The following is a 287,443-nucleotide window of genomic DNA, read 5'->3' on the forward strand; positions in this document are numbered from 1 at the left end:
CAATTTTCCTTCACGGAAAAGCAGAGTATGTCGACACCACTAAAACGCATTACGGATTACGGTCGACGGACAAGTCTTCATCCATTGGCTCTCCCCTGGGTCAACACTGAACGGGGTGGCTTACCTCAGGCTGCTCAAGGAATGCTTCTGCCTCAGGTCAGGGACAAGGTTCAAAGAGACGGCCTGTGGTTCCAGCAGGATGGTGCCCAGTGCACACCATGGCAGCTGTTGCGCCAGTGGCTGATCGAGAATTTCGAAGAGCGCGTTATCAGCCGCCTCACCGAGCGACCATGGCCACCACGGAGTCCTGACCTCTCCCCGCTGAACTACTGGCTTTGGGGAGTCGCATTGGCAGATCTGAGACAAAACCCTCTTGCAGCCGTCCACTGTGAACCACAGTGGAGAGGTTTACTGAAAGCCTGGACCCAGACGTTGTGAGGCGCGGGGTCGACACCTTCGTCAGAGGGCCGAAACGTGTGCCTTAATTAAGGGCGATACAGTGGAAAATTCCTGAGGAGCATTAAAATGAAAGTTGTGTGTGCAAAAACGCTAATGTGTTTCTGTTTCATGTGATGGTACATATTACATGAGGAACATATATGTCCTGAGAAATAGCTCTTTCAAAAGTAACATTCATTATGAAAGACCCTGTAGGAAGCTGTGATTTTGAAATGAATGCAGAGGCAGTTGTCTTTCCAATCAATACAGTACGTTTTTCTTATACACACAAGCGTATCGTGGTTGCTGTTGGTGTGGCTGAGCGTCGATGGCATGGGCGGATCCAGGAAACTCAGAGGAAGGGCGAAGGTGGTTACATAAATGGCGTCTCTTACCTTTGTGTGGGTAAAGAAATCAGTGCGCTAGGTATCTCATGGGGATCTCACGAGGAATAGCATGACCCCGCGAGCCCATCCCTTGATCCGCCACTGCGGAACGAAGCATCAATGGGGTATATAGAGAGCATCAAAGGAGCATCAATGTGGTGTATAGAGAGCATCAAATCAGCATCAATGGGGTATATAAAGAGCATCAATGGGGTATGTAGAGAGCATCAAAGGAGCATCAATGGGGTATATAGAGAGCATCAAAGGAGCATCAATGGGGTTTATAGCAAGCATCAAAGGAGCATCAACGGGGTATATAGATAGCATCAAAGGAGCATAGATTGGGTTTACACGGAGCATCCGAACTATGCTAGGGGGCATCAAAGGGGCATAGAGGAGAATCAGGGGGAATACACTAGGCATTTCGTAAGAATAATGGAGGCATAACCACATAATCATTTTGATTCCACTTAGCCATCCAACAGGCATATTAGGGTAATAATGTTGGGATATTGGGGGTATCTAAGGCCAAAAAGGTGCTACTTGAAGTATATTACGGGAATAATTGGGGTTTCGTTTTAGACCATTCTCCTAATATCACCCCCCCCCCCCCCGGAATCATTTTAGTTTTCAGTGTTTGAATAAGCAAGTGGGTACGTTACTAAGCGTCATTTTGGGCGTGTACACACTTTTCGAAACTGCTAAAACTTGTTTTTACCGGACGGTCGTCTAAATAGGAATTCCAAATTTAGCATAACACAAAAAAAACGTTTTCTGCGTGATGACACTGACAGTGCCGTAAATGTTCCATTCAAGCAGACCTCGGATCAGACGTCATGCTTGTCGCGGGATATGCTTCTCCAGAAGGGACAAAGCTGATTGTGAGAGATTCGTTGGAGCCCACATTTGTGCTACGAGTGCAGTACGCCACCAGCTATTACTGACAAAATTACCAGCTGCACAGATCGAGCACCAGTTCCACTGCAGAGAGCACCAGCTGTACTGAAATTGTTTACTGAGGAAAGCATGGGCAGCATTGGAAGAACGTGCTGCTCTGGAATGAACACCGCCTTTACTAAAACGAGCACCAGCTTCAGTAGAAAGAGCACTAGCCGCACCGGGCCAGCACTAGTTTCACTGTATAGAACACCAGCTGCACCAAAAGGAGCACCAGTTGAACTTGAATGAGACTAGCTGCAATATGTTGAACACCAGCTGCACGAATTCGCCCATTCAGCCGGATTTCAGTGTGACACATAACTCACCATTAGCTTTGAATTCTGCGACGCAACTCCAAACTGCAGTTAATTACATCTACATACGGTGTCCATCCAGTCAAGGTTATAAGACAGGCAACAGTTCTTAGCAAAGTTAGGAAAAGCATTCTTCTGACGGCAGCACGATTTGGGAGTGACCTTGTCGTCATAATCCCAACTGAACTTGGTCTTTGAATAAGCAAGTGGGTACGTTACTAAGTGTCATTTTGGGTGTGTACACACTTTTCGAAACTGCTAAAACTTGTTTTTACCGGACGGTCGTCTAAATAGGAATTCCAAATTTAGCATAACACAAAAAAAAACGTTTTCTGCGTGATGACGACAAAATTACCAGCTGCACAGATCGAGCACCAGTTCTACTGCAGAGAGCACCAGCTGTTCTGAAATTGTTTACTGAGGAAAGCATGGGCAGCATTGGAAGAACGTGCTGCTCTGGAATGAACACCGCCTTTACTAAAACGAGCACCAGCTTCAGTAGAAAGAGCACTAGCCGCACCGGGCCAGCACTAGTTTCACTGTATAGAACACCAGCTGCACCAAAAGGAGCACCAGTTGAACTTGAATGAGACTAGCTGCAATATGTTGAACACCAGCTGCACGAATTCGCCCATTCAGCCGGATTTCAGTGTGACACATAACTCACCATCAGCTTTGAATTCTGCGACGCAACTCCAAACTGCAACACATTATAGTTAATTACATCTACATACGGTGTCCATCCAGTCAAGGTTATAAGACAGGCAACAGTTCTTAGCAAAGTTAGGAAAAGCATTCTTCTGACGGCGGCACGATTTGGGAGTGACCTTGTCGTCATAATCCCAACTGAACTTGGGGCACTGGCCGTATGCCGTTCAATATGCCGACTCCCAGCCTGCAATAACCAGCAATGGGCGTCGTGAAAAGTTGTGACGTCGGCCTGGCGCCCGGTCAGACTGCAGAAATGTCCGCTGAATCGGGTCGGCCCGCGTGCCGCTTTCAGATGCCGTCTCACGCTGTCAGAGCGCAGATCGACTGTGAACGCTGCCCGGACGGCCGAATATTGCCCGGCAAGCACCAACGATTGCCGGGGGGGGGACGAAGCCGTGGGGGGGACGGCCAAATGGCATCTGTGCTGGGGAATCAACGCACGTTTGGGCCAGCTCAGCGGGGCTCAATTCTCAATGGAGCTCGATAAATGGCACTGGGCTTTCACTGCTTTGAAATTTAGAAATGAAAAATAAACAAGAAGTAAAAACCGTGATGTCAATAAACTTCATGATAAGGCAGCGATGACAAATTTCTATCAAGGAAGTGGTATTAACTTGTTACAGGAGCATTCGAAAAATTAGGCGGTCATCATGCACTGTTATATACCAGCGATCGTGCAAGTCTTGCTTACCCCAGCTCCCACGGTTTCTCTGTCTTGGGAGAGACCCTGGAACCTGTGATCATGACAGTGTCACTGACATCGATACTGCACGAATCGGACGGCGATTACTGAACCCACAGGCTGGCTTGAAATCACTTCACCGTACAGAAATTCAAACAAATGAGGCGACCTAAGCTGGTATCATGGCTGGTCCGCAATGTGACCGAGGATCGATGGACGTAAATGATGCATTCGAGATCTGACAAATGTCGGCAGCACATCCGAGTGTCGGCATACATCGGCAATATCGCCAGAGACAGAAATGTGTTAGTGATACATTGGTGGGCTATTGCAGCATGCGTCACTAATCCATCTGAACACTGAAATGTGACAGTGATGTATTGGGGCACTGACGGACATGAGTCTGAAGATATAAGACAAACTAACAACTGCTAATTACCATCATCAAACATCGATCTAAATAAACATCGAGACATTGGTCGTAGTTTAGTGTGTAGACTGTTGAGTCCATGAGTCTTACCGAGGCTCGATAAGTCTTTGAGAAGGTGCCAAGTGCTGCATCCCTCTACGTTTCTGTTTCGTTTTCGTTTCATATATATTTCATTTCCGTTTCGTTTCCGTTCCGTTTCCGTTCCGTTTCCGTTCCGTTTCCGTTCCGTTCCCGTTCCGTTTCCGTTCCGTTTCCGTTCCGTTTCCGTTCCGTTTCCGTTCCGTTTCCGTTCCGTTTCCGTTCCGTTTCCGTTCCGTTTCCGGATCATTTCCGTTTCGTTTCCGGGTCATTTCCGTTTCTTTTCCATCGTTTCCGTTTCGTTTTTGGTTTCGATTCCGTTTTGTTTCTGTTTTCCCTTTCGCTTCGTTATCGTTTCGTTTCCGTTTCTTTTCTGCCTTGTTTCCGGGTCTGTTCCATTTCGTCCGCTTTCGCCCCGTTTCCGTTCCCGATTATATCATATTGTCCAATTTCAGATTTAATTTGACTCTCCGATTGCGTATACGTCGCCCACTTCCTCTTCACTCATTTCCACGCCCGGTTTTCATTTCATATCCCTACTGTCTCCGTTTTCATTCCTTTTCGTCCATGTCCCATTTTTGTTTCGTTTCCAATGCGCCCTCGTTCCGCCCTGGCCACCCGTTTCCTTCGGCCGTTTCCCGTCTGCGTTTCCGTCGTGTTTTCCATCTGCGCCACCAGCGTGTTTTCCCATAGACGGGCGACAAAGCCACCAGCTCCAATGAGGCGGATACAACGCTCGGACGCACATACATATACCCTGCCCCTTCTACCCCCCCCCCCCCTCCCCCATCCTGGCATCGGCCACCACCCTGTGGGCGGTCACGTGTCCACTGCCCGGGGCATTAAGTCGGTCACGTGACGTCTGCAGTCGATATCTCGCCGCCGATCGCCAATGCCAGCATATGTTGGAGTTGGACTGCTGGCTGACCGGGTGACCGGATCGTATCTCTGGGACGTGGCAGGCCTTCTCATCACATATGCACGTGCGCTAAGCTGGAAGCGGTTAGGGCGGGTCTCCGTTGACGCGAGGCACATTGGCGATAGGGCGATGAGGCAATGCAGATAGGATGTGACTGGTAGAAAGACGTGGAAGGGTAGGTACGATGTGCAATGTAGGTGCGTATGGGTGCATTCCGACGTAGGCATAGCGTCTTTGAATGTCTACACTGAGAAAAAAATTATTCCCTAGGGGTGTTTTACGGGTGCCAGACACCATTGGAGGTGTCATCGAACACCCAGATTGGTGTTGAAAAATGTTGTTTAGGGAATCATTAAGGTGTACAGCACCACGATGACACCCTTTCAAGTGTTCGTTCGCATGCGAGCGTTTAGATATACCTTAATGGGATTCAGCATGACACCTTAATAGGTGTCCGACACCCACACCCATCTGGGTATCAAACACTCTAAGGTACCAAACACCCCAAAAGGTGTCAAAAATGTTCTTTTAAAAGCATCTGACATCCTTATGATGCCTTCACAGGTGTTGCCATTTATTGAAGCGGAATGTTACGAGTGTCCGACACTGCTAGAGGTGTCACATTGACACTTGCAAAAGGATCTGACACCAAAAACAGCGTGAAAAAAATGAGGAAAAATATTCCCATGGGGTGTCTCACGGGTGTCGGACATCATTGCAGTGTCATATATAACGCCCAGATTGGTGTCAAAAATGTTGTTTTGGGAATCATGGAGGTGTAACAACACCACGATGACAACCTTCAAGTGCAACGCGCTTTTAAACACACCATAATGGGATTCAGAAAGACACATTAATGGGTGTCCTACACCAACATCCATTCGGGTGTCAAACACCCTAAACCATCAACACTTCAAAAGGTGTAAAAAAAATGTTCCTTAAAAGGGATCTGATACCCTTGTGATACCTTCACGTGTGTTGTCATTTGTTGAGGAACATTCCAGCATGAGTCATGAAATGTTTGAAAGCTGTCGTGTATTCGAACCTAAATCATCACATAAATTGTTCTGACGTCACTTGTGTTAGGAACCAGGGCCCAATCTTACCAATGCCGTGAATAGGATTTGGCAGCACTAGCCGGAGTTTACGGCACTGATATCAAAGATGTCCTTTTTATTTACCTCAAGGTAATCTTGTCCAATGATTTTGATAGCGTGAATGATTATGAATGTCGCCAGAACGAATGAATAAGTGAGTGTGAAATAGTTCTGAATGTTACCAAATGCCGTGAATGCGCATTCACGGCATTTGGTAAGATTGGGCCCAGGGATGCGGTGTCTAACGGATTTTCAGTGACTCGGACTCCCGCTCTGTCTTCCAAAATGGACTCCTATTCCGGCCAGAACTGCCAACTCCATCAGACTCCGACTCTGACTCCGTAGCACTGCTAGAAACCACAGCAGGTCCAGTGGTTTGAATCATTACCCAATCAGCAAGCTGCATTGTGTGACGTCATTTGTGTGCTGGTCACGGCGTCAACCATGCGAAGATCAAAAAGCGCCACCTTGCAGGAAAGCCGTTAGATTTCAGTTGGCGGCGGCGTGGCCACGTGGTGCGTGTGCGGTGTGAGTGATGGCAGGGCTTTTTTGAATTTATGTGGATATAGTGGCGCCGAACGTTGTTCGCAGTGTACTTCTTCAAGTGATTGTGCGTTAATGATAATGTTTAGCTTTTATTTGTAGCTTGCTCCGTGTTTATTCAAATGACGAGGCGGGCGGTACTCGGTGAAATTTGAAGTCTGGAGTGAGGATGACAACACAGCATTGCACCATGGAAACGAAAGCAAGTGAACTGCGGAATACCATCTGGTTGGAGATAATCGACGGTTAATTATCATTGCTGAAATGCGAGCAACTTCTCACTGTGAATGGACCCGATGTGTTTCGGTGAGTTTTCATTGGATTTCTCCGTAAATATAGAGCCCATATTTTTTGTACTTTATAGTTTGTTGCTGTATACAAGATAGGAATACCATGTATGTATGCGATATGCCTGTTTGAACCAATAAATGTAAGAATGTGTCGACACCTTTTTTGGCATCCAATGGACACTCTCGTAACACCTTTAAGGGTGTGTACCAAACTGCACCTCGCTGGGGTGTCAGACGGGTGTCACTTTTGACACCAATACAGGTGTCATTGGGAATTAAACACCGGGTGTCTGACACCCTTTTGGGTGTGCACCCAAAAGGGTGTCAGACACCCGGTGTTTCATTCCCAATGACACCTGTATTGGTGTCAAAAGTGACACCCGTCTGACACCCCAGCGAGGTGCAGTTTGGTACACACCCTTAAAGGTGTTCCAGGGGAATATTTTTTTTTCTCAGTGTAGGGGAGAGCGGGGTCAAATGTAACACGGGGCAATTGTAACAGTGTTAATAATTCATAAACTTACCAATAGAATGCGCTAATGTTAAGACCGGAAATGCGTAATTCTATACTGCCTTTCCCAACGGAGTTTGAAGCGAAAGTGCCGGGTATGTCGATGGCTGTGCACAGTAATGTGTTTTTGAGTGCATTTTATAAATTTTTATACCGTTATATTTGATTAGCTCATTCCCGCCATTGAAAAGATATCGACTTCAGACTTTGTGTAAGCGTTGGCAGACTTGTTGTCCATAAATTGAAAGCATTAAATGCTGTACATGCAACATCTTTATGCGCCAGTTTCGTCTAAAATATGTCAAGGCGCGACGGGGACAATTGTAACATTTTTGCAGGGGTCAAATGTAACAGGTTATAGGTCAGTGGCCATTATGTCAAAGTCGTCAAATTTTCAAGGGAGATGAAACATTGCTAGAATTAAGAGAGCTGTAAGTTTTGTCGCAATCGGCAGCTTTTTACGCGATTTATTTGCGAAAAACCGAGGGAGAGGAGGTCCATCTAACCCCTGTATAAGTGCGAGGTTTTAAGCCTTTTTTCCTGAGAAGAACCGTCTCTACCAAGTCTGGGAAGATGAACAAGTGTTCAATACTTTTGTTAAATCAAAGTTTTGGGAAAAATTGTGTTGCTGTAGCCTGTAAATTAGCATGTTACAATTGTCCCCGGGTGGTGTTACTTTTGACCCCGTATCTGGGGTGAATTGTAACAGATGAACTGACTTTTTCGGACAACAATTTTGACCCAAAAAATAAGTTATTTCGGAAATGTTTTAACAGCATTTTAAAGACAAAACATCATAGTTTCTGAAAATAAAAGAAAGAGTTTTATAACTGCAAACGTGTTTGCACCAGATGATAAAATGCAAAAAAAAATGTTACAATTAACCCCGTTCTCCCCTACTTTTAGAGAACATCGACGATGAAGTGTTGGACCGGTAGTTGGTCGAGTGAACACCAACCTAAACCTGTCATGGAATGTGGATAATGGGAACGCTCAACACGGGGAAGGGTAAAAATGCGAGAACGGTGTTCGACATGCGAACCGGACGGTGTTTCGCCTTATCAGAAATCACGAACAGACACGCAACGCCTAGAAAAGTCCCTGCTTTGAGACGCGTGAATGAAGCGCCATTAAGGCAGCTTTAACGCCTGGACGGAAATTTTTCCATCTGAGTTCCTTCCGGCAGTTATGTCGATTTGGCATGTTCCATTCGCCGGTAAGTAAAAATAAATAAGTGATGATCCGCCTGCATGCAGTTGATGATATGGATGACGACAGGATTGCAACAACGTTTACTGATATCAGTGGTGAATCGAAGGCTCTGAGGACGAAAACCAAGTCAGTCCGCGGAGCTTTACCATGGCAGAATGTCAAATTCCTGAAAAACAAGATATCATGGAATATCATTGCAGCTAGGTTTTTGTTTAGTTATTTATTGCATACACGACGCAATTTTAGTGTTCGTTTTATGAATTTTGTCCAGACCTTTTGATAGGAGGGATTCACAAGGACAAAGCCACCGCTAAGCGAAGTTTTCCTAAAAGATGACGGGCCTTTAAATTAAATTGATTAATGCATCGTATCAAGTGTGACGAGAATTATTCTTGACACCGATCAAATAGCGGATCAATTTGCTATCCTGAGCCAACTTCTCCCATCTTTGGATTGTGCGTGATGCGTTTGTCGGATTATCAGGAATTCAGATAGATTGTGCCATTCCGTAACGCTGATGGAAGACGGTACTTACCAACGATCCCATTTTTATCCGCACTTTGGGTAATTGGTGGAAATACCATAAGCAAGCTACTGCATGCAGATTGCAGAGTGGTATGGTGAGATTAACCAGAAGCCAATCTTCTCGCTCATTTTGCATAGGCGACAGTTGCATGAGGTTCGCGAATCGCGAGACTAACGTTGCCCGACTTCCGACATACTAAAAACCTTGCGTCTCACAATGATCCTGGATGCTTGACCTTGGGCCCGAGTTCGACTGGTCGGTCGCTAACTCGGTTAAATCTAACTCAATCAGTGGAATGAGACAAAAACACACTCATAGATTTGACTAGTGATAACTGATCTGGGAAGTTCGTATAAAGGCACAATGAGATTAGTGGGCTTTTCAAAGACAAAAAAGCAATATGCACACTAAGAACACTAAGAATAAGTGTTTAGCCTCTGCGCTATGTATAGGTTGTAGTGTTCACCGCCGTCTCCGGATTCCGATGTATTCTCACAAACTCGCGGTGCAGAACACTACGGCACTGCCGTGCTGTGCGGCCGGGCGGAGCCTCTCGACTGCTGGCTCTGACTGGAGCCGAGCAGGGTGCGGCCGCCTCACACTCGTATTACCGGGGGCCCGATGCCGAGCCTCGGACACCCGATGCACTAGGTACTCGATACACTACACATTCCCCCCTCTCGCAAAAAAAAGGAACAGCATCACTGCGACACGTAGTAGTCCGGTCGTCTACAGGCACGGTCGCTTCGCCTGGGACGCTGCACGCTCACATCGGCGGCGTCCGGCGACGGCTCGCAAGCTGTCTCGGTCGACGGGCGAGAAGCAGCGGCGAGCGATGTCAGCGGGCCAGCGGCGTCGGCCTCGGAAGTCGTGGCGGTCGACGTGGTGTCGCCGGGCCCAGCGGGGGGAGATGCTGAGGGAGACGCCGGCGCGTATGGGAGACGGGCCAGATGGGCGGCGTTCCAGGTCCGGCCGTCAGCCAGACGGTACGTTGCGGGACCGACGCGCCCAGTGACTCGCACCGGAGACGTGAACCGACAGGACGTCTTCGAGCGGTGTCCCTGCCGTCTCACGCAGACGTAGTCGCCCTCAGTGATGCGCGGCGTCGTCACGCCACGGCGGCGGTCGTAGGACCTCTTGTTGGACTGCTGTCGGCGTCGAACTCGAGACGCCACACTGTCGGCTCCTGGTGTTGACGGCTGAATGACAGGCAGGTTCAGCCTCATCTGTCGTCCATGCAGGAGCTCTGACGGTGACTTCCCAGTTGTCGTGTGTGGGGTGGCTCGATACACCGCCAGGCTCTTGCGTACCTCGTCAATGAACGCTGCTGGTGGACAGTCTGTGATCCACGACTTGAACGTTTTGTTGAAGCGCTCTACGGCGGAGTTGCCTCTAGGCCAGTAGACGGACGATTTGGTGTGCTTCACCCCTCGGGCGGCCAGATACGCAGTGAACTCCCTGCTCGTGAACTGGGGCCCATTGTCCGTCACGATCTCGTCGGGATAGCCCTCTTTGGCCCACACAGTTGACAAGAACTTGATGACGTCTTCAGTCTCAGTCGATGACGTCAGGCAGACTTCCGCCCATTTGCTTCTGTAGTCAATCAGAGTGATGGCGTAACGGGCAGTCGCTGGTGCTCCGTTGATTGGACCAACGATATCCATGCCCAGTTTCGACCAGGCGCGGTCCGGCAGGTCGACTGGCTGCATGGGCGCAGGGCGTGCGCGCTGGGAGAGGACTGCGTCGCTGTGCTGGCAGCGCTCGCAACTTCGGCACAGCTCCTCCACCTCACGGTTGATGCCGGGCCACCACGCCAGATTCCGCAGCGCCTGTTTCATGCGGACGATTCCGTCGTGCGCGCTGTGCGCCAGCTCCAGGTATCTGCGGCGGAGCTGAACGGGCACAACAACTTGTTGGGCTCCTCTCAGGATGACGTCGTCGTTGCGCACCCACAACTCGTGTCTCATCTTGAAGTACGGCTGGACTTCAGCCGGGCAGGCCTTGGCGCTGCTCGGCCAGCCGCGCTTGATCTGATGACGCAGCTGCTGCAGCTCAGGATCAGCAGCTGACGCGGTGCGGACGTCTTGCTCGGTCAGCACGCTCTCTTCATCTGTCAGAAGAGCGATCACCTCTTCTTCAGCGGAGCTGTCTTCATGCAGGTCCGCTTCTTCGGGGTGGCCACGGACCATTGTCAGTGAGCATATCTCGCCAGGGTCGGGCTGAGACGGTGGCGGTTCCGGGACTTCTGCGCTCCCAGTGACCGCCAGCGGATCGATTGCCCCACTCGCGGGGTGCAGGTTTACGTCCAACTGCTTCAGCAGGTCCAGTCCCATGACGGCTTCTTCACCGTCGGAATCTATGATGAAGAACTCTGTGTTGGCTCGCCGTCCACGGTAGGTCACCAGCGCTGGCAGCGTGCCAAGCACTTGAAGCTGGTGTCGACCAAAACCGAACAGACGAGCAGACGTTCTATTGAGACGACTGCCTTTGAAGAGACGTCTGGCGATGCCGAGTCCTAAAGCGGACACCGTGGCACCCGTGTCAACTTGCAGATTCACGGTCTGCGTGATACCTGGTACCTCCATCTGTACTTCGCACATCATCTTATCGGTATTTGGTACGGCGCAGCAGAGAACAGTCAGCTCGTGACACCTTCTGTCGTCGTTCCGTTCACCAGACCAGCAGACCACGGCAAAGTGACCCGTCCGCCCACACTGCCTGCACGTGGCCCCGGTAGCGGGACACCGACCGCGCTCATTGTGCTGGCGCCGACCGCAGCTGGGGCACGTGTCCGGTTGCAGCTGGGCAGGTCCGGGGCGACGGTCGGCTTGCAACTGGGCAGGGGCGGGGCGGCGGTCGTCTTGCCGCCGGGCGGGTCGCCAGGGCCGGTGCCCGCGGCGCTGACGAGCGTCAGATATCTGATGCAGTGACTGCGCTCCGTCGGCGGCGGGCCGCGCCGGCCCGGCCATGGCGGTCGCCTCGCGTCGGGATCGCTCGAATGCCTCGGCGATCTCCAGAACGCGGTCCAGGGTCAGGCCCTTATCCTGCAGAAAACGCTCGCGGAGAATCGGATGCACTGTTGCTTCCACGACTTGGTCACGTATCATTGCGTCTGTCATTTGTCCAAACGAGCAGTTTACTGCCAGGCGGCGCAGCGCCGCCACGTAGTCGGCCGTCGGCTCGTGCGACTCTTGCCGTCGCTGCCGGAAGAAGAACCGCTCCGCGATCACGTTGACCTGAGGTTCATAAAACTCGGCGAGCTGCCGCTCAGCCGCATGGAACTCGTCTTCGTCTTCTCTCCTCGGCTGGACCGGTAGGGTACGGTACACCCGTTGCGCCTCGGCGCCGACACAGTGCAGAAGGAGAGCCGTCTTCCTCTCCGTGCTGTAGGCCTCACCTCCCAGGGCAGTCAGGTAGTTGTGGAAACTGAAAATCCAGTCACTCCAGGGCAGTGCTGGTTTTCCTGGTCTCGCCAGGAACGGAGTTGGCGGCGACACTCCCTCGACGTTCATCGTCGGTAGTATTCAGGATCTCATCCTTGTCGCCAGATGTAGTGTTCACCGCCGTCTCCGGATTCCGATGTATTCTCACAAACTCGCGGTGCAGAACACTACGGCACTGCCGTGCTGTGCGGCCGGGCGGAGCCTCTCGACTGCTGGCTCTGACTGGAGCCGAGCAGGGTGCGGCCGCCTCACACTCGTATTACCGGGGGCCCGATGCCGAGCCTCGGACACCCGATGCACTAGGTACTCGATACACTACATAGGTAAGGAGCTTTTACATTAAAACATACTCGTACAATTTTTAGTGTTCTGGAAATATGTATTTTTCCTTCCTAGTTGTAGGGGAAAATATTTTATATAACGATGAAAACCTATTTCAGTCTCTGAAGATACGTCTCTTCTCTTTTTACTATTCTACGCAAAGGTTATTGTCGGATTAATTCAACAGGAAAGTCTCCCCTTCAAAACTCTTCAAGCTTCAAAGAAACAATATTGACTCCCAATTGAAAACTCTGTGAAGCCAAGCAACCGCAGCTCGTACGAACTTTGCCAGTGCAAACTGGCGTCATAATCTTAACTTCGATTCTTGTTGTAAGTCCTGGTACTGGTCCGTCCAGTCGCATCGACGAGGCAATGAGACAAACGAGTCTGTTTCATTAGCACCATAGCTTAAAAAGGTTCATAGCTCCATGGCTTCATAGCTCCATGGCTCCATAGCTTCATGGCTCCATGGCTCTACGGCATCGTGCAGCTTCAGAGCCACTTGACTTCATAGCTCTTTGTATAGCTTCATAGCTCCATGACTCTATAGCTCCATGACTCTATAGCTCCATGACTATAGCTCAATTACTCATATAGTTCAAAAAAAAAATATAAGGCCCTACGACTCTATGTAGGTCCATGATTTCATAGCTTCATGACTTCATAGCTCCATTGTTCCATATCTCTATAAAGCTCCGTGACTCCACGCCTCTATATTTCCATTTCTCCATGACTTCTTGGCCCCAGGGTTCCACGACTCGGACAGAGTGCGTGCCTCGGCCGCCGACCGGACATCCCGCCGGCCACATTTGCATAACGACGCCCGACCGTGAGTCGCTGGGCGCCCTCCGGGGTCATCGGGGAGCCCGCCCTGGCCACCGACACCGGCGGCGACGCCTATGAATACTGGATCAATTGCCGAGCTGCCGCTGAGCTCCTGCAGCCGCTCGTGACTGCTGGAGGAGATACGAGCTTTCGTTTCCAGAAAAATACAGGTTCAGCTACCGGCAGTCACCTGGATTTTCTTAATGACCTCTTGGAATACCGAAGTTTATGCATTGTGCAAAGCACACGTGGCTTTTGCGCTGAAGAAATAAGTTCGCACATAAGTTCTTATAAATGCATGCCTATAAGATAGGCATGTGTGTCAATTACTCCATAATTATTACTCCATAATTAACCATTTGTTCTTTAAACATTTTTTGTGCTTTCAAGAGAGCTGAATTCTGTCAATCTTGAAAATCTTCAGACTTTGTGCTAGGCACAATAGCAAACATCGTCGTGTGTGGTTAATTAGACCCACTGCGTAGCAGGACCAGCGCTGAAGACTTCTGTTGGCAGATGCATTATCAGACGAATAGTGGAGCTTAGCAGTCGTGCACGGAGACTGAATTTGATTAGCATAAACGTTTCAGCAACGTATTCATGACAAAACGTATTCGTGACAAATCAGTAGATTAAAGTGTATCCTGGTTTTGCATCTGCATTAGCAGCAGGGGCAAATTTACGGCTAGATCGCCTTAGCTCCATAGCCCTACGGGGCCTTATGTTGCTAAGCTTCATTAGATGCCAAATTTGGTCGATTTGTTACACTTCGAGGCAGGGCTGCGGAGTCGATGGATTTTCGGCGACTCCGACTCCGACTCCGACTCCGGCTTTCAAAAACCAGTTCCGACTCCGACTCCGACTCCGGGCAGAATTGTCGACTCCGACCGACTCCAACTCCCGACTCCGACTCCGCAGACCTAGCAGGGCTGCGGAGTCGACAGATTTTCGGTGACTCCGACTCCGACTCCGGCTCGGGTTTCTAAAATCGACTCCGACTCCGACTCCGACTCCGGTCACAACTGTCGACTCCGACCGACTCCGACTCCGACTCCGACTCCGACTCCGCAGCCCTGCTTCGAGGGATATGAGACACAATGTTAGAAGTTTCTATTGTGTTCATATGAGAAGGTCCGGAAAGGTCAAGACCAGGGATGCGGAGCCGTGGAAATTTCAGACGGCTCCGGCTCCGGCTCCGGCTCCGGAGAAAAAAATCGGCTCCGGCTCCGGCTCCGGCTCCGGGTGAAATGTTATGGCGGCTCCGGCTCCGGCTCCGGCTCCGAGTAAAATGGTCCGGCTCCGGCGGCTCCGGCTCCGGCGGCTCCGGCTCCGACTCAGTATGTACATCTCCTATGCAATCAATTAAATACGGGTGGAAGAAAAATTGGATTGGTACACGTAGCTTCTGTATTTGCATAACAACTAACATCTAAGGCTATTTTTCTCAACAGCACATGCAATCAGCGAACAGGGTATATAAGCACGTGGCGAAATGTTATGACTATACGGCCGCGTTACTCTTTGCCATGACCGGCTCACCGCGTCCCCGCGCAAACGCACCTCGGAGAGAACTGGCAGAACAAGACTAGAAAGCATTGGAAAGGACATTGGAAACGCAGTCGCCGCGAATCGGAGTTCACTGAACCATCGTAAGCTGACACCCGTCTCGGCTGCATTGGGGGGTGGGGGTGTGTGTGGGGGGGGGGGGTGGTCGGTGGGGTGGGGTGGGAAGAGACGGTGTTGGGAGTCGCAGTCCACTGCACTGGCTTCAAAACAATGGCCGTCACCTGATGACCGGTCCTCATGTTCTGGGGATGCAGTAGACGTGGGGGGGGGGGGGGGGAGGAGCAGACAGGAAGTTGATTGCGTACTGTGGGATGCTGGGGATATTCGGCTTTTTTCATTCACTTGATGGCCCATGACGTATTTACCATATGTTTTACTGCCTTATACTGTCAAACCGAACTACATAGGTCAATTATTTTTTTTTCCTCTTCAAATAATAAAAAGGAGCCGGAGTCGCCCCCTTTTTTGGCGGCTCCGGCTCCGGCTCCGGCTCCGGGCTATATTGTTTCACGGCTCCGGCTCCGGCTCCGGCTCCGGGCAAAATATGCCGGCTCCGGCGGCTCCGGCTCCGACTCCGGCTCCGGCTCCGCATCCCTGGTCAAGACAGTTCATACTTCATAATTATTACGGTCTCTACAAGGAATCCGGCACCAACCTTATTCAATTGATCACGTCACTTTTCTTTTGCAGCCCCGTCATACAAGTCACTTCAACGCAGCCCTAATTCCTTGCGTTTGATAGTTCGCTTGACGCCCAGTCTTTCTTTGAACGTGTTATTGACATCCTATTGCAGCAGCGCGCTATACATATTTGCCGAATCGTTCAATAACTGTCGCCTCCAGCTGACCTGTTACATACCCACCTACCAGCCCGCAGAGGTGTGGCTACGAGTCCACCCTTGTGATTTCTTACCTCCCACACGGACGGATTTGAGACACCGATCTGGTGCGGGCTCCATTTGCGAACTGCGGGCGGTCCGCGGATCGGGCCCCAGATCAAACCGCCTTAGAGGATATTACCGGAGATGTCGTATATCAGAGAGGGCTGACCTGTCGGAGGTGGGTGATGTGACTTATTTGTCTCGCCGTCGACTGATTGGCTGTAGCATGACACAAACGTGGATCACATATGGCTCGTTTGACGGGAGACATCGGTATTATGTGAAGAAGCAGACATGACTTGAAGCATTCGAGCGCAGATTACGATGGAGTATTGCTTTTAGGACTTTGTCGTCGCCTTTGCTCAAATGCATCGGTATAATGATTGCGGTCCATTCGTAGACCTAATTTTATTTTCATGCACATCATTCGTCCTGCTTTTTCCAAAGAGTCAAACGTCGTTCTCGATTCCGACGGTGTTGGCCATCATGTTTCATTGGCGCGATTGGAGGTAATGCATATCACGTGGAGTTGTGCTCATCTCATCTAGGATCCCAGAACCTACGACTGTCTCAAACTACCTTCTTCTCCAAAATGAACACCGCCGATTTTATCCATACTTCAGTTTCGCCCCGATTCTTCTTCAACCATCCATCGTTTTCGACTTTTTACCTCCGCGTCCACCGTCCTACATACCCTCCCACCACCCCACCGTCATGTCAGCCGCCTGGCATACCTCCCCACGGGAGGAATCAGTTACCGGCGCGGGCGGTACGTCTCAATCGCCGCGGTGCGCCGCTTCTCGCCGCAGTGCGCCGTTTCAGTGCCGCTAAATCAGTCAAGCGGTCCCGACCTGGGTCATCACTCGGCTCCGGCCGAGCGTAAGAGCGACCTACGTGCTGATGGAATAGTGAGGGACCTAGGCTCGGACCCTGGGGAGGTGACACCCTTGGGGAAGGGGAGGGGGAGCGCTGGCGTCTGTTGGCGGCTCCGTCCGCATTGTGGTGGCATGTTTTGACAGTTGGGCGGCGTCCGGACAGTGTCATAATTAGGGCCAAACGTGACAGGCCAATGCTGGTTGCAGGTCGCACAAACGCAGGCGGGGAACAGAGCGGGGCTCTTGTGGTGGAACGCAGTGCACGGAAGCTGCGGCCTGCGGTAAACAAAACTAGATTAAAACTGAAAATGAAAAGTGGCAAATATCTTAAATGGTATGCCCGTTTCTTTGATAAATCTAACCGTTTCTGATATTTTCATAACAGCTTTAAATGAGAACATTAACCAACTCATCACATCCGCTTACTAGGGACTGTTTTCGTGACCGCATTTCAGTTTAATCGCCGTGCATGCCACAAGAAGCACCGGCGGTAAGCATGTCCCGTCAGCAGTTCGCAAGAGGTCCCGTTTTAAGGTGAGACTCAACAACAGCCGGTTATTATCCCGTCCATTAGCTGCTCTGTAAGCGCTGAGCTGACGGCAAAAACCGAGCCGCTTCCAGCCACCTTTCATTCGCGAGTTTTCTTGCAACGAGCCGGCTCCAAAATGACCATCCGAGATTGGGTTGTGTTTATGTGGGACGCGCATGACCTGTCACAAATGCAAAACGAATCGAGAGGCGTTGGTAGTTCGTAGAAATCAGCGAATGTTTCCGCAGCCGGCGCGTTACTGCAGATCGCCTCCGAGCGCATCTCTGTGTACTTTTCACTTCGTTTGTCCCCCTCCTCCACGGCGAGTGTGGCGTTTGCGGTTTAACGGTGTCGTTAAGTGGCGGGCGCAGTGCCGTGCCAGTTTATGCGTCTGGTGGGGACCGGAGTGGGTAAGAACTGAGAATATTAGTGTTCCGTTCCCTTCCTTAGAACGGCATCTGGTCTCCCGTCTCCCTCTCTGCCCTCCCCTCTCGGAGGCACTGTTCCAATCCTCTCCCGGCGCTGATCGGGCCATACGTCTGGATCCAATGCAAATGTTCCGTTCAGTATGCATTGGTGATGAGGTTCGCCGGCTGTCGGCTCGGCCCCGGCCTGCCCGCCGGCCCGGAGATGCCCGAGCCACAGCGCAACTTATGGAGTGTTTAATCTGGCATCGGCGCGGCCCCGCGGCGCACCGCGCAGCTGTCCGTCGTCGACGCTGCGGCGAAATTGGCGCACTAGTGACAGACGCGCCGCAGTTTCTATTGATGAACCTTCTACAGTTTTTCTGGCTTTCGAGGTTACATTGGCACTTCCAAGTTGCATTTTGATTATGCAATCAAATGCTGCATAAAAATAAAGCGATAACCACCACCAACTTTTCGCATTTATTCCCACAGCTGAACTTAGAACGATTACGCAACAGCATACAATATTTGATTTAATATGGAAATAGTTGCATATGCAAACCATTCATGTGGCCACTGATGATTTTGACTGTTAGGTTTCCGTCAAGTTATGTAGCTGAGTGTGTGCAAACACAAACCTCAAACATACGCGGTGCACTTGGTGTCTCCAATGACCACTTGGCTGCCCGTTCCGAGGTTTACATTCCTTTCAGATCATGACAGCAGATGAATCCTCCACGCTACTCTCCACTCTCACTGTTCAAACGTTCACAAGGCTCACTCCTCCACACCTATCCGCCAACGCCTCTCTATAAGTTTGTCGATTTCCGGACGCAGTTCGGCGCACTCATACATTATTGCTACACTACTTCTCCGTACAATCTATTGCGACGTGTCTTGTTATCTTCGGGGGTTTTGGCGGTGCAGCTCTTTGTTGTTTGCTCCCTTCTAAATCACCACGCAGGCATCAGTGTTTTATGACCTTCTTGGTGGATCCGCCCGCAGTAGAAAGACGCACGTTATGGCTCTGTGTAGGCAGTTGTGTCCCTCGAGGGCACTGCACTGATGGCTCACTCGGACCCCAGCAATTAGAATGACATTAACGGCGGACCATTGGCTGCAGCATGTTGCAATGGTCGCACACCAGCTGACTCGACCGGTCAGTAAATCTATAATGCGCCATCGGCGGGACACTAGCGCGACGCAGATATGCCTGCGGTCGGAGGTGACTAGCTGCGACGACTGTCTGCACTGGGGGACCGTAAAATTCCTACCGTCGCGGTAATGCAGTTAACTCGCTGCTGCTAATTTATTGTTGCCGGTGTAGGAGGTTGCGTTCTGCGGTGCAGGTTTCTGCCGGCGTGGGTGGTGTGCGTCAGCTGTAAACTTGCTGCGCCAGCGCCAGCACAGCACTCCGCCATACGATGGTTATCTGTTTGGAATGCTACACGGCTACCACAGAGCGGTTGTGACCTACACAAACCCAGAATGGTGCCCCTCATAGGCCTCCCTTCATATGACACCTGTTCATCGCTCAGGTGGAAGGGAACACATCCGCTCCGCATCTCAGGATTTGACCATCCGAGACGTCACTCGAGACCCAGTCACTTGACAGTGTTTCCGGAATGTCACGTAACATCCCCGTGACTGTCGCCACGCCCAACATCTCCGGTACCGTCACTAGAGACGAGATATTCAGTTTACGGCACCTCCTAGGCCTGTCCGATCCGGGGCCGCGCGTTGGACGGTCTCCCCAGGGGAGGCCCATCCCCACCTGTGAATGGGGCGGAGGGAGGGTGGAGCCCGGCTTTCATGCGCCGTTTTTATGCCACCTTGACTGGCCATTTGTTTGGTCGTCTCTCAGCTCAGCATGGAAGCAGGAAGGGCAGCTGATTTGCATTTCTGCGAAAGGTTCAGTAGGTACTCGGTTCGTTCCAACGATGGGGCGTAAGCGATGGGGCATGCTGCATTACTATGCGCAGTTGCGCCGATATCCAGACAGGTGATGTCACGCGGTTGGATTACAGTGCGTCAGACTGCAATTATTGCCGGTGATCACAACTCGTTGCGGTAGCTCAGCGCGAGATGTAAAGAGCTAGAACTGTGTTCGGTTCCCGACCATGTCTTTAACCTTCGCCCCAGTGGGGGGGGGGGGGGCATATGTTACCACCCTGTCGCGTTTTTTGCGTGTGAATAAAAAACCGCGGCACGTAGCGCCGCGCCGCTTGGGGTAGCTTTTGGTACATCAATTTTGGACAATGTGTGAAATTTTTGACCCCAGGTTATGTCAGGTCAGGTCACCAGGTCAAGTTAACTGACCAAGCCTAAAAAAAAGTTTGCAATCATGTCCAGTCTGCAGTGTTTGTCAGAAAGGTTTCAAACTTGGTGGATTGCATGCTGTTATGGGCGCCTACAATTTGTATATCTCGGATTTTTTATATCCGTGACCTAAGGTCAGGTCAGTGGCGTGACCTTTCCATTACAAGTCAATGGAGAAAAAATGAAAATGCCTCTAGATCCGTGTGTACGCATAGGAACAGTCCAAATATTTCAGAATCACAATGACTTAGTCCACTCGTGATGACCAAGGTGTCATTTTTGCTGATAGCCTCTAGAAAGGTCATCCGAGGTCATTTGAGGCTACAAACAGTTTTTGCCAATAACTCGCGATTGTAAAGAGATAGAACGCTGGGGTTGGTCTCATTGTGTTTGTCTTGTTGAGACGCATCGACTGATATGCAACATGACCTTTTCCGGTCAGGTCATGACCTTGACCTTTTCCGGTCAGGTCATGACCTTGACCTGAGGTCAAATTTTCAAGTTGACCTTTCAAGGTCAACTTATAGTTCATTCGACGCGTCTCGGCGAGAGGAACACGATTCTGGCAATATAAATGTCGTGGCTTTTTGTAGTCGAAAGTTATTGTCGAAAAACACTTTTCGTAAAAACAGCTATTTTTGGAGTTTTTGCCCTCTGGAGGCTAAACCGTTGACCTGAGGGCAATATTGATAAAGACCTTTTCAAAAGAAGAGTTCAAAAGCTATCGATTTCTGTTCCATGCGTTTTTCTAGCTACCATAGTTCCTGAGATAGCGGTATGTTTTCTGAAAAATATAATAACGATTGGCAAATTTTGACCTTTGATGACCTCTGGTGACCCCAATATTGCTCTAAGGTGAAAAATGACTGAAATACTTTCAAACGTACGCATTGAGAGCTATCGACTGCTTTTTACCGCGTCTTTCTAGCTCTCTTAGTTTTTGAGTTAGAGGTGGGTGGTAACATATGCCCCCCCTCACTAGGGCGAAGTTGGCTGAGACCGCCACTGGGGCGCGGGTTATATGACGCTCTCCGTCAGCGTAATGACACTGCTGACACGTGAGAAAACTTGACACAAAAGTGACACAGGTATGTGTGCACATACATACATCCGTTGGTAAGCTGGGAATAGTAAAGTCATGGATGAAGGAGAACCTGGATTGGAAACTAACAGCTGATTGCGTTCCCTTCGGTAAGTGCCCGAGGGCACGCGCGGCGGCAGCGGGAGCCGCGTCTGCCGCGCATTCACTGGCGCCGCGTAAGCGTTCACCGGCGCCGCGTAAGAGAAAAACACTAGAAATGGCCCTCTTTTTCAAGGTCGCCTGTATTCGGCCCTCGTGTACGACTTTTGTGCGGAACGGACAATAATAGTTTTGGTCTCATTCGATAGCCTGATCAATTTTGTCTGCCGTAAATAGCTTCTAAACCTAATAATAAATCCGCATTGCGGTCTAATACCCGTTTGAAAACATGCCGCCCCGCGTCCCCCATAGCCCGTAATGCTTAAAGGGACCCTCCCACCTTAACATTAGTTTTGAGTTGAGATAGCCAAATTGGTGGCCATGACCTGCAAATACCGGTTTGGACACTCACAACATCGAAAAATGCTTTAATTCGAAGATATGGAATTTCAAACTTGCAGTTTTCGGATTCTAAGGGGCTAATGCATTGGAATGCCCCCTTAGAATTTGTGACGTCAGCGGAGATCTAACGATTTTTAAATCTTAGACTAAAACCATCGTTAACACGTGGTGGTATACGCTGCTTTGCGCGCAACGTCTGCCGCACTTTAGGGCTGCCAAATTATTGCTTCCAAATAAAGTCGCTAGTAACAGGGGAGATCCCAAAAAGTAAACAAAAGTAAAAGCCTAATATCTTGAAAACCAGTGAATATTTTTCGGTGAAATTTGGTAGATATTCGTTTTCGCTCTTTCTGAACCAAGGGACATCACTTTCATGTCAATTCATTAACTTTTTTGAAGGTGGGAGGGTCCCTTTAACGGCGGGAGTTTCCAGTCCCGATACTTACCGAACGCTAGGTGGCAGGTCGATCGCCCGGAACGCTGCCCGTAATGTTGAAGGAATAGGAGTTTCCTATCCAGGTTCTTTCATCCATGGTAAAGTGCTGAAGGAATTGCGCTAACTAAGAAACCTATATTTTCACCATTATATCGGTCATGAAAAACAAACAGGGCTCATCATATATCTTCAGAAAACTTATGTTGTATATTTCATTAATTTTGATAAAAATACCTTTGTAGAGAAAAAACGTTGACATAACTATTAATAGTTAATTTACAAAGTCCTGTCCGCATCTAAAAAAAATACAACTCACTCGATCCTCCGTCCGACCTGCCATCCATGTTTCAACTTACACTATTTATCTCCTCTTGTTCCCGGCTAACATTTCCTCGGCCGACGGGTGCCTAACCAATATGTAAGTTGACCCGCGGTCAACGACACTGGTCGTTTCATAAAGGACGACCGATGGTAATATGAGTGGGCCTTGACAGGAAACTTATTGGAGCAGTTAAATTTGCTACTTGGATTCGCCATCTTAGAATTCGTTGAAGATGGTCAGCAATATAGTACGCACAACTGGACACAGGATTGGACGAAATGACATTTGATATTTAAGCATTGAATTTTGATATGCGTTCACCACAGTTTGTTGTAGTTCTTGGCTGCAACAATTTTATTTTTGCTTTTATAAGTTTATATTGTGAAAAGTTTATCTTATGGGTGAAATGAGTTCGTAATGATTGTGCATTTTAGCCTCATTGCAAAATAGCTAGAGCGAGGTACGGGAGAAAACTGGTTTTATCAATGCATATGTAGGCTCGTGCTTATGCCAAATACCATCGAAAGTGAAAAATTCCGCCGAACATTCGTAACAGTATGTTTGACCCTTCGTATTTCTTGTTCCTAAAAGGATAAGTTTTTTTTAACCGACCTAGGTAGCTCAGTCCTTATCTCAACGAACTTTTGTCACAACAAACATTTTTCATGAAAAACTTAAGGTTGCTATATTTGCCTTTCCGCAGAACGCAAGAATTCATTACTTTCACACAGCACAAAACATGTAGGACGATTGAACTTCACATCGTCCCAGCCGCGCAACTGAGATTCAATGCGCGCAATACTGGCTAAGTGGCTAGGTTCACCACCCATCAACCGATTGTCTCTGGCTCTACCGCCCCTCCCACCGCCCACCGCCCGCGCCCACCGCCCGCGCCCACCACCCATCGCTACCGCCGCCGCCCGTTGTCCGCCGCCGCCGCTCGCCGCCCGCTCGCCGCCCGGCGCTCGGAGCTCGGAGCTCGGCGCTGGTTCAGTGTCCCGCCGGACGTCGGTGGTGTAGGAGGGTCGTGCCCGTGGCTGGAGCGCGAGAGGCACTGCCCCGCGCTGAGCTCAGTCACGCTCGGCGAGCTGAGCTAGGAGTTGTGTGTGTCGAGACGGAGGCTGAGGGACTTGTTGAAGGACTTTTGTGTGGTTTGGACGGTATTTGCGAGGGGCCTTTCTGCCGGAGTTGACTGAGCTGAGAGGCGTCGGAGTCGTTGCGTCGTCGGCGTGATCTCGGTGAGTGTGCGTGGCTGGTGAGTGGAGAGCCTTACTAGACTACTGCGGTGGTTTTCTGAGTAGAGGACAGGCGGTCAGAAACCCGAACTGACCCAGCTCAGTTACATCCGAGCCGGTCCCGAGCTGAACTTAGCTGAGCTAAGCTGAGCTAAGTTGAGCTGAGCTGAGCGAAACCAGAGAGAGCCACCAGTCTCACCGATCTCGAGTCGCGCACGGACCAACTTGAACTGCACGGCTGAGCGGTCAGGTAAGTGCGCTAATATACACATTAATTCGGTTAATCGGATTTAGTACACAGTCTCTATATCCTGCTCAGAGGCCAGATCTGGGATCCTGGTGGTTTGTAAAGCTGCCAAATTATACCCCCTCCCCCGGCCCCCGACGGACTGTGTCGAGCCTCTCATGTCTGCGGTGTGTTTTTGGAGCGTCTCATGTGGCCGAGATGTTTTCGCATCCGTCACACCGATGTCAGGACATATTTCGCACAGATTCTTGTTAGTGCTCGCTGGAGATGAAGCGATTACGTCAATCAGCGACCGGTTCGGTATCTGTCGATATTGAGGTGATGCCAGGACGACGTCGATATGTCACACTTTGATGCATGCTCCGGTCCTTCTGCCAAGAGAACGCGGACATCCAGTTTGGTATTTCCTGCACCTTGTTATATTTTAATTGATAATGTGGTATTCATAATTGCTAATAATTATGGCTGCGCCTATTTTTATGTCGTGCACGTGTTCTCCTAAATGCACCTGATTGCATGCTACCTGGAGCTCCAAATTTAGCCGCTGGCCCACTTTGTGCGCCACTTTATCGTCAATTACTCTTATCGCGTCGGCCGTATTTCATATTTAAACATCTGGCGGGCGATGTGTGAACGGTGGCTGGCTGTGTTTCTTGCGTCCGGGCCAGCTCATTAAGCGCATTCCCGCCGCTCCTGGCTGACTCAGCGTGGCCAGTTTGCTCTGTGACTCCCAGCCTCTGGTGGTGCCCCCCCCCCCCCCCGAGACACCAGCAGGAGAGCGCGACGGGAGGAAACTGGGCCCCGATCCGACACCGATTGCTGTTCAGGTGGGGAAATTACCGGCCCCTGCCGCCGCGGAGGCGCTCGGTTCCGAACTGCCGACCAACAGTGCCAGAACGTCTCGGTCACCCGGTCGCGGTGGTCAGTTTTCTCGTCGTTTTATCTGCTGGATGGGCGCGCGGGGACCGTCAGAGGCGGTGGACTGTGCTGGTGGTCAGTGGTTGTGGCCGTCTCGCCGTATAATCCCTCTGCAGCTCACCCGGTGTGGGAGGTATGGTTCTCACCACCGTGCCACCAGCTCTCGCGTTCACCGCTAATCTCGTCACCGTCATCGTTCGCTCGGTGACCCCCGGTGATCGGTGACAGACAGTCACCGCCGCGGCGGTGCACTCAGCTGCGGGCCGCGCTGACGTGTGCACGATTTGTGCACGATTCGTGCACTCCATGGTCGCTGTTCAAACTCGCACCAGGCGGCAGGTGGCGTCTGAGCGCAAATATCTGTCGTCGTGGTGGGGCTCAGTGCGTCGCGGACGATAATCTAACTGCAGGTGACTGTCAGTGCTGGGCACCGGATGGGGGCAGCGCCTTCACAGTCAACTGCAGTCTGCGCCGACTGAAAAAAAAAATGTTTTAGCACTGATCATATCATCGAGCTGACTAAATGAAGTCTATAGCTGGTTCCCAGCTCGAAATGTTTTATTTCATTTTTATCAATGTCGCGCTCAACCCGATTTTTTAATCATTCATTTTTGTTAAACTAACCTGATTGCATTTGAAAATCGTGTCGTGCTGCCACATCAAATAACGTTTTGCTATCAACATAAATATCGATCAGAGAAATATTCCTTTGTTTGGGCTACAATAATATATTTTCATGAAGTGGACCAAGTGGACCATGAACTCCGTGGACCAGCGGTCTGTTCGGCGCGCCTCGTCCAATGATAACGATCAGCTGCGGTCAGCGGGGGCCACGAGTCCCAAATTAATGCACGCCACGCTGTATCTGGAACATGTCAGAGCCGCCAGTCGTGTCGCTTCGTCGACCGCGTCGAACGATGAACGGTACCGACGCTGTCGCCCGTCGTGTTGGGACAACCACGAGGCGGTTTGATAACGAATTCACCTGCGACGGAGCGTGTGTTTGACCATGCGCGACCGGTGTTCGGACTGCATTGAGCCAGGAAGATGAGATCGTGGCGCTTAAACGTCCGTCAGGTGCAGTTGCTATGATGAATAATGGAACGGTCGGTCTTGAGCGGGGCTCTTGATGGCAAAACACGAGAATGTCACGAAACTTGACGACATTCACGAAACAGATGAATCACAGCCTTTGCAGGAAATCGGTACGCGTGACGACATTTGTTCGTGTCTGAGCTGAGGACCATTTCATTGTCATCTTGTGGTGTCCCAAAGTATAACAAACTTTGTTGTCAAAGCACGTCGGAGAAATTAATCTGTCCTGTCATGAGCATTGCTTTGTGAGCTCAGGTATGTCTTAGTACAAGCATTAGAATGTCACATTCATGTGAGTCATGCTATTTACGTGGTGGATGTCTTGTTCTATGGATAATCCGACCACATGACAGACTTTTAAACATTAGAATACAAATTTAAGTCCGACCAAGTATTTTATTTGATTATACCACCACCGGGCTTCTAAGCTTCTTCGACCATTCTTCCCATACTACGGAAAATGCTAAGCCTCATATATTTTCATTTTGTTAAATTCGCCGTGCTTTTGGATTTAACCTTGTGCAGTAAATCAGTTTCACCCTTTTATCCGTTCTTGGCTTTAAGGCCATTAAAACCCTGACGACGTGACGTGACGCTGGACACGCGTGGGGAATTCATCAGGGTGTTTACACGTTTCGGACTTTATAAAACGGGTGAGCCCGGTCCATTTTCGGATCAGCTGTCCTTTGGCGTGCACGAGCTGGGTACTGTGTATTGTGTGAGCGGCATAACGGGCCACTTGGGAGGGACGTAGCGCGTGCTAACGAGAGCCGGTGCCGCCGCTCTAAAAACAGGCTCAGTGTCGAGTGAGCGCGACACTCACTGGGCGGAAGGTAGACCGGGAAATTAGGTAAATCAGTGTCGGCGAGGACGGCAAACAGCATATATCTGTGTTGGAGACAAACGTGCCAAAAAAAAAAAAACGAGTAAACGTTAGAAACTGCGCTGTGTGTGGGAATCTATATAGGCATAATATAGGCTGTGATGGACTAAAAAAGCTGTAATAGCTGGTACCCATGCAGGCCAAGCCATAATGCGAACTAATATCTCAAATTATAGTTTTATTAAAGCTTTTTATTCAGGCTCTTGCATTAGCCTAATTCAATTTTACTTTTCATCATGTTGAATTGTTCGCTCACAGGCACTGACGCATTTATTTATTTATTTAAAAATGAGTTTCATCATATAGCAGTCATTACCACAGTAAAGTCATTACCAGTCAATGCGAGGATCCCTTTCGTGGGCGCGGAATGACCATCAGACCGGGCTCAAAAATCACCCGGCCACCCTAAATATTAAATAAGCTACTGGTGAGGGATCGCCTCCGAAAACATGCTATTTCTCGCAGTTTCAGTGACAAATGAACTTGCCACTACTCACGTTGCCTCTAGGCCAGCACAGACCACACAGTAAAGAGCTGGACAGTTTGTCACGTTTACAGACCACTCTTCACCGGACCAACGGACCATGGACCACACCATCTCCGGTTCTCATCACAATCCATGTTGGCCGTCGGACGAACCAACTATGCACCATGCAGTAGGCGCGCCCGACGGCGGCCGGTTGCGGGTCGGGCGGCCTGGCCTGCACGCTCCCACCCGGGGGGCTGTTTGGACGGCGGCCAGGACCGCTCGGGTCGCCCGGACAGTAGCCATGTCACCTGACCGGCCTGACGGACGACTCGGCACGGCTCGCCCGCGCCTCCTCCCTCCAGCACCGGGTGACGGCGCCGTGTCGTGCAGCGACAGAGCTCGGTGAAACTGTCATCGCCCGCCGCCGCCTCGACAACGGCAGCGGCGGCGGAACGGCGGCCCGGCGCCAGGAAGCAGGCGACACCGCCGCTGCAACAGGAGTCGCAGATCGTTGTCTGGGACGACAATGGCTCGAAACATGGTCAGTGAGCTCAACTTCAGCACCGGACACGCTAGATCTGTGGGAACTGGTCGTGACAGGTGACTCACAATCGCTCGCCGCCGAGCGGTCGAGATTTGTGCGGTGATAGTCAAGCCAGATACTGTATCCGAGATGCAGTATCGCTGCGCTTTCAGTCGGAGCAGGAGAGAGCCTGACGTGACCTCGGCTGACCTCGCATGACCCGCTGTGCCGAACTCTCAGCAGGCAGAGCATGGGAGTGTGCGGTACCGCCCAGCCAGCTGCCAACACGCCTACGCGTGGCTAATTTTAATTGACAGAGCCGATGGTGACTGACGCTTCCGCCAATCATCGTAATTCGCCCATCGACATAACCGGCGCGATGGATACAAATGGTGCGCGACGCGCCGGAAGTCGGCACTGGGCGGGGGGGGGGTTGGAGAGAGCCCACCCGAGTCGCTCCTCTCTCTCCAGAGGAGGTGGCCTTCCGAATGTCGTTAATAAACGTCTCAGAACCCGGGTCAATCGCTGAACGACTACTCTGTCATTCATCAATGGTGCAGCTAACTTTTGAAATGAGATTTGGAGAGGCCAGTCGGTCTCACGTCTGGTTCCGTGACCTGCTCGCTTGCGGGAGCATAATGAGATCACTGGAAACGCGACGGTAGCGCACTGGTGCATGTATGTCCGGGACAGTTCTGTTCGGTGACGTCAGAGAACTTCGTGAGCCTGTATGTAGTGTAATTAGACGAAGGTCGTTTGATCAGCTGGTGCCGCTACGAATGGCCCTGAATAGACATTGAGGCTTAGCGAACTTCGAAATGGCAGTGTGCAGATAGGAACAATTTTTCGGCAGCCATCAACTTGTGGAATAGATTTTGATTACTGACAGTGATCTAATTAAATACTAACAGTTTCCTCGTCGAAACGTACTTAATGCTATTGGTTAGACAATTAGCAATAGTCCATTCGTCAGGAAATACAGAAAATGCTATTTAGAGCTGATTTGGGTGTTCATTATGCAATTTTGCACTCTGCACTGTGCAGTGTTCGGCGTGCATCGTGCAGGCGCAGCTCCCCATCATCCAAGCTGTGCTCTTTCATGAAGCCGCCTCTCATAGTCCACGGACTTCTTGGCCCACGCTTCCATGGGCTGCAAGTGCATAGTACCGCAGGTATACAGCTGCACTGGACTTCAATAAAGTAACCAGCTGGTTTGGCTGTAAATTTACCGCTATCGGAAAATCAGTTAAACCCAAATCATGTTTAGCTAAGCTGATGTCGATTGAACTTCTGAACCATAAATTCAGGAACAGCCGCATCTTGACAATAAATCGTTGCAGGCATGGCGACAGTCAACCAACTGGCATCTGTCTTCTTAATCTTGTATCATACAAAATTATGCAAGCTGGCATGCTGCATGCATACATTACATGCATACATACATTGTATTGAACTCAACCGTCAAATGTCATGCTAAGGTCAAATATTACGACCGGATGCGTGCAGCATTTCTAATTGATAAATATCCCGCAGATCGATAAATATCAGCCTTATTTGTGTGCCACTAGTCGCGGTCACCGCATTGCTAATTCAGCGGTCAACACCACCCGTTGGCGAAACCTTATGTCCGGCCGTATTTCGCTGCCACCATCGCGGGAGGGCACTTCATACTCCAATGTTATACATGCGGCATCTATTGCACAGCGTACACCCTGCATATATGGATCACATGAAAATGTCGGAACGAGTGCAGCCTTTGAATAGTCGACATTATGCGGCCGAGCGCCGTCGGTCGGAGTCATGAGGCGGCTGCCACTTATCCGAGCTTATCTTGAGATCAAAGCCATCAACCGGAACACATGGTGCCACGCCGGCACCCGCCCAGAATAGCCCCTCCCACAGAGCTTGCAGCGCGTGCCGCCTCCCTCTGCAATCCTGCATGCTGCTGTGCAGCGTATGCAAGTTGTCATGACAACGCCCCATGACACGCCGCGTCGAGCCACGAAACATCAGAGCTCTCCGAATAATGCATAAATAAGATCTGTTACGAGGCTGTAAGATCAAGACATAGATGTCTCAGTTGTCATGAGCTGTAGCCAGGGGATTTCGGTGCAGACATCGTCTAAATACAATAAAAACAAGCTAGGGAATTCTGGGATTTAGAAGCAAATTAGGCTAACGCATTGCGTCAGTTAAATCCAGAAAGACAGCGCAGGAAAACCCAACTGTCTGCTCTAAGCACATGCGAATGGATGTGTCATCCTGACCGTCCATTCATCCGCCAGCCGCCGTTCATCGTGTTCCATTCAAACATGAGGGCAGCGCCTCTCTGGCCGTGACCTCAGCCTACGAGCGAACGTAAGCAACAGTTTGCAACGTAGCGAACACGTGCTGGCCGCCCGCTGACTGCAGCGGGCTTTGATCGGCGCGGCTGCCACGTCTGTTCCTCCTGGTGGTCTGTCGGCTGAGAAGTGAGAGACACAGGCCTTGTTCGAGGTGTTGCAAGCGGCTACATCCGACGGAGTTTTTACCGAAACGGTCGGAGCTGCCCGGCAAATCGACAGATGGTTCTGACGCGTAATTGGGAGAGCTGAGACGGGTGTGATGGATGGAGCTGCTGTGGATGACATCCATCAGAAATGGAATGTAGAAACGCACAGCTTTGTCGATGATGCAACAACGGCTTACAATTCATGGACGGACGATCTATTCCAGAGGTGAAATTTTTAATATCTCAGGCTAATTTAAACGGTTTGACGTAAAATGGTTTTGCTTATCGATAGATGCACTTCAAATTGACGAATATCCTTCCAAAGCACGACGCGTGCGTCGATTGCCGAATAGTTCAAAGCGATGGCAAAGCTGGACAGTGCAGCGTTGCCGGCCAATGTGAAGCCTACTATGTTCAAATATCGCTTTAAAGAACCTTTCATCTCTCACTTCTGCCTCTGTGATCTTATACTACACACGCTTGCTCAAAGTGTACGATACTTTCCAATCCCGGATGTGCTCCCGCATTGGAACGCTAGCCTTGCTCGCCAACCATTTCCTATCTGGCCCGTATATTTTCCTCTGCCGACCTGTGCGGCCAAGCGAACCGCCTTGCCGTCCGGCCGAAACTGGGTCCGATACTATCTCAGCGCCGCCGTTGACCGGCGCCGACCGCCGCAAATAGCCACCTCGTGTGTGTCTGTCTGTGTGTGCCCGGCAGTGTATGTGATCAGGGGGTCATTACGCGGCGATAAGCTGCCGGCGAGTGACACCTGATAGGACACTATCGGCTCTGGAGTGGCACGGCAATATGTCGCCACTGAGTCCTGCACCACAATAGGGGCACAATTACCCCGTTTACATGAGTCAGCGAAAATGACGTTTAGAACGGATATTTCCGTTTAGCGAAAAGTGCGCAAGTTTCGACTCATGTAAACTGGTTTGGGCGCGCAAAAATGACGATTACGCGGAACGGAAATATCCGATGAATTAATGGGAAATATCCGTTTAGGACGTCAGGCCTAAACGGATTTTTTGCGCATCTAGCAGAAAATGACATGAATATGCATGTTTTATAGATGAAATTTTTTAGTTTACACATCAAAATACATATTTATCTTGAATGGTAGGTCTAATGACAATGAAATCCACTTTTTGCCCCTGATTTCGCGCCATTGTGGCAGATTCATAAAGTACCTACATAAGTGTTGAGAAGAACGTCCTATGCTTCAAAAGGGAAGCATTCTAGTTTAGGGGTAATTTCCTTATTTCTTAGATTCAACAATCAGGGTTCAATTCCAGGGCAACCAACATAGCCTTCCCAGCCAGTCACTCCCTATAGCCACGCCCACTTGGAACAGCATGCTAGTGCCATTTAGTGCTTGGTACACTGGATATGATGCTTGATTTCTTTTGCTTTAGTACATGCTCCCAAAAATTTTCTCTACCTAGGTACTTCAAACTTCCTAGCAGTGATTCAGATAACTTATGCTTCAGCGAACAGCCACCAGACGGCAGGGCACGCAGGCTGGTTGGGACAGTATCTTGGCTGCATGCCAAAATATACACAAGACACACAGCCAAATTTACTCAGTGACACTGCCATCTGCCCCCCCCCCCCCCCCACCAATATTTAAATGTTCACCTTATTGTTCCAAAGAAGTAGATTCTTCATTGGTGGGAAGGTCTCTGAAAGTTTGGTTAATCTCGCATGGTGGAAGCAGGCAACTGGCAAGCTTTGTGGAATTTGTAGAATCATACCTAACCTTACCTACCTACCTAACTTTCAACCTACCATCCTACAAATGCACCTACATGCCTACAACCTATTATACCAAACTACTTCCTACCAATCTACAAGGTCAACCAACCTACCAAACCACATAGGTACCACTCGGACTTCATCTTCACATCTTACCTGGTGTGATTTAGAGTGGATTATTCTATGCATTTTGAAAATCGCACTGATAGTGTCTTAAAGTTTGGTGGTGAGTAGATGTAATTTCTTTTATGACTAAAACACATGGAAATGATGGATACTGTGTTGCATCCGACAGTCAAGCAATGCACCCACATGTCACATCTACTAAACAATTCACCTAGTACTGATCTGACCCCTGTCTTTGAAGAACTGAGCAGCTAAAAGCAAAAAATGAAAATAAAATGCTGGAATATTCAAGTGCTTCAAATGTGTCAACCAAAAATGTATACATAATCCCGCACCACCCACTTTCAAACCAATGTTTTCTGAAGTGTGGCACCATCCTGCACATCCTTTCATGCATTTTCATTTTGTCAACTTACTGGAGGTCCATCATGATGAGCTATGACTATTATGAGCTGTCCTAGCCTTTTTCTGAAACCAAAAAGACTTTCAATATAGATCAAGATGTGCTCTTCAATGTTGTCCAAGGCCTCAATTGTTTTCTTGCTTTCTGACAGTTAATCACACTTCTTTTACAGCACACAAGTAAAATAATGGCTTGTGCCATGATTATTTCCAATTCTACACACAAAACTTTAAAGAATCAAGTAAATTAAGCCTAAAACAAGCACAAATAATGCTTGATAGGAGCTGCGCCAGACATGTAAAAATGCGCAAAATATCCGTATTTTTCGGGCTGCCGGCGTAAAGGGAATTATCCGTTCCGGAACGGATTTTTCCGATAAGGCTCATGTAAACGGGGCCACCGAAACGCATTTTTCCGTTCCCTGGCTAATCGGATATTTCCGTTTAGGCTGAATGACTCATGTAAACGGGGTAAATGGCGGCCGACCGGGCGGGCAGTGCGTCTTCCCGGGCGACCCTCCACGTGGATGTGTGTGTGGCGCTATCTGTTTACTTTTGGTTCGTGTCCCTTGTGTGATTGGAGCTAGACCAAACCCAAGCACCTTGCTACAGCTCATGCCGTTCTAAAGTCCTTCAATTTTGGATCCAAAAGCACACATACCGTCTAAATCGAATCCAACAAGTGACTTCGCTCACCGTGTAATCACATCTCGTAGAACTCTGTCTCTTGCTCACCGCTGCAGCCGACCGGTCGACTTTGTGTGACGCTCGCCGCTGATGACATCCATATAGGGCGTAATGCCGATGTACTGTGCAGACCTGCAGTTGTAATGCCGTCCCCTCGGCTCCCACTGACCGGTTTGTCTCTGTTTCAGGCTGCCGCTGAGTGTACACCGGTCCATCTGTCAGATCCTGCAGTGGTCAGGAGGCTCACAGAGCCAGCTGAAGGTGCGGACCTACCTCCGAGTCATCTGTGCTACAGTCAGAGCAGACATGGGCTAGCCGGTGATCTGCATAGGACACTCAGCTCACTGTGAAATCAGTGAAGGCCTAAGTATCAGGACGAAGGAAAAGAAGCTGGCCAGCTTCGTGGACTGACCTGTGGTTTTCTGCTTCGAGACTGCTGGGAGGCTTCCGTCAAGAGGTCCACGGCAGGCCGGACGGGCCGCCATCTCACCTCACCATGCTTCCGAAGCTGATGACCTCTCCAGCGCTGCTGGTGACCTTTCTCATCTCCATCGCGTCAGCCGATCTGGACACCACAAGTAAGTTCCTTGCTCTTGCATTATCCCGATCTCTGGTCGCACTAAAGCTCCGTGGGCTGTCCTCTAGCTTGCGGCGAAGCCGGCAAATGTTTTGAACGTCGCGCCAAGAGCATGACCCACCATTCCCATACCGCCCCGCTGATCGTTGGCCCCCGCCGCCGTGCGGTACGCTTTGTGTGCCCTGCTGCCATGTGCTTCATGTTTTTAAGAAAGTGTTTAAGTGGGCCATCATTGTTTGATTTTAAATGGTTGATTGTATATATCTTGTAAATATTACGTTTCAGTGTTGAAATGCTTACTCAAAGCTTCACCTAGCCTGCAGATTAATTACACTGATTCAAACGGGAAATGAATTAACCCGCGCGGGGCTGGGGGGGGGTAAATTTTACCCCCCCTCGCGAATTTTTGCGATATCTCAAAAACGGCGGCGCGCAGCGCCGCCAAAGTTTCAGTACCTTTTCTTACATCAATTTGACACGTTCCCTGAAAATTTGAGCGAAATCGGTCGGAAAATTTTTGAGAAATTGACGTTTTAGTGACGTCATGTTCGCCATTTTCGCCTCAAAAACGGCAAAAGTTCAAACGCCGCTAACATCTTCATTTTTAAAGGAATCAAGACGTAACAAAAAAGGTTATACGTAATTTTACTTTGTCTATCAAATGGCCATCTCGGTTTTTTAAAAATTTTGGATTTTGGCCTAATTTTTTTCAAAAAACTGACTTTTTTGGGAAAATCATCATAAAATCCAAAATTTTGAGTCTATCGAAAAAACCGGAATATATGTCAGAGAAGTGGTCTATGTGCACCTACATACCAAATTTTAGAAGAATCGGTTCAAAAATGTGGGAGTTATTCAAACTTTTATGACGTCACGACACACAAAAAATTTGAAAAATAACTTTTTTGGAAGTTCTAGACCTCGTACGGAAACAAAAATAGCACCATTCGATTCGCCGTGAAAAACTGCATCAGATAGACACCTTTTTAGGCCTTAACAACCAACTTCAAAATTTGACCTCATTTGACCTGACCTTGACCTGACCTCGACCTGAAATTCATCCAGAGGTGGTCCATATCACTTATTGAGTGTGCCTATTGAATTCTATGAGTAAAATGACCCATAAAACATGTGTCTCACATGCCCTTTTCTATATTTTGTTTTTTGGTGACCTGACCTGACCTGACCTGACCTTGACCTTGACCTCTGAATGATATTGTATGCAACGAATATTGTCTTGGTAGCCTAAGAACACGTTTTGGGCGATCAGTCTCAGTCCATGACTCCATTCTTCGGTAACTACGGTGCAAGGCCGATACTGTAGAAACTTGCAATTTGTACCCTTGACCTGACCTTGACCTTGACCTCAAACTTTAAATTAAGTACATGTTTTTAGTAGTTCGTGATGAGAGCTTTCGATTGGCGTTTGAATTTTCCAAATCGGATCATTAGTTCGGGAGATGGGGGGGGGGGGTAAAATTTACCCCCCCCCCCCCAGCCCCGCGCGTTCGGCTGGAGACCCCAGCCCCGCGCGGGTTAAAAAAGATTGATCCTTAAGCATTTAATATTTGTCTCACAGTGCTTAAATGTAACAATGAATGGCAGACAGTTATTACTGTTCACTGTTCGGTGCTCAGGGCCTGAGACTAAAAAGTTGACTGCCGGAGTGACTTTGGCTGCAGAAAACATTTAATTCACACAACATGACGAATAAGACGTCACTCACTTCTGAACTGATCAGAACCGATCAGCACAGACTCCGAACGACCGAAGGCATCGCTTCTGCTTAAATCCCAAACAGCTAGTTTCACTCAAGAGTCGTCAACTTTTTTGACGGCAGCAAAGTTTCCCTATTACCTCTCCTCAGACGTAGAGAATAACAGGCCAATCGCTCAAACTCCAGAAATGTTTTTCCGGTCGCCTTTATGTGTGATCGAGCCTACACGCTTTCGCAAACGGCGGCGTGCGACTTTGCAGCTTGTCACTTTGACGTGAAAGGGGACAGTTCTGAATTTACCGGGTCACTTAGTATAGGATGTCACGGAAGTTCAGAGTTTATGTTCATGGAAAAGGACTGCTGTGAAATCATCAGCGACAGAGATTGCGCTCATGATGGGCCATAACCGTTGATACAACCGGCAATCAAGTGCTATATGGCGGGAAAAGGTGATTAGTTGGCTGTAATGAAGCGATGGAAATGGCGGAGCTAGCGAACTTGAAATTACGATGTCTTTAAAAGCAATTCCAGAAAAAGGCGAAAAGAAATAAAAATGTGAGGACCTGAGAAACGGCCTTTTTTTGGATAACATGAAAAGCATTGGGCTTAAAATTCAAATCAAATGAGATTTATGTAGTTTTGTCTTCTTCCGCATTCATCGCCGCGTCGAACTGTGCACGTAAATATGTCCGAGGATCATCCAGCCCCCTCCTAGCGCACGTCCGGGTCATGCAAGTGGAACCCGAAGAGTCGCCAAACTGGGTCGGGGAGCGAGGGTGAGGGCGGTCTCCAGCCCAATCGACCGGCTTCGTGACCCTGCAAACATCTCGCTGCACCCGTGGCGCGTCGCTCGGTGGTCGCCGTGTGTTGGCAGAGTCGCCGCCCGTGCCCGCCGCCTACACGCGACACATACACCCCGCGGACTTGGGGGTCGCCCTCGGAGACCGTCGTTGAATCTGTGGCGCTTCGGTGAATGCTATTTCCAGGACCTGTGGGCAGATTGGACGGTGTCCTGTTTATGCCAAAATGTGCTCCACTCGGCGCTATATCAGGAGGGACTGATTCTCAACAGAGTGATAGGTTTGTGACGAATCGACGCCGCATTTTGGTACCGCTAAGGCTGCACCAAACACAAACATAGATTGTGGCGGCTCTGTGAGAGGAACCATAGCTCGGAGACCTATCACATCTCGGTGCTACGGTTTGATTTGATAACGCCTGGTTCGTGACAGCGCGAGGCACCGGCCTCTTTGATCGTGGTGTGTGACATCGTAAACATGGAGGCCTGAAGCCGAGCATTCGTAATAGCGGGTGGCCGCGGCCCGCAGCGCATTATCAATTACCAATATCCCCCGGGGACCGAGGCTAACTTGGGTAGCTGCCTCGTGGCACGCGCCGCCGCCATATCACTCACAATTATTAGTGGCTGCATGACTTCCAATAAGCACCGCCAGCCTGCCTACTAATAAATGGTGATTGATTGCAGGGCCATCATTTTAAATACAATCGGCCCTCATAACTTGGATCGAACGTCTCATCATCGTTAATGCGCTTCCACCGTCGCCGTTAGCGATCGTAGCATCAAGCCGTTCACCAGCTCGTGACCTATGGTCTAAAACGGAGCCCGTTGTTCCATCATTCTCTTGTTGCCCACCGCCAATAAAAAGCCGAAACTATATATTTTCGAAGATGTCACCTGAGGTTGAACCTGCCTGCCCGTATTAGTGAAGTAATCTGGACCGACAGTGAAGACGACTCCGCTGCAGTGTTGATTTCTGTTGCGGCAGCAACGGCCAGGGTGTAGGCGGGAGAGTGGGCTGGCCAGGTATTTCTAGCTCAGAAATGTGTCAGTGTCACTGTGACCGGTCCAAATATGACACGTGGCGACGTGCGCGATGACACGTGCGTGTGGTCTGACGGACACGCGGCGTCTAATGGACGGCATGTGTCACGTACGGCCCGCACGAGCTCGTCATATAAGTCGGCCACCTTTAACCGATCGACGTGCTCCTGCACCTCAAACCCTGCATGCGGGCAGGCCATGGACATGTGTACAGAATGTTCCGTCCGAGTCGATAGTCCATTCTTGGTGTGAAGCGGTGGCGAGCCTGTGGTCGTTCCGCCGCACCATGGTGGTGTTACCTTTTACCAGGATCAATCGCTGGGCCGATATATAGGCTCGTACGAGGTAATATCACGCCATAAATTTCACAGAAAGACAAAGAGTCGCGCTGCCGATAGATCGCACCGCGTTAGATCGGGCCGCGTTACCTGGGATTGACCTGAGACGGTACAAGCCAACGGGATCCCAGATTCAACACCATTGAGATTCAAAACACATGGACAGCCCTGTCCCACCCTGTATCGTGGCCTATTGAGTGTACTGTGTCTCGTCAACGGCTGAGTGATTGACAGGTTCTTGTATAAATTTGCAATTCAGCGCGTCCCCGGCCGGCTAGATCCGTGCAGGGGCGCGGGGCAGCACCTATGCGGCACCTCTGCAGACAGCCATTAGGCGGTTATTGATATTCCATCAAGGAAGAACATGTTGGCTCGTAAAAGCCCTAAACGTACATTTCAGCAAGGGATGTGACTAGAAAACTCCACTAAATGACATTCAATCTTGAAAGTATCCACATCCATTGTTAGAGTGGTCACTTAGCGGCTCTCTTATGTCCATATTAGCACTGAGCCACTCACTGCATCTACTTGTGCGGCGACTCCGGCTGCTGAGGTCTTTGCGGCTCTTCACTGTAAGAGGACATCACCATATCTGATATAAAGCCGCCAAACGACGACACCGGAGCTTCTGAGCGACCGTCGTCTGGCTTTGTGTCGCCAGAAGTCGCCGTTAGCTTCCCGTAACGCCTTGGAGTCAATCCAGACACGGCCGTCGGTCTCAAGCGCCGCCGACAGACACCGTCGTCGGTCTGAAACATGGACGGTTTCCGGGGGGGTCAGGATGTCGTCCGCTCTGTCGGCACCGTCTGTGACCTGAGAGTCCGCCCCGGGCGGCGTCTCATCGCCCTTTCAGAGCGGCAGTTTGCCCGCGGGTGTCTATTCTGGCTCTGGCGCCGACGCGGCGCGGCGAAACGCCGCCCTGCCCAGCTGGAGATCAGCAAACTGCCGGCCTGAACTTGGAGCAGACTGCATGATAAGGAGAGGGTCGGCGACGCGACATTTAACCGCGCTGAACCGGCGCCGGCCGCGGCTCTCGTAAGGTGACCGAGCCAAGGCAGGCCCGACTTCACGGAAGGCGTAAGGGCAGAGTTAATATTCGCCTCAGTTTTATTCGTGAAGTTGTGCGGTAGTGTAGCTAAAACATTATTAATTACTGCATGACTGCTACGTGTAACACGAATTAATAAGACGTCTTTTGAAGTCATCACTTTTATCATTAAAGTTTTCATAAGCTGATCTAGCCGGAAAGTTGGACAGTGAGGGCAACTGGTGAAGTTGTTCGCTTGTTTCTATTTATGCACTGCCCGTGCTCGTATAATAAAACATTAATTTTTATGGAAGACGTGACATTTGCTCCCTCGGTGCGTCTGCCATTGCTTACGCTTCCTCATTTCTGTGGCGTCATATTGCCTTTTTGTGTATTCACAACATTCTTCCCAGGACGCTTATCTACAATCCATTGGTAACAATTTTAGGTGCCTAGTAAGCATGCGTAAAATTAGCGAACATGTTTGGTGCCACTGCACATTTGAATATTTGATTCTTCTACAAGTAAGTCGCTGAAATTTCGTTGAGTTATGTTCGTGACCAGGTGCTTTGTTCTGAGTGCCCACAGTCACGAAGGGGCAAATTTTTACTCTCACGCTCGAGGTCGTGAGCGAAACTGGCCGGCGGAACAGTCATAAATAGTCGTGTAGTTGAAAACCCCACGCTTCAGCGAACGACGCAAACTAGTCCAGACTCCAGACCGGCCTCCCATCAGCTCTAAAAATCAACAAGTCCTCATCAGCGGGCGAATTAAAATCATCTCCCCGCTATAAAATCAGGTCGTATGCCTTTGATGCGAATCGGTAGCGATAGATGGACTCATTATGCCGTAAAAGGCCCCTGGGCCCCGTTATCGTCCGAGGCCCCTCCCGTCTCCGGGGTCGTCAGTATCGATAATCGTCGGACGTTCGTCTCTGACCGATGCCGCTGTCGGTGATGTGCCGAGCTGGCGATAGCCGCCGCTCCGGACAGGTGATTATCCGTGGCCGCCGGCAGGGACCTTCAGCTTCTGACGGGCCGACAGCTTGTGTCACTGCGCCGGGCGCTCGTCACCGGACTCGTGCTCCGGGGTCAGAGACGGTCACGGGCCGGGAGAGCGCTCAGGTCACTGCCGCGCGGAGATTAGGGATGGACAAAGACGGTCAAAGCAGAGCACCGTAGAGCCGTCTGCGCTGGCATGTTGTCATTTTCGTGACAGCGAAGCCTAAAGCGGCATGTGCGGTGCTTTTGAAGAGAAGTGTTCCGTTCACTTTGCCCTGACTTCCCTGACGCCGGCATAGATAAATGTGGTCAATCTGTGTATGCATCTCTTGGGAGCGATCGACCCGAATGGATTTCGGGATTTAATTACCCCCCGCAACACGCAAACAAATGATGTTAGGAGCAGCAGGCCTCACTTCTCCGCCCGGTCAATAGCCTCAGCTAAGGGAAGACAAAGGCATGACTATATAGCGGGATTTTTCCTCCAGAGCCGTCAAAGGATGCTACTCACTCGGGAGGGTGTTCTCTGCTGATAAGGAGATGCAAATTTGGACGATAAATGAGGTGAAGACGTCCGAGTGGCCGTCATTTTTCAGGCGCGTTTTGGACAGCCACTGCCACGCCTGAGCGGCTCCGATCGAACTAGACTCGTCCGAGATCATCATGTTCCAAACGGATCCAATCGCTGTCATCTCAGCCGCTAGAGCTGCCACTTTCCCGCCCTCGGAGCAGCGGGGTGTGGACCATAAAGATGGCCGCTCTTCCATTGGCCTCGCTGGGTGCGGCTGATGGCCTCCGAGGATTATATATAGCACAACAATTCAAAATGTAAAAATTACTCGTGTGGATAAAATGAGATGGCAATGTCCGCATGAAAAGCGTGCTGCCATTAAAGGCATGAAATGAACTCTGAATGTCGACGTTCACAGCTAAGCTTTGGCCCCGAAAAGGTAATAAACGGTGAAGGCGCTATATAAACCAGGAACCTCCACTTAATATTGCTCTTCTGCACCATCTTTTTGGTGTAAAATGAGCATATATTCAGTCTTACTGCTGTACTGGAGCTCTCTGTAGGCGTCAGGTGCCTATGTGAAGAAGTGGTACTGACGTATATTTTGTTGTTACCTCCCATGTCTGCTGCCGGCTACACTCCCTTTAACGGTCTGCTGTCGCGGATGGTACGGCACATTCCAGCGCGCGGGTGGGCGTAGCCAAACCAATTAGGATCGCATCCTGGGGCGGGGGCGGTCCTGGCTCCGCGGCCCAGCCGGCGGTCCGCCAGTCGAGCGCCGCGCCCTTCCCGTCCACATGACATGGGGCGGGGCGGAGAAACCTTCCTATTCCGAGAAATCGCTCGGAGGACTCTCCGTCCTCTTGGGGAGGAGTATGTGGAACTCTGTCCTCCCGGACAAGAGGAACGTTCGACTCCAGACGGGTAAGGGGTTCTCTGGTCACGACTCCAGACTGGTGAGAGGCCCTCTGGTCCGCGCAGTGACCCGTCTGATAGCCCCGGCGCCGCCCTCACCGATCGATACGGGTCGCTGCTAGAGATTGCAATCCCGGGATCGGGATCCCGGGATCCCGGCGGGATTTTAATCCCGATCCCGATCCCGAAATTCCGCCAATCCCGGGATCCCGAAAAGAATCAGTTTTCACCTTAAAAAGAATGCAGCCGCTGCACGAGTCTTGTTTACACTGTTTATTGTGCTGCGTGACATAAAGCAGATAAACTATTTAGCTGGCACCCCGTATTGGCCGTCCACAATCGACCGTGTTGGTAGCTCTCGGGTATCACCCACACCGGTTAAGCCGCTAAAATACGTACGAAAAAAGGTCCCGAAAGCCAAAAAAAAAATGCAGCATCAGCGCTGCAACATCTTTATCAGGATCACGCAGATCGTTCAGCAATTCTGAGTTGCCCGTCCGTGGCCGGAACAAAGGAGGTCATCAAGACAGTCTTTGAGCTCGTGTCGCAGAAAGATGTCACAGATGTCACGCAAGTGACAGCAGAGCTCACTGATTCAGACGTTGAATACGGTAGAGTGGAGCTCTCCCAGTCAGTGACTCTGCTCTCAAAGCGACTTACCAGCAAATTCTGAGAGACATTAGTGATGAAAGCGGAACCGGGAGGAGGTGAAGTGACCAAGCGACGTCTTGAAAACATTGTGAAATAGGGAGCTGCCAAATTTGGCGCACACTGGTTGCGAGTTTTTAAGTAGACCAACATGGCAATGGCTTAAAACTGTCGCGCTAACTACGAGTAGCGTAGACGAAGAGTGAGTGAGGCGTAGATGTGCTGGAACCTGTCTAGTAAACGATCTGGTCGACGCACAGTTTTATGAAGGCCAATTGGGAATAAATGCTAATGCTAATCAAATCGAAACGTTTTATTCGCAAATTCAATCGTTTTTAATGCAAATGACATGGTCTAAGGATGGCTTTTGGTTGCCTCTTTGTTTGTGGTAAGCTTAAAGGGAGATTATGACCTTTTTCCACAAAATCTGAGTTAGGACCATTTTCTGACAAAACACAACAAGTTATAATGTAAATTAAAACCATTTTGCTCAATTCGGTACCTTGCCGCAAATATCTCAACTTGAAGTCACGTTAGCGGGGAGCGCTGAAAATGACCGTTGAATAAGTACTTACATCACTTTTTGGTACTTGCATGTAATTTTGTAAAATGAGCGTATTCATTACATTTGATCTTCATCACATCTAGTTAGTTAATGGTCGTCTATAGTGCCTTCAAAAGATATTCATGGTTTGGGGGTGGTTTATGTCTAAATTTACGCAACTATTTTTCCTGTTCATCATCTGTCGCCATATGCTGCTATTTTAGTAGCAACGACTCAATTTTGAATCGGTCCCGCCGACTGCACAATAAAAGAAGATAGATACAACACTTTTGCGGCATCACTGAAAAACTTATGCAGTACTGTTATCAAAATTCTCATAACACCGTTCGACAAACCTGAAGTCTTTTTGAAATAAATAGGTATGCTTGTATTTTTCGCTTCAGGCTCTGAGGCCAGAATAATGAATTTCGTAGTCGCAATCGCAAGATTTGGCTGCGTTTCTACGTGCATATAGTTGCATCATATTCACATTCAGATTCGCGTGCACATTCGCGGACCCCTTCGATTTGGCTGAAAATTGCACAGCAGATAAACCATGAGCTCCTAAGTGCAAAAATCATCTTTTTATTTACCGACATTAAGTATTTTCCAAGTTATTCACGTTTGTTTTACTAGTACAATATTCTGGTTAGTAAACTTCCCGGAAAAATCGGACCTCATCAAATTTCAAGAAAATTTCAGAAATGATTAAGACTCAGTAGTTCTTTACAAAAAACGAATTTGCATCTAACGCAGTCACATAGTTTTCTCAGGAGAAGTCTCTAAAGTTCAAGGTCGTTCAAGGTCATGCAATTTTTCTCACTTTTTGGAGTCGTTTTACACGTGACAGCTTCGTAATTATGAAGGACATTAGCTATACATACTGCAATAACAATATACTTAAGCACCAGAGGCATTGTTAGACCAAAGGGCGAAAAACAGTCGATAAACCTATTGAGCAAAGCCAAGAGGCAAATACAAGTGATATTCAGATTTCCCGTCCTAAAGTGAACTTGCCGGACCCTTCCGATTTCGTTCAAAGTCACAGGAATGATGCTCCTTGACCTCCTGAACACGAAAATAGTGCTCCTTTTGACCGACATTAAAGACTTTTCCAGATATACGCATGCGTGCACATTCAAATTGCATATGTTGCATATGGCACGTTGGGCGGACCCCTTCGATTTCGTTCAAAATCACAGGAATGATGCTCCTTGACCTCCTGAACACGAAAACAGTGCTACTTTTGACCGACATCAAAGACTTTTCCAGATACACGCATCCGTGCACATTCAAATTGCATATGTTGCATATGGCACGTTGGGCGGACCCCTTCGATTTCCTTCAAAATCACAGGAATGATGCTCCTTGACCTCCTGAACACGAAAATAGTGCTCCTTTTGACCGACATCAAAGACTTTTCCAGATATACGCATGCGTGCACATTCAAATTGCATACCTATGTTGCATATGGCACGTTGGGCGGACCCCTTCGATTTCGCTCAAAATCACAGGAATGATGCTCCTTGACCTCCTGAACACGAAAACAGTACTACTTTTGACCGACATCAAAGACTTTTCCAGATATACGCATGCGTGCACATTCAAATTGCATATGTTCCATATGGCACGTTGGGCGGACCCCTTCGATTTCGTTCAAAATCACAGGAATGATGCTCCTTGACCTCCTGAACACGAAAACAGTGCTACTTTTGACCGACATCAAAGACTTTTCCAGATATACGCATGCGTGCACATTCAAATTGCATATGTTGCATATGGCACGTTGGGCGGACCCCTTCGATTTCGTTCAAAATCACAGGAATGATGCTCCTTGACCTCCTGAACACGAAAACAGTGCTACTTTTGACCGACATCAAAGACTTTTCCAGATATACGCATCCGTGCACATTCAAATTGCATATGTTGCATATGGCACGTTGGGCGGACCCCTTCGATTTCCTTCAAAATCACAGGAATGATGCTCCTTGACCTCCTGAACACGAAACTAGTGCTCCTTTTGACCGACATCAAAGACTTTTCCAGATATACGCATGCGTGCACATTCAAATTGCATATGTTGCATATGGCACGTTGGGCGGACCCCTTCGATTTCGTTCAAAATCACAGGAATGATGCTCCTTGACCTCCTGAACACGAATACAGTGCTACTTTTGACCGACATCAAAGACTATTCCAGATATACGCATGCGTGCACATTCAAATTGCATATGTTGCATATGGCACGTTGGGCGGACCCCTTCGATTTCGTTCAAAATCACAGGAATGATGCTCCTTGACCTCCTGAACACGAAAATAGTGCTCCCTTTGACCGACATCAAATACTTTTCCAGATATACGCATGCGTGCACATAGTCGTTTTGAGTCTAGAAGCTTCTGGTGGGCAGCTCTAGAAGCTTGATGAAAATGCGGTTCTAACATGTTGTAGCCACGTCAATTTTGCATCGACTGACACTAGAAACTAGAAGATCAATTCAGTCGTTTTGAGTCTAGAAGCTTCTAAAGAGGCCAATGTTTGGCTATACACCCCGTAAGTGGTCTTTAGGCATACGAGTCAATGCAGAGGTCAACTTAACGGTCTCTCCTGCCTAAACTAAGAAAGATACAGAAACCCGGTTACCACCATTCGATAGTCCTTGAATGTATCTACAACACATAGGAAATTCAAGGTCTTGACGTTTTTGGTCTGGCCGCTAGATGACACCAAAGTTGACATATATTTGCGCCACCTGGTGGGCAGTTGTAGAAGCTGGACGAAATGCGGTTCTAGTATGTTGTAGCCACATTTATTCTGCATCGACTGACACTAGAAACTTGAAGATCGGTGTAGTCGTATTGAATGTAGAAGCTTCTAAAGAGACCTATGTTTGTCTATGCACCCCTTAAGTGTTCTTTAGGCATGCGAGTCAATTCAGAGGTCAACTTAACGGTCTCTCTTGCCTAAACTAAGAAAGATACAGAAATCCGATTACGGCCATTCGATAGTCCTTGAATGTATCTATAACATATAGGAAATTCAAGGTCTTTTCGTTTTTGGTCTGGCCGCCAGATGGCGCCAAATTTGACATATATTTGCGCCACCTGCTGGGCAGTTGTAGAAATTCGACGAAAATGCGGTTCTAACATGTTGTAGCCACGTCAATTCTGCATCGACCGACACTAGAAACTTGAAGATCAATTCAGTCGTTTTGAGTCTAGAAGCTTCTAAAGAGACCATTGTTTGGCTATACACCACGTAAGTGGTCTTTAGGCATACGAGTCAATGCAGAGGTCAATTTAACGGTCTCTCCTGCCTAAACTAAGAAAGATACCAGCATTCGATATTCCTTGAATGTATCTACAACACATAGGAAACTCAAGGTCTTGACGTTTTTGGTCTGGCCACCAGATGGCGCCAAATTTGACATATATTTGCGCCACCTGGTGGGCAGTTGTAGAAGTTCGACGAAAATGCGGTTCTAACATGTTGTAGCCACATCAATTCGGCATCGAATGACACTAGAAACTTGAAGATCAATTCAGTCGTTTTGAGTCTAAAAGCTTCTAAAGAGACCAATGTTTGGCTATACACCCCTTAAGTGGTCTTTAGGCATACGAGTCAATACAGAGGTCAACTTAACGGTCTCTCCTGCCTAAACTAAGAAAGATACAGAAACCCGATTACCGCCATTCAATAGTCCTTGAATGTATCTACGTCATATAGGAAATTCAAGGTCTTTTCGTTTTTGGTCTGGCCGCCAGATGGCGCCAAAATTGACATATATTTGCGCCACCTGGTGGGCAGTTCTAGAAGGTCGACGAAAATGTATTTCTAACATGTTGTAGCCACATCAATTCTGCATCGACTGACACTAGAAACTTGAAGATCGGTTCAGTCGTTTTGAGTTTGGAAGCTTCTTAGGAGACCAATGTTTGTGTATACACCCCTTTAGTGGTCTTTAGGCATACGAGTCAATACAGAGGTCAACCTAACGGTCTCTCCTGCCTAAACTAAGAAAGATACAGAAACTCAATTACCACCATTCGATAGTCCTTGAATGTATCTACAACACATAGGAACTACAAGTTCTTGACGTTTTTGGTCTGGCCGCCAGATGGCGCCAAATTTGACATATATTTGCGCCACCTGGTGGGCAGTTGTAGAAATTCGAAGAAAATGCGGTTCTAACATGTTGTAACCACATCAATTCTCCATCGACTGACACTAGAAACTTGAATATCAGTTCAGTCGTTGTGAGTCTAGAAGCTTCTTAAGAGACCAATGTTTGTCTATACATCCCTTAAGTGGTTTTTAGGCATACGAGTCAATACAGAGGTCAACTTAACGGTCTCTCCTGCCTAAACTAAGAAAGATACAGAAACCCGGTTACCGCCATTCGATAGTCCTTGAATTTATCTACAACATATAGGAAATTCAAGGTCTTGACGTTTTTGGTCTGGCCACCAAATGGCGCTTAAAATGACATATATTTGCGCCTACTGGTGGGCAGTTGTAGAAGCTCGACGAAAATGCGGATCTAACATGTTTGTAGCCACATCAATTCTGCATCGACTGACACTAGAAACTTGAAGATCGGTTCAGTCGTTTTGAGTCTAGAAGCTTCTAAAGAGACCAATGTTTGGCTATGCACCCCTTATGTGGTCTTTAGGCATACGAGACTAGTCAGGAGACCTTACCTTTGGGAATCGTTCGCTACCTTTGGCTTGCAGAGCGTTTTCCGTCGTTTGGCCTGATGTTGACCTGGAAGGTCATGACTCTGGAGGTCACGAATCTTGGTGAAGGTATTCTGTGAATCGGGGATTCGTTTGAGACCTTAACTTTGGTAATCGGCCGGTAACTTTGGCGTGTAGGGCGCTTTCTGTCATTTTACCTTGGTGTTGACCTGGAAGGTCATGACCTTTGAGGTCATGAACGTTGGAGAAGGTAGTTCGTGAACTGTGGAATCGTTTGAGACCTTAACTTTAGTAATCGGTCGCTAATTTTGTCGTGCAGAGCGGTTTCCGTCGTTTGACCTTGATGTTGACCTGGAAGGTCACGACCTTGGAGGTCATGAACCTCGGTGGAGGTAGTCCGTGAATCGGGGAATCGTTTGAGACCGTTTGAGACCTTAACTTTGGTAATCGGTCGTTAAGTTTGGCGTGTAGGGCGCTTTCTGTGATTTGACCTTGGTGCTGACCTGGAAGGTCATGACTTTGAGGGTCATAAACCTCGGTGAATGTAGTCCGTGAATCGGGGAATCGTTTGACACCTTAACTTTGGAAATCGGTCGCTAACTTCGGCGTGCAGAGCGGTTCCCGTCGTTTGACCTTGCTATTGACCTGGAAGGTCATGACCTTGTAGGTCACGAACCTTGGCGAAGGTAGTCCGTGAATCGGGGAATCGTTGGAGACCTTAGCTATGTTATTCGCTTGGTAACGTCAAAAACGTCAAGACCTTGAATTTCCTATATGTTATAGATACATTCAAGGACTATCGAATGGTGGTAACCGGATTTCTGTATCTTTCTTAGTTTAGGCAGGAGAGACCGTTAAGTTGACCTCTGAATTGACTCGCATGCCTAAAGACCACTTAAGGGGTGCATAGACAAACATAGGTCTCTTTAGAAGCTTCTACATTCAATACGACTACACCGATCTTCAAGTTTCTAGTGTCAGTCGATGCAGAATGGATGTGGCTACAACATATGAGAACCGCATTTTCGTCGAGCTTCTACAACTGCCCACCAGGTGGCTCAAATATATGTCAACTTTGGCGTCATTTGGCGGCCAGACCAAAAACGTCAAGACCTTGAATTTCCTACGTTTTGTAGATACATTCAAGGACTATCGAATGGTGGTAACCGGGTTTCTGCATCTTTCTTAGTTTAGGCAGGAGAGACCGTTAAGTTGACCTCTGCATTGACTCGTATGCCTAAAGACCACTTACGGGGTGTATAGCCAAACATTGGCCTCTTTAGAAGCTTCTAGACTCAAAACGACTGACTTGATCTTCAAGTTTCTAGTGTCAGTCGATGCAGAATTAACGTGGCTACAACATGTTAGAACCGCATTTTCGTCGAGCTTCTAGAACTGCCCACCAGGTGGCGCAAATATATGTCAAGCTTGGTGCCATCTGGCGGCCAGACCAAAAACGTCAAGACCTTGAATTTCCTCTAAGTTGTAGATACATTCAAGGACTATCGAATGGTGATAACAGGGTTTCTGTATCTTTCTTAGTTTAGGCAGGAAAGACCGTTAAGTTGACCTCTGTATTGACTCGTATGCCTAAAGACCACTAAAGGGGTGTATAGACAAACATTGGTCTCTTAAGAAGCTTCTAGACTCAAAACGACTGAACCGATCTTCAAGTTTCTAGTGTCAGTCGATGCAGAATTGATGTGGCTACAACATGATAGAACCGCATTTTCGTCGAACTTCTACAACTGCCCACCAGGTGGCGCAAATATATGTCGATTTTGGCGCCATCTTGCGGCCAGACCAAAAACGTCAAGACCTTGAATTTCCTATATGTTGTAGATACATTCAAGGACTATTGAATGGCGGTAATCGGGTTTCTGTATCTTTCTTAGTTTAGGCAGGAGAGACCGTTAAGTTGACCTCTGTATTGACTCGTATGCCTAAAGACCACTTAAGGGATGTATAGCCACACATTGGTCTCTTTAGAAGCTTTTAGACTCAAAACGACTGAATTGATCTTCAAGTTTCTAGTGTCATTCGATGCAGAATTGATGTGGCTACAACATGTTAGAACCGCAATTTCGTCGAACTTCTACAACTGCCCACCAGGTGGCGCAAATATATGTCACATTTGCCCCTATCTGGCGGCCAGACCAAAAACGTCAAGACCTTGAATTTCCTATGTGTTGTAGATACATTCAAGGACTATCGAATGGTGGTAACCGGGTTTCTGTATCTTTCGTAGTTTAGGCAAGAGACCGTTAAGTTGACCTCTGCATTGACTCGTATGCCTAAAGACCACTTACGGGGTGTACTATATCCAAACATTGGTCTCTTTAGAAGCTTCTAGACTCAAAACGACTGAATTGATCTTCAAGTTTCTAGTGTCAGTCGATGCAGAATTGACGTGGCTACAACATGTAAGAACCGCATTTTCGTCGAACGTCTACAACTGCCCACCAGATGGCGCAAATATATGTCAAATTTGGCGCCATCTGGCGGCCAGATCAAAAACGTCAAGACCTTGAATTTCCTCTAAGTTGTAGATACATTCAAGGACTATCGAATGGTGGTAACAGGGTTTCTGTATCTTTCTTAGTTTAGGCAGGAGAGACCGTTAAGTTGACCTCTGCATTGACTCGTATGCCTAAAGAGTAGACCACTTACGGGGTATAGCCAAACATTGGCCTCTTTAGAAGCTTCTAGACTCAAAACGACTATGTGCACGCATGTGTATATCTGGAAAAGTCTTTGATGTCGGTCAAAAGGAGCACTAGTTTCGTGTTCAGGAGGTCAAGGAGCATCATTCCTGTGATTTTGAAGGAAATCGAAGGGGTCCGCCCAACGTGCCATATGCAACATATGCAATTTGAATGTGCACGGATGCGTATATCTGGAAAAGTCTTTGATGTCGGTCAAAAGTAGCACTGTTTTCGTGTTCAGGAGGTCAAGGAGCATCATTCCTGTGATTTTGAACGAAATCGAAGGGGTCCGCCCAACGTGCCATATGCAACATATGCAATTTGAATGTGCACGCATGCGTATATCTGGAAAAGTCTTTGATGTCGGTCAAAAGTAGCACTGTTTTCGTGTTCAGGAGGTCAAGGAGCATCATTCCTGTGATTTTGAACGAAATCGAAGGGGTCCGCCCAACGTGCCATATGCAACATATGCAATTTGAATGTGCACGCATGCGTATATCTGGAAAAGTCTTTGATGTCGGTCAAAAGTAGCACTGTTTTCGTGTTCAGGAGGTCATGGAGCATCATTCCTGTGATTTTGAGCGAAATCGAAGGGGTCCGCCCAACGTGCCATATGCAACATATGCAATTTGAATGTGCACGCATGCGTATATCTGGAAAAGTCTTTGATGTCGGTCAAAAGGAGCACTAGTTTCGTGTTCAGGAGGTCAAGGAGCATCATTCCTGTGATTTTGAAGGAAATCGAAGGGGTCCGCCCAACGTGCCATATGCAACATATGCAATTTGAATGTGCGCGGATGCGTATATCTGGAAAAGTCTTTGATGTCGGTCAAAAGTAGCACTGTTTTCGTGTTCAGGAGGTCAAGGAGCATCATTCCTGTGATTTTGAACGAAATCGAAGGGGTCCGCCCAACGTGCCATATGCAACATATGCAATTTGAATGTGCACGCATGCGTATATCTGGAAAAGTCTTTGATGTCGGTCAAAAGTAGCACTGTTTTCGTGTTCAGGAGGTCAAGGAGCATCATTCCTGTGATTTTGAACGAAATCGAAGGGGTCCGCCCAACGTGCCATATGCAACATATGCAATTTGAATGTGCACGCATGCGTATATCTGGAAAAGTCTTTGATGTCGGTCAAAAGTAGCACTGTTTTCGTGTTCAGGAGGTCAAGGAGCATCATTCCTGTGATTTTGAACGAAATCGAAGGGGTCCGCCCAACGTGCCATATGCAACATATGCAATTTGAATGTGCACGCATGCGTATATCTGGAAAAGTCTTTGATGTCGGTCAAAAGTAGCACTGTTTTCGTGTTCAGGAGGTCAAGGAGCATCATTCCTGTGATTTTGAGCGAAATCGAAGGGGTCCGCCCAACGTGCCATATGCAACATATGCAATTTGAATGTGCACGCATGCGTATATCTGGAAAAGTCTTTGATGTCGGTCAAAAGGAGCACTAGTTTCGTGTTCAGGAGGTCAAGGAGCATCATTCCTGTGATTTTGAAGGAAATCGAAGGGGTCCGCCCAACGTGCCATATGCAACATATGCAATTTGAATGTGCGCGGATGCGTATATCTGGAAAAGTCTTTGATGTCGGTCAAAAGTAGCACTGTTTTCGTGTTCAGGAGGTCAAGGAGCATCATTCCTGTGATTTTGAACGAAATCGAAGGGGTCCGCCCAACGTGCCATATGCAACATATGCAATTTGAATGTGCACGCATGCGTATATCTGGAAAAGTCTTTGATGTCGGTCAAAAGTAGCACTGTTTTCGTGTTCAGGAGGTCAAGGAGCATCATTCCTGTGATTTTGAACGAAATCGAAGGGGTCCGCCCAACGTGCCATATGCAACATATGCAATTTGAATGTGCACGCATGCGTATATCTGGAAAAGTCTTTGATGTCGGTCAAAAGTAGCACTGTTTTCGTGTTCAGGAGGTCAAGGAGCATCATTCCTGTGATTTTGAACGAAATCGAAGGGGTCCGCCCAACGTGCCATATGCAACATATGCAATTTGAATGTGCACGCATGCGTATATCTGGAAAAGTCTTTGATGTCGGTCAAAAGGAGCACTAGTTTCGTGTTCAGGAGGTCAAGGAGCATCATTCCTGTGATTTTGAAGGAAATCGAAGGGGTCCGCCCAACGTGCCATATGCAACATATGCAATTTGAATGTGCGCGGATGCGTATATCTGGAAAAGTCTTTGATGTCGGTCAAAAGTAGCACTGTTTTCGTGTTCAGGAGGTCAAGGAGCATCATTCCTGTGATTTTGAACGAAATCGAAGGGGTCCGCCCAACGTGCCATATGCAACATATGCAATTTGAATGTGCACGCATGCGTATATCTGGAAAAGTCTTTGATGTCGGTCAAAAGTAGCACTGTTTTCGTGTTCAGGAGGTCAAGGAGCATCATTCCTGTGATTTTGAACGAAATCGAAGGGGTCCGCCCAACGTGCCATATGCAACATATGCAATTTGAATGTGCACGCATGCGTATATCTGGAAAAGTCTTTGATGTCGGTCAAAAGTAGCACTGTTTTCGTGTTCAGGAGGTCAAGGAGCATCATTCCTGTGATTTTGAACGAAATCGAAGGGGTCCGCCCAACGTGCCATATGCAACATATGCAATTTGAATGTGCACGCATGCGTATATCTGGAAAAGTCTTTGATGTCGGTCAAAAGTAGCACTGTTTTCGTGTTCAGGAGGTCAAGGAGCATCATTCCTGTGATTTTGAGCGAAATCGAAGGGGTCCGCCCAACGTGCCATATGCAACATATGCAATTTGAATGTGCACGCATGCGTATATCTGGAAAAGTCTTTGATGTCGGTCAAAAGGAGCACTAGTTTCGTGTTCAGGAGGTCAAGGAGCATCATTCCTGTGATTTTGAAGGAAATCGAAGGGGTCCGCCCAACGTGCCATATGCAACATATGCAATTTGAATGTGCACGGATGCGTATATCTGGAAAAGTCTTTGATGTCGGTCAAAAGTAGCACTGTTTTCGTGTTCAGGAGGTCAAGGAGCATCATTCCTGTGATTTTGAACGAAATCGAAGGGGTCCGCCCAACGTGCCATATGCAACATATGCAATTTGAATGTGCACGCATGCGTATATCTGGAAAAGTCTTTGATGTCGGTCAAAAGTAGCACTGTTTTCGTGTTCAGGAGGTCAAGGAGCATCATTCCTGTGATTTTGAACGAAATCGAAGGGGTCCGCCCAACGTGCCATATGCAACATATGCAATTTGAATGTGCACGCATGCGTATATCTGGAAAAGTCTTTGATGTCGGTCAAAAGTAGCACTGTTTTCGTGTTCAGGAGGTCAAGGAGCATCATTCCTGTGATTTTGAACGAAATCGAAGGGGTCCGCCCAACGTGCCATATGCAACATATGCAATTTGAATGTGCACGCATGCGTATATCTGGAAAAGTCTTTGATGTCGGTCAAAAGTAGCACTAGTTTCGTGTTCAGGAGGTCAAGGAGCATCATTCCTGTGATTTTGAACGAAATCGAAGGGGTCCGCCCAACGTGCCATATGCAACATATGCAATTTGAATGTGCACGCATGCGTATATCTGGAAAAGTCTTTGATGTCGGTCAAAAGTAGCACTGTTTTCGTGTTCAGGAGGTCAAGGAGCATCATTCCTGTGATTTTGAACGAAATCGAAGGGGTCCGCCCAACGTGCCATATGCAACATATGCAATTTGAATGTGCACGCATGCGTATATCTGGAAAAGTCTTTGATGTCGGTCAAAAGGAGCACTAGTTTCGTGTTCAGGAGGTCAAGGAGCATCATTCCTGTGATTTTGAAGGAAATCGAAGGGGTCCGCCCAACGTGCGATATGCAACATATGCAATTTGAATGTGCACGGATGCGTATATCTGGAAAAGTCTTTGATGTCGGTCAAAAGTAGCACTGTTTTCGTGTTCAGGAGGTCAAGGAGCATCATTCCTGTGATTTTGAACGAAATCGAAGGGGTCCGCCCAACGTGCCATATGCAACATATGCAATTTGAATGTGCACGCATGCGTATATCTGGAAAAGTCTTTGATGTCGGTCAAAAGTAGCACTGTTTTCGTGTTCAGGAGGTCAAGGAGCATCATTCCTGTGATTTTGAACGAAATCGAAGGGGTCCGCCCAACGTGCCATATGTAACATATGCAATTTGAATGTGCACGCATGCGTATATCTGGAAAAGTCTTTGATGTCGGTCAAAAGTAGCACTGTTTTCGTGTTCAGGAGGTCAAGGAGCATCATTCCTGTGATTTTGAGCGAAATCGAAGGGGTCCGCCCAACGTGCCATATGCAACATATGCAATTTGAATGTGCACGCATGCGTATATCTGGAAAAGTCTTTGATGTCGGTCAAAAGGAGCACTATTTTCGTGTTCAGGAGGTCAAGGAGCATCATTCCTGTGACTTTGAACGAAATCGGAGGGGTCCGGCAAGTTCACTTTAGGACGGGAAATCTGAATATCACTTGTATTTGCCTCTTGGCTTTGCTCAATAGGTTTATCGACTGTTTTTCGCCCTTTGGTCTAACAATGCCTCTGGTGCTTAAGTATATTGTTATTGCAGTATGTATAGCTAATGTCCTTCATAATTACGAAGCTGTCACGTGTAAAACGACTCCAAAAAGTGAGAAAAATTGCATGACCTTGAACGACCTTGAACTTTAGAGACTTCTCCTGAGAAAACTATGCGACTGCGTTAGATGCAAATTAATTTTTTGTAAAGAACTACTGAGTCTTAATCATTTCTGAAATTTTCTTGAAATTTGATGAGGTCCGATTTTTCCGGGAAGTTTACTAACCAGAATATTGTACTAGTAAAACAAACGTGAATAACTTGGAAAATACTTAATGTCGGTAAATAAAAAGATGATTTTTGCACTTAGGAGCTCATGGTCTATCTGCTGTGCAATTTTCAGCCAAATCGAAGGGGTCCGCGAATGTGCACGCGAATCTGAATGTGAATATGATGCAACTATATGCACGTTGCGTTTCTGGCGCTTGCCGTTCATTTGTGGCGCAAAATAATACTTGGAAACAAAGAAGAGTAGGCACTATGTACCCCCGAATTAGAATCTAATTAATTCTAAACCGAATTAACTCTAATTCAAATTAGAATCCTTACAACCAAGCAACGACAAGGCGATAACAAACAAAAACCCAAGCGTCGCTGTTTGAAACAAAAGCGCCATATACTGCGACTTTTTTATAGAGAAGGACAACGCATTTCGGTGGGTGTTACAAGTACTGCAAGTACTGCTTCTTTTTTGCAAAAATAAAAACCTTTTTCACATACGAAAATGTGCTAGGAAATTTTCATATTTTATAGATACTACAGTAGAAATAGTATAGATGTCGAGTAATTTTTATTTAAGAAAAAAGAAAGCTCATTATCTCCCTTTAAACACGCAAAATATGTCAGTAGGAAATCACTCTTACGACATTTAGTGACAATGCCGGGATCCCGGGTTCCCGGGATCCCGAAATAAAAACTTTCGGGATCCCGGGATTGGCAAAACGTTCCGGGATTGCAATCTCTAGTCGCTGCCATGTCCAGCCGGGCCGTCGGGCATCGGGTCTGTCTAGGCGCCCACTCGCATCCAGTCGAGTCCAGCAGTCCAGCCGTGAGCCGCCGTCCCCTCCAGGCGAGCCGTCCAGTCGTGACCTCATGGCGCCGTGACAGAGCCGCGTCCGACGGTAGTCTGTCCGTGTCCAGCTCCCTGTCCGTGGGAACCCAGCCAGACCTGTGATGCTCCGATGTCAACGATCGTGAGACACAGGACGGCTTCCGGTTTTTCTTTCTGCTCACTGCCGCTTTTTCGCCGAGACTGTGTTGTGATTGGAAGGCGGTGGTCGTGAGTTCGCTCCGGAGCATTCTCTGTGTGGGAGAATGGCCGTCAGGCGGGGTGGGGAGGGACCAGACCGGACCGGGCCGGTCCCTCGGTGGCTGCTGTGTGCGCCCGGGCGCCGGGCGGCATCCGGGGCGCCGGCAGTGGCGCACAAACAGGGCGCCCTCCGCGTGCCGGGCGCTCCACAGCGGCGGGCCAGACGATAATTGTGGTGATCGGCTCGCCGCAGTCAGTGTCACCCTGTCAGGCGACGGTGTCAGCCTGTCAGACGACGGTGTCACGCTGACACACGACTGTGTCACTCATCCTGTGGACCAGAACGAGCGAACACCAGCACCGATACAGCACTCGACCAGTCCAAACCTAGAAACGGCCGAGTTCCTCCCAGCGCCTTTCTTTCCCCTCGGCGTCGACAAATTGTCGCGGTCGAAAAACGCCTCCCTGAGGTAATCCGCGCACGGTGCGTGTTTCCACGCACGCCGTCCGTTATCAAAGGCCCTCGCCAGGCCGCGGGCCGTCCGCGAAGGGTGTCGTTATGACCGGAGCTCGGATAATGGCGGGGATTGCGGCGGCCGTGCGTCTGGCGGAATCTGATTATTCCGACCGGACGGGGAGTAAGCCAGAGGCATCCGAGCGATGGCGGCGGCGGCGGCGGCGGCTGCGCGACACTAGCGAACGTTGAGGGGTGACTAAGGGCGCTGAAGCACACCACCGACCGATAGCTCTGAGTCACAGCGTGGGGAGGCGACAAAACTCCCCTCGCCGCCGGCCGGTCTCCCTCATCTCCCTCCAATAGCCGTCGAGCCGCCGGCGCCGCTAGCTACGAGGCGTTGTCGACACTTTGACGCCGCGATAGGACGCCGGCTGACGGCCGTCATCAGGCGGCTGTACGACGTTGATGAGCGCCGCCACGCTGCCGAACGGCCGTGCTATCTGTCCGACGGGCGTTCCCGGGACGTACGCCGTGCTCTGAGCACGTCCATGAGTCGGTACGGCCGTGGTAGTGCGATGTTTCACGATGACCGTGCTAGGGAAACATGTCCGGAGCGGGCCGACCACGGCTGTATGGGAGCCGCGGCATGTGGAACTCGGATCCTTATGTTCATATGCTGCAAAGGAACTCGAATGCATTATGAGAACAACTAACTATGCTCAACATATATACGGAAAAACTTGTTGCAGGACCTGACCTAAAATGTTGCCTGAATACCTTCTACATCTTTGTTGCGAAACATGCACAGTTATAATGGTTCTCAAAGTAAACGTGATTTTGCAGTTCACTTGAAAATAAGAAAATGAACCGATTTACAGGAGCTTTCGAGAGATGAGTTGTGCATTCAAAGCGTTGTGCTTCATTTCAGCCCTTGGGTCCCTTGTATGTCTATGTTCGCACTTATCTGCAAAATAACTATGCTACTTCGCATCGTTCTGGGTCCAGCCTCACTCGTATCAGAAAGACGTTCCTGAATCACTTCCTAGAACACTTTTGGCTTTACACCCCGGACATCCTTTTCCCCCGACTTCCTTCTCGTTCGCGAGTATGTCCGTGCCCACTTGTGATGCGTCACCGAGGGCCACACGCGCTGCCCTCCGACACTTGGGATGAATAACGACTGTGGGAAGACACAAACCGACGGGGAGCGACGTCGGTCCGACGATCCCATGCGGATACCGTGATGTATGATGCTCAAATTGCACACCGACCGGGGCGTTTCACAATGGTGGATCATTACGCGGCAGTCACTCGCTCGAGGAAAACATGCGTGACCGGACGGGACGCGGTGATAAATTCTTCACGGTGATACCGCTGCAGAGAGCTGAATGCGCGCCCAGCTGGGTAGCAGCTGAGAACGGCGTTCCTCAGGTGTGGGTGGCAACGACGATGGCGACGCGGTCACGCGGAGAGGAAACCCGAGAGGTCGGTCACACTATGCGTGGTCGTTACTCGTTTTTATAGGCGTTCCGTGAGGTCGGAAGAACGTGCAGTTGTAACGAGTTTACCACTTACTGTCAACTGAGTGAATAAAAGATGACTTTCTATCAACTGAGGGTAAATAACATAAAATTTATTTCTCTGGCCTACCTGCTAAGTAAACACCCCAGGTGCGATGCAATAATAACTACATACAATCACAACAGAAAACAGCAGACGCTGAGGAAGGCTCTCCACAGACCAGCATCCGTCTTCGTCGATCCATTTATTGTGGATTGCGGACTGTGGACTGTGGAGTGTGCTGTGTGGATTGTGGACACAGGCGGTTGTGTTCCGACCTCGGCGCGACCGCCACTGTCCACATCCAATCTAGCTCGTCGGGCCTCTCCGGCGGCAGACGTGATGGGACACTCGCTTTTGTCCACGGCGACTGATTGCTCTGAAGCGGGCTTCCCCTCGCAGCTTCGCAGTCCTACGGGCGCCCTTGACGTGTGTTCGCAACACTCAGCCGGCAGGATTCGTACCTTGGCTCCTCACCAAATGAATGGCTGGTGCGAGGCACCCCGACAGCTGATGTCAGATTCCGAGCCGGCTGTCGGTAGAGCTACTCTCGATCTATCAGTAAGACGGAATCAATGAATGCTACCTGGCAGTCACATGTGGATTCAGAGGTTAACACCGTTCAATTCCGTGACGGATTAGGTGCACTCAAGGCTAGCGCATCAGCATTCAGCAGGGTTCCATTCAATTTTGTATACATGTAGATTCATATGAAGTTCCTCGTTGGTGGAACTTGAGCGGAAGGACTTCATTTACTGCAGCTAGACAACTTCATTATTAAACCAAGCGCCCAAGGCAAGCAGGAGTTTGTTAGACTTTTTCATCGGGCACTTCACGATTGCTGGATGAGCGATGTTTTCTCCATATATTTCGTCTTCTTTTCAAAGATTTACCTTTATTCGTCGGTCGCTGCAGTTATGTCTTACCTCTGTTTACCTGTTCCTGCACTGTCCTCTTGGGACTCTCTTCTCCTCTCCCTCCTTTCCTCCCTCCCTCCCTCCCTCCCCCGCTCCCTCTCCTCCCCTCCCTCCCTCCCGGAGCGGAATCCCGGTCGGCGGAGTCGCCGCGGTGGCCCTCCGACACGGGAATGTCACACAGCTCCCCCGGAGTCGCGCAGTGTGCACTGCCGTTCCGCGACCGGCGTCGGGCGGAACGCAAACACCCTGTCGCCGGTGCTGTCACACACACTGTCGTCTGCACTGTCATGTGTCAACTGTCACCTGTCACCAGGCGCGGATACAAGGGGGGGCCATGGGGGCCATTGCCCCCCCCCCTTGACCGATTTTTTTCAAAAATAAAATAAAAAGTTAAAAAGTTAAAAAGCTGAAAAGGGGGCCTCCTGAAAATAAAGTGGCCGAAATCCGATGAGTTTTTTTTTAACCTACCCACTTAGTTATTTCTTAGAAGACTAGCCGAGAAGACTTCTTTGTTAGAAGATTGGTAAAGCTTTTCATAACTTGGAGGCCTCTTATACTCACAGAGATGACCACTTTTACAGGGCCTCCTAACCTGCACAGAGGGCCTCCAAGCCTGCACAGATGTTGAGATGTTGCCTGAACAGCTAGATAAGCTCAATAGACGCAGTTTTTTTTTGGGGGGGGGGGGGGCCCAACAAGTGGGAAGATGGGGCCTCCAACAGGTGGGATTATGGGGGGGGCCTCCTGGTTTCTAATGGCCCCTCCCTTGGAGATTTTCTGGATCCGCCCCTGCCTCTCACCTGTCACCTGTCGGTCCATCGGCGGACGTCCGCTGAGACCGGAGACCGGCTCCGGTGTCTCCAAAACGGAACACGGAGGGGCTGGGCGAGGGGCAGGTTGTGTACGTCGGCCCAGTTAGCGGTGAATGCAGGAGGCGCTTCGTTCCTCCGGAAAGCTAATGGTTTAACGCCGGAAAGGCGAACTCATCAGTTGCGTTAGAAATGGCGATTTATCACTGAAATGCTGCTGCGTGCGAAGTTGGGATTTACGGTAGCTGTTTAGAAGGCTTTGTGATTTCAGCTCGGATGAGTTTGAAGATGATTTATACGGGCAATAAAGCCAAAACAGTCTGACTGAAACCTAGGAAATGAACGGGCTATCTCTAGAGAATGAAGGCGGGGCAGGGCATCCCTATTTATGGAGCAATAGTGATACTACGAGCATATTTGGCATAGCGTCAACGACAACGGGAAATAGAGCGGTCTTTGAATCTAATCTCGTATCATAGTAGATGCATTTAATATTTTGCCAAGACAGAGCACCGTCGCGATGTGGCCGACGTTTTCCAATAGCATTACCGTGCTTTCCAGGGCATACGTCTAACAGAGGCTTCTCGAGGGACTTGTACCGCTTCCTTGCTCGTCTTTACCTATCGATGTGCGGACTTTTTGCTGACCACGGTATGGCGAGACCGACAACGCCCTGGCTTGCATTTATTCTGCGTCCTTTCCTCTCATTCTCCCACCATTCCCCCTCTCTCTCTCTCTCTCTCTCTCTCTCTCTCTCTCTCTCTCTCTCTCTCTCTCTCTCTCTCTCTCTCTCTCTCTCTCTCTCTCTCTCTCTCTCTCTCTCTCTCTCTCTCTCTCTCTCTCTCTCTCTCTCTCTCTCTCCCTTGTCTCTCCCTTCCCCTCTTTCTCCCACCCTCTCCCTCTCGCTCCCTCCCTTCCTCCCTCCCTCCCTCCCTCCCTCCCTCCCTCTCTCTCTCTCTCTCTCTCTCTCTCTCTCTCTCTCTCTCTCTCTCTCTCTCTCTCTCTCTCTCTCGTTCTCCCCTTCCATTCTGTCCGCGGCCGTCGTTATCTCCGTCGGACAGTGACGGTAGCGACGCGACATCGACATCGACAGCTTTCTCGTCGGTGACGACGACCGTCGACGGGGAGGCGTGGCCGAACCAGGACGCCCCGGGGATATCGGAGATGGCGGTCTTTATGTGCGGCACCGATCGCACGCACCGTAGCGATGCGTTTGCTGTGAGCTCGCTGGTGTGTTGCACTGTTTGGAAGTCTGCCGAATGTTGTGTCCTCTATGAGAGTTGGTCCCGTCGTGAGAGTCGCACTGCGAAACAGTTGGACGCGGTCGATTGGCATGAGGCCCAATATCGTTCTGCGAAAGAAACGCCTTGGCTTGGGAACCACTACCGGCCTCGTTAATGTCGAACCCGGTCAAATATTTTAGCTTTTCGGTAAGGCTGAGCGCCAAAACCGCTTAGAATGTTTGTGTACGTCATTGGTTATCGCACATATTTTGTGCTGCTCTGCGGCTGCTACTGCACACAACTTTTACACAGCAGCTTCTGAGAAAAGCAATACCAGGGGCGCGGGAACTACTTTCCGACTGGGGGGGGGGGGGGGCACACCATAATAGAGATCAACCTAAGGTACCCCCAAATCTAGTTTTCTCACCGGTTTTAGGCCACTTATTTTTCACCCCTCGGCTTTTTCAACAAAAAAGAAAACATTTGCAAAAAAAGTGTGGTATTCCGTCTCAAAGCTGTGGGGGCACCGCCCCCACGGCCCCAGAGTTGGGGGGCAAGCTGCCCCCACTTCCCCCCGGCTCCTGCGCCTATGAGCAATACAAACGGCTTTACTCACTTCCTTTGTTTTATTCACTTTGTAAAGTTGCATCTTAGCCCTTTGCAGAGATCTTTAAATCGCGCGACCATCAAAACTTGATGTGACAGTTCTCGACGCCACAAAGGCCCTGCTCAGTTAAGCTCATCCCATCCAGTCAGCGTGCAAACGCTCTGCAGACAACTCAACGCCAGTGGTTTATGGGAGAGAACACTTAGAGCGCTGCGGGGTGCTCCAGGCTTCATCGCTTGGCACGGGGCTGCAGCAGCCACACAATGGGCGACTCGTTCATTTTGCAAATCTCCGCAGCTGTTTGTCGGGTTCACTCTATTTTGTGCACCTGCGACCATCTGGGCGTCTCCATTAAGGTCGTAAATCAGACCAGTTGCGCTGAGGTCATGATCCGTGCTGATTAACGCACAAGGGGGCAATTCTCGGTCACATTTAGCACGCTTCTGAATGCCAAGAGCGCCTCTGATGGCATTTACACGGGTCAAAGTGACGGCCGGCGAACGGTGGATTCGTGCCTCATCTATTTGAAAAATGTGACGCCGATAGCTCTGGCGTAGATTTGTTTTGATAGATGGCTTCGTCACGGAATGCTCGCCGTCGATAATGGAACTCCGTGACAAATGTTGGCCGAACCAAGCCGATTTCTGCACGGCTCAAGATTTCATCTCAGCCGTTCAGCGACGGAAACGCCTTTAGTCAAATGCTGTTTTGGATGATAGCCGCCGGCAGTGCCAAAATAGACGGTCCTTGGCCCCGTTTGGTAGTCAGAGGGTCTTCATTTTCCGTCCGTTTCACCTTTCTCTCACACTCAACCATTTACTCACTCACTCACTCCCTCAGTCATTTTATACGCACTCCTCACTCACCCACTCATTAATCCGGCATCTTGATCTAACGGCCGGTAAGTTTCCTTGTGGCCGTAAATCAGAAATGGACATTCGTTGACTGGTATGATAGATTAAGACGCATAGCCTGTGGAGGCCGTCACTTGGCACCGAAGAGGTGAAGTTGGCTGGGGTACTGCCAAGAATCGGGATGTAGCAGCACCATAAACCCAAAACAAAACCTATATTGTTATAACGAAGCATGGAGAGATTATAGGTAAGTAATTCATCCCTATTCCTTACCCACATGCCATGTATACAGGGTGTCCCAAAAGTAACGTCATCATTTGTTTTGGTCACATATCCGAAAATATGCGATGGATAAAAATAAAAAGATATCAAAGAAAAGAGCATTTTATAAAATTTTATTGGAATATAAATTTGAGTCAATGGTTTGGCTCGTAGCCCCACATTTACTGCTTTTCTGCAAGGCTACCATTTCGGGTCGCGTGCATATAGACTGCGCTTGACTTCCTCCGCCATTCTGGAGCAATTATCTGGTGAGATACCGCTTTTGTTTGCTTAGACGACTCATCCTTTAGCTCTTCCTTGCTCGCTGGGATGTCCTAAATGACAACCTCTCCGATGCGTGCCCAGAGAATAAAAATATGGAGGTGCTGACTGTTAAGTCAGGTGACCTCGGAGGCCATACGATGGCGGTGCCCTCTGAAAATCATTAGATGTCACATCCACTCTCGAAGACAATGAATGCATGGTCTTCAGGCCTGTGCATTGTGCAAGCATGGTCTCCATCTTGCTGAAACCACTGCTGGTTCATGTTGTCAGCATAGCTGGCGAGCGGAAGAACCACTGGAGGACCCTCGGCCAACTCTCTTGGTTTATCGTCACCAAATTCCCGCTGTCGTCCTCAGGACCTCGAAGGACAGGGGGCCAACATGCCCTGTGCGCCCATTATACTTTTTTCTGGCGTTTTGCCGGTTGCGCCGAAACTGTTAATTAGTTTAGAGATAGGGCAAGATGATAGCCTTCTATAGGGCTGAAAATTGAGCGGTATTTACGCCTTGTTACAATGACAGCCCCTTTCTTAGTGTTGAAGTTCAACCACATCGGTTTTCTGCTCACTGCTCGGTAAAGTTAACATAAAAAATGATTTAAGTGTGCAAGAAAATAATTTTATGAATGTAGCTTACACGTGCTAAAACTCGAGGTCATTCGGAATTCGGATGCTTACTTCTCGAGATATTTCCATTTTAAATGATAACCTTACTTTTGGGACACCCTGTATTTTATGTGTAAGGCTGAAAACTTGTCAGAGTATCTAACAGCCATCAACGAAAGGGCGCATTTTATAATTAAAAATAATGAGCTATCACTCGTGCGGTACTTTGCCATAATGCATTTCATTTACAAAATGGGATATGTAACGGTTAAAGCGTAATTGAATTACAGGCCTAAGGAGATGTTTCAACCTCGTGAGAGGTGCTTACGTAGTTTCTTCGTTAAGCATCCAGACATCTTTTCCATGCATATGATATGACCCAGTACGCATCTTGGGTGGTAGTGCTCATTCCAAAGCCTGCCTGCATTAGGGAACAGACTTGGAAGTTCATGATCGACATGTGGCTAGGGCTTTGGAATCAGGCTCATGCCACGGCCATGGCGAAAAGGAGAGAGCATAACGGTCCGATATCTGGAAGAAAAGTAGTTATTAGGCACCAGGTTCTCTTCATTTGTGTTCTCTTTGTAAGAATACAATTATAAGTTTTTGACTCGCACAAATTGGCTCCTGCATACCGAACTCTTGGTCAATAAAAATGTTATGTACAATCTTCGGAATTTGAACTATGAAGCTATGCCAGTTGCTTGACTGATTGATCATCATATGACAAAGCATAAAGGCGAATGATATAACGAAGCAAATTGTCTCTATATTAGGTCTTTACGGAGCTAATGAGGAAAAAGGTAAGACGAATAAAACGTCTTAAACGGTTCTTCTCGTCTGACAGATTAGCAAAGCAGTTGAAACTTCTCTCTTCGGTTTGGTTTGCTTGTTACAAATTCAGTCCTGTTAAATGTGAAACTCTTCTGAACACTTTTGCACAAATTTGGTAGCACATAAACCGAGATCACAGTGGATTCGTCGTTCGGGAAACTGGTACGCATGAATCTATTATACTTTGTGAACCCTTGCGCAAGCCCTTGCATGTTGCATACGTTAGCATGATTAAAGCGTTGCAAATGTTTTCAGCCACTGCTGACTTTAAACGAATGAAGCTCTGCAATGACCTGTACGCATGGCATGGGTGAAGTGTCAAATCTGCCATGGCCGCCAGGCTGACTGCTGAAATCCAGCATGTTACCGCCGCATGCAGAGCTCCTTGGGTCGAAGCCAGCCATTGACACAAGGATGCAAACAAGTCAGTGTTTGTGGACAAACTCATCGTTTCCTGCCGCGCTGATCACCCAACACCAGCCTTCCGGTGGCCGGTTCCGGCGGCGTGGGAACCGCTTCCGGTCCCGCTTCCGGCCGTCGATCGGAAACGGTTCGTCGAGCCTGCCAAACGAGCAGCGGTGCATCTGCACACCGCAGTGCACCTCTGGCCTGTACACTGACTCCTGCGCCCGCTCCTGGCTCTGTGGGACGTCGAACCCATCCTCTGAGCCCGTCACCACATCCGCGCCGCGCCGGCGACGGTCTGTCGGCTCCGACTCGTCCCACTCGTCGGCTCCGATGGCTCCTGTCGGCGCGGCGGGGTGCCTCGTTACGACGCCGTCGCGCCATCGACGGCCGCCCTGTGTAAACGTCGCCGTCGACAAAAGCTCCGTGCCTCATTAGGGGACCGGTGCACCCGCTCCGCCCCCTCTCCTCCCCCCCGCCCCCTCGCCCCGTCGAGCCCGACATAGACCTGGGCGTCGCACGCGCGACGGCTTCACCGGAGTCGAAAGAGCTCAGTCGTCAGCGAGGGCGTGGAACAGAACAGCTGCCCCGTGTATTACGGCAGAAAACGGTGCTTTTAAACGATGTACTATAGTTAGTCGGTAGGCGCAGGAGAGCTGGAATTCGCGTTGCGCGGACGCCGTCTCACACAACGCGTGCGGCTCCGTGTTCAACGGATAGCCTGACCACATGCTAACGATGCTCGTCTGAGGTGCATTATGGCGTCATTGTGTATTAACGACCTGCCGTAGTACGTGCCCTTTTGTTACGGGAACTCTTTGTGTGTAATCTCGTGCAAAAACCATGTGTATTGTTCCCAGCTGGGGGCGCTCGAAGAGTTATGCTTACTGCTTAGGATCACGCAAGTCATTTGTTAACATTAGGGTCAGCATAAAGGGCGGGCCTGTATAATTTTGTGACTCTTCTGTTGTAAATTTCGACGCTAGTCACGCATTTTAAGAGACGGACGATAATTTTTGCCCAGAATTAATTAAAAAGTGGCTCGGCCGTTTGGCTTCAGCGCAAGGCGTGCGAACAGGCTCTCCCGGATGCGTCCCACCATCTTACCATCACGGAACTGGATCGAAAAGATCAGTAGGCGGCGCGCATTTAGCAAAATACCAACCAATTCGCCTAATTGGTTATCGTGCGGGTCGATTAGCCTTGGAGCAATTTTGTTATTACACCGTCATGCTTATCGATGACGATCGATAAGCGTGAGCTTATCCAGGATTCCGGTGATCGACTAGCGTCAGAGACTAAACATGCAGCACCGTAGCTGTCTGAAACGAATGATAGCCGTCTTTGATGCATAACGCTGTTTAGCATGTAAGTTGCAGGCGAATCAGATGTGTGATGCATGATAGCCGACTCGTTTTTACCGACCGTATCCTTGCTTCATCGATGAGTCCTCCCCAAACATTTACACAGTTGGCCATATTCAGGGACATTTTAGGTCTCAGTTTTCACGTAGTGACATCTGGTACAAACAGAGCGCTGTAAGCAGGGCGATGTCATTTCCTGAGTTCGATTTCCACTGGAGCTGTTACCTTGTCTTGCCGTGTTTGCCGTCTTTGCGGCACCTCCAAACAGCGCCTATCTTTTGTACAACATTTCGCCGCCGCCCCAGCCACGTCCGCCGTTCTGACGGGCTCGGCGGCTCCGAGAAGACCCGGTGCAAATTCCCAGACATCTATCAATCACCGTTTTCCTTGTCCATCCATCAGCTCGAGCCGGCCGCGCCGGTGGCCCGGGGCTCCGTGCGCGCGGCTCCGCTCCCGCCCTGCTCCCGCCCTGCTCCGTCGACGACCGCCTCCGGCGACCGCCTGCCCCGGGCGCAGCCTCCTCCCTGATCTGATGGCATCGTGTACATGATGGATCGGGCTCATCGCGCGCCGTTCGCTTCCAGGCCAGCTGACGCGAGTGACGGCCGTCGAGGGTGAGACAGCTGAGCTGCCCTGTGACGTCACACCTCCCGTCGCCGGCGACGAACTGCGATTGGTTCTCTGGTACTATGGAACCGGAGGAACGCCTATATACACGTAAGTATCTGCATGACAAATTCCATATAAGACTTTGGTGATTGTAGTAAGCCCATGTTGCGCTTGTTTCGAAGGAACTTTCCCATGAGGTTTATCTTAGGAGGGCCTGCCTCCCTTTTCGTCCCCTTGAGGAAAACGGTTCAGACAATGGCAGTTCGGTTTAGCTTGCAACGATTCAACTGATCCTGCCCAGCGGGCTCAGAGTCGCTGCAATCCGTTGCAAATCGCACCCATGGGAATGTGGCGGTGACCGCGAATGACGTCGTAAATGCAATAAAAAAGGTCCGTTGTTCCATAGACTATGCTGAGATTTTGAAACAAATGTGAGCATTTGCTCAATATGCTCCAGCAATAACTTGTCCCAGTGTAGATTCTGGGATGCGTCGTTACATAATACATATCATATATTTCTTTGAGTCGCTTCAATGCTAGGCTGAGTTATGTTATGTGTGACTGGGTCGATAAAATCCCAGTCTCTGGCTAGGTCAAAGCTGAATAAAATTAGCGTCCATCATAGTGCGCCGTCCCAACTTGAGCATGGCTCCATTTATCTTTAGTTCATCATAAAACACCTCATCAGAAGGGGCCGCCCAACTCGTTATCGTTAATGAGCGTCGCGTCAGACAGAAAATCCACTTCAATGGCAATAAAAGCTGTTGTTTCCTACAGTTTCGCTATGACTTCTCCACGAACCCTGTTGGATGTATACAAAAGCTTTGTTTTAGGGCAGTGTACTAAACTTGGCGAGAAAATGAGCAATTAGGCGAGCCAAATATCCCTGTTAGATATTTAATCGTCAGTTTATTTGCCTTGCTTATATTGTTCCTACCCAATAGGCATGAACAGAAAAATCATGAGGTAGTTTTGGGCACAAGCCGGGCGCGTCGCGCTGTATGATGCATGGGACGAGCTCATCAGACGCGATGATGGTGTGAAGACCACACCTCGTACTCCTTGCTCTATTTCCGCATTATGAAGGTGTGGTTATCAACAAACTCGAACCGATGCATGGCAGCGAAGATTCTTGCTATAAGTGTGGGGATTTGCGACTTTATGTAGTCACCGCACGTTGGACCGGATGAGATTGCACTATATTTTCAATGCTGAACACATGGCCAAGGTCATGGGGTACTAGGCCTTGGTGCGCGGAAGGAAATAAAATGTCAGAGGAAAGGAAAGGGTCTCCACATCCTGATATAGGTAATAGGTAGTGCGTCGCCACAGAAACAGCAATTATCTTGTGACAGGAAAGTGGAATAGTCTAGGAATCGTGTATGTTTGTTGGTTAGCCAGCCTAAGGCATTAGGCAGCGAAGGATAATAGCCGTTTTCACGACGGGCTATCCGGCGAATGCACCTGATTGAACCTGATTTGACCAAATCTGCACATAATTTCTTTTACAGCAAATATCTTTATTTTATGAATTTATTTCAGTGTTTTAATCGATGATACTCTCTGATAATATGGCAAAGCAGGCACATAAGCAAATGGTGCAACGCTATAGCTGATAGCTACTTAAGAGACACACTGAACCTGATTTGACCAAACCTGCACCTGTCTGCACCAGATGTGCACCAAATGTGTACCAGATGGCCGTCGTGAAAACGGCTTATAATGACTTTTGCTATAAATTTTTGAGTGAAGCGAGCTCTAAAGGACAAGTGAATGCATAGTTGCATATGCAAAGGCATATGTACTTCTCTCTGTTATAAGTATCCGTGATGGCCTCTTCAATCACAAAGAGCTTACTCAAAATCAGCTCCGAGAAAAAGAACAGAAACAAGCAGTGCATTATTTTTACGTGGTTGCGAGTATTGTTGTTGAAAGCGTAATGTCTATATTTATCCTGAAAATGTGCGTACAACAGTTCGTAAATATCTAAAAGCGCTACGTATCAGTAGCAAGGTATGTTGGGCAGACGGGCTTCAAAGCCCGTTGGCCGTCTATATAATATTCACACCAGGCTTAATGTGGCTAGGAGAACCTCTGACATGGACATTGGACAGGGACAGACAGCACTCTGAACCACCCAGAGTGCACCGCGAAGCCGCCGTTCTCCCGACACCGATGCTCGGACTCAGTATTGTGCAGCAGAGGGACGCAGCGCTATGGACGTGAAGTGCAATATGTGCTGGCAGCCGCGGGGGCTCACGGTCGGATATGGGCCTTAATGTCACCGGAATGGTAGCCCATGCCTTCCCAGACATATTGACTGTCTGCCCGTGGAGGGATGTGATCGGAATAGCCAGTGACGCAACTTCTCCATCGCGTAGGATGATCCAAGCCGGGGACGAGGCGCCTCACGTCCGGTTGCTGCAATGCACTGTTATGTAATGGAACAAATGCACTAACACATTAGCGATAAGATCATCTAGGAATCGTTGTTACCCCGGCTGATTCAATTTCTTATGGCGTAACCTTTCCAGCTCCGACAGCAAACTTTGTTGGCTGATTGCGGTTTCCGGGAAATCAGTATTTGAATCTTTAAATGGAAGCTTCTTGCCAAGGCCTTATCTTTTTGTTATCGAAAGACCGGTTTGATCATGTGGTCAAACCATTTAAATGGCTTGCAGATAAATTTATTCTGCGTTTTACCTACAAACCCAATAACAGGCACATTAACTCATTATATTTGCAATACTTGGAACGTAATTTTCCATAGGGAAATTCGAAAGCTTAGAAGGAAAAAAATATGAGGAGACGGGGAGGGGTTGTTATTTTTTATCTTTCGAAAGCGATGCACACGTATGCAGGCATTTAAAAGGAAATTATTCATGGAAACGGCCTTACTCACAATCAAGCTCGACTAAATTGAAAAAGTAGCAAGATATCAGCAAATGCATTGACATCGTTTAGTGGATCAATACTCAAATGCAGTCATATTTTGAGGATCTTCTTGGGCACCAGAGGCATATCTAAAATGCATGGCCATTAATCTCCCTCGCTTTAAGTATCGGGGAGAAAGTTCTATCGATTCCAACTGCTCTAAGTTACGATGCGTGATGGTTCGAAGGATGTTGATCCATCGTAACCCCTAGGCCCGGGCCATATAAGGCGTGGTTTAGTGTCCCTAGTGCTGGATTGAGTATAGCTGGGCCACGCCATGGAGGCAGCACCAGGGCTATATAAGCGACAGTGCTCACATTAGCCTAATGTGCTATGATTTGTGTCGCCATCAATCCTGCCGGAGTAACTTAGTGTGGTGACTCATTTGCCATTGCGTGGTATTATAACCGCAAAGGGAGCGCGTTTGACCAGTCAAAGTATCCAAGTAGCAATATCGAGTACCAGCCTGTGATATTGACTATTGAATTTGCTTGACTCAACAATAAGTGTTTCAAAGCAGAGTATCTTCACAAATGACACTTCCTAGTTAGATGACAAGCCGGTATGACATGTTTTGGTGCAGTTGGACGCTGTAGGAAGGCAGGCAGAAGCGAGGATTTGAATATTTATTTATATGTAAGCTTTTCAATGCGGTAGGTATAACAGCAAGCATATACCTACCTGTTCCATTGGCGAAAGGGGGACAAGACATATTCGCGGGGGCCGCCGCAGTGTAGAAATCGAAAAAAACACGAAAGGAGATGTTTGGACTTCTTAGGCAGCGCATAAATATGCCCATTTAGATTTGTTTCTAATTTGAGGCATTTCTTAGCACCCTACCACCCCATCCCTCGAGCGGCCATCTTATAAGATGCACAGCGCTTGTATGGTCCGCTGTATGTATGTATGTATATATGTATGTTCTCAGCGTCAGAATACTGAAGACGCATATATGTAGGTAAATGTCAACTTAAGACTACGTGTAACAAATGTAGTCGCAATGCTCTAAGCAGCTCAGCCAGATAATATATGTGAAAAAATGCCAGTACATTGAACAAAGAACAATTTTAGTCAACGCAGGCGCAACCCTTCAAACAGCTCAACACCGTGTCCCTAAATGCAAGAACCTGGAACAATGTAAGCTTGTTAACCGGATGGTATGGCCAGCGTCATGCCGGCTAACTCACTGCCGACCTATACTTGCACCACCATAAAAAAACAGGTGTGGCCAGCTTGTGGTAGTGACTTTTATTCTCCAGACGCTAATGTAAAGACCTTGACATACCTTCCCATGGTGTTTTGTTTCAACTGTTCGTGTCAATAATAGCAGCTTAACGAGGCTCTAACTGAATAAAAAATATGCTTAGGATTGTATTCTTATATATCTATTCATATGTGAAGGTGTTTTTCCTTTAAATGTGCGGTTACATCATATCAGTTGCATTGCAATGGCGTCCACTTTCTACAGCGTAATGTGTTCGTTCCGCGATTGTGATATCATATATCAGAATGTAGATGAAACTAACTTACCTTTCACTATTTGAAGCCACTTTTCCCTAGCCTAGCTAGTTCACTCAAGCCGAAAATACTGCACCGACTTACCTATCTGCGATTTTGTCACCGAATTGAGACTGCTGGAGGTCGTGGATCTCAAGTCAACTGCCACGAGTTCCATGCTTCATCATGATCCCCGTCTTACCATCTCGCTTTGATTTCAGATACGACTCACGCAACCGGAACCAGATTCTTGGCGAGCACTGGGTCGACTCCAGTCTGGACCGAAACCGAATCCAGTTTCAGCCGGACGCTCGACCTGCCCACCTGCGTGTGACGGGTGTCCAGCGGGCCGACCAGCGCCTCTACCGGTGTCGGGTCGACTTCCTCCACTCCCCCACCAGAAACTCGCGGGTCAACCTCACCGTCATCGGTGAGTAGAGGAGTTCAAGTAGGAGAGAACTGGATCAGCGATAATACCTAAGAGATGCCAGCCCATGCGATGGTGTCGTAAAACAGTGAAGAGGCACAATGCACTCTGGCTATTCGCATCGGCGTTTACATCATGACGTTTTTCTTACGAAGTGTCGGCGCTCTTTTTTGAAATTATTATTAGTTTCTCCAAAAATCATTTACTTCAAAATTGGTGCTCCACTCATCTGAACATTTGAAAGGCATCTACGAGAAAAAGATTCATTTACAACCATTTTCATCCGTAAGCTCTTTGTTGCCTGTGAAATGTAGGCTCGGGCTTCGGCTGAATTGCATTGTTTGGTTTCAAGTGAATCCCATTTGGCATACCGCATAATAAGCCGATTTTGACTAATATTATTTGAGGCACTCTGTTTTCTGCAACAGCTAGTGCTCGTTATATCATACCAAGCGCTTTCAGTGCTTCCAGGGCTTCGTGGACGACAGTACACCGTAAATTTCATCGTCAGACGAAAAAGCTTCCGTTTGGCTGAGCTCACGGTCAATTGTTTGGCGTAACCATCGGGTAAAGCATTCTCAATGGCGCCCTTCTAACTCTCACTCGGACTCTCAACTCTCACCAGAGTTTTAACTCCCCTATAGGAGTGCCTGGGGCGATGTGCCGGGCCCAGGGGCGCAGCTCGGCCCGGGAGCTGCGGCCCAGCCCGCCAATCGGAGCCGTCACAGCCAGGCCCGAATGAATCTCGGAGCCACGGACGGTTCCCGGCATCACATTCATAACTGCGGCTGGTGTTGGCAGCGGCTGGTGTTGGCAGCCGGGCCCGTGCACTGAGAAGCAGCTGCCGACCGGCCCTCGGCCGATCATTTATCTGCCGACGCGCGATTAATGTCGGACAGACCTGATGACGGCCGCTCATGCCTCCGAGTCATCCCGGTGACTCACTGATCGGTGTTTCACGCCGCCCCTCGCCAGGCGCTGCTGGAGTCATCAGTCATTCTGCCATGCGACTCGCTGCAACGCGAACGGTCCGTCCAGTGATCGACAGATGAAATTTGCACCGCGATACGCTCCGCTGATGATGGTTGCTGTAGGTGCGGAAGTGTAATATCGGGGATAGATTCAGGCGTAAACTTTTGATGGATAACGGATATGTGATGTGTCGCACCCACACATCAGTTCCCTGTAGTCTCTGGTGTTCTGCAATGCACCGTGGATTTATCGAAGCTTTCTGCAGACATTTCTGCACATTGGTAAACATCATTGAGTGGCACACCCCATCATCTGTGTATTTTTCCTCTGCAAATCATTATCAGTCACACCCTTCTGTGCAGTGCGCTGGCATCATTCACCATTTGCGCCGGGCCATGAGGTGCTGAGACAATGCCGCCATATGTAGACAGACCGCACTCATTCCTGCGCTGCCGCGCTATCGGAGCTCGCCTATCCTGAGGGCCTGGTGCGCCAGTGTTTGCATACTCCTCTGAGAGCCAGATTACACCCAGCAACCGAGCGGAGCGCTCGAGAGGCGACGCCTTGCTGGCGTGAGAATCCCCTGCGCCGGCTACTGGCCGGGCGTAATGAACCCTGTTCAATTATTCCCGCGCATAGAGATTAGACGTTTTGCTAAGGGTCATTAGGTACCCATTTGGATCGAGAATTGCGGTGGCTGAGGATGTTTGATATTGATGAATCGAAATTTTATTTGTACGCGTGAAGTTCTCATTAGAAATGCATCATAAGTCAATTCATTTAGCAGCAGCGGATTGTTTTTCGCCACAAACGTCAATCTATCGCACTTTAATTTATCCATTAAAAGAGTTCCAAAGAGCATTATAATCCCCAATCAGTGGTCCTAAAACTCCAGCTAAATAAGTTAACATCGATGGCCCTACCCTACCAATATTTGACGGTAAAACTTGGCTCATCGCTGCATTCTAAACAAAGCATTCAGACCCGTTTCTTGGGCACTTTGCAATAAAGTCAGTTTTATTCTTCTGCAACCCCGATGCCCATATAAACTGCGCTTCATTAGCAAATCGAATCGGCCGGGTGTGACAGAAGGAACATTATTCTCTGATGAGTTGGCATTAAACTGCACTCGCCGCCATTAAAGTTGTCCAATTTTGGCCAATATTTCTCACTATGTTCCACATTTTGCCTGCTTATTCCTTGTCATGGGGGAACAAAGAGGTCATTTGCGTAATGTTCGGCCGAGGGCCGGTGGTGTCCGTGGGTGATGCACCGCCTCCAGTCTCGACATAGACACCGGGCGATGGCCCCCGCAGTCCCGTCGGACACCGCAGCTCCCTGTGCAGGACAAATAAGGGGATTTCAGTCGCCAAAGGGGATTTTGGTCGCGTACGTCGTCCAGTATTGATTGGCTGTGTCTCCCCTCTTGGTCTCCCCGTCGCAATTTTCACGGCGAGAAATCAAAGCGGTCGCGTATGACGAGCCTCGAGGGAGGGGGTGAGACCCCGATACCGGATCGAAGCAGACGAATGAGTTGTCCGCACCCGTCCAAATGAGTTATAAGAGTGTAAAGATCGACTTATTAGAGATTCGTAGTGATGAAATTGTACGATAGGAACTTGAGAGTAGTGTCATACATTAGACGATAGTGTCCATGCCAGTCATTGATGTAGCAGTATAGGTACCAACATTATAACGTGTCGTAAAGGCAGCATGACTATCGATGAGCTCCTTACACAGAATAACTCCTTATAGCGGCTACTGGGGGCGGCTGGTGAGCACTTACAATGGTTAGAGAAGGACCATAAACCTTTTGCAAACAGCGGACCGATACGGCGATGGGCGTCGCGCGATGCCCACGTTATGGGCGCCCCGATAGCGCGGGCGTCTATCGACATAGAGCGCCCACGGGTACGGTGGCCGGCTCCGGCAAACTCCGTGGCGGCCGAAGGGACCGACGGAGGTCGAACTGGATCCGTTCGAGGCGCTGAAGAGCTAGAGCGGAGACCAACTCTTTCGTCCGTCGACTGCCACTCCGGCAGCCCATTCTTCAGCGATGCAGAAATTTACATTCTAGCGATATTTACGGTGACATTTCGCACAGCCAGCCTGGCTGATGCCTTTCATTATGAATAGATTGCCTTGACGGGGAGTCGCTTGGCGGCGGTGATGCGCCTCCAAATATGGAAATTTCCCCGCTGAATTTACCGCCCCCGGGCCCGATTCCGATATTGGATTCCATAACGCGACGATGCCGCCGGAGGGCATATGACAAATGATGGGCGTTGTTTCTTGTCGCGCCGTGAATCACGGCGGATGACGCGACGCTTTGGTACGCTCTCACCGGCCCAGAACATGTCCTGGCCTGGCGGTTGTCTGGCTTTGAAGAGCATTGTTTTCGTGTTTTGCTGCGGGCGGATAGTTGATAGATGTTCAGATAGCTGATCTGAATTTCAAATCATTGGGCCATGCATTTGCGTGGTGTCTTGTTGCATCGAGATGAAAGATGCGTGACGTTTTTATTCGCAGCCGGCGCGCAGGCTTTGTAGTGGCTTCATATGTCTTTCCGTCTGACAAGGCGGGCGATGATGCGCGTTGTTCTGCGTATTTCTCGAAGAGCAGCGCGAAGCCCCGGCATCGATCATCCCTAAACAGCACGGCGGCGGTTTTGGTGTAAGAGGATGCCGCCAAATGCTCGTCGTGTTTGCACGCTGTCGCTCCAAGCTCACGTATGTAAGAATTACATACACCGCCCGGCATCCGACAGAAAGATTATCCTCAACGCAGTTCCTGTGGCGCCTTTTCGAATCCCTCTCTCTCTCCCCTTCCCTCTCTCTCTCTCTCCTCTCTCTCTCTCTCTCTCTCTCTCTCTCCTCTCTCTCTCTCTCTCTCTCTCTCTCTCCTTCTCTCTCTCTCTCCCTTGATCTGCCTCTCCTGTTTGTCCATATCTTTCTACGGCAGGCGCAGCCTGTGTGCCTGTCTGTCTGCATGCGTCTGTCTACAATTCTGCATATATCCAGTCTGCGCGCCTCCCTGCCTTTCTTTGTCTCAGACTGCTCTGTCTTTCATTACAGTTCCTCCTGGTACACCGGTGGTCACAGATGATAAGGGGCAAGTGGTGGAGCGAGGTCAGAGTCGTCGCCATCGAGAGGGCCAGATGCTTCACCTCACCTGCCGCTCTTCGGGAGGTAAGTGAGCTATCCTGTGGAGGTGAGCTACTCTTAGGGGGTGGGTTTTTCATAGGACGTGAGCTATCTCTGAGAGGTGAGATAATCATTGGGTGTGAGCTATCCATGAAAAGAGCTATTCATGGGATGTGAGCTATCCCTGGAAGTGAGCTATTCGTGGGAGGTGAGCTATATGTACAGTGGGATGTGAGCTATCCCTTTGGGGTGAGCCTATCCTATCCTGATGGTCGGGTGAGTTACTTTCGGAAGGCTGTTGATTATGCGTAGGATTCATTCTTAAAAGTGGCTTCGGTGGCTAGTGCCTTTGCAGAAACGTTAAATGCGTCGCAATTCACTAAATCAATAAGAACATTTGCCCGAGTACGCTTCCAGAAAAGACACCCTTGAAGAAATCATCATCAGTCATGACAAGTCGCAGGAATGTTACTCAAGAGTCACAAAGAGGGTTTACAGGATCACTGAAAGGTCACAGAGGTCACTGTCAGGTCATAGAGGTCACGGAAATGTCGCGGTAATATCCTTCCATCGGCGATCGCCATATTATTTGCTGGTACACGTTTGATGGCGCCCTGCGCTAATGGAAGTTTAAACCTTTGGCTCGGATGCTCTCCACGAGCCAACAGAGCCGAGTGGCGCTCAAACACGACGCCATATTGACTTATTAAACTGCACGTGTCCGCAGCCGAGCTGCTCGGCCCGGAGGCGGATCTGCCCCACGGACCGGACCGTCTGTGCTAGCAAGAAACCTTATCGAAAGCTGGACTGCCGGTCAATGCTGAACAAACTTCGGCCACCAAAGTTTGTCCTCAGCTCGCTGGACCACATAGGAAAACTGAAGATGTTTCTTCGTTTCATGCAAGCTATCTGGTTTCACCAACTTTGCGGAATGTGACCGACCTGACCTGGCCTGACCTTCTAAGACTTTACCCCTAAATCTTAGGCCAAATCTTGACCTGACCTACCTCGGCACGTGCTCTGATTTAATTTACCAAGCTCAACCCAGCCTAGCCTCCCGACTCTCTACTAGCCTACACGACCTGATATGACCTGACCTGACCTTAGCAGCAACAAGCTCCCAATTATCAGACCTGACCTGCCTCAAGCAATGGCCGGAAATGGCCTACCCTGGCTGGCCTCATGCTCTCCTCCCCATTTCCAAATCTGACCTCCTCTGACCTCTGGCAGGCTCGCCGCTGCCGAACGTGACCTGGTGGCGTGGCAGCACCCTGGTGGACAGTAGCTGGGAGGAAGAGGGCAACGGCACGGTGGTGAACCAGCTGACCGCCGGGCCTCTCTCCCGAGACGACCTGGACGCCTCCTACACCTGCTGGGCGGCCAACCACAAACGGAGCCTGCCCAAGGCCACCAAAGTCGCCATCGACATGCTGCGTGAGTAGTGGCACGATAAATCAGAAACAGACTTTTGACGAATAAGAGTTTTGGTAGCGATTCTTCCGGGGAATGACGGCTATATTGAAGGACGAAGTTCGTTCGAGGAGTGGTTATTTTTAGGCATTAGGTGTTTTATTTGTATTGTTAATGGAACCTAGGAGTCATCATTCAAGAAGAAGAAAAAACATGAAGAAGTCAATGAAAACATAAAAGAGAAATCAATTAGGAGAGAAATGGTGATTCAGCCTGGTGAGCTAAAATCTGAACAGCGTTCAAAATACCCGTTCTAGCGCTTCCTTCTAGGCGACCACTAATGGCCAGCATTACCGACGGGGCTTGTGGAGCCAGTAAATTCCCGAGTCGCTAAGTCTCCGGCTGAGTTTGAACGCCGCCGGCCGTGCCGGAGCACGCCGTCCCCGGATGTGGGGCCGCTGAGCGCGCGCCATTTATACACCCGGCCGCTGAAGTTTAGAGGCCGTGCGACGGCTGACTGAGATTGTTGACTGTGTTCATAAGGCTTCGTGGAAGAAGAGATGCGCTTTCACAACAAAACACTCTGTCTTTGTGACACTTTATATTTTGTTAAAATATTAAATGTTTTAGGGAATATCGGATATGCTTGCCTCATGACAAGTTTTTTGTTATTCCAATGTCATGTTTGTGATTTCTTATCGTCTGCATGATGGTTTAGGAATAAGTTCAAATGATCCAAACACATCCATACTTCATCAGTCCTTCATTTTCCCGCAATGTGCGGTACGTCTATTGGCATGTATCTCACTTTTGCATATTCTCGTGACGTCCGTTTTCCCACTGTGTCCACAGTGCGGCCTCTGACGGTCAACCTCCTGGGCACCAACAACCCGCTCTCGGCGGGGGTGACCTACCAGCTGACCTGTCAGAGCGTCGGCTCCCGACCGGCGGCCACCATCACCTGGTGGATGGGAGGCCAGAAGCTCCGACTCACCAACCAGGTCAGTGGCACAGATACCCAGCGAGGAGCTGTCGGAGCGGCGAGCTGGCGGAGCTTCGAGCTTGTGGAACTTGCAAGCTTGCGGAGCTGGGGCAGTTGGATGTTATGGGGTTGGCGGTCTGGTGTTTAAGAATGCCGTTGTTGTAGCCATGAAGCCGTTAAAGGGACTATCCCACCTTCTAAAATGTTGTTAAAACCAGTTAAATTGTGCCCGACTTTATAGATTGGATGACCAGGAACACGGTTCTGGCATTTATTTTTCATTAAACATCTTAGGCTTCCCATATTCCAAACACAAACTTTCAAATATGTGACGTCACAGCCCAAAATTACCTCCTTCCCCAGGCCACATTACTGTCATAAAGCCGATTCTTTTTACTCTGTAGGCACCACAACAAAGTTCAGACCAAGTTTTAAGCGATTTTTTCAACGAACAAACCCATTTAAATCAGAATGACTAAACGAGGTGACGTCACACTAACGGTCGCTCCATGTTGAAGATAGGGCCTTGTACAAGGCCCATTTTCAAATGAAGGGAACGAATTTCTTCAACACGAAGAGGCCGCGGGGGTTACAACCTAGATAGATAGTGGTTACTGAACCTCGCCGCAAACTTGGCTATCTCAACTCAAACCCCATGTTAAAGGTGGGATAGTCCCTTTAAATAATGTTTTGTTTTCGTGGACACTGGTTTGTTTGGTTAGCCATTGTTAGGAGCTAAGCGTTTTTGTTGTATAGCTCGATGTGAGGATTTAGGGAAATAGGGAGCAGTCGGGCAATGTGCTTTCAGATGTCCTTGAGAAATGTTTAAAGCACCACCTACAAACCACAAGAAATACTATCATGGAAATTCTCTTCTGGTATTACAAGTACAGTAATACCCCACAATCGACCTTGTTGAGAGCATCACGTAATTAGCTGAAAGTGGTACCACCAAAAATGTCTCACAGATTACGAATTTCGCCATCAGTTCTTCAGAAGGCATCGTCATATACGGCGAGTGACCCTGCTAAAAATGTGAGCGAGATTTTAGCAGCTCTCCGGCAAGCTTTGACGGCAAACCGTCGGAAATGTGCTCCATCCGGTTTTATGTAACGTCATACTGAAAGCGGCTGTGTCGTTTCAGACCAGCAGCCACGACGGCAACGTGACGACCTCTAAAGTGACCTTGACCCCGCGTATCGAGGACAGCGGACAGCTGATCCGCTGCCAGGCTAGCAACCCGCTGCTGAGAAACTCCATCGAGGACCTGTGGAGATTGAAGATACGCTGTAAGTGCCGGCAGTGTTCAGTGCTCTGTGTGCACGGTCGTTAGCGGTGCAGTGTGTCCCCGGGATGGCCGTTTTGGGTGATCTGTTAGCCTGTGGAGGTTTATACTCCCCCGAACGACTACGGGCGCCGTTGCGTCTGTCGTAGCCTGACGCTTGATGGGGGTGTTTCACGTCGTTAATGATTATGGGAATTTTGCAATGACGTCATCTAAGAGACCACCGATCTTGATACGCGATAGCTCAATGGGCGTGAGACCATGCCGCTTTCCAGTGCAAGGCGCTAGCCGCTATGCTTGCAATGTTGGATGCGTAGAATGGTATTACATGTGCCACAACATGCTGCAGAATTTTAGAAACGTGCCTTTAGGAACACAATTTTGTTCGGCGTTGGATGAGTGTTAGCGAAAACAGCGCAAAAGCTATTGAATGTAAAGAAAATATCCGGGCTCTCACCACGCTGAAAAACAATATGGCGTGGGCGCTCATTTCCTTTCATGGCCGCTTTTAATGTAACAAATACCTAGCCCGTTCTGCCGGCTTGCGGATGAGACCGTTTCCGCCGTCCCACCCCACCCCATTCTATCCTATTCTGTCCCATCGCAGCCCGGTTTCGTCCCACCCCCGGATAAGAAATCATATCATCGGCCGTTGAAGCCCGGTGGCGCTCGCGGAGCGGATGAGCCCGGTGCGGCGCGTCGTTCTTTGTCGCGACAGCGTCGGTTCTGTCGACCGTCGCCAAATTGCAGCCATTCACCGGCGTCGCACACGGCCTGCGTCGGTTGCCGGCATGTGAAACGCTTTGTCCCCGGTGCGCCGGAGACGCCGCGGTGGCCCAGTGCGTGAGACGGCCTGCGCCGCTATTGTCGCCGCGCCGCCGCGCCGGAGACAGTCGCGCCGCGCGCCGTTTTGTAGATGACAATCTCGCGCCGCTGCTCGTCGCAGCCGTAAATACGTCAGACGCAGGGCGCGAATAGAGCCGAGTGGGCCGGGGAGGGCGACGGACGGACCGGGGAGGGAGGAGGGTGTTAGGCAGGGCGTGTGCCCGCGGAGATTTACAACCAGAGGAACATACACGGGGACGTTTTCATTGTGTTGACTCGCTGAAAACACGCCTCAGAGTGCCTGCCGCCGCGATAGAGACTCGATAGGACGCGTGTATTCTCAGGAGTTGACGGGCGTTTAAACCGTCATTACAGGGAGTCTGATAGAGCGGGCATGGCCCACAAGTAGGCGAGTACAAACACTGCCTGTTCTCCCCCGCCCCCGGGGCTCAGGGAGGGATACTGTATTGAGGAGGTTGCGGATGATAATAGATGTAGGAAAATGTGTGCCCATGGGGTCGGCATTCATGGAACTGCGTCTGGTGGGATCCGGATTGGGGGACTGGGCAGTGGCGGATCCAGGGGGGGGGGGCTGCGGGGGCTGGCAGCCCCCACCCAAGGAAAACTGGCGCCACTGCGCCGAAGGCGCAGTGGCGCCAATTTTCAATTCGCAACTCATCGGAGTGCCGCATACTAGGACTAGGATGCAAAAATCAGTCGAATAACGTCGTTTCAGTACGCTCCGCACCGATATTTCCAATCTGTGGTGTCACTGTACATACTGATCCTGGGCGCCTCTTGTCAGGGCCACTGGGCGCCAATATTTCAGCGCCAATACGATGCGACTATGGCGCCCATCCGGGGCGTGGCGCCCAATTATGACCTGCAGCCCCTCCCCAGTGAAAATCCTGGATCCGCCACTGGGACTGGGAGCATGGGATGAGGCATGAGGGCGTTCGGGCAATGACCTAATGCTTGTGGGATACCTACACAGTGACCCATATTCCCCATACACGCACAAGGCCATGCAATGGCATTCGACATAAAATGTTTATCACCGTATATTATACGTAAAATGGGTTGGGAGGAACATAATGTGCGGTGCGAGCAGTGCGAAATTCAAGAATCATGGGTTGAATTGTAAAAAAAAAAATCAATGTCCCGGGTCTTGGTGGTCACTTGACAGTGACCTGATCTGACCTGACCCGTTCTGTCGTTCCCCAGACGCGCCGCAGGTACAGCTCACAGTTCGGCCCTCACGACCTCACGACGTGGGTGTCCGCGAGGGTGACCAAGTCTCCATGGAGTGCAGCGTGAAGGCCAACCCGCCACCCCTCCGAGTCGTCTGGAAACGCGACGTAAGTGAACTGCTGTCACCTCAATACTACATATGTGACTCTTGCCGACATGTTACTGATGGAGCATTGCTTGAGGTTCTATTAAACGTTATCCAGTGTCTTGCTGGGGATTACATCATTTTATTTTTGCGATGCCACTTGCCGCACGCTCCACGTTTTGGTATAAGAACCGTTTTCTTTGAACCCCGTTTTGCCATTGTTCCGCAATGTTTGATGGTGTAACGCTCGAGCGAGCCCACGCCTTCTTCTGATCGAAGCCGCCAACAATACACCACACAATGGCGCTCTTTGTGACGCGAGCAAACACCCTGAGATCGTCTGTGATTGTAATGATCAACTCAACACGGGGATCGAACATTTACGACGCTGGGACAGGCTCGATTCCCATTAGCGGCCGGCGAGCGATGCGGCGGTGTTGTCTGTACGGGACTCAGGCGCTGACAGTGACACCGGTCCGGTCACGATTGTCAGCTCAGCGTGATGTCTGGATCAGCGCTCTGAGCGAGCAGAGGTGCTGACATGACCCAAACAGCGGAGACGCTTGTTACGGCTTGGTGACCAGACCATCTGACCGGGGGCAGGGTGAACTGTGTAACAACTGACAGACTCACACAACTTGTGATGTCTAGCCATGCGGTTTTTGAGCTATGCATCACTCGTCAGCAAATTGATAGCGCAGACAGCCTGAAGCCACCGAAATTTTCAACACGGGCTTGCCATTGGTTTACATCGAAGAGTTTTGAGATGACCTTCTGTAAACTCAACTGACGTCACGTATCCTACCTCGTGTGAACCGTTCTTATATTTGCATTTTATTGAATATCGCCAGCGGGTACAAAACCCAATAAAAGACGGGGTTCCAAAGTAAAAACAAAAAACCTAACCGCCCCTTCGTCCCACAGGGTCTGGCGCTCGTCAGCGACCCCCGTCGGAACATCAACCTGGACAACAGTTCTCTGACGCTGTATGACGTGACGCGGGCCGAGTCAGGCAACTACTCGTGTGAAGCTTTCAACGACGAGGGCACCGGCACCAGCGTCCAGATGCCGCTCCGAGTACAATGTAAGTATTGGCAGTTCTGGTGTGCTTAGGTTGACAAAATAGTGCAAGCTAACTAATCGGTGAGCTCCAAGCTTCAGAGGTAGTCGGTGCAAAGTTGAACATGAGCAGGGCGAAGCGCTTACAACGTCGGTTGTCGTGGAAACCTCAAATAGCATTAACAGCGAGACGTTTACTCAAAAAAAGAAAAAAATCGAATAATTTTTATAGGTTCGTTACAAACCACACGATCAAGGCAACGCATGCACTGGGTTGATATATAAACAACTTACCCTACAGACGCAAAAAAAAACGCCTATGCTAGGCGCCGGGATGCTAAGAGACGCCTCTTTTCCTCTTAAATTGTCGCCCTGTTGACCTGTTTATCTGAGCTCCGGACCCACGGGAATACCCCAGCTGCTGTCTGTCATCCTCCTACCCCACTACCAAACTCTGTCGGCTACTTAGCGGCCGCAACTTGTGGCCAACTTTGTGCCGGTGGCGGCGGTCCACTGAGCTGGCGAGCACCGCTCGCCACTGCGCCGACACACCCCAACAGGTCGGCGGACATTATGTGCCGTCGGCGGCCATTTGAGGCAATCAGTCGACCCGGAGTGGCTCCAAGTCCTGATTCGGAGGGCCCCGCACGAGTTACGACGCGTGCGTCAAGGACATTTGTTCGGTCCATGGTCCATGGACAGGGCAGACGTGTCGAGGTCAGGATACGTCGAGAGGTCAATGAAGGTTTTGGGGTCTGGTTTAGTATCGAACTTTGGTATATTGGAGAGGGAAGTTGATTGGAAAGGAAACAGACAAGTACAACAGGTCTATAAAAGGCTTGTTGCGCAGCGTGTGCAATGCCAGCCATGTGTATGTAATATGTATGTATGTATGTATGTATGTATTGACGATCAAGAGCAATCCACAATCGGCGTGGCGATTACACTCCGAGTCCGAGCTGGTTGAAGATAACACAAGAAATACCTACACAAGAAAACGCACACACTTACGGATACGAAAATGCACAACGCGAACGCCGAGCACGCACATACTTGGTGTAACCCGCACGAAGCCGCGTTCATAACTATACACACAGACTCGTTTGCCTTTCATAGTCCAAGAGTCATGAGGCTAGCTACTATGGCTACTCTGGCTAGGCTTAAGCCCCTTTTTTACAGCACGGGCAAATCTGGCTGGAGGCAACTGCGTTAGCTCGAGGGGGAGAGTATTTAGGAGCGCCGCGGCACGGTAGGCGAATCTACGTTTTCCGGTCTCTACTGTTAACGCCAGATCCCTTGAGACCCTAATTTTTCGCGATTATTTTTAAATGCGTGGAGGAATTTCAACCAAGCTCAGGACATGGCCGTTTCAAGACAGGCCGAAACTTTTACAATTTAGATATTTTATCGCCATTTCAATATTTCAGGCACTTGTCATTGACTCGTAATCTACTATACTATTTGTGAAATGAAACTCTGTCTGTCTGTCTGTTTGCATCGTGCAGAGGGGTGCTTTGACGCCGTGCACAGGTCAAACGGTGCACGGTCGATGGGGCTGAAATTTTCACAGCGTGTTGATGACGTCACGGGCACGTGCAGTGGCGTGTTTCGGGTCTCGGGGGGTGGATGGTTTGCACGTGGCACGCGCTGGAAAAAGGTGCATTTCTTCACAAATTTGCTCAGTCTTCAAGGCATCGGCAGCCGGGTTTGATGGACTTTGCAACTAAAATGCATGACGATCTGCGGCGGGTGCCTCTCATTTGCAGATTGGCCAAGTCCAAGTTATTTATTTTGATAAACAGAGGCGAATGAAGGTGTTGATTTTCGGTAAATAAAGACAGTTTTCAATGCGCTTAACCGAATGCACCGCGTTTGCCGCAGTGCGCCACATTTGTCCACATGCGCTATTTTTGCCGCAAATCGCACAATTTTGTCAAATATGGTCCGATAAAGGTGCAATTCGGTGGAAGGATGCATGACAAAATGACAGGTACAAATGCGCCACGTTTGTCGCAACGCGCCACATTCGTCACAAGGCGCTATTTCCACCAAATATGATTAAGAATAATGGAATTACACGAGTAGGAGCACGGTTAGGAACTCTTTTTTTTAGCTGATCAGTTTATCTGATGGTCTGTGACCTCACATGACCCAGTGGTAGTGGTAGTGGTAGTGGTAGTGGTAGTGGTAGTGGTAGTGGTAGTGGTAGTAGTATTGGTAGGAGTATTGGTAGGAGTAGCGCTAGGGGTAGTGGTAGTATTAGGGGTAGTGGTAGGGTAGTGTTAGGGGTAGTAGTATGGGTAGTGGTAGGGGTAGTGGTAGGGGTAGTGGTAGGGGTAGTAGTAGGGTAGTGGTAGGGGTAGTGGTAGGGGTAGTAGTAGTGGTAGGGGTAGTAGTACGGGTAGGGGTAGGGGTAGGGGTAGGGGTAGTGGTAGGAGTAGTGGTAGTGGTAGGGGTAGGGGTAGTGGTAGGGGTAGTGGTAGGAGTAGTGGTATGGGTAGAAGTAGAATAAGTGTGATACAGACCGATCCAATGTGACGTGTTGACCTATACGACCTGGCCTGACCGAAGGGGACCTGGCCTGACCCAGTGTGACCAGGGATGGCCAAGTTGACCTGACTTGACCCCATATGACCCAAATTTCATCCAACTAAGTTATTATGTTCAAAATTTTCCTCTGCACGTTTCCGTCCATATCTCTGCTTACAGACAACTGATCAATTCAAATCAAACACCATTCGAAAGCAAATTGGCTGCTGCCGCATTTTATGGCTACGCCGCGAAGCAAGTGGCGCAGCCGCTTGTCTACTATACTATTTGTGAAATGAAACTCTGTCTGTGTGTCTGTTTGCACCGTGCAGAGGGGTGCTTTGACGTCGTGCACAGGCCAAACGGTGCGGTCGATGGGGCTGAAATTTTCGTAGGGTGTTGATGACGTCACGCGCACGTGCAGTGTCGAGGTCCGAATGTCGGGGGATGGATGGTTCGCACGTGGCACGCCCTGGAAAAGTGCGTATTTCCTCACAAATTTGCTCGGTCTTCAAGGCATCGGCAGCTGAGTTCAATGCACTTTGCAACTAAAATGCATGACGATCGGCGGCGGGTGCCTCTCATTTGCAGATTGGCAAGTTATTTATTTTGATAAACAGAGGCGAATGAAGGTGTTGATTTTCGTTAAATAAAGACAGTTTTCAATGCACTTAACCGAATGCACCACGTTTGCCATAATGCGTCACATTTGTCTCAAGGCGTCATTTTTGCCGCTAACCGCAAAACTTTGTCAAATATGGTCCGATAAAGGTGCAATTCGGTGGAAGGATGCATGACAAAACGACAATTAAAAATGCACCACTTTTGTCGTAATGCGCCACATTTGTCACAAAGCGACATTTCCACCAAATATGATCAAGAATAGTGGAGCGACAAGATTAGGAGCAAGGCTAGGAACACTTCTTTAGTTTATCAGTTTATCTGATAGTCTGTGACCTCAGATGACCCAGTGGTAGTGGTAGGTGTAGTGGTAGTAGTATTGGTAGGAGTAGCGGTAGGGGTAGTGGTAGTATTAGGGGTAAGGGTAGTGGTAGGGGTAGTGTTAGGGGTAGTGTTAGGGGTAGTGGTAGGGGTAGTGGTAGGGGTAGTAGTAGGGGTAGTGGTAGGGGTAGTGGTAGGGGTAGTAGTAGTGGTAGGGGTAGTAGTAGGGGTAGTGGTAGGGGGAGTGGTAGGGGTAGGGGTAGTGGTAGTGGTGGGGGTAGTGTTTGGGGTAGTGGTAGGGGTAGTGATAGGAGTAGTGGTAGGGGTAGTGGTAGTGGTAGGGGTAGTGTTAGGGGTAGTGGTAAGGGTAGTGGTAGGAGTAGTGGTAGGGGTAGTGGTAGGGGTAGTGGTAGGGGTAGTGGTAGTGGTAGGGGTAGGGGTAGTGGTAGGAGTAGTTGTATGGGTAGAAGTAGTAGCAGTGTAGTACAGGTCGATCCAATGTGACGTGGTAACCTATACGACATGGCCTGACCGAAGGTGACCTGGCCTGACCCACTGTGACCAGGGATGACCAGCTTGACCTGACTTGACCCCGTATGACCCAAATTTCATCCAACTAAGCCCTCAGAATAGTTATCCTGTTCAAATTTTCCTCTGCACGTTTCCGTCCATATCTCTGCTTCCAGACGACAGGTCAATTTAAATCAAACACCATTCGAAAGCAAATTGGCTGCTGCCGCATTTTCTGGCTACGCCGCGAAGCAAGTGGCGCAGCCGCTTGTCTACTATACTATTTGTGAAATGAAACTCTGTCTGTCTGTCTGTTTGCACCGTGCAGAGGGGTGCTTTGACGCCGTGCACAGGTCAAACGGTGCGTTGGATGGGGCTGAAATTTTCGCAGGGTGTTGATGACGTCACGCGCACGTGCAGTGTCGAGGCTCGAGTCCCGGGGGTGGATGGTTCGCACGTGGCACGCGCTGGAAAAAGGTGCATTTTCTCCAAATTTGCTCGGTCTTCAAGACATCGGCAGCCGGGTTTGATGAACTTTACAACTAAAATGCATGACGATCGGCGGCGGGTGCCTCTCATTTGCAGATTGGCAGCTTATTTATTTTGATAAACAGAGGCGAATGAAGGTGTTGATCTTCGGTAAATAAAGACAGTTTTCAATGCGCTTACACAAATGCACCGCGTTTGCCGTAGTGCGCCACATTTGTCACGAGGTGCCATTTTTGCCGCAAATCGCACAACTTTGTCAAATATGGTCCGATAAAGGTGCAATTCGGTGGAAGGATGCATGACAAAACGACAAGTACAAATGCACCGCTTTTGTCGCAATGCGTCACATTTGTCACAAGGCGCCATTTCCACCAAAAACGATTAAGAATAATGGAATAACACGAGTAGGAGCATGGTTAGAAACCCCTTTTTTAGTTTATCAGTTTATCTGATAGTCTGTGACCTCACATGACCCAGTGGTAGTGGTAGGTGTAATGGTAGTGGTAGTAGTAGTGGTAGGAGTAGCGGTAGGGGTAGTGGTAGTGGTAGGGGTAGTTATAGAGGTAGGGGTAGTAGTAGGGGTAGTGGTAGGGGTAGTAGTAGGGGTAGTCGTAGGGGTAGTGGTAGTGGTAGGGGTAGTGGTAGGGGTAGGGGTAGTGGTAGGGGTAGTGGTAGTCGTAGGGGTAGTAGTAGGGGTAGTAGTAGGAGTAGTAGTAGGGGTAGTGGTAGGGGTAGTGGTAGGGGTAGTAGTAGGGGTAGGAGTAGCGGTAGGGGTAATGGTAGGGGTAGGGGTAGTAGTAGGGGTAGTGGTAGAGGTAGGGGTAGGGGTAATGGTAGGGGTAGAAGTAGGAGTAGGGGTAGTGGTAGGGGTAGGGGTAGGGGTAGTAGTAGGGGTAGTGGTAGGAGTAGTGGTATTGGTGGAAGTAGTAGAAGTGTGGTACAGGCCGATCCGATGTGACGTGGTGACCTATACGACCTGGCCTGACCGAAGGTGACCTGGCCTGACCCAGTGTGACCAAAGATGATCACCTTGACCTGACTTGACCCCGTATGACCCAAGTTTCATCCAACTAAGCCCTCAGAATAGTTCTTATGTTCAAAATTTTCCTCTGCACGTTTCCGTCCATATCTCTGCTTTCAGACGACAGATCAATTTAAATCAAACACCATTCGAAAGCAAATTGGCTGCTCCCACATTTTATGGCTACGCCGCGAAGCAAGTGGCGCAGCCGCTTGTCTACTATACTATTTGTGAAATGAAACTCTGTCTGTCTGTGTGTTTGCACCGTGCAGAGGGGTGCTTTGACGCCGTGCACAGGCCAAACGGTGCGGTCGAGGGGGGTGAAATTTTCGCAACGTGTTGATGACGTCACGCGCACGTGCAGTGTCAAGGTTCGAGTCTCGGGGGGTGGATGGTTCGCACGTGGCACGCCCTGGAAAAGTGCGTATTTTCTCAGAATTTTCTTCGGTTCTCAAGCCGGCTTCAAGGCATCGGCAGACGGGTTTGATGAACTTTGCAACTAAAATGCATGACGATCGGCAGCGGGTGCCTCTCATTTGCGGATTGGCAGCTTATTTATTTTGATAAACAGAAGCGAATGAAGGTGTTGATTTTCGGTAAATAAAGACAGTTTTCAATGCGCTTACACAAATGCACCGCGTTTGACGCAATGCGCCACATTTGTCTAAAGCCCCATTTTTGCCGCAAATTGCACAGTTTTGTCAAATATAGTCCGATAAAGGTGCAATTCGGTGGAAGGAAGCATGGCAAAACGACAAGTACAAATGCGCACTGAGAAAAAAATTGACTCCATATGGGTCAAAACTCTTGAAAATGCTCCCCTGAAAACTCCTGAAAACCATCGATAACACCCTTTCCAGCAGAGTTATTGAGTGTGTTCTAGGGTAACTTTGAGCCTTCCTCATTTTGCGAAAGAGTTTTCAAGAGTTCTCAATGGATGGCGAAATGACTCCATGTGTGACACCCCATAACTCTGTGACGCAACTCTCCATTACTCCCGAAAAACCTTTCCCGAACGTTCCGACAGGAGTAAAAGGGGAGTTACGAAGGGGTTTTAGCATGCGTCGCGAGGCTGCCGCGGCCGCCATCTTTTGCGCGTAGTATACAGCACGTTGTGCCGGGCGGCGGGCGAGGTGTTAGTGAAGAGCGTGTTGACTTAGACGGACCTGACCTATACAGTGACGGATAATTGGACCTTACTTTGGATTGAAAGGTAAGCTTAGCTGTATTTCTCATCATGCTTTTATAGTGCAAAGTGTTATAATGCTGTGATGAGAACATATGGTAACCCCATGTTCTTGATGGGCTGGAATGGTCTGTAAGGGTAATCGATTTGTTTCGTTCCTGAGTGAGATAAAGATCGGAAACAGCATGCTCTGAGTTTCTACATATTGGCAAATATCATACATTTTTTCCCTCGAATAAATTTGAAAGTTAGGGTTATACAAGCTTTACACGTCATGGATCCTATTGTTATTGCCCAATTGTTTTAATACCCATGTCAATGACAAATATCAAATTTGAAGGGCTTTCAAAGCAGAGTCAGAAAATTAAACTATCTTGGCATAAAAGCCTTGATTTTCCTAGCCCCTATATATAAAAAATCAGTTACCTACCACTGCCACTGTCCAATGGGGAAAACCACCGACAAACCAGCATGTTTAAATAAATTTTGTCTAAATTGTTGTATTTTTTTTAGAAAGTATCCATAAATGAAGTTCGTTCTTTAATGTTAACATGGGTACGTATGCAGCGTGTAACGCGTCCTTAGCTTATTTTTAGCGACCTGCTCAACTTTTTGAGCGCTCAAGTACCTACGTTTTATAGCATTTCCCTAATGTGTCTGCAACTAAGATGGAGGCTGTTAACTTGCCCTTTAGACTTTCACTGAAACTTAACTTTATCAAAATTGTAGTGCATAAAAAGTATGCTAACTTTGCAATCTCTTGCTTTCATTATTTTGACATAATGTGCGGAAATGCAGTATCAGTGCCAACATGTCAGGTCGCGTGTGTCTCGTCTCGTCCATCTTGTCTCATCTGCCTACCTCTCAGTCTCCTCCCTCATTTCTTCCTTCCATCTTTCCTCGCTTCCTTCCTAACTTCCTCCTTCCCCTCCCCTCTCTCTCTCCCTTTCTTTCTCCCTCTCTCCCTCCTCCCTCCCTCCCTCCCTCCCTTCCTTCCTTCCTTCCTTCCTTCCTTCCTTCCTTCCTTCCCTCCCTCCTTCATTATTTCCCTCCTTCTCTTTTTTTCTTTCTCCTCTATTTCCTCCCACGCAATGGTAAGTGTAGGTACCTATAATTTCATGGTGATTAACATTTTTCAGGGGATGAGCTGGAGAGCCTGCATCGCATCCCGCAAGACACGTCGGAAGCCAACGGAGGCCCGCAAAATATCCATCCCACCATCGTGAAAGGAGAGCCGGACGAAGAAGACGCAGTATTCGTCGAGGCCCAGGAGGTGGTAGCGGCACCACCAGACCAAGCATTCCTGCTGTGGTAGGCCGCCTTTTGGATTTTTAACGTCAAAACTCGCGACCGTGTAGCATAGGTATGGAGTGAGATCCCCGGAGAGCGTGCCGCGGCGGGATGTCGAAAGCGTTTGTCAATTTTTGAAGCCTCCCACCGCCCCGGACTATGAATACACATTTCTTGAAATATATTTTTTATCTGTGCTTCGGTACACGAGCTTTGGGTGGTTACGCTATTCGTCCAATATTTATTTTCGAGGGGGGGGGGTGACTGGAGTGAAGTGATGGGAAGTTTGGGCGAGTTTGATGGGGAGTAACTGTAGAGGTATACCATGAAGCTGTAAACGGAGTTTTGGGGAATAATGGAATGGAGTAATTGGGAGTAATTATGAGGCAGTAAGAGAGTCATTGAGAGTAATGGAAGGGAGTTTCAGGGAGTATGTTGTTTGTGTTGATAGGGTAAAGGAGAGAAATGAAGAGTTTTCTAGAACGGTAGGGAGAGTTGCAGAGAGTTTCTCGAGGGAAGTTTTGGGGTGTAATGGAGAGTTTTGGAGGGGGTGTAATGAGGAGTACCACCTGGGAGTTTTAGGGTGTCGTTTTGGTGAACTCCCCTTGGGGGTGTCATGCGGAGTCAGGATTTTTCTCAGTGCGCCACTTCTGTCGCAATGCGCCACATTTGTCACAAGTCGCCATTTCCACCAAATACGATAAATGATATTGGAATGACACGAGTAGGAGCAGGGTTAGGAACCCCTTTTTTAGTTTATCAGTTTATCTGATAGTCTGTGACCTCACATGACCCAGTGGTAGTGGTAGGTGTAGTGGTAGTGGTAGTGGTAGTAGTAGTGGTAAGAGTAGCGGTAGGGGTAGTGGTACTGGTAGGGGTAGTAATAGGGGTAGTGGTAGGGGTAGTAGTAGGGGTAGTGGTAGGTGTAGTGTTAGGAGTAGTAGTAGGGTTAGTGGTAGGGGTAGTGGTAGGGGTAGTAGTACCTAGGGGACAGGGGTAGTCGTAGGGGTAGGGGTAGTGGTAGGGGTAGGGGTAGGGGTAGGAGTAGAGGTAGTGGTAGGAGTAGTGGTATATGTAGTGGTAGGGGTAGTGGTAGGGTTAGGGGAAGTGGTAGTGGTAGTGGTAGGGGTAGGGGTAGTGGTAGTTGTTGTGATACGGGCCCGTACCCCCCTCCGTTTGTGATACGGGCCCGTCCACGTGTTCGTCCCGTTTTCGGTCGCGGTCGCCGGTCGCTTGTCCGCCGCCGCCGCCCCGGGTCAGGCCGCGGGCGGTCGGCAGCGTGGTTGATGTCGGGTGTTTTCGTCTGTTCCGCCGGCCAGTCGGTTTTGGGCGGCGGAACTGGGTGTGTCTCTTGAAGTGGTCAAGTCCCGTTACAATATAGAGTCAAGCAAGAGAACTGGAGTGTCACGGCGGAGGTCGGCAGAGCAGCGAGTGCTGAGGATACAACAAATTGGCGACGAGGGACGTGGTATACCCCATTTTCTGTTTTTATTGTTGTATGCCTTTGCATGGTCTGACTCAAGTGATTGTCGATAAATCAAGTTTGCTATAGCAAGTGCAATGTATTGATGTTTACTGTTGCCTGCCATTCAAGTAAAGTCCGTTGAAGCCAGGAGTAATTTTATCGACATGTCTTCTCTGCCTGTGCCGCCACCATATCAGCCCGGAGAAAATTTTGATCGTTGGTTGCGCGGTGTGGAGTATTATATGATTGCATCTGGCATTACTTCTAATCAAAGAAAAAGTGCCACTGTTCTCACCCTTCTCGGACTTGAAATTCAAGACGTTGTTCGCACATTGCCGCAGCCTCCGGAACTGGATGACGCCGCCACAGAGTACCAAGTCCTCACCGCCAAGCTTCAGGCGTACTACCAGCCACGAGTCAACGCGACGTATGAGAGGTCTGTTCTTCATGACATCTACAGAAAAGACGGTGAGTCATTCGAGGCATTTGTCACCCGTCTCCGTCTTCAGGCAGACAGATGCCAGTTTGACTATGTTCTGTTGGAGCAAACTGTTCTTCAGTGTGCTGTAGCTCACGCCAGGTCCACTGAGCTGCAGAGGAAATTTTTTGATAAACCTGACTTGACTCTGGCACAAGCCCTCGAAATAGCTCGTCACTTTGAAACCACTCGCTCTCAGCTAGAGGATTTGAACCGATCGACTGCAGCTGTACAGTATGTGACCGCGCCGTGCCATCGCTGTCTCTCCACGACTCATGATGCTTCAGCATGTCCGTATCGCACACGAGAATGTTTCGCTTGTCACCGTGTGGGCCATTCGCGTGCTGCATGCCCCCAGCGAGCCCGTCAAGCCGAGCCAAGCCGGAGGAGAGGACAGTCTCGAGCGCCGTCAGCTTCAGCATCGTCTCCAGCATCGCGACCTCTCCAGGGGACAGCACAGTCAGGAAACCAGTCCTGCTCTCGCTGTCTCAGCCGCCGTCATGGTCAGGACGTCTGCCCGTTCCGTGACCAGATCTGTTACAGATGCCAGAGGCCGGGTCACACGCGTGTCGCCTGCCAGAACCGCCCAGCTCAGAGCAGCCAGCGCCCGGCTCAGCCTCAGCCCGCCGCCAGCCTACCGTCGCGCCAGCGCCGCGCCCATTACGTCTCTGGTAGCAGCCCTCCCGCCACAGAGGTGTCTGCTGATCTTCTGTTCACGGTGAGGTCATCTGGATCTGTTCAACCACTGCATGTTGAAGTGTCCCTGAACGGTAGCCCCGTTACAATGGAGGTGGACACTGGTGCCAGCTGTTCCATGATGAGCCGTGCAGTGTTTGAGAAAGCGTTTCTCCAGTCGGTCCCAGATCTAGCGCCCTACCGTCGCCGTCTGTACACCTACACAGGTGAAGAGGTCCCTGTAGCTGGTGTAGCTCAAGTTGTTGTCGCCTATCGTGACCAGTCAGCCCGTCTGCCCCTCATCATTGTTGACAATGACGGTCCTACCTTGATGGGTCGGGACTGGTTGGCCACGATCAGGCTGGACTGGCCAGCACTGTTTGGCGGCGCCGCACGTGTTGACTATGTTGCAGTCCCTGGCCTGGATCTGGAGAACGAGCTACGGAAGCTCGTGCCGACGTTCCCGGAGCTGTTCAGCCCTGGTCTCGGCAAGTACACGCCCAGACAAGTATCGCTGCAGGTGGACGACAGCAAGCCGCGCTTCTACAAGCACCGCCCACCACCTTTGGCTCTGAAAGGTCAGATTGAGGAGGAGTTAGAAAGGCAAGTCAAGTTGGGCATCCTCGAACCTGTCACCACATCCCAGTGGGCCGCGCCCATTGTTCCGGTTAAGAAGAGGGATGGGTCCATCAGGCTGTGTGGCAGCTACGACCTGACTGTAAATGTCGCTTCTGCCCTGGAAACGTATCCGTTGCCTCGGGTGGAGGAGTTGTTTGCTGTGCTGTCTGGTGGTGCAAAGTTTACCAAAATTGATCTCAAGGAGGCATACTTGCAGCTCGAATTGGATGAGCAGAGCCGCAAGTTCACCACGGTCAGTACGCACAAAGGTCTGTTCCAGGCTACGCGGCTGGTCTTCGGAATCAAGTCCGCGGTAGCCGTGTTCCAGAGGGAGATGGAGAACCTGCTGGCCGGCATTCCGCATACCGCCATCTACCTGGACGACATCTGCGTAACCGGACGCACTCCCGCAGAGCATCTTGCGAACGTCCGTGAGGTTTTGAGACGTCTCGCCGCCGCTGGTCTCAAGATCAACGCTGAGAAAACGGTCTGGGTAGCAGACGAAGTGCAGTATCTGGGCCACCGGATCACAGCCGCCGGCATCAGACCGTCCGCTGAGAAGGTACGTGCCGTCTCGGAAGCCCGAGAACCAGCGTCCCTGCAGGAGCTGCGCGCATTCCTGGGTCTGGTGCAGTATTATAGCCGCTTCCTTCCCCGCCTGTCTACTGTCGCCGCACCGATGTACGAGCTAGAGAAGAAAGATGTGAAATGGGCTTGGGGAGAGAGGCAAAAGGTTTCGTTTCAGGAGACGAAGGACCTGCTCGCTGTCGCTCCAGTGCTGGTGCACTACCAGCAAGCCAAGCCGCTCGTCCTCACGGCAGATGCCAGCCCGTACGGAGTAGCCGCCGTGCTCAGCCATCCGGATCCGCAGACTGGTGCGGACCAGCCCATCGCCTTCGCGAGCCGCAGTCTGACGCCAGCCGAGCGCAACTACAGCCAGCTCGACCGTGAGGCGCTCGCGATCATCTTCGGGGTGAGCAAGTATCATCAGTATGTATATGGTCGGAAGTTTGTGATTAAGACTGACCATAAGCCGCTGTTGGGCCTGCTAGCACCTGGTAAATGTCTGCCAATGGTTGTCTCGCCCAGGGTGTTACGATGGAAGCTCACGCTGACTGGGTATGACTTCGACCTGCAGTTTGTACCGGGTCGAGAGATCGCCAACGCGGATGGGCTCAGTCGCCTGCCGCTTCCAGACACGGATGGAGAGTTTCCCGTTCCGGCCGACGTCGTGAACCTGATGGAGGAGATGTCCCACCTGGTGACTGCTCAGCAGCTCGCCATCGCCACCCGCCGCGATCCGGTGCTGTCAGCCGTCTACCGGTACGTTCAGAATGGCTGGCCAGAGTCACCGCCGGATGCAGAGCTGTCCCACTACTTCCGCAGAAGAAGTGAGTTAAGTCTAGAGGCGGGGTGCGTGATGTGGGGTTGCCGTGTGCTCATCCCACCCTCTCTGAGAGCCAGACTGATGTTGATGCTTCATGACGGTCACCCGGGCACCTCGGCTATGAAACGTGTGTCGCGAGCCTGTGTGTGGTGGCCTGGGCTAGACAGCGAGATTGAACAGCTAGTCAAGTCATGTCAGCAGTGTCAAGCTCACAGGAGTGTCCCAAATGTGCCCGCCTCACCGTGGTTGTTTCCCAACAGGCCCTGGCAGCGTCTGCATATAGACTACGCGGGTCCGATGGAGGGCGGTCACTGGTTGCTGATCATAGTCGACAGCTACTCCAAGTGGGTCGACGTGCACATCACCACGTCGACGTCGGCGGCAGTGACGATCGACAGACTCCGCCAGACGTTCGCCTGCCACGGCCTGCCACTGGTGCTCGTGTCGGACAACGCCACTGCCTTCGCGTCGTCAGAGTTTAGTGCCTTCTTGAAAGGCCCCGGCGCCCCATGGGTGCCAGGCGTCGTCACCGCTGCTGGCGGACAGATCTGCACCGTTCAACTGGCCGATGGACGGATCTTCACGCGCCACCGGGACCACGTCCGGCCTCGCGTGTGCGCGCTGCCGTCCCTCGTGCCGGGTCAGGCCGACCCGGCACAGCCTGTTCCGGAGACTACCACGCCGGCTCACTCTGCTCGCGCACCGAGCGCGCTGGAGGCGCTCTGTGCTGGCGCGCCGGCGGCACAGGACGCGTCCTCTCCGGCGACAGCTACATCGGAGGTGCACCCCGCTCTGCTGCCCGAGTCGGTGGCAGCTGCGCCGGCTCCTCCGGGGGTGCCCTCTGGGTCAGCACCTGTCGTCCCGCCTGGGGGTGCTGTCGGGACCCGTCGTTCCACGCGCGTGCGTCGGGCGCCCTCGCGTTACAGCGCGTCGTGATTGCTGACTTGTGTTCTAAAGGTGGAGGATTGTTGTGATACGGGCCCGTACCCCCCTCCGTTTGTGATACGGGCCCGTCCACGTGTTCGTCCCGTTTTCGGTCGCGGTCGCCGGTCGCTTGTCCGCCGCCGCCGCCCCGGGTCAGGCCGCGGGCGGTCGGCAGCGTGGTTGATGTCGGGTGTTTTCGTCTGTTCCGCCGGCCAGTCGGTTTTGGGCGGCGGAACTGGGTGTGTCTCTTGAAGTGGTCAAGTCCCGTTACAATATAGAGTCAAGCAAGAGAACTGGAGTGTCACGGCGGAGGTCGGCAGAGCAGCGAGTGCTGAGGATACAACAGTAGTGGTGGAGGCAAAAGTAGAAGTGTGGTCCAGGCTGAACCCATGTAACAGGAGGTGACCTATGTGACTTGACCTGACCCAATGTGACCGGGGTTGACCCTATGGACCCGTCTTGAGCCCGTGTCACCCAAATTTCACCCAACAAAGCCCTCAGAACAGTTCTTTTTTCAAAATTTTCCTCTACACGTTTTCCTCTATATCTATGCTTCCAGACGACTAATCGGTATGAATCAAACAACATTCGAAAGCAAATTGGCTGCTGCGCATTTTATGGCTACGCCGCGAAGCAAGTGGCGCAGCCGCTTGTCTATATTACTATTTGAGGAAGGCGTAGTTTCTGTCTATTACGAAGGTCGCGACATGGTGCTACGTAGCGCGGGTTACAGGTCACACCGTTGCACCTACCGCGCTGAAATTTGCGCAAGTTATAGAACAAGGATGGACAACGTGCCTTTGAGCGGTCTCGGCTCGATCGGATCGATAGCGAGCGCGTGGCGCGTGCCCAAAAAGTGCAAATTCGCGTCATAGACTTTACATGTATAAATCGGCTGGCAAAAACGGGCGAAAATGGCTAAATTTGCCCGACACGGGTCCGTTCCCCGTGCAATATCTCGGTAGCCGTGCGCCCGATCGGCACGGGGAAAACAGCATCGTGTAGAGAATCGAACGGGCAATCGAATAGTGTGCGGTGCAGGGGTGGCACGCGCCACGTGCAAGTGTGAGGGCAATTTCATTTCAAAAAGTGCCATTTTAGACTATTTTGGATTTTATTTTATTTTCCCGTGACCATCAGACTGAGAGAGTTGAAACAACGTCAATTGCCAAGAGAAATGTACCGCCTCTCATGGAAAAATTGTGGACAGCTAATTGATCAAAAACAATGTGGAAAAATCGCTGAATTAAAATGGTATTTGTCCACAATGTGCCACTAAAAAGATACACGGGATTTGCTGCTTAACCTGATACGCTTGACAATTGAAAATGCTATCATTAGAAAGAGCATTCAATTCTCTCCAAGATCCAATCATCACGTTTGCATGACAAGCAACAGTATTCTTAAAAACATAAAAGTTTTAAACCTCTGCAAAACGATTTTTAGCGAAAATTATCTACGCCTTTCATTTGTCTTAAAACTACGCACCTCAATTATAAAGCACATTTGACAGATTCTGAAGTGGAAAGCATGCTTATCAGACACGGGCACCTCGATGCGGTGGATATTTATTCCACAAACCAAAACGTTTAGCCGTCAAAAAGCAATCGACCGAAATGGATAGATAACCCAACCGACACAAGAACAACCGAACACCCGCCGATCGAAAATATCCCTTTTCGCGTTGCGGAGCACGCGGGTCACCCTAGTGTTAACTGTTTTTCCATCCTGGATGGAGGCTTTCTACGTCATATGACATTAGGCTCCGCCCACGACTGCGGCATTGACCCGTGCCCATCAGCGACCTCTGTACAAACGACACCCCTGCCATCTGTGAAGGACTATGAATTTCGCTGACGCTTCACGTGCGTCAATTGCAGCAGACGGTCAAGTAAATGTTAGGCTCTTGTTGACTATTGTATATAGGACCAAGAGGACCATCACTCCTCAACCTACTACTCAGTCGTGCTTCGAACAAACGTTAACGATTCCTAACAAATACGATTTTCGATGTAGGGTAGGTATCTGTTTGAAATACGAGCGAGCCGTATGATGTGAAGCTCAGGCAATTAACTTATTATTGCGTTGTTCGATGGTTGCATAGCGATGTACAAATCGGCAGCTACTTGGTGACATCCGACATCCCATTATCGCATTATCTGCAACGCCATAGGCTTTAAATACAGGTGAATATTTCCTAACCTTATGTCAGTTATATGCCATCTGCCCGTCATATGCAGCTTATAAAAAAAGAAATATATCAGCGAACATATCAGCATTGTAGAAGCAATGCGCATTGAGCATTTATGACTCCTTAGTCATCATGTCGCTCTCTGGGCACTGTCAGCCAAGACGCTACGCACAACTCCGCCGGCTTTCGGCACCGCTCGACCGTCGCCCGTCCCCGCTCCCCGCCACAGCGAGAGTGACCGCGCGCCGGCCCGAAACCGCCGCAGGCCAAGACCACAGAGGCGGGGCTTAGCTGTGACGTCATAACGTATCACAGACTGACTGGTGATAGCCTCTACACACCGGATGAAAATCTTGCTCGAAATTTAACATTACGAGTCAATGACAAGTGCCTGAAATATTGAAATGGCGATAAAATATCTAAATTGTAAAAGTTTCGGCCTGTCTTGAAACGGCCATGTCCTGAGCTTGGTTGAAATTCCTTCACGCATTTAAAAGTAATCGCGAAAAATTAGGGTCTCAAGGGGTCTGGCGTTAACAGTAGTCGGGGTCGCGGTAAGTGGAAAAGGTGGTCTTGGCGAGTAGACCTTGCTCGTGTTTGGGAATTTTTGGAAAATAGGGTCGCAATCTCCTCGGGTTCACCTCTCTGGATGGCCTTGTGCGCCGTGATAAGGGTATGGTATTCAGCCATTGTTTTAGGTGCCATCCAGCCGAGTTGGTCCCGGAGATGGGAGACATGATCAAATTTACGGCGACCGAAAATGACTCTAGCGGCAAAGTTAAGAATTCTCTGAATGCGATCGAAGTTCTTTTGGCTACCATTACCGAATACGGAGAGACAGTACTGGATCCGTGACATGACGAGAGCCACCACTAGTGTCTTGGTGACACCGTCGGGGAGATAGTGGCGGACATGGGAGAGGCCAATTAGGAGACCCGTGCACCGGCGACTGAGCTCAGACACATGCGCGTCCCAGGACAGGGTGCCGTCGAAGATAACGCCCAGGTTGCCCACCTGCTTGCATGGCACTAGTTTGGTGTCGCGAAAAGAAACAGTGAAAGCAGGTATGCTTCTCAAATTTTGCCGACTGCCGAAAGCCATGAGCTGAGTTTTAGCAGTGTTTACTTTTAGAGCATTTGCACTGAACCAATGGTCGAGAGACGCCAGTGACGCTTCCAAGCGCGAGATGAGTCCTCTAAGGTCGTTTAAAGGGCCACTCACCAACAATTGAGTATCATCAGCGTACTGGAAGACTGTTGCATCCTCAGAATAAAGTGATAGATAGTGTCGACAGTCGAGTCGTCGCTCAATACCTCCGATTTCCGATCTCTTATCCCGTAGCTGGGTCATCAAAAATGCCGCCTAACCTACAACAATCAAGTCTAGCCGCTCCAGCTGTACTGTCATCTACTAAGGCTGCACGTCACTGAGCGCACTAGTATTCGGAATGCGTTAGGGTTCTCTAGCGATGACATGCTAGTATCCGCGCCCCACGCTGAATAGGAAAGGCTCCGGCGCAGCCGACAAACGAATACAATTGAAACCGACTGGCCGATGGGACGGCGACAGAAAATCTAATTGATATGTCAAGACGTATGCCAGCTATGTCGAGTTATGACAGGATGTGACTGTCATCGAGGAAACTTGGCGCGTCAGCTTAGGGCTAATATCCGATCACATTGATGCTGATCTCTATGCGATTATGCATTAGTGTGGTTTGTTCTTGGAATAAAACTCGCCGTTATTGAGGCTCAGCATACGCTTACAACGGATCGCGGTCAAGGCATGTTTCTGCGGATGCGAGATGTGTCTTCTACTCAAACGGACATGAATTTTGTTTTGATTATTTGTTTAAATAGGCGATTATTAGCACTAATGTTGTGATGACGTCAGCTGATGATGTTGCTATGGAGAATAGATTGCATTGACATCGAAGAAACACTGCCGGCCAAGCGACTGTCATACAAATGGTAACGGTACCTACATCCGCATGTTGCTTCAACAGATGCCAGGCAATAGCTAGAAAGCGACATTGGAAGAAAACATGCAGATGTCGTAAAACTAGAGATTGCAATATTTATTTGAAAGAGAGGGCCTGCACATGGTGCACGTATTTGATTACATAAGAATAAGCGCAGTGATGCTATCTGGAATAGGTATTGCATACTTGGCTACATATGAGAGTGCTTACAAATAAGCAAGCGCCTTCAAATATATGTCGTCAAACCTATCGAACAAAAATTCCACACCATTCTACGAACATGTATGTTCTATGCAAAACTTATATCTCTATGCAAAACCAGTACCTATACATCGCAACATCGCAGCAGCTCTGCAAGTGGGCTTGTGTTTACGTTTTTTTTTCCTCCCACGATGAGAAGATGTTCTGGCTTCATGATCCGAGAAGCCAGAACATCGGAGTATAGCAGATCCGACGTGGGCGATCCGATAATGCTTAATTCCACCTTCGCACTAACAACTCGCTTGAACGGAGAAAAACATCAATCAACAAGCTGAAAATGACAAATGTGCCGGCAAAAATTGTTGCAACTTGAATAGCCTATTGTCTGCAACATTTGTGCTTTTCGAACATGACATCAGCTACGGGACGATGATGTCATTTATCTCTGCAAGTCCGTTTATCAAAAATGTCATCAGCTGGCCGACTAGCTACTGATCTGTGCAGTTCTCATAAATTTGTTCCTAGATGTAGCCAATGTTGTCATTTATCGATTGCAGAATGCAATCAACAATCGTCTCCGCCACATATCGCTCAATACATGTATGTCCGATCAAAGCCTAAACCCTAATGCGCTGTATTGCACAATGCACATGAGCTAACCCCACGTGACTTCTCTCCCTCAGACGCCCCTGCCTGTCAGCCGGACCACGTGACTCACTACCCGGTCTCCCGCGGCGAGACGGTCAATATCACGTGTCGTGTGACGTCAGAACCGGCCCCGTTTCGGTTCGTTTGGGCGTTCAACACCTCAACAGGTGGGTTCGGTCCGTCGGGGCACTGTCTTTATTGGACCCCTCCGCTCGTCCCGTTCCGCTCCGCCGAATGTTTTGAGGAAGGTCTCTCAAGGAGAGTACAGATAGAGCCGGCAGAATGGGGCGACAGATCAGAAGAAGAATGAGTCAGCCCGCCGAAGGACGCGGGATCCAGGCGGGATCGACCCGTCCGGCCGGGATAATTCGCGGCCCTGTAATTTGCTAGATGGGCCATTGGACATGAGCCAGTTCGTGTATTGCAATTAGAGGCGGTCTCTAGACGAGGGGAATGAATTGGTCGGGGAGGAGAGAGAGAGGGGGGCTGGGGTTTATTATGGAGCTGACGCGGTGCGGACAGACCTCGCCCACTTTCACTGCTGTTTTATGTTGTAGTTAGTTAGCTTAGCTGTCTGCAGTAACTAACTAGAGCGCTATTTTCTTATTATCAAGATGAATGACAAAAACCTTGCCCTTTTACGACGGCCAGAGCAGCTCTTCTGATGCCAATCTGCCTATACTTCAGCAGACCCTGTGTGACAACGGACTATACCACCCACCATCCCCTTACCACCCCCTTCAAGGTCAACCTAACTCCCACCCGCTCTCGAAGACCTGGCCCCTCCCGCACACACTGACCCATCCCCGTCTCACCTACGTAAGACGGGACGTCAGCCTGTTTCCCGTTAGACTCCGACCTGCCCATGGCATTCACCCTCTGACGACCTGTCTCCGCTTTTAGGTAGCATGATTGACATCCCAGAGTCGAGCTGGTCGAGCGACGGTCACTGGAGTGTATGTCGCTACACTCCGCGCACGCGGCTGGACTACGGCCAGCTGCTGTGCTGGGCGGAGAACGACCTGGCCATGCAGAGTCGGCCGTGCGTCTTTAACATCACGCCAGCAGGTCAGTGAGGTCACGGAGGTCAGAGAGGTCACGGAGGTCAGAGATGTCGCAACCAGAGGTTAGGTTGTCATGCATGCCCAGATGGGTCACACTCACAGAGCTCAAAGAGGTCACGTACGCAGGTCACGTCGCAGGTCGTGACCACACTACATGTCAGAGAGGTCACGAAGGTCAGAGAGGTCACACCACAGGTCAGAGGTCAGAGGGTCGCGCATCTCAGGTCACGGAGGTCAGAGGTTACACCCAAATGTTAGGGGTCCCGCAGGTCAGAGGTCACACCAGCAAGTCAGAGAGGTCACGGAGGCCAGAGTGGTCACGGAGGTCACCTCCGACCTGCGAGGTCACACTCGCAGGCCAGAGGTCATAACCGCAGATCAGATACCAGATCAGATACCATATCCGCAGCGTGGTTACAAAGGTCATGTATGGGTAGTTCAGTCACGTTCTAGGTCAAAGAGGTTACATATACCTCACCAAGGCCACCTTAGTTCAGAGTCATAGCCCACAAGACAGCAATACCGGCGGGTCATGGAGGTCGAGTCCGTAGATCTGACTGTTAAATCCCGCAGTTATTAATGCAATCAATGTTCCGGAAGCAGAGTTCCCAATTACAATGTTTCTTGTGCCATGAGATCAAAACACCGTACCAGCAATGAGAATTCCATTTCGATGGCATTGCATGCAATCACCCCTTCTCCCCAGTAATGGCGGTCGCCGGGTACGTTTTCCTGCGCAGTTTTCTGCCGAGAAATGCGGTTGGCTGCTTTCTCTGGGGAGCTGGCCGGGCTCTAATTGAAGTCCGGTCGGTACCCGCAGATGGCACGCCCTGTGACCGCTGCTGTCACGCTCGGGCGAGTGGCCAAACAAATGGACCCCACCCGCCGACCGGGGCCCTACCCACTACCCAGACTCCAATCGAAGGAGCGAATGCGTGACCTAGTCCTGAGTGCTCGCCATTATTCGCAAACAAAGTGTGCATTATGCAGATGTGAAATTCGTGTGCCGTTGAGAATTCAGAGTTTACGCTGGCGCAACGCTAACTCTAAATGGTTTAATTCAAGGTGAATGTGCTACAAAACAGTGTAATGTGTTAATGGAGTGCCATTTGTTATTGTTCTGAGTTGTTCGACAATCGATCTGACCTATCTCGCACATTAACATCTACAATATGGGAATAATTGCATCGACATTTACATCACCTTCTTGTTAAATTATTTTATCAGTTACATACATATGTACATGGTGAAATATTTAAGGTGAGCTGTTCCCTGCGATATGTTACCTTTTTTCCTATTTGAGCATTGCTACGTAAGGATCATTTTTATTTTGAGTCGCTTTTTAGTCTTAACAAAGTCCTCTTCCCTGCTCCCCTGCCCCTCGTCTCACCGAACAATGAACAGTGAGCCGCGCCTTCAAAGCTCCCTGGAACCTGATCCACTCATTTCCCACTAACCCATCTCCCTCCCCTAACCTCACAACTCCCCATGTCTCGCCCACAGAGCGTCCGGAGGGTCTGAGCAACTGTTCGGTCGTGAACAGCACATCTCAGAGCCTGCAGGTCCACTGTGCGCCCGGCAAAGATGGCGGTCTGCGGCAGACCTTCTCACTGGAGGTACAGGATGCCGTCACGGAGGAACGAGTCACCGGCGTCAGCGACTCCGACCGGCCCAGGTACGGATGTGGTTATGTTGTTGTTGCTGCTGCTGTTGCTGCTCCTGTTGTTGTTATTGGATAGGGCGTCGCTCCATGGCAGACTCAAGACTGTGATGATGGTCTGAGTCCACTATCACATCACTTGTTTTCAGTCATTGGTTAACATAACTAGGTACTTGGTTCATTGACGCCTGAGAAGGCATTTAACCACCTTGCCCACGCAGTGATTAACCCGCGAGTTGCTGGGGGGGGGGGCGTTAAACGCCCCCACTTTTTTCGCCGGGACATAGCACAAAAACGGCGCGCCGCAGGCGCGCCAAATTTTGGGTACCTGTAGGGAATTGATTGAAGTTTATTGTGACAAAGTTTCAAAAAAATCGGTCGGAAAATTTTTGAGATATCGAGGTTTTAGTGACGTCATGATTTCTGAGTTTTCGACCAAAAACGGCATATGTTCAAAAAATCATATAAAATCACAGAATAGACATATAGACATGCCGTAAACGCTATTAGACTGCCAATACCATGGAGAATCAAATGGCTATCTTCGATTATTGATTATCGTTCCGCATTTTCCAAAATCTTGAACTGAATCTTGGCAATTTCTCGTGACTACTTCACGACCATGATACATGAATTTCTTAAATTGAACTTTTTTAGCCAAACACGTACACATATGATAAAATGAATGTCACCATCGTGTTCTACGCCCCAAATTACCCATAAAACATGTGTCACAGGCTGCGAATATCAGTGTTTATTTTCGGGGATATGTGCCTGCCCGGTTGACCTGACCTTGACCCTGACCTATGCTTGACTGACCCCTGCATGGAGCTGACACTCTTGTAGGCCTTATATGATGGATTGTGCACCGTTTTGACAGAGTTTATGACGAGAGGCGCCCATTGCGAAGTCCTGAAGTCCATGCTACTGAAAACCCGATTTCAGGTGTTTGACCTGACCTTGACCTGACCTGTGACCTCAAAATTCAACTTTAAAGTACTCATCTGAAGCGTCTCGTCGCGTTCTTTCGTTTGCCGCCTCGTGCGTTTCGCTGCGCCTATTGGTTCTCGAGTTATCGGCTGGGGGCGTTTAACGCCCCCCCCCCCCAGCAGACGGTGGGTGGCGAAATACCCCAGCAACTGCCGGGTTAAGTGACCATAATGGCGTGTCGGTGTGTTTCAACCACAAAGGCGAGATTAATGGCACGCATGCCGCTGCCGCTGCCGCTGAATAGACTGGCGGTATCGCCTGGTGTTCTCCTAGCTTCATACACCCTTCCCTTGTCTGGTGAATGCGTGGGTAGAGCAGAATTACCGTGTAACACCAGCAAACAGTAGCTTGTTAGGCGACTATTGTGGTATGCATAACAGACATACGCCTTTTGTCTCTATAACGATGCGCGCCTAGGCTGCAATCAGGGGTGATTAATGGGCGTCTTTATTTCATCGTTTTCAGCGACACAGCTTGTACGAGTGAAACGCTTGTTATTTACCCCGGAATACAAGATATGTGAGATATGGGGAGACAAACAAATGTTTAGCATGCCTTAGTCCACACTTCATTGCCCGGCTCGTTATTGTTGTCTATTAGCTCTTCGCAGTAGCCTGATTGTCAGACTGCTTGAGTGACCGATAATTACCTCAATAATTAGGTCTTGTTACGGTTACACTCACAATGCCTACATCTAACAGCCATACAATTCAAGAATGGTAAAATGTGCGATCATTTGACAGCTAATGATCTCAGTCTTTCCTAATACACAGTAGGATTTCCACGGAAATTTATATCCGATCCCCCCCCCCCCCTCTTTACAATGCGTTGTGGTGCTGCAGTGATTTCTGACGGACGGGAAAGCCTTACGTTTCACTTCTAAATGACGTTATGCCTCGTTTTCCCAGCGCCCGGCAGACTGTGCGCAGCGTATCAATCAACTCCCCACTGACCTCTCGCCTCTCGATGAAGGCGTTTTATATTTCCGCGTGTCTCTGACGGGGGCTGTTTGTTTCAGCTTCTCTCTGACGGGACTGAAGCCGGGCTCTCGGTACCGCCTTACTGTGTTCGCGTCTAACGCCAAGGGCCGCTCGGATCGGTACATCTCCTACGCACAGACGCCGGAGGAAGTGGCGCAGGGGATCACTGCTCCTGACACAGGTATGGGTCGGACCTGGGGTGTCCCGGGATGGGCCCCAGGGCACAGAGAGCGGGGGGGGGCAGAGAGCGAAGGGAGGGTTGATCGCCAAGAGGCCCGACGGGCAGACCGGCCTGTCAGGCCTCTCAGGGCTGGGTCAGATGTGTCGGCCGGGCCGGCCCGGCCTGTTAGGACTCTCAGGGCTGGGTCAGAGCCGGTCCGGCCCGTCAAGACTCTCAGGGCTGGGTCAGAGGTGTCGGGCGGGCCGGCCCGGCCTGTTAAAACTCTCAGGGCCGGGTCAGAGGTGTTACTGTTGGCGCCACTGTGGCAGCCGAGCCAGGATGTTTTGCCCATCGTATCGTCTGCGAACGCCAACCAGATGGGAGTCATGAGCCATCATTTACGGCGCTGCGATGGCTCAGCATCGGCCAACACCTGCAGTACCCATTACTGCCAGTAATAGCTATCACGAACTAGTAACGATGAATAATACGTACGATGGTATCGGTATTCACCGGACAGATGAGCAGCCGCCAACAGTGCAATACGTGCGGTGGTTTGTTATGGACATCGTTAAACAGTTTGTTGCTGGTGCGATGACGATAGCGTGACTTCTGTATGTTCACTAAATCAATCGGGAGCTGTCAATAGTAGCACAATCGGTTTCAATGGTAGATTATGTGGTGATTCACGTCAAAATAGCCGATACTAAGACGTCGATCACCAGACAAAGAGTATAACCAGTAAAATAATACGGCACCTGGGCTCGGACCACCGCTTAAGTCCGAGCGGTGGTCCTACATGATGTATGATGGCGATGTATGTGGCGGTGGTCCTCCTGTATGATGAAGCTATGATGCGAAGGATCTGAGCTCCAAGAGATCCAAGAGATTCACATCCACATCAAAGAAATCAAACCAATTTGAGCTCAGCTCAGACATATCCTTTGAGAGGTCTGGATTCGCATGCGATAGATCCTAATGCAGCTAACCTTCCGCCCACCTCCTCCAATACTTCTGTGTGTCGTGTACCTTCCCGGTTCAGTTAGCCCATCACGTCTACTTTCTCTAACCCTGTATTCTCCGCTCCGTTATAGCCGACCCGGAGGAGCAGTCCGGGTTCCGGATGACGCCCATCCTGGGTATCCTGATCGGCATCGTTGGCGTGCTCGTGCTCAGTGCCATCGTCATCGTGGTCGTCATCCGCACGTGCACCGGCTCGCGGCGAAAGGTGAGAATGGGAGTGACGGATGACGATGACGGCGAGTGCACTACATTCAGTAGAGACAGGCGGTCAGGGTAGGGTAGGACAGGCTGTAAAAGTGAGCTTTCGTGAACATTGAGACATACCGTCTTGCTTATCCTTTCATTGGCTGAGGCATGAGCTGAGATTTTACGACGGAGCGATATGATCGTTGCAGTCACGAGATCTAGAATATGTATAGCAGGCAAACAAACGTAAATATGTGAAGGTACGGAAGTATGGCATGCTAGCGCACTGTGTCTGTCCATTTTGCGCATTGTCTCTCGCTGGCACACCGCCGCGCCGGCCCGGTCCGGTACGGCCGTTCCCCATGGAACCGGGTAAATTAGGCCAGCCCCCAACTGCGGCCGGAATGGACCCGCCTCCTGCACTACCCCTCACCCCCACCGCTGCCCGCCCTCATCAGCTAACGTGATTCTGCTGTCGGCGCGCGCCCCTCCCCATCCCCGGGGCCTCGTTTGGGAGGTGCGCCTTCTGCCCGCTGACGAAGCTCCCTTCCGTGGCCCCGTGCGAAATTGGTCACCGAGCTGGGGTCTCCGGAGAGCCATCAGAGCGGGACCGCAGCCGCCGTGGGCGCTGGAGTAATAGTGACCGGATTGGGAGAATGGGGGAGATGAGCTCGTTTGTCCCAGGTCATGGTATGGTGGATTGGTGGAAGCTGTGTCATTAAATTCGTGGGGGATAGAAAACGGTCGTGGTGACCAAAAAGAGCAGCTGTCTGCTATTTTCAGCCTAAGTTAACGTTATATCAACTTGCTCGCCAGAGCTGAAATCCATGAACGTTTGCAAAAGCATGAGCGAGGATTACAAAGTCCTGTGAGAGTTGCGCATGCTGTAGGACGTAGGTATTATTTTACTGATGGTTTGTGCTCTGACAATCAGGCTACCAAATCAGAGTGTGAAGTCCGACAATCAGGTTATGAGTTTGTAAATAAAATAGGTATATAGAAAATCCAGAAGCCTGATTTTGTTGAAAGCTTCTGCCTTTTCTGATGTGTAATGCAATTTGCGATCAAAATATCCGACACCCATCCTGAGTGGCTTATCATCGGCTTATCATGCTTCAGCCTACTGAGTCCAGCGTCTTGGAAGAAGCCCTATCGCTCCACCACGTGGCTCACAAATACCCTATCTTTCCAGAAGAGTTGCCCGTCGGTAACTCAGCTCAACACCGGTCTGAGCGGCTCACAGAGCTTGGATCTCAAGGAGAAACAGCAAAATCCCGACATCGTCCCTACCGGTGAGTTCACGGGGCACGGGAGAATCGGAGGGGGAGGGGAGAACAAGATCCTCAGCTCCGTCGATCGGTCGAGTCTCGTGCCGCCATCCGGAGGTCGTGACGTGATCTCGGCATTTCGGGCCGCTCGTCCGCGAGCGCTCTACGACTTGGTGACATGATTTACGGGATTGGGTCCATTGTGCGGCGCGCGGAGCCACCCGACCGGCCGAAAAGCCTCCGGCGCCGTGAAGTCCCGTGCATGCAGAGCGACCCAGAGTGGCCGGCTCCTGAAATTGGCTCGCCGAGAAACCTGAGTTGGGTGAGAGAGGTCGCGGCCGGAAATCGCACGCTGGAATTACAGTGGCCCAGACGAGCAGGGCTAATGGCCCGCGGCAAATGAAATGCTTTAAAGAAAATGAAAAAATGCAATCTCCTAGACATCGAGAATGAGGCACGTTTGAACAGTTATTTTGTGCTCTTCTCACCTACATTCGAAGTCCACTAGATTAAAAACAAATTCACTGCGAACATAAGTTACTCTTAATGGCAACAATAAGCGTTCTACACACACTTAACGGCATCCCTTTAGGCCCATTTAACCTGACAACGACCGTTTGCTATTTTCAGAGTTCATGGATCCCGAGGAGAAGCACATGATCGAGCGCCTTAGTAACCCGACGCCTCGCACGCTGCGCTCGCAGTCGCGTGGATACTCCAGCGGTTATCACTCTCCGTGCAGCACCCTCGGCAGCCTAAAGAGCCAGCCGCAGTACACTCGCCGACCTCCGGATGATATGGTGAGTAAAACTGTGAGATAAGAGACAAGAACGGTGGTGAGATTAGAGTGGTAAGCTAAGAGGAGAGCTGTGAGAGTGAAGTCTTCACACAGCAGGCTCCGCCACGCGTGTCCGTGAAATTGGTGTTTATGCTGACCAGACTCGCACGTTTCGAGCTGACCGTGGTGATAATTTCACTGGCAATGATCTTGAGGTGTCTGCGGCGCATGAAATATCACCTAAACTACGAGATGTATGGACACTTCCCGGCATAAACATTGTACGCTCTACCGCGTTGAGTGCGCAGCCCGCGGACGCTATAAGCCATGGACGGCTGCTCCGAACGGTCGTTACGCCACGCCTGTCCCATGCTATGAGAAACGGTCCGTTTTAACACTATTCGCTGCCACTGACTCGCTGATACCAACATTACAGCAACTACGGGGAGACGCGCAGTACACATCCGTGCCATGCCTGACGCAGAAACTGGCCAACTGCGGCCAGCCCGGCGCACTGCCGGCCATGCCGGCGCACGATGAAATCTCGCCGTTTCTGCCCCACCTGGAGCACCGGGAGAGCTCGGTATAAGTGATGCCTGCCACCAGCATGCTAGGAGGTAGAGTAGAGCGCCCTCACGCCCCGCTCAAAACTGCGTGCTGACGGAGTGTAACGGGTTTCATTTGCATGACGTGTGGTCTGAGTGTGATAAATGGGAGATGTGGATGGATGCGCTGTTTCTCATGCCCACTACAGATCTCATGAGCGGTCAGCGGGCGATGAGTGAGCTGTTTTCTGAGTGGAATGCGTGTGGTGTGCGTATGTGTGTGTGTGTGTCTCGTGAATGCGTATGTGCGCCTTCTGGGCAATGAGACTTGCTGCTTGATCTTACTTCTTACTCATGCTAGATCGCGGCAAGTTAACATTTAATGCAAAATGTTTATCATTGAGAAGTATTGCACCTCTTTCTCTCTCAATGTAATCGTTAAGCACCGGATATCTTGCCAGTATCCAGCTTTTAAATTTATATACGGTTTCCACTCTATACTTACTGATTCAAGCGACTTTAAAAGCGAGCATGGCGTTATGACTAAGTAATCATAAGTAGGAGAGCATGTAGGTAATCAGCTTTGCATTTATAAGACTATCAGCTTACGATTACAATGTTGCGTTTAAGTTTCTTGAACATATTACCCTTATATGAAAGCTAGGCCTAAAAAGTCACACCATATTTAGTTGGATCCATTTGTTTAGTTGTGTACATACAGTGCCATTCGTTTTAACCTCGCGATACGATACCCGACCCGTGGGCTGTGGCTGACCTGACCGGTGCCTGTTCCGTTCCAGGACTCTTCGGACATGGAGACCTTTATGAGCCGAACGTCCTGTTCCGCCAGCCAGGAGACGGTCATCAATATGGCGGAGGCGCGCCTCTCGACTCAGTTCTGAAAAAGAGAACCGAGAGCACCACCACCCACCCCTGGCTCTCCTGGAGTTCAAACAATAGACCCACTTCCGGAGGAACTCCAGCCGTTCGAGCACTCTTGACACAGCGCCCTTCCGCGGACCGATCTGAACAGTCTGCGTGTCACGTGGCGAGCATACGCGTATTTATTGCCTCTTCAGTGCGTCCAGAAGTGGCTCAACTCGCTGTATTGTAAGAGCTTGTGGCAAGCTGTGCGCGGCCCCGAGAGGCATTATTCGAGCAATTGACTTGGTGAAGAACCTAGTGCGCGGTTCAGAAACTGTGGTTCAGCTCCCTGGTTTATCCGTGATGGCATTGCGGAGTTCATTTCCGAACAGTTGGCTGAACAAACACAAAGATCTCCGCTCTTACCGCAAAAGTATCAAGCCTGCAGCGTCGTTCTGTGCCGTCTTTTTCCACTCTCTTCGGACACACGTTCTCACTAGTCACTCGGCCGGGCAGTGGTCGATCGGCGAGCGATCAATTATAAACTGAGCGCCTCTGTGTGGAGTCAGCACCTCTGAACTCAGCGGGAGCCGAACTAAAAGGTCCACGCGGACTTCGGGTGTATCTCTCACCCGTCAAAAGAGGTGTCACGGGAGAGCGCGAGGAGGAACTGAAAACGACTGAGGTGGCATTTCAGAAAGAAGGACCTTTAGGAGTGATCGGACCCGCACCTCCCACTAGAGTGGGAATTATGGAATAGTGACGGTGATGGCTTCGAGAGAGTAGTCAATGGCCGTTCCTCAAAGTGGTGAGGATAGTGCTGATGGCATGGACCGCCTTTATTGTGACTGGGTTTACTCCCCAGGTTCGTTTACTGTTCGACCGGACCAATCGAGCTTCTATATCGTAACGTGCAATGACCGTGAACCGGCGCGCAGCTGTGTTGCGCGCGGCAGCGGGCCAAGGAAAGCAATCTCCCGCGCTAATGTCTGCAGATTACCTCTATCTGCCCCGTATTTGACCAGTACAAGCCGGATACTGTTGTGTATGCTGGGCGGACCATGTCGCCCGAAATCGCTGTGTATGTGTAGCTACAGTGCAGTGTTTATATGGTATCTTTGTTCGATGTCGCCGTCTCGCGTGTGCGTGAGTTCCTGGGGCACCCGTGCCCGTGCCAAAGACCTCGGGTGGCCACGGGCCATCGGGCGGGCAGTCCAACTCAGTGTGACCGACTCTGCGCAGGCCGGCCGGGGACTGATAGATGTGCAAACTGTGATAACCGATGTTGGCGCCGAGACATTGAGCTGCCCCATGTGCACGATGTGTTTGTAAATAAACTGAATGTATGTATCTACTAGTCAGCACAGTTTGTCATTTTTGTTTCTAAATAATCACGTTGCGCAGTGCTCATGAATTATGATGGACAGAGTTTCTAGGAAACCGTAATATGACACGCCGTCTGGCATGGTATTCAAGCCCTGGATTCCACACTTATATAGCTATAACCGCCCAACACGTGATGCTTCCCACGACGCTTAAAAATACATTCACAGTGGCAGAAATCCCTCATCAGCGCATAGACAGCAGATTATGGCTGCTTTCAGCCCATGATGCATCTAACGTCATCAACCGCACACGGCTCTAAATCTAATTCAACACGTATAGCTAGACGCCTTACAACAGATACGCTTCCATGAAAAGCTGAGCGCATCTCTTGCGTCATCTGAAGCCTTACATCAATGCACAGGACTTTATCCTGCCCACACGACCGTCTTTGGCGGATCGTCCTACGTCGTCTCGCTCCCGTGACCCGTCGGGGGGAGGGGGGGGGGGGGGCTTCGTGTCGCCGACGATGACCCGACTGGCAGTGTCGATTTCGTCGAGCGCTCCCCCGGCTCGTCTGCACACCAGTGTGACGACCGACGTGTCAACTTGGCCACGAGCGGGCCGGCATTCGAACCGCGGACCCGGCTGAAGCTGTCGACTTTTCCCGATCTCTCCCATTTCGCCGGCGGCACGTTATGGAGGCCAATGTCGTAAAGCGGGCCTGTGCCATACGGCGCCGATCACAACGGCCGGGAATTCATGGCAACAATCGGCTCTGTGGCAGATCGTGCGTCGGTCTGTCAGAATTACAATGACACGAGCGCAACAGGAGCGAAACGATTCGAGGTTTTCGTGGAGGTGATGGGCCGCGCGAGTTCTGAATTGCTATAGATAAAGGGGGACTTGGTAAGGATCGTGTCCTGGTGTCTATCGCCAGTCAATGAATGTGGTCGAATGAGCAAATTACCGACGGCATCCTCATGATACCTATTAGCCCTACCACTTATGAGGAACACGAACCATAACAACGTTTTCTATTTCCAGGAAGACATCCCCAGGGAGACTCAGACTGCGCGTGCGGTCCTTCCAAGAACTGATGTGCTTGTGACGGACGGGTGGGTGTATTGAGTTACCGTCGCATAGGCTCTCTGTCCACCGGTAATAGGGGTACTACCGGTGCCAAGGCCGTATATATAGTACGACCTCATGTTCCTTTTGTGACATTAAGGTGGCTAATGCGGTGTGATTGGGATTGATAGTCGGTGTGATAGTCCAGTCGGAAGATATTGAGCCGCGTGAATGTGTCGTTGGTTCTAGCATTTAATTAATTTTGAAAATTTGTTCTGGAAATAGCGCAGCATTTAGCGTCGATGGACACGTGCACAGACCACCTATGAAGTCAGACCAGCCAAAGCGGCAATCGTCGGCTTTTTCTACCCAGATCATTGCTTATTGCATACTGATGTCGGATGTTCAAAGATGCGCCAGTGAACTAACCAAACTGGGCAACATAAGTGTCTCGATAAAATAACACAAACTGGGCGCCTCGCGTACGAATTAACCAAACACCGTGCCTCAGCTGCCGTCCTGAGCGTCCTAAAGTTAACGACAGGCAGGCTGCAGGATAGGGTCCCTTTACAACCCTGCGCTCGTGCCCGTGCTGGGCCGGGCTGCCATAGAGGCGAACACAACTGGATAGCGAGCGACCATCTGGCCATAAACAAGCGTGTCACATCACGTTTATCCGTGACAACATTGGCCACCGCTGTAAACGTCCGAGGCGGCTGATTTGATCTCCAGGGCGCACGTCAACAGCCGACGGAGACACATCGGTATCGGAAAGGCAGGCTCAGTGAATTAAACAATGTCTAAGGGCTGACTGACCTAAAAGAAATAAAGTGGATTCTGAACGCTAAAAGCAGTCGAGTCGAGTGGCGCGATCCTCTTTTCATACTGAGGCCTGCCGATCCTCACTATTGATAATTCATCTCCCCCTCCGGACTGGCGGTCATCCCACCCATACAAACGGGGCGAGGGCAGCTTCTTTTACAGGAACACACCCATTCGGGGTGATTATTTGAGCGGTTGGGTGGTCTGTCCGATCAGGGCACTCCCATCCCAACGGAATGAACTCAGTCGCTGCGGTGCAACGGTCGGATCAGCTCAAAGGCAGAAGACTGAGCTAATCTGGTCAGTTTGTATGTTATTATGTACCCCGCTTCTTCCCCTTGCAGAGAATATACAAAGTGCGGGGAACCATGCAGCCACCACCTGAATCATGAATACAAACTCCAAACACAAAGTTGAGAACATGCCGGATGCCATGCCAGACCTTCAGCTGCCTGACCGAGGGCAACGCATCCCGTAACCCTGCAAGGTCACGCGAAATATTTCACCAGCTCCCCCGCAATAAATTGTCTTCATTGGCGCATGGCAAACCACGGTGCTGAGGGCCGGTGGCCGCAGCGCCACATGGCCAGACCACTGCCAGATGCTAGCAGATAAACGGCACGGAATGTGGAGGAATTTATGTCCGGAACTTGCCTGGTGAGAGGCGAGCGAACTCCCAGCTGATCGACACTGGCAGAGGCAGAACGGTGACGTGTCAAAAGTTGAGCGTGGTTGGCAAGGTCGCCGAAATAGGTGCGGGCAGTCAACGGGACCTTATGAGGGTTTTGCTGGATAGCCTGGATACATGCAACTGGAGAGCTGGTTACTGAGCTAACTGCCATTAGTCGCCGCCGCAGATGAATAGGTATGTGGTCTAGAGCGTAAATACGCTGAATGGGGAGGTGATGGAAGACACGTATCCCGGTCCGCAAAATAAGGCAATCATTCGACAGAAATAGAGTCAATTGTGAGACGAATCGGATTGGATTGCAACAACTTCGCTATTTTTGAAAGCTTCCTGAAATGATATTTATACTCACAAAAATCATTCCAGTCGCTATGGTCGCTTAGCTGCGTGCGTCCTTTCTCTGTACTAGCAGATAAATGCGCATCGGTTGCTGCCGGCCGATCCAGACCCATTAATCACACATTGGTCAAGAGCAGGTCAATTGGAAGTGGTCGCTTTCCGGGAGGCCGCTGCCGTAAATTGTTCTCAGTTCCGAAGATATCGACACGAGGCGGAGCCGGGCGCGGTGAAACGCCGGTGAATGGGGTTCGAACGGCGCCTGCGGACCGTGTTCCGGCTCACCGCAGCGGTGAACACGAAGATACGGCGGTCAGGGGGTCGACGGGTGCGGCGGAGGCGGCGGAAGGTCGGTCGGAGAGCTGGCCGGTGATGGTCAAGGAGAATTGTCCGGCGAGAGAGTCAGGAGAGTCCGATGAATTGAAGATAGGCATAAGGAAAAGGTACTTGAATGTTAACGAGGCACAACAGGGGCCCTGTTCGGTCGCTGTTTTTATATCAGCGTGCTGTCGGTTTTCCCCATATAAGGAAGTTATTGCTGGCGCGGCTTGGCCTCTCATTGGTCTAACGAATAGACCACTTGAATTCGACCAATGAGGAGCCAGGAAGTAGCATCATGGTCGCAGCCTGCTGATAAATAAACGGGGGCGAACAGAGCTATGGATTCCCACTCTTTATGTCGTTTGAAAACAGAGGAAATATTTCATAGCTCAAAACCGGGAGGAAGGACGCCGCCACTTTAGTTAAAACGATGCTCCCACATCTTATCTCATGTCCAAAACGACTCGGTTGTTTACTTATCAATTTGTTTTATTTCAAGGACCGGTCGGTTTCCGAACAAAAGGTGGAAATAAAATACACTTCCAGAGCCCACAGGGGACGACCACGGCAGTCTTCCAGGGGCCTGCACTTGATAACGAGTTCTCGCACACCCGGCAATCACCCGACCAGTGCGGCTGACTGGCATCCTATCACTGGCGATGTTGAGTCGTATTATTTCATTGGTCTGTTCTTCTGTTCGCTAGGCGCCATTTGGAGCCACCCCGCCCTTTGTTTGTTTATCTAGGGCTTAGGGCGCTACGGATGCTATGCCACTCCGGTGAAATGGCTAAACAGCTTCGAATCACGTGTCTGAGTGTATTCTATAAGAAACACAGTTACACCAAAGGTGAACATAATTCCGTATTTTACTACAGCGTACTAACTAACAATACCCACACGTCAGACATCTCCGGTCTATCAGCTTTTCGCTGGTGCGTGTGCATGTGCAATAAAGGTATATTATACAATTCAATTAAAGACGATAAAATCCGGTACACACATGGTCACACATACCCCTTCAACAAACTCATTAAAATTCGGAAAAAATTGCACTTCTCGAATTGAATTATTCATGTTTCTATTCATTCTGTGAGTTTCGTTAGAAAGTAGGTACTAGTGATGCACCATGACAGCATGCACCAAACAAGAGCAAAGTCACAAAACGAATAACTGAAGAATCGTCGCCATAGCTTGCCTCATATCATAGCGCACATTTAAAAGACGCTCACATGCTGCTTACACAAAACGATCTCAGTTAGATCTACTGACCGTGTTTGGTGAAAATCGGCATAATCGTTTACCAGGATCATCTAATGACACTTCACAAGTTATCATCTCCAGCTGGGACTTTCAAATGGTGACACATTTTGAAGGTCTTATTTATATTAACCTTTCAAATGGTTAAAATGCATATTCATCGTCCATGAACACAAACCCTGATTGACAATACCATCAAAGTCTATTCCTGTCGCAGTTCCCCACCCTAGTGTTTCCTTTCACTCTTTTACTGTGCCATCACACGCCGTGCCTTTCAGCGTTAGATGTCGCTCTCTCACCCCCTCCTCAGCTACCTTTAGCTTTCTGTCGCCAGTGGCACTCGGCGTTCTGTTTCCACTCTGCGCCGGCACCCTCGGCGTACACCTCGCGTTTCCAGATGGGCACGCGCGCCTTTAGGGCGTCGATGGCGTGTGCCACGGCCTCCAGCGAGTCGCGTCGGTGGCACGAGCTGATGGCGATGATGATGGAAGACTCGCCGACCGGCACCACACCGAGCCTGGCGGACAGTGAACGTGAGGTCAGGTCAGGTCGGGTAGCGGTGAGAAATACTTAGGGCAGGCACTTAAATACATTCCTGTATGTAAGAAATGGTGAATACATGCAAATCTCGGAGCATCGATGTTATGGCAACGTTCTAGCAATAATGGAAATGGGTGATTGTCTCTTAAAATATATGTACAAAATTTTAATCATTATACAAGCCTGCTCAAAATAATTATCCACACATTTACAATAATTGCACAGGAATAGTTTCGCGAACAATGCTCGAAAATGCAAACAGCATCTTGAACAAACACAAAGGATTGCGATTTTATCCCGAACACTGCAACAACCTCACCTGTGATAAATAGCGATATGTTTCAGGCTCCACTTTTCCCTCAAAGCGCCGCAAATCTTTTTCATCTCACTAACAGCCATCTCCTCGTAGGCCTCGTACTCGAGCCGCACCACCTGGCGGTCTTCGAACGAATTACGAGTTGTGCCGCAGAACGAGGAGATGGCGCCACAGTCGTCACTGCCAACTTCCTTGCTGATCGACTCCAGTGAGAGGGGCTCGTTCGTCAGACGTAAAATGTCCATCGTGGCAGTCTACGGATTAGCCTGGAATAACAGAAACGACTATTCACATCCCAATATATTTAGATATCCCCGAAAAACCAGACTCTAAAGACTAGAGAGTCGAGGGCAATGGGCAATGGGCATTCAAAAGTCACAGTTTCACATTTCAATCTTTCAACTCCGCAGGATGCAGGCATTTGCATTAATTCAACTGCTAAGAATGTTTTGACGGAACTGTATTACCCAATATGGGTCTACTGCACATAGCATCCGCCCCCGCCATCCTCAGGATAAACCCATCCGCGTCCCCCTCACGCTTCTCTTTCCGGGCTGGCGGTCACCCCACTTGATAACCGGTGGATGGGGTTGGGTCCACACCAGGGCTCAATCTTATAAACGCCGTGGAATGGATATGGCAGCACTGGCTGAAGTTCAGCTGTAGAAAACGGCTTTCAAATGCAAAATGGTTTTCACGCATTCCAGTCCATCCAGTTGACGGTCCACAGAATCGTTTCGTTGACTCGGCTAACCGTTTGTTGGCACTGGTATCACTGTTAATGTTACCAAATGCCGTGAATAGAATAGTACGGCATTTTATAAGATTCGGCCAGGACCCGTTAAAATTCCCTCTGGGGTGACCGTTTGAGTGGTGGACTGATAGTCCCAAATCCCAATGGGGCAAACCGGTCCGACTGGGACGGTCTCGCCTCTACGGATCACAGTCAGTGGTCCCGCACAGCTAATGTCTACGCCCTATCTATCCTAATTATCCCATAGCTCTGCAATGGCCTTTTTAGGCCGAAAAAGCTTGCTATCCCTCCCCCAAAAACGTAGATAACAGTACAACCGCTATTTATGGGCTTACCTTTAAAGAGTTAATCACACATAGCATAAATGCACGCAACGGGCGGTGCAGCGACAACCTAAACCATTCCCTAAAAGGACGGTTTCAGCGAGGGTGGTCGAGGAGGTTTTCCCCCAATATTGTCACATAAAGTGGCGCAAACTCTAGTGGTAGTGAGGCATACTAGCAGGGTGGAATTCAGCAAAATATCTGCGGCCCATTGTAACACTGCCCACAAGTGCCTGTACCAGTCTACCTGTAACCAAACGAACGTTCGTTTCATGCAGCTGTGCTGTATTACACGAGTTGTTCTTATTCCCGTCCATAGATGTCACTACTGATAAGCGCCTGTTTCACGCCGTACCGCATCACACGGTTTAGTTCTTATGTTCGTCGATAGATGTCCCTACTGACGAGCGCCTGTTTCATGCTGTGCCGCACGACACGGTTTAGTTCTTATTCTCGTCAATAGATGTCCCTACTGAGTGACGAACGCCTGCTACATGCTGTACCGCACAGCATGATATGGTAGTTCGAATTCCCGCCCCTAGATGTCTCTACTGACATACGCCTGTTTCATGCTGTGCCGCATCACACGGTTTCGTTCTTATTCCCGTTCATAGATGTCACTACTAACAAACGCCTGTATCATGCTGTGCCGCATGAAACCGTTCCCTGCGGTCGCTCCCGAGCAGCCGCGGGACCCACAGGAAGTGTTACATGATACCCAGAATGCTGCTCTCGCCTGATTGGTCGCCAGCTAAGCTCCGCCTTTTTGGCCGCGGGAGCCGCGGCGGCCGCAGACACTTTTGTGTATTGTGTATTGTGTATTGTGCCAAGCCAACCACAGACCCAGCGGCCCATTTACAGTGGCAGTCATGCCCATAAAATACAAAAAAAAAAAAAACACTACATACTACTACAAAGCACGATACGTTGTCTCAGATGTAAGCACCCTGAGAACGAGCGAAATCACACACATCAGAATGGATGCAGTTCGACGGAGCCAACATATCTGCATTCGGAATTTTCTGTAGAAAATTGTTGCATAGCACAGGAATGCGAATGAAAAGTCCCGACTTTACAGTGCTCACTCTGCCGAATGCGACATGAAACAGTGCTGGCTGCCGAGAACGTCTGTTAGGGACCGCCAGACCAAACAGACTCAGAAGGTGAGGACAGTCGATCCGTCCATGGTGCAATCCCAAAACCAGGCGGAGATCGGCTTGAATAAAGCGCGATTTCAAAGAACACATGCCAAATCGAACAAGAAGCGTCTCATAACTCATGGGCAGGTCGCGACCGTGGGTGTTGGATGCCAGCCAAGACAAGAAGCGATGCTGCATGCGCTCGAGCCGCGCCAGATGTGTTACTGCTGCGCCACTCCACACAACGCTGCCATACTCAGCAATGGAGCGAACATGGGCATTGTACGCGGCGATCAGCGCACTATGGTCAAACTTGACCCGCCGGGGACACCGAGGCAGTTGGACACCTCGCATAATCATCCCCAACATTTTCTTGCATTTCCGCACGGTCACATCGACATGCTGAGCAAACGTAAGCTTCGCGTCCAATTGAACTTGAACAGGGCCCGTAGTTTTGAAGCCACATTTACGTAATAGTGTATCACAAGCAAGACGAGGATGTTTCACTAAAATTGTGCTGTGCCAAACACCGATGAAGTTAATGTTTCTTTCCAATTCCCACTTATCAGTCTCTGTTTTCCTACTTCGCCGATTTTATTTTTCTGCAAGGGAGTCCTGTGGCCACGAGCTTTCATTTGATCGGACGGTTCTGAATAGGCACTGCGAGTCGCTAGTCCAGCGATGTTCGAGTGGCGACAATCCCATAAACCCTAGCATAGATAACATGGCATGAATCATATTATCCATGACCCTAGTTACAATTTATGGACGGCGAAGCACTGAAAAATCACAAGGCAGTGTTCTTTATGAAGAACTCCTTAGACTTTGAATTACTGGCGTTCCTATCTACGTAATCACAAATCACAATGCAACATATCCCAGTCTTTGAAATCAAATTTCCGCTCGCTTAGCAGACTGCAAAAAGCCCAACATTCGTCAGAAGTGGGATTCGAACCCACGCCTAAACCAGACTGCGACCCTACACCGCTCGGCCATCCTGACCGCAGACATGCATATACATAGACACAACAATTTCGGAAAAAGTATGGAGCAAGAGTTGTAAATACAATGCTGACCCCCCGCCCCCCCCCCCCCAAAAAAAATTGCCAACCAATCTACTCTAAAATAAATTAAGCTTACCCAAACTACCCTCGCAGGTCAGCTCTGGGCACAAAACCCTGCGACTGTCTCATTCACTCCCTGACTTTGGCAGAGGGTACCCCATCGCCCTCGGCCCCTCGGCCCCTCGAACCGAAAACAGGGACCAAGAACCACGGACCACCGACCACGGACCCCGGAGACCATGACTCACCTCCGCTGATGGGCGGTATGACGGCCACCTCGTCGCCGCGTCGAATCGTCACCGACTCGTCGGCCTCCAGGTATCGCTGGTTCACCGCCAAAATGAACGTGCCCTGTCGTCGGGTACGAGAGGTTACACAATAACCAGTACAGGCCTGAGGCTACCAGCTTTGGGAAGTGGACGTCGAGATCTGAAGAACGCGTAGTGTGCCACCTAAAATGTAACCTGACGATATATTTCACCAGGGTAGTGTGATGCGATGTGGAATACATGGCGTGAAGCGGGTTAGATAGATAGTGACCTTAATTGCGACCGTTTTGCGCTGTCACGTTTTCCTTCAATCTATCGAATTATATTCAATCCACGATCAAAATTCGTCCAAAATCCACTGCCGGTTTTCCTATTCTTGTATGCGCTCTCAAAGCCCCTGACAAGAAGAAGTCGTGAATAGGGAATACTCTTGGGACTAGGAAATGCACGCTAAAAGTGAGACCATTATGGAGATAGGATATGCCCCAGCCCATTACTCATCCAGCATCTGTTCGATAGTGTTCATCTATCGATTCAACGCAGAGTCCCCCGAGCTGTACGGCCTGAGCGGAACTAGCAGCAATAAGATGAGCTCAGGGAAGTAACTGAGGTGCCTGCTGTGTAAGTACGGTAACTGTGAATCTGTGAAGACCGCAGCTCTGCTTTGGCCTACATACTATCGGGTCATTTTTTTTTTTACTTTTTATATTTTGTTTGATTTGCATCATCATCACAGTCAGTCGCTTTCCAGCGCAGAAAAAGAGATAACACCACACCATGTCAAAAATAACATCATTCTCTTACACTAGACAAACCCTGAACAAACGCTGTCTGGAACCCAGGCCGACAGAAACACAAAAACAGTACACCTGCGCCACTTACGCATAGCATCATCATAACGAAGGCCATATATAGGACCAAAACATCATACGATGACGCCGCGAGGAAACGTGGCGCCCCCTCCCTCGGTGTACTGCGCAACTCGGCGGCTCTCACAATGCACTGCCAGGGCAAAAAAAGACTTAATTAAAAAAAAAAAACAAGAAACGCCAAACGGCACGTCGCAACCCTTCCGCATTCGTGAATGAGTGTATCGGATTCGGGCCGGGTTGCCGTGACTGACGGCCGCCAAGATCATGCTCCAGAGCCTGGCTGCCTGAACTGAGTCCTCCCGTGAGACTGAGCCCTCCCGTGATACCAATAAAACAGAACTATACAAATGTCTGTCGTCACTGGTCGTATACCGCACTGAACCCAAGGAGTATGTGGAACGAATGCCGCACCAGTCGGCTCGTAGTGTCTGCGTTCAGGGAGATCCTGGTCTCTTCTCCTGGTGAAAAAGGACCTCCCTCCGTGATGCTCGTATAGCTCGTATGGCTGTTGGCCGCTCAAACCCTTTCCCATGATGCTGTATGCTGGGTGATAGCTCCTTCAGTCAACATAGTGCTTTGAATTATGAAAATACGAGCCATTACCGAAGCCATTACCGTATGCGCATTGCGCACCATGGCTTAAACGCAAAAGCTCCCCGACGGGGAATCGAACCCCGGTCTCCCGCGTGACAGGCGGGGATACTCACCACTATACTATCGAGGAGTGGTAACGTTCCGCGTAAAAAGTAAATCTGGACAGTATACTCCCTCATAATAAATCCACGAAACGCTGGTGGTGTTCCTTTATGGGGCGAGGACAAGGTTGAAAGTCATTCCCGCGCCATCAACTAAGCGAGTCATTATGAGTAGGCACTTCTCGCTCCCTCTCTTTCGCTTCTGAGCCTCTAGTCTCTTGCGCACGGCGTCTACGATTATGACCCTTCAGTGTCCTAACCCCCTCTCTTGATCTCCTATCCGACCCGTTGATATTCTGACCTGTAGCGTAGCCAGCTGGGGATAGGTCTGCACCAGCAGCTCACGCAGCTCGGCGCCGCTGCACTCGGTCGGTACTGATACGGACACCTGCGGCGACCCGACCAGCTCGCGAGCCTTGGCGAACAGCAGGAGCGTCACGTCGGCGGCAGCCGGCATCCCCTGCCGGTCACAGAGGGTCAGGGGTCACGTGAGGTCACAGAGATCATATCAGAGGGTCATGTGAGGTCACATAGATCCAATCAGGGGTCACATGAGGTCACCAAGATCATATCCAGAGGGTCACATGAGGTCACCAAAATCATATCAGAGTGTCATGTGAGGTCACATAGGTCACATAGCAGGCCGTAAAGGGTTAAATAAGTTAAATGGGTAACACAAACCGCAAGAGCCGTAGTTCAGTCAAGTGGGTTACGGGTTATACAGGTCATACATGATACACACAACTGACACAAGCCACACATGGGTCACACTGAGTCACACACAGGACAAAAGGTCTCGGCCAGGTCAGACAGGTCACAATTATCGCAGCTCACTCCAACCAAGCCTCCCTGCAGCGATAAAAACCTGTTGCTAGGTAGCACTCAGCTGCACGCTACAAAACAAGTGCAGTGCACGGCCTGACTGAAACACACCGCTGCTCACACACTAATCACAACACTGCTAAACCGGTGTAGGTGAAGGTAGGTATATGCCATTGTTAGATAGCCCGGGGGTCGGTACCCTCATTGACAGGCGGAGCGAAGGGGCGGGGGGGGGGCAGCAGAGGCGGGGTTGTCGAATGTAAGGTAAGCAAATATGCCGACTAACGCGTTCTGAGAGTGTACTAAGCTCACACTGGAGCGCTTTGCCTCGTCGGTGAAAGCCGTATGCGTGCGTTCTGTGGGTTGAGCACACAACGTTCGACGCCGTCACGCTGGAGCACTGGCGACCAAGATTACTGACCTAATACAGGCGACTATCCGTCTCGGGACAGGGCTGAGGACATGTTGGCCCAGTGGTGCGCTCTGTGAAGTAAACATACAACTGGCCCCGGCCGCCTGCACCACGGAGAGCGTCAGGTACGTCGGCGTTTTTATTATCATTATTCTTATCGATTGACCCAGCATAAGCTGTTCCTGTTTCTGAATCAGGTACAGTAAAAAGCATTGCTACCATTCCGTTTAACCGCACTTTGACCGCCTGTGCGTCGAAGCGAGTTCTTCAACTTACTAATAAACTTTAATGAATCGCTTATGTTAGACCACTACCATTGACGCTTTTCCAGGTTTCACACTTTTTTGCATTCAATAGGGATACAATTCAATCGAATCAATCCAAATCAATCGGGATTGAGCCTCGTTAAATTCTTTCACCGACAAGGCCGATACCAGGTTGGGAATATTCCGTTCGAACCCATGAGACAGATCAGCAGATCTATGTCAAAACAGAATGTCATTCACGGTTGGTTGCATAAATGTAATGGCAACGATTGAATCACGGTAAATTGAACGGCTGGATCACCGTTATTCAATACGAGACACAATAATCAATGTAATATCGTGCCCTAGTCCATTCCCGACATCCAGGCAGAACCGGGTAACAAGTGACAACCAAAGTGTCCAAAACGCCCCACAGCCCCAAATTTCTCCCCTCTCTTACCTCCAGTGGCCGGTACTCCGCTCTGCTGTCCTCTCTACTCGGCCCGCCGACCTCGACAGGCGACGCTCCTGGGACGACGGAGGGCCAGCCGCCTCTCACCCAGGCCCGATACTGGCGGCAGGGGCGCGCACCGTGACGTCACCGATCGAGGGGGTGAGGGGGGCGGGGGGGGGGGGGTGAGCGGCGGCTAGAGACAGAGGGAGAGGAGGGGCGGTAGCTTCATTATCTCTCAGACACAGTATAACGCGCTATGCATGCCCATTTTTGACACCTGGAGACGCCTCTGTCGCGATGATGACGTTGCAGATTTGGATACCTTGAGTGTTAGTTCAGGGACTCGGGAACTTTGAAGTGTCGGCACTTCTCTCGGCGAGACGAGAGAGGGAGAGAGTGCAACAGACTACCTAGGGCATCTACATGGAGTCTGGCAGACATATAACAATTGTGATACGGCTTTGATTGGTGTCTGGTGAAAAGTTGGCTATAATGGAGCCAGTATGTTGCACACGTGTTCGGTGTTGCCTTATACATATGTGGCTCCAGCTGGCATGCCCTTTGATCATGGTAGCTACCTAGTACCTGTGATGATTTTAAGTCTCTCGGATGTCCGTCACTGGAAGTACCGGGACGATACTCGTTACCGGCCCCGGGGTGACGTGACCTTGCCCGCGGTGCTGTTACGACCTTGGTCCATGCGCGGCGATCTCGATTAGTCAGCGGGAGGGGGATGCGCATAAGGCGGCAGCAGTACAGCCGTCACAGCTGAGCTAGAAAAACATGCTGTTCAAAATATAACTGCGATCAAATGAATAGGCTGTTTTCAAACCATAATAACGTCAGGATGGCCGAGCGGTCTAAGGCGCTGCGTTCAGGTCGCAGTCTGGTTCTCCAGGCGTGGGTTCGAATCCCACTTCTGACATACACTTTGTGTGTAATCCTGACCCAACCGGGGTGTTTTCGGACAAAGCAATCCACCAGCGACATATTTACATAATCGCACAAGGCAACATCTACCGAAAGAATCCGGCCCCAGGGCCTGCTGCGGTCGAAAGATCCAAACAAATATGAACAACTGCAACCACTGCTTAAAGTGTTAAATGTTTATAGATAGACTGGAAGATGGATACCCTACAATTCATGGGTGTGATGTAGATGTTGAGCACCTTTCATTTAATTTTCATGAGCTGCTACAAGGCTGTCAAGAAAAATGGTTGTCATGTACAGAGATATGAATCACATGGGATTGAATAGCATGAATGTGGAACACCATTGCTGTTTGGAAAATGTGAGGGTACTGCCAAAGGTTTAGACCCATATACCCCATTAACCTAACCTGTCAATTCTTCCCAGGTGCCTACCTAGCAGGGCCAATTGGGATGTTATAAACCATATCTAAGTGATCACTGAATGCACCTTTAGCATTGATGATAGGTTTCCTGTCCACCAAAAATTTGGTCTTAAATGATTTTTTTCTCTTACATTTAGTGTTGCAGACTCATTGGAACCTCTTCTTGAAAACCCCTGAGGCCCTGAATAAATAAATAAATGGATAGGGATTTGGGATTGTCTTCATGAAATTCATGACTGAGCTAAGACAAACCTGGCCCTATCCCTATGCTAAATTTGTCATTCACAAATATTTTCAGTTAGGTTAGGAACAGACAGGGATGGGAATTGGAGCAGATATATGTTCCCCTAAGAGTCCAGTTTGTACATCCTCATCAGCTCAATGAGAGCGGGATCCTCAAGCAAAGTGGCCTTCTTTAACTCGAACACCTTGAAAGTAAGGTAAGGTATGCAGACATGGACACAAGCTATAGCATGATGATGATGATGATGATGAGGCTGTTATGTAGCTGGTAGCACAACTGGGGATACATGAAAGTGCAAAGCATTTTCAAAACAATTAATATGCATTGCATTGCACTATTAACAGATGTGGAATTGTCACTAACAATATAGAGGCCTTGAACTTTGTCATGAACAAAGCAGGCAAAAACCATACCTACACCAGTCAGGAGCCAGCTTGATCAAGCCATCAAATGAACTCAATTTCAATAATTTATTCAAATTTGAACACTCAAAAAGGTTTGCAGCTTGTAGACCTTTTCAGAGTCTACAAGCCTACTTGGGCAATATCAATTGACCCAAGAGCCATGCATTGGCTATCTGTATCTGTAAGAAACTTGGGCATTACCTTCTAGAATCAAATGCAGATAGGTGGTTGAAAGAAATAAGAATGTTCGTCATTCATAGGATAAGTTGTTGTTGTTGTTTTGGTGTAGGGCGCATAGCCTCTTGGGCTCAGAGCGTCCAGAAGTTGTCTTCACATCTTCTCTTCCTTCTTGTCATGGCCAGGGAATGGAACTAAGCGATCCATGGGACAAGGAAATGCGTTGCCAGGATTTGTCCAGTTAGGATTTATCAGTTTAGGTTGGTATTGCCGTAGTTAGATGTTAGTGATTGGTCAAACTACACTACCTAAAAATAAAAATAAAGTAAATTAAAGAGAAAGAAAAACAAACATCATACATTTCACAGGTTTAACATCAGCTCATACTCATAAGGCCTGCACTCAGCCATCACGCCAATCGTTCACATATGCTCAACATATCCGAGTATATACCAAAAACGTATCAGAGTATATAGAGCAAACATATGTTCCTCTGTTATCCTGTAAGAGGAGCGCGCTGTGTTTCAGCTCGGCCTATCGCACACAGCAATGTGGTCTACACTGATTGTGCACGGTACTGACATAGGGCCTGTTCCAGCGCCTCCAGAAGAAATTCTTGACTGGAGGCTCTACCAGAGGTTTTACTGGAGGCGCTGGAACGCAATCTGGAGATTTCTGGAGATTGGCGTCATAGATACCAAAAGAATGACGATTGTTCTCTCTTGAAACGCAAAATTTGTTTTCAATTTTAGTTAAAAAGATAAATAAAATTATAGCAATGTAATTTTCTTTACATTCAAGTTGTAAAATAATCAGTCAAATGTCCTTTGTTTACATTCGTGATTGTCACATGTGCACCATAATTGTAGACCAGAGCCTCCAGAGAAATTTGGACCTCTCAACTCTCTGGAGGCTACTGGAGGTTTCTGGAGCTTTGGTGAGAGCTTTCTGGAGCTTTCTGGAGGCGCTGGAACGCTCTCTGGAGGATTCTAGAGCTTTCTGGAGCTTTCTGGAGGTTTCTGGAGGCGCTGGAACAGGCCCATAGTCTGAATTTGTGTGTGTGCGACTGTCAGTACCGATATATTGTAGCAGTTTAGTGTACGCGAGTGCCGTGGCGGGTGGGGAGGGAGGGGGAAGCAAATCACCGAGTTAGTAGCAGCTATTCATAGGATAAGAAAAGAAAGAAACTTACCACTTATCGCCAATCGGCGCCAAGAAAAGTGTGCGCAGTATTTTGTCTTTTTTGGTTTCAAGGTCATATGGAATCATAGATTTTGCATAGATCTAGGTTTGATGGATAATTTTTCCTTTAAAAAATATTTGAAACAGGATAGAATCTCATCATATTATATGCTTTCTTATTTGATACTTTAAATTGCAAATATTTTAAATAAAATAAAGTTTAAAGTACCGCAAAATGATTTTACAACAAAAAATGAAAATAAATCTTAGAGAATTTTTTTTTGCAACGGAGAGAAAATATTCCGAAATAGAGGAAGAAAAGCTGCCGATTGCCAAATTGGCCAAATCAGCTTGCTTCTGAGGCGTGAAGCAACGCGGAAGGCTGTGATCACTAGTTCTCTATATACCGTGTGATCACTGAACTCTACAAGCAGCAAAAAAAAAGCGATGAATAATTTTCCTATTATACTGATTTTTTGACTTTAACGAATCAATTTTTAACTATTGTTTATTGATAAAGCCTATCTGATAGCTGAAAGGAAGATTTTCAAGAAAAGGTCAGTTCTGACCTCTGAGAATCAGCGTATTTGTGAGTTCAGCATTATCAAGTTAAAGTGTTTTTTTTTTATCCATGTGGCCGTGGGACTGGGTACCAAGGCCATTTAAGAGAGGTAGAATCATCCCACAATTTCCAATGGACTGGTCGCTTAGCATTAGTGTTACATCACTGGTGGAGATTGTTCGGCGACCGGCTCCAAGCTGAACTCACCTGTTGAACTCACCTGTTAGGTTTCCTTGCTCATTGCCCAGATGGTGGTAGGGTTATTAGAGACAGGAAGTTTGTATGTTAGGTACCTACTGCTGGAACGTACGACCTCGCCAGCTCCGAGTCCATGGACTCAGAAGACTCAGGGATAGTCATAAAGCAGGTGTCACACTTGTTAATGCAACCAAGGAGAGGCGCTATACCTGGAGGTGCTTCTTTCCAACCAAACCAAGGCAAACCTAACATGACCTAGCCTGACCTAACCTAACCTAACCTAACATACAATCTTATAGCTTATAACCCACAACCTAAAAAAAGCAGCACCACCTAGTGCCTACAACCTGCAACCTAGTTACAACGGTATTAGTAAGCCTGGCGTCCCAGGAAGATGCCAGATTGGGACGACAGATATATAGACCAAAACAAACCTAACCTGACCGAACCTTACCTACAGCCTACAAACCTACAACCTACAAACCTACAAACCTACAAACCTACAACGGTATCTGGCATCTTCCTGGGACGCCAGGCTTACTTATACCATTACAACCTACAAACCTACAACCTACATATCTGGGTATAGATCCTTTCCTTGGTTGCAAAAATGAAAGTGTGAAGCCTGCTTTATGACTACCAATTCAGGCTTTGGGCCCTTGGCTTGGGCTATTCGCCAGCAGCCTTCAAAAGTATAGACAATTGTCAAGGTGTCTGTGCTTTGTACTCTGTGCTTTTGAATAGGAAAGTGAGTAGACACTACAGTTGAGCTGCTTACCAATGATGTGCTCACTTCTTCCAATGAAAGATGAGATTATCAACTTAATAAGGAAGTTGCAGGTCCATGCATGTCACATGTGGCTGCCAAATGTATTTTTTATTCTTCCTCTTCCCCCTCCCCAAAGATATATAAGCCCCTCCCTCAGGGCCCCAAACCCCATAGCATCTACCTACCATTGCCTTTCTAATTCTTTGATCTAACAGTGCTTTTCTAGAAAATATTGGCCACCAATTCCTACAGTATTCCAAGATTATTATGTTAAATATATTAATTTGCATTAGAAAACACTGAATATCTGTGTTGCAGTCAGCTCAGCAATCAGTTAACACTTAACAGTGATCTGCCTGTTCCAGCACAGCACCCTTGGTCACACCATGACTATTGGAGATGGTTCAACTGAATGGGGAGCAAAGTCGGACTCAGCACCACTGGAGTCAGTGCCAGAAGAGAATGAAGAAGGAGACTGTACCTTCACTGAGCCACGACCCGGCACCATCCTGTACGAGCTGCTGGTGTTCTGTGAGTGGCACCTGGAGCCGCGCCTGGAGAGTCAGGAGCGCACACCAGCGCCCAGTCTACGTCAGTGGGCGTCCAGCTTGTGGACACCAGCAGCGGCGACCCTGCCGGAGGCTGTCTCAGAGCTGGCACGGTGCCAGCCGGCCTGGCACCTGGACCTGAGCCCTGACGGACAGCTGCTAGCGGTGCTACGAGATGACGCCGTGGAGGTCCGCTCCGCTCGCGACAACTTCACCTCGATCGTGGCCTGTGCGGAGCTGGTGGCGGACGCCGAGCCGCAGCGTCGCCGGCTGCGCTGGTCGCCTCCACCGGCCGGTCCCTCCGCGGCGGAGCCGGACGGCGAGCCTCCGCCGCCGCTGCTGGCCGTCGCCGCCAGCTCGGGAGCTGTGGACGTGCTGGATGACACGCTGAACACGGTCTGCGTCATCTACCCCACCGAGTATGGCCGCGCGGTCGGAGCGCCGGTGACAGAGCTGGTGTGGGCTCCTCCCCGCACCCCCGGCTGGCAGGCGCTGCTGCTGGTGGTGGGGTATAGTGGAGAGGTGTCCGGATACCACCTGTCACACACGGAGGGATACCAGCACATGTTCACCGCCTCGCTCGGGGTAAGCAGTGGCGAGATATCGGTAAACGTCACCGTAATATTTTTAGCTGTTGGACTTAATTCTGTAAAAAGAAAAAAATCTTACAATTGCAGCAGCACATTTTCGCATCCTAAATGGTTAAGTTGTACTAATTATGTTTGCCATCTAATGGTGCATTAACACAAGTCTGTTGTATTTTCCGACAATATCAGATACACGTTCGTCTTTCAGTACTGTGAGCGAAAATAAAACTTTGTTTTCACACGATGTATGATCGAGATATGTCAACGCGTGCTCTTGTCGCGCTCTATAATTTCACTCGTTAGCACGTTAAGCGGGGTTTGTGGACCGTCACTCGCTGCTCATTAAATTCTAACCCTGCTCCGTCGCTGCAGGTGTACCCGCACGGTATCAGCTGCGCCACCTATGACGAGCAGCGCCGTCTGCTGGTGGTGGCCGGGGAGAGCTCCCAGGTGGGCTGTGAGCGACTCCAGGGTCTGGGCAGCTGCGAGGGTATCACCTGCTGGCGGCTGGTCCACGGACCGCCCCACCTGCAGCTCTGCCAGAGCGAACAGGTGAGAAAAGATGGCAGCGACCAGGCTGGTAAAATTGGCAGCTCTGCCAGGGTGAACAAGTCGGGAAACGCAGCCCACAGCTCTGTCAGAGCGGGAATAGGCTGGTAAAACTACAGGTCTGTCAGAACGAACCAGGGGAAACAGGTGAATGACGAAGTGGACAAGTTCTTATTAATCTCATGCTATCATTGAACTCGTTCATGGGACAATTCTGTGGTACCACCCGAGAATAAACGGTGTATTGCTGTTTCCCGCAGGAGAAGGAGTTGTCGCCGTCACTGCTGTGGCTGCCGTGGCGGCGCAGCCGCACCACCTGGGACCCGGTGATAGCCCTCTCGCTCTGCCCCAGCTCGCGCCGCCTCCTCTCGGCGCACCGCTCGGGCGCTCTCACCATCTGGGAGTTCCCCTCTCTCCGCAAACAGTCACACTGGCCGCTCGAGTCACAGGCGGGCCACGAGGCCATCAGCCCGGAGCTACTGCGGCTACCCACCGCCCGCCGGCAGCGGCGACTGCGCGCGCTGGGCGCCGGCGCCGCCCGCCCCGCCGCCATCGCCTGGTGGACAGACGCCGCGGCCATTCTGGCGCGCAGAAATGGCGCGGTGACGGTGAGCGATGCGGACTCACTAGAGAACCTCCTAGGCGAGAGTCCCGAGTTTTTCAGCGGCGCTCCGCGGGTGAGCGCGGGGCGGGCGGCGGGTGCCGGACAGGCGTGTCTGGTGTTAGAGTGTGAGAGGAGGACAGAGTCGGCGAGGAAGCGGGCAGAGAGCGGGAGGACGACCGATGAGGAGGAGGACGGGGAGGAAGAGGAAGAACCGACGCCAGGAGTGCCGCGGAGGCTGCTGGACGGCGTCAGGTGGGTACTGGGTAGTACGTCAGCAGGGAGGGTTTGGTGGGCGGGTTAAATTCTTGTTCATTCTTGTTGATATCATGACACTGATAGCTCAATCCGCAGTAGTTTGATTTTCTGAGGTCACTCACTTCCGTCTTCATGAAGTTGTCATTTATTACGAAAATGTTTCTTGTCCATTTATTACGAAAATGTTTCTTATCCAGTCGTTAACCTTTTTAGCTCCTGCAAAAAGGTTTGGCCTGCACTGGCTGACTAACTGAGACTCTGTCACCTAATACTACCTGGTACCTACATTTACATCTCTTTCCTCTATTCCCCACAGATCGGGACTCCACTGGCTGACCGATTCTGAGCGTTTCGAGCCGGCCCGCCGCCGAGCCCGCCTCAGCCATACGCTGTACCGTCTGACATGTCTGCGCAGCACCACGCCTCAGCAGCTGTATGCCAGGAAGATAGAGCTGGGGGAGTACGGAGAGGCGCTCATGCTGGCAGAGGCGTACAAACTCGACAGTGACCTGGTACGGGCCGGCGAAAGGCAGGGGCAGCGGAGAGGGTTGGTGGTTGGTTTGATGGTAAAATTTCCGGGAACTGTGTCCCATTGTGTCTTGACATAACAAGATTCCTTTAAGACGGCCGCAAAATTATCAGAGTATTTCAGGAGGCTCCAAATCAAAGTCATCATAACTTGTATCAGCATCATCATCGGTGTTATTGCCTTGAGAAAGTTCGTTTTGTCACTTGTCTCTCAAGTTCGCTTGTATGTTATAATATCGCTTGGATGCATATTTTGTTGCGACATCAAGTAAGCACACTAGCTGGTCCTCAGTCCACCGAGCGCTGATGTCTGTTTGCTCCTTCTGCAGGTGTTTCTGAAACAGTGGCAGAAGTCTGACGTATGCGCTGACTCGATCCGTGACTACCTGGGCCGTATCACGCGGCGCTCGCTGGTGCTCACGGAATGCGTGTCACGGGTACCTTCCGACCCAGCGGCGGCCCACCTGCTGCTCGAACACGGCCTGCGCGGGACTGACCTGGAGGCAGTGCTGGCTGCCGCCGACCCCAGTGACGTTCAGTTCCACCCGTGTGACCCACGGCGCTGCTACGAGGAGCTACCTCCGGAGCAGGCGGCGCTGCGGGAGCGGGCGGCGCGCCGGCAGTTGTTGGCTCAGCTGGGTGCAGCTCAGCTGAATGGTGATCAGCGGCAGGTGGTGGAGTACCGCCGCCGCCTGCTCGGGTACCGTGAGCGGCTCAAGACGTACCTGCGACTGGTGGAGGGCGCTGGGAGGCCGTATGATCCCGCCGAGTACCGACGCTTCAGGGATAGGTGGGTGCGACTGGAATCAGTCAGCTTATTGGTCTGGCTAACTAGCGTAGGATGCGCAGGCGACACAAAAAGTGGCATGGCCATATTGAATTAATCATGTAATGTTTTCTATGAGTCCTTGATAACCATCGTATCGCGGGTTATACGCATGCAGCCATATTCGACCGATACACTGTCCGTACTTCAAAACGTCTTACGTTCCGCGATGTGACCACGTGATATGCAAGATATTACGATATGCAAGATACTCGTATTTATGCTGAGCTTGTGTATGTGTAACGACGTGCCTTTGTTTGTCTTAGTTGCTAACCATCTTATCCCGCTTACACGTCAGGACGGCACTGGAGGCGGCGCTGGAGTTCGCTCACGACTCCGACTGGGAGGCCCTGCAGGTGATGCTGCGTTACCATGGCAGCCAGCTGGCGTCCCACCGACTGCTACTGCTCTGTCACATACCGGAGACCACGGAGCCGGCGCTCTACGCGCCTCTGCTGCCCGAGGTACGGGTAGGAGGGAGGTGGAAGAAGGGAGGGCGGATGGGAGGATGGAAATGGAACTGTTTTAGCAGTTCCGTTTCCAGCGTTCAGGTGGTTTGAAGTACTGTTTAGAATATATTGTGCATTGTGCAACATGTTCGACGTTTCCATGGATTGTTTTTCTTTTCTTTCCGCGCACATCTGGCAGCGGGTCTGGTAATGTGCATGTGCTGAACTCCCCTCTCCTCTCCACAGCTGGACAGCGCCGACCGTGTCCGACCTCTGGAGACTGAACGGTGGGAGGACGCGGACTGGGTGGACAGTCTGATACTGGACGACGAGTCACCCAAACATCGGTAAGACGGACGACAAATAGGAGACCGATGGAACCTGCGGTGCTTCAAGAGAGCGAAGTGATGAAGCTTCACACTATTAGTACTGAAACTGTAGAATAGTGGCGTTTAAATTAGGAGTTTGCGCAGTAAATTCAGCCGCTCGGTAACACTTTTCGAATAATGTTTTCGAAAAATTCGTTTACACTGGTGGCACCGGGCTCAGTACGTAACCTTCGTTAGTCTTCATTAGTCTCACATCACCCCTCTTCTCCCGCAGGCCCACAGAGGCTGACTGCCCCGCCTACGCCACTCCCTCGCGCGAGTTCACCGCCGACCAGGTGTCCGCCTGGTACGCGGGCCGGGCGCGCGACATTGTGGCGCGAACTGGTCTGGTGGGCCACGGTCTGGACCTGGTCCAGCTGGGCCGGGAGAGGGGTGTGTCCGGTCTGGAACCTCTCAGGGACGACCTGGACACCCTGGCCACGCTGGTGTATGACGCCGGCCACTTGGAGGTAGGCGTGCGTCACACCCAACCCAAGTGCGTCACGTGGCGTCAGGTTTTTGTTTGTGGTGGTTTATTGTGAGACGTGATTAGTGTTGACGATCGGCGGAAGTTTTATATGTGCGAATAAGCCCATTGTGCGGTGTGGGAGTCGGTTTGTTGTGTATGTGTGTGGTGCGTCCTGTCAGGTCATCGAGTTTTAAGTCAAGCAATTTTGTTGCAATCGAAACGTTCGTCACCGACGGTTTTGTTGGGTTATTGTGAGGCGTAATGTGTGGGTTGTTTGACGGCCATGCAGCACCCCTCCGACCAGCCAACCAGCCACCCTGACACCGCCCCCCTCCCTCCATTGTTCACCAGGTGACCCTAGACTCGTTCGCCAAGATGAAGCCGGAGAGAGTGGTCGATCTGATGATGGCTGGAGCCACGGAGAGCACCTTCGTCTCCCAGTTACGCGGCCGACTGCTGCCGTACCTATCCCGCCGTGAGGAGACTGAGCCCGGCTCAGCGGCTGCCCTGCTGCGCTCGTATGTCCTCCGACTGGCCCAAGAGGATCTGACTCTCCCGGCGCTTCTGGTTCGCTTCTCGTCACCTCCCGAACCTCGCCCGCTGATCGCTGACACCGCCGAGCTCACGGCTCTGGCTCTGGACGCCGTGTACGCCTGTCCAAAGCCGGAGTCTGCGGCGGCGGCTCGGCGGATGGTGGCTGCGCTGCCGGCGGCGCCGCGGTCGGAGCAGCGTCAGGCGCGGGAGCTGTTGGCGGCGCGGCTAGCTGCTGTGGAACTCCTGGCCAGTCATGGACAGCGGCTGTCGGTGGCAGAGCTGGCGGAGGTGGCTGATAGTGAGGAGCGCGTGCGCGCACTGCTGGAGAGGCTGTGTCGCACCCAGCTGCGGGATACGAGTGTGACGACCGAGCCGAACTGGAGGAAGCTGCTGGATGATATGCTGGAGATGCAGCAGAAGGTGTTCCAGGTAGGTGACCCGTTCCGGTGGCCTTCCTGGGTGCCAGGAATGATGTTGTGACCTTTGACTGACACCATGATGCAGTGGGCTACAACACTGGTCATTTGATATTTTATTTACGAACATATTTGAAGAATGCTTACTATGCAATATTGAATATTTGAGTAAGAGCATGTCTTGATTAGAGCGCCGAATGCATCGATCGTCAAAGGCTTTTCCTCCTTCCTCCGCCAGGTGGTGAGCCCACAGACATGTCAGGAGATTTTCGTACTCGCTATTCTCACCTCCTCCAACCCAGCGCACATCCGCGCAGCCGAGACCCGACTGGAGACCCGCGCAGACGCACCGGTGGACGTCACCAACGAATATCTGCGCCGGCTGCCCTTCGAGGCCTCTGTACGGCTGGTGGTCACAGCTGCCAGCGAGTACTTTGACGGATCGGCGAACCTGGCAGATCCGGGCATCAAATTGGCCAAACAGTGCCTACAGGTCAGTGTGAATTCGCAGGGTGGTCTGCTTGCCATTTTTTAACACGTTAGTTGTATGGGGGGGGGGGGGACAGAGCTCTGGCTGTTCGTAATGAGTTATCTTCGCCCATTGCTCAGCTCTGTTGTCACTTATTTTCAGGTTGATTCGATATGCCCGTCATCCGCCGTTTTTGTGTTCCGTGATCGTCCTTGTGCCATATCCAGCTGGGCCGCAACCATTCCTCCGCCGTTTGCATTTGGCTCATAGCCCTCCCTCCGCCATTTCCAGCAACTGATCCGTTCCCCCTCGTTTTAAGCTCCTCAGGCATGACTCTCCCTCCCTCATCTCCAGCTGATCCATTACCCTCCCTCCCCCAATTTCAGCTGATCCGCGACCCTCCGGAGCCGGTGCGCCGCGAGCTGGGTCTGGTGGAGAGTCTCGACTACCTGGTCCGGTTCGGGGTGACCCTTCTGCCGGTCCAGGTGCGGCTCACCGCCGACCGGCTCAGCCTGCTGAAACGCTGTCTGGACGCCAAACCGGACGCCTACCGGTGGGTTATAGGGAATGGTGAAGAAAGGAGGTTCAAGGCCCTAAGGGAGATATGTGAGCGGGGTGGTAGATAATATCCCGCTGCTTTGCTGTTCGGGGTGGGAGGCGGGGTGGAAAATAGATCGCCAGCTTTTTATACAGGCGAGTGGCGACCCTGCGTTGCCTGTGACGACGGCTGGATATCTGAGGGATAGTTGAACTATTTGATGCGTCTTTGGTGCATCTCTGATCTCTCACTTATCTTTGTTGTCTTATGCTTTATTATTCTCAGTGCAAGTTGTGAAAATATGCTTTAAAAGGGTGGTAAAGGCAAGGCACGAACTTGAATTTGCCTTTTTGCTACTGTTTAATGCCTACGATGTCCCGTGTCCCGTTTTCTGACGTTCTCCTACCCGACTCCTTGTGTTCAGCCACGACCAGGAGCTTCTGAAGCTGGCCGAGCTGCTGCGCGTGCCGGAGAGCTGGCGGCTGCTGCAGCTGACTGCTGAGCGGGCGCTGACGGCCGGCGACCCGGCTGCTGCCGCGCGAGCCTGCCGCCATCTGATGGACGGAGGACACACTACAGCCTGGGACGTGTGCCGTCAGGTGGCTGAGTATGACGGCTACCGTAACTTTGACGATAGATAAGTGGTAGTATACACACTGCACTGTAACTTGATGTGGTTGACGGTTGCAGCATAATTAATGCATTCTGCTTTGATAACCGTTGCCCCAAATAATTGCATAAATGTGGTAACCAACGGTCGTGTATTGCTTTGTTTATACTTTATGAGGAAATGGTTCAGTTCGAATAATCCTTATACAAATGATATTTCGAAATTACTCTTCAGTTTGGGGGCACCCGTCCCTGCCTTCCTCAGGGCAAACTCATCTGGATCCCCACACGTCGCTACCCTTTCCGGGCTGGCGGTCACTTTTACCAGACAACAGGTGATTCAGACTGAACGAGCTTGACCCAACAAAATAAGCAAAGCAATTTGGGTGTCGCGAAAGAATCATCCAAAGTGACTTTTCACTTTTAAATCTGGTGGCACTCATTCGAGCCAAACTATTGTTTTCTCTGTTAAGTTGATGTTTACATGCCGATAGTAACGTTTTATTGTAAATTTCGGCGCTGCTTCATGCTGTCTTCGCATTGGAACAGGCCATTTTTAGAAGATTGTTCATAATTATGTTGTTACGTCTTCACTCCGTAGTCCGTTGCATTTAGACCCTGCGTGCATCCACACTTCACAGTGTGATGCGATTAGAGTGACCCTTGCACATGGTGCTCCTGATAGCCCAGTTTTGTTTCCGCGAATTCCGAATGTCCTCCAAAGTGCGCCTGATCAGGGGTCAGCGTTAATCCGGGCTCGCAGGCACTTCGTTGCCTCAATCGCATGATCACTTATCAGACAAGCCGGCTTCGACTATCAAAAAGCATACACTTGGAGAATTTGGGGTACTTGACAATGTGTGGACAGTTACAATGATATCGCGTGTCGCAAGATTACGCAGTTGGCTTTTTGCTCCGTCTTCATCGAAAGATATTCGATGTGTCAAGACTCCGAGAGGGCATGGGTCCTTAAAAGATGTATGGTCTGTTTTACTTTTTGGTTTCATAGGCTGATGTAAGCAGCGGACATTATTCGCAAAACAACGTTATTCGTCTTTCCAGTCAATGGCTGTTTAAAATGAACACAAATTAACATTATTCTCAAGCAAGGCGGGTTTGCGTATGCTCCACTTCCAGTCCTCCGTCGGTGTTGATAAATTGCATTCGAAAACAACCACACCGAAGCGCTTTTTGAATGCTACCTCACGTCTTGTTTTGTCTCCGTTATTTTCATTTTTTCGTCCATCTAGCACGCATTCTCAGTGTCTCCATATCTCTATCGCTTACCCCCCTGGCCCTCTGCATTCATTCCTTCATTTAACTGTGTTCCCTTTTTCTCTCGGCAGGTTGGCTCTGCTGTCGTTCTCTCTGCTCCACTGTCCTGCCGCTGAGCTGGAGCGTCTCCTGCGGCTGCGGCAGCAGCTGCTGGCAGCTCAGCTCTGCGTCAAACTGGAGAAACTGGCCACCACCCCGGACAGTTCCGCTAGCAAGGCCTCCAGTCCAGAGTGGGAGGAAGGGAGAGGGACGGAGAATGGAAGAGAGAGGGACGGAGTCCGCCCGCCCGGAGAGGGTGAGGAGGCGGCACGGGAGACGGGACAGAAGACGGCGCAGGATGAGATAGACAGTGAGGAGTACTTCGGCGCCGATGGAGACCGACAGCCCCCACCAGGGGAGGAGGCGGCGACTGGCGATGTTGGAGAGGAGCCAGAGACTGCTGTCGGGACTCGCTCTCCAGGAGATGGACAGGCGTCTCCGAGCGATGGAGGAGCTTCCCCGACCAGTGGCTTCTCTCTGGCCTTGGAGGAACCTTCGGCGGCTCCTGTCGACGAGTCTGACTTCAATCCGGTGTCTCTGTTGCGCAGCACGCGTGGTCTGACCGACCACATCGTTCGTGCCACGGCTAGCACCACGCGCGCAGTGTTTCAGGCGACCTCGGAGAGAACTCGTGCCGTGCTACAGGCCACCCACGACGGAACACGTGCTCTGGTCGCCGGTCAGCTACCGGCGGACCTTCTGAACGCCGGCAGTGCCACAGCGAACCTTCTCCGCAGCACCGTCTCTCGACTGGCACCGGGTGAGCGCGCGGACCGCGGCCGGGATGTCGTGTCGGCTAACGCGGCACTGCTGCGGCCCGGCGCGCCTGCCTTCCTGGCCGACACAGTGCCTGGATGTCACGACAGCGCGATGGACGTCGACTACCGTTCGTTCTCCGCGCCGCGGCCGCCGCTGGCGCTGGAACTGGCGCTGGCGGCTGTGCGACTGGAGGCTCTCCAGGCGGCGGTGGAGTCACGCCAGCCGGAGGCTCCAACTGAGGAGCGACTGCGACCCCTTCTGCCGCTGCTTCTGGCTGAGGACACAGGTCTGGCTCTAGCCTGGAGTCTGACGCTACCGGACAGCGATCTGCGCGCCTGCTGTGAGAGCTGGCCGCCGGCTGAGCTCTCGCTCCGCGCCGCCGCCTACTGCGTGGCTCTGCGACTGGCAGCTCGCCGTGGGGAGGTGGACCTTCTAACAGCGCCGCCACAGGAGCTCATCACAGCCGGTCTAGAGCGCGGTGAGCCGGATAGCGAGGACACGGTAGAGCTACGGCAGCTTCTGAGTCAGCTCTGCGACAGGCTAGAGGACGCCCGCCAGGCGCGTCAGCTTCTGCGATTGGATCGAGGCGTGGACGTGAGTCGCTTCGCCACCGAGCCGGCCTACCAGCGAGATACGATTCTCGGTTTGGCTATGACCGACGAGGACTCGGCTCTGGAGACCGCCGACCGGCTGGCGCAACGCTATGGTGTTCCGGCGGCAGAGATGGCTCGAGAACAGATTGTCTATCTGTTCTCGGCGCCAGAGCTGGCGGCTGATGAGGTCCCGGAACGACTAAAGCGGAGGAAACTAGCCGAACAAGCGCTGCATGAACCAGAGGCACTGGCGACCGCGCTAAGGGAGCGTGTGCTTCCATCACTGGCCGGCACAGACCACGAACGACTGCTGAGCTGTCTTACACTACTGGTTCGCGCTGACCCGTCCGCTACTGATGAAGTAACGGCTCGGGTCACCCTGTTACATCTGCTCCGCGGCACGGGAGCTGACTTAGACCGGCTACTGAAAGCCGACGGGGACCAGTTGGCCACTGAACTCGCCTCCGCGGTCTCTGCGGAAAACGTGGAATCGCTCGAGGACCTGGCGCCACGTCTCGGTAACCCGGCCCTCACCGGCTCTGCCGTGGCCGCTGCGTGGATCGCATCAGCCGCCGAGCGAGCCGCCGCACCGCGCCTACAAACCCTGGAGGCCCAGCGGCGGAGACTGGACTCCCTGGCGCCGGCTGACTTCGAGCGCTGTGCGGCGCGCCTGCTCTTCAGCGACTCGGCGCTCAAAATGTCGCTGGCGGCACGGCAGGAGTTGGCTGCCTTTCTGAAGAAGAGGGCAGGTGATAGGAGTCCAGAGGAGGACTGGAGTCCGGTGACGGAGAGGCTGGACGGGTGGATGGAGCACATGGAGTACCTGGAGTGGGACTCGTACACTGAGCTGCTGGAGTCGGCCGACGATGATGTCTACAGGTGAGTCATTGGGTGGAAAGGGGATGTGTGATATAGACGGTGTTATATGGACTCTGGTATGTCAGATGAGGACAGTATGGCAACGACCTGAGGCTAGGGTGTAATGAAGTTAAATATTTGCCAGACCTCTTTACCAAGGTAGTTTGAAACTCGAGATTGCTGTGTTGATGAAGGGGGCATCTACCGCGTCCCCTTTGTTTTAGCATTTTGCCACGCCATGTCTTTTAACCATCCATTTATTTCACAAGCAACACGGAGGAATGATAAAAATAAGCAATGTATTCAGTCGGCACACATGCAACACATGATGCTTTGAGCTGCGATTATTTCAGCTACCGATGGTTGTTCGCCATTTTTTATCGTTCTGATCTGCTACCACATCTCTCGACAAAAAGTGATACCTATCTTCTAAAATTCATTGTTAGATTTTCGTCTCACATATAACTTATTTACACACTCAGTATGTCATTGAACTCAAAACAGCAAACCCCGTGTCTCATTCAATGACAGCCCTCGACCAGCTGTGGCCAGGCGCAGGCGCTGTTGACCGTGTCAAACACCAGACCCCCGGCGCACTCCATCTCTGTTACTCGCCACATGCCGCCCACATCCTCACACTCGTAGAAGATGGGCGAACACTGCTGTGTCGGGTCGGGGTTCAGGCCCTGGTGCTGGCAGATGTGCGTCGGCTCACTGGTGGTCGGGCTATCGGTGGGAGCGGCGGTAGGGGCGGGGGAAGGGCCGGCGGTAGGGGCAGGAGTGGGGGCGGCGGTGGGAGCAGCGGTAGAGGGTCGAGTGGTGAGCCGGGTGGTGGTGGGGTTACCCGTGGTGGGCGGGGGCAGGGTAGGCGGGTTCGGGATGTCACCGTTGAGGTTGGTCCAGAGAGCCGTCATGAATGGATACTTCGCTCCCATGTTGCACAGTTCATGCAGATCATCGGTCTCGACACTCCAGACCATGGCGCCGCCCAGGCCTAGCTCACGCACCAGGCTCGCCTTACGCGTGACAGAGGTCAGGTCGTCATAGCCCACCCAGACGTCCCCCTTGTAGCTGTAGACGGCATGCTGATCGGGGTCCGTCACCGTGGTCCAGCCTCCGTCCTGCAGCATCACACAGATCTCGGCGAACCCACAGAAGCCGGAGGTGCCCGTGTAGCGACAGGCGCTCATGGGCTGCGGGGCCGGAGCATACAGGCCGGTCTGAGTCGGGTCGGACAGCGTGAAACCCTGACCGTAGATGGGCAGACCGAGGGCAATCTTACGCGCAGGCACTCCGCCGGCCAGGAAGTGATGAATCGTGTAGTTGACAGAGTAGTACTCGTATCCATCGCCATGCTCCTGGTCCAGCGGCGAGATGTACATCGGGGCGACATGACCGGTGAACGGGTCCCACGGACCGTGGTAGTCGTACGACATCACGTTGAGGATATCGAGATACTCGGCCAGCGCCGCCATGCTGTAGCCCTCGTCGATGATGGCTTTCGAGCCAGACACTGCCGCTGTCAGAAGCAGACTCTCCGGGATGAAGGCGTCGCTCAGCTCGCGCACCAAGTGGCTGAAGTTTTCGCGGTCGGTCTGGTTGTTTCCACCGCGCTGGGAGGGATACTCCCAGTCGAGATCAAGACCGTCGAAGCCGAACCGGTGCAGGAACTCGACACAACTCTTCACGAATATTTTTCGGTGCTCTGGAACTGCAGCCATCTCAGAGTACTTCTCTGATCCTTCATTCCATCCACCGATGGCCAGCAGGGTCTTCAGCGACGGGTTGCGCCTCTTCAGTCCGACGAAGCGCTCGTACGCTCCACGACCCCAGTTCTCATAGAAATCATTGTACTCATCCAGTGAGATGATCTCGTGGGTTCTGGCGTCCAGTCCGGCGAAGGTGTAGATGAGATGGGTGCAGAGCAGGGGGTCAATGTCCTCCACATCTACCTGTCCGTCTCCCCAGCGGTACACCGCCCAGCTACCGTAGTAGCAGACTACCATGTAGGGCGCATCGCTGGACTCCTCTGCGGCACCTGCAGCGGCAGAGGAGGCTTCTCCAGAGCCGGAGGAAGCCCCAGCGGTTCCGCCGACATTCTCGGCGGCCGCCGCGCTCAGGGCGATCAGGAGCAGCAGGAGGAGGGACCTCATGGTGACTCTGACCACAGGACACTGAGGCAGGCCGCGGTGGGCCACCGACCAGCGCGACTCTTATCGGAGTCCCGGCTGCGTGACCGCGCAGCGGCGGCGACAGAGGAGCACTGCCAGAGAAGGATCTGTTCATGGTCAGGAAAGGGACTATTCAGGGTCAGGGACCAGTCGGCTGATGGCCAGGGGAGGGTTGGGATATCAGGGCCAGGGTTGGATTAGGATATCCAGGGTCAAAGTTAGATAGCCAAGTTCAGAGGGGCCTTACCTATCCACGGTCAGTGCATGGTCTATTCACGGTCGGTGGAAACCTTAACCACAGTCAAGAGAGGTTCTCTCCACGGTCTGGGAAGGCGTTATCCTCGGCCAGGGGAGGGTCTATCCAGGCAATGGGAGGCTTGTCTATGGTTGAGGAAAGATTTTTCAGTAGTTCAAGCTACGACGCTGACAGGGTGTTCCCTTTCGTCAATTAATGCTTGTCGTTAAGGAGCGGTATCCGTGTTGATAGTAGAGTAGATACTTGATGCCAGTAGGTCAAGGGGTAGTGAGAAATGCCGGGTATCTCATATCGGGTGATGTTTCCATGTCGGATGAGTTTCATAACTTGTGCTTGAAACTTTAGGGTATCGCCATACCTTTTTGATAGTCCTAAGTCCCAAGTTGTGAAAATTTCCACAGCTTTGCCTCTTACATTAATGCTTGAATATTTGCATTTTAGTTTGAAGTACTGGCATGGGCCGAAACTACTTTGATATTAATTTCGGTAATCCATGCCAGTTGTTGAAAATTTGTGACCGATTAGGTGGCTACATTCTCCGCCTAAGCCTCGGCGTCTCGGTGGTCGGCTCCTGTAAAGTGACCCCACGGACCCCACACGAACTACCAGCTCCATCAGAGCGGTGGTAACGCTCCGAACTCTGAAGTGCTTTGTACTTTTGTGACAAACCCCGACTCTCGGTCGGATCCCCGCGACCCCTCCATCTGCGTGTCCCTACCCCCTGGTGACGCACTGATACACCTCCCTTCCCCTCCCATTTACGACCTATGTTGCACCACTGCTGGTCAATGTCCACTATGCGACGGTGGCTCTCAGGGACGGTTAGTGATCTCTTGGTGACCGAGCTGTAGTCTATTGAGGGTTCTGAGAACTGTCGTAGTGACTGGGCTCCGATGATTGACAATATGGAGTACAGCTCTCAAGAGTGATAATAGCGGGATGAGCGTTTTATCCTTCTTCTGTTGATTGGATTTGTGCTATGAAGGGTGAACAGGATTATGGAGCTTGGGAGATTCTAGCCAAAGTTGTTCTTGGAATGTATGTATCTGTTACAGTTAGTATGCGAAATCCGTTAGTTTGCAACGCAACTAGTTTCGTTGCAAACTACCTGACCGGCCAGGTAGTTTGCAACGAAACTAGTTCCGTTGCAAACTAACTGACCGTCCAGTTAGTTTGCAAACTAACTAGTTAGGATGCAAACTACCTAGTTACTTTGCAACGGAACTAGGTGTGTTGCAACGGAACTAGTTGTAATGCGAAATTGACGAGGCAGTGGCTCTATTTGTCGTTTATATTCATCTTTTATGTAAATTTTAGCAACGGTTGTTAAAACAAAGCTGTGTTTTTCTAACGGGTGACACTAGACATACGTGTAGGACGGGTGGTCACATTTATGGATGAAATTGAAACAGTTTCGACTACATAATGTGACGATCATTGGCGGATCCAGAGGAGGGGCAGTTCCGGGGGGCATTTTACGATTTTGATTTTTTTAGACACCCACTAACACCAGTCACCACCGCCGCCGCACAGAAGAGAACTGAACCGTAATGTCCCACATTGTCCCGTGATCCGGGGTAAGCGTGCGATCAAGAATCTGTCTCACCGGCCGACTCCTACTGCGACTTGCCTAGCCAGGTGACCTAGCGGTGCCGGGTCATTCGGTAACAGCCAATGATCAAAGGGCAGGTTGCGTCACAGACTGATCGGTTGTGGAGGTAGGAGCTCGTCAGCGACTCGGTTCTGGAATATTCCGAAATCGGCAGCAGGACCTTTACTTTCCGCTTATCCCGCGCCCCACTGGGGTCTGTGTATAACACGCCCTACTGGGGGGGGGGGGGCGGGGGGGGCTATTCATAGACCCCCCTCCTTACTCCGAAACTACTAGGCCGATCGTCAATATTCAAACGGCATCTGATAGCCCCGGAAAAACTGTCGATCGAAAACAAATCTCATTGACCTCGAGGTCACCGATATCGTCACAGGTCAGGTCAAAGTAAAAATTATCGATATTTGGCTTGTTCACCTTTTGGGCTCTGGCTGCCGTCTCACAAGTCAGATCAGGCTGATGTTTGGTTTACACACTCGTGAACAGATGCTTTAGATACTCTGAGGGTACCAAACTTGTACTTTGATTTTCAGGTCAGGGTCAGGACATCATAGGTCATGGAAATCTTGACATAAGTCGGTCACGTGACACATGTTTTATGGTCCATTTAGGCCATAGATTTCGAATTCGGTGTCGCCTGTGTCAGTTGAGGCCATTTTCATCTGAATATAGCTGAGGTCAGGTCACTTTCAGGTCAAAAAAGGTCAAATTTTTTAAGTTGAAATTTTTCAACGAAAAACATGTCTATCGGATGCAGTTGGAGCTCAGGAACACGATGGTGCTGTTTATATTGGTGTACAATGTCAAATTGGTACAGAAAAAAATGATTTGAAAATTTCAAATTGGGAAATTTTTGCTATAATGCGTATAACTTGGCCATTTTTGAAGATATCTGGCTAAAACTTGCTAGAGTAAGTCATAAGCATGTGTATCATATCTATTCCGTTTTTTCGAAAAGTCCAAAAGTTTTTGAAAAAAGATAAAACTACAAATTTTGAACTTTAATATGTATAATTTTCAAAGATAACAAAATTTTGAAAATTTTGAAAATTTTGAAAATCGAACATGACGTCACTCTGACGTCATTTCCGGCCGACCTATGAAAGACACGAAGTTCAAATTTTGACACAAGGTGTCAAATTGATGCAGCCGAAGGTACCTACTGAAAGTTTGGCGGCAATACGTCAAGCGGTTTAGAAGTTATTGCAGAATAATGGGAGGGGGGGGCTATGAATAGCCCCCTTCCCCTCCAGTGGGGCGCGGGTTATGCCTACACATTTATGGTGATCACTGGCGATTCCAGAAAGATGGTCTTAAACGTTGCGGGAGACATAATCCCAAAAATGTTTTTCAAAAACCTTTCGGATTTTCATTCCAATCCTTACACACGGCTGTGCAATCTAAAACAAGTATTTGATTATAAAAGTTGTTCAGTTTTCGTTTCGTTCTCAAAATAAGTAAATATTTGTCGCTTTCGGGCGCTGCGTGGATGGCGGAGCGATTTTGGGCGCCACCCCCTCTGGATCCGCCAGTGATCGTAACGTTATGTAGTCGAATCCGGTTAATTCACTGTTTCTATCCTAAATGTGACCACCCGTCTTATGTCTAGTGTCACCCGTTAGAAAAACACAACTTTGTTTTAACAACCGTTGCTAAAATGTACATAAAAGTTGAATATAACCGACAAATAGAGCCACTGCCTCGTCGATTTCGCATTACAACTAGTTCCGTTGCAACACACCTAGTTCCGTTGCAAAGTAACTAGGTAGTTTGCATCCTAACTAGTAACTAGTTAGTTTGCAAACTAACTGGACGGTCAGTTAGTTTGCAACGGAACTAGTTTCGTTGCAAACTACCTGGCCGGTCAGGTAGTTTGCAACGAAACTAGTTGCGTTGCAAACTAACGGATTTCGCATACTAACTGTAACATATCTACTCTGAAGTGTAAGAATTAGCGGGTGACAGCGCTGCTGGACAACTATGATTGGAAGCACTTGACGGTTTGGTTATTCACAGAATCCTTTATCTGAGACGTAAATCCGTTAGCGTCCTGTGAACAGAATTTGACAGGCAGTTGGCCCGTGGTCCTTCAGCCTTGATATGCCTGGCGATGGCGCACCGTGGCACATTACCGCAATCGCTGCGTTTAATTTGATAGGTGGTCTCAAAGGTCATCCTCGGTGCTCACATGATCATGGTATCATGCGCTGAACTAACCGCAATCGCATAGTTTTATTACGAGCGAGCGAGCGCAGCGAGCGAAGTGAGTCTTTTCAATATAACGGAAAAATCTCAGTATGAGCGGCCCGGCCCGGCCCGGCCCGGCCCGGCCTGTAACGCTTTTTAGAGGCTTATATCTCAGCAACCGCTGGACCGATTGGCCTGCGGTCTTTTTTGTTGGGTAGCCCCATCCCTTCTACCCCGTAATTGACTACTTTTGATACATCTCAGTGACCGCCGTGGCACGTGCCACGTGAAAAGTCAAGGGTGTTCAAGCAGTTTTGCAAAAGTAATGATTTTGAGAGGCCCATATCTCAGCAGCGGCTTGAGCGATTGTCTTGCGGTCATTTTTATAGAGTAGCTGCATCCCTTCTACCAAAGGTCGGATACTCTTCATCTATGTGAGTGACCCCCACTGCACGTGCAAAATACAACAATAAGAGGTGCCAAATTTGTTCCCATTTCAGTAGCTCGGTAATTACTGTGGCGATTTCGCTGAAACTTGGCATACAGGTAGGCACCCACCAGGCAATGCATTCCCATGTGTTGCGGTTAGGGTGCTACTGCCGTGCGCACGTGCAGGGGGCGTTTCCAGATCTCGAGAACGGCTGGGCCGATTGCGCTCAAATTTGGTACACGGTTGTGGACCAGTTAGTAGGGTGCCGTGCAAAAGTCATTTTGGACCCCGTTTGCACGTGCGCACGTGCAGAATGCCGCTTCCAGATCTCAGGAACGGCTGGGCCGATTGCGTTCAAATTTGGCACACCGCTAGCGACCGGTTAGAAGGATGCTTTGCACAAGCCCGTTGGAAGCACCCTCTCGCCCTTCCGCACGTGCAGGGCTCACTATCTCGCTCGCTCGTTCTTCGCCCAAAAGGCGTTTTACTGGTCTTATGATTCGCCCAAAATGTGCGGAGTGATGATTTCATGACATGCGTGTTCATTCAGCAATCAGCATGCTTGCATCATCAGCGTATAATATTCAGGTCAGCCTGGTGCTTCTCAGCTTCGTGCTTTATGTATTGCTGAATTTTCAATGGCTCATTTTCAATGATAATGGCTCATTTACCACCAAACGCTCAGTTTACTGTACAAGTCCTCTAACTGCAAACTGCAAAGAAATTCTGTGCTGGCACTTCATTTTCCAAAAGTTACTTTTTCGGCAATCAGTCTTTGCTCTGTGAGGTCGTGTTTGATCGTTGCCCTGATAGCACATCAAAACTGTGCTCATGTGGTACATCAGCTCAACCCCTTTCCCTTCTTCCCGGCAGGTTCGCTCGGCTGTTTGACCAGACCCGGGGCGAGTCGGCCCGCCTGGCCGCCCTGCGAACCCAGATGGTGGTCGAAGGCTGCCATCTATCGGCAATACGCCGAATTATGCGTGTATTCCCGCTGGACGAGGTGGCGCCATTGCATGAGGTGCTACTGAGCGTCCTACAGGAGACCCTGGCGGCGCTGCGTGGCAGGAAGGATACGTGTGACCTGCGCGCGCTGTCGGCGGTGCTGCTCCAGCTGAGGCGGTACATTGAGGAGGATGGAGAGGGACTGACGGCCGACCAGGTGGTCGAGGAGTTCAGGCAGCTCTGCGATGATACGGAGGTGAGATTTGAGAGGGTGGAAGTGTGGGTGGTGCCTGGCCGCTTTCGTGCCGTGGATGACTAGTGTGATGTCTGATGTTTTGAGACAGTTATCTCTCATAGACTCAGAGATCCCATAGCCTTGGCTCATATTGTGCTTACAATGGATCCAGGGTGTGGAAACAGGGCCATCTCTGATAAGTCTCCCCCTAGACGCTATGTTGTTTTACACCATGCATTCTCCCGGCGTTCGGTAGTGTTCTGTTTTCGTCGCGTCTGAGTTTCCCCGTTTCCCCGCCAGGTGGACGCCGGTCGCCGTGTGAAGGCCGCTCGTCTCCTCACCAAACACTTCCCTGTGGACCGCGGACAGTTTCCGGCACTGGTTCACGCGGACACGGTCGCCGCGCTGCCGGACACCCCTCTGTCCGCAGCGGACACGCGGGACGCCGCCGGTCGCGCCGCTCTCCTCCAGCGGCTGGTGGCGGAGGCCGACTCCGTGGACCGTCTGAGTGTGTTGCTGGGCGTCCTGCGCCGCTGGCCGGTGTTTCCAGACTCGGTGGCTGCCGATCCGGCCACCAGCCCGCTCTGTGTGATCTGTGAGCGCGCTCTGAGGCTGGACCCGGGTGAGGCGGGTCGTGGGTTAGTGGTGGCTGCCGCTGCGGAGCACGCGGGTACGGCTGCTCTACCTGCCGCCGCGCACGGTCGTTTAGCTGAGTTACTGGCGGATGCTGGCGCTGGCGAGGCGGCGCTACACACCGCTCTTCTCTCCACGGATACAGATCTCCGACGGCAAGCCATCGAGCGGGCTGAGCGGGTGGTCATAGAGACTGCTCGCGCCCCTCCGCCCGACCCGTCAACGACCCCCTCCGACCACAGTGAACCGAGCTCGGCCCGACCCTGGCCTCTCTCTGAGTCTGTCCTGGACTCCCTGCTGTCTGCCGGGGCTCTGCCGCTGCTAGTCGGTACGGCCCTGTACGGACCGGCCGTGGCACACCTGTTAGACTCGGGTGGAGACGTGGTGACGGCGGCCAGCCAGCTCCGAGACGCAGGGATGCAGTCAGAGGCAGCTGCGCTACAGTTTGAGGCACGCGCGGCCCGGCCTCCGCCGGGGCACGGTACCATCAGTGCAGCCAAACACGCGGCGTCCAAGGTGTTCTCCAAGTGGCTGCACTAGCCTCAGGACATGCTGGCTGAGAGAACGTCCAAGATGTTCTGCAAGTGGCTGCGCTAACCGCAGGAAAGCGTTCGACCAGTTATAGCCTTGGTTCGACCTTAAAAGCGGCTGACTGCTGACTGACTGTGAGAGCGTCCGAATGGTCCAAGTGGCTACACTAGTTGTCAGACAAGCTGACTAAATGTCGAAGGTGTTCAGGGTGACTTCAAGACAGGTGAAGGGATTGTGGTTTGAGACTTTAGGAAAGGGTCCGGTGATGACTGCTAGGCAGCATCATTGGCATTGTGTGCGCCGTCATGCTGGTGTGGCTATTCCATGGGGTGTGGTGGTTGATCATTGCTTGTTCCAGGGGACTTCCCATGACCGATTTGCGTGGTGCCTTGTTTATGACAAATCCCACTTATCAACCGCTACGTCAATATCAATTGTTGGAGAGTTATCTCACTGTAAGAGTATCAACTGAGCCAAGTTAAACAGTGGGTTGTCGGTTTGCAGGAGTACGCTTAAATGTGGTGAAGCTGAATAGTCCGTATCGCAATCGAATGGGCGACCCATCGAGACTATTTCCCTGGTTATACGCGAGCTTCCTTACTTAATGTTGGGAAATCACGCGAATATGTTCGCTGAATTCTGATGGTTGTGATATTGTGGCACCCCAGCTTCCTATAGTGATATCTGCAACGAAGGTTTCGTGAGCGGTTTGACATGCTCAGCAAATGATGCATGACTTAGCGTACATTTTGTAAAAGCATTGTCGATTGTTAACCTACCTACCGTTTATCACCAAGCGCTGCAAGCCTTGTGACGGGGTATATCTGCACATGAACCGTTACGCAATAATTGTAGGTTATGTTAGCCAGGATCAGGGGCTTTCCACCGGCTTTGATGGAGGTTTTTTGTCTTTGGCAGCGTTTTGGGTCACCCGCTTGCCATCACATGCACGATTCCGCTTCGTTGCTGCACTGTTCAGGGCAATGGTGTCACTTTGTTAGTATTTATGTACGTATGCCGCCTGGTATGTTGGGATGTACTGTGATCAGATGAATATATGTTTTGGGTGAACAGGTAAGTTATTGTTTTCAAAGATTCTCACTTGCGGTGATTATGGTAACGGGTTTGCGCTCTCGAGATGTGTGCCCCATCTTTTTTCCACCCACCTTTTTTCGTAATTCCCGTGACCTTCCAAACTTCAGTTAAAATAGCGGTATTTTATTCTGCATGTTTTCTACATCTAGCTGCCACATATATAATGCAAACGTCTGCATTTGAGTGATACAGCTGCCGGCGTTGGCGCGGCATAACATCTCCAAGCGAGCGGAATATGCCAGGAAGCCGGGCGACTGTGCTGCCACCTGTCAGTCGACTCGGCGTCATAGTTTCTCAGTCACCCGCCAGGGGCGCTGCAGTCGCCTGCGGCGTTCTCCAGAGCGGAAGTGCCGTTGAGCAGTGACCGATCGGTCCTTGGCCATGGACCGGGACGCTGGAATATCGGCTCCTGCTGCCGCCACCGGCCAGTGCATGGGACGTCCGCCCAGCACTGTTACAGTCACGCACATAGACACAGAGACGGGCACACTCGCGCGCCGCACATCTCATCGATATACCGCAGTCATTCAGTAAACCTCGCACTCACACCCAACAACGCTCACCGATCAACAAGGCAATCGTCCTAAGGTAATTCTGGAATGTTAAGACGTAGATTTGGTCAATGAAGGCGGTTAGTTCGCGACGGGGCGACACGCGAGAAAAGGCGTATAAAATGCGACCGGGCGCGGCGCCCGTCCTTTCGGGCAGTATCACATGTCTACCACCATAGGCATGCCGGTAGCTGCGCGCAGCGCCGGCGGTCCGCACCGCGAGCCGCGCGGCCACTAATCCTAGCCCGAGTCCACATAGAGTCCACAGAGTCCACACACGAGTCCACACAGACCACCGACAGTGGGTGGTCGCTTGTTCTATCAGCTGCCGCCGTTGTATGTGTATCCCCTCCCGGCTCCATCCGCGCCATGGCACTGGTCCTACATGTGCACTTCGAACGTCTTCACCGGCCCCCCTCCAATAAACGGGTTGGTCGCCTTATTGGCGCGGTTGTTACGCTCGGCAATCTGCGCCCATTCCGAGTCGAACGGGTCGCTGCGCCAGGTATCCTCTGCGGGAGTGGGCGCGTGCCACTCTGGCTCCGGTGTGGAGCCGTGAGCCGAGTCGGAGCGGCCGGCCGGCGTGCCGCTGCCGCTGTTCAGAGAGTTAAGCCAGTCGTCGGGCCGCGCCGGTGACGGAGACGGCTCCTCGCTGACCGCAGGACGGCTCTGAGGGGCGGGAGAGGGGCGGGTTAATGGTGTGTCGACAGGGCACAGGAGAGGGGTGAACGGTGAGGGAGGGACGAAGAATGTGTGATATGCGTCGTTGCAACAAAGTAAAATCACAAATAGAAAGTCTGGGCCTCAATTTATATTGCAATAGACAATTGACTTTAATGAAACAATGCTATTCTTCCGAAGGACATCCTTATCTTAGGCGAACAAATGATGCAATCGCTTCTAGTCGCTGATATGTTTCAGTCTGGTCAGCAGACACTTCTCCGAAGATGACTCTAATTTAGATATGGAATCCAGACCAAAAGTCACAAGGTCAGAGATAGATCAATAAGTGGTCCGACTTTGATAGTGGTTACATAAGCAACATATCTCCGCCGCTCTTCAATAGAGATCTTTATGTAACATCTCTACGAATCTATAGTTTTTTTTATGGACTCTTCGGCAGGGTTCGTTCACTCACTCACTCACTCACTCACTCACTCACTCACTCACTCACTCACTCACTCACTCACTCACTCACTCACTCACTCACTCACTCACTCACTCACTCACTCACTCACTCACTCACTCACTCACTCACTCACTCACTCACTCACTCACTCACTCACTCACTCACTCACTCACTCACTCACTCACTCACTCACTCACTCACTCACTCACTCACTCACTCACTCACTCACTCACTCACTCACTCACTCACTCACTCACTCACTCACTCACTCACTCACTCACTCACTCACTCACTCACTCACTCACTCACTCACTCACTCACTCACTCACTCACTCACTCACTCACTCACTCACTCACTCACTCACTCACTCACTCACTCACTCACTCACTCACTCACTCACTCACTCACTCACTCACTCACTCACTCACTCACACTCACTCACTCACTCACACTCACTCACTCACTCTCTCTCTCTCTCTCTCTCTCTCTCTCTCTCTCTCTCCCTCTCTCACTCTCACTCACTCACTCACTCACTCACTCACTCACTCACTCACTCACTCACTCACTCACTCACTCACTCACTCACTCACTCACACTCTCTCTCTCTCTCTCTCTCTCTCTCTCTCTCTCTCTCTCTCTCTCTCTCTCTCTCTCTCTCTCTCTCTCTCTCCCTCTCCTCCCTCACTCCTCGCGTCCATACCTGCGGCGTCTGCGCTCCATTGACCATACTGAGCCCGGAGGAGAGCTCGCGGCAGAGAATGTTGACATTTGTCTCGTCCTCCTCCCGCTCGTCAATGGCCGGCACCTCCGGGATCGGCGCCACTGCGACAAACAAAGACACGTGACAGAGCTGGTGACGGGTGATAAAGGTCACGTGACAGGGCTGGGAACGGGTGGAGATCACGTGACAGGGCTCGTAATGGCTGATGGCAGTCACGTGACAAAGCTGATACAGGAGGGAAGTCACATGAGAGCACTGATACTGGATGGGAAGTCACGTGAGCGAAAATTACACAGGTATATACAGGAGCGACACTGACTGATAGAGGTCATGCGATCAAACTGATAAGAAAAAATGGGCAAAGATATGCTTCTTCGCCGGAACATGCTCCTGCCGAATCGACGTGATTGCGGATCCAATAGTGCTTAGCACTGCTTCGATGATCACATTTTGTGCTCATTCATAATCCAGAAGTGTTGGAAGTTCCAACACCAAAACGCAGGAAATACTCCATTGTAAGACGGTTTAAGCATAATGCAAACTATGCAACAGTTTTCATTTGTTCATAGCCTTTGCCGCACAGAATCGGCTCACCAAATTCTCAGGACATTGAAAATAATTTTCCTGTCGTTTCGTGGCAAGCTCATGACATTGACCATCTTAATCCCGCCATTTTGCCACTAAAACTCCAGTTCCATGCCTGTTTATGAGACATTAATCCCCTCTTTACATTCCCTTGGGATGACAGCTTGAAGAGCGGAGGGTTATAAAAGCCATTACGGTGAATGCCACTTTGGAATGTCACGCAAAAGCATTTAACGTTACCGCAAACACAGAAAATGTCACGACTCACGACCTATGTAAGACTAGACCAGCTACGATGGGCGTCGTGGAAACCAATTTTAGTTAGCTGAATTTGCGATCAGTACCTCTTCAACCTCAATATTAGAGTCGTTCATAAGCAATTAACTATCATCAAATAAGCGACTATCCCTCAGTCGCACAGAATCAAGAACGCTAAATTACCAGGCCAATCAATATACGATAATTGACTGCGGTAAGGAAATCCCGCGCAATCAGCGATAATAATGTCACCGTCCAGAATTCAACACATCGACTTCAGAGCAGCCTACATGCTCGCGAGCGTAGCTACTTGGAGCGTGAGTGTCAAGTCCCCATCTCTATTACAAAAGACTCAAAACAGTAATACGAGTAGCATCATACATAAGACGTTCCCAAACTGTATCTTGATCAATCGGCAGACAGTTTGACTATTAGCGCGAAACTCTGAGTCTCATCATAAACACGGCGCTTTCCAACACTTCGAGCGGTCTACTGGCCATTCTGTCAGTCCAACATCTATCTCTAACTCACCTCGTGGCGTGTTGTCGCGGCTGGGCAGCCGGCCCTGCCTCTCCAGTGTCGAGGGCAGCTCGTTCAGCCGCAGCGAGTACTGCCGCTTGAACGGCGACGCCTCAGACAGGCGGCCCTGCAGGCGCACGCTGCCCTGCCGCTCGAACATACCGACCGGCGCGTGCGGCCGCTCCACAGCGTACGGGTTGCTGACGGGCAGTACTGGCACCGGCTCTGTGGGACACAACAGAAATGATACATCAGAGACCGTACAGGTTGCCGAAAGCACAGGCAACAGCTTGTAATGGCAGGAGCGGGCATAGAACGCATCAGGAGAGCGTCTTCACTCGACGCCAGCAGTTCCAAAACATGACTAACCGCTGGTATCGAGTTTTCGCCAGTGATATCTTCCCTTGAACGCTTGAACCCATGCGTCGACCTTTGTCTCCTGCCCCAGCAATGCCTCGAGACCCTTAACCTAGAAGTGTAACACCTGCCTCACCACGAGCATCATTCACATGTCATCCGTCTTGGGCTTTCTCTCCTATCCCCGCCCCTCGCCAACGTTCCTCTCCTATACCCTCACTATTTGTTCTCTCCCTTCCCACACCCCACCCTCTATCCATTCTTCAGACCTACCTGCCGGTTTACACTCCTGCGGGTCATTGAGCCGGTCTGTGATGGTCCCCTGACGGAAGCTGCCGAAGCGCGTGAAGCTCGACGTGGTCGGGTCGACAGTCATCGTCACTGAGCACTCCTTGTCGCGCTTCTGTTTGCGCTCCAGACAGGCGGCGAACGCGCAGCCGACAGCGTGACTCAGACGGTCACCCTGGGGACAGAGGGCGGGGTCACGGGGTCAGGCAGAGGTCACAGAGGTCACATTAGGGTTGCAGCGGGGTCAGACGGTCGCCCTGCGGACAAAGGGCGGGATCACGGGGTCAGAGAGAGGTCACATAGGTTAGGGTCCGATCGACGTGACAGCAGGAGTCCGCATGTCACCTAGCCGTCAGCGGACGAGGTCATTGGTCAAAGAGCGGTCACAGAGGGGCTACCATAACAAGGAACAAGGTCACTTCTGCGGGGAATAAATAGCGTCAGTGGTCACAAATCACTTTGGTCAGTAAATATAGTTGAAACATGAACAAGATATGGGCATGTTCAGAACAACATAAATAGCCTGCAGACCTAATATGGTTTAAACCAAAATAAGCCGTCATATGTCATCATTTTTCCTTAGTTCAAAAAGACCTCAGATTATTGTGCATAAAACATTCAGCAGGCTCCACAATTCACATCCTGCAAACGCGGTAATGTAGTCAGCTTAGAGAAGCGAGCATACAAGACAGTCCTCTAAAACAGCCCGCCTGTCAACGACCTCGCGAAGTCATCTCTCACAGCGAGCAGGTAGACTTTCTGGAGCACACCAGACACACTAAACCCCTCTCATTTCCCGACGGAGCTCCCGCACTAATGAACCGCCAGAGACAGAGCCTGTCCTGTGGGATCATCCGGCGCTGAAATTACTAGGTTATTGGGTAACACATGCTCTGGCAAGACTGACCTGTAGTCTAGATGAACAGCAAAGGCATTAGCAAGGGCACAAACATGCGTATAGCTTCATTCGCATCATATTCAGTTAAAGCCAGCAGTACTATCAGTAAGAGAGCGCTGTGTAGCGGTAACGGAACAACAACCGGCCAAATACTTTGATGGATAACGTGAAAATTCCATTAGCGTTCTTGGTACCTAGCTAATAACTAAAGCAAGCGATGTGTGCGACGTGATATTTGCTTTTCATGAACTGCTTAGTCTAGAAACGGATGGAAAGGTTGTTTCATATTTCTGAAACTAATTTGAACAATCGAGAGAAAAAAGAGATAGCTATGGCCCTGAAGGTCTTATTTTGCACCGTTTCCGCTCGTTCGTGTTGAGAAAAACGAACGCAGAGGACTTATGGGTTTCCTCATGGACCTTAACAGTTCGTCGCCAGTCAACTAACTATAAATCAACGCACCGCTTAGCCTGTGCGCCGCTCAGGCATCGTTCACAGCACACGAAACAAGCGATGGTAACAACAGGAAGCAGCGACCGACGTCAGCCCTAGTTCACGGCGGGATTGTGAGTTGGTTTCAGCCAGGCAGCCAGACAGGAGGGTACGCACTACGCAGGGGAGTCAGCTATGGCCGCTATGGGGAAGGGGGCTGTCATGCGTGTATGCTTTCCGGGCAGTTCAGCTGGAGTGGATCAGACTCAATCTGAGACCTGCACTCACATTGACAGGAAGACGCTGCAGCTGTCCCTAAAGTGTAGAGAAAGGGAGATGAGTGAGAGATGAACAAGAGACGAGTGAGAGAATAGAGGGAGAGAACAAGTGAGAGAACAGGGAGAGGTGAGTGAGACACGCGGAAGAGGGGCAAAGTGGAAGATTAATGAAGGATGAGTGGAAGACGATGAACGAGTTACAGACGAGCAAGACAGATACGTGGTTATCAGGAGAGAGCGGCGAGTGAGATCTGAATATTAGACGAGCTGAGATTGGTATATCGGGCAGTGTTCGTAGGTAGCGGGGACGCAGAAACACGTGAAGATACAGGACGAAAGCAGGACGAAAGCATAGGTTCGGACACGACAAGGGAGTACCATAAAGGCCAGGGAATAAGGCACACGAGGGACAACAGAGGAAGTGGAACCGCTTGCTCATGACATACTGGACTGAACCAGTGAACAAAACGAACAAGGAGACTATAATGACAACAAGAAACCCATGGCATTACACAGTTGCTGGGTCGATGGCCCATGGCCAGGGACAATCCCCCCCCCCCACACACACACACACACACAACGGCCACCTGCGGCTCAGTAAGCAGACATGTGCTGTCCGACAGCAGGTGTGGTGAGGTGGAGGCGGGGGCGGAGGCGGGGTGAGGGTGGGCGGTCAGGTTGATACCGTCTGATGGCACAATCGATCACATCACAGAAGGAACGAGAGAGACAGCTCAAACGACGAAAGGAAATAACAAAAGCAACAATAGTCACAACTAATAGGGTATTCCTCTTCTAAAAATTCACACAGAAATACCGTGGAAACACGTTGGCAAAACGACGGGTCATTCTCCTCTTTCAACACTTTACAACTCACATACGAGTAGATATTTACAACTCACATAGATATATACTATAGATATATATATATATATATATATATATATATATATATATATATATATATATATATATATATATATATATATATATATATATATATATATATATATATATATATATATATATATATATATATATATATATATATATATATATATATATATATATATATATATATATATATATATATATATATATATATATATATATATATATATATATATATATATATATATATATATATATATATATATATATATATATATATATATATATATATATATATATATATATATATATATATATATATATAGTTGACACCTCGGTACAACGAACCACAAGCAACCAGAACAATCGCCGAAATGCCCGCACTGTGGCAATATTTGCGGACCCACGGACCGGTCGTTCAGTTATTTAAAGCGCCCGCGGACGGCAGTAACGATTTTCCCTCAGTTCGCGCCCGGTCCATCGGCCAGGTACCGGGTGCCGGGTCGAAAATAGTCGCTGGTCGCTGGTCGCGCTCTGGTCGCGCTCTGGTCGCTCGGTCAGCCCCCAGCTCCTAGACAGGGGCTTAACTCTGGTCGGCCGGTCAGCCCCCAGCAACGGGCAGGGGCTCAGCCCAGATCACGACTGGAGGGGCAATATCGCGCCGGTCGAGTTGACATAGCAATTGAGAAAGGCGGGAGCGCGGCGCGATATGAGCGGTTCAGCGCTGGTGACCAGTCCGGAGTGGATATAAAAAGTAAGGGCTAAGGGAGGGCGAGTGATGACATAGGAGATCGGTTATGGGGAAATGCTTAGAGCATCTCAGGATAAGGTCAACGCTACGACAAATAAACGGGGTAAAATAGAAGAAACTTGGTGGTAGATGGGCGGGATGAGAAACGACAAAGCTGAAGTCGATGTGACGTACAAAATAGGCCTGACGGACAAACAGCTGGTTAGAAAAGGCCACACGGAAGTGCGATATTGACCGGGACAGAGAGTTTGGCCTCCTTGTAGTGATACTCCATGACCGAGCGGTGAAACAGAACGCGGACTGAATGTCCGAGTTCTCCGTACCGAGGTCAACTTCACATTCGGAAACTCCGGCATGATACTGGACTGTGGACCGTGACCAATCAATTGATTAGGCAGAGCTGCAGGACAAGCCGTAGTTTCCCGTCCTCTGGACTTTCCATTCCACAGCTGCACGCCATTCGTCGACTAACCACTACCATTACAGCAGCTGCAAGTGCGGACAGACCCGCTCTTCCTTTCAGCAAATTCCATGGTCACTGGCGTTAGAACCGGGTGCATTAATCGACCTTGTCCCCAGTCACACAAGGCATTGTCATTTATCAAAGAGGAAACGCGCCACAGGTCGTAGTGCCGAGTTATGAACGGGCATTCAGTCTGCCCGTGGGCGCCCGTCCACCGTTCGCTCGATATATACAGCCGCCAATGCACCTTGCACATCCACACATAACGACCGCACACACGCAAACACAGAAATACACTGCGCACAGACATTCACCGTACAAGCTGGGCAGTTAGCCATCAATCTCCAAAGCAAGTACGAGCTACACGGAAACACAACATGATAATCACCAACCTAAGCGGATACAGGAATGAAAGGAATACACTTTGCCAGCCCTACTGGTCAGAATTCGGAGACAGAGAGAAACCAGAGGAACCCGACAGCAGGACGAAGAAGCAGGAAGGCTGATGAAGTATCGCTCTCACCGATTCTCTGATGGCCAGGAACGTGTGGCACATCCAGCGCCTGGTGGTGCCGTCACGGCAGATGTAGCTGAAGCCACGCTCGTGGTTCCTGTCCGGCGCGCAGAACGACACCTTCTCGATCGTCTGGTCCACGATCAGGTCCTGAGGAGAGGTCAGGTCAGGTCAGAACGACGCCTTTTGGATGGCTTGGTCCACAATCAGGTCTTGAGAGAGGTCAGGTCATATCAAAAGGTTGCTTGCTTTGAGAGCTCGGTGTATAATCGAGCACTGTTTGCGACAGGTCACTGATCAGATCAGGCTAATTGGAGCGGAGCATAGTGTTGCAATAACAGTAAACAGAACTGAGGAGACGACGAAAACCTAAGGCAAATGATGGTTATATTTTCATATACACCCTTCTTATCGCATATAGGGTACAAGCAGGGTGGTAAAAGGAACACCTGACGACAGTGTTGAAAGATTAACATAGCCCCGAATCTGAAAAGCTCGGGTACACTGAGAGTACAGTGAGCTCTAAATTTACCATCCGGTGTCCTGGTCACTTCTTACCATCGTCTATCATCGACCACGGCATCATCATCATTCATCATCGACTTCTTACCAGGGTTGTATACCAATCAAGTCGATTGAATTGATTGATTTGATTCAGCGCGTATTTTGAGTTGATTGGATTGAGTCGATTGACTTTTCGAGATGACTGGTTGACTGACTCGTTTGACTTTAGCGACTGGTTGACTGATTTGATTCCCGAAAATTAGAGTGACTCGTATGATTGAGTCGATTGAATGGAAAGTTGAAATAAGTTTTAGTTGACGAAAAATAATGACACCAATTGATGACATCAAAGATCACAAAACTACACTGAAAACTGCTTGTCATCACAACTGCAATATGGAGTACATGGCCAAATAAAGAACAGGGCCTAAACATGAACAGCCAACTTTGACTTTCAACTGCAATAACTGCTCCAATCCTGTGATAGAACCTGGCGATGCACCTACCTACCTTTCTGCACTCAGCAGGATTTTTTTTTTAATCCAGATGATAAAGTGCAAGGCCCTATATACTAATAAAGTGTGATTAATTACTAATTCACATCTCCACATCTCCTCCCCCTACAAAAATAACTGAAACAAAAGCGCCGTTTTCGTCTCGCTAATTACGTTTACATTAATAGCTAATTTGCTGCATTGTTTAATTTGCAGCAGAACGTTTGTTGATCCTTTTCTCCTGAGAGCCTAGGCATAACATATTTAATATATTTCATTTTCCTTAAAATATTTTACCGAATATTATTAAGTGGTTTTACTTCAATTGAAATAATAATTAAAACGAAATTGGTGTTGCACAACCGATTTATTTTATGATGATCTACCATACTACATGATAATCAATGACGTCATCTTACCAAAAAATCAAAAGACGAAGAATAAGGATTTATAAAAGCTTAGCATACTTCTTGGCAAAACGTTTTCTTTGTTTTTTCGCAGTCGCACCAACGGCATTTAATTTTCCTTGTTCTTCTTCCTTTGTCCTTAACTTATCCTGTGGTTCCAGAGTCCCTGTCCTTTCCGTTTCCTTTTAAATATATTTTTAATGCTCATCCCTATCCCCCAGTCCTAACAGTTTCAAATTGTATTGCAATAAAATGTTTTGAATTCTTCACATATAACCTATCTACCTTCGTTGGTACTGTTGGTAGCCAAGTGACACATCTAGGCAGGTAAGTAGGTACCTACCTGCTTTCCTGCTGTCTTCATAAAGCATACCTAATGAAGTTGTCAAATTTATAGCACATTTTCAACACTTTCATATCAATATGGTGTCAGTGTGGCATGTAACCTAGCTAGGTTCATTATGTTCAGGGTTCAATTCAGAAGAGCTCCGCATAACTCACATAAGAGACAGACATGAGGTAGATTTACATGAGGTAGATGGCCTGATGACATTGGGCCTGTTCCAGCGCCTCCAGTAGAAATTCTTGACTGGAGGCTCTACCAGAGTTTTCACTGGAGGCGCTGGAACGCAATCTGGAGATTTCTGGAGATTGGCGTCATAGATACCAAAAGAATGACGACTGTTCTATCTTGAAACGCAAAATTTGTTTTCAATTTTAGTAAAAAAGATTAACAAAATTATAGCAATGTAATTTTCATTACATTCAATTTGTAAAATTATCAGTCAAAAGTTCTTTGTTTACATTCGTGAATGTCACATGTGCGCCATAATTGTAGACCAGAGCCTCCAGAGAAAATTGGACCTCTCAACTCTCTGGAGGCTACTGGAGGTTTCTGGAGCTTTGGCGAGAGCTTTCTGGAGCTTTCTGGAGGCGCTGGAACGCTCTCTGGAGGATACTAGAGCTTTCTGGAGGTTTCTGGAGGTTTCTGGAGGCGCTGGAACAGGCCCTTAGCTGGAATATGGCCAAAATTAAACTGACAACTTTTAGGTGAAAGGTGGTGATTTGGGTTAAGGGGCGTTTGTTGAAGTCAACTACTGGGTTATTTTGCACCCATTAAATGAAACTTCTGCTCCAATTCTACCCATTGAACCTCAATATCATGATCCACCTGTCCATCACTAGGTATCCTTCCTTATTACATAGAAACTTTGAATGGCATGGCAATTTATAATTTTAAATGACAATATTTTTGTTTCTTCTGTAGGTAGGTAGGTAGGTAGGTAGGTACACCAGACTGCTATGGACACTTTTCCAAGTTGGTGGGGCAAAAAACCTAATGTATATCTTGGTTTGAGTCGTTTGATTGAGTTGATTGATTCCTTTCATTGTCGCGTTTGAGTCGATTGAATCAATTCCTGAAAACTGCTCTGACTTGATTGATTTGATTGGTTTCCCAAATTTGTCGTGATTGAATTGATTGCTATTGATTGAGTCGTATACAACCCTGCTTCTTACCTTGGTCTCATCATCGACCACACGCAGGCCGTCTCCGGAGACATACAGAATGCCGCGGAGAGGACGCCGCCGCTGCGACTGGGGACAGAGACGGCCGGAGGTCAAACGCAGGTCACATGGGGTCAAGGGAGAGTGGTTACAAATTGAGGCAAACACTCAGCTGAGCGAGATAGCAGAGGAGAGAACAATTAGTCGTGTTGAGTGTGCTAGCTATAGGCACGTCACGATAAAGAGAATGATCAGAGGGCAAATGGAGTTCGACTCAATGTTGCATACACAATAGCCTGCCACAAACATTAACAATAGTGGTTAGCAATTTAGCTGGTTTCAATACGGATTACGGTGTCGACACGAATTTCCAGATCCCTTCATCTTATTTCCAGAGCAAGATGAAGGGATTAAGTGGAGCTTGGAAAGTTCCAACACATGGAGCGTTCATTGAAATTAACAGCTCCCTCCAATGCAAGGAACAAAATGATTCAATCTCAGTTGTCATTTCAGGCAGCAAACTTTCCAATGGAATGCTCAAAGTGGTTTAACATCAGTTGTCATCCCAAGAGTTCAACTTCCATATTGGGAAGTTCGAACTTAGAGTGGTGAGTTTCCAAGATCGGTCGAACCTTGCCACTTAGTCCGGAATCAAAGTAGGACGAGTGTTCATCATTCTCTGACGTTTCATTTCAACTTTGCCAGCGCACACAATTTCATCTGGTAGTGTGCATCGAGATCATCAATTAACAATGGGCTTTGTAGGAACAGATTAGCGCATAGCAAAACAATAAATTGTGATCGGACAATTGAACGATATACAGGCGTAAAAGCAGCATCATATGAACTAAAAATACCTACATCCCTCATCAATATCGACCCCAACCGAATGGTTCCGTTTATTAGGCCGAAACTATCTATTCCACCCTAATGCCTTCGGCACCAGCCATCTCTATTCGAAGCGCGCCATCATTCCAAGGTCACAGCCACTCATAACCGCACGCCATCGACCGGCTGTGACTCATCAGGCCGTCATCATCGGTCGCTGGAGTTCTTTTCTGCCAGCACCTACTCGCCAGCCCGTCGGTGCATATCACGCCTCGATCAGTTAGAACCAGGAGGTGACTCACTGCGATCACCTCCGTGTAGAGTCCAGCAAACAAATCTGACCAGTCTGTCACTGCCAGCGGCGACAAAAGCCGGATGGCACAGGTGACGTCACCAGGAATTCACCGCGTGACGTCATATGAGTCTATTGATGTCGCAAATACCTACGCAGTGGCGCCGGTACGAAGAATGTTTAATTAAAATGTTGACTGGGTGTCAGGCTCGGAATGGCGTGCAGCCGCGTGGATGGGTCGTTCGAGCAGCAAAGAAGCGTTATTGGATGTCACCGCAGCTAATGGGTTCCATATAGACGCGCTCAAAGCCAGATTTCATCCTACCTTTTCTACCCATTCCTCGTTAGAAAGATTCAAATGTCAATCTAAAATAGCTGACACGACCAAACGAGGACTGCTCTCCCCGGCGAAATGACTCGGTTAAATATATAGGATGCGTCCTGCAAAATATGAAACGTTATCAGTAGGCGTATGAGGGCTCAGTAGGCGTATCAGTAGGCGTTTAAAAATAGAATTTCACCTAGTCCGGCTCGTCCATTTTAGCTGCGAACGTATATCACCTTTTGATGCTTTATGAGACTTTGTCGCCGACCCAGCTTTGTTCATAATACCACCCTGAGGCACCGAGAGGGCAGACCTAATCCTCCCCTTCCCCACCCCCCTGGGGAGGGGGACAGACTGATGGCGCCAGACCTCAGCCGTCTAGGAATTCCGCTCGATTCCCGCTGCAGTACAGATCCATTCCCGGGGCTCAATTTCGGGACACAACGCCCGCCCATCTGCCGGAGCCCGGGCGTGGCTCAGTGGCGGCGGAATAGGGGGTGCAGGGGGTGCAGCTGCACCCCCATCGAAAAACATGGGGGTGCAAACATATCTTTTTGCACCCCCAAAATCCGTACAAGGGGCCCGTGGCACCATCCAATACATTTTCTCCTGAAAGCCAGTGATCGGGAAACGAACACTGATGTAGAATCATCCGGGATGTCCAATTATGGTCAGGAGCGCCCCATGCTAGTCTTTGAGGCCCCCACACCGGCTAGAAGTGTCCCGAGCCGCGTTTGGTGCTCCATGCAGCATCTTAGGGCCCCCACGACGGCCTCAGAGGGCCCTTTTATGACGATCTCTGAGGGCTCCCACGACGACCTCTGTCCCCTGGGGCCCTACAACGGCCACTAAGGGCCCTCATGACGACTGCTGAGGGTCCCACAGAAACTCCAGGGCCCTAAGGAGACTCCAGGGGCCACGCTGGCCTCTGAGGGCCCCTATGACGGCCTCTGAAGGCCCTTACGATGATCTCTGAGGGCTCTCACGACGACCTCTGTGTCTCTGTCCCCTGGGGCCCTATAACGACCACTAAGGGCCCTCATGACGACCGCTGAGGGTCCCACAGGACTCCAGGGACCCCGCTGGCCTCTGAGGGCCTCTACAACGGTCTCTGAGGGCCCTCGTGACAGCCCTAGACCCAACTCAAGTATGAGGGCCCATTTGGCTTCAGACGGCCCAGCGACGGCCTCTGAGGGCCCCAACGCAACCAGGCTTCAGGGGCTATGCTGGCATCTGAGGGCCCTGCAACGGTCTATTGAGGGCCCTAACGATGGCCTCTAGCGGTCTTACCAAGGCCTCTGAGAGCCCTGAAAAGGTATCTGAGGGCCCATGAAGACCCTCACTATGGCCAAGGACCCTCCTGAGACCTCTGATGATCCTCTCGAAAGCTTCTAAGGGCCCTCACAACAACTTCTGACGACCTCAGGACGGTCCCTGAGGGGCTGAGGGCCCTGACCACGACCTCTCTGGGCCCTCACGATGGTCTCTAAGACCCAACGCAAGCTCCAAAGGCCCACGCTGGCGTCTGAGGGCCCTACGACGGCCTCTAAGGGCCTCGACGCAGGCAGGCTCCAGGGGCCACGCTGACCTCTGAGGGCCCTCTTGACGGCTTCTAGGGCCTAACGAAGGCTTCAAAGGCCAATGCTGGCCTCTGAAGAACCCTACGACGGCCTCGGAGGGTCTCAACTCAACGCAGGCAGGTGCCAGGAGACATGCTAGCCTCTGAGGGCCCCGCAGAGTTCAGATTCAGAGGACCCAACGACCTTTGTGGACCTTACGGAATACGAAGGTCTCCGAGAGCTCACGCAGGCTCCTGGAATTCTACACTGATTCTCAGGCCCCATGTCGACTTGTTGAGGCACTTTATCTGCTATTGGTCCCCCGTCGCCGGCCTCTGAGAGTCTCAATGTCGGAACTTATGGGGCCATGGGCCCTACACCGGCTTTTTTGGCCCCTACACGGGCTACATCGACTCTTGGGACTCATGACCCATGAAATGTGAGTCTAAGCGGCTTCTAAGAATCCCCATGCTAGTTCTAGTAGCTGCCCGCCGAATATTTGGGCTCACACGCGAGCTCCTGGGACCCCGTGCATACCCCAGGGGTCTACCTGCCTCTAAGACCCCACACATACTTTTGGGGCTCAAACGCTTGCCCCTGAAGGCCCCACTGAGACCCCTTTCCTCTATTCAGTCCTTCATACCGGCTATTTAGGCTAAGCCACGGCTCCTGTGGCCTCCATCCCGGCTTTGGAGGGCCTCCATACAGGCTTTTTTGGGGTCCGATGCCGGTTTCTAAGAGCCCTCAAAAGACTTTCGAGCTTATACTGCCTTCTGAAACATTTCAGCAACTTTCAAGGGACCGACCCTGATCGGAGGGCTCATTCAGTCTGGGGAGTCATGTAGGCCTCTGGAGGAGTCTCTATGTGGTCGGTTTCCAATGGGCTTCTAAACACGGTCTTCTTGGAACGGTCTCGTAGGGCCCTCAATGGTCCACTGCAGATCCAGAAAAGTGGTTTGAGACGCTACGGGTGATGGCTAGACTAAAAGATTACTTAGCCGATAAAAAACTAGCTGCATTTGGTTCTTTATGCTTTCATTATTTGAGATAGGTACCTACTAGGTAGGTACACTGCAATTTCAAACCTACAGAACTTGTGTGTATGGGGATATATTTCCAAAATCTTCGTTTTTCATGATTCAATAATAGTCACTAAAAAAATGAGGGGGGGCCAAAACCTCCAGAGGGGCCCCTTGAGAAAACTTTGCACCCCCATCCAAAATTACCTTCCGCCGCCACTGGCGTGGCTTTGGGCGTGTGCGAGGCTTCAGGACACCTCATGTAGAACTATTCATGGAAAATTGAGTTTCTTTCCAGAAGTCTGGAGCACAGCAGCCCAACAAAAAAAAAAACTCGGCGTATCCAAGACAAGACACGGCAAGACGACATACTGAGAAGTGACCAAACATAACATTTGTGTGTTTATTGCAGCTTCACTGCATGTTTCACCGCGTGCCGATTGCAGTCGTTCATTTGGCTCACGAAATAAAATATACCTAAAGGTCCTCCCCCGCTCCTACCGGTAAACCCGCACGCTGAAGTCGATTCCACTTACCCGGACCAGCTTGAGGGCATCCTCGCAGACCTGCATGCCACGTGACTCGTACACCTGCACGCAGCCCAGGTACTGCAACAGAGGACAGACATCAACTGTTAGTCACGTGATCTGTGAGCCCAGTCACACACAGCCTGGGCACTACAACAGACACAACAGACACCTGCACAGTGCACAGTCCAATGCATACTGCAACAGGGGCATTCCACGTCAAATCGAACAAAAATCGGCTGTTTTGCACCTTACCATCAGCGATTTCATTATAAATTTGTGAGCGAGTTCCTGTGTGGCCCCGGACATTACACTGATGTTTTTTGCACATTCTGACCACAGGTCTTCTAAATATAGGGCATCAAATTTTTACAAAATGTTGCATCTTTATATTTTTGAACGACCATAACTTTGGTTGTACTTGTTTGATTTGAATGAAATAAACCTTACTGTTTAGGTAATTTCTTAAGCATTTGTTTAGAATTGCACCTACTTAAATATATGACCTTGAAATTTGCTTAACTCTGTTCTTAAGCACAAATATTGAAATAGCAAAAAACACGTCACCTTCGATTTGGCTCATTTTCATATATTTTATTGCCTACCATATTCTTAACAACCTGTGAAAAAATTAGAGTGGGCCATTCATAAGTTTTGAAGAAAATTGCACATATGCAAACGTATGTTAGCACGCGCAGTGGAGGGGGAAGAGCGAATTTCGCCCACCCCTCCTGTTTTTCGCCAATATCTCATAAGATTAATGCGAAATTGATTATGGCTACCTGTCAAGAATTGAATTGGACATCTCATCGTGCAAGCAATAAGAAAATCGGTTCACAACTGTTCTAGTAATAGCGGTGTAAAGTGAACATCCTGTCGCCGCAGCGACGCGGCGACTCGGCAGCCGGCGCCGACCGCTACGCGCCGCCTGAATTGTAGACTGTGCCGGGACGGAACGGAACGGTTCTGTCTTTACATCGCGCTCCCTACCGCTGATTACGTTCGATTCGCGTCAACTTTTGTGAGAAGACTAAGAAATGTACAGGCAATCTTATGGTGAAAGAATTTTGAAAATCGGTTGGTAAACAATTGAAATATGAACGTGTTAACACAAAATTGTGATTGCTGCGTTTCCCGCATCGGCCGAGCCCGCCTCAGCCGGCGACATGTTACTCTTAGCAGGCCTCTAACTGCCATATTTATTATTGGATTAACTAGAAATTCCCCATACATACTAAGAAATGTATGTTCTTTCGTATAGTGAAGATCAAAAGGCGTGAAGATATCGTTGCGTGATAATGTTTTCGTTGAATTTACTTCATGATGCATTTCCACACGGCTCAAAATTCACCGCAAAATACCGTTTGCCTGCGACACTTTTACTATGGAGCGTGAATGCTTGACTACGATGACTATGCATTTCCATTCTCGCAGAGTTTGGGATATCACTAATCAGCAATCATTCATTTCAGAAAGTGTACACAAGCAAGCATGTCTTGACTCTGTCTTTCAAGGTCACGCGCGGTTGCGTGATGTTGATGCATGAAAACGGCGTTTGCCGCGAAAGTTATGAATGGCCCACTCCAATTTTTTCACAGATGGTTAGGAACATTGTGACGGACATAATATGTAAAAATTACCCAAATCGAAGGTGACGTGTTTTTTGCTATTTAAATTTTTCTGTTTTAATTCAAGGTCAAATGCATTTCAAGGTCACTTCAATTTAATTTTATAATTAAAAATCAAAGCCTTATCAATTGCCTATAAGACCCTGTTAATATCATTTTGATACCAGAAAAGGAACCAGAGTTATAGCCATTTAAAAAATTGATGTGTGGCATTTTTCGCTATATTCGATGACCTATATCTCAGCGATACGTTATCAAATTTCGAAAATATTATACGTAACTCAGTTTTGAACCATGCCCAGTCTGCCTACAAATTTTCAGAAAAATCGAAGGGGATGACGGATTTCGGTGTTTGATTTGACGTGGAATGCCCCAACAGAGGATAAGCACCGCCTTCCATGCCACGTGACAGTGAGAGCTCTGGGCCATTAGCCTGAGCTACAACCCACGTGCTGGTCTGCGGAGGCCTGGACCGGGAGTCTGGACCGTAGCGGGTCGGGGTCGAGAGGGGGGGCAGGAGGCGATCGTTCCACCGCACAGTGGGCCAGGCGCATCAAAAAAGCGGAATTAAGTCGAAAATCCACTTCGGTGAAATTCCTGTAATTATGGGATAGAGTATTGTAAAAATGTCCAAAGTTTCCGAATATGCAAGTTTCCTTTCCCCAATGTCAAGGCAGATAATGCTATAACGTCGCAAAGTAGGACTTACCGACTGGAGATGGAAATGACTGCTGTGTACCATATTCCGTTCCCCCGATTCAAAAGCTCTCAGCGTAAAATCATTAAAGTTATTCCGTACAAAATAGCTTTAAAAAAACAGCCGGTATTTCTGCGCATGTTTCTCGTACTCAAGTTCCTGGGAACTATTTCATGCTTACTAGTAGCGGTGGGGTTTACAGTGCCTGTTCGGAACCGTGGTAGTGCAACGACGCAATGAATTTATATAAGGATATAAAGAAAACGTCACCGAACAACACGAAGATATTTGCTGCCTGACTTTTCTCAAGGTGTATAGCTTGCTGCCCAATGCAAATATTTTGCGCATTTTTGCGCGAAATGGACAAATAAGGGTTTAACCCTCGCCGGCATAGGCCGTTTTGCATCCCTCGACGGCACCGGGGGATGCGACCCTCCTCGCGTTTGGCCCCTAATTGAGCTAGAGCCTCGCGGAAAAAACCATCGTGTAGGTCGTCACGAGACGAAGCCAACGGTACCCGGGTTTAAGGTCATAGGTCAAATGGTGACCTCTGAGGTCAGGTCAATGGCCGAAAGTCGGGACGTGTTAGAACGTCGTATAGTGTGGCTGCTAAGGGGTTTTTCGGGATGCTGATCACGAATATCATGTTAGTTTTGATCACAGATGATGTCTTCATGCATTTAGGCCAGGTCGGGTCAGCTCAGGTCAGGTCAACCAGTATGGGTCCTGCCGGGTATTCGTAGTGGGTGTCAACCCGCCTCTGACAGCTTCGTAACATGTTACGAAGGCACCAAAACTACTTCGTAAATGTTCAAATGGTTCCTAAATTCGAATTCAGTTCCAAAAACTAGCCCAGAAACATGTAAAACTCGAAAAAGTGAACCGAGGTCATCGAAGGTCAATGACCTGACCTGACCTTCAGGTGACCCTTAGTCCCTTACACCCACCGTAATGCATGGGACCAACATCATATCACATGTTTGAACGCTTGAAACCACGAAAAGACTGCAAACGCGCGGCCAATGCGGCATAGTGCCCGCCTGTCCCAGGCATATGTGCAGCGCAGAAATTAAATAATGACGTCATAGGTCAGTGACCTAGCGTAACCAATCAAATTTGAAAATGGATATCGGATTCGGCTTTAGCATGATATTTTACCCTGTAACGAATCATTTTTGGCACCGCAGCTGTGCTCATTGATTTAATTCCGCTTTTTTGAAGCGCCTGGCCCACTGTGCACCGTACCTGGCAGCCTGACGCACCGGCCACCGCTCGGAAAGTTTACTCGGGTCTGAACAATGGCTGCGGCCGGTGCCACCGGACCCCAGAGAGTTCCACCCGATACGGGACGCACGTAACTCGGTAGCACGACACGGACGGAACGACACGCGAGTTGGGCTCGTGACACTACCACCACTGACTCTGGCACCGACACCGAGAAGCTGCTACTGGTGACACCTTTAAGACTAAAACCGGCACCGCGTACATGGCAGACGGTAAGCAGGGACGCAGCACACAAGCACAGGGACAAATCAGACCGGCATAGCACAGAGACACAGTCACACGACTCAGTCACATAGACAGCGTCCATCAAAGCGTCGCAGTCACTGCCAACGCGCTGCAATCTGGCGTCAACAAATATCACGGTAATATATCCGCACCTCCAGCCTCAAATAATACCTATCCGTGATATTCACTGTTCCGAAAACTCGAAACGCGACCCCGTACAGTGTGGGCACAGTTCAGTGTAGCAATTCAGTGCAGCTATACACGTGCCAACCATGAGGCCAGCGCGCGGGCGGAGTACCTACCATTTGGGTCAGGCCGAACAAAGGCTCGTGTAACAGAGTCGCGAGGGCTCGCCTGCAGGTTGGGCCCGACCCACCCCACTGGGACATTACCCCACTCCATTCTTGGAGCGAGATCAGCTGATAGGTCAGTGGCGCCCGGCACGCTAGGAAAACCTGGGGTATGAGGAGGGACACGGGCCACAGTGACAGACGACAGTGGCCACAGAGGCCGGGTCGATGTAAAGGGGAGACGGAGTGCATGCGACGAGACTTTGTAAATGCGAGGAAAACAGGTAAAAGAGAATCAGAGAAGGGCCAAAAAGTGGGGTAACATTGACAGGAACAGGGTGATAGATATGTAAGAGGATGTTAATGTTAGGCATGCGGGCTACACGTGATTCAAAAAACGTACTCGCAACGCATTCAGCGCACTACAAATTATTCAGCAAATCGTTTCAGTACAATATACGGCACAGTTCACAAGAATGACGCCACAACATATCAAGAAACCAGAGAAAATAAATACAACTAATGCATCGTTTTCCACAAACTATTATAATCCCTTTGTATACGAGAGCAAAACACAAAACGTTCCATCACCGTAATCCGCTGCACCGGTTGCCCTTGTACCCAACTAGCAAGAATCGGGTTCTCACTTTTCTTCGGAGTCCTATTTATGGAAAACCAGTTCCGTGACCTGATCAGAACCCATCGATCACATATAGCGGTGGCTGGCTCACGGGGCGGCTACCGACAGGTACCTAAATAAGGCGGTGTGTCACTGTCTCACCAGTCTCGTTGCCACGCTGCCAATCGAACGTTTAGTGGAGTCTCATGCCTAGCTAGCCGCCCATCGAAAGGTGAGCAGTCCCACCAGTCATTAACCAAAAACAAGAGGTGCTCTTCCTCACCCGCCACCCACCAAAGGACGAGTGGTAAGTCTCACCTCTCGTCAACTATCCACCACAACAGAACAGCACAGCTCAGCTGCTCAGGGGCGTATCACCCGCGGTGCGGATCGTAGCGGTAGGATCAGGAGCGGGTCACACCACACGCCTGACCGCACAAACAACCGGAGGCGAGCGGTCACACACAGACACACAAACAGGACCGTATCGCACGGCGTGCTGATAGCGGGAACGAGGCCACTGTGCCGACAGGAGGTTATGGGACCCCACGGGGAAGCCACCGGACGGTGTTGTGGGCAGCCTGCGGGTCTTCCTGCGGTTAGGAGGCGCCGGATAAGTGCGCTCCAAATGCGATAAACAGGGAACTGTAGAACAGGGTAAATACGAAATGCGAGGAAATACGGGCACCACGATGCCATACAAGCCACCGAACATCTGTTAGGGCGAGCTAGGGAAGCACCAAAACTAACTGATAGGTCGATCGTCCATTCCCATAGTCACCTGTTCACACTCTTAAATTTCACTTAGATCGGCGCCGCCACATCTCATTTTCTCGTCTTTAATAATTCCATCCCACCCCACCCTCTCTTTGTCCTCCCATCCACTCTGTCTTTGACCTCCCGACCGATCTTTCTGTCCACGCATCACATCCCTTCTCTCCCCCTACCCCATCCCACCACGTCTCCACCCTCACCTTGACGTGGAAGGAGCAGGTGCCGGCGCGCACTGCCGCCTCGTCTGCCTGCCACTGGTGTGGCCGCGACGACTCGGAGCTCCGCGGCTCCTTCTTGCGCCGGAAACTGTCGCGCAGCGATCGCCGCAGCCGGTCCATTCTGCGGTGCTGTCGCTGTTCTTCGGACTCAGCTGCACCTGATCCCGAGCCGCCGCCTCCGCCGCCAGAGCCGCCGGGCGCGTCAAGGCGCTCTGCCTGTAACGAGAGAGGAGAGTTAGATGGTGGCGAATAGGCGGCCGGTGGCAGTGCTGAGGTGATGTAGTAAAATCATCTATTGAGCTAGCAGTTATCACTGTATGCACGGAGAGAGACGTTTGAAAGGGACAGTTTATGTTGGTCATGGCCGCTGTGTTGAAATACGGACCTGGGGCGATGTTGGTCATGCACGCAGACGCCATGTTTGAACCTCAGTGGGATGTTTGCATGACTGGATACATGACAAGGTGAGGCAACACCCAAGCGGTAGACAGCCCGACGAAGAACTCAACCTCCATCCGACACAGGCGGTGAGCTTCTTGCGAGCTCCACCAAACGATCTTCCGTTCGAACACCTCAGCACGTTTCAGCACTTGGACAGGTGTCAGTGGTGAGCAAAAACGTGACGAGACCAGCCGTCCGCCCACCGCTCCCCTCCATTCTCCGACAGCGGACGGTACTTCCTGCGAGCGGTACCTCCTGCCGAGCGACTGGGAACAACACTTCGCCGTCCCAGTGAGCGGCCGCGGGCTACGAGCTGCGCGCTCCACTGAGTCGCGGCGGAGGCCGACTGAACGACCTCGCTGCTGACACAATGCACCGCACGATCGAATGCCGCGGCACAAGTGAGATGCAGCTGAGAGAGTGGGGCAGAGAAAAGGCGCATACAGGGTAAGCAGCGACGGACGAAGCGAAACAGCGGAGGAAGCAGTAAAGACAGCGGGCGGAGGTGCCTGATAGCGACAGAACCTCCATCGCCAAATCCCGCACTAATCTCGTGACACGCCGCGCGCCTCAGGTGGGCGGAGGCGAGGGATGGAGCTGCACGAGCCGCCTGTTGCATCGTGCACTGAGTACGCCCGAGTGCACAGTGCACACGGCGGCCCCGGCACGATACAGGGTCACACCGTGCCTCTTCTCCGCCCGACAGGCGCGGCAGAGGCGGGTGATGACGTCAGCAGCCGCAGGTGGATGGAATCACGTGATGCATCGAGAAAAACAGGAGATAGAAGCAGGTGTTGAATACTAAATACAGATGCATCATATTTTCCAATGCGCAACATTACATTTGAAAAAGAAAACAGCACGCACTGTGCTAACTATACCGGTTGAATGACAGTTGAGTAGGCAATAGGCATGCCTGTTATGTTCAGCAGCGAAACCAGACGATCCGTTATTCCTTTTTATGAATGTGCTTTGTAAGAGATTAATCAAGCAGCTTCGTTAACGTCATTACAACTGCGCCTGCAGCCTCAACAGCCCGCTAGAACTGGTTACATTGTTACAGCACCGGCTAACACCATGTTTGACAAGCTCAAACCGAGCCGAACCACGCGTTCCAGAAAACCTACCACGACAGCTTTTTCAGCTGCGGTCGTTTGGAGTCCAGACCGATGTCCTGAAATAGCTTAAATTGAGCGAGTGAATTGGAATTTATTTGCCTTTGGACAACGTGTCTCGAACACGCTCGTTAGCTTTTCCCTGAATCATCCAGCCAGAAATTCAGAGGAGCCTTTCTTAGACCGTTTTCCCGAGACACACAGACGGGTGCACTTCAAGGAACGGCTGAGATTCTTCAGCTGACTCAAGTGTAGCCGCCCATCTCACGGTCCAACAATGATTGTAACGCGGCATCATTTAGAGTCACCATTAGAGTGGAAACGCGCCAGAGGAGTACCCACGACAGAATACAGAATACGGCAACAGAACACAGCGGCACTGGAGGAAACACACTGACGAATGTTTCCTACAATACGACGATGAAAACATTCGGTAAGGAGCATCCCTAAAGGGATGCTCCTTACTCCTTAAAGGGAAGGGATACTGTGTCTGGCAGCTCCCGCTCTGCTCCGTTCCTAAGGGCGAGAACGAAAGTAGCATAACATTAAATTAAAAGCCAGAGGGCTTGGCAAAGACAGCCTGAAATCTGAATCACTTAGTGGTACAGGATGTATCAGCCATTTGTTGCTCGATGGCGCTAAACAATACCATTTCTTCCTTTCAGCGAGCTTCGCCCAATCTCGTTCACCCTTTTCAGCTTCCATGTGGCACGCGTTCCATCATAAATCCGGAGCTTCTATCATATCCCCCTACCCCCCCCCCCCCACGTCTTCCCTCCGGAATTCCAATCCATCAGGCATTGGACCCGCGGGTCGTCCAGATTATTGCTAGGAAGTGGCGCTAGGTCCCCGCCGGCTGTCTCTGCGCCTTCCCTGGGGCCAGTGATTGGGAGTGGATAACGCCCACCTCGGAGCGTCTCCAGACAGCGAACGTAGCCTGCTGTGTGATTACGGAGCAAGATGGTCTACAAACGGGAAGGGGTGAATGAGCTGCGAGCTGTTGAGCGTGCTCAAATGGGGTCATGATGTCTCATAAGAAAAGCATCAACTAGGAAAGAGACGGCCAAAATGCAAGGAATAAGAAGAAGAGGGGAAAGGAAGAAAAAGGATTGTAGCCTGACGGGGTGAAAATAAATAACACAGATACAAAATATAAATACCAGGTACAAAACGGCAGTTCATCTAGCCACGATAATCCTAGCCACGACAATCCATCTCCCCAGGTCGCGCTGACCGGATCCGGGAGCCGGCTGCATGGCCAGCGCTGCAGACGGCTGCTGATGAGCTCATCCCTTGATCCGTCACTGCACCGCCGGGCAGCCGGGACGCCCCAAATAGTCTCCAGCCGGCGGGCCGGGTCATTCCCGAACTGCGGTAGCTAGGGCGCCCGGACCCGGACCGGACTCGGAGCCGGAGCTGGCCCGGAGCTGTGGCCTCGGTGGCTATTCAATACTGCATCATCGACCGACCGACCGCCGGCCGGCCGGCTGAGCCGTGGTGGTCTGCCTGCCCAGCGTGGTCCGGTGACAGGCACTGTGCAGTGTGCACTGTGTCACGCAGAGACATGATTGGTCGCGGAACATGGGAGCGGGCACCCAGCAAGTAAAAGTGTCCCATGAGCTCCTCCAGAGGGGACGCCAGGTAAAGGATGACTTTCACGAATGGTTGGGGATGAAGAACGAGTTGTAACATTCTGAGAATCTTCATTAGGTGCGATGATAGTAATGTTTTCTGACAGCCCAGGGCCGAGGCAATAAACACAATATACCAATGACAAAAAAAATAACTTAGGTACTGCGAATACTGAGTAGTCACTAAGCCAGATATAATGCCGTTGAGTGTGGAACTTAAATCCAGTAAGGACTGGCTCAGGGCTCGATCCTCCCGCCAGTGCTGACGAAGAAAGATTGGATGAGTTGAGTGGGGAGCTAAGCGCCTGAGGCACAATCTCGAGCCCAGAGCCACTGCAGAGGGGCCGGACTAACCCGATTACACCAAGTGAGAGACGAGTTACCAGATAAACCAATCGTGAGGCTCGCCCCGTGCTAAACCGATCTATACAGAACCGAGTTCAACAGACCATAATGAAGCCTGATGGAATAACAGTAATGTGGTTAAATTTACAATGAGTTTAGACTGAAGCCAGCTTCGTGATTATAAATCCATGAAATCCATGTTCAGACAGAGCGTATTACCCAAGTTCATGGGCGTCTCCGCAGGCGTGCGAGACAACGCCTCCGAAACCCTTCCATTGTCCCAAGTTCGTCTCACTCACTATGCACAGGCAGCAGCTCTCACCGCTGTTTCAAGCTATCCAATCTCGAGAAGGTACAATAGCTACTCGGCGAACTTCCGAGCGTCCCCAGAGAAAGCCCATCGACCTCGGCAATCTCATGTCCGAGCCGATGACACTGCAATGCGGCGTACACAGCTAGTCGCCCAAAAGTTCACTTTGTCCAGATTGCAGAAGACTCTGAGAAGGTCGAAGTTTACATAATGGTGCCCGTGAAATGTCACGACATCATGGAGCTGAATTACGTCCCAGCGGAGGAAGTTAGGCTTTGATTGTTGTTGGTTCTATAAATCAAGGTGAGGATGGCGAAGTTGGAATGTATACCTCGCCACGTCTTCTGATGCGTTGGATAATGCAGGTGAAGTATTATATCGTAGGAGTTCTCAGCAAACATCGCATATCTTACGATTTACCATTTCAGATGAGCGTGAAAATGACAAAAGGCTTCCTGATACGAACTTGTACCATTACTCTAACCATAGATAACATGAATCTATGCTCGAACTTCATATTTTAACGTATTGTTCGAGATTTCAAACGACTTCAGCCTATGACAAAGAGACAAAGCCTTTGAACGGTCAGCCCCCTCAGCGATTCCGAGAATCTCGCGAGCCTGCGGCTCCATGGAATCATGCGCCAGTTCCAACCTATCACATGACTGCAGCTACCGGCTGTATGTATGATGGCGGGATGCAGGATTTGGCCACAGGTCAAGCACTGATGTAGCAGTGGACACCGTCGCTGCAAGGAACCATCCGAGGCAGTGACAGAGGCGACAATGACAGAGGTGACAGTGACATATGAACAGACGTGACGGTGACAGAATGTGACTGTCGGCATTGTCTGTCCGGCTGCAGGATGCCGGTGGTAGATATGTGCGGACAAGGGGAACTCGGGAAAATATTCTGAATATAGGCCTCAAGAGTTGAGTCAGTTCCGATGCCTTGAACTGGCGACGCACGATTTCCGCCATGGTAAGTACCAAGTCCCTGTCAGGCACCAGCCACGGACTCAGATACCATGTCTTGTCGGTCAGATGGACAATGAAAGTCTTAATCCGGTACAAAGACATGAACAGGGTCATTAAGTGGGTTCGATAACACAGACGATGACCTTGGGGTCGGTAGTAGAGTTCTGCACGGCTGCAATTTTCCACAGCCTAGCCGCCCCGCAGCCGTGGCTCCACAGCCACAGCCGCCCACAGCCGTGGCAAACTGTGGGCAGCCAGCCGTCAGCCGGCCGTGGATACTTTCAATGAAATGCAACCAAATAGTATATAATAGGTTGTTTTTAGTTGAAACATATAGCCAAAAGCACATTGCAATGGGCTATAGATTTTCAAGCTCATGAAGCATCATAGGTTAAGTGGTTGTGTATCTGGCTTTAGGCCGAAGGCCTGAAGCCTGATGCGCAACGCATGCCTACACAAGCCCTTGCAAGGGGTTAAGAAAGATGGGTAGGTACCTACATCAACAGAAAACATAAACAACGAACCAGAATAGAAGCACTAGCAGTGTGGACATCTAATGCCAAATCCTGAAGCATGGTTGTAGGACAGAACAACAGACCCTGATGCTTTTCATTATCAATGTTAGGTATGGAAAATGAAACTCAAGTTGATGGACTGTCAAACAGTGATTGTCTCAAGGCTATAGAACTCTGATTGTCTAGTAAAAACTCTTGCTTCTTTCTTACCTTGCATATTTTCTGGGGTGTGATATGCCAGACTTGAAGCAGCCTTCTGGGCAAGTCTCAAACTAATTTGATATGCAAGGCATCAAAACACTAGTGAGCATCCAAGAAAGAAAAACATTCTTCTATTTTGATTTTCCAAATAATGATCTTCGCTCAAATCCCCAAGGACGTGCGACAATTACCTCTTTTAATCAAAAATTTTACTTGAGTTTTTAATGACGTCAATAGCAAAGAAGTGGCAATAAATTGTTTTGTTTCACTATAAACAGCCATAAAAATTAAAATTAAGAAATAATAATGCTATACAGTCAAAAAATTGCTCTCAAATAAAGAGTAAGTATCAAATTTTTACATTTTCAGAAGAAGGCGTCATTTTATTAGTAAAGTCAACAGCTCGCGTAAGAAATATTGTGTTCAGGGTTTTCACCGTCATGTGAATTTTGTGTTCAGGGTTTTCACCATCATGTGAATTAACCGTAAGTAAGGTTCATGTTCACTATAATATAATTCCATTGGCTTCGTTGATCAGCATTTTCTGTTAGCGGTCACTCACACACCAGTTAGAACATAAAGCGCCAGTTTTATATTATGTAATTGGACTTGCCGAAAATCCAGAAATACATCTAAGAGTTATTTTAGATAATATTTTATGAAGCCTTTACCTGCCTTTACCTAGGCGTGATTTCTTTTTCTATTACCTGAAAGAATTATTTAACGCTCGTCTTCAATAGCTGTAAGGTGCTCTCCTAATGACCAGGTGAGATTGATTTGAGAGGGATGTGACAATGCAACATGCTGCATTTTCTGAAACTGTCAAGCTCTTGATGATGAAGGAACAATTGGTACCTATAATTAGTATTCTGTACCAGAGTGCAAACTCCCCTACAACAAATGGTAAAACCATTACAGGTTTTCAAAGGCTTTACCACTTTCAATGTTGCTGGGCATCCTTTGCATGATTTTTACAGGCTAGACTGCTTATCAGAATGTGAGATTAAGGATTTAAAATTTTATATTTGAGTACTTAAGATTGAGCTTGAAATCTCACAGCCGTGGCCACAGCCGTAGCCGTGTTCTTGGAGATATTTGCAGCCGCCCCGGCCCACAGCCGTGGGGCTGCAGCCAGCCGCGGCTGCAGCCGGCCGGTGCAGACCTCTAGTCGGTAGTCATCAGGTTAATCGATTAAAGGGACTATCCCACATTCTAAAATGTTGTTAAAACCAGTTAAATTGTGCCCGACTTTATAGATTGGATGACCAGGAACACGGTTCTGGCATTTATTTTTCATTAAACATCTTAGGCTTCCCATATTCCAAACACAAACTTTCAAATATGTGACGTCACAGCCCAAAATTACCTCCTTCCCCAGGCCACATTACTGCCATAAAGCTGATTCTTTTTACTCTGTAGGCACCACAACAAAGTTCAGACCAAGTTTTAAGCGATTTTTCAACGAACAAACCCATTTAAATCAGAATGACTAAACGAGGTGACGTCACACTAACGGTCGCTCCATGTTGAAGATAGGGCCTTGCACAAGGCCCATTTTCAAATGAAGGGAACGAATTTCTTCAACACCAAGAGGCCGCGGGGGTTGCAACCTGGATAGATAGTGGTTTCTGAACCTCGCCGCAAACTTGGCTATCTCAACTCAAACCCCATGTTAAAGGTGGGATAGTCCCTTTAACATCAAAACGCATGACTGTATTGTCCCAAGTTTCAGGATCTGTTAGACAGCGCAGCATCCTATAAAGTCCTAACGCAATATCCTAAGCCTGAACAATAAGAAAACGTACAAAGCGTACCGTTCCATCTCTAACGGTCTGAGAAGGTACAGACTACAGTCCCAGCCTCAAGGTCCCTCCTGCACCCGCAGTCCGCCACGCGTGAAGACCAGTAATGACCATATCAGCAGCTCGGGGCCGTGGTTCGGGCGGCACCGGAGCGTGCTATCCTCACGGACGGGGTGCCGCTCTCCCACGCAGTCTCCATGTTTACCAGCAGCGGCGGAACGGGTTTGTGACGACGGCAGAACGCCTTTGTTCGGCGGAGAGGATCGTAACTGCTGGGAGTGGCCGGAGGATGGGCACAGAGGAACTGAGAGCGTAGGTAGGCGGGAATGGAGGTGGTGGTTTGGTCAGAAAGGACGGTAATTTTCTTCGGTCAGTCAGACACCGCAGTGCCATGTGAGAAACTGAGCAAATGAAAATCCATTCAGCAAAATTAGGTAGATGGGTAAAATAAATATTCGATAATTAATTGAACGCCGCAATCATATCACACGCAACCTAGATGAAATAATTGGCTGAAAAAATAGAACTGACAAATCACCAAAACTAATAACCGGTTTGTTCTCCAAACTAGGTACGCTGTTCACCCGCACGGTTAGCAGTCATGAGCGTGCATGGTCTGATGGCACACAATGACTGTTACACAATTGCTCTCCCTTTCACTATCAACAGACTATTTGGTCATTTAGCAAGGAAAGTGAAATATGCTCTGAGTAGGTAACTTGTCGATGTCAGCGGTGCTTCCACTGTCCAAATGCAATACGCATGGTCAACGCAGGCGACGGCGCACAGTTGATTACATTTTCGCTCACAGATGGCAGCAGTAGTTGGCGCCTGAAGTTATGCTGTACCGCACTACCCACATTAGCAAAGTTCGGCTGGCTGACGTCAGTTCGTTATGTCAGGCTATGGAAAAGATAACTATTTCTTAAATTGAGGGTAGGTTATAGGTATCACAGCATCAATTTAATTTCAGTTGTTATAAGAAAGTTCACTCTCTTGAGCCATGATCAACAAGGCAATAGGCAGTACCTATCAATTCACACAGAATGTGTACATCGGATGCCCGTTCTGGGCATTCACGGAGTTTGTACAGTGGCGTGTTGGTACGTTTTAATCGCCCTTGGCCAATACAACGGTGATTTTCCGTCAGAACTACTGACTACTGTCTGTTCAACTTCAGCCCAGAACCTCAAGGCGCCTGATAGGTCTCAGCAACGCAGCCTGTTATCAACGAGTATGAGGCCTGAAAAGACGCTTAACTGCGAAGTTATAATAGCATGATAGCTTTGCCTTGGGTTGAAGCTCTTCGAATGCAATAAAGCCCCCGTCCGACTGACCTTTGAACCTATCAGACCGGTAGAATGCGGGCACAAATCGCCACTGATCCCGGTAGCCATTTCCCAAGGCGCGATAGACCTCTTGATGCTGCCGTGAACCCGCTGGCCCGGCGGCCGGGGGTCGTCAACGGCTATCAACGGATGCAGTATATACCGCACCGTATCAATGCTCACAGCAGTGGTCCTGCACTGCTACTGTTATACCTATAGAGGCCGATGTGAAGGTTAGACTCCTAGAGCCCTTAGTCTGCCTCTATTCGGTAGTGATCTAATGCGGTTTCTTGAGAATACAGCGACTCTGAATCTTCTACCGAATTTACTGGCTGAATTTCAGCTCGGGACATATGCAATATGCATTCCTAAGAATGACGATTAACACACGACTTTCAGAGCCAATCCCAGCACAATCTAATAATGCCAGTCTGCTCCCGTAGGTGGCCAGCCTCGTCTCCCCGTTGCCCGTTCCGCCCCTGATCTCGTCCCATCCGCCACCGTTGCCTGGCTGCGCCCCTGCTCAGGTGCTCAGTATATCGGGTTATCTGTGCACCGAAGCGGCGGCCGACAGCCTTCGTCGGGCGCGCTCCAGGGTGACCAAATTCAGATCAGTCCGCCGAGGTCACATCAGCGCCACCTGGTGACCGGCGTTCACCGTCAGGTGACGACTGGTGACTGACAATTGGTGACTGTCACGGTCGCCGCCGCCGCCTGAGCCGTTCTGGTTGACGGCTAACCGGGCCACTCACTGCACACGGTGGATATGAAATACGGCGGAGTGACGGGCGACGTCGTACTGCCTCAGGAATGCTCTGTGCAGGCATTCATAACTGATTCGTTCACGAGAACAGATCAATGCACAAACCAGCACTTCGGGCTTTTATTTTTCTTGGGCATTTCTTATCTTACCCATCAGAAAACAATGTCAGTGGCTGCTATTTCTAGCTGGGTTTCATTTGGTCATGGCTCATGCACCCAGCGCATGCGGCACAGGAAAGTGCCAAGCATGTGTGCAGGTGGTGAGCAAGCGTTGAAGGTGTACAGCCAGGTCGGTTCAAGCGGGAAAGTGGAAACACGGCACCTCACCACATTGACTGAACCTTCACACAAACATGTCGTTACCAACAACACTGTCATGTCGTAAGAAAAGACAGTGAAGCCACACACAGCTTTCAGAAAGCGATACCAGCAGTGGAAATGGCAGTCAGTGGACTCTCCACCCCTTCGGTACCCTCTGACAAATTCCTACCTGTCTGTTTTTCCTTGCAGTGGTCCTCAATCCGTCACCGACCGTCACGTCACAGTCGTCACACACTCTCCCCACGACCGGCGGCACCGTTCCCGACCACGCGGCGGCCGTCACAGCACTGCTGCGGCACCGCGGCCGCCGCTGGCCGTCCCCCTCCCCTCACCTCCCCTCCCCTGCCCTCCCCTCCCCCACTCGGCGACCGTTCCCCACGCAGCGAGGAACCACACCTGGCTACACCGACCGGGGGTTCTCAAACCTACAGTGGGGAATGAGGGTCAGCAGTGTAGTGCTTGGAGATACAAGGAAGGAAACTGGAAGAAGCAACACAAATCATCAACGTAAAGCAGTGTAGTTTACTTGTGAGAAAACTTACATTTCCACCAGATGCAGCGTGCAAGAAACCAAGTTCCGTCATCCAATTAAGTTGAGAGCTACTGGAAACTCTACCCGTGAAGTACTCCAACGGACCCGATCGTAATTTGACACGCCGCCATTTAAATGCCCTGGAGCGAAGACAGCGACAGACAGGGACGACAGACCTTCACGCCATCCCGAGAGGGGAGACGGACAGGTCACGTGACTGATTGTCGACGGGGGATGGGTCGGCGACGCTGAAGATTCGCCGCGGGCGGTCGGTCACGTGGTGAATCGATCGATTTGTGGGGGACGCAAGGGGGCGAGGTGGGGACCGGCGAATGGCGGTCCACCGAAGAATGCAGCTGGATTTTGTATAGAATCAGGAGATACACATTAACTGTGGATAAAAGACTGTAACTCACATTCAGCTCTCATTTGCTTCCTTTCAGTTGGCCCTGCACCTACGTTCACGCACACTTATGATTAGTGACGGGCAGAAGGGACACTTTTTCCCAGCCACTTCCCAGACAAGGAACAGCTCTCTGTGCGGGGCGTTCGCACCGACGTTCCCTTGTCACCATCTCATCACCACCGTCTGACCCCAGGGGCACCACTGATCAGCGACTCGCACGGGCTGACCCCAGGGGCACCACTGATGAACCGACGCTCACCATCCGCCGCCCGCACAAAGGACCCTAGTTAGACGCTCGCCCAGTCTATCCAACAAAGAGGACAATCGCTGGCGACGAGTCATACCACCAGGTTATTCACGGCGTAGCGCAGGTTATTCGCACCGTGCACCGCCAGTGCAGGTCCCTCCCCCAGATAATTAGTCCTGCCCGGGGGCGGGCGGACCGTTGGTCGTTCCCGGCGGCCGTCACGGAGTCTCGTCACGGCACCCAGAGCAGGCGGCGTGAGTCACGACACGGCCGTGAGTCACACGGGACCGATGATTGCCGCCCTCTCTCTCTCTCTCCCCTCTCTGCTGCGCACAATCGCACAGCTGTGACTCACCACCCATCTTACACCCTCGTCCCTCGCAAAGCCCACAATCCCCATCTGTCCTCCTGAGCTATAGCGCTATCCCGGCAGAACCGAGGAACACCCTCACAAACACACCCACGTCTGCGAACCACCTGTGGCAGTCAGCTGGCCGCAGACCGGTGACGTCATAATAGCGTCATCAGCGAGTGTCTGATGTCGGCACAAGGCCAGCCACCCCTGCACGCCTCACGTGCAGCGCAGATGTGGAGACAGCGCCCCCACATAGGCCGGCTCGCCAATGGGCGTCGTTAGGGTCCAGCGACGCTTACGTAGCAACGAACAAGGTATGGTAACAAAGCAGAGAACATGGTAAGGAAGGTAAGAAACTACAGGATCTACCTACAGCGTGAACACATGCAGAAGCAGCGGGAGTGGCCGTACGGACATTCCAATTCACAACCTCTTTCGTTTTCCTTTGCCGTTTGTCCGCATTTATCGCTCATAACCGGCATGGTTATAGAGCAGAGTGTAGCACAGCTGTAGCGGCTACAGCGTTGGACCCTGTTTTGGCTTCTGAAAGGGCATCAGCCACTTCATGAAATTATAACAGTCGCAGACGGGGAAAGAGGCAGAATACGAGCGAAATCGTGAGAGGGAGCTGGAGACGAGAGTCATGAAACGTGATACCCAGTCGAAGCCATGAGCATGAGCTGGAGACCAAAGTTGTGAATCGCGCCGGATGGTCGGTGGCTGTTGGGCCCTGTCACCTTCTTCCCATCCGTGCGGCATCGGTCACTGCCCCCACTGCCCACTGGAGTTACTGTCCGACTGCCTGGAGACTTTTCCCGTGCGGACTGTCCCAGACTCTCCCAGATTGTCCACGGGTCGTGACAAGCCTGGGATCGTCGTGTGAAATCGGCCCCGACCAGTTGTCACCGACCGATAAGAGTTCGGTAACGGCGATCGGCCAAAATGACCAGCCGATGACCGGTGAGCAGATAGTGGTCTTCCGGTGACCGTCCAGTGACCGTCCAGTGACCGTCCGGGGAGCATCTACATGATCTATTATAACGTCCACGGAATTAGGGGGGGGGGGAGAGCTACCGACAAAAGAAACGCAGAGTGAAGTCACTTCCAGTTCAGTATGGAACCAATTCTTGGTCATAATGAGATGCAATGCCTCCGATCTCATTATTAACCATGTTGGGTACGACAGCCGCTTTCACGAGTGTGGCTCGTTCTGAAGTTTCGTACTGTGACTCACTTCGCCACAGATATGCCGGCGTGCATCACAAGTAATGACGTCATCGACAGCACTCGGCAAGAAGCTAACATGCATGGCGACAATCGCTGGATATTTCGTCATTCGCTGTCCGCAAAGTTAGCACATTGGCTTCTGGAACACCCAGCTTATTCCCAGCATGCATCTCCAGTAACGACAAACCTACGTCACTTCGTGCACACTGGTTGCAACAGCTTCAAAGCAGAACATGACATGGTGTGCAGCACAGCTGCTTTTGATGATTAGGGTACAAATTCCACTCATCAAAAACGCCTCATTCCGGGCTCCGGCCGAGTTAGAGGGGCCGGCCGTGCCCCTCTTATACCACCCACAGCGCAATGGCAGCCGTCTGACACTTCCAAACAGCAGCTGGGAGAGCAGCTGTTGAATTTCACAGAGCCTCAGCCGACCGACCCAATGCAGCCACTCAACAGTTACGCATAACACACCGCGGTTGGTGGGGTGAGGAGGAAGGAGGGGTGACTCACACAAACACACGTCGACACTGCTGACATGGGCCGCACGTGCCCCTGTCACCGGCAGCAGCACGTGCGAGAGGAACGACACAGCACGTACGCAAACATACGTGTTATGCCGTGTTATGCCGACAGGACGAGGGGCTCGGAAAACGGAGGCAACAAGTAAATACACAGCTCATGACAATCATCATGCCATGCAGAGTGTGTGGCTGCACGCCGCATGGTCGGTTGACTCTTCCCCTACCTTTTCAGGATTAGGTAGTCAGCAGCGCCTTTGTTCACATTTGTGCTTCAAGAAGAAGCAACTTCGTTCACTGTGTGCTAACATTGAAATGAATCATTAACCCGCAGTTGGTTAAGTGAGCCATGGTCAGGTAAATGCTCCCAACTATGAAGGCAAGCGAAAATGAATCAAGAGCCTCGCTATTACAAAGCCGGCAAAATTAAACCATTCGTAGTTTCTCAGGGTAGTAATATCAAGCCTAGCGTGGCTGGAAGCCTGGAAATGATTTATGAGCCGTGTTACGACGTGCAACTCGTCCGCACCAGCGCAGCCGAGGAAGTGAGAGCTACGAGGTCATTTCAGGTCCGGACGGCCGTCCAGCGCCTGAGTTACTGGGCCTGGAGGTCGCGGTCATAGCGCCATGGTCACCGACATGTAGAACACATGGATCACGCGCTGCACCGTGTCAGCAGTATGACACAAGGCCCGAAATGGGAGGCTAAATGGGTCCCCAATGCACCGTTCGAGAAGTATTGAAATTCACCGGTCGTTTATGCAATGCACGATACCGGCCAGCCCCCGGTTTACATTTGCATAACTTTTGCAAGCTTGCGTAACGTGTTGCTGGCAGGTTGCACAACAACTCCGAAGGAAAATAAACTTGTGGATGTTCTACAACGCTCCAATGCGCCGGTACAAATTAGAATGAAGTTATTGAAATGCCGTGCACTGATGTACGACATAGAACTTACACAAAACACGCAACTTCTAATTCTATCACGCAGCACAATGTTCCGCGCAAAATAACTCCCACACAACATCGATTTGTCATTTCCGCTAACCATTCCTGCAGTGTCATCCAACGAATAATACGACCACCGTCCACATTTCAAACCGTTCTACTTTACCACCCTCCTGGCATGTCCCGGCCCCGCTAACCCCCCCCCCCCCCCCCGTGCCATCCTGCCCTGTCACCCAGCGTCTGCCACCATGGCCCTTCGGTCCGGTGAGTGACCTTCGTTCGCACGGACGCGCTCCCACGCTCCCGACTGTAATAGCAGGTGCCCGGTGGCCCCAAATTACGCCAACAGTGGCCCGGCCGACCCGGGGGCGCCGGAGCACACGGGAGCACACGGGAGCCGGAGCCGAGCACACGGGAGCTACCGCGGAGCGCGAGGACGGAGCGGTGGCCGCAGTGGGCGGAGGTGAGGTCAGGTGGGCTTGGGAACCGTCCAGCCGACGGTCCGTACCCGCATTCCATTGACCACTGTACCAGACAACGGACAGAAGACAGACAGCAATGGGAGGCCGCCAGACAGCAGACAGCAGACAGTGGAAATTGGACAATAGTCAGCACCACAGCGCGCACAAGCCCGGCGCTCCCCGCGACCCTCACGATGAGACGATAGGTGTCGCTGCCGTCAGCCGGCTAGCCCTCAGCTGAGCAGAGCCGCGACTCACCGGACGGCAGAGACGCTCTCGGAAGGCCAATGACCTCATTGAGCGCTCTCGCTGACCCCAGCGAACCAGCGGCATCTCGCAGGCAGAGACTGGGGTCACGAACAAGGGTCGTGCCGACCTGGAGATAGGTTCAACAAGCGACAGAGCGGGAGCAATTTGTCGCTAATGCTCGGTTACGACCAGCCATGCCCGTGTGAATGCTCGCGGAGGTTTCACAAAACGCCAGCTGGTAGCTGAATCACCGCGAGTGTCGCCGGGCACGTAGCAAACGGAACCGCAGTGGTATTTACGAGACCGCCGCGCCGGTCCGAGTTTGGGATGAAGGACCTCGCCGGGGAGTTCCGAGTTTTTCTTTTATGGCAGCCGTTTCTCAAGTTTCCTTTTTTGTCCGCCACGAGGCTACGAAGAGCATCTCACCAGTGAATGGAGGCGGCTGACGGGTGGTGCTGCCTCAAAGGCCGAGTGCGCGCTCCACTCACGGCCCGGCAGGCTCAGCCGTCGTGCAAGAAAGGAGCTTTCACAGCCACCCGAGGAGTGATGGAGATTGGAACGGCGTGTTTGTTGAGGAAGCTCGTAAAAACGGCAGTTGTCCCAGAGGCGGAGCGTTCGCATACGACGAGCGATGAGGGTTCTCCGTGAGTCATCAGCGTCATTAACGCAACCGTATTCTCATTAGTGTGCAGAGAAGCAAGACCTGTATACAAAAGACAAGGCAAGAGTTGTGTGAGAGACACCAAGATGCCTTGCGCCGGACAACAGCGAGGAGTGTCGCTCTCTCAGGGTTCCGCAGACGAGGATTTATAGCTTTTTGCCGCCGGTTATACCGGGCTGGATTTCACAAGAGCCGCCACCATCGCTCCATAGCAGACTGCCAATCGGCCTCGGTGAAAGGAGCCCTGCCGCGATTGCAAAGAAATCACGTCATCGCCGGAAACGATCTGCCAGCGCCGCCTTGCAGCTGCATTGTGGATGTATGCGATAGCTGTATCGTATTCGTGGCCCGTGGGACAACCGTTATCTTCCCAATCAACTATCCTCACACCGCAAAAATACATACCGATCTCAGTGATGGATGAGGCAATATAAAAGTAACCGACGAGCGGAAGCCTCGGATGCAATGCGATCTAGATCTTTCATTTCTCAATGTATAAGAGTAATCTCTTTTTCTGTCTCCTTGAGACCACATTAGCTGCAACTCCATCAAGTCCGTAGAACCTGGACACCTCAACACCTACAGCAATCGAGTAAGATCCACAATGCCTACATCGAACGTGTCCGGCATAGTTGCAGCGCGGTCGGGCACGTGGCCAAAGGAATGTTTGTCCCCAGCGAGGCCAGTGCTGTGTTCGCGGGCTGTTGTGTACTCGTCGAGCCTCGTTGCTAGGTAACGACTAACGGACGCCAGTCGTCGATGGAATAGCGACCGGCGTCGTCCGACCAGCCTGAAATTGGCTCTGACAGGATCTGTAGCCGCAGACTATGGGATCAACGGACTCGACTCTAATGTGATCGAGGATAGATGCAAGGGAATCTGGCGCGTTAGTGTACCGAAAAATAACCCATTTTCTATCAGAATCACCTTGGAGGGAGCGTATGAATGAGTGATTCTATTACAAAATAATGCTCACAGGTAATGATCCATAAAATGCGTTGAGTTACAAATGGGCTGTCAGCCTTCGAGGAGCTCATTTCTCCTCTTCTCATGTTGTCAGGTTTCCGCATTCCAGTCATTCGGCGATCTCGAACGTCTACCGGCATCGAATCCTATCATATTCGATGCGTCACATAACACAAAAACAAATACAAATAATACCTAAAAAAGTGGACCGCAGTGCCATTCGAAACTACATAGCTAATAAAGGATTCGAAAGAGCAGCAAAAAAAAAACGCAAACCGATCATGTTAGCGACTCTCCGGCCGTGGTTGGGCAGACCCCAGAACGGCCAGACTCGTCACAACTGACATGTCGGGACGGGGCGGGCGGCATTGACAGGTCGGTAGTTGGCGGCGTACGGAATTGGCAGCTGAGTGACAGGCCGAACTGCTCCACTGGCAGAGAAGATCTGATGACGCTAAATGTGCTCAACTAGATGATACTTAATGGAGTACTGACGTTCGCCAGTTGATTTTTTTTTTTTACCCACCACACGACTCGAGAAAGAGAACAGAAAAGAAGCTAAAAAAGTCGGGGCAGTTTTTTTTATTCAGGCCTCCCTCCAACGGGCTCTAATGTTGTGCCAATTATAGGAGGGCTCCACCTCCTCCCGGCCACCATACCCCACCCCCCAGGCTACGGCTGAAGTGGGAGCCTACCCCACACCTGGTGACACAGCCGGGGACGACGCCCGCGGAACGGGCGGAACCGGGAATCGAACCCGAATCCGGCACCGCCCGCACCGCGGGTCGACGCCTTAACCGACTGCGCCACCAGGGCCGCAGTCGGTTAACTGAAACCAGTTGACTGACCAGTTGACTGAAACTATACCAAAAAGTATAAAACATAAATGCATAAAACCTGACAAATGTTGGCGTGAGTAACATGCGAAATAAATATCTACAAACTGATGGATGTTAGAAGGTGACAGACCGATACGCATATAAGTGAAAAGACTTGTAGGGTAACCAAGTTCTGAGTAATCGGTAGGGACTGCCGTGAATAGTGTCAACACCTGTCTCGAGAACTAACTGAAACATGTGCCGTGTTCCACACAGCTGTGATCGCAGCCGTCTCCAAGGTCTCCCCACCTACAAATGTTACCGTCGCCACATCCACACTTATACCCGACAATAACAGAGTTTCGATACGTTTGCCAGCCCAGCAGGTCATTATGTCAGGCGTGAATGACGTCGGCTGACGGCACTAATCCCATGCATTGCGCTGTGACGGCAGCCTATCCCAATCACCAGCAATAGCATTTCATAGAAAGGTTGGCACAACTTCCCCGAGCGAAAACACTTAACGTCCAACGCACCTCGTAAAATTGCAATATCCAGCAGTTCCAATGCGCGTCGATGGACTGTATGCCTACGGTTTTGGTCCTTCTTCAACACAGCACATTCTACCGACCCACGCCCCACACACGCACACCCTCACCGCCAGCCGGTCTCGCTCCGACTGGTCCAACACCGCCTCCCGTCGACGGCCGACGCGACCGACGCGCGTCGCCGCCGACGAACTGGGCGGGTTTGCGCTCAAGGTCGCCGCGTCGACGCCGACAGCCGACGAAGGCAGTGCGGCGTCGACCAGGTGTTGTCTGGAGGTGATGGCAGGGGAGGCGATGGAGGGATAGATTGGGAGAGGACAGACATGAAACAGACATCGCTGCTGACAGGCTGGATGGAGCGGGGAGAGGAGGAAAAGAAGACCCGGAGGATATTTGTTCGCAGGACTCTAATGGATACCACTGCGCCAGACCAAACAGTTTATACACAAACGAGTATGATCCATGAGTCATGAGTCAGAATTGGTTCACATACGTGTATATGACATTGAACGTGAAGCATGGGTAACCGTTAGGAGCAGCTGCTCTGCTGGGAATGTAGGCCGAGACGACCGCCGCATTCTGATTCCTAAACTCAGCTGCCCGGAGGTTACACCACTGCAAAACTACGATCTGCATCGTATGCATCATGCCCACATGCTCACTCGTAACCGTGCAATACCACACCATGCACCCTACATCATACACCGTGCACTATGCTCACTGTGCAATGTGCATGCTGTTCACCAAGCGACACGCGAGTGGTGCATTAACAGGGCTGACGCTGATACCCATATCTCCACCAACGGCACTTCCTCTGACAACACCAGCTACTTACAACGCAGCACCTGGGGAGTCGCGGAGGGTTCATCGCTCTTCCTAATTAACAACGTGGCCCATACCCCACTCTAAGCGCGTCTCTCCTCTTCCCTGTCCGTCGCCGCCTCCTTCCTCCCCCAGCGGCGGAACAGGCTGGGGAGTGACAGTGGCGCCTGTTGCTGCTGTTCCGCCCTCCTCTTCCCCCTCCCTCCTCCGTCGTCCGTCTCAATCCTCCGTCGTCGCCGTCGGCAGCGGTGTTTACCTTCTCTACCCCCCAGTGATTGACGAGGGAGGGGTCGGGGAGGCAGTGGCGGCGGCAGACGGACCATAGTGGCCGAGATGGCACTGCTGCCTGCCACCAACAGTCTGCGGTCAGGCACAGATAGCGAACACAAGGTCACAGACTGAGTCCGACGTCCAGTGAACGTGGTGGCATAGGTACACATTTTTGCACTCTATCGAACTCCTTCAATCATTCCATTGAAGTGTTGTCCACTTCCGCAGAGAAATTGGTCGTCCAACGACGACGAAGCTGCTCGAACCACCGTCAAATAAACCCCGAGAGTCTGAAGTGCCTGGTCTGATGCCTTCATTTGTCAGTGACATACTGCCGACGAGTTGCCGACCTCTGACGTAAGACAAACTTATCAGTGTGGGTCGCATATGACGCATAGCGCCGATGTTGTGTTGGCAACATAGCGGAAACCGAATCGTTCCACTAAACCACAGCCGGCGTTGATGATTGAAAGTCCAGCTCTCGATAAAACCACATTCTGAGGTCGGGACGTGCGTGGTGCTGGTTTTCCCACCAGCATTTATAATAATTGACTCATGGAAATTTATCGTCCAGTATTTATCGTCCACAGACCATTCAGTAAGCTGAATACATTCACAACTGTCCACGAAGTTCTCGAGGATGTTGAATGTCTTCACAAGTACACTTCCAATAACGAGCATCATCTTGTTTGTCTTGCAATCACATCGAAGGCTTTTCGTGTTCCCGACGATCTGTCTTCACCAGTTCCAGTCGCGACCACCAGGCTATGAGTCCTAGGAGTCCGGCTACGGCCGCCGTTTCACCAGCCAAGGTCACCGGTCCTTGTCTCCGTTTTTTGAACTGCCGTCCAGCCGGCCACCGGCTCGGCGTGTAGCTACAGCGGCGACAGTGACCTTGTGGCGCCGTAGACACCGCCGACTTCGCGGCTGGACGCCGAGGTCTTCGCTGCCATGCCCAGACGCCGTCGACTGATCTCCAACACATGGTGTTGCTGCTGTCTTTTCGCCTTAATCGCTGTTGCGATTGCTGTCATCTCTATGCCATCGCTGTCATCTGCTCTTTCGGCACTTAAGTCTTCAGCGGCTTCCGGTTGAAATTGATATCCGGTAAAAACGCCTCCCCCCCCATGTAAAACGTCGACCCAGATGTGCCACAAGCTGAGTACGTTTACGGGTACTACCAGTCACTACAAGCGTATGAGACATACACTGGTCCCATGGCAAGCACCCAGCTTGTCCATCAGTTCAGAATCACTTCAGTTTTCCGCCGGAAGCAGGTGTGAGCTCCTCTGAAGTGTAGCGAGCCGACAAACGCTGGCCATCGAACGTCCCCGGTTACAGAGAGTGACTGCGACTCCAAGGTCGACGGACGGACACGTCGTACAGCATGACGACTGACTCCGGAGAGCTGTTTTCTAGTGGTCTGAGTGAGAAGAAACTGGAGAGGTAGAGGAGGGTAAAAGGAAGACAGTAATCGAAATCCTTGCTGTGCAAAAAGTATACACTAGAAGCGCGTAAATGGACAGAGCAGAGATCCATAAGAAGGATAAAACCTGAAGGCTTAGTAGCGAAACAAAAGACTGAGAACAACAATAGGCGACTCGTAGGTAATTGGGTCTGTTGCCTAGCAGGATTAATCAACTAAGAATGCAAGGACACCGTGCAATACATTACAGGACGGGCGATGAGTCATCAAGCGTGCCACTCCTGGTGTCCTTCTGTTCGGTCTGCAGCGCGATAAATATCACATGGACAGCCAGCAAACATGCACCCAGCGCGGCACTTTGGCAGTCAGTCTACACCGACAGACACACGCCACCCCGGAACGGAACGGGCCCAGACAACAAACAACAGGGCAAACAGACAAGCAAACAAGGCGCAGCGTGCCAGTTGTCACACTCACAGGAGATCCGAACTCCGAGGTCTGCTCTCTGGAACTGTGTTGGTGTTCTTTGTGCATACGCAATCATGCGTTCATGCAGGTACCCGTTTTGTGTGCGTGTAATAAATCCATCCAAGTGATGCCTTTATAGCATGGCAGGTAAGGGACAAACCTTAAGCTTAGCAGATATCAACGACGACCGTAATGAACAGCCACCAAGTGACATTAGATTATTCTGCTCACACAATCACACATATCTAGCTGTTCCGAGGCTTTCACACTAGCCTAAATCAAGTTCAAAATAACGCAGAGCTAGCGAGAACAGAATTCGCCGACGCTCAGAACTCCCGGCCATCAGAATTGTATACAAATTATGAGCGAAGCGCCTGGTTCCACAGAAAATGTCCGCTGGTTTGATTTATCTGTTCCTCCGTGGCTGACGTGACAATGGGTTACGGACGTAGCCCGACGGCCGAACAGAACGTGACTCATCACATCATCACGACAGACAGCGATGTCACCGCCCGCGACCTTCATGACCCGCCATGACCTCATGCGACCTCTCGTGGCCTCGTGACAACCTCAGCGAACCATGGCTCGCGCAGTGATCACACGTGATTTGAAGTCACGGCTGACCCTCGGACCGTCTGCAAATCTTCCAAGGTCGTCATGCCAGGACGGAGTAGGGCCAGGGTGGCGTCTCTTCGCTCGTGAGCACGGAACAATGGCGGCGGCGGGGTCGGCAGTGATGGCGATGACAGCACCATCTAGCGAGAGCTACTATAAACTATGTCCGGTGCTGGACTGGTAGGATACCTAGAGGCCAGGCCGACTATCGCTTTAGCCTGACTGGCAACGCCAAGAAGCAGGCAGGAAACATGAAAAAACTGCAGCCACTGGAAGCTTTAAAATTAAAGATATCTTAGGCATAACTGACGTTAACCTTTCAGTAGATTCTACCTAACCACTTGAATTTTGGCACGAAATATTTTATATAAGCCTTCCCTCTTTGAGCTCCCCAGTTCCGCCCATGTCATCGTTTGACTCACAAAGAGGACACCTACCAATTTTCAGAAGGATCCACTGCCCAGGCTCGTCTCGGCACAGCGTCGTCCAGTACGGTGCAGCAATAGCGGCCTCACACCGCGAGCCTGGCATTCGGGATCCGGTTTTACAGCAAACCCAGCTTAGCCGAGCCTTCATCCGTGAACGATCAGCGAGCATGCAAGGAATTCAAATGCGCCGCAGCTCAGCGCCTCAATCCGCCAGGAAATCCTTCAGCGTCGCGTCTCTAAGCTCTCGCCAGCCTGCCTAGACTGTGTGTGCCACCCTGAGGTTACCATGGGTCACCACAGGTCAAGTCATGGTGGTCCTCTCCAAATGGCTGTTCATGACATCGTGATGCGATCGGAGGGCGCTCAATGAAACACCACGAGGTCTTCGACAACCCGTAAGATGACCGCAAAAACAGGTCACCAGAGTTGATTAAATCAATGAACGGACCAGACCAAACCGGACAGCACCGGACCAGCCGGACGACGTGCGAACTGACCAGACCACCTCACACCAGTGCGTGGCGACTGGCGAGCCAGCCTCGGCAGCCCACCCCCGACACTCTCCTCGCTTCCCCGACCCTCCTAGGCCGGTGACCGGCCAAGTTTCCACCGTTAGCGGTCACTGAACGGCGGATCCCGGCGGACCGGCCGCCGGCAGGGCAGGGAAAGTTCAGCTGGCCACCCGGGTGTGTACAGAAGGTGAAAGTTCACACGAGAGGAGAACCGGCGGCGAGGTGGAGTAGTTAGTCTAACGTTGGCCGCGTGCCAATATCAGTAGTGAAATGTGCAGCGGTGAAAATCCACCGGATATGACACTGGATGTGCCGGTTGGTCAGTTCATCAGGTAGAGAGGTAAACTTTGAGTCCTCACCTTCTTACGGAACGAGGACCACATTCTCTTCATAGCTGCAGGCGTTGATCTTCCACGCTCTCGTAGTGTTAGAAGCTCAGCTTTTCCCAACGTTGTGCCTCAGTTCCGTATATCCACGTTGCTCCTGCACACGCACGGTTTCGATGTACACGCGATATTTTACACTCTAGCGCTTCACAGAGGCACGGTCTGCGGTCAGCACTGCCACGCGCTACGGGCGACGTGTCAGGAATGAGGAATGTGCGCTATCAACGCCCGCAGAGGCGGCGATACCTGTCGAGGTCGACCACCGGCGCGATAGAGGCGCCTCTCAACGCACCGGCCCCGATGAGAGGCCGGTCAAAGGTGAACAGCCCAATGGCCCTCCAGGGACGGACGCGAGTGCAAAGATAAATGGAACAGCCGACGAGATATGTCGATTGAGAATACCAGTAGTCGACGAGAAATGGTGCGCGTTAAGTGCCGCCCCACACTGGAACTCGCATGCGGGTTGCGAGTTTGCGGGTTTTGAGTTTACGGGCATAATACTCATTCATAGAGTGATTAGACCGTTCCCTTATGGCGACTTCATGAATGCAGTGAAGCCGGTACACCTTCAGAAAATTACATATAGTCGCAATACCAGAGCAACGAACCAAAATTCGACTCCAAGGAAAAACCCGCAAACCTCGCAGAACTCGCAGACCTCGCAGCGAGAAAAATCGAAAGTTGACTCAAAATCAACTTTTGGAATGCTATGCAAGGCGGCTCGCAAGCTAAACACATGCAGACTCGCTTGTTAGATGGTAGTGTCGGTCACTCAGCTTAGATTGTTTTATTTAATTTTGAAGAAACCCGAAAACCCAAAAACTCGCAACTCGCATGCGAGGTCCAGTGTGGGGCGGCCTTAAATCTATCCCACGGGTAATGGTTTTATCTGACGCCTGCAGAAAGGAAACTGGCACTTACTGGGGAAGCTGAGCTGGCACTTACCCAAGGGAAATCGACTCCACGGCTACCAGGGCTACGGCCTGACACCGGTTCCAGCTGAAGCAACGAGCTCACTGCACTGCACCACAACCCACAACCGTATAGCGCACAGCACAGCACACATAGCACATAGCACAGCCCGACAGAAAACTGCCGACCACGCTCAGAGAACTGGAGCGTGGGCGAGAGAGACGGAAAATCGGAAAATCAGCCGACGTCTTATCCCAGATCGTGGAACATTTCCCAATACACCGCCGGTTGAACGGAAAACCTGCGGTGAACAATGGTCGAATCTCGGGAGGTTTCCGGCCTTCGCCCCCGTGTAACCAATTAATACACAAAGTTAGCGAGCAGCTACCATTGGTTTACGGATGACTGTTAGCAACTGCATTGATCAAATGTCACCAAACCTCTGATATTTTCAATGCGCATGTTATGTTATAACATAAAATTCACGTTCTGGGAACAAATCGCACTCCTCTGCATTAGAGTTGCAAAGTTTCCCTACCGCACTACTGGCATGCCGGTAAATTTTCACTACCGCAGGTTTTTTCGTGGTATCTGGCATGTCTTGCCGGTAGCATGCCAGTATTTTTGATTTTGCACAAAAATAGAAAATATCAGCATATGGTTTAAACTTTGGGCACTAAGAGGCTATCAAATTATAATAACAGCAATATTAGCCACTGCAAAATACATTTTGTGGTAGAAGTTACATTGCTAAGGGTAGGGATAACACATGGAGCTCAGCGATTCACAGGTTTCGTTATAATTAGGATTGTCAAGAATCTACTGTGGTCAATAAATGGAAGAACACTTATTCATGCTGCAAAAGCTCGATCAATCAGTAAATCTAATGGTATGTAATAGGTAAAATACAACAAAATAAATAAATGTTCATGACAACGTTCCCTAGAGGAAAAGGCAGAATCAAAACACCACAAAACACACTGTTTGGGAACTGGCCTTGAGTGCTGAGATGTGGTCTGAGATACTCTACAAAGAACTTGACACTGAAAATCCAGCTGAAAAGGCAGGTATTAGGTAGCCCTGAGCCTGACTTTAGTCCCAAAAATGAAATGAAAATCAAATAAACTGGCATTTTGTCTCATCTTTACAAGAAAACACAATATGCATACAAAATAAACAAAGTGGCGCAGAATAACAGGGGAACCAAGGATTGACTTTTTAGATCTTCTCTCCCCTGATGGAAGGATGTAAGATGATGACGTAATATTTATTCGTATGCCTTTTTGGTTTAATTCCTGAAAGGGAATGCATTTTCTTGTAGTGAACTAAACTCACAATGTTGATTACATCAGAATTCAATATCGTTTTGGATCATTTACATCAACAAATCATTTATGAGGCAGTTTGCTACAGTTCAGAAACTTTTTTTGCAGCAATTTAATCAGCTGGTTAAAAGTCTCTGTTATTATGGCGCATCTGTTTCGAAATCTTTGATAGTTTATAACCTTGTGTTTGGAGAGGAAGATTCTTCGAGAAAGCGGGTATTATATCGTTTTTATGCATATTATTTTGTGACTGTTCTCAGGACAAGTGAGTTTTTCACATTTTTCAAATGATTCGTATCTTATTCATGAGCCAGCAAGCCATGGCGAAAAGGAAAAAAAAGGTGTTGATCTCGCTTCCTCAGGCACATGGCCGAATCTGTAGGTACTTTTTATGTTGTGGCCATCTAGATGTCAAAATTTGATTTTGGTTGGTAGGTTCCTGCAACATTTTAGGAGAATGTGGAATAGTAGAACACCTCTGAAATGTTAATGTGATTACTGCTATCTTGAACTGTCCAGTCTTCAGAAACAATTCAGTAATTTAAGTTATTTTTGTCATTGCTTTTTTATGCTTTTTTTCTTACTGCTTTTTTGTAGGCAATGCCTCTTTGATTACACGTGATATTTTAACAGTTATAGACTGGAACTGAGTTTCAAAATTGTGGGTATTTGTGGGGCCAACTGAGCCAAAATCATCCTGTTCGTAGTTAGGTTGGACATTGGGTGGCTGCTGGGTGGGAACTGGGATGGGATGGGTACTGAAATTGCCAAAGTGTGGCATCTCTTGTAGGGGTAAGCTGGAATCAACATTGCAGTTTTTTTTAGTATGCCGGTAATTTGGTGGTGTTTTTGCTTGGGTCGTGGTAGCATGCCGGTATCCCAGAAAATTTTTGTGGGGCGGGGCGGTGCCGGTAGCAGCCTTTGGGGGAAATTTTGCAACTCTACTCTGCATCTTCTTTGGAGGATTAACTTTCGTAGTTTCGGCTGCTCCTGATAGGGTCTCGCTTTCAACATAAAACTAAGCTTGTATCAAGCCTGCGCTACGGACAATTTAAAGGAGACGATCCTTAAAAATGGTCGCTTAATTTCATTTGCGTCATAAAAAGAACTTCCATAATTCGGGCAGTGCTGAAGAAGGTTCGCTTCAAAGCTCGCCCCCTTGCTGTCGAACCCGTCCGGAGCTGCCTATCGCTGTTCAGAGAGTAGAGTCTAATTCAACCTATACCCTGAGGCCTGAGTAGAGTTACATATTTTTCCGGTTTTATCGTCTCTTCAGTCCAGCCTACCCCAATACAGCTGGACATTCCGTAACGAGCGATAGCATGATCTAACTAATATCATACTTAGTCACAGTCGACCGCAACTAAATCGACGTTCAGAGCTGAAACAGGCTGACTATGAATCACGCACTGGTAAGAGGTAACCAACTCGACAGCTACACTGAAACATAATCGCCATGTTGACTCATAGCGGGATGTTTTGCACAAAGTGCCGGCCTGCTGCGCGCCCAGCGCAAGAATTTGATATTTTTCAGCAGTTCAGCACGGCACACGGATTACACTATACATAAAACTACAGTCTTAAGTCTTAAGTCTTAACAGCATAATACTATATTTTTATTCAGAGCTGTGTCCGAGCCTTTGAAGCACTTCACACGAGGATGGCATTGCAGCCTAAATGTGATGAAGCTGTTGGTGCACCGTGTCTAATTTCTTGTCCAAATGTGATGAAGTTGTTTCTGCAGCGTGTCTACCAGCTCGCCATGATGACCCTCATTAACGAGCCGTGTTAAAAGCAGGTGGACGACATGCGACTATCATCACGGTACACGATACTGCTCTGTGAGGCGGAGTGGCCTGCTGAAGTGGGGACGTACTCGGGGTCGCCAATGGACCCTAAAGTGACCTCGGGGTCAGAGGATACTCAGCTAGGAGACGGCTGAAAAGTCTGCACATGGTTCTAATCGGTATTAGTAATAGGTAAACACGCGTGCTTCAGATAATGCCCACTCCACAAATGGAATGATAGCTTTCTGGTCAAAGGTCCACAGTTTCATTTACGGGACTGAGCAAAACTCAACTTAAGGTCTCGCCTGAGTCATCGCAAGCTTAAACATTGCTTGCACTAGACAACAGACAGTACCTACCAATTACGTTGTTCCGCTGCATTTCAGCTAAACTGCATTTGAACAGGGTTCTGGATGTCATGACCAGGGTTGTATACCAATCAAGTCGATTGAATTGATTGATTTGATTCAACGCGTATTTTGAGTTGATTGGATTGAGTCGATTGACTTTTCGAGATGACTAGTTGACTGACTCGTTTGACTTTAGCGACTGGTTGACTGATTTGATTCCCGAAAATTAGAGTGAGTCGTATGATTGAGTCGATTGAATGGAAAGTTGAAATAAGTTTTAGTTGACGAAAAAATAATGACACCAATTGATGACATCAAAGATCACAAAACTACACTGAAAACTGCTTGTCATCATAACTGCAATATGGGGTAGATGGCCAAATAAAGAACAGGGCCTAAACATGAACAGCCAACTTTGACTTTCAACTGCAATAACTGCTCCAATTCTGTGATAGAACCTGGCGATGCACCTACCTACCTTTCTGCACTCAGCAGGAAACTTTTTTTTTAATCCAGATGATAAAGTGCAAGTCCCTATATACTAATAAAGTGTGATTAATTACTAATTCACATCTCCACATCTCCTCAGAAACAACCCACTGAACTCTATAAATAACCCCCACAAAAATAACTGAAACAAAAGCGCCGTTTTCGTTTCGCTAATTACGTTTACATTAATAGCTAATTTGCTGCATTGTTTAATTTGCAGCAGAACGTTTGTTGATCCTTTTTTCCTGAGAGCCTAGGCATAACATATTTAATATATTTCATTTTCCTTAAAATATTTTACCGAATATTATTAAGTGGTTTTATTTCAAATGAAATAATAATTAAAACGAAATTGGTGTTGTACAACCGATTTATTTTATGACGATCTACCATACTACAGTAGGTACATGATAACCAATGACGTCATCTTACCAAAAAATCAAAAGACGTAGATAAGGATTTATAAAAGCTTAGCATACTTCTTGGCAAAACGTTTTCTTTGTTTTTCGCAGTCGCACCAACGGCATTTAATTTTCCTTGTTCTTCTACCTTTGTCCTTAACCCGCGCCCCACTGGGGGGGGGGCTATTTATAGCCCCCCCCCCTCCCGTTTTTCTGCAATAACTTCCAAACCGCTTGACGGATCGACGCCAAACTTTCAGTACCTTCGGCTGCATCAATTTGACACCTTGTGTCAAAATTTGAACTTCGTAGCTACCATAGGTCGGCCGGAAATGACGTCAGAGTGACGTCATGTTCGTCCGATTTCGACGCAAAACATTGAACCACGGCAATCGCTCCCAAGAGCTCAGTTTTTAAGCTAGATCCAATTTCTTTGCATGAAAGAACTCAGAATTGATCGCGCTATCAAACTGCCATCTCGGATTTTCAAAATTTTGAAAATTTCGAAAATTTTATATAATAATATTCAAAATTTATATTTTTATATTTTTTTCAAAAGGTTTTTGACTTTTCGAAAAAATCGGAATATATGTGACAGAACGCATGATTATGACTAACTCTAGCAAGTTTTAGCTAAATATCTTCAAAAATGGCCAAGTTATACGCATTATTGCAAAAAATTCACAATTATTAATTTTTCAAACCAATTTTTTAGTACGTATTTGGCATCGTACACCAATATAAATGGCACCATCGTGTTCCTGAGCTCAAACTGCATCCAATAGACACCTTTTTTGTTGAAAAATTTCAACTTCAAAATTTGACCTTTTTTGACCTGAAAGTGACCTGACCTAAGCTAAATTCGACTCAAAATGACCTCGAATGACATAGACGACATCAAATTCGAAATCTATGGCCTAAATGGACCATAAAACATGTGTCACGTGACCGACGCATGATATAATATTTTCGTGACCTGTGATGACCTGACCCTGACCTGAAAATCAAAGTACAAGTTTGGTACCCTCAAGGTATCTAGAGCATCTGTTCACGAGTGTGGAAACCAAAAATGAGCCTGATCTGACTTGTAAGACGGCGGCCAGAGCCCAAAATGTGAACAAGCCAAAGTGCTAATAATTTTTACTTTGACCTGACCTGTGACGTCATCGGTGACCTCGAGGTCAATGAAATTAGGTTTCGCTCGACAGTTTTTCCGGGGCTATCAGACGCCGTTTGAATTTTGACGATCGGCCCAGTAGTTTCGGAGTTAGGAGGGGGGGCTATGAATAGCCCCCCCCCCCCCCCCAGTAGGGCGTGTTATACACAGACCCCAGTGGGGCGCGGGTTAACTTATCCTGTGGTTCCAGAGTCCCTGTCCTTTCCATTTCCTTTTAATATTTTTAATGCTCATCCCTATCCCCCAGTCCTAACAGTTTCAAATTGTATTGAAATAAAATGTTTTGAATTCTTCACATATAACTAACCTATCTACCTTCGTTGGTACTGTTGGTAGCCAGTGACACATCTAGGCAGGTAAGTAGGTACCTACCTGCTTTCCTGCTGTCTTCATAAAGCATACCTAATGAAGTTGTCAAATTTGTAGCACATTTTCAACGCTTTCATATCAATATGGTGTCAGTGTGGCATGTAACCTAGCTAGTTTCATTATGTTCAGGGTTCAATTCAGAAGAGCTCCGCATAACTCACATAAGAGACAGACTGGGGCTTTACATGGGGTAGATGGCCTGATGACTTAGCTGGAATATGGTCAAAATTAAATTGACAACTTTTAGGTGAAAGGTGGTGATTTGGGTTAAGGGGCGTTTGTTGAAGTCAACTACTGGGTTATTTTGCACCCATTAAATGAAACTTCTGCTCCAATTCTACCCATTGAACCTCAATATCATGATCCACCTGTCCATCACTAGGTATCCTTCCTTATTACATAGAAACTTTGAATGGCATGGCAATTTATAATTTTAAATGACAATATTTTTGTTTCTTCTGTAGGTAGGTAGGTAGGTAGGTACACCAGACTGCTATGGACACTTTTCCAAGTTGGTGGGGCAAAAAACCTAATGTATATCTTGGTTTGAGTCGTTTGATTGAGTTGATTGATTCCTTTCATTGTCGCGTTTGAGTCGATTGAATCAATTCCCAAAAGCTGCTTTGACTTGATTGATTTGATTGGTTTCCCAAATTTGTCGTGATTGAATTGATTGCTATTGATTGAGTCGTATACAACCCTGGACTCATGACCATCAAATTCAATCGAAACCACCGATACCAAAGCTCTAGAGTGGATGTGTGCGGCAGACTGGCCGACCTACCTTGCGTTTTTTGCGCGATTTTCTGATGGAGAGCCGTCGTGTGAAGGATCCAGGCGGTACCTCCGGCTGGATAACGTGGTGGGTCGGGTACGTCTGGTCCTGTGAACGCAAAGTGAAATAGTCAACGCTGAGAGTAAGGTACATTTTGTGGAAGCAAGGCAAATAAGTTGGCACTGAGAAATGAGAATACGCTTGATCCTAACGACGCAAAGAAAAACAAGTCAGGCGCACGCACTGGTTTATGTTCAATGCCGTAGACGCAGAGAAAAACACGTCAGGCACAGCATCGTGCAACTTTCATCAAGCGGGCGAAATGTAAAGCAGTTCACAACACTGACGCACACAACACATACATAATACATTGGGCTGAGTTGAACAGTAAGGCAGATAATGGAAACTGCATTACATATGCTCCCAAATGTCAAATTATGACAGAGAAATTCTGACCGGTTAGTCAGTTTCGTAAAATCTTGCATCATAGTTTAGGACCAAATGTTATAACTCTTTAAAATGTGCCATCTTTTATTTATTTATAAGAAATATGTAGCTCAGGAGGTTCTCAGGCAATAGGCATTCGTATGGCAGGATGCAGAATCGATTGAACCAGAATGAATTTCTGGACACCTCGACTGTCCAAGCCCGGCCTAGTGTGTGCAAATCCCGCCCGGGACGTGGAATTGGCCGCACCCGTCGCTCTGAATTCGCCGCAGCCATTCACCAGCTGGAATCGATTGGCCTGCTCTCCAGGCCCAGAGAAGGTCAGGGTTGGGCATGCAGTCCGCTGTTCAGACCAATATATTCCCAGCTGGTCCAATGCGCCGGGTAAGCTGAATCAGTGGATCATATAGACATACGGATTCTGAGCAGTAATCGCCACGCACTTTTAGAATGTGGATCGCTCATGATTGTTCAATACAATACAATACACGTTGGATCATTCCGAAACAGGGGGAGGGTGCATACCGCGATAGAGAGACTCGCGGAACAAACAGAGGTCATCTCTTTGACCTCGGTCAAATGAGTCATTTTTTGTGAGATGACATTTCGGCTGATTGTTGGGCGATTTAAATATGCTCAACTCAGACTGATGTAAATTACCATGATGTGGAGGCTATTCTTACCTTCTTTAAGTTTTTATGCCTCGTTATTATTGCTTTTTTCACGGAACACCATAAAACATGATAGACAGCCCTGATTCAGAAGAACGCGATTACATATGCACCTTTTTCAAGACCAAAAAGGACGAAAGGTGCCGTGTAAGGCTGAGCCGTTTAGATGAATGGTTAGCCGTTCGAAAAAGATGTCATCTTAAAACATCTTTAGTTGGAAGAAAACTACGATAAAAAACGTACCTTCACAGAAAAAAAACGCCGACTTTTCTCTAAAGGCGGTTGTCACTCAGACGTGACAGCATAAGCGACCCGTTCCCAAGAAATCCCATAAGCCAGAAGTAACTAAAGGCAGGCTGTGAAAGCCAGAACAGTGTGTTGTAACGGCCTCAACTATTGTGTGCGGTCCCAGAGACCTGAGTCAGCAACGATCGCACGTCAACTCGTTCAGTGGTGGACCGAAGGACAAATGAATTGTTGCACCGGTATGACACCGTTATGTGGGGGATTGTCACCGGTATAGGAAAATAAACGGCACGTGGCGTATATTGTCGCGTAGATCGTGGAGGCCAGGACGGCAGGACGGACCAGCAAAGACGTAAAAGCACGTATTGTGAAGTGACAATTATCATCTGTCCTTCTTACCGCGTATGATCGTATCTTATTTATTTGTCGGAAATCAATCTCTCTTTTAACACAGCTTTTTTACGTCACATCCTGACGTGCAACGATAGTTAACTACGCATTACGAGATCCACAATCCACACCTACGCGTGGATTCGGATCCATTGACGACTTTCCTGTGGAGCCGCATATTCGGATCCAATAACGACTTGTTAAAGAATGTTGCGTAACTGGCGAAGGTAAGTTTTCATTCATTCAGCATCAGATAAGTCATTCATTCCTTCATTCAGATTACGTAACAGACAGAAAAGCTTATCGCGATATTACAATACCGACAAGTTGTTCGATAGCACTCAATCGCACTTCTCAAGGACCACCCAACAAGTCAAAACGTAGTAATCAAAGAAAAGCAATCACTGAAAAAAGGTCTCCTGGATCAATCAAAGACGACGACCAAAACAAAAACGGCCCAAGCGTTTCCACACTGCTCACACTGCACAGCAATAAACACTTATTAAAAGTCGCAATCGAGCTAGGGCAAGCAGGGATTCCTACACAAATTTAGACAGGGAAGAACGAAAGTCCTCGGCACTATAAATGGGGTCGCCTCTGCAAGGAGAGGAGATAAATTTAGGCGGAATCGTCTATTGCAGAATCCTACACCACCGTTATCGCCGAGGGAGTCGGCTGTACCGGTGGCCCAGCCCGGCCCAGTTCGGCTGGTCTGGTCACGTGGTCAGACCAGCGGTGCCGCCGGTCAGGTCACCACACAGACACGTGGGTTCAGCAGACGAGTGGGCACCCCCGCAGCGCGTGACGGCGGCCACGGGCGGTGTTTCACGCGGCACACGCTGCACCGGCACGCAGCAGTAACTCACGCACACAGTGCACAGTGCACACGGCGACCGCCATCAATTTATTGGCCAGCATACCTGAGTGGAATACTGGACACACTACAAAGCTTAAATGCCTTAGGTAACAATCGATCTGCGCAATAAAATGATAGCTATCGCCTATCAAGAAGCCACATTTTCACAAGTTAATACTGGCAGTTTGTAAGGGACCACATAATGATATAGTTTAAAGTAAGCAAAACGTTAGTAAAAACTGCAAAAAAGGCATGAAAAGGCATGAAAAGGCAAAGGCATGAAAATCTACGCTTTATTTCCAATGTGCGATATTTCCAAAGAAATGCAAGTGGGAGCTGGAAAAGCAGAAAACTTGCTTTCCTTTTTGAAACACGTATTCGAAGATTGTTAGATTAAAAATTATTTGGTGTCGCACCGATTTTTTCTACGCTTCTGACCGTCGCCGTTCAACTTCTCTCAGAGAGTGCTGACGCCCGCGGTATTTGTCCGACACAGTTCACTGGTCATCGGCTCGTTAGCAGTGGTCCGCTTTTCACGCCAGAAGTGGCGCACGTCACAAAATGCTGCGCGAAGGAGCGCATACCGCAACGTCACGGCGCGTCACATGTGTCCCAATATCGCCAGAAACGTCACAGCGTTATTAATTAAATGTCAAAAATGTCGAGAACGGTCACGGTAGTCTGGAAACTTCAGACAGATGTCAGTTGATAATATGTCAGCAATGAGGAACATATCATCAGTTAAAATACATCTGCCAAGAAATGGACAGGGCCTGACGAAACAGAATTAGAAGCCACCTTCGAAAAGCGCTTTTTATTTCAGATCAGTGGTAGCGGGCGCTTCGGTCAGGGCTCATGGGCGGATTTTGGATTGGCGCAGCCCCACCAAACGTGATGCAGTTTATCGCCTGCACGCCTAAATAAACCATCTAATTCGGGACAGACTGATGCGCAGACCGCAGACTGCCGACAGAGCCTACCCAGGTGTAGATAGGCCACATTACGTCAATGTGACGTCACAAATCTGGCAGCTCCTGGCTGGTCGAGGCTCAGGCTCGTCTCGGAGCACTTCTGACAGGTAGGCCGCCCCTTCTGTTCCGCCTTCGGCCGCTGTTTCCACACCCATGACGTTGTCCTGACACCACCAATCAGCGATGAGGTGTGACGACATGACCCGTAGCATGGACGATTTTAACGTCACCTTGCGTCAGTTGGCAGACGGTCGCAGCGCGCTGCATCATTGGCAACTTCATTGCATACAATTGGCTCCATCCTGGGCCTGATTGCATTTGCAAGGACAGCTGCTGCGCACTCAGCACACAATACTGTTCAAGCGCTTAGTGTTCATGTCCAAATCTTGTTTTGGTCAGTGATAACGAGAAAGGGATGTAACTTATTCTTATTTACTTTGGGGAATAACAAAGACTAGGAAACAAAAAGGACCGAACGGCATATGTTCATTGCTTCATTAGCCCTTCAGTTTTTGCCAAGTGAATTCAGCTATAACAGCTCTTCAACAAAACTGGGATTGCGTAAGCCCGTTTATCTAAGTTTGAGAGCCTCTCATGCAAAAAGGAAAGCTAACTACGAACATGTCTCCTTAAAGACGCCTCCTGACTCCTTCCTGATTGAAACTAAATCTCGACAGCCATCGACAAATTTTCGTCGCGGCTGGACTGGAAACTTCCAATGACAGGACCATTGTCTGGCTGTCGGCCCTTCGAAGCGCAACTTTCGCCGTTAGCTGCTATACGGCTCCGCACACACGTCACCAGCCAAGAGAGCAGCCATAAACTCAGACTACCTCCCGTCGAGCCAAGAGAGAGCGGATCCTCGGCAGAGCCCGGTCGACGTCCGCCGCCTCAGGGCTCGCCCCAGGGACAGATACGCCGCCGATTTCTATCTTGCAGACGTGCCGAGCGCGCCGCGTTCGCGACAAATCGACCACCCGGGCGCAGCGTCGGACGAGTGCGTGACCTATCCGATGGAGCGTGACCGATCACACGTGCGTGACCCAGCGACGCCAGACGACGCGGCCGTCCACCGAACTGTCGAGTGCACTCTGGTCATGTGGGCATAATATCACAAATGGCTACACGTCAGTGAGTAGTGACTATACCAATAGTCAGCTCAGTCGCCATTTTGACGTAAAAACACGCATCAGACGGAGGTTTAGGCTTCGTAAACCGATTAATTGGCCCTGTCAAAGAGCATCTAGCCATTACAACAACAATACAACAATCGCGTTGTATCACAACAATCATACAACACGCGTATAGAAGTTGTTTATGATCCCATTCCCAACTGGCATGAAGCAAGAAAATATCAATTTTACTAGGGCCACTCAGCCATTAATTAGAGTCATGTTGCATCACTCCGCCTCTCAGAGAATTCAACTGGAACACACCCGGTCGTCTCTGCTGCAGCCAGCTCCAATATTCAGCACAGCTCCCCGGGCTTTACCCCAGCTCTCTCCAGACAGACAGCAGACGACGACGGCCAACAGACGGCACGGCCCGCTTTTTAACAGCTCCATGATAAACGGCAAATGTCTGGACACGAGCAGACGGGAAGCGCGCCGGACGAGGCCAGTCCGAGAAACAAGGCGTAAAAATGTCGTTCGGATATGGATGATGTTCCAGCTTTCTCAGCGGTTATGGCTGTAACATTTAGCATGACATGTCGGCGAGTGCTCTGGAAGGTCAGTGGTCAGCAAGACCTTCGTCGTCGTCATTCGCCCAACGGGAGAGGCTATGTCAGCAAGCAGCAGATTCAGACACTATCAGACAGTTAGTTTACGAGCGGAAAACACTTACAGATGAACTATAAACTTCCCAGTCGGTCGAAGGAAGACAGGTCTCCGAACCGGCATGAGGCATCATCTAGAGGGGTGGAGAATTAGGGGTTTTGAAATTCAAAGGTTACCATATAATAATGCTCCAGAGGTTGCTCCAATTACAGCTGAGACACAAACTGCTTTGCAAGTCGAGAGGAGAGTGATGCTGTTCGGAAAGCGTACCTACATGTGCTTTTCTACGCTGGAATTCGACACTACCATTCACCAAGTGCTGAAAAACACCCTCCGGGATTATGACAAATATCTACCTCTGGTCATCTGACTTGCAGTTATCTGATTCAGAAGTCAGCAGTCAACACCCAGTATATGCAGTAATGTGCACTATGCAGACCTCTGATGATCGTCTGACATCGAGGTCAAATAGACTGGCAGGGGACTGGCTGACTCAACGTCAGTTGTAGAAAACGCTCTGACTGGATAAAAATGCAGAATATCCTTCTGACTCAGCAGTCAAACAGACGAAGGGAGATCATGAGTCATCAGTCACCTGACTCATTCAGTTCGATTTTTATGAATATATCTGGTCAGCATTCTCCGTCTCCTATTGCAGAGCTCTGACACCACAACCAAGCACGTCACCTACACAATCACTCATATCAAAATTAAATGTCCTGTTTCATCAGCCACCGTTTCAAATGCACCCCATTTCCACTGCACCGCAGTACAGACCTGCCTAGCCCGGTGAGAACCGGTCAGCACTGTGACGTCATCAGGGGCAGAGCGTGACGTCACCAGGGGGCCGCGCCTATCGCCGATCGCTGCTCTGTGCCGTATATGCAGCCAGTTTCCGGCTGTGGCGGAGGCCATGGCGGATGGAATCGGTAATAAGCTATAGGATTCATCATCGGTTGTGATTGACTCAACACATCGGTATGACGTAAAGAGGTGATGAATAACAGAAAACGAGTTGAGGCTAGAACCTGCCACATGCTGCCACCGTTTTCACGGATACCCAACGCTGTTTTAGTTTCAGCTTCTTTTGTTTGTGCCGCGTAATCGAATAAAACCTAAACTATGATACTAGCATCTCAGACATGAAATGGTTTATATCAGCAAAGAAACTCTTGCCTCCTAAAGAGGAAAAGTACCTATTTTAGCTCAAAGCACACACCGGTGAGGCCGTATGAAAAAAAAATCGTTACAGTAATGACGTCACGAATCCTGTGAGCCATGACACATCCAGTCAGCCCGAGTCCAAATTTCGACACAACAAACGGAGCCCCAGAGCCTGTGGCAGTGAGCGCCCATTATCACCAGTCATTATACGCACCACTGTGTCACGGCCACCTCCCCTCCCCTTCCCCTTCCCCTCCCCCCGCAGTCACACGAGAACCACGGGAGCGCTGCCCAACAACAGATACGGTGGGCGACGAACCGTCTCTCCAAACCCGGCCAATTGCCTATGCTCACGCCCACCAAACACGCCTCGGATCTCACGGGCGTGATGCTTGCTCTCCAAAAAGGGCATGTGGGATTAGGAAAATCCTCAACAATCTCGCTCAGAGGCACGGGCAATCACCATGGCCACGCCATCATGGGCATGATGTATGCCGTGCCTATACCTACGTGAGATAGGGTCACGCTATATCGTAGGCCCTGCCGAGCGACGAAATACGATGGTTGCCAGCACGTCTCTCGGTGTTCGTGGAACGGTGACCTTGTCCGGGTCACGTGACACATGACGTCATCGAGGTGGGTCAGCTGACGTCACCAGAGCTGTGGGTGGGTCGCGCGATGACGTCATGTCTAGAATATGCGGCGCCCGGTGGACGCTGGACCGAGGTCACGCGGGGCCGAGAGAAGTTCTGTGGTCAGTGGTCAGTGGTCACTGGTCACTGGTCAGTGGTCAGTGGTCACTGGTCACTGGTCAGTGGTCATTGGTCACCGCTCAGTGGTCAATGGTAGCTAGTGGGAAGGATTGGGTGTGAGAATGGGTCAGGGACGTCCCTCAGGGGCAAACAAGCCGAGCTGCTAGCCCAGCCCAACTCATCGGACCTTTGATGCCTTTGATGTAGTGGCATCTTTGATGAAGATTAATGGCAGTGAGCTGCTTTCGTAACTGGCACGGAGTACGCCCACCGCTTGCTCGGCCCCAGGGGCACTCAGGGCAGGATGTGTGGCATTTTCACATTACATTTTTCCCATCAATGACCTGCGAACAACTTAACCTTTGTCCTTTGCCATAAACTCATTCGCTCAAATCAGTTGGACAAGACATTGCGGCTGGACCATGAAATTCGGGTAGAATCAGACAGCCAGATATCACAGCTGAACCGAATGGTTTGGTTCAATGGGACGGAGTATGACGGGTCGGCTGAACCATTCATGCTGAATGGCAGACGTGAGACAGACCACCCTCTCACCTAACCGAGAGAAAAGTACCGTCCTCACAAATCGCACGTGTCTAACAGTCCCCCCCTCCTATCCCCCCTCCCCAGTGGCCGCCCCACTCCCTGCAAAGCCGCTTCGGAGGACAGTGGGCGGGGCGAGGACGGGGAGCGGGGGACGACCGTCAGATCTACAGGACATTTCATCCAAACAATAGCAGCTGACGAGACCTATATTGAGATGCTGTGTGCTTCAATGGTATCTGAGTCAAACTGAACACACTTTGAAGCTCACTTCAAAGTACGCCTAAAGAGAAAACAAACGTTTGAAATGTGTGCAGCGTCTGACAGAACAAGAAGTAGGTACAGACACTGACATCGTTTAAATGTGTTACAGCAAGTTGGAAGCATCAAAGGCGATTAGTCTTTCAGTCAGCGTATTGAAAAGTTCACTCCAAAGATCCTTTCAGACAGTTGCCAACACAGTGTTGCAACCAGTGCTTCACCAGTTATCGAATTCAAAGCTAATGCATGCTCAAATCGTGCACACAACGCTCTGTAAGTCATTAACACAGTAAATTTAATGTAAACTTTATAGAGAGGGACGACTGATACAAGATACAATGGTTAAGTGCATAGACTACTGTTCAGTCTCAGTAGCTGTTATAGCCTGTGAGGTTCAAGAAATGAAAGATTATTGACAGACTTGCATGCAACATCCCAGTGACTCGACTGATTTTATATCGCAGAAAAAGCCGGCCTTGAGACGATGCTGCCTATTCTTTTCAAATAATCAATCGCTAACATTCAGAACAAAGCTGTTGAAAATCATATAAGTAGATAAACGTACATTATTGGGCACTATCCACAGTTTAGAATATGCCCCGTTACCAAACCGGGCTCAATCTGACCGGGAGGTCCCTGCTTGCGTCTATTTCGGCAGCCCCTCCCCCGCAAGGTCCCAAAGGAAGCCCTGTGACGCCTGGCACGGTGCCAATAACATTCGTGCAGTCCTCGGACTAATGTCTAACGACCGAACCTGTCACTTCGGCCACAGATGAGCTGGAGCTAATGAACCGGATGGCCGAGACGTTCGACGCTTCAGCTGCTGCTCCAGCTAAACAGGGATTAGGATACGACTCTGGGTCCTGGGAGGTTAACTTCTGGAATCCAGTCGCTGGCTTCGTTACTGCAAGGTCAGGTCAGGTCAGATTCGAGGAGAATTTTCCATACTTTGGCCGATCATTAGTTCTTGGGTGCACGAACAATCCCAACACTATCGCCTAACCCTATCGGTAACTGGTAAGTAGGGTGTCCCAAATTTCACGAAGTTTTCCAATTCACTTAGGATACACCGGGATCCCGTTCCTTGGTTCATTTGAACCTCACACACCAATTTATAGAGTAAACTACCGGTAAACAAGGTTGCCGCTAGTGCTCTGAAGTTTTATTTACATTTTGGTGTTATATGAAAGTGCAGCGTTGTAGTCTCCGAATGCAAAATGGGAAATATGTGTAAGCAACGTCGCAATATTACCTTCTTCGATGCTCAGTGATGCTCAGATCCCACGCTTCATTGCACAATGATGAAAATCCGGTTTTATGTACGCATACATACGTGTGAAACTGTGTGTGTGCGTGCCCGTATGCCTCTGTGCGTGTGTGTATATGTGTGTGTGTGTGTGTGCGCGCGCGCGCGCGCGACTGCGTGCGTGCCTACCGGATCGCTGATTTCGTTTAGGAGTAAGCGATCAAACAAATGTCTCAGGTTAGTGCTTCAAATGTCTCGCTTCAGATCGAACCGTCTGCGGCAATGGCACACGACATAAACGCAGATTGAACAGAATCAAATTTACATTGCAGCTATGGGTATTAAGTTCACCGTACCCTGTCCTGAGACCGTCCACGCGTAACATCACCGTACCCTGCTCCGAGATCCGTCTAAACCAACATCATGCCTTGCTCTGAAAACCGTCTGAAACATCGTACCCCATTCTGAGATGTGTCTAAAACATCGTACCCCATTCTGGGATCAGTCTTAAACATCATACACTGCTCTGAGATCCGTCAACAGCATCGTGCCCGGCTATGAGATCCGTCTAAAATATCGTACCCTGCTCTGAGATTCGTCTAAAACATCTTATCCTATTCTGAGATCCGTCTTAAACATCGTACACTGATCTGAGGTCCGTCTAAAACATCCTACACTGTTGTAAGGCCTATCTACACTCTACACTCTACACATAACGTCATCGCACCTTGCTATAATATCTGTCTACCACTACAGACCCACGTGGTCCTTCTTCGTGTGACTGTAAAGCGACCTGTGCCATGCCACCACCTGGGCCAGCGCCTGCAGCTGGTCCTCACCTTTCGTTCTGGCCATCATCTCCTGTGCCAGCTTCACTCCACGATCCGCTCCATCATTCACAACTGCCAGGCTGTTGACGTATTTGTGAACTGCGTTGTAACCTGAGATACTTTTGCATTTTTGACAGGCTCTTGCAACCATTCGAGGGCGCACTAATCCAGAATCTGGATGAGCGCGCCCTAGAATGGTTGCACCGGGCACCCGGCTATGAGAATCATAGGCACTCATCCATAATCGGGATGAGTGCGCCCTCGAATGGTTGCAAGAGCCTGTCAAAAATGGAAAAGTATCTCAGGTTACAACGCAGTTCACAAATACGTCAATAGCCTGGCAGTTGTGAATGATGGAGCGGATCGTGGAGTGAAGCTGGCACAGGAGATGATGGCCAGAACGAAAGGTGAGGACCAGCTGCAGGCGCTGGCCCAGGTGGTGGCATGACACAGGTCGCTTTACGGTCACACCAAGAAGGACGTTACATGGGTCTGTAGTGGTAGACAGATGTTAAACAGGGTGCGATGACGTTACGTGTAGACCGTAGAGTGTAAATGGACCTCAGAGCAGTGTACGATGTTTAAGACGGATCCCAGAATGGGGTACGATGTTTTAGACGAAGCTCAGAATAGGGTACGATGTGTCAGACGGTTTTCAGAGCAAGGCATCATGTTGGTTTAGACGGATCTCGGAGCAGGGTACGGTGATGTTACGCGTGGACGGTCTCAGGACAGGGTACGGTGAACTTAATACCCATAGCTGCAATGTAAATTTGATTCTGTTCAATCTGCGTTTATGTGGTGTGCCATTGCCGCAGACGGTTCGATCTGAAGCGAGACATTTGAAGCACTAACCTGAGACATTTGTTTGATCGCTTACTCCTAAACGAAATCAGCGGCACATGAAATCACCCACACCAAGATTAAAACTGGCATTGCCTTCTATCCGGTAGGCACGCACGCAGTCGCGCGCGCGCGCGCGCACACACACACACACACACACACATACACACACGCATAGAGGCATACGGGCACGCACACACACAGTTTCACACGTATGTATGCGTACATAAAACCGGATTTTCATCATTGTGCAATGTGCGTGGGATCTGAGCATCACTGAGCATCGAAGAAGGTAATATTGCTACGTTGCTTACACATATTTCCCATTTTGCATTCGGAGACTACAACGCTGCACTATCATATAACACCAAAATGCAAATAAAACTTAAGAGCACTAGCGGCAACCTTGTTTACCGGTAGTTTACTCTATAAATTGGTGTGTGAGGTTCAAATGAACCAAGGAACGGGATCCCGGTGTATCCTAAGTGAATTGAAAAACTTCGTGAAATTTGGGACACCCTACTGGTAAGCCGTCCTGATTCACGGATCAATATCCATCGTCACGATACCGATGGGCGTGACGCGCAGCCAGGCGCGGATACAAGGGGGGGGCCATGGGGGCCATGGCCCCCCCCCCCTTAGCCGATTTTTTTTTTTCAAAAATAAAATAAAAAGTTAAAAAGTTAAAAAGCTGAAAAGGGGGCCTCCTGAAAATAAAGTGGCCGAAATCCGATGAGTTTTTTTTTTAACCTACCCACTTAGTTATTTCTTAGAAGACTAGCTGAGAAGACTTCTTTGTTAGAAGATTGGTAAAGCTTTTCATAACTTGGAGGTCTCTTATACTCACAGAGATGACCACTTTTACAGGGCCTCCTAACCTGCACAGAGGGCCTCCAAGCCTGCACAGATGTTGAGATGTTGCCTGAACAGCTAGATAAGCTCAATAGACGCAGTTTTTTTTTGGGGGGGGGCCAACAAGTGGGAAGATGGGGCCTCCAACAGGTGGGATTATGGGGGGGCCTCCTGGTTTCTAGTTTCTAATGGCCCCTCCCTTGGAGATTTTCTGGATCCGCCCCTGCGCGCAGCCCTTGCCACGCCTATAAGCTGGTCATTGGTCAATGGTTATTGGTGTGCCCCCCCCCCCCCTCCAAAAAGGCTAAGTCGCACGTGCCACGCTGACGTCCCATCAAAATAAGTTTCACATCAACATTGCAGTGGAACTTATTTTGAACAGTCCACTAGTCGATCTATATTATGAATTATAATATAATCAAAACTTAAATAAGGGCCTTGGCTTTACCAGCATCAGCCTGAACCAACTCAACTTACAACAGCAACAGCCAACAGGAATCAGGTATTACTACCACGGACTTCAACTTGATGTGTCCATGTCTCAGTCAACCACCGCAACAATCACCCACAAGACACAATTTACGATAACGAGGTATAGGTACTCACCCGTGCCACACTCTGCTCCAGGGGCTCGTGAGACGCCTGGGCACCCATGGTCGTCACCAATCACTGATCTCCCGGGTCGGCACCAGTCACCACCCGACACAGCACCAGCCGCTACCACTGCACGTGCACGCTCCGATGCCGATGCTGCGGCCTCCGCGGCCCACTCACAGAGTTTATCACAGACGCTCTCGGGCACGCCCGCCGCCGCCCGGCTCGCTCACTGGACTCGCTGGAAAAGAACGCCGTCAGTCTCTTGCGGCACAAAGCCGGTCGGCCGCCACCTGACTTGGACTGGAGTGGACTGGAGCCGCGACGCGCCGCCCGCGGCTCGCAGCGGCCTTGGCTCGCGGCGTTCGTTACTCCGCGACGCCAGCGACGCCACCGGCCGTCACCGGAACTAGCGCCGGCGAGCGAAGTCGGCGGGCGGCAGGTGGATGGGGTGAAGGTGGGAAGACCGGGAGGGGCGGGGTCGAGAGGGCAGTCGGCAGGAAGAGGGGTGGATGGGAAGAATGCTAATTAGCGCACGGAAGTGTATCGTTTTCCGTCAGATGGTAGCCGACAGTACCCGAAAATTCTACTGATGTTAGTTCGACGGTGCCGTCTCTTCGCTCGTCGATATTTCATCAATACGTTCCCCGAAGCGCTCCGAGGCCCCTGTCGCGTTGAGGGGACAATCGCTCCACTGAATACAGTGCAAATGTCACGTGCTTTGACCAGCCGCCACTACCGCCCAGCCATCCAGCCGGTGACCGGTGGCGGTGGTGCAGCCATTTGTGAATCTCTGCAGGACGGTGGATGAACCGGATGGCTTATCCTGTGTCAGTGAGTATCCCCTGCCCTCGGTTAACCTCACGGTTCGCTCACTTAGAAAGACTTGGTCATTCTGTAACCGGCGTCGCTAGTGCCACATCGGTGTGAAAGTATACACCGTCCTGTAGATTCTGTACCGGCAGGGGCTGGTCCTCAGGCGCCGAGCTAACGTCATGATTCGGCAGAACCCACGCAGAGGTGAGAGCGAGCGAGAGAGAGAGAGAGAGAGAGAGAGAGAGAGAGAGGGAGAGAGAGAGAGAGAGAGAGAGAGAGAGAGAGAGAGAGGGAGAGAGAGATCAAAGAAGCTTATGAAAAAAAAATTGTTCTAGTAAAAGAAGTGCCGACGAATGTCGAGAGATGAAAACGTCTCTCTCGAAGAATGATGGCGTTTATTTCGATGAGCGCCAGCGGGACTGGGGAAAAGGCTGACATGCGTCGTACTGCAGTTTCACGATTCAGGGATGTCGAAAATATGACCCGGATTCAGGAATCAAGAATGGGTTCATTCCTTGAGTTCATTCATTTAGCTGCAGAGAAACAGACTTAAATGAGCCAGGGGATGGAAGCGAGTCATCGAGTCTCAGCGAGTCGTTGTGCATTGGGAAAGATCGTGTGTTGTGTGGGAGTATGAGAGAGCCGGGCGTCGGCAGCCCTCGTGAATCGTGAGATACTCCATTTACGAAAGCGTCTAGTTTGATGTCGGCGGGCAGACCCGGGCCAAGTGCCGTCCACCGACCAGACCCTGGTCTGATGGTGTTCCCGAGTCTGGACCAGGCCACCTGATGGCAGGGGAGGCCTCCAGCCGTGAAATACAACCCATTGTCGCTCGTGGGGTGGAACAACGGGGTGTCCCCACCCTCAGCCCAAGTAGACGTTCAAACGTCATGCGGCGGCGAAACGACAGAAAAAGCCGGACCTCATCCTGTAGAGTGAAGGTATATATTGCAGTTCTACTTTTCAAGAACTGAGCCTATACTTAGAGGTGCGGTAAATGGTCCATGAAGTGAGCATGACGCGACACGAACCGCGCCGGAGCGCGTCATTTTAACCAATCCTGGATGTGTGATAAGCGGACGAAGCCGCAGTTGAATCGAAGGTTGTTTTAGGGAGTTGAATCAAATTCACCGCGACGCTGCTATCCGTTCCTGACCCTCGCGTTGTCATGACAACGTCGCCGTCTGTTTGCACGCGGCAGCTGAGTGCGGAATTTTAAACAGCCAAGAATGCATGTCACGTTCCGATGAAACCCATGAGTCTCGGGTGGAGTGTCGAGACCGGGATGGTCTCCTTGACAAAGGAGACGCTGTCTCCTGCTCCGCCAAGCGAGACGAGGAAGCTCGGTCAGGTCAGTCACACCGACCGCGGATAATCGCATCAATGGCTCGCGGATAATCTCATCCATGACTCTCGACGGAGCATCCACCTTCTTTCCATACTCCATGTTCGAGAGAAAACGTACCGTGCCGCACAGCGACGGCAGCGCGCGGCGGGCACGGCCGAGCCCCGCCGCCCACGTGGTCCTCTACAGGGCCTGGGGGGGTCATCTGGAGCACATATGTGTGCTGACCGGCCCCAACGCGCCGGGCCGGCCGCCGCCGGCCGGCTCGGCAGTTTGCGACACGACGACGACGGCGACGCGACTCCGCCGGCGCAACGGCGCCGGCGTCGTACGATTCGATTGACGTGCAGTGTGTGACGAGTAATCCAGAAATAGACATTCATCTAAGAACTCTTTTGGTCCTCCGGTTAATGAAACGATTCGATCAGATACGCAATTATTAGTGAACTGGACGATTACATGAACACTTTGGTCTGCCGTGCTGGATCAGAGTAAACGACCACGAATCACACGAACATTTTGGTCCTCCGGGCCGGATGTATGTGAACTAGTGAGTGAATGGACGTACAGTCCGACGCAAGTGCAGTGAACGAGTGATGTCGGAAGCGAAGTCCGACGCAGTGATGTCGGAAGCGAAGTCCGACGCGAAATCGACCGCAAAGGCGGTCGCACGGTGTGACGCTAAATCTACGCGCAGCTCGCAGGCATGTCATACCCGCAGCGAGACCTTCGGCAGCGCAGCGTCGTCCACCATCAGCGCAGCCCGCCGCCGAGCCGCGCTAAGCAAGCTCGCAGCGGAGCAAGGCCAGCGCGCGGCCGCGGCAGAGGCAGAACTGGCACGACAGCGGGCAGCTCTCGAAGCTCAACAGCTCGCCGACGAAGCTGAACGCCGTCAGCTGGAGCTGGAGCTGCTCGAGGAGGAGGAGTATGACCACCAGTCATCTGCCGTCGACCGTCAGGCTCTAGCTCGGCCTGCTGCCGCAGCTCCAAGTGAGCCAGCTGCCCAGCTGCGTGAGCCGCTGCTGCCGGGTGACAGGTCCTCACGCACCCGGGACTGGGTGGAGCAGTCCTCCCAGTACGGACAACTGGTGAGCGCGCGGCCATACGACGACCGTCACCAGCAGGAACCGCGACGCCCGCTACAGCCCGTGAGACAGCAAACGACTCCACAGCTGCCTCGAGTGACCCTGGATAAGTTCAGCGGCTCCGCTCTGGAATGGCCGAGATGGATCGCGCTGTTCAGGGCTCTAGTGCACGACCGAGACGACCTGACTGACGTCGAGCGCCTGACATATCTCCAGGCTCATCTCACCGGGCCGGCCAAGGAATCAGTGCGCGGTATGTTGTGCGACTCTTCTCTGTACGGCGAGGCTCTGCGTGAGCTAGAGGAGGAGTTCGGTGACCCGGCGCGGGTCATTCACGCGACGATGAAAAAACTGCTCGATTCGCGGCCGGTGAAAGATGGTGATATGTCGGCTGTGACAGAGCTGTCACGTGACCTTCGCACCGCAGTCCGTGTGCTACAGTGCCTTCACTACGACGCGGACATCTCGGCTGCCACCAATGTAACAGCCGTGATCTCGAAGCTTCCCGCTGCGCTGGCGCTGAAGTGGGGCGAGCACGCTGTACACAGCGGTCTCGTCCGCCCAACTCTCGCTGACCTGGACAGCTGGCTGCGCCGCTACGTGGCCGCTGGGCGCGCGTCCCTGACCCTGACGGGCCACCAGCAATCCAAGGCCGAGGTCAACAGTGGGGAGAGCCGGCAGCGGCGTGTTTATGCGACTGCGCTAGCGCCGGCCGCGCCCCGAGAGGTCGTAAAACCGAAAATTAGTGCAATAAAGGCAGCGCCGGTCGCGAGTGAGGACGCATGTGTAGTCTGTCAGGGGGCACATGACGTAGAGCGCTGTGACAGGTTTCTGGAGCTGACAGCGAGCGAGAGAGCTGAAGTGGCCGGTCGAAACGGGCTCTGCTTCAACTGTCTCGTGCGAGGCCACATCAGCGCCGCGTGCACGTCTAGCGCAAAATGTGGTCACGAGAACTGTGGAAAACGTCACCACACGCTTCTGCACAACGGAGAGCGTGTGTTTCCACGGCGCAATGCTGCCGGCAGCGCGCCGTCACCAGTGAAACATGTTGGCACTGCGGTGGTCGAGCCACCCTGTGAGGTGCTGCTGCAGACACTGCCGATAACGGTGCATGGTCCTGCTGGGCGCTGCACAACCCACGCGCTTCTCGACCTCGGGAGCCAGGTAACGCTGGTGACCGAAGGCCTGAGCGACCGTCTCGGCATCTCTGGACCCATTGACAGTTTGGTCCTGAGTACCCTAAACGGAAGTGAACGACTCAGATCACGCCGTGTGTCCTTCGTGATCGAGCCTGTCAGCAGCGGTGGCACACGTCACGAAATACGGAACGCCCAAACGACGCCGACGCTGAGTGTGTCAAATCACGCCATGGACTGGTCACGGGGGAAGGGCAAATGGCCTCATCTCGCTGACCTGGATCTGCCGAGTACGACTCGAGGTCCAGTAGAAGTACTTCTGGGCGCTGACGTCATAGAACTGATCGTGGCACGTCAGGTGATCGACGGACCACCGGGTGCGCCGTGCGCCGTGAGAACACTGCTCGGCTGGACGGTCACCGGCCGCGCGCCGGATCGAAACCTGCCAGTCAACAAGGACGTGCATCATATCCGTGTCAGCGAGGAAACCCAGGACGCTTCGGAAGTGACTCGATGGCAACACGCGCCAGGGTCACTGAACTCATCGAACATAGGCAGCCGAGGCCGCTCGGTGGCTGAGGTGGCACCGAGCGGAGAGTGGGGCCAAGGTCGCGCCGTCCTGTCGCGCCGTCCCCAGGACCGGCCCGCCGCGCCGCCCCGCCCGACAGAGCGCCCGAGAGACGAGGAAACGGCCGAAATGAGAGCACCAGCCTGCGTCACCAGGGGAGCGGAGCCGACCATAAACCCCAGCCGGTTCTCATCATGGCTCAGGCTGCTGCGTGTGACAGCGTGGGCGCGCAGATTCGCTCACAACAGCCGCAGCCGAGCAGCAGCTGATCGGCGGACGGGACCGCTGACTGCTGAAGAGCTGAGAGAAGCTGAGCGTGTCTGGCTGCTCAGCACACAGGCCGAGCAGTTCGGCGATGAAATCGAAGCTCTCCAGCACGGAAGGCGGCTTCCCTCGAACAGCCAGATGTACCGGCTTAACCCCTTCCTGGACCCGAACGGCCTTCTAAGAGTCGGGGGCCAGCTGCGCCACGCCCAGCTCGACTTCAAGGTCAAGCACCGGGTGATTCTACCTGCTCGCGGAGACATCACTCGGCTGATCGTCACCGACCGACACAAGAAGCTCGCCCATTCTGGCGCAGAGCACGTTCTGGCTCGCCTGCGGCACCACTTCTGGGTCATCAGTGACAGGGCCGCTGTGAAGCGGTACACGCCTGCCTGCATGCCGTGCCGGAAACGGTCAGCCCAGCCAGCGCCGCCGCTAACGGGTGACCTACAGCCTTCCAAGTGGGCGAGCCGGCCCCGAGCCGCACCTCCGGACGCTCATCACACGGATGAAGTGACGCGCAGACCCGGCAGACGTGCAGCTCGACGAATTAGCGCCGGTGACAAAAGACAATCTGCCTCGCGGGCACTGGCCTGTGGGGCGCGTGGTGAACGTGTTCCCTGGCGCCGACGGCCGAGGGCGGGTGGTCGAAATGGCCACTGCCACTAGTCGCTCTAGGCGGCCGATCTCTCGTCTCTGCCGTCTCCAGTGCGATGGTGACGGGCAGTAAATGGACTCAGACGGATAATGTGTGAGTGAGTGGGGCGACTAGTGAGCCTTTTACGACCACCGTGTGCCGCTGCCGAGCAGCGTCGGAGTCTGAACATTTGTGAGTGTTAACTGCGTCCGTCATTCGTGTTAGGTTGACGTGTGCGTGTGTGAGAATGAGCCGCTCATTCTGTGCGCTGTCGCTTGTGTCAATTGTCATTTGTTTGGTGATTAGCCATTAGCTAACAGCTGTGAGCCGTTCGACAGTGCTACGCGTTCACACTGTCATAGTGCCCCTCCCGGGTCATTCGGCCGGTCGGTCTGTGCGATTAGCAGTTTAGGGCCTTAGAGTGTAGCAGCCTTAGATTGGGACCGACGCGCGGCGCAACCGATGTAGTTTACAGCCTTAGCTTTAGCGTTCGTTTATTGCTGTACGATACGGACGGAGACGCTGCTTGCGAGCAGCTGTTTGTTGTTTCGTTAATGTTTTCTCTCTTACGTTTAGAATTTCCGCGAGCGACGCGAAAATTCGGGCCGGCCATGTTCGAGAGAAAACGTACCGTGCCGCACAGCGACGGCAGCGCGCGGCGGGCACGGCCGAGCCCCGCCGCCCACGTGGTCCTCTACAGGGCCTGGGGGGGTCATCTGGAGCACATATGTGTGCTGACCGGCCCCAACGCGCCGGGCCGGCCGCCGCCGGCCGGCTCGGCAGTTTGCGACACGACGACGACGGCGACGCGACTCCGCCGGCGCAACGGCGCCGGCGTCGTACGATTCGATTGACGTGCAGTGTGTGACGAGTAATCCAGAAATAGACATTCATCTAAGAACTCTTTTGGTCCTCCGGTTAATGAAACGATTCGATCAGATACGCAATTATTAGTGAACTGGACGATTACATGAACACTTTGGTCTGCCGTGCTGGATCAGAGTAAACGACCACGAATCACACGAACATTTTGCATTCATTTAGCTGCAGAGAAACAGACTTAAATGAGCCAGGGGATGGAAGCGAGTCATCGAGTCTCAGCGAGTCGTTGTGCATTGGGAAAGATCGTGTGTTGTGTGGGAGTATGAGAGAGCCGGGCGTCGGCAGCCCTCGTGAATCGTGAGATACTCCATTTACGAAAGCGTCTAGTTTGATGTCGGCGGGCAGACCCGGGCCAAGTGCCGTCCACCGACCAGACCCTGGTCTGATGGTGTTCCCGAGTCTGGACCAGGCCACCTGATGGCAGGGGAGGCCTCCAGCCGTGAAATACAACCCATTGTCGCTCGTGGGGTGGAACAACGGGGTGTCCCCACCCTCAGCCCAAGTAGACGTTCAAACGTCATGCGGCGGCGAAACGACAGAAAAAGCCGGACCTCATCCTGTAGAGTGAAGGTATATATTGCAGTTCTACTTTTCAAGAACTGAGCCTATACTTAGAGGTGCGGTAAATGGTCCATGAAGTGAGCATGACGCGACACGAACCGCGCCGGAGCGCGTCATTTTAACCAATCCTGGATGTGTGATAAGCGGACGAAGCCGCAGTTGAATCGAAGGTTGTTTTAGGGAGTTGAATCAAATTCACCGCGACGCTGCTATCCGTTCCTGACCCTCGCGTTGTCATGACAACGTCGCCGTCTGTTTGCACGCGGCAGCTGAGTGCGGAATTTTAAACAGCCAAGAATGCATGTCACGTTCCGATGAAACCCATGAGTCTCGGGTGGAGTGTCGAGACCGGGATGGTCTCCTTGACAAAGGAGACGCTGTCTCCTGCTCCGCCAAGCGAGACGAGGAAGCTCGGTCAGGTCAGTCACACCGACCGCGGATAATCGCATCAATGGCTCGCGGATAATCTCATCCATGACTCTCGACGGAGCATCCACCTTCTTTCCATACTCCAACAAACTATTTATTTCCCTCCCTGCCGCCTTCATCGGCCAGTCGAGAACTCGAAATCGACCCGAAGAGTGTCCATAGTCGCACCAATTCGCCCACATGCCTCTCGCTCTGGTTTTAAAAACAGGCCCGTCAGGGTGACGGGAGCCTCACGGTAATAGCCGTTTTCACGACGGGCAATCCGGCGAATGCACCAATTTGACCAAATCTGCACCTGATCTCTTTTACAGCGAATATATTCATTTTATGAAACTATGTCAGTGTTTTAATCGATGATACTCTCTGATAATATGACAAAGGAGGCATATAAGCATTTAGTGCAACCCTATAGCTGATAGCTTCTAAGAGATACACTGAACCTAATTTGACCAAATATGCACCTAATCTGCACCTAATCTGCACCAAATGTGTACCAGATGGCAGTCGTGAAAACGGCTATTATCGCGTGATACGAACCGATGTGACGGCCCGCTTTCACACCTCCGTCACATCACGTCGTCACGGCTAACGTCACGTCACGTCACGGTTAGCGTCACGCTCAGCGCGGACAAACCCGTCCAGCCGGCCAGCGTCCAGTCGACGCCGAGTTGTATCCGCCGCTGGTCCCACTCCCACCACTGGCACTGCCGGAAACCGCTGGAATGCGGGCCGCGGGAACCCGGTCACTGGCAGGTGGCCGTCAGTGACGCCGACCCGTCTTCACCGTGCACATGAGCGACGTGCACACTGCACGTGTGCAGCGTGCAGTGAGCTCAGTGCAGTGGGCTGATGGAGGTAATGGCACAGAAAGCCTGCATTCCTGCATCGGTATGAGTGGATCTCTGACCCTGGCCCGTAGACACTAGACCAAGACACAGTCATGCTCCACGCAACCTTCAACGTGAAACATGCGAGCTTAGCTTACTGCCTCGCCCTATTCCAAGGGTTAAATATGGCTGCTTGTCGACTGCTTCCACCTTCAGGGATTTTCCATGAATTCACCTTAAGGTCATTCCGGTCACTCGCCAATTAGATAGGCACTGCTGAACAGTGAACAGGTAACTGCACCTGTAACCTGCAACAGGTGCAGATGGCCGACCGAGGGACTGGCGACAAGCACTGTCTAACACTGTCAAGCACGTCCCAGGACATCCTGACATTTTATCCCCATGCAGGCAATTCCATCCAATGAGTTACTGGGAGTGAACATCAGCCTCATTGCCAGGTTGCAACTTTCAGTTCGCAACGTTTTAGTTGAATCTCGAAGCGTATACTGTTAACGCCAGACCCCTTGAGACCCTAATTTTTCGCGATTATTTTTAAATGCGTGGAGGAATTTCAACCAAGCTCAGGACATGGCCGTTTCAAGACAGGCCGAAACTTTTACAATTTAGATATTTTATCGCCATTTCAATATTTCAGGCACTTGTCATTGACTCGTAATGTTAACTGTTTTTCCATCCTGGATAGAGGCTTTCTACGTCATATGACATTAGGCTCCGCCCACGACTGCGGCATTGACCCGTGCCCATCAGCGACCTCTGTACAAACGACACCCCTGCCATCTGTGAAGGACTATGAATTTCGCTGACGCTTCACGTGCTATGAGTCAATTGCAGCAGACGGTCAAGTAAATGTTAGGCTCTTGTTGACTCTTGTATATAGGACCAAGAGGATCATCACTCCTCAACCTACTACTCAGTCGTGCTTCGAACAAACGTTAACGATTCCTAACAAATACGATTTTCGATGTAGGGTAGCTGTTTGAAATACGAGCGAGCCGTATGATGTGAAGCTCAGGCAATTAACTTATTATTGCGTTGTTCGATGGTTGCATAGCGATGTACAAATCGGCAGCTACTTGGTGACATCCGACATCCCATTATCGCATTATCTGCAACGCCATAGGCTTTAAATACAGGTGAATATTTCCTAACCTTATGTCAGTTATATGCCATCTGCCCGTCATTTGCAGCTTATAAAAAAAAAAAAATATATCAGCGAACATGAGTGGTGGATGCGCATTGAGTGGTGGATGCTCAATGCGCATTGTAGAAGCAATGCGCATTGAGCATTTATGACTCCTTAGTCATCATGTCGCTCTCTGGGCACTGTCAGCCAAGACGCTACGCACAACTCCGCCGGCTTTCGGCACCGCTCGCCCGTCGCCCGTCCACGCTCCCCGCCACAGCGAGAGTGACCGCGCGCCGGCCCGAAACCGCCGCAGGCCAAGACCACAGAGGCGGGGCTTAGCTGTGACGTCATAACGTATCACAGACTGACTGGTGATAGCCTCTACACACCGGATGAAAATCTTGCTCGAAATTTAACATTACGAGTCAATGACAAGTGCCTGAAATATTGAAATGGCGATAAAATATCTAAATTGTAAAAGTTTCGGCCTGTCTTGAAACGGCCATGTCCTGAGCTTGGTTGAAATTCCTTCACGCATTTAAAAGTAATCGCGAAAAATTAGGGTCTCAAGGGGTCTGGCGTTAACAGTAGGCGTCAGGGAAACGATAGATCACGCAAATGTCTTGTAGACAGGAAAGACCCGGAAAATATGTCCAATTCAAAATCCTAAAAAGAGACAGACCGGCTTGAACAATGCGCCAACGTCCCAAGCGGTCTATAAATGTGAACCAGTCTACAATACAGGTCACCTTAGAGCACTTGGGGCTACAATCCTTAGAGCACTTGGGGCTACAATCCTTAGAGCACTTGGGGCTGCAAGGAGCTGACTTGGCACAACAGACAGGTAAATGTGATGATCTTGAACATGGGACTGGGAACGTTAAACGGACAGAGACATAAGGTGCCTGGTGCAACCATGTATAACGTCAAGGGACGAGATATAGGTCACAAAGGAAAGGTGACCTCTGTTTACAAGGCGACTAGCAAAATGTCATACCACCTGTTTGAGGTCACGTCAGGTCATCGAAGGTCATCAAACCCATTCGATTGGTGCCGAGATCATAAGAAGAGAACAGCCAGGTGAAGTGCTCGGCGACTTGGCCGCATCCGGCGACAGGTGCCTGCACGGACAAAAACGACGGAGATAGGCTGTAGATGGTACGGGCTGGGCTGAGTTGCGGTTATGATTTATGGCTGCAGGGCTGTGACCTAAGGCTGGGACTGGACCTGGGGCAGAGTTTGGACTCTAATCTGAGCTGGCGTCAGGGATCTCCGCTATCGACAATTAATCCGTGGCAAAATCGCCTTAAACGTCGGATGCGTTAAACTGTTTACGTTTTACGTTTTAACATTACCGGTTTGCTAACAGATTCGCCGTAAAAATGCAAACGCTTGGTATTCAATTTAATTGTAACCAACCAATCTTTTTTGCTCCTATGTCGCCTATAAGACAATATCCCCTGTGCGAGCTTGGCGGGTTTGTTTTCATCCAGAAGCGAAAATTGGTTTCCGTTCATGCCAACGTCTGATTGATTGAAGACTCCTTGGGGGTCATAGTGCGGTAACTTTCGCCGCTGTGGATTGAAACTGAAAGACCGGCCGACGACAGAGGTGTGCCAATTTACGGCGCTTCGTGAGCTGGGTGCTCAACGGGATGGACCTCGGAAAATGGTCGGTCCACCGGGACGGGGACGGGGGCGGAGCCGGGCGGAAAAATGCAGGAATGCAGGCAGGGCCGGCAGGGGTGCGCACTGCGCACATTCCTGAACAACGCGGGCGATCTGAAAGTGACTGGTCCCGCTGAAACGCCCATTCGAGTATACAGCTGACTGCATGAATATTCAATTCGAGAATCTATGCCTGGTGTGGCATACGCCGTTTCTGCCTACACGATGCCTGAGCAATGGCGCAGCACATTCTACGTGTTACCGACTGCCTCTGCGGCAAACGACGCGTCCCCGAGGCTCGCTACTGCGTCACCACAGTGATGACGAGCCCAGTCCAGCGCCGGGCTGCACGAGCCGCGGTGTTGTTCGGGGCGACCCCCGTCCGCGGCGGCTCCAACGGACTCCGTATGAGCCACCGCGATTCTTTGTACGGCGACAGGCGGGCTCGGAAACCGGTTTGGTGAGTTCCGATCTTGTGCGCAGATCGGAACAAGGATCTTCGGAAGGGAGGATGCGGTCAGTGGCGGCGCTGGCTAACTCTCCTCAACCCCCCTCCCAACACACACTCACTGTCCGTCTCACACAATAACTCACACACACGCACTTTCCACTCGCGGTCTCACCCACTCTGGTCACTGTCGTGCGGACCGCGGCGGCCTCCGGACTCCACTGATGGCTGAAGTCGAAGCCGCGCGGCTCTCAGCGCAACCGGCCGCGCCGCACGGCGGCCCAACGCGCCCCCAACGAGTCGAACCGGTCCTGGAATGCATTAGAAAGGCGCTCGAGCGGACGGGAGTAACGGCAGCCTGAGAAACGGTGGCTGCTCGTTCAGTGTCGGTCGTCGGTCTGGGGATTTATATACGGCCTAGGGATTTATTGTAAGTTCCTTCATATATGGTGTGTGACGTTGTTAATATTTTTAGTGTAACAATGATGAGCATCTGCAGCGAGCCTTTTGCTTGACTGTTCAAACAGGTGGGGTTACTCACCTTTTGTCCGAGCCCCGGTACCAGCCGCCGTCAGCCCGGCTGGTGGGCACAAAAACGCGAGGCTTCCACTGCATACCTGGCTGCCGGCTCGCTGTCGGGTCATGTATGTGTCGTTGCAACCCTACCACCGCCGAGGCCGGGTCATGGGGTCACGCGCCTCAGGGTTGACGACCCGATTTGGGACGGGGCCGCCCGGCCAGCCGGTCGACGAAGGCTGTGAGGAGAGAGAACTGAGGAGAGGCGGCACCCAAGGACAGCGACCGTGGCTTTTCTGAGCGTACCAGAGAGGCTGGACGGCGCATTAGAAGCCGACCGTCTCGGGACAGGGATGAGCGGTCACGCAACCCCGCAGCAGTGATCCGTAGGGTCCCGGCACGATCTGAGAGGAGTGCTCCCCGACGGTGCAGGGACGGAGAAAACATCATTGCACAGTGCACGGGAAAACGTGCACGGCGTGCAAAGAGAGTGCACGGCCGGTAGCACTGTGGGTGGGTAGTTTTGGCCTTTGGGTGGCACTGACACACTGATTTTAGCTGATCAATCGGAAAAGACGACTTTGATGCGAAAAGTTCGGTATCTTGGCACCTGCTGCACTTACGGTAAGCTAGGCACCCTTCTTGCCTAAATCCCGAGAGCTAAAATGTGCACAAACACATAAATAAAAGACATTGTAGGTTATAGGCACAATGTACATACAGTACAATCACTACAAGAGCACGCACGTCCAAGCGTGTGTACATGCACAACGCAATGCTTTATGCTGACATTATATCGCGATGGCAGAAACAAAAAACTCCGTCTTACAGGCTCCGTTCTCCCGAGCAAACACCATGAACAGACGGACAGACGCGAGACGGACAGACGCGAGACTGGCTGCACCCGGACAGGAAATGGCGTGAATGCCGCACTCTGGCGAACCAATGGCCACTTCCGGATAGTCAGCTGACAATGGATGCCGGGGTCACGTCATGGAGAGGAATGCCGGGAACGTCATGTGGTGCAGCGGGGCTCATGACTCATGGATGGGTGCATCTCATTGTCCGGGCCTGCTCAGCTGCAAGGGGCAGGGTGACTTGCTAGTTGCCATCCGCGTTTTCCTTGGAAAGTCGCATTTCATCAACCCTCATTAACGATCAAAACCGTCTTAAAAAAACTTGCTGTTTGCCACGGCCAATCCGATTTTCCTGGGAGAGCTGCGTCCCACTTCCCTTGGCTGAAACAGAAAGTGTCGCCTGGTATTTAAAGTGACCATCCCACCTTAACATTAGTTTTGAGTTGAGATAGCCAAATTGGTGGCCATGGCCTGAAAATACCGGTTTGGGCACTCACAACATCGAAAAATGCTTTAATTCGGAGATATGGAATTTCAAACTTGCAGTTTTCGGATTCTAAGGGGCTAATGCATTGGTGTGCCCCCTTAGAATTTGTGACGTCAGCGGAGATCTAACGATTTTTAAATCTTTTACTAAAACGTTTGGTAGCACGCGGTGGTATATGCTGCTTTGCGCGCAACAAATGCCGCACTTTCAAATAAAGTCGCTAGGAACAGCGGAGATCCCAAAAAGTAAACAATAGTAAAAGTCTAATATCTTGAAAACCGGTGAATATTTTTCGATGAAATTTGGTAGATATTCGTTTTCGCTCTTTCTGAACAGAGCGACATCACTTTCATGCCAATTCATTAACATTTTTGAAGGTGGGAACTGGGAGGGTCCCTTTAATTCGAACCGTCTGGCGTCTATGGGATAAAAGAAGTGCGGACCACTGGAACCGAGTTTAACTAGAGTTTATCTAGTTCAATTAGACCGTGAGACACAGTGCCGCTTCTGGTAACTTACTAAACTGGTGACGTATAAGTCGTTACATCACTTCAGTTCTGCGTGCACAAATTCATGCGTGCACCTGCACGACGCACGCGTCCGGGTATAATTTCCTCGTTTGCCAATATATACTTGCACATTAAAAATACACGTTGCTCGGCTTTGCTGTCTGTTTGCACGGCGACCACATTCAATAATGCAAGGTAGGTACTGATTAGCCACCGAACCGCACAACATTGCGCAATGCGCATTGCACACTGCACGTAACAGCACTTCTACACCAATCCAGCGCGTGCTGCAGGCCAGCAGACCGGCCGCCTGCTCCCCGTTCCCACGCTGTCAGCTGGTCAGTTGACGTAGTCCAGTCGTGGCGACCGTCCGCCTGGGACCCACTATGATATGTGTATCAACAAACTGTCGGTTCAGGACCCACACCAGTGCCGGTGGCATCAAGACTCCCGTGACGGTTAATGTCGCGGTCAGGGCAGCGAGCTACCACCAGCGCGGTTTGTTTGGGTTATGAGCGCACCGTTTATTTTGATTTTCAGATAGTGTGGTTACTTGACATGATATAACCGAGTGAGGAAGGTAGGTAAGGGTGCCGACTGCGGATAAATATTACCTACAGTGAGTAGCTGCGGGTCAAGTGCTTCGGCTCGTAGAATGCAGAATTATAATGACGGGCATGCTAGGTATAATTACTTAAATAGATAAATGCTGTTTTGCGACAATAATTTTATTTGAAGAATGCATGGATTGACGAATAATGCGGCAGTAAATGTAAACATCTTGTTATAAAGTATTCTATTCAATTACATAGTCACAGTGCTTATAAATGTCAGGCATATAAATGTTCTGTGAATGTCTTAAAAATAAAACATTTATTATTTACGTTGAATTGCAAACCGTTCTTTACATATCCATTTAGAAGGCAGTAGAAGACATTTAGAAGGCAGCTGTGAATGTGAAAGAGATGTGAGACGTTTCAATTGTTAAATCAGAACGGAACGCACGACAGACAATGGCTGGCGCCAGGCTGACGGTGCTTCAGGAGTGCCTCTGCCATCGTTGTTTGGAAACTGACTTCGAAATTAAATCGATCTGTTAATTTTTTTACATATTCTCAGAAGGCAATTCAGGATCGGTACACTATAAAAGGCATTTCAGCATTATCTCGATCCGGATCGAACATAATAATTCCCTCATGTTGGAAACTATACCTATCGAAAGAAAAACAAATGCCTATTGCAGTATCCTAAACAACTACTATAGGGACCCTGCCAGGAATACGTTGGGCAGACAACAAACAATCCTGATGATCGATTATGTGCTTATTTGTTGATGTAATCGGTTTATTTATAACTTTCACCATCAAGGTGTTTCTTTCTCTCATTTTTTTTCAATGCACTATGCAGATATAGGTATATATGTATTCGAAATGGTGGAAAGTTATTTTTTCAAATCAAATACCTATGTTTTCTACGGCAGTCGTTCTCCAACGATTTTCTAAAAAGTTAATCATGTCTGAATAAATAGAATTAGGTATCTTGTCTCAGTTTTTACTGTCTTATTCACGAACAATAAAAAGCATAATAAAAAACAATAAAAAACTTAAAAAGTTTCCCAGAACAGGTAAACGGCACAATTAAACAAGGAGACCACGACGTTTTCCTTCGTGTTTTGTCAACTTGGAACCGTGAGTTACCAAGTTCTAGTCAGTGGAGTGTGGCCGAAACTCGAGCCGAGCTGGACTGGCCGTGTTTGTTCCCACACAGACGCAGACACAGGGCTGGTCTGACCCTGAACTCGGCTGAAACCCCGGTGCGGAGCGGCGCCGAACACCGGGTCAGAATACTAACTAACCGGGCGAGACGGTGTAGCAAGCAGTGAGCTCTCAGCGAGAGGGCCGTAGGGACGCGGAAGTTTCCGCAGTGAGAGCTTTTCGACAAAGAATGCAGCCGTGCAGCGCTGAGTGAAGGGGCGCCATGCGACTCTTGCCAGACATATGTAGGTATTCTGAAGTCAACTTTGTTGTTAGAATGAAATAAAGTACATAGATGTACTCGTACATACATGAGCATATAATGTTATAACTCTCAGTTTCACTCACTTCTTTGTCCACCAAAATGAGCCCTTATTATTATTTTTTACGAGAAACATTGCGATCCATAAAACGTCATGATAGGCCGATGGCCAGGTTTTCGAAACGTGTAGAAGTCGGTGACTCGGGCCTGACTCACCTGAACGTGAATGGGGTGACCGATGGACGTGATGGTCCAAACAGCATTCGGCCGCCTCTTTCCGTTCTGATGTCTCACGGCACTGGCGCTGTCCTAGCTGTCATCCCTCCTACGTACGGACTACGGAGCAAAATATAACTCGTACGAACCAGCACACCACTCCGGAGAACCAACACACTTTTCGGTGGAGCCAACGCACAACTCTGTACGGGCCAACACCACGACTTTACACACTACTCGGCCCGTGCCGCGTGCAGACTAGCTCACAACTCCGGCCGGTCGACCACGCACGCGGCCGTCCGTCCGAGCGTATCGATCAATAGCAGTGCTGACGGGCGCGAGCGGGCAATGGAAGCGCGCGAGCAGTGTGCGGTGTGCCGACGATCGCCAGGCCCGTCGAGCGCCCCTCACCATGACATTAGCAATAAAGGCGTCAGCTAATGCGTAAGCGTGTTCACTGTATGTCGACCTTCGCTCGTATGTGATAGATAGGTAGGTAATTGGTTACATTCTGCGATGCAGCATGCACCATACATAACAGGAAAATAAAAATATATTTGGAGCATGGGAGCAAACGACATGGGTGTCGTTTTGTATGGGGCGGTAGGGCCCGAGCCCTACCGGCAATAACTTTGGAGTTTTAACGTGAGCCCTATATAGCACTGCATGGTAAGAATGGCATTTGTATCGTAAAATTAACCTGCGCCCTGATGGGCTGATGGGGGGGGGGGGCGGCGGCTATTTTTTGCCCCCCCCCCCTCCAGACTTTTCGATATATCTCCAGAACCGCTGCGCCGATCGTCACCAAACTTTCAGTACCCTCTCGGGCATCAATTTTTTGTGACCACAATTTTTTCAAAGGCTATGATAGGCTGGCCGCAAATGACGTCAGAGTGACGTTATGTTCTGCCGTTTTCGACAAAAAAACAAGGTTTCGCGGGAAGAGCTGTCAGGCCTATAGCTTTGAAGATACAAAAAAAAAACGTTTGAGACATACCTAAAAGGTGTAGATTACCAGGGCTACAGAACAACGATCTCAGAAATTTGAATTTTTTTTAATTTTGACCCTCAAAAATCAAAACACTATTTTTTTTAGATATAATTGCCCAAAAATCCAAAAAGTTTTCTGATTTTCGAAAACGCGGAATACATGTGATAGCCCTTACCGATTTCTATTCACATATCAAATTTCAGATCGATACCTCTTTTTTTGGCCAAGGTATAGCGAAAAAAACTGTTCAAAATTGATGACGGCAAATTTTTAAACTCAATTTTAAGCGATTCTAGACCATCTAGCGCAAAACAAAGACCACCGTTAGACTCGCCGTGACGAGTTGCATTCAATGAGTACCCATTTTATGCAAAAATATCAACTTTGAGATTTGACCTTTTTTGACCTGACATTGACCTGACCTCCACCAGGATGTGATCTAAATTGTTCCTGATGGTCTTATAACCAACACTAGTTTGAAAATTAAAAATTGGCCATAAAACATGCATCACACAGCTCTAGTAAAATTGGGTTCATGTGCTGACCCTTGGTGACCTGACCTGTGACCTGACCTGGTACTATCAGTGACCTCTAATAGCAACATATGTACTAGGTAGGCAACTGACGACCTATCGCTGATTTTCGATAAAATGCGTTTTACTCGACGTTATAGCGCATTCCCTAGAAGACCTGTGACCGGCAAAACGTTTTATGTTTGACCTGACCTGTGACGTCATCGGTGATCCGAGGTCAATGAAATTAAACTTCCTTCGACAAATTTGACAGAGCTTTCGAACACCGTTTAAATTTTGCGGATCCGTCCAGTAGTTTCGGAGATGTACGAGGGGGGGGGACAAAAATAGCCCCCCCCACCAGGTCGCATTATAAACAGACACCACCAGGGCGCGAGTTAACCATTAGCCCTATCGATATTATTCAAAAAGTGACGCCCGTGAAGAAAGGCTCAAGTTACTTACTCCGTTTCTAAAAAACATTGATGGTGCAAAATGAAAGTTATCTTAGCCTATACCTACCCACTGACGTATGACACACTTCGTCGGACAGCTAACTCGGGAACCAATAGAGCTACAGCGCCGCGGAAAATGGCGTATTCGGTAGCTCTTACAGCTCTCTTTCTCCCACATGTCCGGTCAAATCTGCAGATTTGACCTCAGGTCCAGAAGGCAAACACTTTAAAAATTGCCGTTTTCACGAAACATGATTCTCGGTAGTCGGTAGTAACTTAGTTTTGACTCAAGAGAGCCGCGACATTACTTTTGCCAGGATCGTGTTGCTCTCGTCGAGACACGATGAATGAACTCTAAGTTGACCTTGAATGGTCATTTTGAAAATCTGACCTCAGGTCAAGATCATGACCTAATCGGAAAGGGTCATACCGTCATGCTGCATACCAGTTGATCCGAACGCAACTGACGTGTTTTCACCGCTCTAGAACGTCTACCAAAAGTTAAAGCAAAACTAACACTTTTGGTGACCTTTCTCTTTCAAGACCTGAGATGATATCAGGGGTACACAGAGGGATCACGGGTGCAATTTTCAGATTCAGTGTCTCATGTTCAGATACCTATATAAACCGATGTTTGCGAGGGCTTAGAATGACATTCGTCCAAAAGAGGTGCATTTCAGTTTTCTCCCATTAACTCCTATAATGGAGGCTGGAGAGGCCGCCAAATTGACCGATATTAAAAATATGTTATATGTATAGGTACGTTTTATACATACTGCTACCCTTATCAATCGCTGAAAGTTTCAAAGCGATCATTTAGTTGGTGTAGCTACAGCAGGCCTTTGGGCTTTTCTTAGATAAGGTCACTTGACATGACCTGGTAAACTGACCTGGTGAACTGGTCTGAAATTTTCACGTGTGGTTAAGATGTATAAATATGTGGCGCCGCCGTTTTTTGAGATATTCGAGAAAAACCTGAGAGGGGTGTGAAAACACCCCCTGCCCCCAGCACAGCGCGGGTAAGTTTCCAACAAGTTATGCGTCGGTCGGTTTGTTACGCCGGACTTTTCAGCCCCTAAATCTGACAAATTTCCCTTCATATTTATGCAATCTATCAGAGCTTCCATATTTCCATATATGACGCAGAAAAGACAGGTTCAAGCTGTTTTTTTCTGCTCGCAGCATTACGAATCTCGCGAGTTTCCTAGCAACCTCTTTCTATTTAAGCAAAAACCTGTTTTATAAGCTGGTTGCCATGCAACGAAAGAGTAAGCTCTGGCAGTAAACATCTTTGACAATTTCCATTCTTTGCCTAAACAATTAATTATTTTATTAACATGAAATAGCGGTTCGTAAAGATTTCAATTTTAGAGCGCGCTGTCAGCGTGCTCTCAGCCAAGGCCGTATAGAGATAGAGCCGCTCTCAGCTAAAAAGTTTGCAATTAGTTTGCAGCTAAAATAGGTAGGTTCCTAATTAAGTGTTTACCGGTAAATGTCAAGTTTACGTCCTAAGCACATTTCAATGATACATATACCGTGTTTACCTACTTACCTTGTATTAATTGAACTTTTTATGTAAATGGCATAAAGCTGATATAGGTAGTTCATATTTAAGATAGGGGTGCTGGTCATTCGCAGGCGGTTCGTATCTAAATTCTAAAAGGTCGCCAAGATAGGTAATATCAGTCGGGGGAGGTTTGGTCAATCGTTGTCATTTTTAGCACGTGCTATTTTTGTCACACGTGTTAAAAATGACAACGATTCTGCTATTTTTGACAATGATGAGGCCGATTTCACTCCTCAGCGAGGAAATCAAGATTTTGGAAAGATAAACACTGATTTTGGAAAAGAAGTGCTGCCACCTGGTGCAAGACGAAGAAGCCAGCTTTAATATGCCCGTTATTTGCATGGTAGGTTGTTTTGTGGCCTGAAGTTGGAACTTAAAATTGAAGCATCCGAAAATGATCGATATTGATCGAAAACATGATGTTGATGAAAAAAATAATGTTTTAAGTTGAGAGAGGAGGCAATTTTATCCAGATGCAGTAGTTTACATCTTGAAATTATTTTTGCTAATGACGGCTGCTAATTATCCCTCATTACATGGCAGTCGTCGTAAGCAAAAATAATTTCAAGAAGTAAACCACCGCATCTGGATAAAATGGCCTCCTCTCTCAACTTAACATATCATTTTTTTCATTCACATCATGATTTCGATCAATATCGATCATTTTCGGATGCTTCAATTTAAAGTTCCAACTTCGGGCCACAAAAAAGGGTATACTTCAACGTTGGACTACCATACAAACAACGGTCATATTAAAGCTGGTTTCTTCTTCTTGCACCAGGTGGCAGCACTTCTTTTCCAAAATCAGTGCTTGTATTTCCAAAATCGTGATTTCCTCGCTGAGGAGTGAAATCGACTTCATCGTTGCTAAAAATAGCTGATAGCGTTGTCATTTTTAGCACATGGTTGCCAAAAATGGCATGTGCTAAAAATGACAACGATTGACCAAACCTCCCCCGACTGATATCACTGGTTGAAAGCAGATTAACTTAGTTATTTGCTCGTGATCATCAACTGAAGTCTCTGTTGCATTGCCATTGCAATTGGAAGATAAAGTAGGTTTCCAATAAATCGTATTGTTTCACTTGGGGTTGTTTTTTAGCCAGCCAATGTTATAGGTATTCATGTCAGTAGTAAAGATGGGTCCTGTTCAAGTATCTGCAGCCGTTTTGGCTCCTGCGGTCAGAAAGGTGGGGCTTAGCTAAGCGGCCAATCACTGATTGAGGTGACTCGCAGACCTCAATTGCCACTGTCCTGATTGACTGCCTAGCTAAGCCCTGCCTTTTTATTGCAGCGGCCACAGACACTTGAACAGGGCTGAGGTTTTACGCTTCTTTTTGCAACCAAAGAGAGGTGCTATACTGATACCAGAGAAGAGAGATGCTTCTTTCTAGCCAAACCGAAACAAACCTAACCTAACCTTTAACCTACTACCTTAAACCTAATGTGTACAACCTAAAACCTACCACCTGGCACCTACAACCTAAAACTTACCACCTATGATGACCTAATGCCTACAAACCCACAACCTACATCTCTGGGTATAGCACCTCTCCTTGGCTGCAAAAAGAAGTGTGATGCCTGCTTTACTACTACCTTCATGTCTATACGTTTAATCAAGAGCTTTTGCAGTCCAATGATCATGCTAGGCAAGGATATTTCATTTCTTGTTTTGAAATCATTTCCCTTTGCAAGAATGCTTCCTTATGTAAGAACTGACAGTGCAGTCACCAGTGGCAAGGTTAATTCTCAAGGCAATCAGCATGCTGTGGGTCAGAACTAGGGCAGGGCAGGTACATAATTCCATCAAATGCTCAGTTTCTGTCTGGAGTCTCAGGCAAGTCTATGCAACTTTGATCTGATTGGTCAATGCGAATGTGATCAGCTTGGGCTGCAAGTAGTTTCTAGTCTCTACCAAAGAAGGAAATAGGTCTTCCTGTGTTAAATATCTTTGAAGTTCCTCATGTAAATATTCATTATTCTCTTTACTGATCTTTCTAGGCATAAAAACTCATAAAACTGTTGCAAAAAAACTTATTTTGGGGGAAGTGGTACCTATACTGGTAAGTGTAGGTACACTAAGTACTGCTTTCTGGTAAACATATGCTTTAAACTGGTAAATCTTTTGGATGAACAAAGGTTGATGAAAACCTGAACAATAAGAAATTCATAACAGATTTGTCTGGTTACCCAGTCTCCATTATTATCCATGATGCTTGATAGATGCCAGATATAAATAAAATCACTCCCATAAGTCCCACTCTATTTTCTGCAATATATTCTACTAGAGTACCTCTTGGCTGTTGCTCTGCACCTCAAATGCCACAGCAAAGCAACTCCAGTCTTCAGTGCTTATTGACATTGACCTCAAGTTGGCTACATGATGGATGGATGAAGGCATCATGGATGAAGTTAGAGTACCTGATCCATGGCTACATAGGTATTGGTTTGCCCTTGAGTCTGAATGGGTGATGCATGGTCAATATCTGTCAAAAGTAGAACAAAATTGTGACTCAAGTCAAAAGTGTTTCTTTTTGAAATCCACATAATGAAAAATATATTGATTACATACACTGAAGCAAAGCTGATGCTTTCTTCTAAATAATATCACAGAGCACACACAGCACATCAAATAATACATCACACAATTAATTTAACAACTAACAACAGCCAACTAACTTTCAACAAAACTAGATAAGTGTAAAACAATGGTTTTGTTGCGGTCCTGTAGTTCAGGTTACCTGCATTCAAATGTATACATAATGCACTGAGTACTTATACTGGTCAGTGGTCACTGATATTATACTGAAAATATGATTGAGAGCTCCTTACACAGGGGTGAGGATCCTCAGTTAATCTTCAATTCATCTTGGACATTGCCAACTAGTGTCCATGCCTAATCTATTTCAACTTTGATTAGGAACTTGTGACGATAGAACAGTCGTTTTGCTATACCACCGTATAACAGATCATGCTATCCCCTGCAGCAGTGCTCTGCATCCTTGTCGCTATCAAGCTCGCACAGCACATCCAACATTTTGGACACAAATCTCTGTCGCAAGGAGCGACCCACATGTATTGCGTCGTAGCACTCATCGATCACATTTTGTATGACGGGGTCGTCAGACTTCCTCAAGTCCTTGACTGGGCTGCAGACGCGCTGGGAGAAATCAAAACATTCTGGAAGCATGGATGACCACACTACCAATCCATCCACGTTAGTTTGTAATTCGTAGAAGAAAGCGTGCGAAGCGGTCAACCTTCTCTGGTAATCCGACTTTCTGCGCGAGCTTGTCACGTCGGAAGTGATGGCTTCCTCCAGTCGCCACACTACCGTGGTCTCCTTCACCAGTTGAGCTAGTACCTGTCGGATGCCGCTCACGTGCTCTCGCATCTTTAGAGTCCAAGCAATTTTGGACCTTTCAATTGGCAGTTGGACTGGTATCACACGAAGGTACCACATACCGCTATTTATCACCACGAGGTCGGGACATTCTGACGGCTTCTCTCGACACTCCATCACAAGACTTCTTAGCTTCTGCAAGAATAACGAGTAGAGTAACGGCCGTCGCCAATATTCTACTATAATCTCATCATTTTTCACGATTCTGCTGCACACAAAGTCCTTTTTCCCACACGCATCCCATGTGCAATACTTCTGCAGCGGGTGCAGGGGACCCGGTGGTATATCCTCCAGCCGAACGTCCGCGCCCGAAGTGCCGTTCCCCAGCTGGAGGAACGTGCGCAGCTGCTCCGTCAGGATTCGGCTGCGAGAGTCGCCGACGACCACGAGTCGCGCGGGCCGCCGCAGCCGCGCCGCCCGCCTCCGCAGGCACGCGTGCGCCTGGTCAGCGCCCAGAGAGCTGGAGCGACAGCCGCCGGTGAAGGGACCAGCACTCCGGTCCTCATCCCCTGGCAGGGAGTCGCCGATCCGGAAGATATTCAGACACCCTTCTGACGGCCGCTGAGGTCTCGCGATTCTGGACCGCCACCTCCAGAGAGCATGAAGAGCGAGCAGCACGATCAGAATTGCACCGGCGGAGTGGAGGCGCCGCCACCGGCGGGGGACGGCTGTGAGGCTGCCACACACCCCTGAACACGCCATCACCGCCCGCCAGAGCCTGCCACTGCAGTCTGGCATACCCGCACAGCGAGCATAGACGGACAGCGCCGTGCGGCGGCGGATGCCCTAACCCGCAGCTAACGGAACTCCCAAGTCACGTACCATTGACCTACATGCCCGGCTGGGATGGGACAACCACCGCTGCAGTCGCGCCGGCCGGGCGCCCGACCGTTAAACTAAAAGCGTCACCAGCGAGAAGGAACAGAAACACGAGATCGACACAAACAACGGGAAATGATGGCCTGCAGCGAGGGGGAATCGGATTGCTTTTAGACCGCTGTGGATATATTGGGCAAGAACGTTTGTTGAGCAAGTAGCACACGAATATTGTAAATAAGCAATTACATATAAAACGGACCGGTTTCGTCTAATGGCTTCATCAGCTAAAGCGATGAGTCAGACGACACTGGTCCCCTTCAGTTGAAATTGCTTATTTACAATATTCGCGTACTACTTGCTCAACAAATATAGGTCTATATTTCTGCCGTTATACAGAAGCATGCAGCAAATGAGAGAAGGAATATTTATGCGACTATAGATTATAGATAGCCAAATAAATAGCCACACGGATATTACTTCAGGCATCGGAATTGCTGCTGCTGTTGATTAGAAACGGAAAGTCGTTATACAGTCATCGTCCCATTGCGTGATAGTTTTTTGTGTGACAAAATCTAGGACTGCTTGAAGGCTATGCCTATCTCATCAGTCGATCGGAAATCATAGGACAGTGACTCGCGATGCTCCATACGATAGATTACGTCAATCATCAACATCGCCACGGTTCCCAAACTTGTACGGACACATATTCCGTCAGTCGTCGTACTCGTCAAAGGTGTTCACTCCACCAGTGATATTGTTAACTACATGTCAACCAAACGTTTTGGGTTTTGAATTTGAATGAGCTATCTAACGGAAAATCCAATTTTAACTCTCGCCCGTATTACCGTCTAACGTCTAACGTCTTTTACAGCATCTAACGTATAAAGATGGGTAGGGGAAGAGGTCCGTTACCCCCTCCCCCCGCCGTTTGGCCCAGGATCCAGCTAGAGCCTCGTGGAAAAGAAACTAGCGAGTGTTTTACAAGAAAAAAAAAAACGAGCGAGCGAAAAAAGCGAGCGTTTCCCCCGTGACGAAAGGAAGCCGATAATACTCAATGGCCACTGGTATTTCTAACTCATGCGGATTCTGAGGGCCAATTCCGGCCCCGGTGGCTCACACTACATAGCCTCATAGGGCGTCGTTGGGTTCTGAGGACTCAATTTTACACATGCCTTGAGGGCCTCAATCCGGCCTCTTAGGGCCCCTGACACAATTGTGACTTGCGAGAGCCAGTATCTTGACTGCTACTATTTTCTTTTTCAGAATAAACACTTCGGACTTCTTTTCCTTGACAGAGGAGACCAACCAGGATGGCACAACCGGCTAAGCCTCGTTTCTGGAAACCAGGTATATGTAGGGGAGAGTGGGGTAATTTGGCCGGTGGTGTAAATTGGCCGCCCCCACCTGTACGAAAGCTGATAAAAGTGAATGAAATAACTTTAGTCTCTATTCATTTGTCATCGGCAGAACTAACTCGAGAACAAATGTCAAAACTTTCCCCCTCTTAGTTTTATTCAAAATTGATAAAAGGTGAATTTCGTTAGAAAATGGTAACTTTTACTTCCGTTTAAAAATTTGTATAACATGAAGTATTTGGGCTGTAAACGAATTCCAACATTATAGTGCCATTTTTTAGGGTGTTCAGCGGTTCCAAGAGCAATTTCATCTAGTTCTGTACAGCCATGACGACATTATAGACAAACATTTTCAGAATGGCAATGTGGGGTTATTTGGCCGGGACTAGCGGGGCAACTTGGCCGGCGCGTTCAGAGTCACTATGCTGGGACGGCCGAGTTGTCATGGTCAATTATACCATAAAGGACATAATTCATGACCAACTTTGACTACCTTGATGCCATATTTCCTATTGGACAGCTGTAAGGGCATGTGACGTCATCAAAGGTTATCTAACGCTTTTTTTGCTAATAAATACTTACAGAAAAAAAGATACAGCCGCGCAAATGGTCTCATTGTGTTCAGCTCGTCAAGGCGCATCGAATGATATACATGATGACCTTGGACTCACGTAACCTTGAGGTCAAGCGACCTGAGGTAGCGTGACCTGAAGCCAACCTTTGACCTTGACCTCTCGAAGTCAACACATACATGTTTCAATGCGGAATGACGAGAGAATTACGATGGTACTTTTAGTTTTGGCCTAGCTTGATTTCTTCAAAAGCTATTCGTAAAAAACTGTCATCGCATCTAAAGCCGCTTTTTTGACTATTTTCGACCCCTGTGACGGCTGAGTCAACCTCCAAAATGCTTCAAATGCGTCGTAGGACACACGTCATTGCTGAATGTGAAGCTGACTCGCCTATAACAAAAATCAGGGCCTCAAACTAACACCGGCCAAATTGCCCCACACCCCCGGCCAAATAACCCTGCTAGTGGAGCAATTTGGCCGCTTTGCAGACCTTTGTAATACGTCACAATTTCAATATAAGTGGTTAATCTATCATTTCAAGTTTACTGTCCAAGAAAGTAAAATGTATGCCACACCTGTCAGCGTTGAGAAAATGCAGAAATGTGTTGTCGATTTTTAGTTACATCGTTTTATAAAAAAGCGGCCAAATTACCCCACTCTCCCCTATGCTATGTCTCACCACTGAAATACATGAGAATTGCTTGTAAGCAGTCGACCACAGGCTAGCTGCTAGGCATTTATGTGATGGTTGTCTATTTGTTCTTTTTTTACGATATATCCTAAAAGAAGCAGCGCTTTTTGTCAAAAGTTGTTGATTTGGGGTATTTTGTTTTACTGCCACTTTTCCAGAAAATAGTCAGTCACTCTTTGTGGGTCCGAACTCCGAACGTTTTTTTTCACTCTTGCCCTCTGTTTAGGCTAGAGTGTCAATGAAATATATGCTCTGAATTTCTGAAACCTTTCATCTCCCTCTGTCTGGCCGAGGGAGCCGGCTAACCATCGTTCCACCCCCGCGCCTCCCGTGGAGGGTCGGGACTCACCAGTCACCACAGCCGCTTAAACACGTACATATGCATCAGCCTCTTCAGTCTCTTAGTTGGCCTGGAAAACATAGCATTGGAAAACAAACATAACCCATTCCCCTGGCTTCTACTGCCTGGTTTGGAGGCGTTGGAGCTGGAACTTTTTCATCAAGTCTAGAGGAGGCTGACTATCCCATACTAATTTCAAGTGTGTTGCACTTGAGCTGGGCTTATTGTCTTAAGCACACACACAGAAATACTGGACTTATCTCCCCTCCTAACTTGCTTCATCATGCCTGAAGGCGCTGGACTTGCCCTCCCTTCTCTCTCTTTCGACCAGGCACGAATACGCCTGGCTCGCACTCCTCCTGACATGCCTGAATGCGCCCGATTTACCCTCCCTCTCCTCCTTCCAGGTACAGAGGCGCCCGGCTCATCCGAGGACAGATCCGACGCCGACCCACTACAGAGCACCACCTTCATATACAACCCACACGTATCGCTCGGCCTGCAGCAGCAGCGTCAGCGACTGCCCGTATTTGGTCTGAGAAACCACCTGCTGCACGCCCTGGAGGAACACCAGACCCTGGTGCTCGTGGGGGAGACGGGCTCGGGGAAGAGCACCCAGGTGCCGCAGGTGAGCGGGACATTGGACAGACTCGTCGGGTATTATAGGGAGGCTCGCTCACTTAGCATTTTGTGCAATATGCTACATAGACTCTTATCGTACAATTGTGTAGATCTTGGAGGTTCTTTCATTCTTTTCGTTTTGTTTTTCATTTTGATCTTTTGCAAATCTTGTTTTATCTTGCCTTAATGTTCTAGTCAACTCCATTGTGTTCTTATTTTGTTCGTTTCTTTTGACCCTTTCTGTCATCTTCGATTGCTCCTTGATGTTGCTCGTTCTTCCTAATTCCCTCTTTCAGTCATCACCTCGCACCCAGCCTCTCGCTCGCCACAGTAATACCCAGCCTCTCGCTCTCCTCAAAATGAGCGAAAACCGCAGTCGACGCGCCCGTAAACCCTAATAAACAAACCTCTCGCTCTCCCACAGTACCTGCACGAGGCCGGCTGGACGGACGGCGGCCGGCTGGTGGGTGTCACCGAGCCCCGTCGGGTGGCCGCCACCACACTGGCTCAGCGCGTGGCAGACGAGGTGGGCTGCCTGCTGGGCCATACGGTCGGATACTCCATACGGTTCGACGAGAGATTCGACCCTACCGCCACTCGTATCAAGGTGGGTGAGGAAATACCCGGTGGAGTGGGTGGGTTTCAACATTTTTATGTTTATTTGAGCGGTATCTGTGGGCTCTTGATCTGTTTTAGGTTGTAGGCTAGGTATATTGGCCGAAGGAGTATGAATAAAATGCGCATGTATTATTGGTATTCATCCGTCTATCGCTGTTGCTTTATTCTTCATCGAGAGGAAACCTGTTTGCATATTTCCTGAAGGTGCCATTGGTATGTTTTCTGTCGTCTGGTACCGCTGACTAGTTGTGATGATTTATCTCTAGGTGACGGAGACGTTTGACCCTATTATACCCGCATCTCCCTCTGTTCTGCAGTACATGACGGAGGGTATCCTGATCCGTGAGATGATGGCCGACCCGCTGCTGACCAACTACTCCGTCATCATGCTGGACGAGGTCCACGAGCGAACCATCAACACAGACATCGTCATGGGACTCATGAAGAAAATACTCAAGGTTAGTGACTCGTGAGAAAAATACTAAGGTTAATGATCACGATCACAGTGATCGATGGTTTAATGCGAGCGATAGAATTAGTTTTAACCTACATTTACCAATGTGCCATGATGTCTTTTCGTCCTGCACATAGTTTAGATAGGTACATCTTTTACTAACATTTCACTATTTTGATGAAAAATAGGTTCTATGTCGCTCTTATTTTATCATGATCATATCGATGCGTCTTCTGTTGTATACATTTTCTGCCAATAACGCTTTTCGGGGGATGTAGTTCAGCCATTGATGTGGCTGTGTCATGTGATTTTTTAATGCCAATTCACATGATCGTCGCCCATCTACGTCTTTTTCTATTCTCCGACCAGTCCCCAACGTTTCAGTTCTCACCCCTGACCATTGTCCTCCCCTTGCTTCCACAGAAGCGGCGCGACCTGCGTCTGATCGTATCATCGGCCACAGTTGACGCCGAGGAACTGCGGCGGTTCTTCAGTCTGGACGGCGACCGACCGTCGGCCACCATACTGTCGGTGGATGGGCGGCAGCACCCGGTCGAGGTGTACTACAGTCTGGGTAAGGACTAATTGGAGGGTAAGGGTGAGCTGATAACACGCGGTCGAGGTGTACTACAGTTTAGGTAGGTACTGAGATGAGGATAAGGGTATAGGAGACGGGGAAGATCCACAACACCCTGTCGAGGTGTATTACAGTCTGAGTTAGTACTGGAAGGTTAGAGGGGGTATAGGGGACAGTGGATGGGCGACAACACCCTGTTGAGGTGTACTACAGTCTGGGTAAGTGCTGAGATGGATGGAGAAGGGGTAGAGTAAGGGACAGAGGAGACGGAGAGGATGGACAGTACCCGGTCGAAGTGTATTACAGGCTGGTTCAGTACCGCAGGAAGGGGGAGAGGGGATATCGGTGACAGTGGACGCCAAACGCTCAACAACATCCTGTCGAGGTGTAATTGCAGTTTTGTGTATTGCGATGAGGATTGCAGTTTAGTTTTGCAGTGCTGAAACGGCGGGTATGAGGTACCAGATGGAGGGAAGGAGGAGGATGGTTGGAACGGTAGATGACGGGCAGTATACTGACATTGCGCTACTCACGGCTGTATTATCATCTACTAACAGCCGATGCCCAACGTGTGTTAGTAACTGCTGTATTACCCCTATTACAGAGCCAGTGCCAAACTACATCCAGGCGTGCGTGGACACCGTGTGTCGTCTGCACACTACTGAGCCGCCCGGAGACGTCCTGGTCTTCCTCACGGGCCAGGATGAGGTGGATGAGGTGGTTAGGAAGCTGAGAGAGGCGCCCGACACGCCCAGGAAAGGTACGGAGTTAGGGAAGAGGTTCGGGGCTTATTGTGATTGGGTTCTGCAAGGGCGCCTTCTGCGATGAATGCACTGATTTTGGGTTTTTGTGTGCTGAACTGATTTTCATCAATCAGACATGCGTTGAGTGGTTTGATCATGCATTATGATGTCAATTGTTGAGTATGTCCAGTTCAGTTTCGCAATGCAGTTCGGTTAGTTCTGAGCCAGAGAGTGCTTCTTACAGTACTAAGACCCGTACTGAGGCTTGTCATTGCCATGGCACGTCATGCAGTCACTTTGCTTTACTCCTGTTTCTCCAACCCTCATTCCATACACTGACTGATTGACTTAATCTCACCCCTCCCCCCCCCCCCCAGCGCCGATGACCACTGAAGTCCGGGCGCCCAAAAACCCCAATTCATCATCAGCATCACTCTCCCAGCATGACAGTGACTCCCTCTCCTCACACCGACAGACAAGCTGCTACCGCTGCCAATGTACGGCGCGCTGCCGAACGCCGACCAGCTGAGGGCGTTCCAGAGGGCGCCGCAGGGCCATAGGAAGGTCGTGGTGGCCACCAACCTGGCAGAGGCCTCCGTCACCATCCCGGGCATCGTTTACGGTCAGTAGTGCTTTACATGGTGATTCGCATACTGACTGTATGTGGGTATGTGTGAAGGACCACATTTGCGTGGCGAGGATGCAGTAGAGTTGGACCAAAGTTTGACCGCCCCCTTTTCAGTTTAGTGAAACTGAGGCTGCCTCTCATATCGGTGTGTTTGTGAAAACTGGCCTGAAATCTCTGCACCGAGCTCGTTAGTCGTTGAGCTAACGTGACATCTACTCTGTCCATATACCGGTAGTGGGGAGCAGAGGCCAGTTTTACCAACAGAAAAATAGCCGCCGGCCGGATTTTTTTGCCTAAAGACCGCTTCACATACGGAGCGTAAACGCGATGGGCCTGTAAGAGGATAGGGCTTTACCGTTTACGCTCTGCATGTGAAGCGGTCTTTAAACAAAAATTTCCGGCAAGCGGCTATTTTTCTGTTGGTAAAACTGGCCTCAGGCTCATGAAGACAGGCTATCTTCCTTCATTGCCTGTCCATAAAATGGGCCTGGCACCACTCAATGTGTTTTAAAGACTGCTGACCTAGCGTCTCTTCTGTCCTTCTACCAGTGGTGGACAGCGGTTTCGTCAAGCTGCGCTGGTACAACTCGGACACCCACACTGACTCACTAGTGGTGTGTCCCACCTCGCGGGCCTCGGCCGAACAGCGGGCGGGACGCGCCGGCCGCGTCAGGTCCGGTAAGGTCTACAGGTGAGGTGACTGTCCCACTGCGGCTGAGGCTGATGTTGAGGGGTGTTTTTGTGCTGGGGCAGTAACGTTTTCAGGGGCATTGGCAGCGCGTTGGTGTGGGTGGTCTCAACGCAACAAATTATTTCGAAAGTGTCATTGTATAGTCTGGATTAGCCCGTCGGTGAATCTGACCTCATATCGTACCCGGAATCAGAGGTGGGCCTCATAACTATACCACATCCACAGCATTATGGACTGTTTCCGAAGTCTGATCTTGTCTCATGCAAGACAATATGCTTCGTAATATGCCTGGAGTCTGAGTTGGTCTGTTCTTGTTCCAGACTGTACCCAGAGTCTGAGTTCACCTCCCTGCCGGAGCACACGGTCCCAGAGGTGCGCCGTTCGGACCTGGCCGCCTGTCTGCTGCAGCTGCGCGCCCTGGGCGTCTCCAACCCGGCGCGGTTCGCGCTGCCCTCCCCGCCGCCGGCCCGTGCCGTGCTGGCCGCCTGTGAGCTGCTTCACGCGCTCGGAGCGCTGGATATGAGCGGGGCGCTGACGGAGACAGGCGCCGCCATGGCCGAGCTGCCGCTGCCGCCCACACACGCACGCATGGTGCTGGCAGCAGGTATGGCATGGGCAGCGGAAGAGAACGGACGATACCCCACTCATACAGGCTTTGATGGTGTCTGAAATATTATTTTTCATTGATGTTATCTGTCTTCAATTGTGTACATTGATAATGACCGTATTGTGTGCATTGTAGTGTACATTTGTGTGTAACTGTGTAGTAAATTGATTCTGTTTGAAATACGCTGGCCTAAAATTTGATGCAAATAGTGCCTTTTCTTTTTCCTCCCACACGTCATGTATGTCTCAGTAGATTGAGATTCGGTGATCCGATACATGGCAGGTCTACACCGGCTACCGGGCTCCAAAAGATCCTTCCAAGATCCCTCCTTCCATCACCATCAATCCCCAACCCTCCGCCTGGCTGACCTCCCGTTGGTGTCTCTCCCAGACGAGTTTGGCTGCGGGAAGGAGGGCCACCACCTTCCCCGACTGACCTCTCCTTGTGTCTCCCGCAGACGAGTTTGGCTGCGGAGAGGAGATTGCCACCCTGGTAGCCATGCTGCAGGTGGACCAAGTGCTGCAGAGGCCACGAGCCGGTCAGGCCCTGCTCAAGGCCAGGATGGCTCATCGCACCTTTGAGGTGAGACTCCGAGAGCAATGCCAGCGAAGTTTCAGTTGGTGTTACAGTGTCAGAGTGGCAACAGTGAACGCCTTAGAAGGCCGATGGCCGTTAGGAGAGCTGAGTATATGTACGGTTAACTTGCCAAGATCAATCGCATGCTACACAGTACACAGCGTGTCCCGATTAGCTTCAATGTACCCAACCCCTGCATTAGTTATGCAGCCCCTCGGACAGTTCATCTAGCCCCTACCGGATGAATCACGCAGTATGTATTCCTTCCAAACTAGCATTGTGCTACGTTATGTTGCCGCGCTGTGTGTCTCGCGACAAACTTATGGTCACCGTTCTTTGCTCGTCACAGGTGGAGGAGGGTGACACCATCACCTACCTCAACATCTACCGGTCGTTCGTCAAGCGGAAACGCTCCAAACAGTGGTGTGACGAGCTGTTTGTCCGCTACAAGGCTATGCAGCGAGTGGAGGAGATCCGCTCACAGGTCGGTATTGTGTTCGCTTGACGCAGATCACGAGGCAGACGAATGGCAACAGCACCAGATTACTGGACCCTAGTCCTGCTCACTCGCATGACCAGCTCATTTGTCATTGATCGGTGACTTTGGCCTATCAGTGTTCAATGCTCAGTTCGGTGAATATAAAAGTAGCTCACCAAATAGAATCTGCTCTCATTCCATAGACCAGAAGTGTCTCACTTTGTGATCTAAGTCGTAGTTGCGAACAGCATGTTGCCGTTTTTTGTAATCTGAAGTTGAGAAAACCTGTTAAGTTCCTAGCTCCTGCAGCAATATTCTGTGACTACTCGTTCTGAAATTAATGATGAAAACTGGATCAGCGGCTGTAATCTTGGTTTGCTCTCTTCCCAGGTTCTGAAGATGATGAAGCACGCCGGCTTTGAGCCCAAATCATGCGACGGTAAGTCCGACATCATTAGCATTCCAGCATCTTTATGTGTGCGTGATCCCCATCGGTGACTTCAAAACTGGATTATCGCGAATGGAAGCTGTGCAATATCTTATTCTAAAGAATGAATATTGTGAACCGCTTGACGAACTTCCCTAGCATGTGTTAACATGTTGGATTACAAGTATCGATTTGTATTTGTTCGTGTTCTCGCTAACCCCCTTTTCACCATTTTGTCCCTTTCACAGGCGACGTGGACGCGGTGAGCCGGTGTATCACCGCCGGGTTCTTCCCCAACTGTGCCTACCTCCACCACAGCGGGACTTACCGCACCGTGAGGGGGGACCAGCCGCTGGCGGTACACCCATCGTCGGTGTTATACACCGTCAAACAGCCCCAGTGGTGAGTGGTACACCCCTCGTCGGTGTTATACAATGGTGTGTAGCTCCAGTGGTGAGTGGTACACCCCCTATCGGTGTTATACACCGTCAAACAGCCCCAGTGGTGAGTGGTACACCCCTTATCGGTGTTATACACCGTCAAACAGCCCCATTGGTGAGTTATACACCCCTCGTCGGTGTTATACACCGTCAAACAGCCCCAGTGGTGAGTGTTACTGACAGTTTACGTCCCTCGTCGGTGTTATACACCGTCAAACAGCCCCAGTGGTGAGTTATACGGACAGTTACACCCCTTTTCTGTGTTATACACCGTCAAACAGCCCCTGGTGGTGAGTTGTAACCCCACTGACAGTTATACGGACCCGATATCGACGCTTAAACACCGTCAAACATCCAAAGTGCTGATTGATCGTAGCTATCTCTTCCCTAGTCGTAAATTCTGCAGTCCTCACGATAGTGAAAGCAAACAGAGTGTTAATCACGTATTTTTTTAATTTTCTTGCAAAACAGATAGCCTTGATATGCTTTCATACACTTTGACACAAACGAAGTTCCAAGGCAACGAAGTTGCCTTGGAACATGATCGTTCTCATACTTTTTAGATACATTCAGCACACTTTTATTTTCCTTTTGATACACCTTTTTCATTTTTTTGTTTGCAGTTTGTCAGTATTTCTAATAATGTTTTCGTTACTTAGTTGCGCTGTTTTGCGTAGTGGATTATTTCATTATGAATGATACTGATCGTATCACTACTATCAGCATCAGACCTCATAATGCTCCTTTGTTGATGCGTAATACTGAACGATATTATCCTGCAGTCTACTTATGATTAACCTTACCTTTTCTTATTAACCGCATATGGTGTTATTGCATCATTATTTCCCATCGCCCATTCCCTAAGGACCGTACCGACTGTATTGTGCATAATTAGATGAATGCACATTAGCCTTGTGACGAAATTACGGTGAACCACGGGCGGCGCCGTCTTCGCGCCAAAATAGCCCGCCAGCGCTCCTTAGCGTCTTATTTACCCGCCAATATTTGTTTTCATCGATAGTGGATCTTAGTTTTCTAATTCCATTTCTACATTACATCACAAATCAATATTTTGTGTACCTGTCAGGACTCGTGATGTTAGCTATCCTCCTACTATGTTCTTATTTCCTCATTACAATGTGGGTACTGTTTCATTTAAACGAACTAAGTTTTTGAGAGTTTTGTTTTTGAGAGTTTTTAGAGTTTTGCTAGTGTCTGTTACTGTCTGAGCACAGCTCTCTGTCTGTCTGTCTTTCTGTCTGAGCTGTGCCCGTCTTCCTTTCTGAGCTTTGTCTCTTGGTCTCCGAGGGTACTATTCTCTGAGGCGGTCCACACGGGTGACCGTTTGTATGTCTGTCTATGTCTTCCTCCCTGTCTGAGCTATGTGTCTCTGTCTCCCAGGGTGCTCTTCTCTGAGGAGGTCCACACGGGTGTGTATGTCTGTCTGTCTGTGTACATACCTGTCTGAGCTATGTCTCTCTGTCTCCCAGGGTGCTATTCTCTGAGGTGGTCCACACCAGTCAGCCGTTCATGAAGGACCTGACCGTCATCGACCCTGCCTGGCTGACGGAGCTGGCGCCGCACTTCTATCAAGTCGGCACCGTGGGCGATTCGTGATGGGATGGGACGGCTTAGGACGTCATAGGATAGGGTGGGACTAAACCAGACGGGACGCAACCTAGCGAGACCGAGTGTTGATGGGACAAGGCGGGACTGAGGAGGTGGCATACTGGCTGGCGGCACATAAATGTGATAGCTCGAGGTAGCATCGCAGCTTCTCTGAAAGGTGTAATGTGAAGAGTACTTGTTTTTTTTTTCCTTGTGCCTGATGCCAGGGGCGACAAATGGAATTGCCCAAACTGCAAAGAATACTGTGTTTCGTGGATTCATGGGAAGTCGAGTATATGCCAGTTGAACTGTAAGTGTTGACAGTGTCCGTATTTATGCATTGTAATGCATACGTGTCTCATCGCTGATTTTTACCTCCTCTCATCGAATATGGGTCGTGCCTGCCATCATTGTCACATGTGATATGTTTGTTGTCTCTCATCAGCTCACAAAAAGGCATATACATTTTTGCTATTCAATCTTTTGTGTGATGATAAATGCTGATACTCTGGTGAAAGCAGATATCTTGTCGAACGAGTTGGAACTGATTGAATTTAGTTCACTGTCTGATTTCAGTGGAAAAGTTGTGTAAGAACATACCATATTGGTACATTACTATTAGGGTAGCTAATTTCGATGTTTTGTCTACATGTTTTTATCGCTGACCCCATCTACAACATAACTGACAAGCTTCACTTATTTTGATTGACTGGCAATGAGCGGCCGTACGCACCACATAAATCAATATTGCTACAATAACTCATTACCTTGGTTGTGTTGGACCACTCGCGAAAATTGGCCTCCGGGGACCGTACACGCGCTGGTAACTGAAATGACTCGACCGCGTTCAGTCGACATTTGTCGATCAGTAGACTGAGCGAACGGTGGGAAGACGCACACGACAGCACTTGGGACTATACTCCAGTGTGGGACAGTCGACTGGGCTCTGTCACTGCTTCTCAGTGAGCTTCGTCGACTGGGATAGCAGTTCCATTCTGCCGATAGCTGGAGTGCTCTCTAAAACGCGAAGACGTCCGACGCTGCAGAAGTTAGCTTTGGATCTGCTGAGGAAATTGTCTGGTGAGTTACATCCTGTGAAGTCACCAGGCGTCCCCTCGCAATGTCGCCTGACCTGCCACGTCTCTGGCGATCCACAGCCATCGTTCTGCGTGTGATCTGCTTCATCCTCCTTCTGGTCATGTTCTCCTTCAAGCTGATCGACTTTCTGCACCGCCCTGTGGTATCTGAGACGCGTGTAATGCCCGCTGCACCACCGGCCATCACCGTCTGTCCGGCTGATCTGAACCGAACAGCGCTGTGGGAGCTGGATGACATATGGACACTCGGTACACTCAGCACTGAGGAGGTACTGCACGCCGCGGCTGGTACGCTCCAGTGTGTGGTACTGGCCTGTCGGACTGCCGATGGGGATGACTGCTCTCCGCCGATAGAGGAAGGTGATGAAGAGAGATGTCGGCTACCCGGAGGTGGGGTTGGTGAAGGAGGAGGACGATGGCGTGACCTTGCACCCGGGATGAGTGGTAATTTAAGAAGAATTCAGTTTGAAGACACGGTGACCGATACGGCCTCACTGGACCGGGAAACCGCCGCTCGTTCGTCGCCGTCTCAGCAAACTCGTACTCAAACTCAACACACTGAACCCGAGCTACAGCAGCGGCGTCGATTAGACCTATCAGGCCGCTGGAAAAGCCGTCGTGTGCCGCCCGGCCTAACCTGTCACACCTTAGACCTGTCCGACCTGACCCAGGTGGCCGGAGCCGAGCTAAAGCTGACTCTCCTCCTCCAATCAGACTTCCTCCATCCAATGGACGGCTTCTATCGGCTGTTTTTTCACGGCGAGCGCTCCCCCAAGACGTGGTACGGTCTCAGTCAGGTCAGCTCCTACAGTCTGGTGCTGGATCAGATGTTTAAGGAGCTGGTGGTGACACAGTCGGAGACCGTCAACGTGGACCGCGGCGATCAACCCTGCCAGGACGATCCGCACTACGACAGAAATCAGGTAAGACTGCTTAACCTGGCACCGTTTCAATCAGTGCAGTGTGAGGTACTGGTAGCTTGATTTAGAGGTATTCTTCCTACCATATTCAAAAGAACTGTCGATTTGTTATTAAACATACGTTCACTGTACAGTGATCAATCGATCACAGAATAATATCTGCGTTTGAGGAAAAGCAAATTCCTGGCTCTATGTACCCCTTTTAGTGGCTACAGGGTTGATATCTGAAGTCAATGCCTTATGTCTCCCACTCAGTGCCTGCTGGACTGCCGGTCGCTGGCGGCCTTCACCGAGTCCAACTGCAGCGTCCAGTGGGGGGCGACCAGCGGTGGCGGTCTGCTGGCCTGCGTCTCCCGGACCGAGTACGAGGCGGCTGTCCGAGCCTGGCAGCGGGCGCGGCCCGACTGTGGCCACTGCCTGCGGCCCTGCCGGACCCAACTCATCACAGTGATGGAGCATCCGGCCATGACCGGCGTCGGCCTCAGTGAGTCACGGCGTGCGCTTCGAACGGGAATATCTACTTCTAGTGGATATAAAATGTCACAGAACTGGTACGCTGGTTGAAATTGCGATGGTTAGGGATGCGTTTTTGCAAAGCATGCTCATTCGTTCTTTGTCCTCTGTCGTTATATGCACGAGGGTACTCAGACGTGGATCTACCCGAAATCGTCGTTTTGAAGTCGCGTCTAATCAACTTAGTGCTCAGCGTCTCTTCACATGCCGCTTTCTCCATCCCTCATGTTCTTCCATTCATTCTCCAGGTCCCACGGTGGACATCCAGCTGCGCTTCAGCCCGGAGCGTCTGTCGGTGCGGCAGCGGCTGGCCTACGAGCTGGTGGACCTGCTGTCCGACCTGGGCGGCGCCTTCGGCCTCCTGCTCGGCTACTCGCTCATGAGTCTGGTGGACCTGCTGGACGCGGCTGTCGGCTGGAACGAGCGGCGCAGGCGGCGGAGGCCGGCGCCGGGACGGACCGGGCCGCTCGTACTGAGATTTTCCCGCTAAACTACACATTGACTCGCTCGCCGCTTGCTCGTTAAATATGTTCACAATTTGCCAGCACCGCACAGCATTGACAGTGAACACTTGTCAAAAAACAAGTGCGTAAAAATGGCAAACGTCCCGGTCATACGAGTATATTCTCCACTGCCATTACTAGGTCACCTACATTTCATATCTTTAAACTTTGAGAAACAAAACTTTATGAAAAGTTTCATTTATTCCCTGATACGATCGTTCAGAACACCATTCATTACACAAACGCACTTCAGATATTTTTAGCGTGGGCGCTTCCATCAGCTTATGTAACACACGAATCACCCCACAAATCATGTAGCAATACACAACACAGTACACAATGTATGACATCCACAAAATCACCACAACACCCAGAATAGGTCGGCTAGTATTCACATATCTAGCGAGAATGTATATCGCATCAGGAAAACGCACACTTGCATTACTCGGACATCACTCAGAAGTGCAAAAGACGAAGGGATATTTAACTATCTAGCAAATTAGCAAATTGTTTTCCAAATTGATAGCTAATAGCTATGCTTAGATATTAGATGAGGACGCACGACTCAAAGCTCGAAGTGATAGTTGTGCAAGACAACGCATACAATGTCACACGAAACTCGTATATAATTAACTCTTTTAAAAAGAGACGTGTCTCAAAATCGTTACCGTGGCGAATGAATTACAATGTGACTCTGCAAGAGCCGTGGTTTCACAACTTCCGTTTACATTATTACCCTGCATTCACAATCGTTAATTGCACGACATTAACATTGCCTGATATACAAAATAATACCGCGGGGCCATTCGCCCCTCACGTTTGCCCTCATCTCCTGTAGCCTCCATGCAAACTTGTGTGGGGACATTCGCTTCCTATCCGTCCCTGTTTAGACCAGTATCGCCCGAAGCCAGCGGTGGGGGGTCGACGCAGTCAACAGGTTTACTCTTTCCTACTGAAGCGTAGGCTGGTATCGCATCACATCATTACGCGTCTGCTTTCTGCTTCTGTATACAAATACACATGGACCAGCCTGGCGTCGACTCTGGCCGTCTTACCTTCCTCAGGGGCGTTTATTCCGTATCACTAGCAATCGTTTTCCTTCTCAGAGCAGTAGCCCGCTCTCCCCAGAGGCACATGCATCCTCCACCCTCTTCCAACAGGCAGGCGAGGTATTCGCTGTCCCCGCTCCCATGACCTGTCTCTCCTCTCCTCAGAAGAGCGCGCTGTCTCTCCTCGATAGGTTCCTCTTCCCCCTCGCTCCATCTCAGAGATACATACCGTTGACCAGGTAGTCTGCGTCGTGCGCCAGGCCCGGTCTGTCGCCCCGCCGGCCCCGCCGCCGAGCGCACTGAGTTCTACACAGTGCCAGGACCACCAGAATGGCGCTCAGAAGCACTCCTGGGGGGAGAGATGGGGAGTTGAGGTCAGATGGCGGTAGGCTGTGGCAGAGGGGACTGACTAGCCACAATCGGAACGGGTCTGAAAAAATGAGGTGAGAATGGGAAGAACAAAAAGGTTTGTGATACAGATATCTGGCTGAAATGTTTTGGGCGGTAGAATGCTGCCCTAAAAGGAAGCCTTTTGGCAGCTCATTCATTATGATGATTGATGAGAGCCCTACACTACCTCAGAATAAGCCAGATTTCATATTCCGCACAGTCCGCACTCTACCGAGAGCACTTATTTCTCGGTTCTCCTTAGGACCCGTACAATCACTTTATAACTCACCCAGTGTGAGCACGATGGCGGCTCCCTGCGACTCGGACGATTGGAGCGCCGCCTGGGAGCGGAGTTCGCTCAGACTAAACTCCACCTCCTCCACGGCCGGGGAGGGAGGCGGCGCGCTGGCAGACGGGGCCACCGTCACCTCCGCGGTCGTCGCCTCCGCTAATGGTTACAGGGAAGGCGGGTCACGGTCATGGAGGGACAGGGAAGGGGAGACAATATTAATACGGGTTGGGCATAGGCAGCAGCATCCTCTTGGTTGTGTAGGATTGAACTTTGATATGTCCATTTTCTGGTGAGATTCGGCAGGAGAAATTACTTTTCACATTAAAACCACTGTAACATTAAAAACCAAGAGCACCAGAGCTAGTGTATAAAAATACCTGTTCAAGTAGCCTGTCAATGCTAGTAGCTCCTCAAATCTCCATTAGTTATACCCATCTCCATCTCAAAATCGCCGATAGGCACTGTCTTTCACACACTCGCCCCAGCCTCTTGACTCGCCCATCTATAACTACTCACCCGGCGGCTCCGTCGGCTGCTGACCTGTACCGTTCTGGGCAGCCCCGCCGGCCGCCGGCGCCGGCCCGGCTGCCGGTTTCTGTTTGTCGGGCGTCTGCTGCGGGGTGGGCCGCCGGTCCACGGTCAGAGGACGGTCCTCCCGGGACGGAGGCAGCCCCGGCACCGGCCGGACGGCGGGATTGGCCTGTGAACGGCAACAGCAAACATCGGCGATGGATTATGCGCATAGAAGTGTGTTGGAAAAGCTACACTGGCCTGTTAGAGAGTGCCTTTTGAATAGTTCAATTTGTTTCATCCCTTTAACACGTAAAGCATGTCAAAATATTCGCTCGCTGGTTCGTTGGTCAGTCCAAATCAGCGTCAAATGCTCATACATGTCTTGCGGCACAGCATCACACCAGGCGTATACCATTACCGCCATCTATTGGCGGCGGTATAAGTACGATGGGTATTGCGGTACAGCATAACATCAGGCGCTCGATGTTTGCGTCATCTATGGATAAATTTATAAGATAGCGGTATGGTTCCCATAGCAATTTACGAATTCGGTTATCGGTATCCCTGCTTCCAGTGCACTTTCTGAAAACGGATAGTTATTAAGACGAAAAATTATCCAGTGCTCTGACATGCACAAACTGAAGAACAGCAATTTTGTATTTTCTCACCATTTCCCTGCCGGGTTGCTGGTCGGGCCAGTCAGCCGGTGGCGCCACCTGACTGAGCTTGCTCTGCGGCCCGCCAGGTGGCAGTGGGAGCGACTGGTCGTACGGTGACCTCTGTGGCTGCAGGGCGATTGGGTCGTAGCGCGGTAGAGTGTCGTACGGGTAGCCACTGGGTGGCAGTCTACCCGCCCAGTTCTGGTAGAGGTCGTCGTAGAATACGGACGGCGGCTGGTACACCGATGAAGGCTTCTCGTACTGAGGGTAACTGAGAGTGGAGGGAGGCCGAGGTAAGCGGTGGGCTCCGCACAACTATTCACACCGTTCCGTGCTTCTATCCTCAGGATACTGAAATCCTTCTCCTCCACGCCGCAACCTCCCTCCGGGCTGGACAGGCAATTTAATCCCATGCGGGCTGCTCCCTTGGAGCGGCACCGCTGCTCCCAAGGGAGCGCACCCCGTAGCCGGGTGCAGTGAGTGCCTTGGGGCTGGGTGGCCTGTCCTCTGGACGGGCTCAGCCCCGGCGACTCACTAGGGTGCCTGCCCAGACCAATGTCTCCCCCTATATCCTATCATCCTCCTGGCTCTGAAATGGTCTCATTGGACCGAAAGGGCCTAACCCAACAAAACAAAAAACAAAAACAACTATTCACGTTGATTTACAAATAAAACAGTCATTCAGGATGCCACTGGAGGCACACATTGTAAATCATTGGTATTATTCAAACATTCGACTGTTCGACCGACTGTTCATTTTTTATTCCCTGTCGGCCCGCCCTGACCTCCTCCCTTTTCCGTCCGCCCTGCTCTGCCCTCAAACGCTGCTCACCTGTCCTTCACCCTTATCCCCTCCGCCTTGCTGACCTGACTGGCGGCGGGGGCGGTGGCGGCTGAATGCTGTGGTGCTGCCGACTGGAGCCCGCAGCCGCCGGGAAGTGGCTAAGGCCCGTCAGTAGACCCTGCTGGCGGTGGTTGAAGATGTCGCCCGGTGGTAGCGGCTCCGAGTAGCCCTGATTGTAACGAGGCCGGTCCCAGCTCGACTCTGGGGGTGACAGTCGGGGCAATCTGGTCAGGTGTCAACCAATGTCGTAATATGCACAAATGAACGTGACTGGGTTAGACGCTCATTTGTGATGTTGGCCAAATGGCAGTCGTCAAATGACCAGAAAGCACAGCTCATGCCGATAGGATCACTAGACACTGACGCTCATAAACTTTCGATGAGGGCTGAGGCCGGTACCGTATGTGCATCTTCTATGTATGGTTACCGAGTTCCAGGTCGGAGGATTACCTGTGTCATCAGTGGGCTGCCTGGCCGGCTCTGGGGGCACTCTCGGAGGTGGCGCTGCCTGGAGACGACGAGCAGAGTCTTTGTTGCTGGTGGTCTCCGCTGGAGGGCGTTCGGTCACCTCCAAATTGTCCGTCTTTGAAGCTGTGGGAAAATATCGGAACTGACGAAACACCTTTGCGAATCATAGCGTTGAGGCTAGATTTGATTTTGAACCATTGATAAAATGTTATTGGCACAATCAGTCTACCATTTCCAGTCTACGCCACACGTATCGATATAAGGTCATATTGTAGCACCTCAAGGGACGGAAGTAACTCAAGCAGCAGCCGCTCTCGACACGATATACGACACGAGTACGACGCTCTCGACAGGTTCAAGCATTCCCGGAACAGCTCAATGCTGAGCTCCGTGCCAAAGGTTCCGCACTCGGTACAGGTGTCCTGCAATTCGTACTTTGTTCCGTACCTATTCACACGTTTTGCTTCCTAACTCCAGGATACTCTCTTTACCTGGATCTTGTAATCAGTGATCATTGCTCTATGCCCAACGGTGAAGTTGTTTTCGCTTGACTGTATTAGCCATTAGAGCGCCTATAGGTATTAGCCATGAGAGCGTTATAGTTCCACTGTTCAGCATTATATTTAACAAGCTTTACAAATGTACATACATGGGCAGTAATCGCCACGCCATGTGTGGATCGCCCATGATCGTAAATACATACATACATACATGCGTGAGTTTCCAATTCTATGACGGTAAGATGGAGAAGTTACGTTGAGCGGAGCTTTTTAAGCTAAATGAATGACAAATGAATGAACAGACGTATTATTGAATGAACGAACGAACAAATGAATGTGCGAGTGAACAAATGCATGTAGGTATGTACGTATGAATGAATGAATGAATGAATGAATGAATGAATGAATGAATGAATGAATGAATGAATGGACGAACGAAAAAACGAACAAACGAACGAACGAACGAACGAACGAACGAACGAACGAATGAATGAATGAATGAATGGACGAACGAACGAACGAACGAACGAACGAACGAACGAACGAACGAACGAACGAACGAACGAACGGACGAATAAACGAACGAACGGACGAACGAATGCATGAACGAACGAACGAACGAACGAACGAACGAACGAACGAACGAACGAACGAACGAACGAATGAATGAATGAATGAATGAATGAATGAATGAATGAATGAATGAATGAATGAATGAATGAATGAATGAATGAATGAATGAATGAATGAATGAATGAATGAATGAATGAGCGAACAAATGACAATGCGATGTCCAGTGCTCACGGTCAGGGCAGTTGAGCTCGGCGGCCTCATCACTGCCGTCCTGACACTGCGGGATACCGTCACAGGCGTTATAGATGGCCAAACACTCGCCGGTGTGGCATTCAAACTCGAACCGCTTGCACCGCGGAGTGGACGCTGAAACGGACAAAACGGGAAAGTCGGTGAGTCGTTACTCAAGAGTCGAACACAAGTAGTGAGCGGGAAATAGTCGTACAGGGTTCCCCGAGGCCTCGAAGTCGGTACTGAAAATAACAGGCAGGTCAGACAAGGTAAGAGGCTAAGCTAAACTGAGCAGGGTAAGATAGGCTATGCATTCCACGAAAAGCCGGCACTTAGCCCAGGCCAGAACAAAGCGAGAGGTCAGGACAGACACGAGCATGTAACAGATTTATCGGGGCTGTTTGGAAACATATCCAGCCAACGGCGGACAATTGTCTGTACCGGATGTAGTGATAAAGTTCAACTGTTCAGAGATCTAGGTATAAGTGAAACATGCCGTGAATAGGCAGTTAGGCACTAACTTTGTTTAGTGCCTACTCCTGGCTCGCGGACAGGAGCCAAAATTGTAAGCATTGTATCCAATGCATATTTTAGGTGTGTCAGAATCAACATGAGCTGCTTATTTCTCTTGAAGTTTTAGTTTTAAAACGTGCCTTATCAATATGCACGTTCAGCACAACGTATCATTCTTTGGCCAGATTCTGAAGCCAATCTACATATTCCCGAACTATAACGCGAACGATCAATGAATCTCATATAGAGTCAGCTCATCAGCCGGGTAGCCGGTCTGCAATAATGTCCTTTTTGCGGACAGCATTCAAATGACCTCCTTACCGGCCCCTATCAAAGCCTTTCTCCCCTCCGCCCATTGCCTGTCAAATCATGGCGGTTCAAACGGAAATAAAAACCACGCTCCCAGCAGCACGCCAGCCGGCCTCTGACGAAACGCACTCGAACCGCCGCAGTGGCCATTGTGGCGCAGGACGCGGCGCATCAGGACACAATCGCGGCGCACGGTGACGTCACGGCGCGGCCGCGGCGCTGATTGGTCGTCACGCGGCGCGTGCTGACAGTGTGACGGCGCGTGACCCGTCGGCCGCGTGACGGCGTGAGTGACCCCAGCGCAAGGTCATCGTGACAGGGCTGGACAGTGGCGGCAGCCTTTGTACTGCGGCTGGAAATGGGACACTGCGCGCGGGCGGGGGACACAGAGGCAAGGTCCTGCGTGCCCCGTCAGAGGCCAGCGCGTCATGCATCGCTTTCGGATGTGTTTTGTTCACTCTGGTAACATTTTACTTCATGCCTATCCGTTTCAGAGCGCCAATGCTCCCAGCGCTATCTACATACTCGCACGTTGTCAGAAAAACGAATTTGCATCGTCAGGAGCTGTATGGTCCAATGCCTTTTTTCAGGTTGCCGTCAAGTCTCATGGGCTTGATTGAAATTTTATAGTCACTGGGCATGGTGGGACGATTAGAGAGAGAGAGAGAGAGAGAGAGAGAGAGAGAGAGAGAGAGAGAGAGAGAGAGAGAGAGAGAGAGAGAGAGAGAGAGAGAGAGAGAGAGAGAGAGAGAGAGAGAGAGAGGCGGAGAGGAGAGAGAACTAAATTATTTCATGCCTTCGCGGTTTTTTACACAAAGAGATATACAACCGAATGTTTATGTTCAATATGTTATCAGCAATTCGTTAACCCTAGAACGCCTAGGGGGGGTTGTATCAACCCCCCCCTGAGGTTTTTTTCGAAGTGCACGCTAAACGGCTTGTCGTAGCGGGCTGAAATTTTCAATACCCTCTGGGGCAACCTTTGCGCATCTTTTGCCGAAAAAAAATTGATCGGGTCATGTCAGGTCACGGAGTTATGACGTCATAAGAGGTAGAGCCTCCGGCCGACAGTTACCAAACGTGTGCGCCGAATCCCTAGGTTTTCTGCCGGTGATACCCACATTGTTTGATGGATCATGATGAAACTTCCCATGCATGTTGGGGCAAGCATTGGCTATCGTGTGGTGCAAGAAAATTGACCGGGTCAGGTCAGGTCACGGAGTTATGACGTCATAAGAGGTACAGCCTCCGGCCGGATTTTCACGAAGTGTGTACCGAGTCCCGAGTTTCATATGTGATGATATGTGATACATCGTTTGCTGTGAATTGATTGTTGGAAGTTGGAAATACACTTTTCTGAGTCGTTACCTACAGTATTTATAGCGGAGCAGTGGTCAACAGCCGACGAATCGGGACAAACACCGGAGGGTGATGTGACACCATATCACTCATCAGCAATAGGCCTCTTACTTTTATAGGGTAAATACACCAAAAACACCATATATGATGCAGAATTGAGTGGGGAATACGTTGTTGAAGGTTTGAAGTTAATATCTCTCACCGTTTTGCCGCAATCGTTGCGCAAAGTTGAAAAAGTTTGATTTTTTCGGAAAATTTGACCTTTGACCGGTCATAAGTAGGTCAAATGTTGACCTAGGACCAAAAAATATACCACCAATCGCGAGATCTCGTTGAGAGCAAACCGTTGGTTTTTTCCGCTAAGCTCTACGACCTTCCGTTTCGAAACGCCAGGGGGGGGGTCGTAACAACCCCCCCCCCCCTGGTCGTTCGTGTTATGAGAAATGGCCTGGTCGTGCGAGGGTTAAGACGGTGTTATTCTATTGAAAAGAAACGTGAGTTCCCGGACTAAACCAAATTTATGGGACCAATAGGCGAATCCAGACAGTCAGTCTCTGAGTTGCGGGGGCATAACCATTAACCTCCAAACATTTTCTGCAAATTCCAAAAAACTACTTGAATTTTTATTTCACATGCACTGCTGTGTATTTTATATACAGTAACACTTTTCCTAATGAGAGTTGTTAAGAGTTCCTTCTATAAAGAACGATAAATTTTCATCGAGTTCGGGCGCTGGGAGGAGGTCTTTCTCCTCCAAAAACCCCGCTGGATCCGCCAGTGATGGAATCCCCTCCAAATATTTTTTACCAACATTTAACAGAATGACCTCCGTTTGCAAACTGAACAAAGCCCTTTACGCTTCCTACACGACCATTGCTTTGTGCAGAAGGTTATTCACCTTAACTTCATCAAATCCGTAACCAGATACTCGCAGTTCGCAGGCACCACTCCTCGGTACCGCCCACAATCAACCCGCCCACAGCCAACTGTATCACAGCAGCCTGTGTGACGTCACACATGTGACGTCACACGCGACCGGGGCGGCGCGGCGGCGGCCGGTGCGCGGCTCTTTCTCGCCAGACCGCGCGGCGCTCGACAGTGCGCAGGTGTGACTCCCGACCCTGCCGGACCCGACCCGACCCGACCCTGCCGGAACTGACCTAAACCAGCCCCGACCCTGCCCGACCTTACCTAAACCAGCCTGGATCCTCTCTGACCTGACCCGGACCGGCCCGACTTTGCCCTGTCCCGACCCTCCCTGACCTGACCCTGCACGACCAGACCTTATCCCAGCCCTGTCTGACCTGACCTACCCCAACTCTCCCTGACCAGGCCCTGACAGGCTCGACCTGACCTTGCTCTGTAAACTACAACTTCAATCCCGGCTCTAATCAAACCTAACTTGACTGACTTTACCTAACCTGACTTGACTTGCCTTCCCCCCGATTCCACCTAGCGTTCGAACGCGGGCCATACTTTGGTGAGAGCGTTACACAGGGAAGGAAGAGGTGGTGCGTCAACTAAAGGATCTACTGGCCCATGACACCAGGTAGGCAGCCTCGTTGGACGTTGTACGTGCTGACTGTTGAGTGTTGAGCTCGCCGCCCAAAGCATCAACGTGCGTATTATGCATTGTGATCTCATATGTTCTTTATATTGTTACTTGAACATGGATGTTTGCATACCGGCCGTTTTGCATAAGGCATCGTTTTGCATACCGACCACATGAATGAAGAGGTAGAGGTCATGAAATGTGGAAAATGTCAGGCTGAAGGTCTCGTTTCAATTAACATTCCTTATTATAGGGTCGTATAAGAGATACTTCAAAGCACGTTGGATTGTTACCTGAGGTCCGATCCGAATCAAAGATAAAATGAATTACATCGAAACAATCACCAACTGCTTTACTAGATAGTAAGAACACGATAAAGCGAGTTGAAAATATACTCGTAGACTCATAGAAGTAAATCCCACATCGTTTGGTTAGCACTCGTGTGCTGCATTAAATACAGCTATCTATGCTATGCTAACCCTAAAAGCAAATCAATATAGCTGGTGCTTACACAGCTATCTAAGCAGTTCGATTGCTTATAGATCCTTCAGTTTTCAATGTCAACTTATTGCCAAAACCCTTTTGGGTTCCTTAAAAAAGGAAACATTTGAGATTATTTACCTATAAATGTAGTAAAAGCAAGTAAAGGGTTTACAATAATTGCTCATAAAAACTTGTTTCTAAAATTATATTTTCCTACGATTGCCAGCATTTCAATATTTACGTTTGTTGATAAAGGTAGCGGTCCGAAGTGTCTTCATTGTTGATGTGCAAGACAAGAAATAACTGTCACGATTTGTCAAGACGGATATCTACATTGTAAATTTAAATTTAGTAAAATTTAATTATCACGCGTAGAGTGCGTGCAATGATCACAGTGATAAGGCGAGCCGTGCATAAATGTCATATTATATTTTTGGTGCAAGGACTACTCTAGACAAAAGCGGCTGTCATTCTTACATTTTGATGGTTTATGCATACGCACTTTTTAATTTTTATTGTACCCGTACAACGGACACATGTAATAAAGAAATAAAGCCATTCATAAGTAGGGTCAGTGCACGGACGATGCAACTGACGCGTAAAATGTAGCACAGATTTAGGTGCAGACGGGATTTGAGTGAGATAGAGCAGAAAGCAAAGAGCGTTAAAAAAATCACAATAGTCTGGCAAGCCTAAAGAAAGAACGGATTTAGAGCGCAACCGCAATTGAAATATGTGCCTTTATATTGCCTCCAGCATATCGCACAACATATCCGTTATGGCTTTCCAGACAGAATATATACTTTTGCTAGTTATGATCAAAACACGGGTAAAGTGACTGAAATGTTTTAACTTCGTTCCTTTTTAGCTTTGCCGGACTATATTTAGGTGGTGAAGGTTGATTTGTTGCTATGATAATATATCGTATATCGTCCAACCACCGTGAAACATCGATCCAAGGCCCTAAAACTGCCATCAATCCAGTAGCTTGACATAAAAGCCGCGACATTCAATTCATCACCGTTACCTACCTATGTTGCAAAAAAGTCTGAAGCGTTGAATTTCGTTTTTTATAACGGGAATGTATAGTCTAATGGACCAGTGGCGGATCCAGGGGGGGGGGGCAAAATGGGCATTTGCCCGCCAAACGGCATGATTTTAACATTACGCCTATGGACGATGCATGGAAAGAATCGATAAATTGTTATGGTTTGCCCCCCCCCCCCAAAAAAAAAAAACTCTGAGCTGGATCCGCCTCTGTAATGGACAGAATGGTCACCACATACATAATGCTACTGATTTAAAATTGATATCGGGATTTTTACTTCATTTTAATTTACACATTTTTTGATGGTCTTAATTACAAATTTAGTGACGAAAAATCACCATATTGGAATCACATTGAAGATCTTCTTAACATTTAACAGAAAGATGAACAGGATCATTCGTCAGTCAAAAATGCGTCATTCTGTATATGCAGTTTGTCATTTTCCTTCGTTTCATCGATTCACCACCCAATTCTATCGATCGTCTTTAGAAGCCATCCGATAAATGCGCACATCATGCATGAAACCGTCCCAGTCAGGGTCGTGTGAAACGCGCATTGGTCGGTGCTGATCTGGATGCGCCAAGTCACGCGTTGATGTAGGTCTGCTGAGGGCGACCAGGTGTATCGGGGCCGTATTCAGGCGCGGAGAGTACCACCATGACGCCAGTTTAGTCAGCTCTCCTCAGAGCCGTGGGAAGGCAGAGGAGGGAAGAGGGAGGGAGGAGGGGCAGAGTGGAGGGAGTCAGGGATATATGGAGCAGGAGGAGGCCGGATATTGCTCACCATTTTACATACTCTTATGCTAATGAGAAGAGTAAAACGAGAAACGAAGAAAAGAGGAAGGACACGAAAAGATAGGGCTTTAAAAAAGTTGGCCACCTTTCCACTTTTGTGCAATAAGCTGTCGATAAGATAGGGAGAATCGCTGTGCCACTCATTGAGGTTTCTGGCTAGTGCGCGGTGCCACGGTGAGACTAAAGCGTTTAGGTTGAAGTGCGGAGTATTGTATTCAGCAGCGGATTGTGGAGCTCGGTTTTCACTGTCGATTAAATCGATCCAACGCCACCATCTGGTATCGTCTTGCATAATTGCATAGCTGAACTTGGGCTAAAATGATAAATGATGGTAGATGCAACTTTGATGATAAATTATGAACAGGTTTCGTCATCTCCGGCGTAAATCCGTTTCGTCTCACCCTTCAGCCGTAAGTGCAGTCCGGATGGGATCTCATATGGCTTCGTTGAACGGCCCCGGAAAGGCGGCAACAGCGGATCACTTTCACGTGGCTGGAGTCCCGGTTCAGTTTCTATGTGAAACAAAAGCATGATGCCACACAAAGTGCGTAAGTTTCCCTACAGTGACTTCACGTTATCAACGCTTGCTGTTGACATCTGTAAGACCTAGTATCTAACCGTCCCCTACAAAACAAACGTTCGAACAAAGCCACCGCAGAGTGAAATCCTCACCACCAAAAACACTACCGCCCTTTTGTCCTTTTCTCTATGGCGCCTGTGTCGGTCGGGGTCCGTGACATCTGTTTGTCAACCTGCTGCCGCATTTCGCAAACCTGTGCGCGGCGCCAGCGGCGGCCGCGGTGGCTTCAGAGGTAGTGCCGCCGCGTCGCTACCGGCGTTCGGTGGCGAACCATCTGTCGTCGCTCGCCATGCATCCATTCATGCTCTGAGCCGCGAGGATTGTCCGGTTGGCTCGCACCGCCGCCAGCTGGATAGCGTTGGCTTGGCTCGCAGCGCCGTGGCCAGGTGTATTGTATCGCGAACCGTTGGCCAATTTATGCTCGGAGACGGAACGCGGACGTGGCCCGACCAATGGCCGCTGGCTGAAGCGCAGGGTGACGAGTGGAGACGAGATGATCGTTTAAAAGACGCAAAGGACATACGAGGGGAGGAGAAAGGCGAAGTAATCACTCTACTTGCGTGGAGGGTGGCAGCCCAAAAGGCACAAACAGCGCACTTTGTATCCTCATTGATACAGTTTTCTGCTAATAGACTGGCCTTCTATCATCTAGGATGTCGCCGAAGGGCTCGTGATTTGTATTATTCATGCCCCATTCGGATTTCCCGGCACAGATCTGCCAAGCACAGAAAAAACAAATATCGGTCACTAAATGAGATTCAATTTCAAAGCGATTAGAAATAGCACCTTTCGACCGCATCATTTGCAAAACAATTATACCTCAAACGCCTGCTAAGCGATGTATATGGAAACCGCCAAGTTCCTAATGCAATGGGCTGCCAAAAAATCATCCAGCTTTACCCTAGAATGCCAAAAGAAGGACCGCAACGTAGCGACTACTGCATTGCACCGAGTCTGTCAACATCGACATAAGCACAGGACAGGGCGAAACACCGTACCACGATCTTCTTGTCACGAGCGGAGTCGCGCCACGACCGCCACGCCACGAGCGGTGCTCCGCGCCGCGGCAGGGCGCACGGGTTGCCGCGCGGAACCAACGACGTTGTTACGCCCTGGAGCGGAAACGAGCCGTCGCCGCCAGGCACGGGGTTCGTGAGCGCAGCGCGGATGGCCCGGGAACCACGCCGGCACCGGTGGGGCGGAGCTGAGGTGAAGAACTGTAACGTAATTACTGCGACACACAGGTGGCGAGGAATGTGGTGACAAGGGAGGCGGCGCGGGCCGGGCTATGGTCTCAGACGCGCCGGCAGGTCTCACAGGTGAACAAAGAGTCCGGTCAATTCGCAGGAAGAAAGATAACGTCTCTTGGAGGGGAGGGGCTGGAAGGAGGGAGGGTCACAGACAGGGGAGGGAGGGTCAGCCTGAAGGTCACTGGAAATGAGCAAGGAGGGTGGAGAGTGTGATAGGATCAACAGACCTCATGACATCCGGAGTGATAAGAAGATATGTCCTGGGGAAGGGAGCAGGGAGAAGGGCAGGGCCCCCCCCCCCCTGCCCCCTGGGCGGCGACCACCACAGTGACAGCACGTCAGCAGCTCCAATGTCTGGGTCTATTTTTGTCTGTCTCCATGTGTCTCGGTTCTTCATATGGCACCTGCCCGTGTCAGTTTTCTGTCTCGCTTCTATTTATGTCTATCTACTCTTACAGCTGATGACCGTCCTTGCGCCTCCATTTCGCGTTGTTTTTGTTCGTCTCAATCTATGGGATATACGAACGATACGAATACCTTGCTCGGCCCGGTGTTTATTCCGTTTCTTGCATTTCTGTGCGTCGACTTTAAGTTCACCTGTCCCCTACACTTCTGCCCACCTTCACCTCTGTGCCCACCACAAGGTCGCCCACCATCTGCGCGCCATCCTCCTTCCGTACGCCATACATCTCCGCCTGATCTATTTTGTATGAACTGTCTGTCTGAGGGTCGGTGCCACGACCGCTCGGTGACCTCAGCTCGTCCCGCGGGGCGGCCACCGAGCCGCGCCCGCCAACTCGGTGGGAACGCACGGCTGTCGTTCTCAGCACTATGGTGCCCGGTCACAGCACCTGCTGCGCACCTCCCACTGCCCTGCGCCCTTCAGCGCGCTCCCAAAGTAACCTTGCCGCGGAGCATGCCGTCTGCCATCCACCGCGCTCTCCGTCGTACCGCCACATCACCGGACCTGTCAGACACTCCTCATCATCGCCCATCGGTTTGTCGAGTGCTCACCAAATCATCTCACGTCTGAGCCTCCCGCAATAACCTCACTGTCCATCACCTACATAGAAACCACCATTCTATCCACCTCACCACCCACCCTATCCGTCCACCGCGCTTCCGTTGTCTGCAATCTTCAACGTCTCAGCTCCACTGCAAGATAAATGCACTGGGCTAAGAGAACAAGCAACGTCTCGGCCATAGACTCTATTTGGGTCGGCACTTTGGACCGCCTCCATGCCGTGCGCCAGCCACATAACTGTCTCTCCACGGCCCGGGTGCGCACCACACCACTTCGGCGTGGGACGCGGCACCCGCGCTACAGTGCACAGTTGCCAGGCCAGGCTAGTTACGACGGGGCAGTCCCAGTTTTAAGGAGTCGTTCCGGGGCTGACTTTAGGTGGTGCTGCAGACTCTGAACGAGAGATATTTGAGCTCGTGTTTGAGTCAACAGGAGTGATCCCTTTCGAGTTACAGATGAATCCGCGATCGAAGGAGATTCGCGGTCGGGATTGATTTGTCGGAATTTGAGCAATAATTCATTCACACTCACAGCGTCTCGGCATGCTTTTTGACGTGCATGGTGAAGTGATTGTTTCCATTTCCTTCGTGTATTTGATGCCCAAGTTAAATGACAGTGTTTTCGGGATTTTATATTTGAAAAACAGCTGCAACTCGGAAGTGATGATACCGCAAGTCTGACCCAAAATACCTGCTACGCAGATGCACCGGCACAGGGCACTGAACCATGAAAACGCAGCTACACATCGATTTTTCATTTCCCGGTTCCATTTTCCTCGATTCACCCACCGTCGACCTGGTACCGTCACCGACCAGGAAGTTCAGAGGCGCACGAGCGCGCGTCCGATTTGGCGCGCTCGGTGCGCGGCGCGCGCTTCCTGGCGCGCGGCTAACGGCGCGCGCCAGCGGCGTCAGCTCACGCCCGGCCGCGGTCGAGCAGGCGCTCTTTTGAACCCGGACTGTCGGCGCGGCGGCACGGCACGGCGCCGACACCGTTAGGGCACGGCAGGAGTCGAGGAGCGCCTCCACCGCTGTCGACAGCCTCCTCCGTGTGGCACTCAACCGGCGCAGCGCCGACGGAAAAACGGCCGAGAAGGATCAGTCGAAAGAGTTGCACCATGCTGTTCCGGAAAATAACACTTGTGATGTTTGTCGGATTACGCCTCTGAGGAGGGGGTCTGGGCTGAAGCAGGGATAAGGAGACGTTAAAAGCTAAGACGATTCCGGCACCGACTACGGCTCCGCTCTGGAATAAAATATCCCGGCATCCTCTGCTCTGGCTTCCGGGAAAATGTGCCAACTCCGGCAGCTCTAGTTCAGAGAATATTGTATCGTGAGACGCACTACCTGTGCCTCCGGCTATGGCTCCGCATCCCTGTATGAATGTAAAGCTACGCACCTGTGTCGTATGACACAAACCCCAATCTATGTACGCACGCTGTGTACTGTGTGTTGTGTAGTGATGCAAATACGGATATTGCGTGTGGTTACGTTACACCTGTCTGAGAAGGTAGATGTGCGCGCGGGCGGTGTGGGCGGAGGCCCAGGGAGCGCGACTCGAAACGCGTGGGGGGGGGGGGGGTGATGTATGACAGGCCTTCAGGAGACGGACGGACCAGATGGGAATATGGAGAACAGGCCGCACCTGCGGACAATATGTAGATTTGAAGGCGCGAGAGGTGGCTTATTAAATACACTGAACAGTTCACTGATAATGTCACTGTAGTCCGTATAGTTTTTCACCGTCATGGGCTCAGCGATTGGATCGCGTAGGTACAATTCAAGCTAAAGTTGGAAAATTGCCTCTTTGTTTGCTGCTGAAACTTCTTCACTTCCTCGCATTTGGAGCTTTTAACATCTGTTTATGCAAGAGTATATTCACAGGACAAAAACCATTGATTTTTAGTGTTGCATGAGATTAGCTGCTAACACTTATTTTTACGGTCATAAGCTTTTAAAGGTCTTGTTCCAATCTTCAACCTCCAGTGCCCAGTGGTTAATCACCCTCCGCGGATGTCGTTTTTATCGCTCACTCACTCTCTTTTAGTTAAATGCTATAAAAAGCAATCGCAGCACGGTACCAAAATGTTAGCTCAGCCTCGCGGACCAATCCGTCACATCCACCACCGTATCACAAAATGGAAAGCGTTACCTATCAGTGCTGGAAAGGACGGCAGTGGACCGAACGATGGAGGGAAGCGACATAATAATTTACTGCACCAAGCTTAGATGATATCTAAATACACGGAAAAAACATGGTGCATACATTCGGTCGCATTTGTGATTTCTCTAAGATTACTCGGGGGACGATTCATGTTGCAATGAAAATCGCTGTGCCTGAGTTGTAATTTTTGTGTCTATTTTCAGGTGAATTGCAGTGATGACCTCCAAGCTGCGTCGACCAGCCCTCTTTGGCTATGACGGAGGACTGGGACCCGTGGTGGACCACTACTACCCTAGCAGGGTGAGTACTGAGTCTAAACGCGGGATGGAAGCGATAACCCAGTGCTCATGTCTCAGCCCTCAGTACCAGCATTAATGCAATTAAATAACCATCGGTTATAACCAGCGTAGGAAGACGGCTATTTCATGGAAGGTTTCGAAGTCCATTTACAACTTCAAAGCGCCGGCATGCATGATGCAAAACGTTGCACCATGCTGATCTGTTATTCATTTTATAATAAGAGATCAGGTAAGTCATCCCTTCCCGCAAGCTTATGAGAGCAGGTTGTTTTCATAGCGCAATAGTTTCCGAAACTTGTGTGTCTTCACCTGGATATTCTCTCACGACTCATTAAAATCCTATCCATTGAAATATGTGCCTTCAAGCTCAACTCCTTCGTACGGCCCATATATCTATAGACTAAAGAGAACGGCCCATCCCTAAGGCCTCCGCTTGCCGATGGTAGCTCGCCTTTACACAGCCGGTTGACGACCAGCCGCCTCGTCTCCGGAGCGTCACGAACGGCGCGGTAGCGGGCCGGCCGGGTGAACCGATCGTGTCCGTCTCAGGTGGCCGGCGGACCGGGCCGACCGGCTGAGGGGCGGCTGTTCAACGTGTCGGTGTGAATGTGAACAGCAGGGAACGTGCAGGCAGCAAGCAGCGATAGATGCGGGGCTTGTGTAACAGTCGCAAAACAAAAAAAAAAAAAGTGCAGGAATTTTTAGAAAACTTTCTTGGAAGAGCTGGCACTTGTTTGCATTGGCTCCCGAATGGATCAATGCAGTCGATGTTCAGTTTAATTTCATATATTAGGTACTGCTAAGAAGCTGATCATGAAAGCCATTTTTGCCACTGAAAACACACAAAAATTCATTCGAATTATTCAAATAGGTTCTTTCCTAATATTTTGATGACAATCAAATGACAACAAATGGTTAGACGAGGGAGTGAAGGTGCTGATCATTTGAGGGCATTTCTGTTTAGGTAAATGGTCTTCCTATAAGTATCACTTTCTCGCGTTGTGATTTTTCGTCTCGATCGTTAGCGGTTTGGACGCCAATATTTCGGTCACGAGGTGCCATTAGCCGGTCAGAGGCTGTGACCTGAACGTCACGACAGTGCACAGCACACCCGTTTGTCACCAGCTCCTCTCAACTGAGTGTGAAAATAGACATGAACTGACAAAGATGAACTGAAAGGGAGCACGCTGAAGTGCGCTCTTCAATATGATGTGATATAGCACCGATGCCCTATGTCCGATATTCTGTGTTTACCTTTACACTTTCCTATTATATTACACCTTTTTCTGTTCTGATATATCCTGTTTACTTTTACGTTTCACCTATCAATTTGCTTTTAAAACATACATATTTCACATCCTGTCCTTTCTAAAACCTCAGCATCACCCACCACTCACTGCCACCTCACAAACTAAACCAAACCACCTTTACTGCCGCCAGTGTTGATAGGCATATCATAAATAAAATCTCAATTTAGTTCCTATCATCAGCGGTGCCCGTTTCACTTCGCTCCGGTGACCTACAACAAAGTGGTAGTCGGCCGCGAAAGTGGCCACCGCCCGCGCGCTGAATATTACATGTGCTCCCTTTATCTCTGAAACAATGAACACATGCATTTAGCACGCGGCCAACTATGTATTCCGCGCGTTTGCGGCCCTTGTTTCGAGTGGTGAACACACCCATGCTATCAGTTCCACCCCCAGTGGCCGAGGGATAGCAATGGGGCTCTCTATCCTCCAGTCCGCCTCTGTCTATGCTTTGGCTGGAGAGAGGAGAGGCACCGAGAGAGAGAGAGAGAGAGAGAGAGAGAGAGAGAGAGAGAGAGAGAGAGAGAGAGAGAGAGAGAGAGAGAGAGAGAGAGAGAGGGAGGGAGAGTATTTGATAACGGGTTACCTTCGAAAGACTTGAACTAAAAACAAGCAGCTATCACCAAACGTGACTGCACGATTATATGATACCTACCGGCAGAAAGACCGTCACACAAGCGTTCCTTCGATGACTATTTGTTAGTTTTGGTGAAGGTCACAGCGTAGGAGTGTGTTAATATTCCCTGATAGATTTTTCTGACTATGAGCGATCGGAGATTCAGAGAGATGCTGTCCTTTTGTCAGAAAAGACTATTTTGAATACTGTCTGCATGTTTCCCTGTTAATTACGTGGTCCGGAACAACTTGGATGAGGGCGTGACAGCTTATTATGCGGCGTCCTTTGAGTGGGGAAGAGGATAGAGGGAATGAAGAGCACGTGAGAGAGGAGGGGATGGAGTGGAAGGAACGAGAGGAGGTACAAGAGACGGATAGATTGAGAGAGAGGGAGAGAGAGAGAGAGAGAGAGAGAGAGAGAGAGAGAGAGAGAGAGAGAGAGAGAGAGAGAGAGAAAGAGAGAAAGAGAAAAAAGAGAAAAGAGAAGAGAGAGAGAGAGAGGAGAGAGGAGAAGAGAGAAAGAGAGAAGAGAGAAGAGAGAGAGAGAGAGAGAGAGAGAGAGAGAGAGAGAGAGAGAGAGAGAGAGAGAGAGAGAGAGAGAAAGAGAGAAAGAGAGAAAGAGAGAAGAGAGAAAGAGCAGAAATGGGGATGATGCATAACTGTAAGAAAATATGAAAGAATGCAAAAGGGACGAAAAAAGAGGGTTCCAACTATCTATGAAGCGAATAGCTCCCAAGCCTGCCTGGTGACACCACTCCGCTCCACCCCACTAACGCGACATGAGCCTCGGGGGCACACTCCGGTACACGCAGCAGATGGTGCGCGGTGCCGTCACGTAATCCAATCGGCCTCCAGCGAACACCCTGGCTCACTGGACAGCCTGCCGAGCTAACCGGGCTGATTGGCGAACGAAGACTGCCACCTGCCACCCATCGGATCATCACGGTCCATTCAGAGCTACTCCGACAGACCCCCGTCCGGTGCCGGTGATCGCCGGCCAGTCATTCCCCTCCCCGGGTCCAGCATTGTTTTCACGTGGTTAAACTCGACTCAGAGAAGCGAAAGTGCCGGGGAGTGATTTCGTTTACGAGCACAGAGGTGGCTAATGATACGTGTTTTCCCCACTGAGCGGAAGCCGTGGGGACAGCAGACGCAGGGGACGAGTCATATGAAGGTTTGGTTCACAGAGTGCACTGTCGGTAAAAGGGAAAGTATCGGTAAACGACGAAATGTCTAAGAGAGGGGAGGAGAGAGACATAGACAGAAAGAGAGAGGGAGAGAGAGAGAGAGAGAGAGGGAGAGAGAGGTTCAGAAAAAGAAAGATGACTAATGGCACGCACATCCCATGGCCGCTTGAGTAAAATCCCTAAAGTAAAGGCTACATGTCTTGGCCTTATCGATCTGTCTGCATCGATGGCAGTATGGCTACCACTTGCTCAATTGGTAGAAGTAACTATCCGCCATCCAGTCACCCTGGGACCATGTGGTGACCACTGAGGCATCCATCGGTCAGTCCCCGGTCAGCAGAGGGCAGGGGTCAGGTCTGGGCCCGTCGACCGGCCGCGGGAGCCACTGCCGCTCCTGGGAGCTCCCTGGTCCACCACTGGACGGTCCCATGACCTGCACTGACCCATCGTAACCTCGAGGATGTCCGTGACCCCAGTGGCTCCACTGATCGCCCGGACCGGGCAGACGTTGTGATAGCCGTGTGACCCCGTGTGATTGACGGGGACCGTGGTGGCGCTGTGACCTCTGAGTGGTCCCGGCGGACCACCGTGGGACCACCGTGGGACCATCGTGACCTCCAGAGGTCACTGACCGGGTCGGAGTGCCGTCCTGCTGCTGACGTCTCACACAGTATGACCGCTCCACGCCCAGCAATGATGGTCATAAGACAGAAGGCAGTAAGGGTAATTGAAGGTCTGTTTTAATTTCTTTCTATACCGTCCACCGATCCAGCCTACGGACCTAGCATCTTTTAAAATCATCTCTAATAATTCTCCGTCTGCACGCCGCAAAATTCCTTCTGTCGTTCCACAAACCGACCTCCTATTAAACAAATTGCCTTCTTGCCCACTGACTGGCTAGAACTTCCTTCTTTTACCGTCCCGTAGTCCTTCCGTAAAAAAATAATTTTAACCCTCGCCCTGGCAGGGGGGGGTCGATGCGACCCCCCCTAAGGTTTTTCGAAGATAGCGTAAAAACGGCGGCGCACAGCGCCGCCAAATTTGGCACAGCCTATGGGGCAACCTTTTTACATATGACCTGAAAATTTCAGGTCCGGGTGACCTTGGGTCAGGTCACCAGGTCAGAAAAAACGGTACAAGGTCATGGTCAAATTTCAATTTTCTTTTTGCACCTGTCCAACTCACAGTTTTGCACTGATTTCCTTCAAACTTTCAGGATGTGCTAAGTTCACCGATTTGTATAACATATAGTTCGGGTTTTTTGAGGTCACTGACCTGAGGTCAGTTAGAGGTCATTACGTCGTAATGTTAAGCCTATGGGAAAATACTAAATTCGGAAAAAAACTGGAGATATCCGCTTCGTTCTATCACTTTTGTGCTTTGAAACCACAGTACTTAACAGCAGGTCACTTGGTGCTTCTTTGTTTGGTGTACTTATCCATGGGTCAGGTCAAATGAGGTCAACTGAGGTCAAATGACGTTTTTGCCAATAACTTGGCACATAATGCTGCTAGAGCTTAAAAAAATGATATCATTGTGTTCCTGGTGATCAGCCGAATCGAATGATATGCGATATGATGCAATTTGGTTAACTTTAACTTAATTTATTAATTTAAGTTTACTTAAAATTTAAGAAAAACTTTAAGTACACTTAAAGCTAAAAGCTAAAAAGTATATCATTCGACGAGCCTTGACGTGCTGAGTTCACTGATGCTTTTCTTTTTGCTCTATCTTAATTAGATCAAAAGTTATAAGCGAAAAACTTTTGACCTGTTTTTAGCGAAATTTTTACATCTATACCCCCCAAAACCCCTCTAAATATTGACCTAGAGCAACCAAATTTGCACAGGGGCGAGAACTCCAGGGGGCCCACCTACCTACCAAATTTGGTGTTTCTAGGTGCCATAGGAGCCAATCGCGAGGGGGGGCGGTCGCATCGACCCCCCCCCCCCCCCTGCCAGGCCGTGTTATGAAAAATGCCCTGCCAGGGCGAGGGTTAAAAAACAACAGTCCCCATTGCCCTACCATCGCGTCTCCGTAAGCCCATCGCATCCCAATCCAACCGATCCCGCTCCAATATGAGACGACCAACAACGAGCGCCGCACTGGCCGACGCGTCCGGAATGAGTTCAATAACTGGAGGTCCGTCCAGCGCCCCGCCGCGGTGCGGCCGTCCATATACCCCGTGAGCGAGCCAGGCAGCATCCCAGCGACCTTCTCCGAAATTGTCCTGGCCCTGCGACCAGCTGTAATTGGTGTTCAGGGTTCCTGTGGCCACTGAGAGTTCCGCCAGCTCTGGGGCACACTATCAGATTGGGTTAGGGAGCACTTTCCCTGCTGGGGGAGGGATAGGGGTCAGCACTGACCTTTAGTGACCGGACTAGGCGAGGTGGCCGGTGCATGAATAATCTCCTTGAGTGGTCGCTCCAGGGTCTTCTGGTGTTCGTCCCCCTTCTGGGCGCTGGCTTTATCGGTGTGCCTGGAGGCGAGTCCGTGGCGTTAGTTTATTGATGGTGGGTGGCGCGGGCGTCACTCAAATTAGGGGATAGTGTGCGGATGCGTAACGTGAGAGGATGCCGTAAAGGCTAATTTCGTTTTTAAATGTTTCAAGACATAAGTGAACCTCCGGTCAGATTCCCGGAAACTTCATTGCACTCAAAACAAAGATAAGTTATTCTAAAAACAAGCCCTGCACTATTCCTATATAGGTACTAATTTTTTTTTAAGTCAAAGCTTATAAACTTCTTGAGCTCAGCTTGAGCTATTCTAGTTATCTCCCAGAATTTGCTAATTATTCATCCAGCTATCCCATTTTAGTCTGATAAAGTACACATGACCAGCTTCTCCGCCTCCCGTCTCCCCTCCTCCCCCCCCCCCCCCGGGACGCTGCGGCCACCCACTTGAGGTTGTGCAGCTCGGCGGCATGCTGGCTCTGCGATCCCCACTGAGTGAGCTCGAACTGAGCGCGGCTGCCGCGCAGAGTGCCGCTCACAAACTGTGTGTGAGAGGTGAACAGACACCGGTAGTCGTCCGGCGGGCCGCAGTCGAACAGGAAGCAGCTACCCGTCTGGAAAGATAGAGAGGAACACAATGGGGCAGGTTAGTCAGTGGTGGGAAGTAGGCTTCTCATATGATTAAATCACTGCTGTTTACCACCGTTCCTCTGACCAGATTGAAACTCTTCCGGCTTCCGGCATTGCAGAATGCAGGTCGACCACTCTGCCGAAATTTCAACTCGTTCTTCAACATCCATAACCAACAGGCCGCCCCTTGCTTTCCAGCCAACAACGCCCCTTCGACCCTTCTGAACAGACATCGACCCTCCGTCATTCCCCCACATAGGTGGTGCTCTGACCCTGCCAGGGTCCCATCCCTCCTGTATCAAATAGCCAGCGCGGCCGCGGGCAGTCAACAACGTCCAATCACGTTGACCTTTGACCTTTGATGGAACAGCCCAGCATGGTCCCCAGTCGGACCGGCGTGGATGGACGCGCGGCTGTTGGCTGGCCGCTACCGCATGGGGGTGACCTCCGATGACCCCATGACCTCTAACCAACCTCAACTGGTGACCGCGCAGTGACCTCTGGTATTCGTCACTGGCATGGTGGACCATTGGCCAGGGGACTGCACGTGTGTGTGACCTGTATGAAATGATGCGACAGTGCTGACCTTCCCGCTCCCAGAGGTCCTTGAAATGCATTAGCCGCTGGCGGCGGCGCCGACCTCTCGGGAGCGAGGCTCACGTGAGCGACAGGTCATTACCGGGGGCGACGTTTGAGCGGTCTGCCGCGAACGGAGTCCGAAACTGATATCCAGATACGACGGACTTCTGGTGGAGCTATTCGTGAGAAAGATGGCACATTATTAGATCATAAACCAGAAGCGTCAAATAGCCATGTAAGTGCTTTCTGCTTACTTGTGGGGTTGCGCATAAGGAACGCATAAGATATGTTCCTCCTGTAGGCATGTTGTCGCGCCTGAGTCATTTGGTCACTCTCACTACGGTCCTCGGCCTGACAGTCGTTTTCGGGTCATAAAGCTAATCGAGCGGTTTGTATGCAGCATTTTATCTGGGAAATCTTTTAATTATCAGCCGCATTTACTTCGACGTAGTGACGTTGCAATTTGAAGGTTGAGCCTTGAGGTCAAAAGCAGGTAAGGGTAGTTTTTTTTTTTTCACAAGTAATGCACCCGTTCCTTGTTGTTGTGGACGGTCACGGTCATATCTTTTAGAGACCCCAAGCAACGGCTTGCTGTGCGCACGGTTACACATAAGGAAAACTGCATGCGATAACTCATTTAATCACATTCGCTGCGTTTCTCTTTTCCATCAGAACACACCTCCCAACGTTTTTGTTTTTCGTTCCGTTCCATCCAGCCGTTCTCCGCGTCTGCGTCTGATCCATCCCTGTCTCTGCGACGGTCACTGCCCGTGCCTTCCAACAACTGGCACCTTCCCACGCTGGCTGCAACCCCACAAAAAGCACATCTACTCTTCTCCCTCCCTCCCTCCCTCTCTCCCTCTCCCTCCCTCCCTCCCTCTCTCTCTCTCTCTCTCCATCCCTCTCTCTCTCTCTCTCTCTCTCTCTCTCTCTCTCTCTCTCTCTCTCTCTCTCTCTCTCTCTCTCCTCTCTCAGGACAGCCGTCCTTCCATCAAGCCATCTGAGGCCTGAGCCTTTGGTTTCTTATCTGCCGCATTCAATCCCACCAAAAACCACCAAAGCCTCTTGAGCCCCGATTACAGTCACGGTGCAGCGGTAAGGACTAAGGCTGGCAAACCATAAAAATCGTATCAGACTTCTTGGATGGCATGTGCACGGCAGACTGTCAAGCACTTACTCGTGTATATGCTGCAGAAATAGCTCAATAAAAAAAAACATGAGCAGTCAGCCACCAGCCTCGGCGCTTTCCAATAACTACAAATAGCGATTCTGCAGTCGCTAAACGATTCCTCGCCACCTCAGAACTCGATCGGGGTCATTTGAGTTGACCTGACTCTCTCTGACTCTCTCCGTGACCGGAGGCGCGTGAGTCGTGAGTTCGTGAAGTGTCGACTCAGTGAGCCGTGAATTTACTCACGCACAGCGGCAATGGGAGCGGGCTGCGCTGACGGCGTGGGACTCCTGAGCCCATTTGGTGTGGGGTGGGGTGGGGTGGGGAGATGGGAGGGGGCTATATGAGCTCCATGGTGCAGTCACCGAGTTAAACAGAAATCAAATCGGCAAAACAGCAGTGGCATTTAGTATGACAAAAAGATCGCATCGAGGTACAAATATCTACGCGGGTTAATGTTAAAAAAGTTTCTGCGACGCTTGTTATTGTCAAGTGCTCAGGCATGCAAAGTAACCTCTATGTAAGCTACATACTAGCCGGGAAGGTATCCATGAACTAAGCTCATTGACCCTTCATGACGATAAATCACTACAAAAGTTACTCTCTGGGCGCAGATCTCCCAACAATGTCCTCCCACCGTTGAAGACCCGTTCACATTGCTCACCTTTTGGTCGTAGATGGCGGCGTTGCAGTGCGCTCGGTCACAGCACGCCTCCAGGCAGTGTGACGTCTCCGTTACCTCCGTGTTATTTAGGAAAGTGGCTCCACGCCGGCGCGAGTCCACCGTTCGGATGATGGTGCCGTCGCGGATGAGGAAGTCTTCCTGACAGTCGGAGGACCGGCTCACCCCTCCGGCCAGGCCGGGGAGGAGGCAGGTCACCACCGCCAGCGCCCGCACCGCCGCCGCCGCCGCCATGGTCGGCATTGGTGCGGCGGCCGCAGCTGACCGACCCGGCGTGGCGTCGGTACCGTCGTCGGCGGCGGCGGCGGCGCGGCGGTGGTTCGATCGATGCTGGATCGACGAGGCTGGCTGGAGCCTGCGGGGTGGGGTGGGGAGGGGAGGGTGCGGGTGGGAGAAGGACTCGGGAAATTTCAGCCACCGTCAGCAGCGAGGAAGAATATTGTGAACGAGGAAAGTAGCTGAAGGAAGATGAGTGAGAACAACAAAAAATGAATAACAAATTCTAGTTACTGGAAGGGAAATATCGAGAATGTTTCGTTGACTGTCCTCGTTTGTCGGATGTAATACTCCGCCTTGAAGTATGCAGCATCCCTATTTTTACCGCGAAGAGATAGACAAACAATGCATCCTGCAACAATGGCTACAAACGAGCTCTTTACCGCCCAGAGACTGCTGTTTCAAGTGTTTCAGGACATGTGAAGGCCCCGACATACTACATAACAACATACATACTACATAACATCCTCTTCATAACAAATCCATATCCGAAGGCGCCATAGCAACATACACCGACGAGCTGGTGTGTCAAGCCTGAGATGCGTCAGATATTGTTACAATCAAACGGCACCCTGAAACAAAAACCGTGCTGATGCACATTTCTGGATTCATTTGCAATGTTAGGCAAAAAGCATCCTGTAATGACGAGCAAAGGTGCAGTAATTGCACATTTAACAAACCCGGATGATTATCAGCACATTCGTTTAGACTGTATCGAATGACCTAATGCCATAAAATTGCAGTGAGGAAGTTTAAAGCCGCACTTTTTTTGCAAAAAAGCCCACGGATAGCCTGGCGCAGTTAAAAAACACGGATGATGCATGAATGACACATTAATAGCTCGACGCATACAAATGTATAATGATGCACCTAATTATGCAAATGAGAGGGAATTGTAGACATTGCGTCCCTGCATATCCCTGCCCTATAATTTGCCTAACGTCTATAACAAATCTCAGCCCCGCCCGTGAGACGAGGTTAATCTTTGCCGACGGTTCAGTGCCCCAGGAGCGTCATTAACCTGTTAATGAGGCGCAACGTGACAGGCACGTCTTTACTTCTCCACTCCGAGCATAACTCTTTGAGGATGTATGCTGTGATGCCTAGCATCTCTTGCGTCACTCCATCTCCCTGCGGAAGACCGTGGCACGCATTTAAATTCCCTCTCAGAATGCGCAATTTTTTTTCTCTCCCAAACTTTCAGTGCGCCTGCATTGCAGTACCTTCCCCAGCCCCCGCACGGTAGCGGCAGTCCATTCACGGTCCGCCGAGCCGGTCTGACAGGAGAAGGAAGTGAACAATATTACGGAGCCTTGCAGGAGGCCGCGGCGAGCTCGGTATGCTGCGCAGCTCCCGGGCCGTGCTGGGGCGTGGTGGGGGGAGGGACCGTGCACCCCCGCCGCGCCCCGCCCGCCGCTGATCCCACCACCAATGTCACACGGCCCGGGAGGCAGCCAGCCGTGACCGGTGACGCCCCTGACGCAATGGCGGCGCCAGGAGCGTCACGCATGGGGTGATAGTCCCGGGACCGTCTTGGAGCAGGGCAGGTGTCTAAATTGACCAGAAACCATCAGGGTAGGTCGCTAGACCCTCACCGTCTCAGCTCAGCTCATAAGGAACACCGCGCGAGTTCTCCCCGCCCAGAGAGCTGGACGCGAGCTCGGTACGCCTCTGGATCCGTCACGCTCATCCACGGCCGAATAGTGGCCGAGTTGTGGCGTACCATGCGCGGCCACAGCTGGGAATGTGGCCGTCAGTCGACACAGAGCTGTGACAGCCTCAGCTCGCCGCCGTGGAGCTGCAGCCAGCTCGGACAGAGCTGCGGGCGGCCCAGCGGTACCGTCGGACCGTGTGTGCGTGTGTGCGTGAGTGTGCGTGACGGTCATAGCTGGACGGGAGCGTCGAAACCGAGCGGGAGCTGCTGGTAGTGGCGGTCGAAACGTGAGTGTGTGGGTTAACCTCAACCTCAACCCCAATCCATAAAAGAAGCCTTTGGAAGACGTTTCCTGATACAAATATTCGATATATGTAGTTACAGAAGAGAAGCTCGATTTACTCAAGGCCCTATACATCTACCTTTTAAAGGTAGAATATGACCTTCTTTACATTAAAGCGTTGAGCATTGAATGTTGCTCGAAGCTGGCGAGGATGCGGAGGATCAAATTTACGGTCTTATCGAAGAGCATTAATATAATGATTAGTTTGATTTGCGATACCTATAAGCGAGCAAAAGACCATTTACGAATTGTGCTTCCGTACTCCTAGGGTTTTTTTGTGCCGTCTTTTGTCTGATACCATTGTAACCAATTATATCTTTTAATTGTAAATGAGGGTAATTTATTCAAAATAGATCTAAGTCGTATCATCTCGGCATGTAACTTTGTATGGGTGACCATCTATCGATAGGAAATGATTTTATTTCCATAAGAAAGTTTCAATCAGCAGCGTTCACTTTCACACCTAACCTATTTTGGCACCGACAATATGCGACTGAAGTCATCAATTTAGAAAACGCACACTTTCTCACCGAATTAGCTGGTAATGAAGGCACGGCACATCACGCGGTGGACTGGCCTGAATCCACCTATGATGGATCGCTGAGTCCTCTCCATGTTCCCGAGTTAACCACACAGGACGGTGGTACTTTAATGGAGGGTTCACACGCCGAACGGCGCTAGAGTTCCCAGCTGAATTCGCCACTCTGGTAGTGGCACGCGTCCGGGTAGACGTGATTCGGTACCGTGCCGCCGACCTAGGATGTACCCTCATCAGTCATCAGTCCGCAGTTACATGCAGTACATATGTGGCACACGTCTCAGTGATGAATGACAGTGGTCTGCAATGCAATGCATGGATGTTTTATGATTTATGGTGGTGTAACGCCGCTGTTAACCCGCGCGGGGCTGGGGGGTGTAAATTTTACCCCCCTCGCGAATTTTTGCGATATCTCAAAAACGGCGGCGCGCAGCGCCGCCAAACTTTCAGTACCTTTTCTTACATCAATTTGACACGTTCCCTGAAAATTTGAGCGAAATCCGTCGGAAATTTTTTGAGAAATGACGTTTTAGTGACGTCATGTTTGCCATTTTCGCCTCAAAAACGGCAAAAGTTCAAACGCCGCTAACATCTTCATTTTTAAAGGAATCAAGACGTTACAAAAAAGGTTATACGTAATTTTACTTTGTCTATCAAATGGCTATCTCGGTTTTTTTTTTGAAAATTTTGGATTTTGGCCTAATTTTTTTTTTTCAAAAAACTGACTTTTTTGGGAAAATCATTATAAAATCCAAAATTTTGGGTCTATCGAAAAAACCGGAATATATGTCAGAGAAGTGGTCTATGTGCACCTACATACCAAATTTTAGAAGAATCGGTTCAAAAATGTGGGAGTTATTCAAAATTTTATGACGTCACGACACACAAAATTTTTGAAAAATGACTTTTTTGAAAGTTCTAGACCTCGTACGGAAACAAAAATAGCACCATTCGATTCGCCGTGAAAAACTGCATCAGATAGACACCTTTTTAGGCCTGAACAACCAACTTCAAAATTTGACCTCACTTGACCTGACCTTGACCTGACCTCGACCTGAAATTCATCCAGAGGTGGTCCATATCACTTATTGAGTGTGCCTATTGAATTCTATGAGTAAAATGACCCATAAAACATGTGTCGCACATGCCCTTTTCTATATTTTGTTTTTTGGTGACCTGACCTGACCTGACCTGACCTTGACCTTGACCTCTGAATGATATGGTATGCAACGAATATTGTCTTGGTAGCCTAAGAACACGTTTTGGGCGATCAGTCTCAGTCCATGACTCCATTTTTCGGCAACTACGGTGCAAGGCCGATACTGTAGAAACTTGCAATTTGTACCCTTGACCTGACCTTGACCTTGACCTCAAACTTTAAATTAAGTACATGTTATTAGTAGTTCGTGATGAGAGCTTTCGATTGGCGTTTGAATTTTCCAAATCGGACCATTAGTTCGGGAGATAACAGGGGGGGGGGTAAAATTTACCCCCCCCCCCCCCAGCCCCGCGCGTTCGGCTGGAGACCCCAGCCCCGCGCGGGTTAACCTAGTTGATGGATGCGGGAATGTCTAGAACTTGCTTGATCGATTCTTGTTTTGATGTTCGCTGCTATTATGCGAAGCGTGTAAGATGTGTGAAGTGAATTGCCACATTTTAGGCCTGTAGGCATTTGTGCTATCCATGGATCGGATAGCACAAATGCCTATAGGGGCTATTAATTACATAGTAACAGACCATCGATAACGTAACACTGTCACCGTTTCAAACGGTGCAGCCCAATCGTTTGTCAATGCTTTGTCGATGCAATCCCCGTAGGTATAACATACAGCTCCGGAATCCCTCCTCCCCTCCGGTGTAGCCGACTGCTCCGGTCATCCCCATGTAAAAGCCTAGACAGTTCCGTGCGCACTGCCCCTTTCCGCGCGGTGACACCGCTCCCTCTGAAGCATACAGCCTTGTTCATCCCTCGTGCGTGGCGTATGACAGTCTCCGTCTCTTTCACAGCCGTGTGTGATGGAGGTGGGGATCCCCGCCGGCTACGTCCCCGCCGGGAAGCACGCCGACACCATGCTGGACAGCAAGACGGCCAAGTCCTCCAAGGTCGGTGAGACGCAGAAAGGCCGGGTCCGCTGACCTCGGACCGCCGCGCGCTGCTGTGTTTGGGCGCCGGTGTGAGGCGAGCTTCAGCCAGAGCGAATGGCTTATTGCGGAAGGAGTTCCCGTGCGGAAAATTACAACGGTTTTGGTCGTTTTAAATAGCTCATGAATCATGGTGCAGCAACTCAGTTATACAGCCCATGTTAAAGCCCAGCGGAATGGGGACTGTTGCCTATGTAATGAGGACGGCTGCAATTCAATGCAATTCTTGAACTCAGCATAGTTTCTGCAACGTATTCTGAATTGAAATTTTAATTATTTTCTCGTCCATTATTGTATCGTCAAGTGGTCACATCAGTTTTTCTTGGACGTATCATATCATGTCATTCACGAGAAATTACGTCTTAGCAAACAAGGCAATGAAAATGCTAGGAGTAAAACTACCGATAGACAATATACTTATGCATTTGACTTCAATGCCATTTCAGGTAATCTTAGCCAGCCTCATTCCTAGTAACTAATACCTCGTTTTAGCCTTTTTTCGGTTAAACCATGTTTAGCTGAGCAGTCTACACCCTTTTACGCCCAATTTAGGCGGCAGTGCTCACATTTCAGTGATAGTGCAGCCGATTTCGACAGTACGGCATAGTCTGTCTATGGCGAACTGTTGAAATCGGTTGCACTATTACTGAAGTGTGAACACAATGTCTATATTTGACCGTAAAAAGGTGTACGTACCTATAGCCCAATATACCCTGCTTATAGCCTTTCTCGTGAGTCAGGCCCGACTCATGCAAACGTCTGACCGGTGACCATGCCCTCAGGCGGTGAATTTCGAGGACGGAGACAGTCGGATGGACGGCCGTAAGAAGTATCTGACGGCCAAGTACGGAGCTCACCAGATGGCGCTCATCAGAAAACGACTCGGAGTCGAGATGTGGCTTCTGGACGAGATGGCCAAACTGTACGACAACTGCCAGCCGGTGAGAGTTGTGAGGGGCAGCACTGATCATGGATTTTCCGAGGACCCGAGGAGGTACTCTCATTGTACTTCTGCCGTTTCCGACTAATAGTTATTTGTTTTGTTGGGTTCATTTTGGTCCATTTTGTTAGCATTTCGCTATGCTAGGAAGGCATGATCAATACGAAACATACATTATGCTGAATTGACCATCGACTGGTAAAACGCATGCCATGACCCGGCCCATCCCGATAAGACAGGCATGTCCCGGAGGATTGGATCGTCTAGCCCCTCAAACGGTCACTCCAGATTCCAGAAGGATATGCACTTTGCAACAGGATAGTCTCTGACGGTTAAATGCTCGAAGGAGGTGTATGATTATGGTATACCATGTAATTTAGAGGATGCCTGTCATAAGCCATCTATGATCCCTCGAGGCACTTGTCATGACGCATGATATATTTTTGTACACCTCTGATGCAATACGTTTTCGTCCGGCAATCTCACCCAGGTGACAATTTCATCACACTCCTACTTCACTATCGGTTTTCGGTCACGCTGTCAGCAGTATCACATGCCACCCCGCTAAAGGTCAGCGACCTCGGACGGGACGGGTCCACCCGTGTCAGAGCGTTCTGCGGAGAAACGCCCGGTCACCGTCGAGCTGACGGCTCACAGGACTCGCACAATGGCACGCCGGAACCGGAGACAAGGCGGCTGTATACTGTGGGTAGTTTCAGCCGAGCCAGGACAAAGGCTGTCCGGACAGACGGCTCGGAAGGTGCCAGCTAAGTTGACACTGGCTAATCCGAGACGGAAAATAAATGAACCAGCATTCCAGGATAGCTCTTTGAATACATATTATATTGAAAATTTTTTTGTTACATTGTTGCATAGCATTGTTGGCGACCGTGTTTCTGTGCAGTAAAGCTCTTTTGTGCAATGCTCTTTCTCAATGACAATTTGAGAGAGCAGAGGCCTCTTGCACCAAACTACCTAGCTAGGTAAAATCGAAAAACTGGTTTCAGAATAAGCTAATCTAACGGTGGTAAATTTGTTTGCAATAGCCCAATATATAATCCTATATGTGCTTGCTAAATTTTGCACGCAAATTGTTACATTTGAGACTTGGACTGGGTATACGATGCAAAATAATCCAAGCATTGGTGCAAGAGGATTTTGGTGCAAGAGGCCTCAGATGTCTCTCGGTAGATAATAGCGGTACATGGTTTCCTGACAATCACTATATTGCTTCTGTATTCCTACATGCGAAACTGCACTATGTAAAGGCGCTTTCATAGGACGCTACAAGGACCCTCGCAATTACGGAGATTGTAAGTGGATCAGGGTTATCACAGACAACAGTGACATGAGCACGAAGGAATGAGTCAACACTGCACTGTAATCCTTCCGAGGGTCCTTTGCTTTCGCTGGCTGGTTTATCGGTCATACTCAACAACCACATGCAATCTACGCAATCGAATCCGATATCGCGAGCAGCCAACGCCTTATGGTTACAACAAGGAGGCGCACATGTGTCTTATCGTTTTCTAAATATGCTAACATTAGATGGACCCTTGAGTCAAATTGTTAAGCCGGATGTGTCAGATATATGACACTTATAGCTCCAATCAGAACGGAGTTGATCGAACAGTCGACACCTGCGTTATTTTTAATCAAAGCCAGCCGCCAGGTCTTTATAACTCGTACCTACTTTAACCCTCGCCCGCAAAGCCATTTTCCCATCCTAGAACGCACATGGGGGGGGGGGGTGCCCCCCCGCGCGCGCCATTTCGTTCCTGCTGGAGATAGAGCTTAGTGGCAAAGACCAACAGATTCTTTGGGAGGAGACAAATCCAATGGAATCCAATTTTACCTCATTAGGTATCACATGAGCTTTCATTGACCTTCCAGGTCAGGCAAACTAAAAAATGTTGCTGTTTGGGGCCACCATTGAAATATCACGTGCTGTGCCCATCATATGCCGATGACGCTGCCGTTTGTGGTACCAAGCCAGCCAGAACAGCTCTTTGTCACACTATCCGACTAGGTTTTTTACTGGCTGTGGTCATTTCAGGTCAAGTTAGGTCAAGGTCAATGATTTGTGTTTGTATGTCTGTGTGTGTGTCTGTGTGTATGCTGATGTGTGCACCGATTGGTTTGTGTGTCCACTGTCCCTAATTACATGAGATCATGATCTGAGCTTTTACAAAAAAATGCAGCAAAAAACTTCACGAAAAGTAAATTCAGCTAGCCTAAAATGCAATGTTTTTAGATGACCTAGGTTGACTTTGACCTTGACCCTGACATCTGTGCATCGTCGAATAACATGTTTCATGATAGGTGGGAGGTAAGACTAGCAAAAAATACCGAAATAAAGGTGTCAGAAGCCCACAAGACCCATAGCCAACGCAAGATATTGGGTATTGGTCATTTGGGCCATAACATGACCTGAAGAACAAGGTCATATCTCCGATACCAAAAACCAC

The 287,443-nt window shown here is 50.0% G+C and overlaps 10 protein-coding genes and 2 non-coding genes across 31 annotated transcripts in view; 7 read left to right on the top strand and 5 right to left on the bottom strand.

Moving 5' to 3' along the window:
- Positions 1–23,573: 23,573 nt before the first annotated feature.
- Positions 23,574–111,859, top strand: LOC122391698 (nephrin-like). Of its 3 annotated transcripts, none has more exons than XM_043385882.1 (19): positions 23,574–24,066; positions 33,607–33,996; positions 66,546–66,678; positions 71,223–71,431; positions 75,475–75,588; positions 76,774–76,977; positions 77,806–77,954; positions 79,080–79,224; positions 81,270–81,403; positions 82,306–82,465; positions 101,011–101,142; positions 101,879–102,043; positions 103,543–103,714; positions 105,708–105,850; positions 106,924–107,057; positions 108,231–108,330; positions 108,937–109,106; positions 109,521–109,667; positions 110,430–111,859. In XM_043385882.1, exons 2-19 carry the CDS (start codon positions 33,915–33,917, stop codon positions 110,529–110,531), a joined length of 2,595 nt encoding a protein of 864 aa, XP_043241817.1. In that variant the 5' UTR covers positions 23,574–24,066; positions 33,607–33,914; the 3' UTR covers positions 110,532–111,859. The 3 variants fall into 3 exon arrangements, with proteins under 3 accessions (XP_043241817.1, XP_043241818.1, XP_043241819.1); XM_043385883.1 differs by having other exon boundaries at positions 23,574–23,819; XM_043385884.1 differs by having other exon boundaries at positions 23,582–24,066; positions 109,521–109,701.
- On the top strand, positions 91,574–96,282 carry LOC122391696 (uncharacterized protein K02A2.6-like). Of its 2 annotated transcripts, XM_043385881.1 has the most exons (3): positions 91,574–94,616; positions 94,782–94,966; positions 95,291–96,282. In XM_043385881.1, exons 1-3 carry the CDS (start codon positions 92,037–92,039, stop codon positions 95,964–95,966), a joined length of 3,441 nt encoding a protein of 1,146 aa, XP_043241816.1. In that variant the 5' UTR covers positions 91,574–92,036; the 3' UTR covers positions 95,967–96,282. The 2 variants fall into 2 exon arrangements, with proteins under 2 accessions (XP_043241816.1, XP_043241815.1); XM_043385880.1 differs by having other exon boundaries at positions 91,574–94,966; positions 95,291–96,281.
- A 3,997-nt stretch (positions 111,860–115,856) lies between the features above and the next one.
- Positions 115,857–127,623, bottom strand: LOC122391695 (molybdopterin synthase catalytic subunit-like). 7 transcript variants are annotated; one of them, XM_043385877.1, is made up of 7 exons: positions 127,541–127,562; positions 126,420–126,589; positions 124,223–124,333; positions 122,585–122,743; positions 120,696–120,798; positions 117,171–117,433; positions 115,857–116,828 (listed from the first exon to the last, which is right to left on the bottom strand). In XM_043385877.1, the coding sequence occupies exons 6-7, from the start codon at positions 117,410–117,412 to the stop codon at positions 116,618–116,620; spliced, it is 453 nt and encodes a 150-aa protein (XP_043241812.1). In that variant the 5' UTR covers positions 117,413–117,433; positions 120,696–120,798; positions 122,585–122,743; positions 124,223–124,333; positions 126,420–126,589; positions 127,541–127,562; the 3' UTR covers positions 115,857–116,617. The 7 variants fall into 7 exon arrangements, with proteins under 7 accessions (XP_043241812.1, XP_043241811.1, XP_043241813.1 ...); XM_043385876.1 differs by having other exon boundaries at positions 126,420–126,703; XM_043385878.1 differs by lacking the exons at positions 126,420–126,589; positions 127,541–127,562 and adding an exon at positions 127,588–127,623.
- Positions 122,241–122,312, bottom strand: Trnad-guc. Its single transcript has one exon. It is a non-coding gene; the product is annotated as a tRNA-Asp (tRNA).
- Trnal-cag lies at positions 125,058–125,141 on the top strand. The gene has a single exon. It is a non-coding gene; the product is annotated as a tRNA-Leu (tRNA).
- A 372-nt stretch (positions 127,624–127,995) lies between the features above and the next one.
- Positions 127,996–150,449, top strand: LOC122391702 (neuroblastoma-amplified sequence-like). 2 transcript variants are annotated; one of them, XM_043385888.1, is made up of 16 exons: positions 127,996–128,166; positions 129,472–130,239; positions 130,614–130,793; positions 131,051–131,646; positions 131,966–132,161; positions 132,507–132,967; positions 133,302–133,467; positions 133,699–133,799; positions 134,056–134,290; positions 134,641–135,252; positions 135,478–135,732; positions 136,095–136,261; positions 136,671–136,883; positions 138,202–140,400; positions 147,906–148,233; positions 148,513–150,449. In XM_043385888.1, exons 2-16 carry the CDS (start codon positions 129,493–129,495, stop codon positions 149,383–149,385), a joined length of 7,329 nt encoding a protein of 2,442 aa, XP_043241823.1. In that variant the 5' UTR covers positions 127,996–128,166; positions 129,472–129,492; the 3' UTR covers positions 149,386–150,449. The 2 variants fall into 2 exon arrangements, with proteins under 2 accessions (XP_043241823.1, XP_043241822.1); XM_043385887.1 differs by having other exon boundaries at positions 128,001–128,134.
- Positions 140,662–142,552, bottom strand: LOC122391703 (chitinase-3-like protein 1). The gene has a single exon (XM_043385889.1). It carries the CDS (start codon positions 142,530–142,532, stop codon positions 140,901–140,903), a length of 1,632 nt encoding a protein of 543 aa, XP_043241824.1. The 5' UTR covers positions 142,533–142,552; the 3' UTR covers positions 140,662–140,900.
- Positions 150,450–150,578: 129 nt separating the features above from the next.
- LOC122391704 (protein numb-like) lies at positions 150,579–227,060 on the bottom strand. Of its 8 annotated transcripts, none has more exons than XM_043385892.1 (11): positions 226,934–227,060; positions 214,959–215,187; positions 202,512–202,610; positions 172,286–172,519; positions 166,578–166,649; positions 162,031–162,108; positions 159,117–159,257; positions 154,866–155,055; positions 154,248–154,460; positions 152,853–152,974; positions 150,579–151,691 (listed from the first exon to the last, which is right to left on the bottom strand). In XM_043385892.1, exons 2-11 carry the CDS (start codon positions 215,004–215,006, stop codon positions 151,404–151,406), a joined length of 1,485 nt encoding a protein of 494 aa, XP_043241827.1. In that variant the 5' UTR covers positions 215,007–215,187; positions 226,934–227,060; the 3' UTR covers positions 150,579–151,403. The 8 variants fall into 8 exon arrangements, with proteins under 8 accessions (XP_043241827.1, XP_043241828.1, XP_043241829.1 ...); XM_043385893.1 differs by having other exon boundaries at positions 226,938–227,055; XM_043385894.1 differs by lacking the exon at positions 226,934–227,060 and adding an exon at positions 226,907–226,924.
- Positions 227,061–234,593: 7,533 nt separating this feature from the next.
- Positions 234,594–251,011, top strand: LOC122391705 (probable ATP-dependent RNA helicase DHX35). 2 transcript variants are annotated; one of them, XM_043385899.1, is made up of 15 exons: positions 234,594–234,779; positions 240,370–240,453; positions 242,472–242,692; positions 243,110–243,292; positions 243,621–243,761; positions 244,181–244,331; positions 244,939–245,094; positions 245,553–245,699; positions 246,255–246,396; positions 246,717–247,000; positions 247,461–247,585; positions 247,929–248,063; positions 248,448–248,496; positions 248,733–248,886; positions 250,415–251,011. In XM_043385899.1, the coding sequence occupies exons 2-15, from the start codon at positions 240,417–240,419 to the stop codon at positions 250,539–250,541; spliced, it is 2,052 nt and encodes a 683-aa protein (XP_043241834.1). In that variant the 5' UTR covers positions 234,594–234,779; positions 240,370–240,416; the 3' UTR covers positions 250,542–251,011. The 2 variants fall into 2 exon arrangements, with proteins under 2 accessions (XP_043241834.1, XP_043241835.1); XM_043385900.1 differs by lacking the exon at positions 234,594–234,779 and adding an exon at positions 234,861–234,872.
- A 1,982-nt stretch (positions 251,012–252,993) lies between these two features.
- On the top strand, positions 252,994–253,569 carry LOC122391707 (acid-sensing ion channel 3-like). The gene is made up of 2 exons (XM_043385901.1): positions 252,994–253,033; positions 253,311–253,569. Exons 1-2 carry the CDS (start codon positions 253,000–253,002, stop codon positions 253,550–253,552), a joined length of 276 nt encoding a protein of 91 aa, XP_043241836.1. The 5' UTR covers positions 252,994–252,999; the 3' UTR covers positions 253,553–253,569.
- A 211-nt stretch (positions 253,570–253,780) lies between these two features.
- On the bottom strand, positions 253,781–279,431 carry LOC122391708 (proline-rich receptor-like protein kinase PERK10). The gene is made up of 10 exons (XM_043385902.1): positions 279,065–279,431; positions 276,468–276,634; positions 275,934–276,046; positions 259,085–259,219; positions 257,763–257,903; positions 257,336–257,513; positions 256,478–256,739; positions 255,813–255,996; positions 255,294–255,452; positions 253,781–254,963 (listed from the first exon to the last, which is right to left on the bottom strand). The coding sequence occupies exons 1-10, from the start codon at positions 279,323–279,325 to the stop codon at positions 254,830–254,832; spliced, it is 1,734 nt and encodes a 577-aa protein (XP_043241837.1). The 5' UTR covers positions 279,326–279,431; the 3' UTR covers positions 253,781–254,829.
- The window catches only part of LOC122391709, a 33,106-nt gene continuing 7,992 nt past the window's right edge, over positions 262,330–287,443 (top strand). Inside the window, exons 1-4 of one of the 2 annotated variants that reach the window (XM_043385903.1) lie at positions 262,330–262,814; positions 270,363–270,459; positions 283,901–283,996; positions 284,818–284,976. In XM_043385903.1, the coding sequence (XP_043241838.1) occupies positions 270,376–270,459; positions 283,901–283,996; positions 284,818–284,976 (339 nt within the window). In that variant the 5' untranslated portion in view covers positions 262,330–262,814; positions 270,363–270,375. Of the gene's footprint in view, positions 262,815–270,362; positions 270,460–281,103; positions 281,300–283,900; positions 283,997–284,817; positions 284,977–287,443 lie in introns of those variants that run through there. The other variant, XM_043385904.1, reaches the window with a different exon arrangement.

Source organism: Amphibalanus amphitrite, unplaced genomic scaffold (assembly GCF_019059575.1).
Source record: "Amphibalanus amphitrite isolate SeventyFive unplaced genomic scaffold, NRLGWU_Aamphi_draft 000450F_arrow, whole genome shotgun sequence".
Lineage (NCBI taxonomy): Eukaryota > Metazoa > Arthropoda > Thecostraca > Balanomorpha > Balanidae > Amphibalanus > Amphibalanus amphitrite.

Bases quoted from the DNA above. Each gene is read 5' to 3' on its own strand.
- LOC122391698 (XM_043385882.1), top strand. From the start codon at position 33,915: ATGCTTCCGAAGCTGATGACCTCTCCAGCGCTGCTGGTGACCTTTCTC. The intron at 75,589-76,773 runs GTAAGTGAGCTA...GACCTCTGGCAG, and splicing joins CACCTGCCGCTCTTCGGGAG to GCTCGCCGCTGCCGAACGTG. The intron at 103,715-105,707 runs GTACGGATGTGG...TGTTTGTTTCAG, and splicing joins AGCGACTCCGACCGGCCCAG to CTTCTCTCTGACGGGACTGA.
- LOC122391703 (XM_043385889.1), bottom strand. From the start codon at position 142,532: ATGAGGTCCCTCCTCCTGCTGCTCCTGATCGCCCTGAGCGCGGCGGCC.
- LOC122391708 (XM_043385902.1), bottom strand. From the start codon at position 279,325: ATGCCGACCATGGCGGCGGCGGCGGCGGTGCGGGCGCTGGCGGTGGTG. The intron at 276,047-276,467 runs GTGGGTGGCCGC...ACTCGCCTCCAG, and splicing joins GCCGAGCTGCACAACCTCAA to GCACACCGATAAAGCCAGCG. The intron at 257,514-257,762 runs GTAATCCTCCGA...TGTCACCCCCAG, and splicing joins GCAGCCCACTGATGACACAG to AGTCGAGCTGGGACCGGCCT.
- LOC122391704 (XM_043385892.1), bottom strand. From the start codon at position 215,006: ATGGGTGCCCAGGCGTCTCACGAGCCCCTGGAGCAGAGTGTGGCACGG. The intron at 155,056-159,116 runs GTGAGAGCGATA...CTCTGTCCCCAG, and splicing joins TCCTGGCCATCAGAGAATCG to GGTGACCGTCTGAGTCACGC. The intron at 152,975-154,247 runs GTGAGTTAGAGA...TGTTTGTCGCAG, and splicing joins CCGCGACAACACGCCACGAG to TGGCGCCGATCCCGGAGGTG.
- LOC122391695 (XM_043385878.1), bottom strand. From the start codon at position 117,412: ATGGACATTTTACGTCTGACGAACGAGCCCCTCTCACTGGAGTCGATC. The intron at 116,829-117,170 runs GTGAGGTTGTTG...ACTGTCCGCCAG, and splicing joins CATATCGCTATTTATCACAG to GCTCGGTGTGGTGCCGGTCG.
- LOC122391696 (XM_043385880.1), top strand. From the start codon at position 92,037: ATGTCTTCTCTGCCTGTGCCGCCACCATATCAGCCCGGAGAAAATTTT. The intron at 94,967-95,290 runs GTACGTTCAGAA...GTTTCCCAACAG, and splicing joins GTGCTGTCAGCCGTCTACCG to GCCCTGGCAGCGTCTGCATA.
- LOC122391707 (XM_043385901.1), top strand. From the start codon at position 253,000: ATGGAGCATCCGGCCATGACCGGCGTCGGCCTCA. The intron at 253,034-253,310 runs GTGAGTCACGGC...TTCATTCTCCAG, and splicing joins CATGACCGGCGTCGGCCTCA to GTCCCACGGTGGACATCCAG.
- LOC122391705 (XM_043385899.1), top strand. From the start codon at position 240,417: ATGGCACAACCGGCTAAGCCTCGTTTCTGGAAACCAG. The intron at 243,293-243,620 runs GTGGGTGAGGAA...TCTGTTCTGCAG, and splicing joins CTACCGCCACTCGTATCAAG to TACATGACGGAGGGTATCCT. The intron at 246,397-246,716 runs GTGAGGTGACTG...TTCTTGTTCCAG, and splicing joins AGGTCCGGTAAGGTCTACAG to ACTGTACCCAGAGTCTGAGT.
- LOC122391702 (XM_043385888.1), top strand. From the start codon at position 129,493: ATGACTATTGGAGATGGTTCAACTGAATGGGGAGCAAAGTCGGACTCA. The intron at 133,468-133,698 runs GTACGGGTAGGA...TCCTCTCCACAG, and splicing joins ACGCGCCTCTGCTGCCCGAG to CTGGACAGCGCCGACCGTGT. The intron at 134,291-134,640 runs GTAGGCGTGCGT...ATTGTTCACCAG, and splicing joins ATGACGCCGGCCACTTGGAG to GTGACCCTAGACTCGTTCGC.